Below are 288358 nucleotides of genomic sequence, written 5' to 3' on the forward strand. Positions count from 1 at the left end.
GTATATTGCAGAATAAAACTAGGCTTTATTGGGACATAGTAACATCCATGTATATAGGAAGCAGAAATCATTTACGCATTTCGGATGCAAATTGCACCCAGGGTACAGTTTGCATCCGAAACGTATGAGCGTTTTTTCTGCTTCCTCTACCCTTGGGATTTCATGATGTCCCAATAAAGTGAAGTTTTACTCTGCAGTATACCCCAATCGTGCTGGATTATCATTGACTACGGTTTCCTAATTCTGCTGTAAACTGGAAGCTTTAGTCCAATACTTCATGCTCTGCTATTCCCCGCTGTTGCAGTGAAATAGTCCGCAGTTTGTAAATCCTTCTAGAAAGGCAAGCCAATGCATGAACCAAGATTAACATGGCTGGCTATATTTAACCTCCCTATAGTTTATTACAACAGAACTCGTTCTATAGGAAAAGGACATTACAGATTTGGAGGAACTGAGCTCATTCTACTTCAAACGGCAGCAGCTCTGGTGCTAAGGCAAAGAGCAGTCAACTAAGCAGCACACAGGAATCCCCAGACTTCTTAGCATCCGAAGTTGAAGCTTTATTAACTCCAAAGGTAAAGCAACGTTTCAATCAATGCTATGGTCTTTGTCAAGCGAAAGTCACCAAAAGGATGTTGGGAGTACTGAAGAGAACCAGAGCTGCAGCCGTATCAACTGAGGTCAGGGATACTGAATTTACATCTGTCAAGTGCTTGTACAGAGCAGGCAATGGGAGGCAGGCAGAGGGGGAAAGCAGATAGCAGAGAATGATATGATTCTCCTACTTGTCTCACTGTCGCAGGGAAGGGTAACATGGACTTATGTTCATGTTATCACTCCTCCTTATCAATTAGACAGCATATTTTCTCTCTGATGGTCACTTCTTTTTTCCCAGAAGCACTAGCTCATCTAATCACTTCTCTATGCCATTTAGGCCTGTTTCACACAGGCTACAAAATCACATGATTTTGTAGTGATGCAACATCGCTACAAAATGCATGTATAGGAAACCCATGGTTTTGAATGGGTTCTTTCAGGCTACAAGATGTCACTCATGTGAAAGAGCCCATTGAAAACCATGGGCTTCACATACATGCGTTTTGTAGCGATGCTGCATCACTACAAAATCACGCTATTTTGTAGTTCCTGTGAAACAGGCCTTAAGCTTACTGATACTACAATCATTGCTGATTGTGACATCTAAGCATTTTTTCAGGAAAAAAAGATTTTTTTCCCCCTTTATACATGCATTAAATATGGAAGAAAGAGCAAAAAAAACCCTGCACACAATTGATATTGCCACATCCATAACAACTCATATTATAAAATGTTACATTATTTATCCACCATGGAAATTTCCACTAAAAGAATTGAATAGAAAATTTTATCTCACTCTAAAAAGTAAGTTTCAGAGTATGGGCCTTGTGTTAAGTCAACAGTATGCAATCCTAAGCTCTCACCTGAAGGCTTCAAGTTCAATTCAGCTCAAGGTTTACCATCCTTCCGAGGTTAGTGAAATGAGCTTGCTGGGGTAATAAACAAATTACCTGACACCGCTGTTGAGTAAGTTGTTTATACCTCCAAAATTGTACTGTAAAAGAGGTCAGTTCCTGCCACACTCAGGGGAAGCTGGCTGCCAGCCAGAGAGACCAAAATTGCTGGCTGTCAGCTTCAGAGCAACCAAATTAAGGCCCATCACAAGATGCCCCAGGTGAGAGATAGTGACTGTGGGTTCTGAAACCATTGTATGCATGGAGACTCAGATCTCTTTAAACTCTGGCTTCTACCAGCTATATTGGATGGAAAAACAAAAAATGTTCTGTGGTGGAATGTAGAACCACAACATTTTTTGGTAAATAAAATAAACCTGTTTATATACGCAGGAAAGCGGGAGATTTAAAAATTTTAAAAAATTGCACTGTCCATGTGTCCGGCATGTCAGTCGGTGCATCAGGACGCATCCGCCGCGCTGAAGAAAGAAGATCCGGGCACTGGATCTGGACAGGTAAGAAAATGTATTTTTCTGTCCATGTCTGCGGGCACGGCTGGATTCTGCTGTGGGATTCACCTGATGGAATCCGTGCATGCCTGTGGACATGAGGCCTAAGTCCCAACTATAAGCAAACACAATCTACTAGAGATGAGCGAACGTACTCGTTACGAGTACTTACGCACCCGAGTACCGCCATTTTCGAGTACTTCAGTACTCGGGTGAAAAGATTCGGGGGGCACCGCGGCGGCACGGGGGGTAGCAGTGGGGAGTGGGGGGGAGAGGGAGAGAGAGAGGGCTCCCCCCTGTTCCCCGCTGCTACCCCCCGCACCGCCACGCCTCTCCCCGCCCCCCGGCGCCCCCCGAATCTTTTCACCCGAGTACTGAAGTACTCGAAAATGGCGGTACTCGGGTGCGTAAGTACTCGTAACGAGTACGTTCGCTCATCTCTACAATCTACCTAATAACACGCAAACAGTTTAGACTCCACAGGACCTGCAAATAAATGTGATCGGCATATAGCACACCATACATTGGAACATAAACATTACAGTCCTCTTGCAAACGTAAAGGTCCGTTCATACATTTGGTAATGGATTGCAATATGTGACGGTATCAACAATTAGCCCCTTCCAAAGCTGTCATTATTGAATCTGTGAATGTTGTGAAATCTGCACAAACACCCATTAATTCACAGCAGATTATTTCATTATGACAATTAGGCTGGAGAAAAATAATGCTGGAAGGTATTTGGAATAGCTGCAGGTTCTGTGCTGCTCCCCATCTGTCAGCTCGCTGGATAATATTTGACAGGGTGACAGGTTTGGGTGTTCCTTGTGTGTCATGAATTCCTCATTATAACGGACTGTTATAGTGTATCTATGGAACAACACTTCTATATATAACTTATTATATGCATGGGTCCCTAGTATTAAATCCAATAATTTGCAAGTCAACCATTGAATCTGTTTACTGACATACACTCTTTGTCAAAAAAATCAGGCACCTAGAAGTTATCAGAATCGACTAAAACGTTACGTGTGTGATTGTAACATTGATTTAAGTAAGTGATTACAATATCAGAGCAAAATCATTTATTGCGAAAAACCGAACACTTGAGGGGAGGTTCTAGTACCCTGTTGTACCACCTCTAGCTTGGATACAAGATGTGATACAGGTGTGCATGGACGCTCTAGTACCCTGTTGTACCACCTCTAGCTTGGATACAAGATGTGATACAGGCAGGCATGGAGGTTCTAGTACCCTGTTGTACCGCCTTTAGCTTGGATACAAGATGTGATAGAGGTGGACATGGAGGCTCTAGTACCCTGTTGTACGACCTCTAGTTTGGATACAAGATGTGATACAGGCAGGCATGGAGGCTCTAGTACCCTGTTGTACTGCTTCTAGCTCGGATACAAGATGTGATACGGGGGGCATGGAGGCTCTAGAACCCTTTTGTACCACCTCTAGCTTGGATACAAGATGTGATACAGGCGGGCATGGAGGCTCTAGTACCCTGTTGTACCGTCTCTAGCTTTTATACAAGATGTGATACAGGCGGGCATGGAGGCTCTAGTACCCTGTTGGGCCGCTTCTTGCTTAGAGACAAGATGTGATACGGGCAGGCATGAAGGCTCTAGTACTCTGTTGTATCGCTTCTAGCTTGGATACAAGATGTCATATGGGGGGCATGGAGGTTCTAGTACCCTGTTGTACCACCTGTAGCTTGGATACAAGATGTGATACAGGCGAGCATGGAGGCTCTAGTACCCTGTTGTACCGCCTCTAGCTTGGATACAAGATGTGATACGGGCAGGCATGGAGGCTCTAGTACCCTGTTGTACCACCTCTAGCTTGGATACAAGTTGTAATACGAGCGGGCATGGAGGCTCTAGTACCCTGTTGAACCATCTCTAGCTTGGATACAAGATGTGATACTGACACGCATTGAGGCTTTAGTACCCTGTTGTACCGTCTCTAGCTTGGATACAAGATGTGATACGGGCATGGAGGCTCCAATTTCCTGTTGTACCGCCCATGGAGGCATACAGGTTGCGTATGGTATCCTGCAGTATATCGCTCCACATCTGCTGTAACTGAACCTCCAGATCATGCAAACGTGTACGCTGTTGAAGTTGGTGTCCCAGATGGTGCCATACATATTCTATTAATAATAAATCTGGCGACCGAACAGGCCATGGAAGTGAGACAATGTTGTGGAAATGAAATGCAGATCAGCACTCACGAAACATGCTGCAACATTTCGACCTGCCATAAGTCTTTATCAAGCATGTAGTACACTGACATATATATATATATATATATATATAGAGAGAGAGAGAGAGAGAGAGAGAGAGAGACAGACAGACAGACAGACAGACAGACACGGGAGGGGTTAATTATGAACGGTCGCTATATTTATGCCCATTAGGTGTGAAGGGAGTTCGGGTCAGGGGAAAAACCAGGAAATGTGATCTCCAGCAAAGGTAGTTGCTGGAGAGGTGTTTGTAAAACATGTTTGGGCCAGTTTTTTTTTTGAATGGATGGCAGGCTCGGTAGTGGGGCTGTCCATTCCACTCTCTCCACTCCAGGTGTTATTTTGGGGAGACAAGCTGCTCAGGTGCGGAGGCTGGCCGATTAGCGGGGCCAAAAAGTCTGTAAAGCTGCAGACAGAGAGAGGCCGGGTGCAGCTAAGCTTGCTGGAAGCTGCTGGTCTCAAGAGACGCTGTGTTTCTGATCACGATCACAAGAAACTGGTCTTTGTACAAAAGTGCTTTGTGTTCGTGCGGCTGCAGCTAACCATGTCGTATAGCCAGGAAAAGGACTCTGTTTAGTTAGTGCTGGAGAAGGAGGATTTTGTTTTTGCCTAAAGCTAAGACTGTGTTTTATTTGATTTATGAACTTTTTAATAAACACAGACCACGCCTGTATTGGACTATACCTGTGTCCTGGTCTCTGACTGGCGTTAACACTACAATCCCATGCTCTACCTGAGCTGACTCTCCCACAATATACAAAATGCACCAACCACAAACACAGAACATCTACACACCCATAATACTTTAGCATCTCCATAGGTCAAACAGCATCGCCGCCAGGTGCAGGACACACCGCGCATCAAAAGATTGTTTACAATGACTGTATGACAGCTGTGTGACCCGACATTCAGCATTCAGGCGTTAGTGCAGCGCATGCGCTGCCTCATCGTCAATCAAAGCACCTACCGACAATGACCTGCCAACAGTAGTTCAAAATCAGACACGGCACAGACACGGCCTCCTAGCCAATTTAAAGGCCATCCCATAGTAACCTGCCCTTAATGGCCCGATATTACTACTGCACAACCGCAAGACCCCAAATCATCATGAGAACAGTGCAAGATAACATTGCAAACTACTACCGTGTCTATGCAGCACCTAGTCAGCGCCCGGTTGGTAACACCAACTTCCTCCTCCATAGCAACCACTCAAGGATTCACCAGAACGCATAATATTGTGCAGACATTCCTGTGACCCCCTTGTGTGTGCGTCCGAGCATTATCCTGCTGCCTTTTGGAACCCACCATGAGAGGAACACATGTGGTTGCCGGATGTCCTGAACATATCACTGAGTGGTCATTGTCCCTCGAACCACTACTAGGGGTGACCGACTGTCGTATGTGATGTCTCTCCAGACCATCACACTCCCTCTAAAACTGTTAAATGTGTGAAATATCTCTAAATGTGTCATAGAGGCATGTCTTGTAGTCAGCAAGCTCTACACAAGTGGAATAAGAGCTACTACACACAAGTAACCTCTGAGAGGCTTTTTATAGGCCAAGGGGGAACCACTTTTAGAGTCTCAGATGGTAAGACCGTTCATCTAATCACACCACAAATCCAATAATTTGCATATCTGCCTGAGATGTAACTGCATGCCGAGGTTGGCAGCAAAACGACAATTCATTCCAGGGGCTTCATTCTCTTTGACAAAGAGTGTATTTGATCGTTCACTGCCTTAATTAAAGACGTTTCTTGAGAACTCAAAGAATGTTTTACAATTTAAAGCTCTGGTGAGAATTTTTGGAACAGCTCCCCAAGATGTCAGTGTAATTAAACATTTGGCTAACATGTTCCAAAAGTTGAAGATGCACCTAAGTCATGAAAACACACATTACCATATTACTAGGAGTAGACACAGTGCAGAGAGTCCCTGTGCAAAGAATGTGCCTAGCCCCCACTCCCTTCAACACTCCATATATACACACACACTGGAGATGGCATATCTATAAGGGAATGTTCACACTTAGCTGATTTGGTTCTGATTTTATCACAGATTTTGGTGCAAATCTGCAATATTTTTCACCTTTTCAATTGAATTCAAATTAAAGGGGTGAAATCTGCCGTAGATCTGAACGTAAACTGCAGCAAATCAGTTCCTTTATAAAAGTTTTAGAATATGTATGTTAAGTACCAGTATCAAGCTCATAAAATAAATACAGGTACAGAGTTGAGCTTGTAACATCTAAAGCCCTAGAAAGAAGAAATATGGAGATCAATCGCAAAATCAGGTTAGCTCCTGCCATATAAGTTTGTATAGAATAAAACGATGCAAGAATGCCAGAACACATCATCGCTGTAGACCATAAAGTGACTACAGTACTGGTCAGGCAAAATAAACATTTACATTTAGTAACATTTAGTGAGGTCATCTCTGGTTAGCTGTTATCCTTCCTGTTCTGCATCTGCTCCAGATCACCATTATGACTTCTCCTGGCCAGGGCTCCACATTCCTGACAGTTGATCAGATAGATATGTCAGATATAATAGACTGCTACGCAAAACCCAAACCCCTCTGACAGACTGTTCAGGAGGGCCCGCCTAATAAGCTGGCCCTAGGAGCCTCTTCTCAGGGCTTCTTTCTTGGGGTGCATTTGCAGCAAGCCAGACCTAGGAGGGGATAAGCAGCGAGGAAAAACAAGATGGTAGTCACGTTGGCTCTACTGCTCCTCCTTGAAAGGTGGTGAATATGTTCTGGATGTGGTGCTACACAGTGGCAAATTTTGGCAGTTCTCACTGCGTGCTACCAGCAGAGTCGGGTAGGGGAAGATGTTATTTTGTCGTGTTGCCAGTCGGTACATGGGTAGGGACCTGTTCTGAATAAAAAATAATAAATATAAAAGTGGAGAACTAAAATGGAGGTAGTCGTCCTTGTCCCTGGAGTGTATATTGTGGTTTCTCAGTACAGATGTTATAGAAGGCGGGAAGTTACTCCAGGAAGCAGGATTTAGCTGGTAAAACACTTTAATACTTTATTGGCAGAGATAGAGAAAGTTCTTTACTTGACAGCAGTTACACAACTTCAGTTACTTGAAGTACATAAAGGCAACTTAACATTAGCAAAACACTTCGGCTAGATTATGAGGTGAGGGTTTAAGGGGTTTTCCAGGGGAAAAACCCTCCTTCATGTAGCCCCTCACAGTAATAAGACGTTCCCCATGTGGCCCCACACTAAAGCAGTGTCCCTCATGTAGCTTACACATTAATTAGATGTCCCCAGGTGTTCCCTCATTAATTAAATACCCCAATTCAAGCACCAAAATAAAAAAAAGTACTATACTCACCGCTCTGCTCCCCGTCTTGGCCACTCCCATCACCGTCCTGCCAATCTGTGCCAATCTCTCAGCAGCCAGTCATATGATCTGACCATGGTCACATGATCAAATCATATGACCATAATTCCAACGGCGATAGTGCCTGGAGTGGCCAGGAAGCCAGAAGGAGAGGGGAATATAGTAATGTATTATTTTTGGGACAAATGCCTGGGGAATAGGCTATGAAACGGGCTAACCAGGGGAGGGAACCGGGTGACTGGGAAAGGGAGCTCTAAGCCCAGGTGCCTTGACCGCTGTGCATAATAGTATGGTGCCGGGCTACTTTTCCGTGTCCCACCCTGTACATAGTAATGTGGATTAGTATGGTGTACAAATATAATAATGTGGCACCAATATCACTCTATGGGCCCATGCTATATCGCCTGAGATTATCTTCACACTGAATCTTTGAGAAAAGCTAAATTATTGTATCCTGACCCCCCTTCCCAGTTTCATAACTTCCATCTGTATTGAATTTTGCTGTACAGTACAGTCTCTTTAAGTCTGTGGTTGACAAATCATATGAGACCATGGATGGTAAGGGGCCAGGCACCAGATCCCCAAAAGGTGAATAAATATAAATCAAATACAGCTTCAAGCTGTTTCATATTATAGCAGGCAGCTTGCCACTTCCTGGTCACTCAGAAGTACCATAAATCCCAGATTTATAGCATTTCTTGACTTAAATAGGGAATAAAGTTCTTGATGTAATATGCAAAAAATTAATACAGAGAAGAACTAAGAGAAAGAGCGAGAGGAAAACTATTGCAGCATGACATTAAAATGAAAAACACAGGAGCTATGACTAGAAGGGAGCCGGTCATCAGCTATAAGCGCCATAAACTAAGTTAAGGTGCTTTAAGGGTTAGTTGACGGGCAGTCCTGGAAGTGTGTTTCATACTCACCCGGTCGCCCATTCCTGTGGTGTCTCCGGGCAACACTGACACAGTAGCTTGACTATGCAGAAGCTGACTTCACGGGGGAAACTGCCAGAACGGTGGACCGTCTAAGTATGAGAAACACTCCCCGGACTCCACGGCACCTCAACTATAAGCCCCATAACTTAGTACAGTGACTATCAACATGGGCGATATTGCCCCCGGGGGGGGGGCGTTTTTACTTCTAAGCAGAGTGGTATAACAAAAAGGGGCGGCAGGGGGTCGTTGGAACATAAAGGGGGCGATAGGGGGGCATTTTGTGTTTGCTTTGTTGATTTTTTTTCGTCTAGTAACTACAATTTTCTGAAAATTAGTAGTGATACCCCGGTTTTCGTCGATAATCTGTCCGAAAACAATTGGTGAAATCCGAAATCTACGAACACCGAGGCAATTATTTCCATATGAATCACTTACATGTAATGGGAGTTATGTGCAGCCTCTATCATATAATGTATGGCTTTTATAACTCCATGACTCCGCTACAGATCAATCACACTTCATAACACTGGATAACCTACAGCACAACCTAACCCGCTATATTCCATAATGCCGTTAATTGTCTGGAACCGCTCCAAACTTTCACTTGTGTAGTTCTCTGGTAGTTGCAGTCCTAGTGGACGCCAAGTGTCTGAACACTGATATAAACTACAACTCCCAGAGACCCACACAATTGAAAGTTCCAGCCAATCAGCAGCATTATAGAATACAGCGGGTTAGGTTGTTCTTTAGGTTATCCAGTGTGATTGATCTGTAGCGGAGTCATGGAGTTATAAAAGTCATACATCATTATATGATAAAGCGATATAAGCAGTGCATTCGTGAAGTATACTTTATAAAAATGGCTGAGAAGAAGAAACGCCGTCACTATTCAAATGAATACTTGAAATACGGATTCATCCCTTCTCCTACAGACGGACAGCTTCCCTTGTGCCTCGGTTGTGAAAAGGCATTTTCGAATGAAGCTCTGAAGCCTTTGAGACTGAGTGATCACCTTGCAAAAATACATTCAGACAAAGTGGGTAAGCCAATTTCATTTTTCGAAGGTTTAAAGTCAAAGTCTGAGAACCGCAGCACTGTAGGCAAGCTATTTGGAAAATCTACTCTTAATGCTGATAAAGGCCTCATTGCTTCCTATAAAGTCTTTTTATTAAAAGATCAATGTGGCAAATCACATACTATTTCAGAAACACTTTTGTTACCTACAGTTAAAGAGATTGTCAGTACTATGCTGGGGCCAAGGTGAAATCGATTCCTTTGAGTAATGACACCTTTTAAAGAAGAATTGACGAGATGGCTGCTGATGTGGAAGAAATGCTTTTGGACATGTTTGTAATGACTGTGGATGTTGAACCACTGTGTCAACCTTACTGGTAGGTGATGAGGTAGGTAGCGTGGGAGGTAAGATACAGGATGTATGAACCCCATATGCAGATGGAAACTAGAGAACGTATCTTGCCCTGAACTAATAACAGGAGAGGGAAACCCCTGCCTATAAGCAGAGCACTCGTCCTAATAAGGACGACCCCACGGTCTTCTTCTAGGTGCTGCTCAAAGTGCAAGGTATACTGGTTAACAAAACCGCAACATTGTCTGGGATTTCCATCATAACGAGGCGGTGCCACCAGGCGAGGGCTGGAGCTAGGAACAGAGGCTGCCAGTGGGGACGGTGCAGTGGTTGCCTCAACAGCAGAGGTCTGCGGTGCTGCTATGGCGGGGAAATATTACCAAGACAGGTACTCATATTGTGAAGATATGCCAGAACTTGCCTCTCATGTTGTTGAGAGGCAAGGTTGTGTGAGTGGCTGTCTCATCAGGTGTCCCTCACAGGTGAAATTAGCTCCCTCATTTGGCAGTTTGCTACCTGCATGCTGAGGTGGTGCCCCCCTGAGTCAGTAAGTATATGGCCGGTTTCAGTGATTGTTTATTCTTATATTTCCCCTTCTGTGATGTATTTATATTAGTGTAGGGACTCACAACACGCAAGGAGGCTTGACGCAGCGTGTGAGCTCATGTATTTTGGCCAAGATCCCACTAATACCTTGCATTTATTATATATTATTCACATGCAGTGTGGCTTTTACATGCCTGGGAGAGCTCAGGGTGGCAGTACCAATGTGGTTCACTTATTGAGGTGCAGAGCAACCCAACAAACTATTATGGTGTCATTAATAGATTGCTGGTCTGCATGGCGAACTACATGTATCAGAAGGTCTGCCACTTTGTATTTACTCTGTGTGGGAGTATACACCAAGCAGCTACCCCCTCTATATTAAGAGGCTGTGTGAGTGGCTGTTTCATCTGTGTTCCTCACAGGTGTAATTAGCTCCCTCATTGGGTAGTTTGCTACCTGCAAGGGGATGTACAGTAGCTATCTGCCCTCCTTAGTCAGTAAGTATATGGCCATTTTCTGTGATTGTTTTTATGTCTTTATATTTCCCCTTCTGTGACAGATTACAAGAGCAGTTGATCGACTTGAAATACGATAGCGAAGCCCAAGCACTTTTCCAACAGTGTGGCTATTAATGTTTTTGGGTGAAAGTGAAAAATTCCTATCCTATCCTGTGGCAGGAAGTTAAGTTGCTCATGTTAGCTTTTCCATCTGTGTACTTAGTGGAGAGGGGCTTCAGCGCAGTTCAGCAGTTCCTGACAAAAGCGAGAAACAAGCTTCAGATATGTGTAAGGGGCGACTTGAGGCTGCGGTTGACAAAGATAGAACCACCATCCCAATACCTAAAAGTGGTGCTGGGCTGAAAAAGGTCGAGAGCCACTGATTTAGTCGATGGTGCTTATAGTTGATGTCAGGTTCCCTTTAAGAAGCAGGTCGTTATGGCTTAAACAAATGGTCATCTTTCGGTAACTCCTTTTTGTTAGATGGGTGTCCCAAAAATTTACTGATGACAAAATACCTTTCTGCCAGGGCCTCCAGCGATCAGCTGTAATCTGTGAGTAGTCCAGTGGAAAGTGTTCAATCATGCTGCAACGCAACTACCGGAAAAAAATGAAGCATTACACAAATCCCAAGTCCCTCTTTGCGCTGATTAGTAGATAGCTGTAGGACCACTCTTCATCAGAATTCCCTAAGGCCACTCTCATGCAGGTGTTTTTTTACAGCGTTTAGCGCGCCATTTGAAACAATCAATAAAAACGCTGTAAAACGCCTGCATTGATCTTCAAATGCCTTCTATTTTAGTGTGTTTCAGCGATTTTTAATACACCACATCACCCATTGCAATGATGGGGTGTGTCGAACATGTTTGAAAACGCCTCTATGAGAGCAGCCTCTCATGGAGCTTGAAAGTTGCTTTGTAAATAGAGATGAGCGAGCACACTCGGATACAGCAGTTACTGCTTACTGGTCTGAGTGTGCTCGGCGGGGGGGGGGGGGTGGCAAGGGTGAGCTGCGGGGGTTAGCGGGGGAAGAGTAAGATCTCTCTCCCCCCCCCACTACCCCACGTTGCCCGCCGCAGATTTTCGAGTTGCAATATAAACCCTTCTCTGAAAATAAGCCCTAGCTAGGCTACATGTTAAAAAAAACCAAACAATACTCACCTACCGCCGGTGTTCCGGTCCTCGCGCTGGTCTCGGTCGCTGCTGCAGGCTGACGCATCCTTCTTCACGCCGACAGAGCAGTTCTTCCTGAAAGTAGGGCTTGAATACCCCGCCTCCAGGAGGTTAATGCTCTGATTGGTTAATCCAGCGCCTCATCAGCCAATGAATTAACCAATCACAGCCATTCAATGATGTCATTAGAATAGGTTTTTAAATCAAGGCAGGGTGTTTTGCGATGCATGTGAACATGCCAAACTTTAATGAGGGGCAAACACCCTGAAACAGTTGTCTGTGTATGGTAATCTGACTTGGCTTTCAATTCCCAGTCATTGTTACAAGGCTTGTATAAAGAGTCTAAGATTGACTTGCAGAAATGCTGACTTCCAATAGGTGGCGGTGCAGAGGTATTGTTCCATCTTCCTTATTGCATATAAACCATATTGTGTGATGATGTGAATGGAATTGTCTGGAATCTTCCAGAATTCTCTTCCTCCTATAAAGGTGTCATGAAGTTTTTGTGATGTTCGGGCGCTTCAGACGACCGTATTTGCACGTGGGTTTGCATGCGCAAAATTTGTGTGCGCATCACTCAGAGAATAGAACCTATTGTTTTCAATTAGCTCCTTCGCACTTTCACTTATGTGCTCACATTTTACACGTACATAACTGCGATATGCTCTTTTTTTTACGCATTTGCGCCCCGCTATCCCACCAATAACACCGAAATCGATAACACTGAGGACAAATTACGCTGACCAGCCTCTTCAATTACGTGGGTGTGTCCCGCGCCAATGTGTCATCTACCCGGCAATGCAGAAAGTATAGTAAAATGCGCTAAAATGTGTGTTATGGCACCGCTCCTGCAATGTAAAAAGTTGCTCTGTTGCGAGTGTTTTTGCGCTTAGGCGGCCACACACAGGCGTAACTTTTTACTGTACTTTTTGACGCTGTCGGGACCGCTCACATCGGCGCGTTCCTGGCAACACCATGTTTGGGTAGTCAGGCCAGCCTATTTAGTACCAGGTGTTAACGATTTTCCGTACAAATTTGCACACATCAGTGCGCAATTTCGTGCAGTCGGGGCCTTTGGTAATTGTGCACCAAAACACAAAATGTCACTTTTTTTTCACTAACGTGAAATGCGTGTGACAATGGGTTGTATTTGCTGTGTATTCCACGCACAGATTTTGCTCGCGCAGATTCGCCCATGCGTCTAATAGTTTCAGTGGTAAAAATCGCATCGCACTCGCATGGAAATAATGGGTGACTCCTCGCGAGGAATCACCCCAAAATAGCACATGCAGCGAGTTTTTAATCTCGCAACATCGCAGCAAGCGAAAGATGGCTCATGTGACTAAACACCTTGAAACGAATGTTATTTTCACACGCACGTTCCGTCCATACCGCTATCGCGTACGTTCACACACGAGTTTTGTGCGTTGTGAGACCCCAACGAAACAAACCCACTTTTTTCACTGGGTCTATTTATACGGGATTTTTCGCTCACAGCGATGACGAATGGAGTTGATATTCGTGCGCCTCCCAACGCACAAACCTCACGCGATTATGGCGGCCGTGTTAAACCGCCTTATACAAGCGCAATGTTTAAATACAATTTATTTTCTATTGGAAATACACATGATTTTCGCTTGCTTGAAAAATCGTAGATTTAGCGATGCAAACCGCAACGCACTGGCAGTGAGTATGGCAGCTTCACAAGCGAGCTCGCTGGTGGGAATGCCCCCTCAGGTGGAGCCTTATTATGGCTTTGGCTCACAATTCCCAGTCATTGACTTGCAGGAATGCTGCCTGCCGAGAAGTGGCGCTGTAGAGGCATTATGGCTCCACCTTCCCATCTGCACCCTCACATCCCTCTCTCCATGGCAACAGCAGCGTGCAGGTCGCCTTAGAAACCGAGTACGTCACGCCTCCTGCCGCCCTGCTATTGGCTGCCGGCAGAGAGTTCTCCAGAAGCGTCCAGAACGCGGAAGCGGAAGCGGCATGTGTAGCCGGCGAGCGGTGTGAGGCTGCGGCTTCTGGAAGGTTCTCCGCAGGATGTATATATGTAGCGGCGCCGCCTCCTCCTCCCCCAGCTAACAGCAGCAGCTCCCAGCGCGCAGCACAATGTCGGTGGTCGGCTTCGATCTTGGATTCCAGAACTGTCACGTCGCCATCGCCCGAGCTGGCGGCATCGAGACTGTAGCCAATGAGTTCAGCGACCGGTGTACACCGTGAGTACTGAGCGGCGGGTGGTGCTGTGCTAACGGGACAGACGTGACTTCTAGAAATCCATTATCTTCTATGACTCTTCATCGCTGCTGATACATTGTTGCGATCTGTTTCCTTGGACCTTTAACTCTTTCCTATACAGTGAGGAGAGGCTGTGGGGGATGCTTGGGGTGTGACTGGAGCTTTTGGCTGAGTTAGATGTGTCTTTGTATTGTGGGTGCGGTGATGTTACTGTATATTAGTAGATTGCTGGGTGTTTTAGTTCTTCCCTGGCAGCAGCCTGTAGTCTGACATCTCCCCATCCTTGTGTGATGAAGTGTCTGGAATCTTCCAGAATTCTCTCTCCATCTTCTGCCGCCTCCTATAAAGACGGCTTATTACGCCTCCTGGCTTAGTGATGCTGGCATGTAGTTGCTGCATGTGCCTCTGGGTATTTGCGCAGAAGTTGTACATCCTGAGGCTGCCTTCACACTGGCAATAAAATCGTACAATTTTCACACAATGCGAGAGCGAGTTAAACCGCGGAATTGTGAAACTCGCGCTTTTCAATGGTTTCATTCACATCTGCGATATTCTCACTCGTGCGAGATGTTCATATTCTCGTAGAGATCGCCGGTGTGAAGGAGCCCCAGGGGCAGTTTCACAGCAGGTTATGTTTCAGCGCGATGTATTTGCGCTATGAACGGGGTGGATTTGCGCCCATTCCGGTGCATCGTGCTGTGCCTTTTTGCACACACACAGGGTTTGTTTATATCCGTTATCAACACCCCCGCTGTGATTTAAAAGGCTTTTTAGTCTAATGAGATCCCGAAGTGTTCGTTTCCCAACAGTTTTGTGCAGTATTACATGCGCATTTGTGCACACACCCCGCCATACACTCCTACTCAGATCTGTGGTGTGTAAATTTACACAAAATATAGTATGTTTGTGTTTTTGTTGTGTTTTTTTTTTTTTTTTTTTCCCACGAGTGTGAAATGTGTGCACGAAAAAAAATAAACCGGGAAATGAAGGCGAACCTAGTGAAATCAATGGGTTCTATTCTCTGCGTATTACATGTGCAACTGCACCTGTGAGAAGGACCTCTAAGGGTGACATTATATATTTTAGGGCTTAAACAGATGGGTGCATGCGCTAACGGGCTCGCCGCTACGGAGTCTATTCGTGCATGAACCAGGGTTTTTCTTCTTCTGACTACTCAAACGTTGTGTCAGTTTGAAAAAGCATAAAAATCAGTAATTGGGAGGATAGGTCCGGCCCCATGTGCGAGAAAGATGGGAATCCCGCTGGTGAAAACAGAACCATTGAAATTGATGATTTCGTGCCGTGGCTATTTATACGCTTGTTTTGTTTTGTTTTTTTCTTCCATGGCTGCAAAGCGGTACAAAATCACATCTATGTGTTTAAACCCTTGGGCCTCATGTCCACTCAAAAAATACAATCCGCACAGAATCTGCCGCGGATTTGCTTTAAATGGCATTTTTTTTGCATGCAGATATCCGCACACATTGCTATCAATGTGATAGCAATGTTGCGGAATCCGCGGCAAATGGAGCATGCCGCGTTTTTTCTCCCGTGCATGAAAAACGCAAATCATTTAAACTGCCATCCGTGGGTGCAAAAATCAATTTAATGGACCCGCGGATGGCAATGATTCCCTATGGGCAAAATCCGCTGCGGATTCTGCAGTTCCATTTACCCAGTGGACATGAGGCCTTAGGGCTGTGTCACGCTGCTGTGTAAGTGCATGTGCAAAATCTGCGTGCCATAAACAGACTAGAGCCTATTGATTTCAGTCGGTTCGCTCTCGTAAGTACGTTTTGTGCACGCAAAAAAGTAGGACCTGCTCTATTTTCCTGTGTTTTGCACAGCGAAACTGCCATAGAAGTGTATGGCTGATGCCAAGGAGAAGTGTGAAACACTGCGCGAAATGCGTCAAAAGACAGTTGGATCTTAGGCTTTAATAGCCATTAAGTTCCATGGAAAGCGATTGTCACGCGTGTGTACTTGCCTTGCACGCACAAAAATTACAGTAATATGTGCAGTGGCGCGCGAAATGTGTAAATACACTGTGGTGAGCATATTTGCGCAAACGCTTAGGGCTTGAATTGTGTGATGGTTTCTAGAGGGCTCAGCAAGCAGTGTAATGTTGGGTCTGATGGCTGTACCTGCAAAAGCGCTCTATTAGGGTGCACTGACGGGCGAGCGCGATATCTGCTCCAGAAACTTGGACCGTTATTGCACTTGTCAAACTGATTCAGAAGGTTTTAAAAACTCCTCACATCTTTGTACTTGTGATTGTCATGTGCCAAAAAAAAATCACAAGTACTTCCCTCAGCTTTCAATGGAAAAAATCACATTGCACGGCAGGTGAGTGCGCTGTAGTATTTATTTTTATGTTTAAGACACCACAGGAAATATTGGCAATTTCTTATGAGAAAAGCTATGTGTAAGAAAGATGGGGCCAACCCCATGCGCGAGAGTTCTGCTGGTCAAAACGAAACCGCTGAAAGCAATGGTTTTGTTCCGTTACGTTTTGCAGCCGTGATTTTCACAGCAGCAAAACTGGCCAAAAACTCTGCTATCTGCTTAAGCTCTTTGGTCCTTGAGGGCTAAATGTAACCGATGTCCATGGACAGATTTTATTTGCGGAATCCACACGGAGGTTCCGCAGTTCAAGCCGCCCGTAGAAAATCATGGGCATTCACACCTCAATCAACACATGTAGATTCTGCATGCGGAAAACAAATCGCAGCATGCTCCATTTTACTGCGGATTCTGCAAGGATGGGCTCTGTTGATCTCTATGGAAGGTAACTATGCGCAATTCAATTGCGAATGCATTGCGTATTTGTAGGCAGATACCTCTCTGGTTGCTTGGAGACCAAGCAGGGAGATGGGGCGGAGGGGGATGGCAGTCACGTTTGGCTTGCGGCTTTTGTTTTTCTCCCACGTGGACGAGCTGCAGTGCATCCGCCTACATCCGTGCGGAATAAAAATCGCATCTGTGATCACTGGCAAGCATTTAAAAATCATTTCCACGCTGACTCGCAGGTCTTCTGCTGTGAACATCCACGTGCGCCGTGAACCTGAGGCCTTACTGCCGCCTGACTGCCCAAAATCAGACAGGCTGGGCCCTTCATTCCTCCCCTCCCCAACATCTGCCATGCAATTAGAAGGTTTTGCTGAGATTTGACTATTATGTATGGCTACTCTAAAGGCAACCTGTCACCTATCTAAAAAAAATAAAATAAAGTCCCCTAGTGCAAGCACAGAGCCGTGACCGAATCCTAGAGTGACATCACATCGGGACGTCGTCTTGGCAGACTGTTTTTGCGGGGTGGTTTGCCATTGCCTTCCCCAGTCATCTTTACCCCCCGGCAATCTGGGTACTCGTTTTACCGACCTCGGAAGGATGGAAGGCTGAGTCAACCTTGAGCCTTGAGCTTCAGGTCTCGAGCGAGAGCTTAGAACTGCATTCTGCTGCCTTAACACTCTGTGTCACCTATCTTCTAGTGCTGCTAGGGCAGGTGACGGGGTGCAGTATTCTTTTGTACTCACCTGCAGCTGAAGTGCATGAAAGTGTGAGTCCCGTGCGCACCCTGTCCCATAGACTTGTGTAGGAGACGCCGTGTTAGAGTGGCCTAAGTGTGAACACTCTCATATTTGGGGATGTGGTTGTGTTCAGAACCAGCCACTCACATGTAAACTCATGATAAATAGTAGTCAGCACTCCGCCACCATTACTTACAGGGATTCTGATTCACCCCATATAAAGTTCAGCTCTTCTAGGAGGATTTTCCTGACATTTCCTTAGTTCCATTTTCGGCCAAAGCCGTAAAGCCCTTACAACACAGCAAAGGGGTCCGATTGTTGTTGGGTATCAGTCCGGAGAAGGAGACCAAGATATGGAACACAGTGAAGACCATCTCAAGAAGTGGAATAAATTTGACACAACAGGGACATTAACAAGAACTGGACAAACCTCAAAAATTGATGCAAGGACCAGAAGACAATTGATCTGGGAGGTTGCCAAGAGGCCAACAGCAACATTAAAGGAGCTGCAGGAGTTTCTGGCTAGTACTGGTTGTGTAGTACATGTGACGACCATCTCCCGTGTTCTTCATATGTCTGGGCTGTGGGGAAGGGGGTAAGACGGAAGCATTAACTAACAAAGAAAAACCTCCAAGCCTGGCTAAGTTTTGCCAAAACCTACATAAGGTATGTGAGAGAACCTGGTCTGATGAGACCAAGGTGGAACGTTTGGAATTCCCAAAGGTATGTTTTGTGTAAAGCCAACACTGCGCATCACCAAGAGAACCCCAGACCCACAGTGAAGATGATGGAGGCAGTATTAGGACTTGGGGCTGTTTTTCTTATGCTGGAACTGGGGCTTTAGTCAGGGTGGAGGGAATTACGAACAACTCCAGATATCAGTCCATTTTGGTACCAAACCTTCATTCCTCTGCTAAAAAGCTGAAGATGAAGAGGAATTTCACCTTCAACACCACAACCCAAAGCATACCTCCAAAACAACAAAATAATGGCCTCGCAGAGGAAGATCAAAGTTTTGGAATGGCCCAGCCAGAGCCCAGACCTGAATCCTATAGAAAATGTCTGGGTTGACCTGAAGAGGGCGCTACACACAATATGCTCTCACAATCTGACAGGTTTGGAGCTGTTTTGCAAGGAAGAGTGGGCAAAGATTGCCAAGCCAAAATGTGCCATGCTGATAGATAATTACCCAAAAGACCAAATGCTGTCATAAAGTCAGAGGGTACATTAACAAAGGATTAGTTTAGGGTGTGCATACTTATACAAATGCATTATTTTAGTGTTTTGTCACTAAATGATTTCCTTTTGTTCTTCCTGGTAACGAGCTGCCCTCTGGCCGCAGGACGTATAACTCCATTACACGGTGTCCGCAGTGGATGTTCTGCAACAGATCTGCACCAAACATAACTGCTGGGCTGAACCTGCAGGCGCAGCCATGTAACTGGCGCTATTACACAAGCGTTAACGGTTCTCATGTAATGGCGCCCTTTCTGTGGCTGCCGATGCAGGGATTTCTTAAAATCTTTGTCATCCTAGATGAATATAATGAGACATCAGTTATTGTAGCTCCGAGCTTTACTGCTTAACAGCCGTATCATTCCTGGGTAAACGGATATCCACCTGTACATACGGCGGCACAGGGCCCACACGTGTGCTCGCCGTTAGCGAATTACATGTAGGCATCTGCAGAAAGTCCAATCCCCTCCAGTCTGTTTGTTTTGTGTTCACATCTTGACATGTTCCAGCATTTTACATGACGGTTATGTTATATATACTATGATGCTGTTTTATTGTATGTGGGAAAAATAAGGACTTTGTTCGGACTACTACCTACCATGGTGTAAAGTGGAAATTCTGAAGGGGTTTTCATATACGCTTTTAGGGAATTCTGAGTTAATAAGTGTTCTCTGTTCAGGCGTCTTGTTTCTTTGCCATAGCGGGGAAGGAATACAAAAGTCACCTCTCTGGAGCACCTCAACTGCATCACACAGGCAACCCTGTGACTTCAATGGTGCTGCGTAATTCTCTAACTTTCTCTGTGGTGGCGCTCCAGGGATATTAAACACTTAGGCCTCATGTCCACGGGGAAAATAAGGCCCACCGCAGATTCTTCATGCAGAATCCCGCAGCGGGTCCCTCCTGCCCCGCGGACATGAGGCTTAAAAATAAGCATTACTTACCTGTCCGGACACTGCGGATCTTCCCTCCGTCGTGGCCGGCTCTTCTTTCTTCAACCTGGCGGATGTGCTCGGCACGTGCGCTGTGCAGTCTTCTTTTTTTTCTTTTTTTTTTTTTTTGACCTCCTGCTCTCCCGCGACGGAGAGCAGGAATTCAGCTGCGGGTGTGCCGCGGAGCCGGACGGCTTCAATAGAAGCCTGCTGGAGCTGTCCTCGCGGGAGACCCGCACTAAAATGCAGCATGCTGTGGATGTTTTCCCGCACACGCAATCCGCGCCTCAAGGAAAAATGACATCCGCAGGTATTTAATTACCTGCGGGTGTCCAATGCATCCCTATGGGGTGCAGATCACGCATGCGCGTGACCCGCTGCGGATCTGTCCCCGTGGACATGAGGTCTTAAGCCTCATGTCCACGGGGAAAATAAGAATTAAAATCCGCAGCGGATTTTAACTCTTCTCCCGCGCGCGGATCCGCACCCCATAGGGATGCATTGACCACCTGCGGGTAGATAAATACCCGCGGATCGTCAATAAAAGGGATTTTAAAAAAAATGGAGCATGAAAAAATCTGGACCATGCTCCATTTTCATGCGGGTCTCCCGCGGGGACGGCTCCCGCGGGCTTCTATTGAAGCCTATGGAAGCCGTCCGGATCCGCGGGAGACAAAAATCTGATTTTACTCACACGCTCCGGTTCTTCTCTTCGGCGCCGCGCCATCTTCTCTCAGTCGCGGCCGGATCATTTTACTTCGGCGCGGCGCATGCGCGGAGCACGTCACCGACGTCATCATGCACATCCGCCGAGCCGAAGAAAGAAGATCCGGCCGCGACGAGAGAAGATCACGCCGCAGCGAAGAGAAGAAACGGAGCGGATTGGAGGTAAGTTTATTCTCATTTATTCGTATTTTCAGCCCTCATGTCCGCGGGGCAGGAGGGACCCGCTACGGATTCTACATGGAGAATCCGTAGCGGATCTGATTTTCCCCGTGGGCATGAGGCCTTAGGCTACATCCGCACTGGCTACGAAACATTGCTACAATGTGAAGCCTATGATTTTTAATGGGCTCTTTCACATGAGCAAGACTTTGTAGCCCATGTGGATGCAGCCTCACTGTCAGGATTTCTCACAAACTACAGCTGATGACTCAAAAAGCCCTGCAGGGGGCGCTTCTAAGGGCTCGACTACCTAAAGAGAAGATAATTGCTCAAACAGAGGAAAGATGAAAAGACTTAGGCCTCATGTCCACGGGGAAAATCAGGCCCGCCGCGGATTTCTGCTACAGATTTCTGCTGCGGATGCACTGTAATTGTCTTTTATTTTTCATGCGGGAGATCAACTGAGATATGTGCTCTTTGAACTCCCGCGCGTGATCCGCACTAAAATGGAGCATGTCGCATTTTTTTTTTTTTTCACGCACATGAAATTTTAAAATCACTTTAAAATACCATCCGCGGCTATTTATGTATCCGCAGGTGGTTAATGCATTCCTATGAGAAATTTTACATGCGGATCACGCTCGCGGGTGATCCGCTGCAGATTTTAAAATCAGATTTTTCCCTGTGGACATGAGGCCTTAACGATGGTTTTGCATAAAATTACAAGCACAGATAATCGCCCCATTTCTCTGATTAGCTAAAGTAAACTCAGTAGCAGCATGGGTGTGTGTTTGTGTGAGGGATTGTGTTTGTGCGAGGGATTATCTGCCCAGCGGGATTTCACTGTTCTCTCCAGCATCTGTTTGCCTTGTATAATCAATAAACTCATTGTGTATGCAATGTAAACAGATCCATCCTGGAGTCTTTTGAAAGAGTGAAATGCATTTAGATGAAGGAATTCACTTAGGCTATCAGTGGTTTCAACAATGGATTTTGTGCGGGCTGAAATCCATCGTAAAACAAAGTGTACGACTGCTCGCTTTTACACATTATTAGCGCTCACTTTCGGCTGTTTGGGTGAATTTTGAGCGATAATCTTTGCATGTAACAAGTAGAGCTTGCCCAGAGAACCCCTTGAAGTTACACGTGTCTAAAATACGTTTCTTTACTGACTAGTATCGGCTTATTTTTCAGGGCCGTGGTGTCTTTTGGAACAAAGAGCAGAACAATCGGCGTTGCTGCTAAGAATCAGGTACGTTGTTTAAACTGTCGTTGAATATTCACCAACATTGTAGAAAAGCACACGGACCGCACAGACTATATGTAGATCTATTGTTTCTCGGCAGTAGTTATAAACATGAACATGCGGTTTTGTTACATTGTATCACTAGCCACTCCATGGCAACCTCTTTTTAGCAGGTACCCTACTGGGTGAGAGCATGGTGACTGCTGCCACTACAATACAACACCCATGAGGGAGGGAGACAGTAACCCAACAATGCTACTGATGCCCGGCTGAGCCCTTCAAGCTGCCCGTAGGGAAGCATGAGGCGTCCACACCAAAATTTAACACATGTGGATTTGATTTGCGGATGCCACGTGCAGAAAAGAATCCCCATGTGCCGTGGATATGAGGCCTTCGGGTGTATCCACACACCGCTGATTTGCTCCAGATTAAAATCCTTAACCAATCTGAATCAAAATCCACAGCAAATAGACTGTGAAGAGACATCATTATTTTTTATTACTCGTGTCAAATTGTTGAAAATGATCTGTTTATACAATAATTGTCTTCCTGCAGCTAGTCACAAATGCCACCAACACGGTGTCCAGCTTCAAGAAGCTCCACGGCCGAGCCTTCAGGGACCCGTTTGTGCAGCAGGAGAAAAATAATCTGGCCTATGAACTGGTCCAAACGAACAATGGCGGCGTTGGACTGCGGGTATGCTTCTGGTTTCAGTTGCTACTGATTTACTATAGTTTAATGTTTGTGTTGATTGAGTTTGATTGCCTTTTTTCATTATTATTTTCAGGTGATGTACATGGATGAACCGCACGTATTCAGTGTAGAACAGGTCACAGCAATGCTCTTGACAAAACTCAAGGAAACTGCAGAGAGTAACCTGAAGAAGCCGGTGACGGACTGTGTCATATCTGTAAGTGTCCAAGTCCTTACTGTGTATTGGGGCTCTGCGACACCATCTAGTACAGGAAATACTCATGGCATTTTAGCTGGCACTTTGCAAGCTATGGATTGTGTTAGTTTTAGATTCCCTCAGCTAGTTCATATACAGGGGGTGGACAAAAATATGGAAAACACCACACAAAATGCATGGGATTTTAATCATTAGTACTGTGCATCCCTTTTGACCCCTGTTTTGGCTAAGGGCTTTCACGCCAAATTTGTTTTTACTTCACCTCTTGCCCTGCTCCTGGATGGTTTTGGCAGCCAGCTGGTAACAGCAGCTAAGTGGCTCAAACCCCTGATCAATGGAACCATGTTGCTTGGGCAGATGTGAACATGTGCCTGGCAGCATCTGTGTCATTTTACCTCCACTTTAAATCAGTCTCCACATGTCTTATTGATATATGACTTATAATCCCTTGTAATTTAGGGCATGCATTTCGTACTGTTTCCATATTTTTGTCCACCCCCTGTACATGTCACATGAGTATTGTACAGTGACTGTTGGTTTCTGGACTGAATGTCATGCAGAGTATGTTCTTTACTTTGGTAGGTTCCCTCGTTCTTCACAGATGCGGAGAGGAGGTCACTTTTGGATTCAGCACAGATAGTTGGCTTGAACTGTCTAAAACTAATGAATGACATGACAGCAGGTAAGTTCCTCCTCTGCGAATAATTATCTCATTCTATAACCATATTTAAAGATGAAGAATATAAGTATATGCTAGAATAGATGTACCTGCTGGATCTTCAATGGTTGGTGGTCAGTTTGAGTGGTCCCTGCTCCCCCTAGAATGTACAGTAGAGCTGCTAAGTAAAAGCAGCATCACTATGGCAGAGCTGGTGCGTCCGGGCATTACATTTAAATGGATACCATGCAGTACCGTACTTCAGCTCATTGCTGGGGGTTCATGACGCTGTACTTCCATTTACATTTATTTTTAAAAGTTGGTGGTTTTTATGCAAACCCCATCTTCATAGCATTTTTCCAATATCAGTATGGTTTTAGCCAGCGATATTGAGCACTACAGTGCAGGATGATTACAAGTTATACTTTGAGTATTTTGGTGTAAGAATGGTTTGGTTCTGACATAATTTATAAGGTAGTACCATGTTTGAAAGTTATTGCTTATCCAGTTGTATTGAATGGAGAAGTAGGGCACGTGTGGCTGCCGTTGGCCTCAATCAGCATGTGATGTGGGTCCCAGTGGTCGGACCATGATCGATCTGAAAGTTATTCCCTATCCTGTGGATGTGGGCAAACTTTCCCGTTATGGCACAACCCCTTTAATTGCTTCCCTATAGAATAATACAACATCATTGAGGCAGCTGCAGTACAAATTCTAATGTAATGAATATTGCTCATGCACATTAGCTTGAGGTTGGTGTGACTGGTCAACCAACTAATGGGTATGGGGATGCCCCAATTGACATCAAATTTTGGGGAAAAGAATTGTGCATGTTGGATCTCAACAGACTCAATCCTTATTTTATGCATTTATATAGTGCATACGTATTCTGCAATGCTGTTCAGAGATTGTCATCTTCTATCAGTCCATGTCCCCATTGGGGTTCATAATCTAAATGGCACTGTTGGTATCTTTTTGCGTTGTGGGAGGAGACTCCTGCAGACATGTGGAGAACATATGGAGGGCCTCACAGGCCACTCTAGAACCGGGCAATGGAGGAAACCTGCACATAACCTGTTGGGAGGCACATTCCTCTTCCCAAATCGGGCGCATCTGTGACTCCTCATGTGGCTGAATGGAAATCTGCAGTTGTGATTTGTTGTTGATTTCCACTATAATGTACATCACCAAATTAGAACATCTGACGGGTCACGGGGGTCTCTGTCCCCTTTATGTACTACTTTTGAAAAGTGGAGAGAAGAGTCAAGTTGCATATTTTGACGCAAAACTTTGTAAGCCAAAATCCGCCATATAATTGTGTGTGTGTGTGTGTGTGTGTATGTAATATATATATATATATATATATAATGTAATTTTTTTTCTTCTTTTATGTCACAGCTTTTGGCATAAAATGTTTAAGCCTACCTCACGCTCCATGCAGATGTTGCCCTTGGTCAGATTTGAACCCATTGCCGCAAGGCAACAGTGCTAATCTCTGATCCATCAGGTTAACAACCATAGCCTTTCATGCTTTTTACACATATGTGTTGCTCTTCTTTAGTTGCATTGAACTATGGCATTTATAAGCAAGATCTCCCAGATCCAGAAGAGAAACCGAAGATTGTGGTTTTTGCCGATATGGGACATTCGGCCTTTCAGGTTTCTGCATGTGCCTTCAATAAGGGCAAGTTAAAGGTACAGTAGTCTATATATTGTAGATTTTGAACACAACTAAAAGACTTTATGCATATTCAAGAACTATGGCCCTAAGACCCAATGTCCACTGGTGGATTTTTGCTGCAGAATCCAGAGTGGGCGTTCTGCTTCGGACTCCGCAGTAATAATCCTTCATAGCATGCTATATAAAAGATTTTTCATGTTCACAAGCAGAATCCAATTACGATTTCCACTCGTGGATTAAAAATCGCAGCATGCTCCATTTTACTGCATTTCCGCACGGACGGCTTCCATTCAAGTCAATGGAAGCTGTCCGATCTGCAGTCCATCTGCAGTTGTCACTACGGACGGGCTGCAGATTCCACAGGAAAGCAGGAGTTTACAAAAAATATTGTACTGCTCCAATGTGCCGGCTGACACATCCGCGGGACAGAAAAAAGACCTGGACAGGTACATATGGTCGCCGGCTGCGAGCAGGGTCTGATTTCGCTACGGGCTCCTGCATGCAGAATCTGACTTGGACTTGAGGCCTAAAAGTATTTCTGGGATGTATATGGACTGTAGTTTGGTAAGACCCATTGATGATGCATGGTAGTTATTGAAGTTGATTATAGTAATACCATAGCAGGCCACCAGGGGTTTTCTAAGGTTTCCCTGCATTATCCTCTTGTTTCCCTTATGTAGGTTTTGGGCACTGCCTTTGACACCTATCTGGGAGGAAGGAACTTTGATGAAAAACTGGTTGAACACTTCTGCGTTGAGTTCAAAGCCAAATATAAGCTGGATGTAAAGTCTAAAATCCGAGCCCTGCTGCGACTCTACCAGGAGTGTGAGAAGCTGAAGAAGCTAATGAGTAGCAACAGCACAGACCTTCCACTTAATATTGAATGCTTTATGAATGATATCGATGTCTCGGGACGGATGAGCAGGTCAGTATTGTGCTAGATACTTAACCTCTAGTTTGGTTGCTATACTAGAAAACCACATTACAGCTGATGAACTCCCACTTGCTTTATTGGCATCCTCTTCAGCAAGTGGAGGAAAGACTAATATTTTTTCCTTCTAGCTTGTGTAGAAAAAAAAAAAAAATTAAATAGAAAATTCTCTCCTATTTTCTGATCTCGCACAACCATTTTTTTTTCTTTAACCCCTTAATGACACGGCCTATTTTGGCGTTGAGGACCAAGCGATTTTTTTTTTTTTTTTTTTTTGGTATTTTTCCATCTCCATTTTTCAAAAGCCATAACTCTTTTATTTTTCCGTGGACGCGGCCGTATAAGGGCTTGTTTTTTGCGTGGCGATCTGTAGTTTTTATCGGTGCCACTTTTGGGTATATAGACAATATCGTAAAAATTTTTTTTTTTTTTTTTTTTTAATGATAACAGGGAGAGAAAACGCATCAATTCTGCCATAGATTTTTTTTTTTTTTTTTTTTTTACAGCGTTAATCATGCAGCATAAATGACACACTAAATTTTTTCTGCGGGTCGGTATGGTAACAACGATACCAAAATTGTTATATTTTTTTTAGGTTTTTACACTTTTTTGCAATAAAACCCCCTTTTTTTGGAAATCTTTTTTTTTTTCTCTATAGCTGCATTCAAAGTCATGTAACTTTTTTATTTTTCTATGTACGGAGCTCTTTAAGGGCTTATTTTTTGCGAGACGAGCTGTAGTTTTTATTGGTACCATTTTGGGAAATGTACGGCTTTTTTGATCACTTTTATTGCATTTTTTGTGAGGCAAAATGCTAAAAATTAGCATTTGGCCTCTGTTTTTTAGCGTTTTTTTTTACGCTTTTTGTGGTACAAAATAAAAAGCGTGCTGAACTTTTTGTACACGTCGTTACGGACGCGTCAATATCCAATATGTGGGGTTTTAGTTTTTTTTTCCCTTTTTTTATGCTAATATTAGAAAAAGCATAAAAAAGTGGTTTTTTTACATTTTTCTTTTTTTTACACTTTTCTTTTCTTTTTTTTTAATACTATTTGAGTCCCTCTGAGGGACTTACATCACTGTGCCTATGATCGCTGTCATAAGGCATGGCAAAGCTACTGCTCTGCCATGCCTTATCGCTTGTACAGCGATTATAGGCACAGGCAATACAGGACGCCAGTGTCTGGCGTCCTGTTGCCATGGTGACAGGCCGGGCTCTCGCGATAACATCGCGAGTTCCGGCCGGAGACACACAGGGATCGCGATCCCTCTGTGAACTCTTTCCCTGCCGCGATCTACTTAGATCGCGGCAGGGAAGGGGTTAACAGCGGCGGGCGCATCTCCGATGTCCCCCCGCTGTTGGAGCGGGACGCCGGCTGTGACTGACAGCCGGCTCCCGCTGCGGGATAGCGCTGGATCTTATGTGATCCTGTGCTATCTCCAGAACGTACCAGGTACGTCATGTTGCGGGAAGTATCCCGCTACCATGACGTACCAGGTACGTCCAGGAGCGGGAAGGGGTTAAAGAAAAATCGCAAAAAAAAAACCCTGTTTGGGCTCATTCTGCTTTGCTGCTGTATTATGGGAACAGGAAAACTGAACCCACTGGCGAAATAAACTGTTCTTTAAACTGGAACCAAATGAACCCCATTGACTCTAATGGGGTCTATTCTGATTCTGTCCTGTTCTCCATGGCATGCTATTTTGGCCAGCATTTTTGCAGAAATGAAACCTCTTCCGCTGATGTGAACAAAGCCTTAGTACAAAAAAAAAGCACAAAGTGATAAACACCCAAAATAGTGCTGCCTGTAGGGTTTCATAAGCCCCTATTAACAGGGGTGCCCCAAGCCTTTATGCTGCTTGATGCAAAGTGTGAATTGAACACCCCCCACCTTCCATGCAAAGTGGAGAAAAAAACCCTCATTTTACAGGCTTTGAAGGCGCCAATACACAAAATTCCCAACACCTATTTCAAGCAATGAGACTTGTCTGAAGTGACAGAGTAATAGTGCTTCCAATAGTGGCCCCAGTAGTGTCCAAGTAGTAACAGCGCACCAGTTAGTGGCCTCCGTAGTAAATGTGTCCCCCTATAGTGGCCCAAGTAGCAATAGTGAACCTCATCTCCTAGTAGTTCCTGTGGTAATAGTTTCCCCCAACAGGCATTTCACTCACCCAATCTGCAGCTCCAGTCTGGCGGTGGCGGTCATCATTGAGTCTGTGGCTGATTACCTTTTTACCCCCTTAACCTTTAACAGAGGCAACCCACCAAACCTCTGAGGTCCTGTAGACTGTTGCGTTAGGTGCCAGGTTGCCTCGTGGTAGGGGCGCCCCTGTCTATTGACCTACACATAACATCTGTATGTGAGGTTTAAGCTGCATAAAAGCGCCAGCGTCAAAACCGCAAAAAATGCTGCAAATTTTGAGGGAAGGAAGGGGGGGTCCTGTGTGACACCACCATTACAGAGCTGTTGTGGGGAATTTAATCTTTCTGCAACATTTTTGCACAGGATGAATGTGGTTTCTAGTTGCAGCAAGACCTTTAAAAAAACAAAAGAACCCCCCCCCCCCTTTTTTTTTTTTTGATGCAGGCAATTCTACCGTTCATGTTATTTTATGAATGTTCTGTTCTCATTCAGGTCAGAGTTTGAAGCCTTATGTGGAGATCTCTTGCAAAGAATTGATGCCCCTCTACGCTCTTTAATGGAACAGATCCAACTTCGAGTCGATGATATCAGTGCAGTAGAAGTCATTGGCGGTGCCACACGTATTCCAGCTGTAAAGGAACGCATTGCTAAGTTTTTTGGGAAGGATGTCAGCACCACTTTAAATGCAGATGAAGCGGTTGCTAGAGGCTGTGCGCTGCAGGTGATGTTGCTAAAAGTCCCATAAAAATATCAAGCTGGGTACTTGGCCAAGTGTTAAAGAGAACCTGTCACCACCTATAGGCACCGTGAACTAACTTCTAGTGCTAATAGGGCAGGTCCCAAGCACTCCAGGAGCTTGTATACTCGTACAGCTTCCCATTCCTGTTGCCCATGGAGTCTACTGGTGCAGCTTTCTGTGGGTAACCTCGTGGGAATGGGGAACCAGGTGAGTTAACGACTTCATCTCTTTAGCTTCTGGTGCTCATTGGTGACAGGTTCCCTTTTAAATAAGTTCTTTAGTTATTTGTATTGCATTTTCTGACACCCTAATATAGAGTATCAACCATCGAGTGGGTTAAATGGACTCCAGAAGACCTCCATTCATTGCTACTGCTGTAGATACTGGGCAAATGTTCCTTTGTTTTATTGCTCCTGAGCACAGTATGACTTCACTAGAAAAAGGCCTGTAAAGATGTGTCGTGGGCATGAAACGATGGAATATATGTGCTCTCTTACACTTCTCGAATGAATAACAGTCATGAAAGGATCACTTAACAGTTCCTTATCTTGTTGAACTGCTGAGTGTTGCTATAGAAATAAGCGTTGGTGAAAAGAATCCTTCAATGTTGTCTTCGCGAATGTGTCAGCTGGGGCACAGAAATGAAGGATGAATGGAAAAAGTTGAAATGCACACATTTTTATTATATGGGAGTAAATGTAAAAACCAGATCATGCAGATGATGAAAAGCTCTTAGAAGTCTATCACTTTATAAGTAACCATAGTTTCAGCAAACTTTCCATAAATCAATACTACAGGTGAAGATAAAAAAACAACTTTGCAATAGACTTTATTTAAAAGGGAAAAAAAAGTCCTCTTCTCCACTTACCAAACACTTCACATCTCCTTCCCTCTTTGAGACCTTTGTCCTTCTTGCTCTCAGTTAACTAAGTAAAAAAAAAAAATCCATCTTCAAAGACAGATAAGACGGATTGTCTGCTTCCTGAGGGATCAGGTTACATGTGCTGCCCATAGAAGTGTAGAGAAGAGGGGAGGCAGTTGCAGGGAAAAAGATGAAGCAGCATTTCTGTTTCTAGTATCCTCTTAGGTAAAACAAAAAATGTAATACCGTGTTAGCCAGTAGAGGAAAATGTGATTGTTCTCAGCAAGAGAAACCAAGTAATCTTGTAGATGTTATAACTTTTAATGGCTAACAAAAATACATGATGTTATAGCGAGCTTTCGAACCTACTTTAGGGCTCTCCCTCAGGCTTAAATGGAAGAACCCTGAGTAGGTTCGAAAGCTCGCTATAACCTTTATGTATTTTTGTTAGCCATTAAAAGTTATGATATCTACAAGATTACTTGGTTTCTCTTACTGAGAACCATCCCATTTTGTTCCTAGTATGTGACAGTAATGACTAGAGTTTCTGGAGACACCTAAAGAAATAGATCAGAGGATGGATAAATCGTTAGATATACTTCGGACAAGGCATATAGGAACAATGAATGCTTTTTCTATATGCATGTGACAGAGTGTGCCGTGTATAGAGACATTGTGGCTCCAGTCTTCAATAGAGATGGTAAGGCCTGGAAAAATTGGGGAAACCTTCTTTCTCTTCCCCCACCCCCACCCCAGGAAAAACTGGGAAGAAAAGTGTGTAGAATATGTACCTTTTAAACTATACAACATAAAAAATAACTTTAAAAAGACTGGATCAATTTTTTTTTTTTTGGGGGGGTGGGGGGGCTCTTTCTTCCCTCCCCCTTCCCATCTATAGTCTGAACCCACCAATTCAGAACACTTACCCTTGGATAATGGCTCTGCATTGGGGTGGGGAGGGAGGGTTGTGATGCAGAATATAACTTATATAATGGCCAATTATAGTGGTGGTCAAAATATACACACAAGCTTATTCTGAAATGACTATTACACAAGGCAAGTAATTGTGTTCAACTGTAACAATTCTGCCTTTTCTTCTGCAGTGTGCAATTCTCTCACCAGCCTTTAAAGTTAGAGAGTTTTCAGTGACAGATGTCGTACCCTATCCTATCTCTCTGAAGTGGAGCATTGAAGCGGATGAGCCTGAGGGGTAAGTAGAAATCCTGAAACCTCACAGCATGTTTTCCTAAATTATCCAATGAGCCATTCTTACAAGGAGTAATCCTATATTTACCTGTTAGACTGCAATACGCTTTTTAACTGACCACCTAATGGGTTTTAAACCTGCAGATACATCTTTTTAAGGCGGTGGCTTGGCTGATTACTGACAGCCAGGCCCCTGCTCTAACAGCCAGTAGCAGGGGAGTTTCGGTTCCTCGCAGTTTAGCCTATTACATGCTACAAGCAATAGTAACTGCAGCATGTAAGAAGATCACAGGGGGAGTGGGCTTCTTCTGTCACCCATTGGCACCCCCACAATGCGATTGCAAAGATGGGTTCTCATGGCTGCCAATAGCATTACAAAGGCCACCATGTCTGCCATGTAACTCATACTGCTGCTGTGGGATGCACTGACAGTACTGTGTGCACTGGGAGACCAACTCTTCTGACCTCTCCTGCTTGGTTCCTCTGATACTTAGAGGTGCGTAGGCTTAGAGAAGAAGGGAGGAAGAGTCCAGGTACCATCCATGCATCCCGCAGCAGCGCCATGCTGATCACAAGAGCGGCAAGGTACCGTGAGTGGTATTCTGTCACTGTGGCCCAGGACCACAGGTGGGTGAGGGGGAATTCTTGTCTGCCGTCCGTACCATCTGCTGGCTCTAGGTCCTGTTTTTAGTCGTCCAAGATGGCTGGCGCAATCTTCAGACTTCTAATCCCCCATAGTGCATTAGTAGCATTAGACAACTAATGCACTAAATACCTGCTCTCTGATTGACCAGAGCTGCTCATACGATCAGCACTGGCCAATCAGAGCAATGTACATTAGCAAGATAGAGTTTTGTGGTGGTGGTGGTCTTGGATGACTGAAACCAGCAGATTGGCAGAGTAATGTGCAGGTAATATTCCCCCTCTGGTCCTGAAGCCAAGTTGTTGCCTTAATGGTCCATAAGTTAGTATTCTAGTAAATAATGAAAAAACTGCCTAATAAAGTGATCGTACCGGGCCTGTGGTAGTAAATTAGATAGAATTGCAATAGTCATTCTATCACCAAAGTTACAGAAAACACGTATATTGAAAATCTGCTTGTTACATTTAGAATATGTTCACACGACAGAATTTGCTGTGGAATTTTCAGTGGCAAATTCTGCCGCAAAAAAACGCGTCAATCTATGGCTTTTTAACGCAGATCCATATCAGTATTTGCCCTGTCGGTTTGGTGACCGGTTGATGGGGTTTCCATTCTATTTGAAGTATAGAATTGTGTAGTCAACTACTTTTATTCTATACTCCAAATATAATGGAAACCCTGTCAGACACCAAAGTGGTTTCCGTCTCTCTAATGGCAGTGAATGGTTCTGTTCTTTTTCTTTCGGGGGGTCCCATCACAATGCTGTTTTCATCCGCTGTGATAGAACCCCCAGAGTGAATCCTGCAGCATAGTGGGGACACTCCCTAAGACAAAGTTGGACTTCAAGAAACTCATCAGTGTTTTTAATGTGACCGTTTTCCAGATTCCATGAAGTCTTCAACAAGAACCATGCAGCTCCCTTCTCCAAAGTCCTCACTTTCTACAGAAAGAACCCTTTCCAGCTTGAAGCCTTTTACTCTGATCCCGCCAGCGTCCCTTATCCTGAAGCTACGATAGGTAAGGCATCTATGACAGAATTGTTGCTGAAGGATTCCACTGTTGAGCCTGAGCGGCTACAGATTATAAGTTAATTTGTCTGGAGAAGGTACAAGGAAATGAAGGTGTCTGTAAGGCCGGCTCTTGTGGCATCGGGCTGTAGGCCCCATCCATGCTTTCTTTTTCATTCATTAATTTCAGGGGTTTCTTTTTTGGTTGAAAAAAATGTTGTCTAGCATGCTATTCAGTAGATGAAGAAAAAACTTGCATGAATACTTTTCACACTTTTGCCATGTGAGCCAGGAATGTTCCCAGGACATATATTAAATATATCTATCGGCCTCCTTTCATCCTACAGGACAGGCATCAAGTCATAAAATTTAAGGGAACACTTAAATTGTAAATCAAACCTCAACGAATGAAAGATTCTGCTCCGTGTGAATTGGCTCTTAGGTGTGAAGAGAATTGGGTGGTAATGGCAGACCTGGGGAATGCTGTGAGCACAGATCCCACTATAGGAAGTCTGGCACTAACGCCACCCACAGTTTGGTCAGAAACATGCGAACTAGCAGACCGCTAGAGGTAATTTTGTAGGGTTCTGTCAGTGTTCCTCCTCACAAAGGAGCAGATCCTGATGCTGGGCTGATGTGGCCATATCCTGGTATCTACTCAAGGCTGTTGGGAGACAAAGCAAACCTAGTGATGGCACATATGGATGCTCCACCCTGGGCCAACCTGATTGGGCTGCAAGTACCCCTCATGCTACCAGTAGTGACAAGGATCCTATCGAAGAATCAGAAAGGATAAGGAGGAAGTAATTATCTGTGGGCACCATCTTCAAAGCCATTTCTTTTTTTGGGGGTTGTCTTGAAGTTGCTTCTCTTCTTTTGTCACTTCATATACTTTGATGCAAATGAAGATGGATTCACAATCACTTATGCTTCCTAACTAGACAGATTGATACCCATGAAGTTCAAGGGTGCTATTTCACAAGCATGGTTAATGCTCATGCAATAGTGTTAATTGTCGGGCTGCATCTGAGCATGAAAATGCAACCCAGCAACTAGCGTGAAAACGTGCACTAGTGGCAATTGTTACTGCACTGGTGGATAATGGCTCCCGAAGTGCCTTTGGGTTATACTATGATACTTTGTTTTCTGATGACATACTTCTGATGTCACTAGTCATATGAGGACATGTAATTTTTTTTTCCATTCATATATAGATATATTTTTTCTTCATTTTATAGGTCAGTTTGTCATTCAGAATATTTCTTCACCTAAAGACGGAGAGAAGGCTAAAGTGAAGGTGAAGGTTCGTGTGAACACTCATGGCATCTTCAGCATTTCTACAGCTTCTGTGGTAGAGAAAGTGGAGGCGGCTGAAGCCGATGAAAAAGATATGGAAAGCGGAGTGGAAGCAAAGAACCAAGGACTTGTGGAAGCTATGGAAGAGGATGTAAGTAGCTCTTAGGAATGAGTGCAGGGTTTCTAAGGTTGGCTGCATCTAGGAGGAGGTGAGTGAGGGTCTCGTCTTAAGTGCATAAGTCAGATACGTAAGAGGGAGAAGGACAGGTCCTATTGGCTAAAGTCACAATAACATAAATTTATCTTTAAAAATGCTGTCAAACAGCAGCCACCTTTTTACACCCAAGCTTACATCAAAGTTTAATTAGAACTTCTCTCTCTAGAAGAAAGCTCTTACTTGGTAGAAAGTCTGCAGAACACCTTGTCCATGTCAGTGCAGTACAGGAACATCTAGACTAAATATCCCTTCTGATGTGTACATGAATGTCTTGAACTGTATAGAACAAATGTATTACTCTTCCCATCCCTCCGCTGTATACCATTGACCTGAGCACTTCCATCTTTTTGTGCCTGGGTTTTTCTTTCAGAAGTCTGTCCAGCAAGATCACCCAGAAGCTGGAACACAGTCCCAGGTACAAACTGATGAGCACCCCTCTCCTCCTCCACCCGAGTCGACCAGTGAGGAACACAAAATGGGTGATACAGAAAAAGTGAGTTTCCGCCCTTCTTTTCAGCTTTGTTCTAAAGTCTCCCACATATGTCCAAAAGCTTGCAGTAGATAATTCTTGTTGCTACGACTTCATCTGCCTTTCTTACTGTCCCTTTTGAGTAGTCTGGACTCCCAACAACTCGAGTAGCTGAAGGGGCTGGCTGCTTTGTTTTTGACCTTCACCCATTAAAAATTATATTTCGATTAGTCATATGTATTGTACTTCTTTCGTAAGTCTTTGGGTGCCTTGGGGGAGGATTTGGAGATCACAACCTTATTTACTAACACTGGTTTCCGGATCATCAATACAGTTCGTTTCTTTTCAATGTTCTAGGTTCTATTGAACCTAATAGCTCAATGTTCATGCTGCGGAATTCCGCAGCATGAAATAAACTGTGGCATGTTCTAAATGCCACAGGAATACGCAGCCGGCTTCCATTGTAGTCAGCGGCTGACTCCACTACAATATTCCGCTGGCGGAGTCCATCACGGCCGTGGGCATGGGCCCTTATGGTGAGTTTTAGTTGTTTCAGACACTTTTTCGTTATCTTACGAAAGTGGCTTTGTTTTATAATGGGGTTTTGTCATAAAAACCAAAACTCCCATCCCCCAGCTAGCTTAACAAATTACGGTATACTCTCCTGTCCTAGAGCCCCGGAACGCACCTGACTGCCAGTGCTAGCATTGATGGTGACGGACTGGATGGAAGCACTGCGGGTCAGAGATTGCAGCATTGTGTCCCTAAACTCCTGGCATCATGGCAGCAAGGATATGAGCGCTGATGCCAGGAGTGCCAATTGTGACACTGCGGCCTCTGGCCGTAACTATTTATGTGCTTTTGCCCAGTAAGTCTACCTGGAAGTCACCACTGATGTGGTCTGCATCCCCTGGCCCTAGGAGAGGGGAGTATGCCCTCGTCTGTAATTTTAGGCTGGGCCCAGCTGAGGGATGGGGTTTTGTTTTAATGACAAAACCCCTTGAAAGGGAGTGTGGTCTAAATGCATTATGTGCTTCATGTTTGTTCCGTTTTGGTGTAAAATCTGATGCCAGCTAATGGGTGGTAGCTTAAGTTGGCCTAGGCATTCCAAAGATGTGCCAAATGTAGTATCCAGCGGGAGTCACTGTGATATAAATCTGGCATATTTTAGGGCTGTCTAGTCTATTGAACTGTCTATTAGACAACAGTAGGAAATTTGCCCCAGTATTTGCGGTGTCCATTTTCTGTTTGAAGGTCTTCAGAAGACCTTGTGTTGCCATGACAACCAAACAGCACTTGGCGACCCTCAAGCTCCAGAATTGATAGCTGCATTTAAAGGGTTCACAGCTGCAATCAGTTGTGGGTGGGTGTCAACTGTCAGAGACGGCCAGCACACAACTTGTATAAAGTGGGATCCCACTCCATACACACCCCGCCGCTGGAGGGCGTACATGTACACGCTGTAGCGTCAAGGGGTTAATCGTTATTGTAGCTGGCAGTAGGAACAATCCCCATCTTAAGTGTATGGCCAGCTTTACAGGTCTTGCTGCAGCCATGCAAGGATTTATAAGATTATGTATTTATGAGCTGTAATTTCACTTTTAAATACTTTTGATCTCTTTATGTAGGTGGAGAAGAAGAGTGATAAGCCTCCCGAGGCCAAGAAGCCAAAGATCAAAGTAACAAATGTAGAAGTGCCCATTGAGGCCAACTTTGTGTGGCAGCTGAGAAAAGACCTGCTTAATATGTACATTGAGAACGAAGTGAGTAGGGGTTTAAAAGCTGCGCACACATGAATTATTCATCGTCTGTGTCGAAGTAAAATATCTCTTGCTGGGGGCCATCAGAAGTAGAGGCCTAACTTATTTTCTTTCGCTACTTGAGACGAAGCAGTGCGCCTTGTGGGGGCAGGGAGTTATCCTTTCTTCTGCCCCTTAAAATGGAGAAGGGGGTTTCGTCCATTTGTGATGTCTTGAGTTCTTCATTTCATTTCTTTCTGTTTACGGTATGATTTCAGACTGTCTTGAAGGTTGAGCCGTTCTAATTACTAGTCTTATCCTCCTGTGACAGGAATAATTACCAGCTTGCTATCTGCAGTAAGCATGTTTTTAAGTGCCTTGTATCGTAGTGTTTGCAGCTGTTTCTGCGCCTTGTTATGTCACTAAATGCTGAGAAATCTCTTTTTCAAATTACAGGGAAAGATGATTCTTCAGGACAAGCTAGAGAAAGAAAGGAATGATGCGAAGAACGCTGTGGAGGAATATGTCTATGAATACCGAGACAAGCTCTATGGGTCCCATGGCAAATTCATCAGTGAAGAGGTATATTCATGGGATTATTCTTCACCTAGGTGTAGCATGTTATACAAGCCTGAAAGCCAGAATTGGTTCTTAAACTAGAGCCTCGTGTGGTGCAGAGTGTAAGCTCTCACCTACGACCTGGAGGTTGCAAGTTCGATCCCCACATGCGTCAGGTAGCCGGCTCAAGGTTGACTCAGCCTTCCATCCTTCCGAGGTCAGTAAAATGAGAACCCAGCTCGGTGGGGGGTAATTAAGTAATAATTACCTGAAAGCGCTGCGTAATAAGTTGGCGCTATACAAATACCAAGATTTATTTATTTATTTTTATTTAAACTGGAAAGTTTAAAGCTAGTGTAGAATAAATGTTTGATTTGCTCCTTTCCCCAGGACCTGAGCCGTTTTTCTGAGCTTTTAACGGAAACTGAAAATTGGTTGTATGAAGATGGGGAAGATCAGTCCAGACAAGTGTATATTGAGAAACTGGAAGAACTAAAGGTAAATGTACTACTTTCCAACAAAGCGATGCTTTTAAGTTTGTCTCTCCTGGCTTTAAAGGGAACCTGGCCCTAAAGGCCCTTTTTAGACACAATGAGAATCGCTCAAAACCATCTTTTGCGTAATTCTTGTTCTATCTAAATGCAGAGACATCGTGCAGTTTTCGTGCATGAGTCGCTAATCGCTGAATTCTAGCTTGCCAGAATTGAGTGATCAGCTGTTATCAGTGGAGCAGGCTGTTATCAGCCGGCTGTGCTGATATGATTCTCTGTGCCTGTGTCCTGCTGTGAATTCTCAGCGGGGGCACGGGCTGTAAGCATAGAGAACACTACAGCTGTTTGAATATGCAAAGCAGCTGTATTGCTCTATTAGTAGCTGTGTCCCACTCCACTTGCATATTCTATAGTAGCTAATTAGCTACTATAATGTATGCAATTATGATTGCTCAAAACTGTCACTGAAACTATCGTTTAGGTGACTTTTGAGCATCTGTCAGTGTAAATGGGGCTTACGTTTTTTACTACCTAAACGAACAATATGCGACGTGTGTAAAGGACATGTTGGTAAACTGTTTATAGTGCTGTAACTTTCCATTATCCTGTAATCCCCGTCTGAACATTTTCCACCAGATATGCTAATTGGCAGATGACCTCACTGTCAAGGTTTTTCAACTTTTAAATGCATGACCCTAGGATGCTTTTAACATTTTGCCACTCTATACTTTCTACAGCTGTCATGGTAAATTGTGCGCCTGTGCTGTGTGTGAGTGGTGGTGCAGGAGTAGCTGTGGAATCCCACAGACTTCTGTTTGACGTCACACTATGCAGTGTGGCATCCTTGCTGATGAATGAACATTAGAGAGGTCACGCTCAATCGCCAGGCTAACGTGTTCTCCTCCATAAGTGTTCTAACACCTTTTTTTTTTTTTTCCTCTATGGCGCATGCATTCTAGACTTTGGAAGTTCATTGGGATCCACCGTTATGGCTGTGCCGCAAGTCGCACACAAAGTGTAGGCATTGCAGCAGAAATGGCACCTACGGGCACATTTACTAACACTTAAAAAAGTTGGAAACGGATTTGTGCAAAAATTTGCAACTTTTCTTTAGTCTGCACCCACCCTGCTATTCTTCTTTAAAAAAAAAAAATGTCAGGTGTGGCCACCCTTGACTAACAGATTTATGGGTAATTTACACCAGAAATGTATGCCTGTGTACATTTTTCTCAGAAGGAAAGCAACTGTTGGGAATGCACTGAATACATGAAGAGACGCATGCCTCTTCGTGTACTCGGCGCGCTGGGGGAAATCCTACTAAACCTGGTGTTGGAGATGCCGAGCTTAGTGCGCATTATGGGGAATATTTAATATCGAGCGAGGAAAGGAGGAGCGCCTATGTGAAGCGAATGAATACACTGGAATGAACTTGGGCTGGACAGGTACATTTGACTCAAATCTGCCTAATTGATAACCTGTCGGGAAATGTTTGCTGATTTCAGGAAGTAAATTGTACAAAGGTATAAAAAAATGGTTTGCCAACATGTACTTCATGCACTTAGTACAGAAGCGGTATTGTTACTTGAGATGGGTTCCCTTTAATTGCATATGGTACACTCACACTAGTAAAGGTTGCTGTACATCTTCAGTACCTTCCAGAGAAAATGCTCTTTTTGGCTGGCGGCCATTCTTTCAAACCTCTCCTGTATATTTGCACGTTCGGCTGAGCATGCATTTCTCAATGGGGGAGAGGAGAATTAGCAGCTGCCGGACACCTCTGACAGTAGCTCATCTTCAGTTGAAACCCAACATGGCCGAGTCGTCTTTTCCCAGGAATTTGCCGTCCGGAGAGATCTTAAACACTTTCCTACATATAACATGGCAGCTAGTACTGCCAAAATTGCATGTATAACTTGTAGTTGGCGGCAGCCTTTCTGCAGAGATGTGTTCTGGACATTTGGATCCATAGGACGATGGATCTGTCAAGTCGGCATGGCTTTTATTACAAACTGAAGCCAAAAAGAAGTTGGTGCGAACAGCCTTCCTAATGGCCTACTGTGTTTTCTGATTTAATCCCTGGCCAGTTCTGTGCTGCCAAGACTAAAAACCTAGAATATGTATGTGTTTTCACACTTGTATTGTTCTTCTTCAGAAATATGGTAATCCGGTCAATGAACGCTATATTGAAGCAGAGGAGCGGCCAAAATTGTTTAAACATCTTGGACAAAGATTACTGCACTATAGAAAGATTGTAGATGAGTACAAGCACCAGGTACCTGTCTAAACTACTTACATGGCCGTGAAGGGGTATTTGGGCCACTTTTGTTTTGCTATTGATGACTCACAGGACTTCAATAGATCGTCGGGATCCACTGCTTGGCTCCCCACCAATCAGCTGATTCCCAGTGCCATTGTTGCTGTGGTCATGGGAGGAAGCAGAAAGAAGTGACTGTTGTACAGCAGCTCGGGTTGGTACTACAGCGCAGCCTTTAATGGGAGCTGTGTCTGCAATACCAACCCAGGACACTGCGCTATGATCAGTATTTTCTGCTTCCTCCGTTGACCATAGCAACAGCAACACTGGGAAATCAGATGGTTGTCAGGGGATCAAAGCAGTGGGTACCCGCCGATCTTCTATTGATGACCCATCTGTCATCAATGGCAAAAGCTTTAAATGTCCCGGAATATTTCTTTTAAAAATAACCTACAACCTGCCTGACCATATAGGTCTTATTTCTCCATCGAAGACAAATGTTTCTCAATTAAGAAAAAGGGATCCTGTTTATGTCAGCTGTATTTTACACAAAAGCAACACTTCTCCGGAAGTTTTTAGAACTTCTGCCCAGTCACTCCTATCAAGCTTAGTGTGGCTCCCATACACCCCCTTTCCTTTTCCCACCTGTAGCATCTCACGGCTCTAGTGCATATGTAGTTTGTGTATATATGTATATGCCAATTAGTGATTCAACAGTTTTTATAATGCTGATATTGGTATGTATATCTATTAAAAACTGAATCTTTAAAAACCACTATTGTTTCCACTCGCCATTTACCAACCTAAACCTGAGACTTCCATTTCACCATAACTCCTAGGCAGCGTGCCCAATGTCTGGGTCATAGTATACTGTCACGTGCATGCTCATGTCACCTACACCTGAAAATCTCCAGAATCCAAACTTTTCAACTGTGAATACATCAAAAACTCTTATTGTTGTTCTGATCCTTTTATTGTCTTACCAGCTACTGATTGGCTTTCCACTTGCTAAAGTCTTCCCTCCCTAACCTTTCCAAAATGCAGCAGCCTGGTTCATCTTTTTGTCCAACTGCTAAACTGATGCCTCTATCCTGTGCCAGTCACTGCACTGCTTGCCCGTCCTTAAAGCTTTCTCCAGTGCCGTGTTGTCCTATAGCTCCTCCATCATCATCTCTATCTACTGCCCTCTCCATTCAGCAAATGACCTTAGACTAAGTTCCTCTTTAATCTTAACCTCCAAACCCAGTCTCCAATCTTTCTGAGCTGCACCAGTTCTCTGGAGTGCGCTACCTCACACAATCGGGTTAATTCCCAACATCTACGGTTAAGTTTGCCCTAAAAACACATCTTTTTAGGGAAGTTTACTATATTCCCTAAGCTAGCTCTATTCAGTTTAACCCACTTTTGCACTCCCCCCTTTAGAAACTTGATCCCTTTTTCCCACACTTTATGCACTCAAAGGCACTTCATATCCGTATATACACAGACACCGGCTGGTAAAGCGGCTCATACTATCTTATTTTTGGCTGGATCACTGCACAGAACAAGGCCTTGTACCTCCTGTACCCTCTATTTGTCTGTAACCTCTTGTGAGCAGGACCCTCACTATTATTCTAATTGTCTGTTGGTTTGATACTGCGTATAATGTCTTAAGTTGTCTGTCTTCCCTCTGATCTGTAAAGTGCTGCAGATTATCTTGGTTCTATATAAGTTATTGTATACACTTTGACAAGTATTAGGACACGCACCAATCTTGTGCTGTCAGGCGAAGAGGATATGCAATTCGGATGTGTCAGCATTGGGTATAAAGGAGAGTATCTTACAGTCATATTCCAGTAAAGAAACGATCAACATGTCACGAGATGTAGAGTTCAGACTTCCAACTGGGTATGGTGGTGGGATGTCACCTGAGCAGCCAGTCGGTATGGGGCATCGCAGCACTTTTGGAAAACCTTGCTAACAGCGAACTTTTAGAAGGTCCATTTCCGAATAACATCTGGTGTTTGCAGTGCAATCATGTTCGGGGAAACCTCATAAGCGAACAGAACATGCACAATGAAGCCTTGTATGAGCTGTGAAGACATCACGCACATCGTCTGCCCTCCCTTAAGACGTCTCACAGGTCATTGGAACATCCCATTAGCACCAGAACCATCCATAGGGAACTGCATGTGAAGGGTTACCAACTTAATCAAGCAGCTGCACACATGTCCATCATCACCGCAGTGAATGCACAGAGGCACCTGTAGTGGTGCTTAGAACATTGTTTTTGAGGATGTAAATGAGTAGAAGCGATTTTTCTGGACAACTGAATCCCAATATACAATCTTCCGATTGGATGGCTGCACTTGGGCGATGGCGGTTACCTACGTAACTGCATTGTCCCAACCGTGACGTTTGGAGGAGGTTCTGTTATGATGTGGGGGTGTTTCTGCTTGGAAGAACTAGGGCCACTACTTATAGTGTGAAGTCCACCCTCAACACCAATGGGTGTAGAGACATTCTAGACAATGTGGCATTATCTGCCCTGTGCCAATACTTTAGAGGTATCTGTCATGTTGGTAGAGACATGGAGCTGTACTAAAGAAAAACAATTGTACCACAGACTCGTAGGATGCACAGAAGTCTTTATTTTATTTCAATCCATATTAAAAGGTTCCAAATCTAAGATAATAAAACTGTCTCCTTAAAAAAAAAAAATTAAAGTGTTACAATGTTTTGGAGAACCACATTCTTTATCATGTATTTGAGAGGTTTAGTGGACTATCGACGAACCCTGATAGTACCAAACAGATAGTGAAACCAAAAGGTGGGGCACAAACACAAGCCCCTAGTAGTCTAATGTAGCGTGCAACCTGGGCAAACGCAGAAACCTTGAAGGTTCCACTATAAGTTTGGTTCCTCTCAGTATGCTGCTAAACCTCTCAAATGCTTTATACAGGATGCTGCTGTTCGAAATGTCGCTACACTTGACTGACCTTTTAAGAAAAATGACACCTGCATTATCTTGTATTTGGAACTTTTTAATGTGGATTGCAATAAAATAAACTTATATGCATCCTATTTCTAAAAGTCTGTGGTGAGATCGTTTGTTTTTTCTTTTAAAGAATTGGTTAAACATGTCAGACCTCCAGACAGTGGAGGCCTACAATCGCAAACAGCTTGTACACTTTTTTTTTTTTTTTTTTTTTTCATGGGGGACTGGTGCAACCCACCACAAACAAGATCTACTACTAACCTGACTGAGCACCATGTTATACAGCACACAGTGTTGCAGCTTGGCTTGAGGAGCAAAACGTCTGCCAACTTCATTGGCCATCCCAAAGTCCAGATCTACATCCCATCGAGCATCTTTGGGACGAACTAGAATGCTGTATCTGTAGGTGCTCATCATCCCCCTAATTACTATCTAAAGCTCTCCTCGAGAAATCGAGGCAAATCCTTGCACACAACTACTGGAATTTGGTGGAAAGCGTGCTCACGAGGGGTACTGCAGTCGTTGAGGCCAAAGGGAGCCCAACACCGCATTGAGAAAATGTGCAGGATATTGAATCTAATCACCTATGTGTGTACTTTTGTCAACATTGTGTACATAAAATACTGCTCAGGGCTCTCTATGCTGAGGGTGGGTGTATGGTGGCCTCACAGAGCATGCTGGGAAGACCATCGGACATGATGGGAGCTGCTGACTAGAAGTTCAAACCCAATTCCTCTGCTGGAGAAGTTGTGTATTTGCATAAAACACAATAGAGGTAAAGGGATCCTCCTCCCCCCCCCCCCCCACCCCTTTTTTAAAATAAGTTGCATGAGAGCTAATAGAAAAAAAAACATAGGCAGATGAAAAGTTCCCTCTAAAGCTCCATTTATGGTTCAGATGGTCACTGAAAGGTTGTTGAAGGATATGAACGACTGTCATCTGTCTGCTTGTACACAGAGGGATGGTGGTTAGGTGCTTGCCAAGATATCCTTCACAGAGGGGATCTCCATGCAAGTTGTTCCAATACAAGGGACTGACATTCTTTTTTTAATCCGTAACTTTAGTAAGCTGAAGCTACACGACTGACTACTTGCTGCTCGTCACCCTGCCGGTGGCCAGATTTACACTGAATGACATTTGAATTAGCTCTTTTGAGGCATTATTCGGCTGGTGTAGAGGTTCCTTTAGTCTTGGTGTATATTTATCTAGGGGAAGTAATGTCGGACATCTGTTATGTGTTCTTATTTGTTCTTTCTGCCATGACAGAGTGAGGCATATCAGCACATCAGTGCTACCGACATGGAGAAGGTAGAAAAGTGCGTCCAGGAAACCATGGAATGGATGAATAATGCAATGATCGTTCAATCTAAGCAACGATTGGATTACAACCCAGCTATATATGCCCATGAAATTAAAGCACAGCTTTCTGTAAGTATCACTGTCCTAATATAATTAAGTAATGAGCAAACTAAACAACATTGGGGATATTTCAAGCGGTTTTCCAACTTGACTAGGTCATCAGTAGTACATTGGTGGGGGCCGACAGTCAGCTGTTTACCAGCCCACTGAACATGTACAGATGAGCAGTTTTCTATAGGGAGCAATAGCTCCATTCACTCTGCAGTGGCCTGGCTTGGTATTACGGGCAAAGTTCCCATTGGGACTGTTGTACTGCATTAGCTTTACTGGGCAGAGATGCTTTCACACCATAATGGTCCTGGTGACGGTGGAAGGAAGCATTGCACATGTCTCGCTGAATGATTAGTGTTTCATGAAGACCAATCGTAATCTGTGTTCTCTCTGTTTTAGGCATTGGACAGCAGCTGTCACCGCATAGTAACACAGCCGAAACCTAAGGTGGAATCACCGAAATCTGATGCATCAGTAAATGGTCTGAACCACAATGAAGACCCCAAAGCTGAGACAAACAAAACTGTACCTACTTCTCAACAGAATGGAGAGTGCCATACAAATGAGAAGGAAACTATTGCTATGGACTTGGATTAAAGGGCTCTGTCCCCCCAAATCTCCTGTTACAGGGACTCGCTGGGATCTCTTCCTGGTTCCTCGCTCTTTACATGTCCATCCTCCTGTAAATGCTGATATGTTCCTCGTTAATGTTTTTTCTCTTTTCATTATTTCTGTACTATGTGACCAAACACTGTTTAGGGGCTAATTAATTAAGACCTGTTGTATTTTTAGAATTTTTTTAAGTATTTGTTTTCTTTCACTATTCTACCGCGCAGGACTAGATTAAGAGAGGTCTTGTTAACTAGGAGGGAAAAAAAGAAAAATTCCTGTGGAATTATGAAAGTCATATTGGGCTTTAAGAAAATGGCCGAGTTGGTGTTACAGTTGGACAGATTGCTGGGAGCACATTATCCTTTCACTTTTCCTGCATGCCATGAAGAGATCAAACTGGCTTTCGGGTTCAGTAATGCAAAGTAGCTTTTTGTTTTTTTTAGGTTGAAAGCAAAATGCAGGATTTTTATTTTGGCAGTAATATCAGCTTTTAAACTTTTTTTTTTTTTTTTTCTCTTTCGTTTTGGCTATTTTAGAAAAAAGCTGCAAAGTGAAAGATGTGCTTGATAGTATTGTAAATGTTGTGAAGCCTTCTGAGAACTTTGGTTAATAAAGTTCTATGATCTAATGATGAATGGTGGTTGATTTTTGTTCCTTATTTGAGTAGTACTTAGGAGTCAGAGTAATTAATGGGGGTTTGTCATGAAAAATATTTATCCCCTATCCACAGAATAGGAAATAAATTGTCTGATCGTTGGAGGCCCAACTGATGGGGATACACATGCTGAATGCCACATGTCAAGGGAACAGCAATGCACATGCATGACCACGGTTTTAGTCACCTCTATGGGAAGGAGAGTAGTCTATACGCTTGGCCATCTTTCTCCGTCCCACAGAAGGAAATGGACACCTCCCCCCAGTAACAAATACAATCGCTGCTCTGAAAAATATTTGGTATTGCCACGTCTGCAAAGGTCTAATTTAACAAGGCAACACATTATTTATCCCAAACTGTGAACTTCCTTTAGAAAAATACAAAACGCCTGAATTATGCGTGGGTTTTTCTTTTTTATGTATATAGTTTTTTTATTTTATTCTGTGATTTTTGTTTCTTAGGTATGTAATTTTTTTTAATATCTATGTCCCCCATGACGTCATATTATCCACATTTTTGTATTTGCTTTGACACTTTCCTACTGTAGCTAGGACATCCATAAGAGCCCTAGTTACAGGGGAAAACATCCCTGTAGTGACATTAGTTACTGGCAGAGCTGGTTAGGGTCCTAAATAGGTTAAGGATGTTATTTCTTTAAAAGTAAACAAAATAAATACATTTGGGGTATTGTCATAATCCTAATGACCCACTGAATAAAGGTGTCATTTTGCTGCAGTGTGTATGCTGTAAAAATGTTTACGTCGGCCCAACATTCGTCTCTTGTAAATGGGCGTTAAGTCACATGAGATTATGTCCGTCTAGCAGCAGTCGTTTCACACCGCCAATGTGCTAATTCTAGCCAAGTTCCAGGAGGAACAGAGGTGACTGGTTGGTAATTACCTTACATAATCTACAGGAAACTGCCTGCAGGAGATTCAATGATGCCCCAAGAATACACGGCTAAGAAGTTTGTCACGCAATGCATTATTGAATCATTGCTATACAAGGCGCAGGTGTATTCTGACGGAGGTTTCTGAGCAATAGAACAGCAAACCATCTGCAGTGATGTCCCACATCGAGATGAGGTTTCCCATCAGTTTCCCTTTTAATGTCTCTTGTCTGCAGTTCTGACAAAACTTGTGAAGAATATGAGCCATCAGGCCATCCGTGTTGCATTTCCAGTGTTTGCAGTTTGTTATGACACAATGCTCTGGGTTGTACATGGACACGAGTTACTAGAAAAGAAATACACTTTCAGTGGTTTATAGAAACCAAAGTATTGTTGATGTAGCCAAAAATACTTAATTGGTTTATGACTAAGTTACAAATGTTCTACTGTGTTTTTCTGAAAATAAGACCGTCTCATATTAATTTTTGCCCTAAGAAAGACGCTAGGTCTTAGTTTCAGGGGGATGACTTATACTTGCTAACAAACTCAGTCCAGGTCCCTCCCGCCGCTCTCTGGAGCTCTCTGACGCACTGAGCTGCAGCATTGATTAGCCAATTCATAAATCCAGCCTCCACAATGCAATGGCTGTGATTGGTTCTTCGAACGCTGTTCAGCCAATCACAGCCACCGCATTTGTTCATCGAGCACTGCATTGATTGTGCTGGGCAGCGCTAGAGAACCAATGCGATGGCTGTGATTGTGCTGGGCAGCGCTCTAGAACCAAGCACAGCCATTGCATTGGTTCATGGAGCACTGCATTGATTGGTTCTCTAGCGCTGCCCAGCACAATCAGAGCCATCGCTTCCTGGAGGTGGGATTTAGGAATCCCATAACCAGGAAGTGGTCTTCTGTGGGTGGCCGAGCACTGCAAGAAGAGCGTCAGAGCTCCGGGGAGCAGTGAGAGGTACCTGGACTGACCATGCTGGGTAATGTATTCCTTTTAATGCAGCAATGGCTTATTTTTGGGGTGGGGCTTATATTTTAAGTTCCCCTAAAATACTGAAAAATTAGGGTAGGGTTTATTTTCAGGGTAACTGGGTATGTATGTGCTTTTTTTTTTTTTTTTTTCTGTAATCATTCACTTGTGATTCTGCTACGGATATCTTACAGAACTTTTCCCTTTCCACATAAACAACCAGTGTTCTGAAAGTTCTTGCTTCACAGTCAGTAGCGTGATACTGACATTGTGAAAAGCTGCAGTCGCAAAACTTTCATCCAAAGTCTATACTACTATGCATAGTGCGTGTCTACTTGGCTAACGGTTTTGGCTCTATATAATATTGAAATTTGTCTTTTATATTAACCCCGTGTTTCCACTTATTTACAATTCAGTTTCGGCTTAAAAAACACGGCAACAACAAAAAAAAGCAGCATTTTAGCAAAAAGCACTATGTGAAACCTCTAACTGAGTTGTACAGGTATTTTAATAGAACATATGCCGTTCTTAATATGTAAATGAGTTTCCCATTCTCGACTGCACTTAACTTTAGAACACCTGTAACAAAAAGCCCTTCACAACAGGTAATCTGGTTCTAATGTAAGTCTATTCTTCTTAAAGGTTGCAGTATCCTTGCTGTTCAATATTTGTGCATGCAGTTGTATAAAAGTGTAAATTGTGGCATGCTAGATTGAAGAGACTCCGTCGCCTACTTTTAGCTCTATAAGCTAAACTTATGGGCTGAAATTAAGTGACCCCCCCCCCCCCCCCTTACCTCCCCTAGTGTGAGCGCTGAAAGCCTATGCTCAATGCATTGAGCAGCGTGCTCAGTAGTCTGCCCGTTCTAATTTTATAATGGGCAAGTTACTTAGCAGCTCTGCTCAATGCATTGAGCGGCAGCTTTCAGCGCTCACAGCAGAGGAACGGTGGGGAGGCAAGTATAACACATCCCTGGACTTAACGGGTCACCTACTTTCAGCCCATTCACTTAACTTTATTGGGCTAAAAGAAGGTGACCGTCTCTTTAAAGATAGAGTAGAATTTAATAACTTGTTGAGGTAGGGCATGTGGTCCATTTGGAATAAGAAAATGTATCAAAATGCAAGATTTGATTTACATTCCTGTCATTTGGAACACAATTGATCTGGTCCTTATCCCCTTTCCACAGAATAGGGGATAAGTTAAAGCAGTGGTCCCCAACCTTTTTGGCACCAGGGACCGGCTTCAAGCAAGACCATTTTTTACAAGGCCCGGCAGGGTTGGGTGGGGCATGGGTGGGGCTTTGGTTATATGGGGCGGGGTTATGAAGGGGGTTGGAGTTTAGTGCATTCTTATTTAATTATGATATTTAGAATGTCCTGGCAGTACACACATAGGGCAGTATATAATCTATCCCCCCCCCCCCCCAGCACACTCATAGGGCAGCATATAATCTATCCCCCCCCCAGTAATAGACAGCCCCCACCTCTCAGTAATTAGCAGCCCCTCCCCCTGTAATAAGTAGCCCCCCCCCCACCATTAATAAGCAGGTCCCCCCCCAGTAATAGGCTGTAAGCAGCCCCCCCCCCAGTAATAAGCAGGTCCCCCCAGTAATAGGCAGCCCCTTCCCCTGTAATAAGTGCCCCCCCCCCCCAGTAATAAGCAGCCCCCACCCCCCCAGTAATAGGCTGCCCCTTCCCCTGTAATAAGTAGCCCCCCCCCCACAGTAAGCAATCCCCCCACCCCCCAGTAATAGGCAGCCCCTTCCCCTGTAATAAGTAGCCCCCCCAGTAACAGGCAGCCCCTTCCCCTGTAATAAGTAGCCCCCCCCCAGTAATAGGCAGCCCCTTCCCCTGTAATAAGTAGCCCCCACCACAGTAATAAGCAGGTCCCCCCAGTAACAGGCAGCCCCTTCCGCTGTAATAAGTAGTCCCCCCAGTAATAAGTAGCCCCCCCCCCAGTAATAGGCAGCCCCTTCCCCTGTAATAGGCAGCCCCCCCACCCCAGTAGTAGGCAGCCCCTTCCCCTGTAATAAGTAGCCCCCCCCCCCCCAGTAGTAAGCAGCCCCCCAACCCTTATACTTACTACAGCGTCGCTCTCTGTCTGCTTGCCCTGACGTCAGTGTGCAGCCCGGAACGCTTCCTCCCCGAGTCCTCTCCTGCGGAACTAATGAGCAGGGGACTCGGGTAGGAGGATCCTGGCTGCACACTGATGTCAGTGTGCACCCGGATCAGCGCGATTACCAGCGGGGAGCTGCGGCGCCCCCGCTGGTAATCGCTTCAGTGGTGAGCGGCTTCGGCGGGCCACATAACGGATTCGGCCCGCGGGCCTTGTGTTTAGAGCAAAAGTTCCCGGCGGTGCCGCGGACCGGCGTTAAACACCCAATGGCGCGGCCCGGTGGTTGGGGACCCCTGAGTTAAAGGGCCACAGTGGTGAATTTTTTTTTCATTCATTATGCAGCTAGCTCCTCCCCATATATAAGTTGACTTGTACTGTATTAAATGTTGGTTAATTATTTCTTTTTGAAATTCCTGGAGTCCTACTCAGTTTATTTAAGGGATCTGATTCGTAGCAGCTTAGATTTACTTAGGTTTAGATGTTCTCAAACAAGTCAGTTTCTCAGTCAGCATAATATTTGTGTGATTGACTGCCACACAAGCTCTTTGCTCCCCTCTAATTTATGACAGTTACTGCTCATAAATTAGAGGCTCATGTCACACAGTTGGAATAGAGAAGATCACAGCTCATCCTTCTGACTGTATAATGATGATCTGCAGTTTATTTAGCAGGATACATAAGGTAATGGCAGTGTTTCCCTGCACCAGAAATGGCAGTCTCCAGTTGCCCCCGTAAGGCTGTGCTGATGTAACATTGCTAGAGCAAAATGGCCAAAGTAGAAATCTCAACATCAAGATGGTGCCTGATAGCTGTTAGACAGGAGCCTGCATTGCATGGAAGTGACTGCACTATACAGAGGAGACATCCAGAGTGTGACGGGCAATCAGATGCAGAGATAAAAATTAGTGGTGTTACTGGAGTGGCCCTTTAATTTTGTGGGACAACCTCTTTTAACCCAGTTTTAATGTAGTATGGATGTGGTTTTTAACCTGTATTACTGCTGCAAGACCAAGCCTGACCGCTGGGTTTAAGGCTGCCTTCACACTGGTGTGAAAATCGCATGAGATTTGTGCGGTGCGAGGCGCACAAATATGAAACTCATTCTTCTGAATGGGATCATACACATGAGTGATGTTTCCGTGCATGGCACCACGATGCAGGAAACAAATCCTGGCATGTTCTATCTTTCTGCGTGCTCTCGCATTGCAGCAACTATTGTTTTTAATGGGGCTGGCAGCATTGCACCACGTGCTAGGCACACGCGATGCGAGATTTCTCATAGAAAACAATGGAGAAACTCTTTGATCCTCCGCCGAGGCTGACAGCCACACCGGAGGATCCCTGCATCCCCGAAGTGATGTGAGGCTGTTTTGACATGAAACTGCTTTGCATCCTCACATGGTGTGAAGCGCAATATTGTGGTGGGATTCACGGCACCATATCGCGCTTGCCTGTGTGAAGTTACCCTAATGGTCTGAACTGACAGCATTATGGAGATCTACGGTATGGTGCTGTCTGTTCACATCATTAAAGGGGTTGTCTCGCGGCAGCAAGTGGGGTTATACACTCCTGTATGGCCATATTAATGCACTTTGTAATGTACATCGTGCATTAAATTTGAGCCATACAGAAGTTATTCACTTACCTGCTCCGTTGCTAGCGTCCTCGTCTCCATGGTTCCGTCTAATTTCGCTGGCGGCTTGCTTTTTTAGACGCGCTTGCGCAGTCCGTTCTTCTGCTCTGAACACGAGCTGCTTCAGCGTGCTCGCCGCTACAGCTCTTCTGCGCATGCGCAGACGAGCTGTAACTTCTCGGGAGTGTGCTGGAGCGGCCATTCTGCTACCATCCTCTCTTAGAGGAAGGTGCAGAAACTTGAGCTGCCCAGCAGTGCCTAGAAGCCGCCCAGCCGTGCCGAGAAGCCGCCCAGCCGCCCAGGTAAGTGATGGGTCGGGGGTGATGTGTGACTAACTGGCCTGGGCCCCGGAGCCTACATCTGTAGCGAGGGGACTGCCGCTGGGCCCCGGAGCCTACATCTGTAGCGAGGGGACTGCCGCTGGGCCCCAGGGCCTACATCTGTAGCGAGGGGACTGCCGCTGGACCCTGGGGCCTATCGCTGTGGCCCGGGGCCTACATCTGTAGCGAGGGGACTGCCGCTGGGCCCCGGGGCCTACCGCTGTGGCCCCGGAGCCTTCGTCTGTTGTCAGGGGACTGCCGCGGGGGAGCCGGGGCCTAGCGCCGGTTACCTGCTGCCTGGCGGTGGGTGACTGTGGCCCAAGAGCGTGTGCCGTGGTCGGCCGCAATCAATCCCGAGGCCCGGTCGGTGGCTGTGGGGTCCGGTCGGCGGCCGCGGTGGGTCTGGTCGGCGGCTGCGGGGCGTCTGGTTGTCAGGGAGACACAGCTGGTAGAGTCTCGGGAGCGCGCACGTCGGGCTACAGCAAGCGTGGTGCACCATGGGAGAAACCCGCGGTGCACCTTGGGAAAAGAACCGGCGGCCATCTTTGGGAAACGTTTTATAAGTTGCTGAAACACGAGAACTGTGAGTAGAAACCTGCTTTAAAACCCATTTACACTGGTGCATAGTAATGTATGCTTAAGATGGGGGACTGGGCAATAAAAAAATTCCACCCTTGCCTCGAGACAACCCCTTTAAACCTGCATTAGCCAGGGGTTTCATCCATAATACTGATGTAGAAATTTTGTTGTATTACACTTGTGTGAAATTGGCCTAAATCTCCATTGATACAATAAATACACATACTGTATCTTTAGCTTCCAATTTTTAAAAAAATTTACTGCAACTCCAAACATGCCACATAAATAATTATTCTCATCAAACTCTCTAGAAAAGATGTGGAACAACTGGAACTAATATTGCTTTATAGCGAAGTGACATGTGCTGCAATGGTGGAATGCAATGTGTATACATGCAGCTATATTGTGATGCAATAATGGCGTGGCTCTGTCACGTTGTTGCCACCGCAAGGGTTTACATATGATTTTGTCACAGACTGAAAGCCCCCATGTGCATACACCCTTAGGATGATAGTGTAACTCCACCTACATACAGAAAACAGATACCTGTTTGTTTAATATATATTGAACTAGCTTACCTATCGCTGCGATCTCAGGGGAAAGGAAATTCAAGGAAACTCGTTCTGATAACATTAAATTTACATTGTGTCATTTTTATTAAAACTTATTGCTTTTCATATGGAAAACATTTCAAAGTGTTGTTTTAATTCTGTGTATTTATTGCTTGTGGATACACAATATTTTTTGTTTTTCCGCCTAGTGCGTACAGGAATAAATTAGGTTTTTCGACGTGTGAGCTGGCCACATACAGTTGTCCATGTGAGAAGCACGGATTCTCCAAATCTAGCCCACACACTTGCAGCGATTGTCCTTGTGCTTTGTTGATGGTTATTCCAAAAGCGAGTCGCACCGGAAACTGTAAACGTTTGAATTCACATGGCATATCTGTTGGGATCATTGGAATACGTGGCAACAGAACATCTTCCCCCTTCAATTTCCCATTCAGAATTGTAGCTTCGATGACATTTTGTACCGTTGCAAAGTCGTGGTGGATGGATGTTTCGGAGAGGAATGATAGGCACGCCTATTTTCAATGTTAAAATGTGCGGTGGCATACCTGGAAAATCGAGTGAATTAAAGAAGTCCGTTGGATAATTGACAACTTCATCTTGATTCATGACAGTATCGATAGACTTATACGTTGTCGCTTCGGCTGGTATTCCGTATTGAATGCTGAAATTGATGGCATTGACATCGTTGTTGGTAGCTGCTAATATAGCCCGTGCGCTGAGCCACTGGTGATTTTTGTAATTTCGCGCGATATTTGGGAAAACCTTTTGAATCAATTCGTCTTTGGTTGATGTCATCTTACCAAAGTTTGTTGGCAATGTGATAGATTGTGTAGATCTGTCGATTGCCATCTTCCCATTCCCAATATCCAGCAATTGTTTGGCGAAACGCTCGCAGGACGCATAATTTTGAAGTTCAACACACACATTGGTTTTCAAAGTCAATTTCTTTACATGTCGCCATAGAACTGATGATTTGAGACATGCATTAAGTTCATCAGCGGGTGTTGAACGGGGTATAACTGGCAGAGTTTGTCGAAAATCACCAGACAATAAAATGAGTGCTCCACGGAAGGGCTGTGCATTTCCCCGCAAATCTTGCAGTGTACGATCAAGCGCTTCCAATACTTTTTTGTAAGCCATTGTGCATTCGTCCCATATGATAAGTTCACATGTTTGGAGAACTTTGCACGTACGAGCGCCACCTATCGTAGGATAGATGTACTATGCCAGAAACCTTCCCAGGAGTGTACTCAACAACTTCCCAAAGTTTCATGGAGATCGGATGAATGGTGTAGTAATGCATAAAGGACAGACAGATTCACATATATATATATATATATATATATATATATACACACATATATATATAGATTATCGTTACATTGACTTCTCACTTTAGGACACATTTACAGTAACCTTCTGATTTTGGGAAAAAAAAACTTTCTGGACAGGAAGGGGAGGAGGTATATTGCCTATAGTTGTTCTCTGCTGCCCCTCCAATCCACCGGTTTTGGGCCCAGTTTTTAAATGTCCAAAACAGCTGCAACAATTTTCGAACTACCTCATGCACAGCTCTCTGATTGGCCAGAGCTGATCATATGAGCCAATCAAAAGCCTGTATCTATCATTACCAATGCACAGTGGAGGATTAGGTAGTCTGACTATTGCGTTGGCCATATTGCATTGCCCAAAACAGGATCTGAAAGCAGAGGGTTGGAGGGCTGGCAGAGAAGAACAACTGAAGGCAATGTAACCCCCTCCCTCTTCAGGGCTGGAACCAACTTTTGTCCTGAAACGGGAGGGTTGCTTCAAGACTCATTTTGCTAAGTGGTGCACAAGTCAGGACTGTGCAGGTTTTCCCCTGCACAGGGTTTATTATCTGAGCAAGTTAAATAAAGGGTAGTTGAGATATCCTGTCTGTAATCTTTGGCTCACCTAGCTCAGCCAGACGGTTCTCGCAGCAGCATATACAGGGGCAATTTTTAAATGAACCTAGTGGTGAAGCATGTATGGTTTTCTTGCTGCTGGTCACATCTCATGAAGTTACATAGCTCTGAAATGGATCAGTACCGGCTTCAGACATGTCCGGCTTTTCAAGAGTCACAGAATTATTTTCAAGGTCAAAGTATTGAAGATTGTGAAAGGCGTTGGGTCCACCGTGATCCAGAGGCTTGTGTGAGATCTTGTATTTCTCATGGCGTAACCTGCAGAAGCCAAATGGTAACAAGACTATGAGTGATGGGAGGCATTTGTAACACAAAAATATTTTGCATCCACGGGGACATCGTGCGTGCATGAGGCCAATATTGCGCTTGCCCTATGAAATTAGTCTTCATGAGATTTCCATGCGCGTGAGATTTTTTCTTTTTCTACTTTAAAGGGGTTATCTCGCGGCAAACATCAAAATTTTACATTACCCCATTCCCCCTGTCACCCCCCTGGCATAAAATAGCAATTTAAAGCGGTTTTTAAACCGTCTGCTACTCACTGATCCGACGAAATATGGAGTTATAAAAATCTTCTCCCTAAGATGGCCGCCGGTCCTTTCCCAGGGATGCACTGCGGTTTTCTCCCATGGTGCACCATGGGCTCTGTGCGTTCCATTGCCGATTCCAGCCTCCTGATTGGCTGGAATGGGCACACGTGACGGGGCGGAGCTACGATGACGACGCGGTGACCAGCTCTCCGGCACGAGCGGCCCCATTCACCAGCCAGAAGCACGGACTGCGCAAGCGCGTCTAAAAACGCCAGAAGACATCAGAATTAGACGGATCCATGGCGACGGGGACACCAGCAACGGAGCAGGTAAGTGAATAACTTCTGTATGGCTCATAATTAATGCACGATGTATATTACAAAGTGCATTAATATGGCCATACAGAAGTGTATAACCCCACTTGCTGCCGCGGGCCAACTCCTTTAAGGCTGCTTTTACACGTGATTTTCGTGCGATGCGAGAACGCGTGAAAATGCAGATTTATGAAAGCCATGCTTTTCAATGGTTTCCTTTACATTTGTGATGTATTTCGATCATGTGAAGTTGCAAGATTTAAAAATCGCAGCATGTCCTATCTATCTGCGTTTTGCTCTTTTTAATCACCATGTTTCCCTATGGAGCCTTTGTTTTATCGCATCGCAACGCACAAAAATTAAAATTTTCGTTCAATGCTTTTTTAACATTAGAAAGTCCTATTGTCGTTCTCACGAGAAAAATCGCATGCGGCAGCGATGTTTTTGCAAGAAAAAGCATCACTGACGCCTAGACATCTCATGAACAAAATTGTGATTTCACATGTAAAAAAAAAATAAATAAATAAATCGCATTTACAGCCATGCATTTTCTCACAAAACACATCGCAGTCACAGAAGAAAAAAAATCGCAGGTTTACAAGTGTGATATTGGTCCAATTTTCCAAGGTCCAATATCGCACTCACCTGTGTAAACCCAGCCTAATAAAGCATGCCAGTCGCCAATCAGGCAGAGAGCAGATCTTTTTTTGGAGTGATTTGGCATCAATAAGGGCTCACATCCATGAATGTGGTTTCACTGCGTCTTGTGCATGCGTTGCACGGACGCATGATACACTGTGAATGGAGTCATGAACACCAGCGTGTAGACACTGTATCTATAGGCAAAATAAATAAATCACGGCATGCGCTATTTCTCTGCATTTGTGCGCAGCGTGAGTCCGGTGCATGGAGATACAATATTAGTTGCAAAGGATCAGTGAACACAAAAGATCAAGTCGTTACCACAAATCCAGTGAGCCAAAGGAGACAGAGTAAGGCCCAATGTCAATGGACGGATCTGATTTGCGGAAGATCTGCAAATTAAGCCGTCTATAGGGAAACATGGGTGTTCGCAAATGAAATAAAGCTTGCGAATTTCATTTGCAGACCTTTTGGTCCGGAAAACAAATCGCAGCATGCTCTATTTCAGTGCAGATCCCGCATGGACAACTTCCATTGAAGGCAATGGAAGTAGTCCGACTTGCAGCCCGTCCGCAATTCAATTGCGGATGGGCCGTGGATTCCGCGGGAGAGCAGGAATAAAAAAAAACCACTACACTGCACAAGTGCGGCGCATGCAGGCCAGCGCTTCCGCACACATCTGCAGAGAAGAAAATGAAGACCCAGACGGGTAAATAGAAGACTCGCAGTGTCCTATGCCGCGGGCAGGGTCGGATTCCGCTGCAGGCTCCCGCATGCGGAACTCAATCCAACTAAGGGGGAAACTTGGGGGGGGGGGGGGTTCCTTTGAAGGGTAAATGTAGGAATATTTTCAGAAAAGTATCCCACTGTATGTCTGGAGATATCTATTTTGTTTGGATAAGTGGTGTTTCTGCCACATTGTACATCTCACCGTTTTCCATTGCCGTGGGAGAGATTCTGCTTGTTGATTTCCTCCTGGATATCTTCTTCTGTTATAGTGAGCAGTAAGGACTTAGTATTGTAGTTTATGTCATTCTGCAAAATACATGGCAGTAATATTAAGCACAGAAGAGTCAGGTTTCTAGATGCAGTATACAATAATATATTGCTAATTGAAGCATAAATATAAAATATTACAGTTAATTAAAGGAACATTAGGTTGTGGACATTTATGGAAGGAGCCTGTAGAGAACTTTCTGCACCATGAATGTGGTTTCAGTGATTCCTAATGCAGCATTCCATAGAGCTTGTGTACGGAGGAGAAGTGGCTCCATAACAAAAGGCACAAATGGGACCTCCTACTGGTGTTGGTTTATGTTATTACCATCCAAGGATAAGACAGTCCATGTAAGCTACGCTCACACTGGTGTCATGGATTCCAAAAGTCACGATGATATAACCTATCTGTCATGGTTTTGTCAGTTTCCATTGTTTTGGTGGAAAGAATTGCGTTACATGGGAGATATACACTGACATGTCGAAAGTCATGGGGCCAGAAATAATATCGCATAGGGACCCCCTCTTCTATGTGTATCGGGAATACATCATGTGACACTGTGAATTTAGGAATGTTAAATACTAGCAGAACTTCGGAAATGGAAGGTCCCATCCTTCCGGCATGGGTATCCTAAAGAGACTCTGTTGGCTACTTTGAGCCCTATAAACTAAGCTAAGCTCAAAGTAGCTGACCCACTTAGTCAGAGGATGTAAGCTTTATACCAACCTTCCCACAATTCCCCAGTTGTTTGAGTTGCCGCTGAGAAAACCAACAACTGGGAAAGGGTGGGGAAAGTAAGGCCGCTCTCACACCAGCCGCTTTTGACCACGATGAGTGCGTCGTGCCGGTACGAGGTCCATTGCTTTTAATGGGGCCTCATAGACCCGCACTTGAATGCGGTGTATCTAATGCCGCTATTTTCGAGCGCTTTCTGTTCTTTTTTTACTGCGTTTTTAACGCACCTGATTACCCATCACAATGATGGGGTGTGGTAAAAAGCGCTATCAAACGCTGTACCATGTGTTCAAAAACGGCACTCAAAATCGTGGTAAAATGCTGTGGTTTTGAGCGGTGTTTATCTGAACGCATGTGTGAGAGTGGCCTTAAGTATGAAACTTACATCCCTGGACTTAGCGGGTCAGCTTAGCTCATAGGGCTCAAAGTAACAGACAGATTCCCTTTTAAGTTTCCATGCATTTGCTGGATGTCATGTTGTGCTCCTGGGACTTGTAGTTCTGTGGGTTTCCAGGAACACACTTCCATAGGTGTGTGATGATTGAGCTGGCTGGGTGTGTATTGCTCCAGTCAGCCCATCACCTGCCTCTTGCTAGAGGGAGCTGGTTATTTATCTTTCTCCTCATTCCCTCCCAGAGCCCTGGTGTATGAAGTCATGCATGTTGTGCTTCGTGTTGCTGCATGCATCAGGTTCTGGGTTGGATTCCCTCGTCTGTTGGTGTGAACTGTCTCCTGTTCTGCTTGTATGCCCTTTACTATCTATGGCGAGCCAGGCCCCTAGGTTCCAGTGTGGGACCGTCCCTATTGAGAAGATTGCCCCGCTTACAGACAGGACTCGTGGGGTGAAATGGTCTTGTTAGAACTCACGAGACAACAAGGACCCTTGTCGTGGGCTTCTGAGCTTAAGTATCTTGGCCAAAATATGAACCAATACCTCGTACCACAGCTATTCCATTTGCTTATGTGTGTTGGTATTCTAGGTAAGTGTTTTAGTGTTTGTCAGTCATTGTTGGACTTCTGCTCGCAAGTCCAATTTGCAGTTCATTTTGTTCTAGTGTTTAGCATGCATGCACGTTCCCCAATCTCATCCCTTTCTCTCCAGTCCTTATTTGCGTTCGTCATGGGCATGATGTGCATTGTGTTCAGGGTGAATGTGACACTATGTCTCTTCAATGAAAATCAGTTACCCCCTCTAACCTAAAGTATCTCATCTAGCACAATAATACCTTCTGCTGTAATGATGAGGAGCAAGCACCCTGAAACTATCTAGCTGCAGAGGAGGCACTTTTCATTTTTGAGGAGTCTCTGTTTGGTTGATATAAACTAACACCCCATTTACATGCAAAGATGATCGCTCAAAATCCATCACAAACTGACAGCTTTGAGCGATCACTTTGCATTAACTACTAATGGGCTAATCAGCCCATTAGTAGCAAACTAGCTTTATTTGCATGCATTTAAAAAAACAGCGGGTGGTCTGTTCTCTAAATACATTACTTTTGTTCTCCTGTGGGCTGCGGGCTGCATACAATGTTATCAGCGCTGCCCGAGGAGAACACAGCATGCAGTCTCTCTTATCAGGGACAACAGATTTCATGCCGAGTCTCATCAATTAGAACCAGTACACTCCCGAAGATACAATTCATTTAATTGGCATGTAACAAGATAAATGTCAAGGTAAAAATCTGCTTCATCTGTACCTCTAGATAGTGGTCCTGCATGGTGGTGCATGCTGCCAAACAAACATGTAATTCTTGGTGCTGGTGGCACCATTCACTCTCTGGGCACATGCCCTACCTTTTCACTTCAACCTACAGATACTGCTGTCTCTGTGCCTATTCTTGACTCCTCATTTTTGATGATCCCTTTAACGGAACGATTTATTATCCTCCAAACCTTTACATCTGAGGTTTCTTTTGGCTCCTCATCGACTGGAGGAACAATTTCTTCAGTTTCATTTGTGGGCTCCTCTAACATAGGATGCACGGGCATGCTCTCTGGGTCAATGAGGATCTCGTATGGCACCATGGGATGTTTCCAAGATGCTGGGGTAAACACCTCCCATGGATCCGCCTGGCCAAATGTTCCTGGAATAGTATAGGAGTTGTAAGTGTAGGTTCTATCATTTCCATTTATTACTACAAAGTCACTATTGATGATAAAGACTACAATCTTCTGACACCGTTCTGTTAAACAAAGCACTTTTCATCCTTTTAGCTGCTTTTAATGGAATTAATTGACAGGAAACGTCATGCTGGGAAGTTGGCGCTGTCAGGTAGTAAACAGTTTTGTTTATTATTGGGTCTCTCTGGAGCAGGAATAATGAGGTACAATACACCATCTGGGAATGGGACTTTACAAGCGCCTGCTTTGTTCTCATTCGCATTAACTAAACATACAGAGAAACAGATTTCTAAGCAATGATTCAATATTTTCTGCGTTCTTAGAATAATTGTCCTGAAATATTAAAGGGGTTGTCTCGCGAAAGCAAGTGGGGTTATACACTTCTGTATGGCCATATTAATGCACTTTGTAATATACATCGTGCATTAAATATGAGCCATACAGAAGTTATTCACTTACCTCCCCTGCGCTGGCGTCCCCGTCTCCATGGCTCCGTCTAACTTCAGCGTCTAATCGCCCGATTAGACGCGCTTGCGCAGAAGGGTCTTCTGCCTTCGGGTCTGTCCGGCAGCAGAGGCGTTCTGGCTCCGCCCCCTTCTACGCGTCATTGCGTAGCTCCGCCCCATCACGTGTGCCGATTCCAGCCTCCTGATTGGCTGGAATCGGCACATGTGACGGAGCGGAGCTACGCAATGACGCGTAGAAGGGGGCGGGGCCAGAACGCCGCTCGTGCCAGACCGAGCCGAGGGCAGAAGACCCTTCTGCGCAAGCGCGTCTAATCGGGCGATTAGACGCTGAAGTTAGACGCAGCCATGGAGACTGGGATGCCAGCGCAGAGAAGGTAAGTGAATAACTTCTGTATGGCTCATATTTAATGCACGATGTATATTACAAAGTGCATTAATATGGCCATACAGAAGTGTATAACCCCACTTGCTTTTGCGAGACAACCCCTTTAATTAATACAGAGATCTACAACGCAGATTTCCTTACGGCAGTTGCATAATAAAATGCCTATTTATCCATTTTTTTTACTATCCAGTTTTTTTTAGGCCTCATGTCCACGGGTGGATTTGATTTGTGGAATCCGTGTGGGGCCCCCACAATTCAAGCCGTACTTCAATATACACATGCGGATCTGTTTTCCGGAAAACAAATTGCAGCATGCTCCACTTTAGTATGAATTCCATGCGGACGGCTTCCATTGAAGTCAATGGAAGCCGTCGAGTCCACAGCTCGTCTGCAATTGACACTGCGGATCCTGCAGGAATGCAGGAGTTTACAAAGAAAACTGTACTGCGCATGGCTGGCACTTCCGCACACATCCGCAGTACAGAAAAAAGAAGACAGGCACAGGTACGCAGAGTCCCCAGGGCCGCGGGCAGCATCAGATTCCACTGCAGGATCCCAAATTATTTTCTACTGGACAAAAATGGATCTCTTTGTTACTTAATAAAAAGTAATATCAATGAATGTAAATGCAGATGCAATATGGATGGAATATGTATATAATAGGCATGTATCTGGCAAGGGTCAACTTCAGGTGTTCATGAGCCCTTGGGTGACAGTTGCATTTGGCCACCTTAGTAATTATAGATGCTGCTCTGCCCCTTGGTAATTTATAGGCCCTCCTGTGTCCTGGCAATAAAATAAACCATCATGCTCCCACAACTTCCTCTATCATCTGCGTTGGCCTCTTATAGCCAGTATGGGGGCGTCAATACACACACGGAGCGCTGATATCATGTATGATAAAGAAGGTGTAACAGGGTTGACTATGTTTCCAGTTGCTTTTATTATGTTGCATGTTATTTTACTTTTAAGTAGTGGCCGTATTTCTGGAGACATTATCACAATCTCACAAGAGCAGAAGGTGGGGTAAAATACGGGCGACCGGAGAGGCAATATCACAAATGGCCGCTTAGTGCGCTGCTGGATGATGCAGTAAAAATAGAGAGCACCGAGTGAGCAGTCTAGTGGCTTAAAGGGGTTGTCCCGCGCCGGAACGTTTTTTTTTTTTTTCAACCCCCCCCCCCCCCCCCCCCCCCCCGTTCGGCGCGAGACAACCCCGATGCAGGGACGTAAAAAAAAACGGCTCAGCGCTTACCTTAATCCCCGCGCTCCGGTGACTTCTATACTTACCGGCTGAAGATGGCCGCCGGGATCCTCTTCCTCCGTGGACCGCAGCTCTTCTGTGCGGTCCATTGCCGATTCCAGCCTCCTGATTGGCTGGAATCGGCACGTGACGGGGCAGAGCTACACGGAGCCCCATTGAAGAAAGCAGAAGACCCGGACTGCGCAAGCGCGTCTAATTTGGCCATTCGACCATTTTAGACGGCGAAAATTAGGCGGGCTCCATGGAGACGAGGACGCCAGCAGCGGAGCAGGTAAGTGAAAAACTTTTTATAACTTCTGTATGGCTCATAATTAATGCACGATGTACATTACAAAGTGCATTAATATGGCCATACAGAAGTGTATAGACCCACTTGCTGCCGCGGGACAACCCCTTTAAGGAGGTAATATAGGCCAACACAGAAGGTGTGTGTCGTGAAAGACTACAGATACTTAGCCATGAAGCTAAAGACAGCGAGAGTTTAGTATGGACTGCTTCTGTGTAGACGTCTACCATCACCCAGAGAAGCTACCATTGCCTATCAAAAGTTGCTGCCGATTTCTACTGTTTACGACCCCGGCATCCATTGTTCCTGGGAATTCCAGTGGAGTTTTCCACAAGCAGTTAACTTACCCAAGGTAGACCCTGCTGTTTCAGAACCCATTCCAAAAGACCTCCAGGCTGACCCATTCAACAACCAGCTTCAAAGCCGCTAGGCAGCAAAACGGGAAGCATCAAGATACAGACATAATTGACTGTGCTGTTGTCATAGTCAATAATATCTGTAGCTTAAAAGACCTGGATACAATTTATTTCAAAGAATGAGGACTGGATCACTACCACCCCAACTTGTAACAGGGCCCCCAACTATAATGCTTTACTCATAGTACTGGGCTCCCTATATGTAGGAGAGAGGCCTTATGGGCCCCCCTAAGGCTCCTGGACCCGGGGTGCAACCGCATCCCCTGCATCCTCTATAGTTACGCCCCTGAGGAGCCCCCAGGCACAGTGGACCCCACTACCTGCCTGGCTTTGCTGAATGCTGACACCAGCCTCGCATCCATATTTTAATCACTACCAATAGACTTAAATAAATGAGTTATAAAGAGTGAAACCAGTGGATGTTGCATTTTTCAAATACATAAGTACACACAAGTAGGTAGGTTCATAGATTTTCATCAGCTCAGAATCATGGTCCTCAAAACAGATTTTGCTGTGACCTTTCCGCAATGATTGCGGAAGGGCCACTGGTCGGACAGCTTCCATGAACTTCAATGGAAGCCGTCCGCACAAAATCCCCCTAAAAATAGAGCATGCTGCAATATTTCCTCCGTGAACGGAAAATAGCAATTGATTTTTACTCGTGTGCAGGAAAAATTGCTTTTCCTTTGCATGCTATGAACGGTATTTGCTGCGGAATCCAGAGGCGGACATCCAGAGCCTGTGTGAAGGTGACCTAAATCTGTGAAATTGTTCCATGTTTCTTTTGATGTCATGTTATAGGATCCACATTGACAATCTGCAACAAATCCACCATGTCTAAAAAAGGTCTAATACAGGGACTAGAGTTGAGCAAACGTAATCTGTCGAGCTTGATGCTCGTTAGAGTATCAGCGTACTCGATGGTGCTCGTTACTCGAACGAGCATCAAGCCATGTTCGACCCCGCCCCCGCTTTTGGCTCCTTCCCATTATGACGTGCCTGTTTTGGCCCCTCCCCGCCGCAACGCAAAAAAAAACTCGGGACCCGGCGTCCCACATATAAAAATGCTCAAGTCTCCCATTGTAGCCAATGGGGTTCTTTACTCAAGTAGAGCTCTCAAATTTTATGAAAAGCTCGACTCAAATAGCGCGGACCCGAGCATTTGGGTGCTCGCTCATCTCTAACAGGGACTCAATGGGCCATCATACAGAGTCTGTGCATGCAGCTTTGTCTTGTGCATAAACCCTACGGCTGGGTAAATGCGCTCCGTGTGTGTGACTTACGCCCAAGAGGCTCGGGTGCAACTCACCTCAGACAGCACACAGATATCTGTCCGTGTACTGGCCGATTTGCATGGACACAGACATGCATTAGCATATCAATTTGTTGTCTGTGTAACGGAGAGAAATTAGACCTGCAATAAGCATAGTCAATCTGCATAGTCTAAAGGGCTGTGTGCTAGCCGAGAATTAATAGGATGTTCCCATCTCAACTTTTCATGGTCAAGAGGTGAAGAAACGCAGACTGCTGTTTCCAACCACTTGTGCTTGAGCACAGTGCTGTATACGTAGGTCTTATTGAATAAATGAGAGCTATGGAAACAATGTAGCAGAGCGCACTATTCTGTTTCTGCATGCTGTGTGGTCCCACTCACTTTAATGGGAGCTATAGAAACAGCTCCACTATGAAAACAGCTGAGTGCTTCAGCGTAAGGCCGGGTGGCCGGGAACTATAGCAGCTCTTTCCTGTCTTGGCTGTGACTAGCCAAGATGGAAATATCCCTTTAACATGGACAGTGCACGGCCCCAAATACGCTAGTGTGAAAGAGGCGTTAGGGTGCTTTCACACAGGATGGAATTAGTCCACGTGAATATTTCTGCGTCACAATGTTGGGGGTCTTTAAATGCAGCGATAAATTAAAAATTGTGAAAAAAATTGAAAGCAAAAAAACCCATATAAATTTGTTATTGGTGTAATCGTACTAGCCTGCAGAATTAATAGAACATATTATTTATACTGCACATTGAATGGTGTTAAAAATAAAAACAAGCATGCCAGAATTGCAGATTTTGTTTATCTTGCCTCTACAAAAAAATTGGAATAAAAAGCAATCAAAATATATGTTCACAAAAATTGGATAAATGAAGACTAGCGTTCATCCTACAAAAATCAGGACCCATAGAGCTCAGTTGAAGATAAAATAAGAATGTCATAGTCCTTGGAATGTGGCGATACAAAGGCAAATCTTAAAAAAAGTGTTTTTGTACAAAAATAGCAAAACATAAAACCTGTATAAACTTGGTATCGCGAGAATCGTGCTGACCCCAGAGAACAATGTTATCACATCATTTATTTGGCACATTGAATGTCGTTAAAATGAAATCTAAAACACAAATGGCAGATCCTAGACTGAACATGAGTCAACAATGTGATGCAGCAGCCAAAAAGGCAAACACAATTCTGGGATGTATTAAGAGAAGCATAGAGTCTAGCTAACGTGACATCATTATCCCCCCTCTACTCTTTCTTAGTCAGACCTCATCTGAAATACTGTGTCCAGTTCGAGGCACCCCACTTTAAAAAAGACATAGACAAACTAGAGCAAGTTCAGAGAAGAGTTACCAAGATGGTGAGCGGTCTGCAAATCATGTCCTATGAGGAACGGTTAAAGGATCTGGGAATGTTTAGCTTGCAAAAAAGAAGGCTGAGAGGAGACTTAATAGCGGTCTACAAATATCTGAAGAGCTGTCACACTGCAGAGGGATCAGCCCTATTCTCATTTGTACAAGGACAGACTAGAAGCAATGGGATAAAACTGAAAGGGAGGAGACACAGATTAGAAACCTTTCTGACGGTGAGGGTGATCAATGAGTGGAACAGGTTACCACGGGAGGTGGTGAGTTCTCCTTCAAAGGAAGTCTTCAACAAAGGCTGGACAAATATCTGCCTGGGATGATTTAGTGAATCCTGCACTGAGCAGGGGATTGGACCCGATGACCATGGAGGTCCCTTCCAACTCTACCATTCTATGATGCTATGAAAAAAAAAAATCCCCAATCCGCTTAAAAATGTATAAAAGTCATACAATACATATGTACTCAAAAATGAAGCCATTAAAAAACACAAGTTGTTCCACAATAATCAAGTACTCATATGGCTATGTAGGTGGAAACATTAAAAAGGTTATGACTCTAGGAATACGATGATGAAAAAAACTGAAAAAGTAATCCTTAAGACGCGAACAAGCTTTGTCACTAAGGGGTTAAATATTTTGCTAGATGAGTGTGTTTGTTTTTCTGCTGCTAACCTCTGTCTGCTGATGGCAGCGAGGAGCAATCATCACACACTTTTTTGTGATCTATGCACGGTGGTATTTGAAATGCATGACAGCCTGCGCTTTTTACAGAATACAGATAAACAACTTAGTTCCTAAAAAACTGCCAAAATAACAAAATACTTAGGGAGCCTTCACACTTGCCATCGCAATATAACTGGGCTTTTTTAATGCGAATGTCAACAGGACTTTCTCATGTTAAAAACGCATCGCACAAAAATCGCAAGTTTGTGCTTAGTAATTTTTATGCAATGCGTTTTTAATAGAGATGAGCGAGCACCAAAATGCTCGGGTGCTCGTTACTCGGGACGAAAATTTCGCGATGCTCGAGGGTTCGTTTCGAATGACGAACCCCATTGAAGTCAATGGGCGACCTGAGCATTTTTGTATATCGCCGATGCTCGCTAAGGATTCCATTTGTGAAAATCTGGGCAATTCAAGAAAGTGATGGGAACGACACAGCAACGGATAGGGCAGGCGAGGGGCTACATGTTGGGCTGCATCTCAAGTTCCCAGGTCCCACTATTAAGCCACAATAGCGGCAAGAGTGGGCCCCCTCCCCCAACAATTTTTACTTCTGAAAAGCCCTCATTAGCAATGCATACCTTAGCTAAGCACCACACTACCTCCAACAAAGCACAATCACTGCCTGCATGACACTCCGCTGCCACTTCTCCTGGGTTACATGCTGCCCAACCCCCCCCCCCCACCCGCACGACCCAGTGTCCACAGCACACACCAAAGTGTCCCTGCGCAGCCTTCAGCTGCCCTCATGCCACGCCACCCTCATGTCTATTTATAAGTGCGTCTGCCATGAGGAGGAACCGCAGGCACACACTGCAGAGGGTTGGCACGGCTAGGCAGCGACCCTCTTTAAAAGGGGCAGGACGATAGCCCACAATGCTGTACAGAAGCAATGAGAAATATAATCCTGTGCCACCGCCATCAGGAGCTGCATACATGGGCATAGCAATGAGGAATCTTGTGCCACACACTATTCATTCTGTCAAGGTGTCTGCATGCCCCAGTCAGACCGGGCTTTTTTATAAATAGTCACAGGCAGGTACAACTCCGCAATGGGAATTCCGTGTGCACGCACAGCATGGGTGGCTCCCTGCAACCCACCAGCTGTACATTAAAGTATCCCATTGCAGTGCCCTGGACAGCAGAGCTAACGTCAGATTAAATGCAGGTGGGCTTCGGCCCACACTGCATGCCCCAGTCAGACTGGGGTTTTTTATAAGTAGACACAGGCAGGTACAACTCCCTATTGTGAAGTCCGTGTGGACGAACAGCATGGGTGGCTCCCTGGAACCCACCGGCGGTACATAAATATATCTCATTGCATTGCCCATCACAGCTGAGGTAATGTCATGTTTAATGCAGGTGGGCTTGGGCCCACACTGCATGCCCCAGTCAGACTGGGGTTCTTTAGAAGTGGACACATGCAGTTACAACTCCGTGTGGACCGACAGCATAGGTGGGTGCCAGGAAGCCACCGGCGGTACATAAATATATCCCATTGCAGTGCCCAGCACAGCTGAGGTAATGTCATGTTTAATGCAGGTGGTCTTCGGCCCACACTGCATGCCCCAGTCAGACTGGGGTTCTTTAGAAGTGGACACATGCAGTTACAACTCCATGTGGACCGACAGCATAGGTGGGTCCCAGGAAGCCACCGGCGGTACATAAATATATCCCATTGCATTGCCCATCACAGCTGAGGTAATGTCATGTTTAATGCAGGTGGGCTTGGGCCCACACTGCATGCCCCAGTCAGACTGGGGTTCTTTAGAAGTGGACACATGCAGTTACAACTCCGTGTGGACCGACAGCATGGGTGGCTCCCTGGAACCCACCAGCGGTACATAAATATATCCCATTGCAGCGCCCAGCACAGCTGATGTAACGTCAGCTTTAATGCAGGTGGGCAAAAAATTAATTGGATTACACTGTAGGCGAGGGCCCAAAAAAATTGGTGTACCAACAGTACTAATGTACCTCAGAAAAATTGCCCATGCCCAACCAAGAGGGCAGGTGAAACCCATTAATCGCTTTGGTTAATGTGGCTTAATTTAAAACTAGGCCTGGAGGCAGCCCAGTTAAAATAAAAATTGGTTCAGGTGCAAGTTTCAACGCTTTAATGAGCATTGAAACGTATAAAAATTGTTTACAAAAATTATATGACTGAGCCTTGTGGGCCTAAGAAAAATTGCCCGTTCGGCGTGATTACGTCAGGTTTCAGGAGGAGGAGCAGGAGGAGGGGGAGGAATATTATACACAGATTGATGAAGCTAAAAGGTCCCCGTTTTTGATGGTGATAGAGAACGATGCTTCCATCCGTGGGTGCAGCCTACGTATTGCTTAGGTATCGCTGCTGTCCGCTGGTGGAGAAGAGAAGTCTGGGGAAATCCAGGCTTTGTTCATCTTGATGAGTGTAAGCCTGTCGGCACTGTCGGTTGACAGGCGGGTACGCTTATCCGTGATGATTCCCCCAGGCGCACTAAACACCCTCTCTGACAAGACGCTAGCCGCAGGACAAGCAAGCACCTCCAGGGCATACAGCGCGAGTTCAGGCCACGTGTCCAGCTTCGACACCCAGTAGTTGTAGGGGGCAGAGGCGTCACGGAGGACGGTCGTGCGATCGGTTACGTACTCCCTCACCATCCTTTTACAGTGCTCCCGTCGACTCAGCCTTGACTGGAGAGTGTTCCCCTGCCTGTGCTGTACATGCTGCCTGATCTCCGCGCCTCCCCTGCTACCTGGCCCTCGGAACTGCGCCTTCTGCCACTAGCGCTGTCGGATGGGAATTTTACCATCAGCTTGTCCGCCAGGGTCCTGTAGTATAGCATCACTCTCGAACCCCTTTCCTCTTCGGGTATGAGAGTGCAAAGGTTCTCCTAATACCGTGGGTCGAGCAGTGTGTACACCCAGTAATCCGTAGTGGCCAGAATGCGTGTAACGCGAGGGTCACGAGAAAGGCATCCTAACATGAAGTCAGCCATGTGTGCCAGGGTACCTGTACGCAACACATGGCTGTCCTCACTAGGAAGATCACTTTCAGGATCCTCCTCCTCCTCCGGCCATACACGCTGAAAGGATGACAGGCAAGCAGCATGGGTACCCTCAGCAGTGGGCCAAGCTGTCTCTTCCCCCTCCTCCTCATGCTCCTCCACCTCCTCCTCCTCCTCCTCAACGCGCTGAGATATAGACAGGAGGGTGCTCTGACTATCTAGCGACATACTGTCCTTCCCCCGCCTCCGTTTCCGAGCGCAAAGCGTCTGCCTTTATGCTTTGCAGGGAACTTCTCAAGAGGCATAGCAGAGGAATGGTGACGCTAATGATTGCAGCATCCCCGCTCACCATATGGGTAGACTCCTCAAAGTTTCCAAGGACCTGGCAGATGTCTGCCAACCAGGCCCACTCTTCTGTAAAGAATTGAGGAGGCTGATTCCCACTGCGCCGCCCATGTTGGAGTTGGTATTCCACTATAGCTCTACGCTGCTCATAGAGCCTGGCCAACATGTGGAGCGTAGAGTTCCACCGTGTGGGCACGTCGCACAGCAGTCGGTGCACTGGCAGACTAAACCGATGTTGCAGGGTGTGCAGGGTGGCAGCGTCCGTGTGGGACTTGCGGAAATGTGCGCAGAGCCGGCGCACCTTTCCGAGCAGGTCTGACAAGCGTGGGTAGCTTTTCAGAAAGCGCTGAACCACCAAATTAAAGACGTGGGCCAGGCATGGCACGTGCGTGAGGCTGCCGAGCTGCAGAGCCGCGACCAGGTTACGGCCGTTGTCACACACGACCATGCCCGGTTGGAGGCTCAGCGGCGCAAGCCAGCGGTCGGTCTGCTCTGTCAGACCCTGCAGCAGTTCGTGGGCCATGTGTCTCTTCTCTCCTAAGCTGAGTAGTTTCAGCACGGCCTGCTGACGCTTGCCCACCGCTGTGCTGCCACGCCGCGCGACACCGACTGCTGGCGACGTGCTGCTGCTGACACATCTTGATTGCGAGACAGAGGTTGCGTAGGAGGAGGAGGAGGGTGGTTTAGTGGAGGAAGCATACACCGCCGCAGATACCACCACCGAGCTGGGGCCCGCAATTCTGGGGGTGGGTAGGACGTGAGCGGTCCCAGGCTCTGACTCTGTCCCAGCCTCCACTAAATTCACCCAATGTGCCATCAGGGAGATATAGTGGCCCTGCCCGCCTGTGCTTGTCCACGTCTCCTTGGCAGTAACCGCGTTGGTGAGGGCGCGTACAATGTTGCGGGAGACGTGGTCGTGCAGGGCTGGGGCGGCACATCGGGAAAAGTAGTGGCGACTGGGAACTGAGTAGCGCGGGGCCGCTGCCGCCATCATACCTTTGAAAGCCTCCGTTTCCACAACCCTATACGGCAGCATCTCCAGGCTGATCAATTTGGCTATGTGCACGGTTAACGCTTGAGCGTGCGGGTGCGTGGCGGCATACTTGCGCTTGCGCTCCAAAACTTGCGCTAGCGACGGCTGGACGGTGTGTTGAGAGACATTGGTGGATGGGGCCAAGGACAGCGGAGGTGAGGGTGTGGGTGCAGGCCAGGAGACGGTAGTGCTTGTGTCCTGAGAGGGGGGTTGGATCTCAGTGGCAGGTTGGGGCACAGGGGGAGAGGCAGCGGTGCAAACTGGAGGCGGTGAACGGCCTTCGTCCCACCTTGTGGGGTGCTTGGCCATCATATGTCTGCGCATGCTGGTGGTGGTGAGGCTGGTGGTGGTGGCTCCCCGGCTGATCTTGGCACGACAAAGGTTGCACACCACTGTTCGTCGGTCGTCTGCACTCTCAGTGAAAAACTGCCAGACCTTTGAGCACCTCGGCCTCTGCAGGGTGGCATGGCGCGAGGGGGCGCTTTGGGAAACAGTTGGTGGATTATTCAGTCTGGCCCTGCCTCTACCCCTGGCCACCGCACTGCCTTTTCCAACCTGCCCTGCTGCTGCACTTGCCTCCCCCTCTGAAGACCTGTCCTCAGTAGGCATAGCAAACCAGGTGGGGTCAGTCACCTCATTGTCCTGCTGCTCTTCCTCCGAATCCTCTGTGCGCTCCTCCCTCAGACTTACTCCAATTACTACTACCTGAGTGATAGACAACTGTGTCTCATCGTCCTCCTCACCCACTGAAAGCTCTTGAGACAGTTGCCGGAAGTCCCCAGCCTCATCCCCCGGACCCTGGGAACTTTCCAAAGGTTGGGCATCGGTCACGACAAACTCCTCCAGTGGGAGAGGATTCGGAACCATTGCTGCCCATTCTGGGCAGGGGCCCGAGAACAGTTCCTGGGAGTCTGCCTGCTCCTCAGAATGTGTCATTGTAATGGAGTGAGGAGGCTGGGAGGAAGGAGGAGCAGCAGCCAGAGGATTCAGAGTTGCAACAGTGGACGGCGCAGAATTCTGGGTGGTCGATAGATTGCTGGATGCACTTTCTGCCATCCACGACAGGACCTGCTCACACTGCTCATTTTCTAATAAAGGTCTACCGCGTGGACCCATTAATTGTGAGATGAATGTGGGGACGCCAGAAACGTGCCTCTCTCCTAATCCCGCAGCAGTCGGCTGCGATACACCTGGATCAGGAGCTCGGCCTGTGCCCACACCCTGACTTGGGCCTCCGCGTCCTCGCCCGCGTCCACGTCCACGTCCTCTAGGCCTACCCCTACCCCTCAGCATAGTATATTACCAGTAGTGCAGAAACAGAACGCTGTAATTAAATGTGCCGCTTATTGGCCTGTGGTTGGAGGCTGACTTCGCTTACGGAACGCACAGCAGAGCCAGGAAAGAATTTTGCGCAAGCCTGCTGTAACACTTAGCTGGCTGCGTATTAATTAGAACTACTACCCCCAGCAGAGACGCAGTACACTCAGGACGGTCACAGGCAGCCCAAATAGAATGTTTTTTCCAAAATTTATTTGGAAAAGCCCACTGCCTATATACACAGTATATCTCTTTCACTGTCCCTGGCTCACCACTACTGGCCCTGGACTATGTAAAATTACTGCAGACTGTTTCACTCTGGACAGGATGACAGCGGTGATGTGTAACGCGCAGCAGAGCCAGGAAAGAATTTTGCGCAAGCCTGCTGTAACACTTAGCTGGCTGCCTATTAATTAGGACTACTACCCCCAGCAGAGACGCAGTACACTCAGGATGGTCACAGGCAGCCCAAATAGAATGTTTTTTCCAAATTTTTTTGGAAAAGCCCACTGCCTACATACACAGTATATCTCTTTCACTGTCCCTGGCTCACCACTACTGGCCCTGGACTATGTAAAATTACTGCAGACTGTTTCACTCTGGACAGGATGACAGCGGTGATGTGTAACGCACAGCAGAGCCAGGAAAGAATTTTGCGCAAGCCTGCTGTAACACTTAGCTGGCTGCGTATTAATTAGGACTACTACCCCCAGCAGAGATGCAGTACACTCAGGACGGTCACAGGCAGCCCAAATAGAATGTTTTTTCACAAATTTTTTTGTAAAAGCCCACTGCCTATATACCCAGTATATCTCTTTCACTGTCCCTGCCTCACCACTACTGGCCCTGGACAATGTAAAATTACTGCAGACTGAGGACGCAATGCTCTGCACGGCCGATATCCAAAAAAAAAAAAAAAAAGTGCAACACTGCAAAAAGCAGCCTCAGCAGTACTGCACACAGTCAGATGTGGCCCTAAGATGGACCGTTGGGGTTCTTGAAGCCTAAAATCACTCCTAAGGCCTCATGTCCACAGGGAAAATCAGATCCGCTGCGGATTTGGGCTGCGGATGCACTGTAATTGTCTTTTTTTTTTGATGCGGGAGATCAATTGAGCTATGTGCTCTGAGCTTGCGCATGCGTGATCCGCACTAAAATGGAGCATGGCCATTTTTTTTCATGCTCCAGAAAATTTTTAATTACCATCCGCGGGTATTTATCTACCTGCGGGTGGTCAATGCATTCCTATGGGGCGCGGATCCACGTGCGGGAAAAACGCTGCAGATTTTAATTCTTACTTTCCCCGTGGACATGAGGCCTAACACTCTCCCTATAGCAGCTCCACCATCAGCACCTTTCCCTGAGCTATGTCAGAATGCATCTGTGGCGAGCCGCGGGAGGGGCCGATTTATATACTCGGGTGACACCTGATCTTGCCAGCCACTCACTGCAGGGGGGTGGTATAGGGCTTGAACGTCGCAGGGGGAAGTTGTAATGCCTTCCCTGTCTTTCTATTGGCCAGAAAAGCGCGCTAACGTCTCAGAGATGAAAGTGAAAGTAACTCGAACATCGCGTGGTGCTCGCCTCTAGTAACGAGCATCTCGAACACGCTAATACTCGAACGAGTATCAAGCTCGGACGAGTACGTTCGCTCATCTCTAGTTTTTAACATTATAAAGTCCTATTGGCATTCACGTAAAAAAAATGCAACAATATTGCGATCACAAGTGTAAAGGCCCCCTTACCAAACCAATTCCGCACTCTTCTTACTTGGGTACTCATTCAATAGGGCTGCATGGGTTAAAATAAAGAACTCAAACATACTTGGCTACTGGTATCTGGCGGTGCAGCCCCGCTGTGGACTCGGTGGTGGTTGTGATAGGTGACGTAACAGAAACTCTAGAGACCACTGCAGCTAATGAGAGGCTGTAGCGATATGATCCTGAACACCTCGCATCATGGCACTCAGGATTGGAGCACTGATGCCTGGAGAACATGTGGCAGTACTGCAGACCTTCATTGGCTGCAGCGGTCACTAGAGTTCCTGTGACATCATCTATTATAACCACCGAGACCACAGCGGGGCTGCAGCACTGGATCTCGGCAGACATGGAAGGGTAAGAATGTTTCAATTTATTATTTTAACCCATACAGCCCTAATGAAGTGGGGTTATCGGGTAAATGATCTGATGGTGGCACAGCAATGGTTCAAATATGGCATGGTAAGTATATTACAGATTCTCTTGTTTTATTATTTTATAGCCATAAAATCCAAATTGTTTACCCATGAAATGAGTTTTCATGAATGATCTCCAGCTAAATTTATTTTTACAAGTATCTGTTTAATACTACAGTCTTAGATAAGAAGTGGCATGAATTGACTGCAGCCAAGCAGTTTTCCTTCCCCTGCTTCTGTACAGAATTGAGGGCAGGAAAGCTTTAGGGCAGGGATGCACAACCTTTTTTGGTCCAAGAGCCACACTGCCATATCAAGCCACTCCCAATGGGTGGGATAATAGGGGTGATTACCTTCTTAAACATTTAGAACATATGAAAGCTATATCCAATAAATGTGTGATAGATACAGGTTTTGTAAGGGGGAAGCCTAAAGGGTTAAACCCCCTTTGATGTGCCAGCCTGTTCCCTGAGCAGACTTCTATATGTTCAAGGACCTTTAGACACAGGTCACATGAATATTTACTGTGATTTTGTGACTATGGCGTGAAAGGGTCTTTGCTCCTGTCCCTAGAAAAGTCCTCAGTTTCACTAGGTCTGCCTTTATGCTGGGGCTGTGAATGGGGACTAAGCCCCGGTCCCAGGTTATGTCATTATGTAATCTTGCCTATGCAAGTTATCACAGCTGCAATACAGGACATAGTGAGCAGCAGCATGTGAGAGCCTGCAGAGTGTGTGTGACGCTGGATCTGAAGAAGCCCAGCAGCTTGAAAGTGCTGCAAAGTGGTCATTAAGTGGGGAAAGTTGGAGAGTGACCAGGGGGTTGAGTGACAAGACACGCAAAAGCCCTGATGACCAGGGAGGTGAAATCGAAGGAGCAATGCAAGACAAAGATGGATCAGCCAAGCTACTGGGGGTAAGGACCCTGCAGTGCATGGGAGGAGAGAAAGTCTCCATTTCCGCAGTGCCTGACATCATGGTGGCGATGTTGAAGATGGGGAGGCCAATACTCTGTAAAATAGATGTCAGCAGCTGCGTATGTTTCCCTGGCATGCTTTCATGTGAAATCCTTGACTAGGGTGTGGGATGAGGTCTATGGAAACGTTAGCATAGTGAGATTATGGCGCCATAGTTTAGGATTCTAGCAAGGCCTTTAAAGCTATTGTTAATGTGTATGATGCATTATCCGTGATGTATATGAGGACTGTAATGACGCTGTAAAGCACTTGCTAGAGAGCAGGACTGTATAGTTGGGGGACATATGTGACACATGAGTAAAGCCACAAGTTTATAATGAGAGATACCTCAGTGGATAAGACGTCTATAATGTAATGTGTCCTGTATGCTATGGATGCAGTTTCTATGGAGTGGGAGAGGTGTATCAACAAATAATAAAGTTCCGTATAATGGGTGTGCTGCATTTAAGTAGAAGGTGTTGGGAATGAGTAGAGTGCCCGGGGAAACCTGACAAAGAGGAGGCAGAGAGGGGGTGCACATGTTACTCCGGTAAATATAAATTACGCTTTATCACCCGGATGGGAGTGATAGAAATGTACCCTGTGTGGAGTCTGCTTACCGTGGAGCTCCAAAACTATAGTATGGAGATGGTTATTGAACTTTTTGTAAGTGTGAATTTCCATTAAACCCGTAATGTTTAAGTATTCAGAACCTTCTATGGCGTGGGTTAGTGTTCAAGTTAAAGTTATTTTTAAAAAAAGTGCCACCGCCTCTGATACCGCCACACCATAACACACCACCCACACTGCTTCAGTTCCACTGCCAGGATTGCCATTGGTAGAATGAGAGCTAACTTTTTCCACAGTCAGCACTCCAGAGAGGAGAAGACTAGACAATGTGGCTCTATCCATTGTAGAATATGGATGTTGTAGAGGCAGACTGGCATTTCCCAACATCCTTAAACTACAATTGAAAGAGCGGAATGCATACTTCTTTCTCCAGTGCCAAAAAGTGGTCTGGAGACCCCCATCCTCCTAATACATGAGGGATCCAGAGGTGGCTACATACTGCATGATTAGTACTTCCCCCACCCCTGCTCCAACACTGCGTGCTGCTTTTCTTCTCTTTTTCTCAGGGTTCTTCCTCAGGCACAATGGAACAGATCTAAAGACGCATTTATATAAAAACATATACATGATCACATGGGAGGGCACAAACATGGTGTGCTTGTTGTTTGTTATCTGTTGCCGGCCTATGACGCTGTGATATTAGGTGCATAGTAATTTTGACAGATTTTGTTTATGGGGGAATCTATTGATGATTGTACCCATTGGTGCAACGGCTTTGAAATATTTTGTTATATGTGGTTTTAAATGTTTATAACAGATTTGTCTGTGTTTTTGCTACATCACAAAAAAAAACTTTTGTAAGGTGCACATATTGTGGTTCCATTTTTGGTCATGTAGCATACTACTTTCTTTTTGGTTTTTTAATCTGGCTATAGGTAGAGTGGTTTCCCCTTCTCCTGAGGATGTGTCAGGGAACCCATGGAGGCTTCTAGTCAAACCAAACTTCAGAACCGACTTGTAACGGATGGATCTGAAGATATTCGCCCTGATGACAAGGAAGTTTTAGTACCTTATTAAGGTATCTATGCTTATATGATTTTTAAACTCTGTTGGCTGCCTGAGGTACGCCAACAAAGCTTATGCCTGCATAGTGTTCATCTTTAAGAAGTGGTGTGACCAAAGAAGACTTTTGATAGAGCAATCATAAGTCGCATGATATCCTACAGTTCCTGCAAGATGGATGGAATAAGTGGCTCTACTCCAGTGCCATCAGGGTTCAAATCTCCATTCTTTCAGCCTACCTTGGTAGGTCCTTTGTTAAAAAGCCCTTAATAAAGCGGTTCTGGATTGCCGTGCAAAAATTGCAACCAATCAGGATGAATTCATTTCGGAATTGGGTTTTGAAGACGCTTTGTGAACATCCCTTCAAACCTCTTCAGGAAGCAGATTTGTTCTACTTCACATTTTTCTGGCGGTAATTATGTCTGCCAAATGGGTCAACAAGCTATAAATAGAGATGAGCGAGCATACTCGATAAGGCAAACTACTCGAGCGAGTAGTGCCTTATTCGAGTACTCGCCCCTTCGTCTCTAAAGATTCGGGTGCTGGCAGGGGGCGGGGAGTGGCGGTGGAGAGCGGGGAGGAACGGAAGGGAGATCTCTCTTTCCCTCTCTCCCCCCCCCCCCCCCCCGCTCCCCCCTGCTCACCGCTGCAACTCACCTGTCACCCGCGCCGGCAGCCGAATGTTTAGAGATGAGCGGGCAGGTACTCCAATAAGGCACTACTCGCTCGAGTAGTTTGCCTTATCGAGTATGCTCGCTTATCTCTAGCTATAAACTTATCTATCCTTTCATATGGATAAGGTGGTATTGAGAACACTGCCCTCATTTCAGGCCAAAATGCCCATCTTATGCCGACATCGATGTAGAGATCGTTCTGCTCCAAACCCACCTCAGAGAAGGAAAGGCGCCTATGAGAAAGTGTTTGAGGATCTATCTTTCATGGTCTGAGAGTTTCCCGAAAATTGATCACCTATTTGTGCTTGCATGTGGCCTAAAAAAAGGAAGAGAGCCCACTATAGTGAGATGGCTGAAAAAGGCTATTAACTGTTATAGGAAAGAAGGAAGGTTTCCTCCAGAAGACATCCGAGCTTACTCAGAGTCACAGCCACATCATGGGCAGAATGTGTTCTGATTCCAACTGAGAACCTCTGCTAAATGGCATTGTGGAGCACCCTTTACAAGCCAGGCTAGACTTCTCAGAAAGAGAATATTCTTCTTTGGATACATTTCGATTTTTGGGCATTTGCTACTGTTAAGGAATCTTTCTACATCCTACATCCTGATATATGCAGGTATTTTCCCGCCATGGGTGCATTGTTTGACAGGGGGCAGCACCTTCTGGCGTGCAGTTTGCTTTTCTGGAGAAGTTGGGACTATAAGACTGTTCTTGTTGCGGGCTGAGAAGTGCATGGAGGTCAGCGGTGGCCACTTTTAACATCATTTGTGATGACTCTGAGCTCACCAAGAACCAAGTTAGTGACATTACTGGGTTGCGCCTTAAGTGAAACACCCTTTATATGTGCTGTTGTGCAGGATGTCCAGGAAAGACTAAATTTGCTACGCTATTCTTCTTTCCTATATTCCTGACAGCAGCACATAATTACCCTCTTGTTAAAGTTTTGGTTAGCTCCTCCCCCATGTGTAATTTTAAAGACTACAAAGAGTTAAGGCCCTTCTTAAAGGATTTGTTCAAAGTTTTTGAATTAACTATTCGTGTTACCCTTCCAGGGCACAAAGTTGGGGAATAAATCTCCATATGTATATGTCCTTGCTGTTTGGACTACAGGAAAGAAGAATGTTATAGTACTTTAAGTCTTTCCCTGTATCAATCAGAACACTACTAAATAAATGATTGTCTGTCCAACAATTATCATGGGTGGGCACATAACGAAACCCTTGCCTTGGGCATCAACTGAGCTTGTCCTGCCACTGTACAAGAGCTCTTCCATTTAGTGGTTCGGGAAAAGGCTTCCATGAGCTTTTAAAGGTACAATCTTGTGAAACTTCACATTAGCTGGTTACAGTTAGGTAGAAAGGAAGATGACAAATAAGCAGTTTTACCATTTACATCACTGCCTAGAAATCAGTCATTTATCTACAATGACTTCTTATAAACAGACATTTGACATCGATTTCAGAGTTGAAGCCTAGAAATGATAAAGTCTTCCATGTCATGAATTAAATGTTTTTTCCCTTAGTAGACACCAAAGCTTCCTCGTTATCCACTAATTATGCCCCTTATTTGTCAGCTTCTGTACCTCACATGTTACTACAATTAATTAAATTTAATTGACAGGATGCATGATCTCTGCAGATGCCGTCTAGTCCCACTGATTAATGTAGATATCTGCGTTACTTATGTGGAACGATCACAAGATAATTGGCTCTATTAGCTCAAGTTCACATTGACAGAGTACTTGAAAGTCACTTTCCTCAGGCCTACAGTGGATACCAAAATTCAATCAATGCCAACCACTGCAACTAATATATTGTACATAATAAGCAGAATAAGACACAGTTCACACCAATGTATGTCTCTTCTCCTGTGACTGATAGTGTCAAGAAGGCCTACTTTCATCTGTCTGTATTAAATCCTGTCAGCTTTTTTTTTGGTGCATTAAAAAAAAATAAAAGATGCTCCAAAAACTGAAATACAAGTTACAGAAGCAGTTACAGAGGTCTATGTCACCAAGTAGTGCATTTCTGGACCAAGGATAGTCTGTCTTATACACATCCTCTTTCATGTCATAGTCCATAAATCCCCATGTTCGTCTGCACTATCATTAAGTCACTGTTTGCCATCCTCGTATTTACAGGATGGCCATTCACATCACCTTGTCTCCTGAAGCTGCAGCTAAGAGGTCTCGCTGGCAGCAGTTTGTCCTGGAGAAATCAGCTGTTTGCCAGGGGTGGAACCCGGAAAAATCAACAGACCCCGCATTCTGAAAATGGTTGTGCAAGTTGGCACAACACCTTTAACACAAACCCAATTTTGCCTACTAAGCTCCCTCTTTCTGGCTGTTAAACTGATCATCGCTCATTTGTGTGCTATCTAGATGTTGTGGCATGACCTGAAGACGCCTGTGAATGCAAGGCATCCCAGAAATATTGATGAACAAAAACACATTTGCAAGGGGAAATGGTCTAAAAGTCCTCCTCAGTGTTGTGCAAAGGTTATTGGCAGCTACAGGAAACATATGGTGGAGGTGATTGATACTAAAGGGGAATCTACAGATTATTAAAATCAAAGGTTGACTTACTTACTGCCTCCATGTACAGTAAACAGGAGTTGTTTATAGATAGAGCAACTCCTGTTTACACTGAGTGATCGACTATTCAGTAGTCCTTCCTGGATGACTAGCAGCAACTGCAACTTCTCGCTCAGTGCCCTGTCGGGGTCACCCATAATCACTTGTTTGAGCAATTGTTCAGGCAGTTATCGACTCGTGTAAAAGGTACCTTTAGGGATTATTCAGGCAAGCGTATATCAGACACCGTTTTCACGGTCAGCCGATATACACTACCATCTGATGCACTGGATTTCAATGCATTAGATCACACAGGCGTATTCCTGCAGCGTAAAAGCGCCCGGCCAGCAAATATAGCGCCGGGCGCTTTTACACAGAGATAGTCCTGGAACTATCTTTGTGCCCGGAATACAGCGACCACTGCATAGATTCCCATGGGAGCCAATGACAGCGGCCAGAGCAGGGACAGAGTTTAGCAGCGTGACTGCTAAACTCCCTCCCCCTTATCTCCTCCCCTCTGGCTGTTTGCAATGGGAGGGGGTGGGATGGGGCGGAGCTAAGTCCACCTCTCCCATTGCTGGCTAAAAACAAGGGGAGGGGTGGGTGCTCAGCTCTGCCCCATCCCGCCCACTCCAACTGCAAACAGCCAGAGGGAAGGAGGGAGGAGGTGATCTGGTGAGGGGGAGGGAAGGGGAGGCAATGGCATTGCGGCCCTGGCGTATATGCACTAGCCCGTGCCGTCTGAATAGGCTCACAAACGTTAGAAGGTGAAGCTCTGATTAAGAAGCCAGCGATCCCGCGGTGAAGCCTGTCAGTGTAAATGCTCTGCGTAAGCGCTAGCAACCTTAGTGGTAACATCAGTGCTTGTGCAGTCGTTTACCCATCGGTTGTCCCGTGTAAAAGGGCCATAAGATTACAAACCCTGGTAAACACTGGAATCTGATTCATGATCTGTTTAGGTATACAGCCATTCAGGCCAGGGCTTTGCAATTACCTCAATCTGTTTAATGTCCACTCTACAGGGAGATGAACACGGGGAGTCTCTATCGCTGGAAATACATGCAGAGTAAAACAATAATAAAATCCTCATAGGGGTTAACTACAGGCCACCAAATATAGCAGAAGCTACTGAAAATCTATTACTGAAACAAATAGATGAAGCAGCAAATCACAATGAGGTAATTATTATGGGGAACTTTAACTATTCGGATGTAAACTGTGAAGCCGAAACCTGCAGATCTCATAAAAAGTAAGAGGTTTCTGTCAATAACTAAAGATAATTACCTTACCCAGCTTGTACAGGACCTAACTATAGGGAAGGCCATTCTGGACATAATATTAAACTGAGATCTGTTAGAATAACAGGGGTGCAGGTTGGAGGGCAGCTGGAAAATTGTGACCATAACATAATAAATTTCCACTTGTTTTTCAAAAGGGAGATTTATTGGGGAGATGTGAAAATACTATACTTTAGGAAGGCTAGGTTTAATTGGCTTAGAGATGCCCTTAACCTTATTGACTGGGACAATGTCCTCAAAAATAAGAGTACAGACAGTTAAATGGGTAAATAAATAAGTAGTAAGAGAAAACCAATGTGGATCAATAAAGATGTAATGGGGGCAATAAACATAAAAAACAAAGCGTTTTTAATTGCTAAAACAAGAAGGCACAGAAGAAGAACTAAAAATCTGTAAGGAAAAAAATTATGTTAAAAGCAGCAAAGATGGAGACAGAGAGACTTATTGCCAAAGAGAGTAAAACTAACCGTAAACTGTTCCTCAACTATATACATAGTAAAAAGATTAATACTGAAAGTGTTGTCCCTTTAATAAATAATGTAGGAAAAAATGGAGAGGGTGATGTGGAAAAAGCAAATCTATTAAATAGTTTTTCTACAGTGTATTTACAGAGGAAAATGAAATGTCAGATGAGATGCAGAGGGATAAAGTAAACTCTCCATCAAATCTCACCAGTTTAACACAGGAAGAAATCCAGAGCCACTTTAAAAAGATCAAAATAGCTAATCTCGGGGTCCTGATGGCATACACCCCCAGGTTCTAAGGGAATTAAGTAATGTGTAGACAAACCATTGTTTCTTATATTTAAAGACTCTATAGTGATGGGGTCTGTTCCACTGGATTGGTACATCACCAGTGCGGTGCAGATATTCAAAAAGGAGTCAAAAACAGTGCCTAGAAACTGTAGGCCAGTAAGTCGTACTTCCATTATAGGTAAAATGTTTGAGGGATTTCTAACAGATACTATCCTGGAGTACCTCAAGGAAAATAGCTGTATAACTCCATATCAGAATGGGTTTATGAGGGGTCGCTCCTGTCAAACCAATCTGATCAGTTTCTATGAGAAAGTAAGCTGTAGACTGGACCGGGGAGAGTCACTGGATCTTGTGTATCTGGACTTTTCCAAAGCATTTGATACTGTGCCACATAAAAGGTTGGTATATAAAATGAGAATGCTTGGTCTTGGTCTCTCTCTCTCTCTCTCTCTCTCTTCCCCCCGCTCCCCCATGCTCACTCCCGCAACTCACCGCTCACCCCCGCCAGCCCCTGAATATTTTGAGACAAGCGGGCATGTACTCGAAAATGGAAATACTCGCTCAAGTAATTTGCCTTAGCGAGTACGCTCGCTCATCTCTAATCAATATTTGCAGAATTACAAAATTATGCAAACAAATGCAGGCAACTAAATTTATAAATGGAATAGGTGGACTACAATACCCAGAGAGGTTATCAAAGTTGTGGTTATTCACTTTAGAAAAAAGACAGCAGAGCAGTGACCTAATAACTATGTATAAATATATCAGGGGACAATACAGAGATCTCTCCCATTGTCTATTTATACCAACGACTGGGACTGTAACAAGGGGGCGCCCTCTGCATCTGGAGGAAAGAAGGTTTCTACAGCAACATAGAAGGGGGTTCTTTACTGTAAGAGCAGTGAGACTATGAAACTCTTTGCCTGAGGATGCTGTGATGGCAATTTCAATTAAAGAGTATAATAAGGGCCTGGACGACTTTCTTGAGCATTACAATATTACATGTTACAGTCACTGATTACTTCAGAGGTGTTGTTTTTGCAGGCATTATTCTGATTGCCAAACTTAGAAAGATTTTCTTCCCCTTAAATTAGGAAAATTGGCTTTGCTTCATTGTTTTGGGTTTTTTTTGCCTACCCCAGGATCAACATTAGGGGATGGGGTGTTATAGGCTGAACTAAATGGACATATATTTTTTTTCAGCCTAACATACTATGTTACTATATAAAATTTTCTCCAGCTAGTTATGTTGTTGAACTAGAGATTAGTGCAGCTATAGAGAGCCCCATGCGGTGTATAATAACTTCTGCTAAAACCGCATCCACACCTGCTCCTTCCCAGTTACTGGTTTGAAAAGCACAGATATACACTCAGTTAAATCAGTTTAGTTAAAATAAAGACAAAAAAACCCATGATCAGATTCTAGTCATATATAAAAATCACTAACCTATAAACTCTCCATCAATACTCCAGAGCCGTGCTGCACAGTCCAATGAGGACGATAGCACAACTTTATCTTCATCTATCACTTCAAGACTAAATAGAATGGAAACATTGTTATTACAGTATTCAAGACAGATTTTTATATAGTATAAGGACACAAGGTAGAAAATGCATAATGAGAGAAATTCTTGCTGCACAAGTTGCCTGGTATCGCCTCCCTACAGTACAGTGCAGTACTACATGTCCTTATTTAGCCCAGGATGAGCTACTCCTTTGGACACCAGGTGAAGGCGTTCTAATTTATTCTTCTGGTGCACTGTGTGTTCTGTACAGGACCCTGTAACTCAACACAGGAAGTGATTTACAGCTTCCAACAACTATTTCTGATGTACATGTATGTCATTGATCTGCAGAGTGAGTATGGAGCGGGCTAGGGAGACGAGCCCGCTTCATACCTAGTGGCTATCAGCTGTATGAATATCAGCTGTTTCATATAGCTGATGGCTGCTGGCAATGGCTATAATCTGGGATAGCTCAGAACTCAGCCCTTTACATTCCCATTCATTTCAATGGGAACTTGGCTTTCCATACCAAAAAGGGCCACTGCAGTGCGAAAGGAGCTGCCTGTTTCCGGCAGAAATCTGCTCCTTGTCAGAGTGCAGTAGCTTGGCAAATAGTTGATCGAAGGGTATCTCTCCACCAATCTGCTATTGATGGTCCATACTGAGGATAGACCATCCTCTATACTTTACAAATGGACAACCCAATTAGCCTTTCAGTCTGTTTTTGGACTGTGATGATGGACATATTTGATACTATGGTTGGAACAAACCCCAAGATCTTGATACTGCAACACAGCAACTCCAAACAGTGTGTGTCACCCTGTCCACAGGATTGACATTATACAGGGTGGGCCACAGAAGAGAAGCGCACCTCTGATCCCGGTACCATGCTCTTATAAAAGCTTATGCCTAACCTGAATTACCTCTTAATGCTCATTAGTCTTAAACTAGTGCCACGGGAGTTTTGTTGCTAATTTGTAGTCACATTCTTTTGCATTGCTAGCCTTCAGAGTTTTCTCCTTCTTTGCTCTTGTTCGTACGCTCAGGAATGTTTTTCTTTTCAAGAAGGCCATTTTTTTTGAAGCAAATGGAAAAGCTTTTATTTGCCAACAGTCACTTCATGAAATGTTGTGGAGTGGGTGATGTTGACAACAGATTTCAAAGTAGATTAGTTTGACAAGAAATACAAATGTCTCCCACTTGTAAAATTAAATGTCTGCACAGTCCGGGATATATTCCAAGAAATCGAAGATTATTAATATCATTCTGAGACACCAAATCAGTCATAATTTGGCTCTAATCATATACATCAAGAATGTGAACTGTAAACAAAGGATGCATTTCTAATGAGAAGAGTAAGAAATCTGCTGCGGTGAATGAGTGTTGAAAACAGCTAAATTAAAGGAAATTTATGTAGTAAATGTAAATATGTTTTCATTAGAAATGCTGAACGAGACATATAGGCATAATACATTTCCCACAAATCAGTGTTATTAGAATGTGTCATCCATAATTTCTCTCTTACTCTAGCTAAAAATTCTACATACAGATGTAAAATATGCATGCTCAAATAGTTCTACAGAATAAAGTCAACTTAGTATTTCCAATCTTCTATACTTAAAGAGCTATATGTACTATATATACTGTCAAAAAATCTAGCAACTAGAAGAAGTTGTCGTTTTGCTGTAAAACTCGGCATGCAGTTACATCTCAGGCAGATATACAAATGATTAGACTTGTTGTATGATTAGATGAACGGTCTTGCCAACTGAGACCCTAAAAATGGTTCCACCCTTGGCCTATAAAAATACTCTCAGAGGCTACTTGTATATAGTGGACATCCTCTTCTGTAGAGCTTGATGACCACTCGACGCCTCTATGACACAATTGAAGACATTTAGTCCAGTTAACAGGATTTGAGAGGGGGGGCATTACTGGTTTGCCTGAAGCTGGATGGTCATATCAACAAATTGCCCACCATCTATTGGGACCAGTAGATGTGTGAGGGCACACACACAACGTGACCGGGCTCAGGACATCCCCGACAGACCAGGTGTAGACAGGATCGTCTGACAAGCACGAGCAGCGCCAACTGTTTAGAACTGCACGGAGCCGGAGTCCAGGGGACATAGGCAGAGGCAGGCATGACCGGGTAACGGGGAGGGAAGGGTTTAATAGTGTAGATTATGCTAGAAAGAAAGGGGGAGTCAGAGAAGGAAGCCAGGAGAAGGGGGGGTAGGATCACTTCCAGCAAGACGGTGAAGAGTCCCGCCCACCCGAAACAGTATTTGGGGGGGGGGGGACATTTGTCATAGCAGCTTGGGGGGAGGGGTCCCTTGGAGCCAGTAAAAGGTGTAATAGGGGGGTAGCAGGGGCTGGATAGCTTCCTTCCCCTCTTTGAAGTGGTCGATTTTAGGACTGCCGCCTCTGGGTCTCGCAGGGCGGGCCCTGCTGAGTTGGTGGGTGTGGTTAGCCAAGTTATGGCTAGCCAGCCTTGGGGTCCAGATGAGGCGACCTGGGGCGAGGTGATGAGTGGTGGGCCCCTGAGTCTGTCGACTGGCGGCGGGGGCAATGGTGGGAAGATAGTGTCACCCGAGTCCGAAGTGCGACCGGCGACAAGTACAACTATTTTCCGGCGGTTGTTTGTGAGGCGACAGGTAATTGTTAGGGCTCCAGGGATCTCTCTCAGGGTTAGTTCAGAGGGGGTTGAAAATGGTTATTATATGTTAATTTATGTTTGTAAATAAACATGGCTGCTGTGGCCATATTTAATCCAAGTTTGGAGTTGGTGTTTATTTGGAGGAAAGAGGTAAAAGGGGGTGGGGGGAGTCAAGTCACAGTAGCAACGACTCCAGTATGCCCTGGTCATGTTGCCTGACATCCAGAAACAGGTGCAGCATCGTTACAGGCCCCTGTGTCTATCAGAACCAATTCCAGATGCTTGGCTGAAGGACAATTGGTCTCAAAGTGCCCATTAAGTATACTGCCTTTGAACCGACCCACCATCACCTCCATTTGCAGTGGTGTCAGGAACGCTAAAATTGGACTACTACAGAGCAGAACCAGATTGTATTTAGGTTTAGTTTGGGCACTGATAATGGTAGTTGTCATGTCTGGAGACCTAAGGATGAGTACACCAATCCTGCCTTTGTTGTGGAGTGGCACACTGCCCCCACTGCTGGTGTGATGGCTGAAGGGCTATCGCATACAACTGTTGCTGGCCCCTAGTAGTGGTACAAGAGACAATGACAGCTCCGCGATACGTTCAGGACATCCTGCAGCCACATGTGTTCCTCTCATGGCAGTTTCCAAGAGGCATTTTCCAGCAGGATAATGCTTGGTCGCACACACAAGGGGGTCACAGGAATGCCAGTACAACATTGCCATACTTCCATGGCTTGCCCGGTCATCAGATTTATCACCAATAGAACATGTATTGGACCATCTGGGACGCCAACTTCGACAGCCTATGGGTCTGCGTGATCAGTTACAGCAAATGAGGACTGATTTGTCACAGAATACCATACAGAACCTGTATGCCTCCGTACCCACCTGTATCACATCTTGCATCCAAGTTAGATGCGGACCAACAAGGTACTAGAACCTCTATGCCCACCCGTATCACATTTTACATCCAAGATAGAGGCAAACCAATAGGATGCCAGAGCCTCCATGCCCCCCGTATCACATGTTGTATCCAAGCTAGAGGTGGTATAGCAGGGTACTAGAGCCTCCCTTCAAGTGTTCAGTTTTCTGCAATAAATTATTGTTTTGCTCTGTTATTGTAATCACTTACTTATATCAATCACACAGAAAGTTTCATTTGATTCTGACAACTTCTTATAGGTGCTTGATTTTTTTTTTACAATATTTGTACTATTGGTACTTTATTGGCTGGGGTCCGCCACTCAGGACTCTGACCCATCAGATGATTGGGAACCTGCTGATAGTGCTGCAAATACACTGGGCATTAGCAGATGCTCTGACCAGCGTGTAGTGGCCAATGCTTGTAACTGCAGGCTTGGATCTCATTGAAATCAATGGGAGCAGCGCTTTGTTTGGTTTGGCCTTATGCAGTCATCTACACCATGTGTTTTCACCTTTAGGGTGAGTCTGTACTCATTGGCCAGTGCTGTGTACTTGCCCCCAGGCTAAAATTTGTCAGCCAGCCTTGGCCCAGTTACAGGACAAAATGTTGCCTTAGGGTGAACACCCACTGGCGTTTTTTCCCCACTGTGCTGCGAGAGTAAAGGTAAAGTCTCGCAGCGCAGTGCGAGAAAAAAACCGGCATCACGCCGGGATATCGCCAGTCTTTTCAATGGGGCCAGCGGCAGCAGCGCTAGCCCCATTAAAAAGAAATGGAGAATGTCGCGGACTTCTGCCACAGCTGTGACGGCTGTGGCAGAAGTCCGCGGCATTCTATCCCATTGCTTTCAATGGGATCGGCATTGAAAGCACTGCTTTCTGACAAGCCCCGCAGTATGATTATCGGGGAAGAGCTTGAAATATAAGCCCTTCCCTGATAATCAGCAATAAGTGTTAAAAAAGTTTTTTTTAAAGTTACTCACCTCTCCGGCGCTCAGACGCTTCCTCCGGCTGGCTCCCCTGCACTGCAGTTAAGCTCTTTCAGCAGGCTGAGATTTAAAAATCCATGCCTCCTGAAAGGGCTGTGCTGATTGGCTGAGGGCTCAGCCAATAGCAGCTAGTGCTTAGCTATTGGCTGAGCGCTCAGCCAATGACACATAGCCCTTAGCTATTCATTCATGAATAGCTAAGATATTGCTATTCATGAATGAATAGCTAAGGTCCCTGCGGGGATGAAGGAAACTCCTGCCACAGCTGTCACAGCTGTCACAGCTGTGGCAGAAGTCTGCGGCATTCTCCCTATGTTTTCAATGGTGCTAGCGCTGCTGCCGCTGGCCCCATTGAAAGCACTAGCAATATGCCGGTTCTATTGCGGCGTCTTTCTCGTGCTCTCGCAGCGCAAGAAAGAAAATATCGCCAGTGAGTGTCCACCCTTATTGTGATATTAGTCACTGGCGGAGCTGAGCTGCATTTCTTAAAACCTAGCAACTCTGCCATACCAGAGGCACTAGTGATCATGCGATCACCGGGTTCAAAAAAGGAAACTGCACTGCACTGGTGAGCAGTTTGGTTGACTACTCAAATTGCCTATATTATAATCTACTACTGGGTACAAGTATTGTAGTCTAAATATTTGGTGGGCTCCTCTGGCTAAACATCTATTTTAGCTGCCACTCTTCCTGCCCATGATATGGAAGCAACAAACATATTTTTCCCAGATTTGTAGGATCCAATAGAACACAATGGTGCAATGTTCTAATGGAGGCCATATTTCAGACATGTTGTAATCTCATCAAGGTGCAATAATGTATAGTAAGGTGATGTATAAAATCCCCATGTGACAACTCACAGAACAGAATACGGAGCTGCAGCACACAACTCTGACATTTTCTACCAAAAAATTCCAAGCGGGAAGAAACAAGATAGAATAAGGATATCAACTTTAACTGCAGTTAAAGGGGTTGTCCCGTGGCAGCAAGTGGGTCTATACACTTCTGTATGGCCATATTAATGCACTGTGTAATGTACATTGTGCATTAAAGGGGTTGTCCCGCGCCGAAACGGGTTTTTTTTTTTTTCAACCCCCCCCCAGTTCGGCGCGAGACAACCCCGATGCAGGGACGTACAGAAAGCTTACCGGAGCGCTTACCTTAATCCCCGCGCTCCGGTGACTTCTATACTTACCTGTGAAGATGGCCGCCGGAATCCTCTTCCTCCGTGGACCGCAGCTCTTCTGTGCGGTCCATTGCCGATTCCAGCCTCCTGATTGGCTGGAATCGGCACGTGACGGGGCGGAGCTACATGGAGCCTGCATTCTGCACGAGCGGCTCCATTGAAGAGAGCAGAAGACCCGGACTGCGCAAGCGCGGCTAATTTGGCCATCGGAGGGCGAAAATTAGTCGGCACCATGGGAACGAGGACGCTAGCAACGGAGCAGGTAAGTAAAAAACTTTTTATAACTTCTGTATGGCTCATAATTAATGCACAATGTATATTACAAAGTGCATTAATATGGCCATACAGAAGTGTATAGACCCACTTGCTGCCGCGGGACAACCCCTTTAATTATGAGCCATACAGAAGTTATAAGAAGTTTTTCACTTACCTGCTCCGTTGCTAGCGTCCTCGTTCCCATGGAGCCGACTAATTTTCGCCGTCTAATGGCCAAATTAGCCGCGCTTGCGCAGTCCGGGTCTTCTTCTCTTCTCAATGGGGCTCGGTGTAGCTCCGTGTAGCTCCGCCCCGTCACGTGCCGATTCCAGCCAATCAGGAGGCTGGAATCGACAATGGACCGCACAGAAGAGCTGCGGTCCACGGAGGTAGAAGATCCCGGCGGCCATCTTCACCGGGTAAGTAAGAAGTCACCGGAGCGCGGGGATTAAGGTAAGCGCTGTCCGGTGTTCTTTTTTAACCCCTGCATCGGGGTTGTCTCGCGCCGAACGGGGGGGGGGGTTGAAAAAAAAAACAAAACAGTTTCGGCGCGGGACAACCCCTTTAAGGTGCATTTACACTACAAAGATGATCACTCAAAAGATGGCTGTTGAGCGATCATTTTGCATAAACTACTACTTGATACTAATGCCTATTAGTACCAATTAGTAGCATATAAGCCTCTGGGAACTGTATTCAGTGAACAGACCACCTGCTGTTCCCTGATTACATTATCTTTGTTCTGCTGCGGGGCTGACAGCTAGAAGAATGCAATCAGTTGTAATCAGCGCTCCCCGGGCAGAACACAGCGTGCAGTCCTGCTGATCAGCTGTTTTGCTGAATGATGGTTTTCATGCAGAGGTGAAATTCATCGTTTGGCAGAAAAGTGAAGGATGGACACATTTACACTCAATGATTATTGCTCAAAAGATGTCTTTAATTTACATATTTTTAGATATTCTTAACAATTTCATGTAGCACAAGTGTGAAAAAGTGCAGCAAGCTTACTCACTCTGTAATCATGTCCACGTGTGCTCTCCAGTGCTTGATAACTACAAGGATACAAATGTTTAAGCATATTAATGCTGTGCAGTACTTATTTATGCCCAAGTGACTGTTTCGTTAAAGAGTTTTTCACATCTCAAAAAATATTAGCCTATTAATTTCTGGTCGGTAGGGACTAGACTACTGGGACCCCAACAATCCTGAGAATGAAGGGACCACAGCATTGCATTCCCCTTTAAAATGTATTTTTGTTGCAGAGCAGTGCTCTCATTAATCAAGTGTGCAAGCAACTGCGACGCAACCCCACTCCTTTATGACCCTAGCAATATGCTATTACTTTCTGTGATTGTATAAAATCAAGTGAGCAAGTAATACGTTTTACTGTGAATCCACATTAGAATAGGAGCAACTTGGAATAAGCCTTGGTCATCAGTGCTAGAATAGCAAGGGCCAGTATTTCACTACCAACTTTGTGGGGTTTTCTTGTCCAACAGTGTCAATCAAGAGCATACCAAGAATGGTGTGATTAAGGAAAACATCTAGTGAAAGGGAATCCTGTGGACATAAACAACTCTTCAAAAAAGGGTCAGAGGAGGATGCAAAGATGCCAAGAATCATTCTAATGAACAAGTGGTGCACAGGCAATCATATTTCAGCCAAATACAACACTGGTGCTGCAACAAACGTGTCCGAATGCACAACTTCTTAGCACAGACGCACTATAACCACAGATGAACAGTTCACGTGGCAAAGACAAGACTCTAGTGGGCAAAAAAGAGCAAAAACCGGATTACTGGGAAGTGGAAAAACATCGTCTGGTCGAATGAATCCAGGTTACTGTTGCACCATGCTGATAGGAGGGCCAGAATTTGGCAGCATGAATCAAGGAACCCTTTTTATCAGATGTTCAGAACATGTTAGTACCTCCATCTAATTTGCAAGAATTGCAAGAATCAATCCTGTCCATATGGGCCAATATTATGCAGAGCAATTTCAACACTTAATGAAATCTATGTCACAAGGAATTGCAGCGTTTCTGAAAGCCAAGGGAGGTTCAATACACTACTAGATGGGGTTTTTTAGTAAAGTGGCCATTCAGTGTATACTTTGAATATAAAAAATAAAGGTGTACCTAAAAGTAGGGCAATTGCATATTTCAGGTGGGAAGTTACTGTTTATATCAATTTATAGTCAACATTATTTATCTCTATCCTTATGGCCCCCTGAACACGGGCGGAAATTCTACGGCGGGATATCCTGCAGAATTTCCGCCCATGCCCAGCCTCACAGAGGCCCACACAGAAATGTCACGGCTGACACATCGGCTCTACGCACATGCCCGACGGGTGGCAGCCAGCACATAACAGAGCGGAGGAGATGGCGGAGCAGGTGAGCCGTGGTGGTCACTGCAGGGGCACGGCCCGCATCCCGCTGCGGGAATTTTCGTAGCAGGATCCGACCTGGCCATCTGCAGTAGGCCTATCTTATAAATATATCTATATTACACAACAAATGCTTCATAATATCTAAGATAAAAAGTTAAGAGGTGTTTTTTATTATCAAGCAAAAATATCAGATCATTCGACATATTTGTGATACTATGTATCATAATATAACTCCTCAGTTTCACTCTTCAGGAATATGCCAAGCAGAACTGTAACTTGAATCACCTGGGCTTCAATTCAAAATGCGCAACAGCACCTAACCGCATCCTGTGCAATTTATAATACCGGTGTCACTGCTATCTCTGCACCCCTATAGCTCCTCTACTGATATTATGGCTTCCTTGAATATCTAATTTTACTTAAGATACACTATCTTATCAAAAATATTTGGACAACCCATAAGTAGAATGAATTGTCTCTTATTAGCATTTCACGTGCCCTAAACCGTACTATATAGGATACAGATCGGCCGGGGTCTGTCAGGCTGTACTGGTTTCAGGCACTAGGGTGGAGTCTCAGATGTAGTAGCCGCAGGTCTGGAGAGTAGTCAAGGAAGAGCCAGAAGTCAGGCAATGGAGGTCTCAGTCCACAGTACAGATGGAGGAGGCAGGTAGCATAGTCAGAATGGAAGCGAGGGGTCAGCAATGGGAGGTCTCAGTTAAATAGCAGAGGAGCAGGCAGAAATACAGCTTGTTCAAGGCTTGGAGAACAATAATCACACAAGAGAGGAGTGTCAGGGCCAGGCATTTATAGAAAGTCCTAATCAGGAACAGGTGAAGCTAAAACAGGGGCTGGATCTGGAAACAAGGTCAAGGTATGCAGGGAAACTTGTCCAGAGGCCTGGATTGCTCAGCGGACAGAGCTGCCGGCTAGAGCACAAGAGCTCACGGATTCGAGGCCTGACACAGTCATAGTTTGTGACCAAACTGCATAATATTGGATATATGGGATATGCCGCTTCACACAAGCTCTCCATCACAAAGCGCAATGCATTGGCCAGTTTACAGGGGTCATTGGGCAGCAGAAAAATGGAAGAACATTTTATGGAGTGACAAATCACACTACTCCATCCTCAAATCAGATGGATGTACCTTGGTGTGGAAGATGTCTTGAGAATGCTAGTGTGTTCTGTCAACAGTTATGTATGGCGGAGGTTCTGTTATGGCCTGGGGGTGTTTTACGTGGCATGGTCTTCGTCTGTTGGTTGTAATGATAAGAACCATGAACACAGAGGTGTACCTTGACATTCTAGATAATAATGTACAGCCGACAATGTGGTATAACTCTGGAAATGGTCAGCAATACTTCCAACAAGACAATGTGCCTTGTCAGAAATTATCAGACTGGCCTATACAGAGTCTTGACCTGAACTCAATGGAACATTTTTGAGATGAACTGCTACTGCGGGTCAGGGAAGTCGCCTGACATTTGCAGGATGAATAGAGGGAAATACCAGCTGAAGTGTATCAGACGTAATAGAAAGTATGCCACGGTGAGTATCTGATGTCATTAGGACAAAAGTAAGCCTCACTAACTATTAACATATGTAAATAAATACTAATTTAGATTCTTGCTCAGGTGTTCAATTATGTTTGGTAGGATAGAGTATAATAAGAATTGTAAATCCAAAAGTTCCTTGTATTTTATGGACTCTATTAGCGGATGCCTAATGAGAATATCTGAAGTTAAGGAGTTCTATGACTATATAAAATTACATTGCCCCAGACTGGAGATCTGAGGTGATAAAAATATAAGAAAAGAGACGTGCTAATTACCTTGCAAACTTGAAGAGTCTGTTGATCTGTGTAACCCTCATTATCAGTTATTTTTATTCAATGTACTTCAAAGTAGGAAAAATGTGCCCTAAGGGATACATGTGTAGCAACTGCACTATTGTTTCAATGCATTGAAAAAATGAAGGTACTTTTGTATAAAGCTCCTTGAATAAAAAATTTCAGTTTTTTTGGACACAACTTCTATGAAAGTACAAATAGAAATGAGTAAAACATTTGCATATTTTCAACCCAGGCTTCCATTTCTCTTCAATGCAATTTATCCTGGAGGTATAAGTTGCAGAGTCAGAAAACAGTAAATGGAGTCTCCTGTCGTTCAACTGTTAGTTTATATGTATTATTTGAAGTCTCTATAGTAAGAAAAATGGCACGTGATTAGGATGTTTATAGCAGGGAGAGAACTACAGAAGTTACCAAGATGGTGAGCGGTCTGCAAATCATGTCCTATGAGGAGTGATTAAAGGATCTGGGAATGTTTAGCTTGCAGAAAAGAAGGCTGAGAGGAGACTTAATAGTTGTCTACAAATATCTGAAGGGCTGTCACAGTGCAAAGGGATCAGCCCTATTCTCATTTGTATGAGGAAAGACTAGAAGCAATGGGATGAAACTGAAAGGGAGGAGACACAAATTAGATATTAAGAAAAACTTTCTGACAGTGAGGGTGATCAATGAGTGGAACAGGTTGCCATGGGAGATGGTGAGTTTTCCTTCAATGGAAGTGTTCAAACAAAGGCTGGACAAATATCTGTCTGGGATGATTTAGTGAATCCTGCACTGAGCAGGGGGTTGGACCAGATGACCCTGGAGGCCCCTTCCAAATCTACCAGTCTGTGATTCTATATATTTTGGAACTTTCCTGATTCATGCTGCCCAAGTGAAGGGGAAAAATATGGAAGATTTGTTGTATAAATTTCTGTGACTGTTCCATAGATCTGAACGGAACTGTAAATATCCATACACATGCTTCAAAAACAAACACCCTGGTGGACCAGCCCTGAATTTTTGCATCTTTTTAATCTCATGCAGTTCCTTTAAGAGGAATGTATCTTTTTTTTTTTTACTAGTTAAAACTATACAGTGAATCATTTTCCATTTTTCTAATCTGTTTTAATTTTATGATTACAAATTTGTTTATTCTATCTTCTGTACATGACTGAGGGGATGGCCATCTTGCAGTTAATAGCATTTCAAAAAATGCTTTGCAGTAGCCTCAATGGCCATTCACACAATTCGAGGATCTGCTGACTTCTAACAGGCATATGTCCATCCTATTACCCTCCCAGCAATGTTGATCCAGAGGAAGGCAAAAAACTAGAGGTAGAAGCCAATTTTCCTTATTTTAGGGAATCCTAAATCCTTTGTGATTCTAATCTGGCAATCTAAATATTTCCTGAATAAACAATACCTCTGAAGTAATTAGTGACTATAACATGTAATATTGTAATGCTCAAGAAAGGTGTCCAGGCCCCTCATGAACTCTTTTAGTGAGTTCGCCAGCACCACATCCTCAGGCAGAGAGTTCCATAATTTCACTGCTCTTACAGTAAAGAACCCACTTATATGTTGCTGTAGAAACCTTCTTACCTCTAGACGTAGAGGATGCCCCATTAATACAATCACAGTCCTGGGTATAATCAGATCACAGGAGAGATATCTGTATTGTCACAATTTATATTCACCTATTGGTATGTTTATGAAGGGTAGGAGGAAACCTATACAGGCACATGGATAGATACAAACTCCATGGCCTGATTTGAATTTAGGACTCCAGCACTGCAAGGCAACTGTGCTAACCACTGAGCCACCATGTTTCCAGTCATCAATAGCTGATCATTGGGATGAGCAGCTTGTAATCCACACAAATCAGTTATCTTCCAGACCATGGTTAGTGCATCGGGGCCAAACATCTTCTGGGTCGAAGCTGGAAGTGTAATAGAAAGGCTTCAATTTTAAAAAGGTTGAAATCAGTGGGAGTGAAGCATTTCTATTACCCTTCAGGTTTCAACGTCAATGATAGTGTCTGACCCCCCTCTACTGACATTGGGCAGGAGCAACAGCTGACTGGCGAGCATCCCGAGAGGCGGGTCCCTACCAATCAACCTAATGACAGGTCATCAATAGTAAATGCCTGGAAAACCCCTTTAAGGTTCTACCTAACAAAGAAGTCCACATGTTGCACCAGTTGTAAGCATGAGGGCTTAGTCACACGGGCGTTTATTGCCGCGATTTGCGCATGCGCATGCGTCCGGCGACTTTTTAAAACCATTGCTTTGCAATGGTATCGGACACATGAGCGCTTTTTATGCGCTCGTCCGATAAATTAGAGAACAGAAATCGCAGATCGCACCTATCTGCGATCTGCGATTCCTGTTCTCTTCTCTATATGCGCTCAACGGGGCCGGCGGCAGCAGCGCCGACCCCATTGAGAACATATAGAAGACAAATCATTCTTCTCTGCCACAGCTGGAACAGCTGTGGAAGAGAAGAACGATGTTTGCCCATTGAATTCAATGGAGCGGCAATACAGCCGCTCCATTGAAAGCAATGGGCTGCCGGCGTGCGCGGGGTTAATTGTCGGGAAGGGGTTAAATATATAACCCCTTACCTGCAATGCATCCTTAAATGTGAAAAAATAAAAAAAAAGGATGTTCTCACCTGCTCCCGGCAGCTGGAGATCCCGGCGGTCGGCCTGCAGTGGGTGTGAAGGAGGTGTGACTCAGGCTTGCCCCTGATTGGCTCAGCCTGAGCCAATCAGAGGCTGAGCTCAGTCACACCCATTCATGAATTCATGAATGGGTGTGACTGAGACTTGCTTCTGATTGGCTCAGCGCTGAGGCAATCAGGGGCAAGCCTGAGTCACACCTCCTTCACACCCACTGCAGGCCGACCGCCGGGATCTCCAGCTGCCGGGAGCAGGTGAGTACATCCTTTTTTTTTATTTTTTCACATTTAAGGATGCATTGCAGGTAAGGGGTTATATATTTAACCCCTTCCCGACAATTAACCCCGCGCACGCCCGCAGCGCTTGCATTCAATGGAGCCGCTGTATTGCCGGCTCCATTGAATGCAATGCGCTGGACAGCTCCGGCCCGTTTCTAATGAAACGCGGCTAGGAGCAGATTTTCGGGCGATTTTTGGGCCGATTTTTCGGCGCCGGTCACGCGATTTGCGCATGCGCATCCGTCATGCGATGCGCAAATCGCGTGAAAAAACGCCCGTGTGACTAAGGCCTGACTCACAATCCTATTACATAACTTTTGGGATGACATTCTTAAAAATTCAAAACATTTTCTCAAAATGTTAATTAAATCCTTTCTTTGCCAAATGTTTTCTTTAGCAGTCATGTCTGTTCAGCTTCTCTACTAAAAATAATCCAAGTGATGTAATATAAAAAAACAAAAAAATGTAACTTACATGACGGATGCTCCTTCTCAGATCCCTGGATAGCATAGTCTTTGATGTTATAAATATATATATAACCGATGTAATCTGCTACGAACATTAGTGAGTTGTCCTTAGTAACGGCAAGACTGCTGACCTGGTACCCAGTCCTAGACTTAAGAAAGAGAAGAGGAATTTATATAATGCACTTTTAATAGCTGGATTAACAGAGGAAAGGGTTTGTTTATATATTAGGGAAATGCATATTAAAGGGAACTGGTCATTAGCTTTAAGGGGTTGCTCAGTTAAAAACTAATTTTTAAAATTTAGTCCAAATGACTAAAAACAATAAAACAAAGGGTACTTACTTGTCCACAGCTCTGGTGATTATGCTTGCCTTCCTGTGATTCTGTCAGTTTCTGTTGACAGCAGATGGCAGGTGACCGCTTCCTGCCAATCAGAGGTCACAGCATCATTGTCCATTCTCCTGGCATCAGTGTTCACATTCAGGGCGCCATGATGCTAGAAGTTCAGAACAGTGGCACTATAGCCTCTGATTGGCAGGCAGTGGTCACCTGACTTCCACTTTCAGCAGAAAGAGTCAGAATTGCAGGGCTGTAGCACTGGATCACTGGGACTGAGAAGGGTAAGTACTAGAGATGAGCATACTCGCTAAGGGGAATTACTTGATCGAGCATTGTATTTAGCGAGTACCTCCCCGCTCGGAAGAAAAAATTCGGCTGCCAGCGGCGGGCGGGGAGCTGCGGGGGAGAGCGGGGGGGGGACGGAGGGGAGATCTCTCTCCCTCTCCCCCCCCCCCCCCCCCGCTCCCCCCTGCTCACCGCCGCAACTCACCTGTCACCCGAGCCGGCAGCCGAATCTTTTCTTCCGAGCGGGGAGATACTCGCTAAGGACAATGCTCGCTCGAGCAATTGTCCTTAGCGAGTATGCTCGCTCATCTCTAGTAAGTACCCTTTGTTTTATTGTTTTCATTCATTTGGATCTAATTCTAGCTTTTTAAAAACTAGATATCACCTTTAACCCTTTGAAGACCAAGGGACATATTTGTCCCATTGATTTAAACTGCCCACAAATTCAATTAAATCATTTATGGTCCTGAAAGAGTTAACCCCGCTAAAGCACCACCACTGCCTTATAGTATAGCTGTACAGCATTCCAAACATGACCCTATTAATAGTAGCTGCGCAGAGCATCATTCTAACATGCGAGTGGAAGTATTTGCCTATTTCTCTAATGCATGAATGTCCGTAAGAGGGCTGTCCACCTCTCAACAATTTATGACCTGTCCTCAGAATAGGTTCTCAATAGTTGATTGGCCGGGGTCTGCTGCTCAGGACCTCATTAATCAGCTGTTACTTGGATGGCTAGCAGTGTTTGGAGAAGGAAGGAACAGCTCCATGCACGTTGGAGCGATCCAAGTTGCTAATACAGGTGTTATGTCTGCAAAGGACATGCTGGACCAGCACCTGCAGACATGCACAATAATTGCTCACAGTGCGGCAGCCAAAACAAACTGACAAATAATAAATGGGAAGTCTTTCCCTAAATACGTAATGAATGAGGAAGAGGGCCCTGACTGACACAGCAGACTGATTGCATCGATAGATGTGGGCATGTACTTGTTCCTGGGACCTAAGTAACCCTACTTGTCCAAACTGATAAAGACCAAAGCAAAATAAAACACAGCCCTTGGCTTTAGTAGAATAAGCCGCAGTCACAGAGCCATCCGAAGTAAGGAACAGTGGACACCACGCTGTTCACGGGAGCCACTAACTGCCAGCTCAGTGAGCGAGCAACTGACAATTTACAGCCCCTTAGCTTCCTATCCATCCCAGCTAAATATCCAGCTAATCATCCACAGATGTGAGCACACTGCATCACACCTACTAAGCAAGAAGGTGCAGAACCATGTCTAAAACCCGCACCGGACTCCTTCAACCCAGCAGCGGTCCCAGCACTGCTGCAACAACAGGTACAGCTCCCAGTGAATTCATTCATGCACACTGACAGCTGCCTGGAGAACAGCTGATTGGCAGGGGTTCTCAATCAGTGCACACCTAATGATCAACTATTGCTAAACTACTATCCTGAGGCTAGAGTTAAGAGATGGACAACCCCTTTAAATGCAGAAATTAGCAGAAGCTCTTAGGCTGGGTTCCTATATATCAACCAGGTCCAGCCATTGGTTTTATGCCAGAGCCAAACATAGCGGATGAGATTTTGGTGTACTTTCCACAGCCAGACAGAAAAAAGCTGCATGCAACTTTTTTCTGTCTGGTGCAAGGAGGCATCTGGCATCAAAACTGATGTTCTGGATGCCATGAATGATCCCTTAGAAAGCTATGGGATTAGTTCTTCGGGCATCAGTTTTCCTTCGGGTTTCACTACTACACCGGAGGGCTAGACATACGTAAAACACGCCTTAGATGTTAGTCTGATATCAGTCACTATACCCAATTCATTATAGCAATGTAATTCTCACATCTATGTGTTATTCATATGGACACTTACTGGTTTAAAACTTGCCGACAGTTTTCCACCTTGGAATATATTCCAGAAATTGACAGAACCTATAAATATACATACATTGCCCTTACTTTCCAGCCAAATTGCAGATCTTTATTAACACATTATAGCTTATCATGCATTACCTAATGGTCCATTGGAGACAAGTGATGCTGCTCCTCGTAACTTCACAGTCCGCATTTTCAAAAACAGAATTTTGCTAACACTTTTGTCTGTTACTGTAGAGAAATGTAAGGCTTCAAATTAGAACATGTATACAAAAAGATGTAAAAAATTTTTTTGCCTATCACCGAGGGAATCACTAAAATATAACTTTTATTAGGTAAAGATAAAAATAAAAATGTATAAAAGGCGTGGACTCTTATTCCAGTTACACTCCTACTGGACAAGTAGATATTCTAACAGTAGTAAGTCCATATAAGTATATACCAGATGATGCGCTAAGTTCTAACTCCACAACCACAATGACCCAATCTATATTGTTGGTGCATGGGTCGAGATATATATTATGGTTGTGTACAGCTCCACGTGATACAGTAGTTGTACCGTGTAAACATGGGACCTGACAGTCACTGAGTGAAAAATCGCTAAGTAGTCGCTAGTCACTTATTTTCAGTCCACTGAACTGAAGTGACCAATGAGTGAGTTCTCACTTGGTGTAACTAGACAGTTGTTCATCTATGGATGACTGCCTGTTCACAGTGAATGAAGGTGGGCAACCAGAAGAGATCTCTGATACACTCCACTTTCATTCCGCCATTGATTATTACTGCTGTGTAAAAGTACAGGAATGATATGTTTTGGGATGACTGTCAGGTGCTTAAGTGTGCTGACAGTTGTCCTATGTAAAGCCACCTTAAGGGTGACGACAAGTAGGGGCATTGATGAACAAAGGAAGAATGCAGAAGAAAAAGCTGTATCAAGTAAAATAGGAAAATGCAACCTGTTCTGGTGTGAAGGCCACTTTGTCACACTGTACTAGTTCAAAGGGTCAACCGTAACAACCATAGGGCTCCTGTAACAGTAAGCCTGAGGTCACATGGGACGGAAATCCTGCGGAAATCTCATGGAATGACCACACCGAAAAAACGTATAAGTGCAGCTTCAAAACCTGCAGCCTTTCACGGCGGATTTTGGAGCGCTTCGCCATCGGCATTCCGCTGTGGCTATCTATCCCCATAGAGAGGAGAGAGGCCACTGCGGAAATGAGGAAAGAATTGACACGCCGTGGCTTTGAATTCTATTTTTGCAAATCTCGTCCACTTTGCTGGCTCATCCCAGGTTAAAACGCCGCAGGCGGAATGGCCGTGCACAAAAAGTCCACACGGAAAATCCACGGTAATTACGACCCATGTGAACCCAGCCTAATAGCCACTGTGACTCCACAATTAAGGTCACAATGTTATCATAGCAGTGACAGCCACAGAGCCACCATTAATGCAAGTCATAGAGCTCACATGCCACAAAAACACTCCTGAGTACCAGCCAGAATGCCTCAGCTTGCCAGCCACAGAACTCCTCCCTGAAAGCCAACGAAGGAGCTCTCCATGCCACAGGTATCCCATGAGTCTCACTTACAATCTTCCATGCCACAATGCTCTCCAGTCACAGAAAGCCCCCTATAAAAGTGTTAGTCACATAGCCCTCCAAGTGCCGGACACAACCCCCTCGTGGCTACCTCTATAAGGATTAGCATACTAGAGGCCATTTGACTATATTTTCATTCTCCTGCAGCGTTCCCTATGGTCAGTTTAAGAAAGTAATAACATTGTTGTCTCGAGTGACAGCATTCTCTCCATATTGTGAGAATGTAAGGTTATCAAAATAGTTACTAAGACTTCTCACTAAATCTGTATAGCGCCAACTTATTCCACAGCACTCTGATGCATGGAGGAGTTCAATCAGGGCGGGGAGGGGTGGTACAGGAGATGTGGGGCAGGGAGTGTGCAGGAGGGTGTTACTGGGCAAAACTAACTGTTACAGCTTAGGACTTTTGGTTCACAGTTAGCTTATTCTCAGGATGCGGCTGGGGCCTTGGTGTAGGTTCAGGTTGGTGTAATGACGTCAGCACCAGACCATGTGATGCGTCTGCAGGCACATGCTCACTGTCATTGAGCGCTGGACACCATGGAATGAATATCTCCTTTCTCTCTATTGACTGGTTGGTTGTCTGGCTGGGCTGGCTGTTATCGCAAGTTCATGCATTGCGAAGTGATAAAAAGGAGGCTCCATAGGGAAATATGGGAGATTACCAAAAAAAAAAAAAAAAAAAAGGACACACACACACACATATATATATATATATATATATGGAAATGAAACCATTGAAAATCATTGGTTCCCTAATTTTGCGCTTTCACTCACTCTCGCATCGCAAGATTTTATCGCAATTGTGAAGGCACCATTAGAATCCCCTTTTAATCTTCAGGTGGCCGTGGTTACAGTATCCTTTGGCACACACTTTTTACGATTTGGAGACCAGCAAGCGATCATCTGTGTCCTTAATCCATTTTCTTTGGATAAACTTTTGTATGTACACATTAAATCATTGATGGATTACTGAGCTCTGTGATGTTATATTTGGTTATTCCCTAGGGCTGAATACAGAAAATAACCAGTTCAAGCGAGATACAAACTACACTTAAACATCTGACCTGTACATTGTCAAACCGCAAAAATAGAAGTAAATTGCTCAAGCTTCCTTAAAATGTCAGACCTCAGGTATCTAGCATTAAATAAATAGGATGGACCCAAAAAGTGACCTACATTTAAAGTGCTGCATTACTTTTACATGCCGTTTCCATAGAAACAGCCCGAGTTCTCAGCAAGAAGTATGTCCATGTGAGCCTACATATTACATCTTATAAGTTATGTGAGGACCTGTCACTTACATGGAGTGCGGTATTACTGTCATTGGCTAGACAAGCACGCATCAGAATGGCATTGACCATATGCGCCTATGGTCACTCCGTAAGGGTCTCTCTAAATGGTTAATGGTATTTATAAATGCTATACACAATAACTGGAAATTACACAGTATACATGTTAGAGTGATAAGATGAATGTATCAATAAGGGCTCATTCACATCATTGTTTTTGTTTTTGATTTCCGTTTTACATTTACATCAAAGGCGCTGCAAAACATAAAAAATGGTTCTGTTTTAGATTCCATTGAACTTCAGTTACACTGCAATTTTGCTAATTTTGACTGCACTATTAATTTCCTTTAAAAAAATGGTAAAGTTCTACTGTATTGTTTTTGGGGGGGGGGGGGAAACTAAGTAAAAAAAAAACTAAAAGCATACAAAAAGGACACTTATATTTTATTTACATTATAGTTAATAAGTGATGGAACTGAACGAGAAGGTTTGTTTCAATTTTTATGTCTCTTTAAAGAATCTGGTGCTAAACGAGCATGCGCCAAAGGTTAGAAAAACAATAGCATACAAAACAGATCCATTAAAATGGCTATAAACGGAAGAAAACAGAAACAAGCTGATAGAAATTGTGCTTTTTTAACAAATTTGTCTACTGGATCTGTTAAAGAAAACGGAAACTATGATTTCCATTTTTTCGTTTAATTTCCAATTTGCTATCAGTTCCATTTGAAGAAAAATGGATCTGTTCAAAACTGAAATCAAATGCTGATGTGAACTAGTCCGAAATGTCCCAAAAACTCACTCTGAGGCTGTTTTCACGCAGCCAAGAAAATCATGCGACATTTGTGCGTTAAATGGGGTCATATACATAAGCGGCATGTACTATCCTTGGGTGTTCCCTCGGAATGCGTTGCCCATTGTTTTCAATGGGGCCAGAAAACACATCACACGGTGTGTGATGCGAAGTTTCCCATTGAAAACAATGGAAAAAGCACTTGCCGGTCCTCCTCACAACTATACTGAAGTGGTGGGATGCATTTTTGACACTAAAATTACTAAAAGTTGTTTAATACATTATATGTACCCGAAATTGGTTCCTATAAAAACCATAACTCATCTTGCAAAATTCAAGGTGTCATACAGTCACATAGATGAATAAATAATAACAACTTTATGACCGCTGGAATACAAGAGGGGACACAATTTACTGGTTCTTAATTAGCTATTTCACTAAGGGGTTAGAAATGGACTTGAGGCAACTGAGTTCTGTGCCAAATATATTTACTTGAGATGTAAATTCAAAATCTGCAATAAACAAGTGTCATTTTTGAGATGTCCAATTTTGGACATGACTGTTTTAGGGGTTAATATGGTTATATACATCAGCAAAGGCAGGGAGTAGCGTGAGGTGCACAAATTAAATGGAAGGTGACTTACCTGGCGTGAACAGGCTGCACAGTTTAGGGCAGCCCGTCACGCCTGTAGTCCCAGTAGGTGATTGAGTGAGCTGTGCAACCCTGGTCACATAAACATCCAAAAGGGGAAGGGGAAAGTGTCAATGGGGACTCCAGATCCAAAATTCGGATAAGCAAATGAACAATAAGTGAAAGTAAAACCTCTTCACTAGAAGTCAATGGTACTTCCACTGGCTTCTAGTGAAGATGATCCAGAAAGGTGTAAATTCCCAAGCCATAGAACCTACAAGCATAGTTATAAAAAACAGTAAACAAAGCATTAATGATAATGGGCAACACTTTTCTATGAGCTCTGACACCTTCATCAAGCCTGATGGTTAAATATATGGCAGCCCCTGGTGCCTTCTCTAGGCAACCATCGGCACCACACGATTGCAGGGAGACGAAGGTGGCATGCTCCTCTCCGGCTGACATTTACATGCCACAGTCAGGATTGACTGCGCATGGAAGCTGTCTAACAGTCGTGATCCAATCTAGCTCCAATCACAACTGCTTGTGGCAGGTATCAGCTGTTAGAAACAGCTGACACCTGTCCGGGGTATACAGCGGCTCGGCTCCCCACCTGGCTTCAGATACGTCACAGAGTGGAAGGGGTTAAGAAATGAATTTGCTTTGCATTTTCAATTTATTCTGATTTAGAACAACCAAATGGAGTTGAGCCAGACTTTAACTTTAAGCAGATATGACATCCACTTTACTGTCATTCGTTCTGTAATTTGGATTCTGTATGACAGACTAGTTCTTGTCTCATTAATACAAGCGTGTTGTACAGAACTGACTTTCCTATTGCTGGATGATACGTACATTTGTGACAACAATAAAAGATATTGTAAATGAATGTAGAGGTTGACAAATTAGTCATCAGAAGGTGGGCAAGGAGTCTACAGTACCGTGTGTCATCCTAGTAACTCATTATATTCCCAGCGCCAGGGCACTTGTAGAGCAGAAAGCAATGTCTTTGGTTTATGAGATGTTACTATAGAGAAGCCGTGGGCTGCTTGTAGCTGCCAGCTAATGGGAACAGTACAAGCACCCTGCGAAAGTCATATATTATGTACGAACGTCACACTGACCAAATCTACTTCAAGGATAAGCCAAGAGAAATAACAAGTGGTGGAACATTAGTACAATGAAACGGCTTAAACTTTGGTTTCAGAAGAAAACTGAACCCTATCTGTTCTACTTTCTGCGAGCGGATTACGCAATTCCGACCCGCTAATGTGAGCAGATTGTGTAATCGATTGCATTTGATTGAATAGCGCATTATCGCGGATCAAACGATTGCGGAATTTGCAGTTGAAATCCGCTCGCTGTTCGGCAGTGCATTTCCCCATGTGAACAGGAAGATGTACAGCTAGTCTGTAGAGCAGCTAATAATCGTAATTGCAATCATTCATCCCCATAATTTGATTCTCAGCCTGTATAAAAGCAAATGAAAGTGGCACCAATCGCCATGTTGAATGGAATCCTTACATTGGGCCAAGAATTGGACTTATCTAAAACGGATCTTTATAGTCCAAATTCCAGAGAGATGAAAAGTTTCCTTATTGTCCTTTTGTCGCTGCAACGATACAGTGTCACAAGAAATGTATAGCGGGTAACCCAAGATGCGGTTTACCTCAAGTCCGTTTTGTGACTCGTGACGCCACCGTTCCTTCCTCTGCTGTGAATCCGGATGGTTATATAAATTAGTCCACACACAAGGAGACGTTTCAGAGAAAAACCGTGAACGGTTGCTGAGCCCATTTACTTGTGAGGAAAACTATTTACAGTCCATGAAACTTTACACACGCCAGCATCACTCGTGCACACAGAATAGTCGTGTGACAGGGAGAAATCACAGGATGTCAGACAAATCCACAGTCCTAATTATCTGTGGGGTTCTGATCCCTACCACTCTCTTTCTCTCTCCAGCTCTCTACCGGTCAACACTCACATTTAGGGATAACACTCAGCACTGCATGGCGGCTCCTCTCACTCTTGCTCTCAGTCGTCCATAATAGAAGCTGGGAGGCCTGGGTAAATAGGGCCCATGGCATGCATCAGGCCATCGCTCAGCCTCTTCCATCCTGGTGCTCCTCATGGGACCAAACTCAGTTTCTCCTACTCAATAGAGTCCACTCCTTTGTTTTTCTGCACTACTCGCAAGAAAACCCAAAATACCACAACCAGTACTACGCATACACATATATATAACATGTTCACGTGACATACAACAAGATACATTTTCCAGGTATAAACCAGATGTTAACCCATTCAGTACTGCAGAGGTGCAATACACATCAAATTCATGCACACAGAAGACACTGACAATACATAGGCACAAGACAAACACATTCATACTTCTGGAGGGGCCCCATTAACTCTGGGCCACTACATTTTCATATCTTGTGACACAGAAAAGATGCAGGTGACAAGGGAACATTGAGAAAGTGGACAACAGCTTTACCCTGTACCATCTTAAGGGCCTTTTAAATGCCCTATGATCAAGCAAGAACAATCATTTGCCTGATCATCGATCAGCTGCCGAATGGGCAAACACTTGTTCATCAGCTGATCACATTTTCTGTTACTGTAAGGTTTGAAGTTGTTGGATGGGCAGAAAGGAGTGCAAGCACAAAAGGAAGACTGAATCTCCGAGGGCTGCCAAGTGACACTGAACTGATGTAAGTGGATCCCTGCAAGTGATTGGTGCAGTACAGGACTGCTACAAGAGAGCATCTGGAAGTTTTGGCCAAGTCTTACAGCATCAGAGAGTACCAGATACAGCGAAAAGGAGACAGTTTAAGAGCCTGCCCTCTAAGTTCCGAAGCCTGGTACTGGATTGCTAGACTACCAGTGATGACCACAATGAAGACTGTCCTGAGTTGATTATGGAATCTTTATTAACAAGTTCCTACATTCACAAACTGCCAAAAGATGTGACCTTAAACTTTTTTGCACTTTAAGAGACTTTTCTTTCTGTGTGGTACTGAGCGAATGAGGGATGTGCTGCTGACAATGACGATACTGTTTGGCGGAGAAACAAACGTATGTACAATTGTTCCTCCTCCATACATTTTGAATTGGCCTATGTGAAGGCAAGGTAAATGAGCTCCGATCTTGTTGATCAGCACTCATCATCAGTAGCAAGTAATCAATGACAACCTTCTCAGCGACAAGAGGGGCAGCAGCAGCTGTGGACTACACAATACAAGTACAGAAACTGACAGCATGAAAAGTGCAGCAGCTTAGAAAGCATGTGACCCGCTCCTCTGATCGGGGTCTTTGTTGTTTATGTCTTTATATAGGGCAGCAGAAATCTGTTGACAGACTCCCTTTGAAGGAAAACTGGAATGTTGCTCAAATATTAATAAGGGAATATCAAGGCAGGGGAAATTATCAATATCTTTTCTATCTTCTCACTCAGTTATCTTTACCTAAAACCATATCTCTGGTTCAAAGCAGAGTAGCCTTTGATATAAAAATCAATACTCACCAGACAGGCTTTTCAATGGTAATCTCAGCGGGCTTTTGTTATTCCGCCCCATAACAGGATCTAGTTACTATTTTTTTCCATTTAAATGCTATAAAAATTTAAAGTAGACTTGCATCGCGTTCACAGGTCCTGATCCAATGTACTGATTTTAACTTATAGGGAACTTTGGACCACTGGTGTAACTATAGGGGATGCATTTGCACCTGGGTCCAGGAGCCTTAGGGGGCCCATAAGGCCTCTCTTCTCCATATAGGGAGTCCAGTATTATGAATAAAGCATTATAGTTGGGGGCCCTGTTACAGGTTTTGCATTGGGGCCCAGGAGCTTCAGGTTACACCTCTGCATTAAGAGGTTAAGAGAAGTTAATGGGGTCCCAAGATAAACTTTTGCACCCGGGTCCATGAGCCTTTAGCTACGTCCCTGCTTTGGACCATCCTTACTTATTAGAAGGGTCCCTTAACAATAGGCTGAGGACAAAGTTACCACCTATTTTTATTCCCAGTGATCAGCTGTAATCTGTGGGGAAACCTAGCAGTTGGGCTTTAGCATTAAAGACTGCATATTCAAATCAATGTTCTGTCTGTGTAATACAGGACAGGACCTGCAGGGGCACCATCATTTGTATACACCACACATCTTCCGTTGGCACCCCAAATAGTTTAGGACCAGCACATACTGATGTGATTAACCCCTTTACACACTGAAGTATTGCAATATATGGTCTAAGTGATCAAATGTTCAAGTCCCCTTGGGGGAGGGGGGGGGGGCTGTAAAAAAAAAAGTCATTTTATTTTTAATACTGCAAAAAATAAAGCATAGTAAAAGTTTTAAAAAGTTTGCCATATTTGTAATAAAAATAACATGTTTGGTATCGCAGTGTCTGTAAAAGTCTGATCTATAAAACTAATGCATTATTTATCCTTCATGCTGAATGTTTCAAGAAACAAAATAGAAAATGCTAGAACTGGACTATTTTTGTTCATCCCGACTCCAAGAAAAATATTTATTAAAAAGCAATCAAAAAATTTTATGTACTCCAAAATGGTTTCAATGGAAACCACAAGACGTCCTCCAAAAACATGATCCCTCATACAGTTATATTGATGGAAAAATAAAAAAGTTATGATGGCAGAAATTTTTTTAAAGATTTTTTATTATTTAGAAGTAGTACCGCAGAAATAGCTAATGAAATTCATCATCCTTGTAATTGTACTGCGGACCAACAGAATAAAGTTACCATGTCTTTTTTGCAGCACTATGTACGCTTTTCAAACAAGACCTCCGTAAAGATTGTGAAATTGTGAGTTTTTTCCAGTAAAGAGTTTTGCAGTACATTATATAGTAGATTAAATAGAATGATTGGAAAATACAACTCGGCCCGCAAAAAACAAGACCTCAGACGGCTATACTGATGGAAAAAGAAAAGTTACCTAATTTTTCCAGGACAGTTGTATATGTCAAGATAAGTGTCACAAAGGCTTCATAAATATGGTGCCATGTTACTTATTGTATTTACTGTATATACTCGAGTATAAGCCTAGTTGTTCAGCACATTTTTTTGTGCTGAAAAAGCCCCCCTCAGCTTATACTCGAGTCAGGGAAGGCTTAAAAAAAAATACAAAAAAAACCCCCTCCATACTCACCTTCCAGCCAGCGTCTGTCTCCGGCGGCAGTGTGGCAGGCTGCTTGAATTCTCTCCGCTGTCATACCCCACCGTCCTCTTTACTTGGCTCTGTCATCCCCCGCCGTCAGCGCTGTGTAAGTAAGAGCTGTGATTGGATCGAGCGTCAGCCAATCATAGCCAGCACTCGATCATTCACAGCCAATCAAGCTGCTTTAGAATTCTCCCCACTGTCATCTCCCTGCTCGGCTTTCAAATCCCCTGCCGTCAGTGCTGTATAAGTAAGCGCTGTGATTGGATCGAGCACCAGCTGTGATTGGCTGGCGCTCAATCCAATCACAGCGCTTACTTACACAGCACTGACAGAGCCAAGCAGAGAGGACAGCGGGGGATGACAGCGGGGAGAATTCAAGCAGCTTGTCACACAGACACAGACGCCGGCTGGGAGGTGAGTATTGTTTTTTTTTTTACCTAGTATATACTTGAGTATAGCTCGGCTTCTATTCAAGACAGTAAGTTTTCCCAGTTTTTTGTGGTGAAATTTGTTGTCTCGGTTTATACTCGGGTCGACTAATACTCGAGTATATACGGTACTATGGTTTCCCCCATGTCAAGGCCATTCAACTCAGTACTAAATATCCCAAAACTCTAGTAATCTAGAACTAGTTTCTTAAAAATCAGAAGTCCTACAAGACTAATATCAGGAGACAGAAAAGAGCTACCCCCCCTCCCCCATTAAAGGATAACAGCACATGTTATGTAAATGAGTAAGAGGATTTATATGTTTTTCTGTGACCATTTGATAATCCAGATTAATTACTAGTCCACTCCCTCTTAGAAGCAATAAAGGGTTTTTCTATTTTGTGCACATAGCCGTCCCAGCCATTAGTTAAACCCTACTATATAGCTAACACTGTTACTACTGGGCTACTATGGGGAGTCACTGTTACTACTGGGGCCATAATGGGGAGGGGTCACTGTTACTACTGGGATCACTAAGGGGGTCACAAATCGAGCTTGCTCACACTAGTATAAGCACATGCCGGTCATAAATATATGCTACATATAAATGTGACAAAAAATTGTTTCATCTAACCTTACGGACCGTGTGTGTGCATTTCCATTACTGAGCTGCTTTTCTTCTTGCAGCACAGATACCCCAATGGGGCATATGGACAAAGGTTGTCTTTAGAAGAAAGTCCTTATATTGTTCGTACAGGTTTCTTGTGATACATTATCTCCATTTTTTACACTATAAAACGGCATAACGCATCATGAAAGTTGTACTATTAGATGCTGAGCACTTACATTTCATTCCTGCAGAATCAATATGAATGGATGTATTTATTCGACACTGTATGTGGCCCGAGATCATGTTCCAGATAATAATTTCTCCATCATAACTCGAGCTGGCAAGGAGATTAGGAGGATTTTGAGCTACACACAGAATGTCTTCCCGGTGACCTCGGCTCTGCGGAAGTAAAAGGTACATTGAGCTCTGTTGCTATATCCTATCATCTTCAAGACCAGAGTTGTGCTCTGCTGAAAAAACCCACAATCAATTGTACGTGAACTCATATGACCCTTCTATAATTGGTTATATTGAAACTGACACGTAAAGCTCCGCTATATCACATTGAAAAATACAGCCCTAGAATGTACTACAATCCTTTTATCTCTTGTATAGATCATGTACCATAGGTCTTCAAATAATGATGTGGTACATAAAGCGCATTCTGCCCCTGCAATTCCTTACCTAACCACATGGTGTGCTGTTATGACAAAACATGCTGAGCACAATTTAGAACACAGAGTTGTTTGATACAAGCCCTAAAGGCTATCTACTGGTAGTATTATTTTATTTCAGTTGTTTAATCTTTCTGTTTTGCAGGATATAGTTAACCCTTTCCAATCCACTGTCTGACGTCTGAAGACATTCTGATTGAAGGCTGTACAGCTCCGATGTCGGAAGACGTTCGGCAGGGTATTCTTACTGTACCATTAGTGGTCGCTCTGTTGTCGGGGGCCTCTCCAGCATGTCCCATACCGCAGTACTGGCTCTAGCCAGCAGATGGCGCCATAATATAATGGCAGACAGAGAAAGCCCCCCAGGAAACCCTGAATCCAAAATTGGATTGCAAAGGGTTAATAAATTGCAATCTAACTTTGGAGAACATAATTTAAAGGGGTTGTCCCGCGGCAGCAAGTGGGTCTATACACTTCTGTATGGCCATATTAATGCACTTTGTAATGTACATTGTGCATTAATTATGAGCCATACAGAAGTTATCAAAAGTTATTCACTTACCTGTTCCATTGCTGGTGTCCTCGTCTCCATGGTTGCCGTCTAATTTTCGCCGTCTAATGGCCAAATTAGACGCGCTTGCGCAGTCCGGGTCTTCTTCTCTTCTCAATGGGGCTCCGTGTAGCTCCGTGTAGCTCCGCCCCATCACGTGCCGATTCCAGCCAATCAGGAGGCTGGAATCGGCAATGGACCGCACAGAAGAGCTGCGGTCCACGGAGGTAGAAGATCCCGGCGGCCATCTTCAACCAGTAAGTAAGAAGTCACCGGAGCGCGGGGATTCAGGTAAGCACTGTGCCGTGTTCTTTTTTAACCCCTGCATCGGGGTTGTCTCGCGCCGAACGGGGGGGTTGAAAAAAAACCAAAACTGTTTCGGCGCGGGACAACCCCTTTAACACAATGTACATCTGCACACAAGCAACTGGAATGTTGGCTTAATTCATCCAGGATATGGTATATATCCAGGCCAGAGTTGTCACAATGTGGCTTGTGGGCCTCAGAAATGTGGTTCCTGACTACTCAACTTTGTGATAATGTTTATTGAGATTATTGGATTTCTGTCAGTGTCTCAAATTGCAACATTGTCTGGTGGAATGCAATCACATGTTACTATGACAATGGATTCTTGCCTGTTCCAAAGGCACCAACTGAGATGGTAGATAATCAGATATCAGTATTATAAATATTACATTAGGTGGTGACCCTGATAAGATTTTGCATTGGAGCTCCAAATTAGCAGTTTACTCCTTTGCCTTAGGCTACCTACACACGGGCAAGCGCAATCTCGAGCTGAGAAACTCAGTGCGATATCATGCTCGCCAACTTGCATTTTCGAGATGTTTTTTGGGGAAAAAATGCCTCTGATCACTTCTGTGAAGTAGTGATCCTCAGGCGTGGCTTTCAGAGGCGTTAGAGGATCGGCAAGTGTTTCCCATTGTTTTCAATCAGAAAAGTTGCATGCACATCACATGCCGTGCAATGTGTTTTACCGTCCCATTGAAAACAATGGGCGAGGGACGCGAAAAGTTAGTACATGCAGCGATTTTTTCTTACCACACCGCAGTGCTGGTAAACATCGATCATGTGTGTGACTCCGTTCAAAATAATGGGGTTTATATTCACATGAAATTTGTGCATCTCGCAACGAACAAATCTCGCACGAGATTCTCGGCCGTGTGAAACCGGCCTTAGGCTTACTTTACATGTCCTAAAAATTGCAGAAAAAGGCCATACTCATTAATACAATGCCAGGTACAAGTCCCATTTCCCTGTAGTGTGTAGAAAATAAAAAATGCTATATAGGGGAGGTAACATCCATGCAAAATACTGATGAATGGCTACCAAATTCATGCAATGTATGGGTGGCGATTCACATTTGATTTTATGCTTTCAGTTAGGGTTTCAGGACTTCTGATGGCAAGAAAAGCTCAGCCTGCAGTGATACTCAAAAATACTGTCAAAAATACTGAAATCTGATGTTTCTCATCACATGGAGATTGGGATACATGGAGATCAGTTTTCAATTGGACCTACAGTAGCATAGCTGTTATCCCTCTGTTATGGATAGAAGTCCAAGCCGCTAGTGTAAATAGACTCAGTTTTAGTGTAGAATCAGCTCAGATTTATCTTCTGTCTTACCAAATCATCCTGCCAGCCTGGCTGCGGCTCTTGGAAGTGGTGAAGATCATCATCAGAATCCTAAGAAGAAGCCAATTAGTCATTTTAGAACACCATATATACATTAAAGTGCTGCCTGTTGACAGCAACTCCTTCCTATGAGAGCCACATGGGACAACAGGCGACCAGACTGAAACAGGTCTCTCATCAATAAAGCAGCCGATAAGTATATAAATTGTCATAGACATTATATGTCAGCAGCACCAAAGGGAAACAATAAAAAGTTTCCTGGGAGTGATACTTTAAGGGTACTTGCACACAGACTAATTTAAAGCTGCACCCTTTTTTTCTCAGGCACAACTCGAATTGGACATCCCATCTGTGTACTTTCGGATGTATGGGACAGGAATAGAACATGCTGCATTTTTTTTACTCAAAGACTGTCATATGAGTGTAAATACACCCGTTCAATTTAAAGGGTGCTATTTCTACTTGGTTTTTTAACCGATTTTTCGGAAATATTGTCTGTGTGCATGTACCCTAAGGCCTGCTTCACATCAGAGTATGTGCATTTGTGCGTGCCCGAACCCTGCATTTTTGCAGGGCAGCATCGGCGTATTTTACTGTATAAGACATGGATATTTGCACGTGACAAACAAAGACGCACCAATTAAAATGGCTAATTAGTTCTAGATAGGCTTTTTGCAGCAGAAGTACGCAGTGTTTCATGCATATTCCTTTGTATTGTGTACGCTTTTGCGCATCCCCCATTGACTTAGGGAACATGTTTTTTTGAGGGGAGTTTGCATGACCAAAATGCATACACAAAATATGGAAAGATGCGTGCAAATATACCAGCTTGAGGCTTTATTCAGACGTCCGTATATCGGCCAGGTTTTCACGCCTAGCCAATATACTCTGACCCCTCTGCAGGAGGATGTGGCGGGTTGTTTTGGGTGTTGTTTTGCCTATATCTTAATATTACTGTTTGAATAAAGCCTGAGGCCAGCTTCAGGGCTTATTCAGACGTCCGTATATTGGCCGCATTTTTCTTTATGCCTGGCCGATATACGCTGTCCCTCTCTGCAGGGGGAGGAGACGGGCTGGGCTGGGAGCAGTGCAATAAGCTCCCACCTCCTCTCTGCCCTTTGCCACTATTTGCAATGGAAGGGGGCGGGATGGGGGCAGAGCTTAGCTCTGCCCCTCCCATTGCAAACAGTGGCGAGGGGCGGAGAGAGGGTGGGAGCTCAGTGCACTGCTCCCAGCCCAGCCCGTTTCCTCCCCCTGCAGAGAGGGACAGCGTATATCGGCCAGGCGTAAAGAAAAATGCAGCCAATATACGGACGTCTGAATAAGCCCTGAAGCTGGCCTCAGGCTTTATTCAAACAGTAATATTAAGATATAGGCAAAACAACACCCAAAAACTGCACTGAGAAAACTAAGTGAGTTTCTGCCACAGTTTTCACTGGGTTTGCAGTTTTTACTGTAACCGAATCGGAAACTATGGCAGAAAAGGTGCATGGCTTTCCAAGTACAGTTTTTGGTGCTTGAATTTTAGGCCAGATTGGAGCAGCTGCTACCTTGAACACATGAGCATCTAAATAACTGGATAGATAGACAAATCCTCTGTCATTCTGAACAAACACCAATTGATTTAAAGGGGTGTTTCTGTCTTGGCTTTTCATAGCTGAAACAGGAAAACCCCGTTTCAAAAATGCCCCTCTATTTCAAAAACAGTTTCGGAAACAGTTGAGCACTTCAGCACAGTGCTGTATGTGTTGCTCTTATTAAAGTGAACGAGCTACAAAAACAGCGTAGCACAGTGCGCTACACTGTTTCCGTAATTCCATGATTTTGTAGTTACCAGCCATTTTTATAAATGATCTGGAGGAGGGAATTGATGGGAAACTGATCAAATTTGCTGACAACACAAAGCTAGGAGGGATAGCTAACATTAGGGAAGAGAGAGAGTATTCAAAAAGATCTAGAAAAGCTTGAACAGTGGCTAACAGAATGGTATTTAACAAGGAGAAATGGAAAGTCCTACATCTGGGTAAGAAAAATGAAAAAAGCACATACAGAATGGAAAGAATTGGGCTAAGCAGCACATGTGAAAAAGACTTGGGTATACTAATAGATCATAGACTGAACATGAGTCAACAATGTGATGCAGCAGCTAAAAAGGCAAACACAATTCTGGGATGTGTTAAGAGAAGCATAGAGTCTAGATCACGTGAGGTCATTATCCCCCTGTACTCTTCCTTAGTCAGACCTTATCTGGAATACTGTGTCCAGTTCTGGGAACCCCAATTTAAAAAAGACAGATAAACTGGAGCAAGTTCAGAGAAGAGTTACCAGGATGGTAAGCGGTCTGCAAATCATGTCCTATGGAATGGTTAAAGGATCTGGGAATGTGTTTCGCTTGCAAAAAAGAAGGCTGAGAGGAGACTTAATAGCTGTCTTCAAATCTCTCTAGGGCTGTCACAGTGCAGAGGGATCAGCCCCACTCTCATTTGTACAAGGAAAGACTAGAAGCAATGGGATGAAACTGAAAGGGAGGAGAGACAAATTAGATATTAGAAAAAACTCTGACATTAGGCTGGACAAATATCTGTCTGGGATGATTTCGTGAATCCTGCACTGAGCAGGGGGTTGGACCCGATGACCCTGAAGGCTCCTTCCAACTCTACCATTCTATGATTCTAACTATAGTGATGGTTTCCCATCTCAGCTATCAAAAGCACAGATGGGAATACCCCATGTAAATGAATGCATTGGAATCTAGAATTCTTCTGAATAAGGCCTCATTCATAAATTGGTTACAATATCAGACTACTTGGAAACTAATATATCTCATGAATCTATAAAACAACCCCTCAGCCCTGAAAATACATACAGTACTGTGCAAAAGTTTTAGGCAGGTGTGGAAAAAATGCAATAAATGAAGACTTATAAAAGAAGGTGTCTGATTGGCTCCAAATGCTGAGAAATACAGGCAGACACTTCGGGAGGAATCTGATTGGCTCCAAATTTATTCTGCAGTAGAACAACAACCCCAAACATAAAGCTAATGTAAGTAAGAACCAAGAGTCCTGGAAGCGATGATATAGCCTCCACAGAGCCCTGATCTAAACATCATCCAGTCTGGGATTACATGAAGAGACAGAAGGATTTGAGCAAGCAGACATCTACAGAAAGAAGATCTGTGGTTACTTCTCCAAGATGTTTGGTACAACCTCCTTCAAAAACTGTGTGCAAGTGTACCCAGAAGAACTGATGCTGTTTTTAAGTTAAAGGGTGGTCATACCAAATATTGATTTGGTTTAGATTTCTCTTTTATTCAGTCACTTTACATTTTATTTGACAAAAAACCTATTAAACACTTCCAGTTTTGAAAGCTGTCTTACTTTACAGCATTTTCCCCACCCCTGCCTAAAATGTTTTCACAGTACTGTAAATAATTATATGTTGTTTCATTCTTTACAGCGCTGTCACAATTTTGTTGTAATGAACATCTCATCAGTTAAATGCAGAGCGGTGTACTCACGATGTACATATTTATTCTTCTGTCCCAACCAACAGCAACAATATATCTAAAGTAAGACAAAAATGCGGTAGGTTATGATACAATGTATTACTTTGTAACTGATAGGCTGTTCACAAGTACCTGCAGTACTTACGGTTTATTTTTGTATTTCAAATGGAGTGACAATATAAATTGACTCATTTTCTCATAGTGCATCTACTGTATATCCTACAGAAGTTTAATAATAAACAGAGAGATACGTACCCCCTCCACAGACACCGGGACCTAGCGCTGCAGCTCTCTGTGGTCCCTGCTTTTTTTGTGACAGATGATACCATGACAAATCACATGAACACTGCAGCCAATGAGAGGTTGTAGCGTCACGTTATTGAACTCTTGGCATCATGGCACTCAGCATGTGAACGCCGATGCCAGGAAAATGGGCGATGATACTACAGCCTCTCGTTGGCTGCCATGGTCACCTGATTCTCTGTGGCATCATCTGTCACAGAAGTTTCCGGGACCACAGTGGAGCTGCAGCACTGGATCCCGGCCACCGCAGAGGGGTAAGTACCTCTCTGTTTATTATTTCCACACTATTGAAAAGTAGTGTTCCATTAACCAGACAACCCATTTAACCTCTGGGCCCAGATGCTTATAACAGAAAAATCAAGAAGTGTAACTTGTGGGCCGCAATGCAAAATCTGCAACAGGGTTCCCACCTACTTTATAATACTGGTGTCTTCTTATATGGCAGTGGCAGTCATGGGCCCCTCAGGCACCAAGGCCTGAGTGTTATTGCTAGTTCTGCATACTCTATAGCTACATCCCTGGAGGAACCATTGGGAAACTGAAAGAGGTTTTCAAAGTTGTAGAATTACTGTAAATCCAGCGCAAATAAGCATATAATTACCTCTCCATGCTCCCGCTGTGTCCCACGGAGCTGATCCAGGTCTCATATGTGACATCACTTTTACAGTCTGCCCCAGCTATTTACAGGAGGTCACAGGTACTGCAGCCAACAATAGAGCTCAGTGATCAACTGCAGCCTGTAAACTAACACATGCGCAGAGAACCAGACACCAGCGGGTAAAGGTAAGTCTATGCTGATTCGTTATGTTAGAGCGCGGGGAGCTGGATTTACAGTAATTCTAAAATTTGGAAAATGCCTTTAAAGTACCAGTTCTCAGGTGTGATTCCAACTTCTGCCCCTCATATACATCATCATAAAGCTAAGTCTCCAGCATAGAGAACATTAAAAACTATGTAATTTATTAAATGTCACAATAAAAGGCATAGCAACAGTCCCCCTCATGCTGGAATTTGCCAATTCATAGCCTGTCATCAGGGGGCTGTTGCTATGCTTTTTATCTGTAATATTCAATCAATTACATGGCTTTTAATCTTTTCTGCGCTGTACACTTATCCTTATGATGCTGTGACTATCGCTAAACTCGATGCTCTCTCCATGCACTACAAAATCATTAAAGTGAGTCTGGGACTATTCATCTATATTTGTAGCATTGAGTGCTTTTCTTTTTGCAAATATAGCTTCATACACAGTACTTATGTCCTTAAAGATACAGTTATATCACAGCATATGAAAACATGGATAATAAAACACAGTAAAGTCACAGTGTGGCGGTAAAAAATAATTCAGTGAAGTCACAATACAGAAATATTATATATAGTAATATGGTAACAGCATTGGCCACAACTGCTTGGTAATTAGGAGGCACCTAGGAGGCTTTTGTGAAAAGTGAAGATGGAGATGGAAGTGACCCTTGAAGTAAAGGCTGAATTAGAAGGGCTCATCAAGTTATTTGAAGATGGAAGACTTGATGAAAGCCAAAGAGGATGCTGAAAGGAAGGTTCAGAGACAAGAAAATCTAAAAGCGCGTTCAGACAACAACCGGACAAAATGAAGACTCAGTTGGAGAAACTTGAAGATGAGTTACAAGTCACAAAGGGTGCCAAGCTGCACTTGGAAGGTAATCTGCAATGCGGGAACTGTTTGAGGTGGATAAAAAGGTCTTAAAATAGAAAATTGTGTCTGCAGTCGAGGGCAGAGAAGAAACTATTCAACAAGTGTATTAATTGCAGGTGCAGATGAAATGTCAAAAAGAGGTGGAAGACACTAGCAGGCCTGCACAACCTCGAAGTACGTAGGGGCTAAAATTAAAAATAGGCAAACCTCTTGGGGCCACAGACAGGTTTTTAGCAGCTCACTTTTTAAGTGAAGGTAATGATCACTTTTATTACCTGGGTAATGCCATCTCAAGGAGAGAGAGAATGCTGGAAGAATACAGAGTATTCTTATGAAAGTAAGAAGTTGTTGTTGTTAGCCAGTTAGTTACTTACAACCCCCGGCGACCCTAAAGGGGAGCTCCCTACATGTTTTTCGGTTTTGCACTGCTTCTTTCAGTTGTGTGATATCCATGCCAGTATCAGCTTTGACAGTATCAGCCATTGTGTTCTTTGGCAGCCAGGTCTTGTTTTGCCACTGATCTGTCCAAGCGTTATAGATTTTTCTAGCGACTCTGCTCGCATTACATGGCCAAAATACATGAGTCTGAACCGGCCATCTTGCCCTCCAGTGATATATCAGGTCTTATACGATTCAGGACTTCTCTGTTTGTTACTCTTGCCGTCCAGGACATACACAGCAGCTTTCGCCTGCATCACAGCTCAAACGCATCAATCCTCCTTCTATCAGCTTTTTTCGCAGTCCAGCTTTCACATCCATACATGGCTATGCTGCAGTGTACTGTGCGTGTATATTGTGGCAAGGCAGTGCACAAAATGGTCTGCAGGGGACTGTAAACAGGCCTTTTGTGTACTAGAAATGAGAGAGAACACCTGTGGGTGTGGCAAGGAGAGAGAAAAAAACATCGGTTCCTGCCACGCTCAAGAAGCTGCTGAGGCAGCTACAGGAGCTGTAAGCCTGAGTTCCGACGTGGACCAGACTATGTCCTTCACACGTCTGACAGGGAAGGACACCCCCCTAGACACCCTGGGTCGGGTAAGTGACAATGACACTGTCAGTTGTAAACCCACATCATGAGTCTGACAGGGGAGGACACCCCTAAACGCCCTTGTAGAGAAGAGCAACAAGGATATTGCATGTTGTAAACCCAGAAGTTGTATGGTATCCCAGGTGTATTAGCAGTGTGTGATGCTGTAAACCTGTGATGTGTGCAATAAAAGTGGCAGACACTGGCTCTATTCTCTGCATATTGTGCTCGTAAATTTTGCACGCGCAAATACGTCCATATGAATCTGACCTAATGGACAAAGTAATGTCATAAAACAGAAGTAATGTGCCAGAACATGCATAACACAGCAATGTCACACTGGGGTGCTTAGGGCCCACAAGTAAAATTAATTCTGGAGGCCCACTGAAACGTTGCATGCCAATACTACCTGTATAAGATCTTGTACTGTAACTATCAGTATCTACTGCAGTGGGTGTACAGGGCTGTTTGTATGGGGGGTTAGGGGCCCACTTCTGGCTCAGGGCCCACCAAGAAATTCATCTATTCCCCTGTGAGCCATTCTGAGCCTGTATCACAGTATAATACTAATAAACACAGTTTCATAATCCAAGAATAATGCATACCATCATAGTACAGAGGTAATAAACACATATTCTGTAGTGTCCCAGAATAACATCCTGGTCCCCTCCATAATTGTCATACATGTGTTATCTCATGTGGATGCACTGTGCAAAGCTGTCATGTCTATTTTCTGTGTGTGTTGCACAGCTGCAGTGTCGGAAGGGTTAACTCCCCTAAAATTATTGTCTGTCAGCTCTGTCCGCATGCTGAATGTATCTCTTCTACTGTGTCATGTGGTACAAGTGAGGTTATAAAAGTGAGTGTCTAAGAACGGGAGTGGTTGTTAATGATCTTCCATCTCACCATGCTGGTGGAGGACCCACAGTGATGCAGGGAAGCACCTTCAGCTTCCCTGTATCGAAAATGGAGAAGACGGAGAGGTTCCCTATGTAGGAGCTGAGAATCTTTCCCAATCAGCTAGAGAAACCGCAGGGTCACAGGGTCACATCTCTTGTGTCCTTGTGTCTAATATGGAGGAGACGGAGAGACAGCCTTAGCACAAGTGAAACGCATGAGAGAATGAGTGAGTCACTAAAAGTCTCCCAGAGTGAGAGCAATCCTCCCCAAGTAATTCTTTATAAAGCAACCCATTGTACCAGGTACCCGTTCACACAACAGGCATTTATTTTTCCTGTGTGGCCGTCCACCATTAGGATCACCACACAGAGGTACATGATTGTGACACCCACGCGGAGAGTGTGCGGGGTGCATCTAGGCTAAGCCTTTTTCTAAGTGCTTTCTTGGCACAGAGTATGTGGAGAGATTCTTGTCGTTTTCCCTCCTCCGAAGTATATTTCATGTCCAGGACCGGTGACATATAGATAACGTAGAGTATAGGACTGTATTGTTCCTATGTATTTTTGCTTCCCAATCTCTGAGTTTCTGCCTGTAACTGCTGCCGTGAATGTACCTGTAAATACCTGTATGCAAAGTTTATTCAAGTAAAGTTTTACCGGGCCTCAACCTGAGGACCACAGGTACGATATGCTTGTCCAGTGTTTATTACTCCGACGCATAGAATAACGGTGTGGGAACGGTGGCGTCCCGACATGATATACACATATACTTTCATAAGCATTCCCCCTGTGTTACCACTCGGCTACACCGTGACAAGGACTAGGCCTCTGGCCTTAACCACAGTAAGTGGAATTGTGGCACATACAAGTCTGAGTGTTCAAGTGCATAACCCCCAGTGTGTGTTACAACCTTTGGTGTCACTAGCAGTGCGCAAGAATTTCTTTATGTGGCAACCTCTGCACCACCTATAGTTTCCCCCTGGCAGGAATGTTATATAAAATGCAAATAAATAATATCTTACTTGTTCCTGTTAATTTCCACATATGTGCAGTCACAAATTTCATCAGCCTTGTTTGCTGTGAATAGGAAGAATAATTCATATTACTGTTTACATGACAGTTAAGAAAGCAAGACGCTTCCATCATCCATGGCAAGAGACTACATGTACCACGTGGGCATAAGTATAGAAGGCTATGTGGCACATGAAGGAGGTGTTAGGGGTCTGTCAACGGAGACCAGTGCGGATGTTGCCTGAATCCAAATTCAAAGGAGAATTATAATGAGTACTCATAGAGGAGAACCATAAGAAGCCACTACACACACAGTCTAGTGAAATCAGAATGAATTCTACTTTATTATTGAACATTGCTAGTTTTTATGCAAGATGAAAAGAAGGCGTTTCCAAATGTTACCTGATACTAAGTTTCAAACTACTTTGCTGACCAAGTCCTCATTCCAACAGATTACAATATGGCAGTAAATCAAAAGCCTTCTAAACAAAAGGTATCAGCAAAACTGTGTGAAGTGGACATCAAACAGTTGCATATGATCATAAAGATTGACTCCATACTGTCTGAGTACATACTTAATTACACCTCTTCCCAGACCAGGATGTAATCTTAAAAGTCCATTGTGTTAAGTTTTTACCTTGTCTCCAAGTCAATCGGATTTGCACATCAAAGAGGGGGCATTGTTTCTAGTTTGCACATAGAACTGGTTTAGCCACCTACTTAGTATTCAGTACATTCTGGTCAAAAGTTCAGAATTGTGATCAAAATGGCTGAATGAAATCTAATTAATCATACATTTAGTATTTTAAAATCATCATCCAAATAAACGCTTGAATATACCTTTTTACATATGATTCTATATCCAAATTCTATTAGCAACTCCCGGAATGTTTTACATATTTTTCATTTCCATAATACATAACATTATACAACCAAATAACTAATGTCACATTTATTACACTGTTTCCTTATCTTTCTTATGTTGGGTTATTTAAAAAATAGGATTAACCCCTAACAGAGACATTTGTGATTTTTGATATGTGCTAAAATCCATATGGCAAATTTGCACAAGATGCTTTGTGAGCTCAATACATCAGCAGCAGCTGAACTGCTCTGTATGGCAATTTGATACAATGTATCAGGGCTTAAACACATTGCTGTAGATGCTACAGTATGCTCACCGCTACAAAACATAGATGCGCCTGAACGAAAGAAATTTCTTCTCCATCGCTGGCTTTTCAAACTCCAAGATAGAGCGCAGGAGTTTGAAAAAAACGCAGGAAGATAGGTGCCACTCGATCTTCCCCGTATGATGTATTCACTACATGCGGGGAAAATAGGGCAAGTCCTATCTTTTCTTGGCCATAGTATTCACAGCCGAGAAATCTCAGCAGTAAAAACAAAACCAATAAACTCCTACTGAGATGAGTGGTTTGTTTTTTTTCCGTTATACGACCGTTATTATAAAAAAAAATTTGCACGTGAAATATGCAGTGAATAGAACCCATTGATTTCAAGGGGTTCATTTACATTAGAGTGTGCAACAAAATACGCAGCCTGCTCTATTTTCCTGAGGGCTCATTCAGACGACCGTGATTAGGCAGGTATTTCCGCACGTTTAAAAGTTGCATAAAATATGACCATGCGATGCATTCGATTTCAATTGTTTCCTTCAAATAAACGTGCTTTTTCCATGCAAAATATTTGCATGAAACAGGTTTGACCTATCTTTGGCCGTGTTACTCAGTAAGCTCCCATAGACTTCTATGGTAGTTGGAAAAAAGGGAGGGGGAGGGAGTTACCCTGCGTACAACACTGGGAAAAGAAGATATCTGGCCCTAATTAGGCAATTTACTGCCATTCCAAGGGTTTATTCCGATCTGCCATTGCTTCAACATGGTTTTTTACATTCACACAGCAGCACCCTGATTGGAGTCAATCGTGGCAAAAAATCATTTGTGTGAATATGCAGTGAATACGAGTGAACATATAAAAACATACGGCCGTGTAAAGGAGCCCTGATTATTTACACAGGGAAAGAACACATATTGAACTATTAACACTAATTGTCCATTTAAATGAATGGGAGAATGGTTTTGTGATTTTTTGTGCGTGCAAAAAGTACAATAAGGCTGCTTGCACACGGCCGGATTGGCATTGCGGAATCGGGAGCGGGTGTTCAACTCCGGATTCTGCAGCAAATACCTGCTATAGCATGCTATAAAAAAGCATTTTTTTCCGGCAATGAGCGGAAACCAATTGCAATCTTCTGCTAGCGGGGGGAAAAAGTGCAGCATGCTCTATTTCTAGGTGATTCTGTGCGGACTGCTTCCATTGAAGTCAATAGAAGCTGTCCAAATCGCGTCCCTTCAGCAATCATCATTGCTAAAAGGTCGCAGGATCCACGTCATTGCCTAGCGACGGCGCAGCATTATCTATACTGCGCATGTGAGCCGGCCGGCACATCCGCAGTACAGATAAGAAGAATCCAGACAGGTACGCGGGGTTCACCGGCTGGGTACAAGGTCAAATTCCACTGCAGGATCCTGCACCCAGTCGTGTGCAGGCGGCCTATTACATGCACATGCGTGCACAAATACGCACAAATGTGCACATAACCAGCCTCGTGTGGCAGTTCTCTGAACATTCCATCTGTCCCCACTCCTGTCATAATCTAAACATGCCTTCCACTGTATAACATGTTTGTTGCAGCGTTTTATGTCTTTTACATTAATATCTCCACTTTTCACTTCTCTCCCCTCTGTATTCATTACTTGGCAGTAGAAGTCACCAGGGAAGGTTAGACTATTCTTATTACTTGGTTTCTCTGCCCCTTGAGTATCTCTGGATTATGTAGAAGTGGCCTGCTAACTGAAGCATGGGGGAGCAGGCTCTTGTGGGCTCATCTCAATACGGATTAGATAACACAGAACACACTCTGATTTACCTAAGGGAAGACAATATCATTAAAGAAACTGAGAATGTGTTCCATTTACCTCTTTTCAGAGTGTGCAGACACAGGCCATTATTGTAATTCCAGACTTTCAGACAGCCATCTCGTCCTCCAGTGATTAGTCTGGGAATGGAAATATCACACATAAACAGGCAATTTAGACTCGGACATGGGTGGTGAACAAATTTATTTTTGTGTAGACAATTTTCTTTAAGCCTCTTACATATTTTTTTTTTATAAATTCTTTTTTTATATACGATTTTTCCTTTTATCCAAAACATCAAGTTTAACATTGTTAGCTTATGCAAGAGTAATAACCAATCAAAACAAACTTTGTAATGCCCGTTTCACATTGCTGATGGGTTACATAAAACTGCTAACCGAATGGGCCCATCTGGTTCTCTTCCACCGAACCAAGTGAGAAGAATATATATTAACGTGTGGGTGGCGTAAGCTCCCAGCTGGAACTCATCACCCCATTGCTTAAAGTGATGAATTGAACCTAATAGCTCAATGTTCACACTGCGTAATTCTATTGCGGAATTCCGCAGCGTGAAAGAAACCGTGGCCTCACCGCTGTGAGCCAGCGATACTAGCTCCCGTGCAGAAGCACAAGAGCTAGTATGTGAGGGGACGAGGGACGGGCATCTTTTACCCGACACTCATCCCTTCTAAACCAGCTTTTAGTCTAACTACAAACAAGAACTTTCCCTCTCTGTGGGACAACTGTCTTTATCCTGAGAACTGCTTATTGGAGGGGAAGGGTGAGAAGGAAACCTCAGAGGATCTGGGAGGGAGGGGAGGTGGGGAGAGACAGAGAAGTGGAGTAAGGAAAGAAAGAGGAAGAGAGTGGGAGAAGAAAGAAAATAAAAGGGAGGGAGCGAGAAGAAAATGAACCTATATGTGGTCTTTCTTCCTATCCTTAAGACCACTGACCCAGAACCCGTCTTTGTGGGAATGGTACTAATCTACATGCAACTCAGCCCCCCTTCTGGGATCCTGTGTAATTAGGTCCCTTACATATTTATGAAGTATTATAAACCTCTTCATATATCCCTAGCATTACACAGTAATATATATAAGTATATGGTTTACTGTCAGAGGAATTAGGGGATATTCACATGCAACAGATTTTTTGCAACTGAAAAATGCGTCCGCCTCCGGATTCCGCAGCAAATACTACCCATAGCATGGTACATGAGCGGAAATAAATTGCGATTTTCCGCTCGCTGAGGAGAAATCGCAGCGTGCTGCGATTCTGTACGGCTTCCATGCGGATAACTTCCATTAAAGTCAATGGAAGCCGTCTGACCCGCGGCCCTTCTGCAATCATCGTTACAGAAAGGTCGCGGGATCCGCATCATTGCCTAGCAACAGTGCAGTATAATCTGTATGGCGCATGTGCGTCAGCGCGCTGGACGGCAAATCCGCAGCACATATTATGAAGATTGCGGACAGGTGCACGGGGGCCACCGGCTAGGTGCAGACAGCTTAATCACAGAGGATAGAGATATATTGTTAGCAGAGGGTGTGTACTGGAGGGAGAAATATACTGTAAAGGCCCATTTAGAAGCAACGATTGAGCAATAATCATTGTGTGTAAATGCTCCCATCTTTCACTCTTCGGCTGGATGATGATTTTTCGGTGAGCTATAAAATCCATTGTTCAGTCGGCGAGAATATAACACAGACCATATGCTGTGTTTGCTGTCCATGGTGCTGTATTCTCCACGGGAGCTCTGATTACATTGTATTCAGCTTGCAGACCCATGGCAGAACAAAGTAGCTGAATGCATTCAACAGACCACCTGCTGTTCTCTGCATACAGATCCCAGAGGCTCACTTACATGCCAATGAAGGTGATAATCTGCTAATGTACTTTAGTGTCCTTTAGCAGTTTATGCAAAACAATTGCTCAAAAACCTATCTTTTGAACGATTATCTTTGCATGTAAATGCGCCTTAAGGCAGTGTTTCCAAATCTTTTTAGCCTTTGGGCACCCCTGTGAATTTTTTTTTTTGTATGTGGACAAGTTCTAACTTTAATATAGCCTTTGGCAGGAACAGAATGCCAGTATCATGCACATGCATATTGTGGTAAACTCTTACAAAGATTACAACATTACCTTAATTGTTATTTCATGGGGAATATAAGCATTTACTGAAACAGACATGTCAGGAGAGTCAACGGCTCCTTAAATAAAATTCTTCCAAAAAAAGACATACCGTCTACCCATCGGATCAAATGTCATACATGTGATCCCAGAACTGCCATGTGCATCATTGAATTCAAATATTTGTCTCCCAGTCTCAAAATCCCACACTTTCACAGCCTATAAGAAAAAAATAGTTATTAACTGCAACATATGGCAGGAAAACAAATTGAAAAAGAATACTTTAAATCCATGATCAGATCATTCATAACATCAATCTATCCATTTAGTCGTCTCCGACTCTCGGTGACTTTACAGGCTTCCCTGTCCAGCACAGCTTCTTTTAACTGCTTGTTGCACATATTGGTATCCATATTGGTAGTGTCGAGCCCGTGTGTTCTTTGTCGGCCTTTCTTCTGGTTCCACTGGTCATTCCCAACATTACTAACTTCTCTAGGGAGTTTGCACGTACGACGTGGCCAAAGTAAGTCAGTTGCAGTCTAGGGACTGGTTTTATGCGATCCAACACTTCACTGTTTGTTATCCTCACTGTCCATGTATTCTTAATCATTTCCACCAGCACCACATTTCGAATGCATCGATTTTCCTTCTGTTGGCCTTTCTTAGTGTCCAACTCTTGGACACATATATCATCATAGGAAATACAATGGCTCCAACTAGTCTGCTTTTGGTAATTAGAGTGATATATTAGCTCTTCCAGATCTTATTCATGCCAACCATTGCAGAGCGGTCCAATGCGATCCTATGTTTGATTTCTGGGGTGGATTCGCCAAAGCAAGGAAGATGAATTCCTGAACTGATTCCATTTCTTTGTTGTTAATTTTAACCTTCAATTTTCCATTAGCTGCTGTTGTCATGATCTTTGTTTTCCTGATGTTAAGATGCAGTCCCATTTTTTTCATTTTCTTCTTTAAATTTCAAAATCATGTTTATCAGGTCCGCCTCTCTTTCAGCCAGCATATCTCAAGTTGTTGATAATGCTTCCTCCGATCTTCACTCCAGTGTTGGGCAAGTCCAGGTGTAATTTCCTCATGATCACCTCAGCAATATTGAAGAGAAATGAATATGTAGCTCTGTCGCACACCCATGCCAATCCTGAACCAGTCTGTATCACCATAGCGTGTTCACACCATGGCTTCTTAATTGATCCCTACATCCATTATGATCCCCACACATCACACACACAGCTCTACTACATGGTACATCCATGCTGATTTCCAGACATTACCAGCTCAGCAGACTCCTGGATACAGTGATCAGCCCCTAGTCATGTGATCCGTGACTCCACCCACACAGGTGATCACATGACAGTGATCTCATCACAGGTTCTGGTGGCTGCTCTTTGCTTATCCAGTATATAGTACTTTCTACTAAACTGCACAATGGCTCCTCCCACAGCAGTGACATCACCGCAGGTCCTTCAGCCCACTGGATCTCTGTGGTGGTGGTAGGTCAGTGTCTTCTGTTCAGGACTGCTGAGTTGTGTCTGAGATAAGAACAGCTTTGTTGTATTCTCATTTTGTTATTTTTGTCCTCCCTTTCCAAGAGCCCTAACTTTGTTGTTTTTCTGTCAATCAGGCTCTGTGTTTTAAATATGTTGTAGGACCTGTGATGATGTCACAGGGGGGGAAGGCGGAGTGATGAGGTCACCAGGGGCGGAGAATGAGAAGCACCCACATACATATTCACAGTCAAGTGGTCGTTAGTAGATTGATCTGATAAACTTGATCAAGTGAACTAAGACACCAAGGTCATGCAGAGCCATCTAAAGCATGTCATATTCTAGGAAGTCAAACACTTGCTGTAGTCAATGAAACATATGTATAGATCTTTCTGATATTTGCCGGTCTTTTTCATGAGCCATATGATGTTGGCGATGTGATCTCTAGTACCTCTTCCCTTCCTAAAACCGGCTTGGACAATAGGCAGTTCCCGATCAATGATTGATCATAACATACAGTCCTGTAAATAAGGCTTCTTTCATAGTAATGTTGGCTTTACAGAGATGGTTCTATTTCAGCTTTGCTTCTTCTGTGTGACATAAGGACAGAACCTGGGTAGTACCGTCCGGGTGGATATGTGAGGCAGAGACCTTTTGCTGTCTATCTCATATAGCTTCCATTCCATCTTTTAAACTAGATAGAAAAGCATTGAGGACGCTGTAAGACATGCAGCTAAGAATTGAACCCATCAGCGCTGTATTTCACAGAGTACTAATAAATGACAAGATAAAAATCAGAATATACAGGTGATATGAAGCAACACTGAGGAATGCTTACCGAACCTTCTGAGCAGGTGACAACTTGCCTAAAGGCTTTATTGTACTTGCAGCAGAGAACAGCTTCTTTATGGGAGCTGTCCAGGTGAGGCTGAGCCACGGACCTTGTACAAAATATAATATTTTAGTCATTCACTAAGTTAAAAAATGTAATTGGTTCTAAGAAAGAAACATGGTAAAAAATCTACAGTTTATTTTATTTAAAGGTGTTTTCCATTGAAATACCATTGATGATCTATCCTCAGGATCCACCACTCGGGATCCTGGCTGATCAGGCACCGGCTGTCAACGCTGCAATACACAGGGGTTGGAGTGGAAGCTGCTACTCCACACCCTGCGTAGTCTCTGGCGCTTGTAACCGCAGGCACGTCTCTCTTGAAATCAATGCGAGCTGTGCTTGCAGTTACAAGCGCCGGCCAGTACACAGAGGTCGGTGTGGAGCCTTCCACTGCTTCTGCTCCGATCTCTGTGTATTTGCAGTGCTGACAGCATGCACCCACTCAGCTGATCGGTGGAGGTCCCAAGCGACGGACCCCAAACGATCAACTATTCATAACCTATCCTGAGGATAGGTGATCAGTAGTATTCTCCCTGGAAATCCCCTTTAAAAATAAGGGTAATAATAGTCTGACCCTTCCTATTCTGTAGAGAAAACATTTCAGCGTTTATTTCATTAGGATCACAGGCAGAATTACAATGAAAAGTAAGACCTATATATAGATAGGATCCACTATTCACAATAGATGATGATCATGGTCACAGGCTACCTCCTCCCCCTCTCTGCACAGGTAACAGAACACTCTCCCATAGAATTCAATGGTTCTCCTCCTTTCTATTTTGTCTATGTCTCACAAGGCTGCTGTAGATTATATCTTTAAATGTTGTTAACAACGGCTCGGCAAGATGGTCACCAACATGGACAGAAAACGGAATAAAAAAGCTACAAACAGAAAATAAGACAGCTTCAGAAGATGGAATATGTTTCACTATCTGTTTATAATTAGTTTAAAAAAACTGTAGCCAATATGTTCCCTTTAAAAATGTGGACCTTAAAGGGATTTTCCCATGACTTGAAATTGCTTAACAAGCACTCTGTTCTTTCTGGATGTTGCAAAACAGGACATGTGACTGCTGCAGCCAATCACTGGCCCCAGCAGTGACCTTCTATAGCCGGTGATTGGCTGCAGCAGTCACATGTCCGGGGCAGCAGCAACCAAAAAGGACAGAGTAGCTGTGAAGCATTTTTAAATTGTGTGAAAAACCCCTTTAAGCAGCAGAGATCTAAAGGTACTGGGGGAGATTTACTCAACAAAATGTGCGAGAAATATGGCACAAATTGTGCAAAGAGCGGTGTTTATTATGTGTTTTAGACATTTTTATGTCTCACTAGACAGTTTTGAAAGGATGTCATGAAACAAGTAATTGGCTAGGAGGGAGCCCTTCTTCCCTGCTGTGCTGGTGCATCTCTATGGTTTAGAAAAAGATACATTTCGCCGTAGGGTATTTACTAGAAAATTGTTCAGAATTATCTTATACATCAGTGTATGGGGTCACCCAAGGTACAGACATTTTAAGAACAATGCACATATGATATTTGGGTCTCTGTTAAATGCAAATGAAAAATAAACAAAGTACTTTCTTCTAAATCCCATTTTATTAGGCGAACGAACAGCATGAGCCATGCAGAAATGTGAGTCATAATAGCTCCACTTAGTGTGGGCATTCAGAGCTGAAGAGCCTACTCCGGGCTCCATATTCTATGCACCCTGAATGGTCGTTCTGTGTAGGAGATAGAATAAGCCCTGATGTAATTGAGTGCTGTAGACGTACATTGTGAACTTTAGAAAACAGAAAGCATTGCTGGATAAGATCTTTTGGTAGCCTCCGAAGGACAGTACATTAAATAATGAGTTTAGTGTTTGACTGTTGGGGGAAAGATACAGCCACAATGTAAATGTTCTCGAAATTTATGTTACTGTTCTATGATACTAGTAAAAATGGCATGAGACCCTCTAAAGTTCCCCCACAGTATGGTCATAGAGTAGCACATATTGTATATAAAACAAAACATTCTGCTATTCTAAATGGTTGTTTAGAGTATAAACAACCATTTAGAATAGCAGAATGTATTGTTTTATATACAATATGTGTTACTCTATGACCATACTGAGCAGTTGAGCTGCAAGCACTCTGGCTTCATACACCATTGTATTACATACATTCTTGAATGTCCTATTAGAATGATTGTTAGGCTGCTTTCACATCTGTGCTGGGGATTCTGCTTTGAGGAGGAGGAAAGGGGAAGTCCCACGGCCGAAGGGTTCCATCTGTGGACTATTGACTATAATGAGGTCCGCCTGTTTTCCACCCAGCTGCCTGGTTTTTGGATGGAAGAAAAAGTGCTGCATGCAGAACATTTTCTTCCGGTATTTTCAACCGGATCTGTGATGGAACTTCCAGACAGAGGTTCCAATGCAGATGTAAAACCAGCCTTAATCTATTAATATAATTTGCATTGTTCCTCATCTTTGTTTCCAAGTTAAGAAAACTAGAAATAGTTTCTTACTTTAGTTTGATCTGCAGAAGGGCGATAGAATCGGTGGTGACACATAGTGTTCTGATTTCTGGGATGTAAAGACAAGCGGTGAGTTCTCCTCTGATCCCGCTGGATTTGGAGCAGGCTGTAAATAGACACGTCTGACTCTGACTATCCCATATCTGAAACACATAAGAGGAATTTTGTCACATACACTAAATGAACAAGCACATTAGGGTACCATTACTATTACCATGTAATTGGCAATAATTGGCTTCCCACTAGGATTGCCATTATACTGTAAAGAATCATTATCACTACATGAAAAGAATTCTAGTAAGCTGTCCTATGCGTATGACAATGTAGACTGAATGGTCACATTATTAGGGACACCTGTCTAGAAGCATGTTGAGCCCCCTCTGGCTTTCAGAACCGTAGCAATTTGTCATTGCGTCCATCCACAGGTCTCAAGGTGTGCCAAGAAAACATTCCCCAAACCATTACTTCACCTCCACCAGTCTGAGATGTTGTCACCTGATAGGAAGGGTTCATCAGTTCATGCTGCTTGTATGAACTTCTGACTCTTTAGTCAGCACGGTGCAACAGAAATCTGGATTTATCTGACCAGGAGATGTTTTTCCCTGCTCAGTGATCCATTTTTTTGCTCTCTTTTGCCCATTGTAGTCTTTTCTTACGGTTTCTCTAAGGGCTTATCCACACCAGCGTATATCGGCCGCCGTTTTCACGGCCAGCCGATATACTCTACCATCTGATGCATTAGATTTCAATGCATCAGATCACACAGGCATATTCCCGCGGCGTGAAAGCCGGGCAGGAAAGGTAACTATCTTTCTTGGACGGAATACGGCCGCCGCCATAGGCTCCTATGAGAGCCAATTACAGATGCCAGAGAGGGGAGGTGGGAGGGATTTTAGCAGTGTGACTGCTAAACTTCCTCCCCCTTCTCTCCTCCTCTCCGTTCCTTGCCGGCAGTTTCATTGCTGGATGCTGACAAGGGGCGGAGAGAAGGCGGGAGTATAGCACACTAGCTCCACCCCATCCCACCCCCTCACAAACGTTATCTTGGTGTGCCTGTTCACATGTTTTTATGGCGCCAGCGGGCGAATGTAAAATCTCTGATGCCTGTGTGAAAGAGCCCTTAGACAGCCATGGCGCTAGAACTGGTCGTCTGCTGTTATATCCCGTCTGTGCTAAGGAACAATGAGTAGTGCATTCAGACATTTTAATTGAAGTCCATGCATTGTATTTGGCTGCAATTTGTAGTGTCTGTACATCAGAATGATTCTTGACATCCTCCTATAACCCCTTTCTTGATAGGTTTTACGTCCACAGGATCCCCTGTCTCTGGATGTTTCTCCTTGATCACACCATTCTCAGTATAATCTGCACACCGTTGCATGAGAAAACCCCACAAGGTTGGCAGTTTCTGAAATACTGGTTCTGGTTAGTCTAGCACCGATGACCAGGCTTCATTGGAAGTCATGCAGCTCACTTGAATTTTCCAATCTAATGTACATTCACACTGAAACTGATCCCCAGAAATCTTGCTCACTTTTAGGGCTTATTCACAGTAGCGTATATCAGCCGCCGTTTTCACGGCCGGACGATATACGCTACCATCTGAGCTGTCCCCCTTTCCCTTCCCCTCACTGTCTCTCTCCTCCCCTCCACTTGTTTGCAATGGGACGCGGCGGGAAGAAGGGGAGCCAAGATCCTCCCTGTCCCGCCCCCTCCCATTGTTGGCTGCGGACAAGAGACGGGGAGGGGGCGGAAGCTTAGCTCTGCCCCCATCCCGCTCCCTCCCACTGCAAATAGCCAGAGGGGAGGAGAGAGACAGTGAGGGGGAAAGGGGATACAGCTCAGATGGTAGCGTATATTGGCCCAACTGATATACGCTCCTGTAAATAAGCCCTTATGTTGCACACCGAGGTGATGTGTTTAATTTCCATACAGCTCCAATCATGAAAGGGCCAGTGTCGCTAATATTGTTAAAAATATTTTTTTGAAGTCATCTATATTCTATAAATATGCTTCTATAGCATACATTGCTTTGATATAAACAGCTTATTCACATGGCCATATGAGTCTCGCAGCGTTGTACTCATCGCAGCCCCTGCGCCCTGCCGGCAGAGATGGCATACAGGCTGCGATAGGCACTGCACATGCCCGGGATTATGACGTCACGGACATGCATAGTGTGGCTTTCTTTTTCTTCAAATCACCCACTCTGTGCAGAGCGGGGCTCCGTATTAATCATTGTCCATTCGCAGGCATTGCGAAGCGGCAGCATTTCGATAAGCAGCCTTTCAAGGGCGCCGTATGAAACACAGAGAAATAGAGCATGCTGTGATTTATTGCCCTGCGTTTTATACGGATGTCCCCTCGCAGTTTCAACGCAGGTGAGAATTGAAGAATGAAAGTCGATAGACTTTCACTCCCTCTATTCACTGCATGTTACGCATAGGAAATACACGTGCGTAATACGCGGTGACAATACGCCCATGTGAGTAAGCCCTAAGAAGTATAACAATAGGTGGACAATTTGAGAAAGGATGCACTCTAGTGGCCATATATGGTACCACAATAGCAATGCCATATGGCTTTCACATTCTACAGACTTCATCAGACGAGAGTATGTGCAAATATGCTCACCGCAATGTAGCGTATTTCCACATGAACAAGCGTTGTCCACAGGGTCACACCCTTCCCCTTGCTTTATTTTAACCTACTATAGGCTATTATGGCAGCTTTCTGCGCAAAACACAGAAAGACAGAATCAGGCTCATGAGAACGAACCCATTGAAATCAATCGGTTCGCTTCATCACGTTTTGCGGGTGTGAGTTTCATGTGCGCAAACACAAGTATGTCTGTTTAAGCCCTAAGGGCTCATTCACACAGGCATATTGTCGCTTTGTATTACACCCATGTAACATGCATGTTTTCTGCGTATTTTAGGTTCCCATAGCCTGTAATAGGCGTATTATGCACTAAAACAGGACACGCTGCGTTTTTTTCACGCACGTATAACGTGTGTAAAAAAAAAAGTACAGGTGCGCACGGCCCAATGTAATCCAATAGGCTTTTAGCACCGCAGATTGCGCTTAAGTGTACATGTGGGGGGTCTGGAACGCAGACCGTAATGCGAATGTTGCCTGTATCCAAATTAAGAGGAAATATTATATAGAGTACTCATAGAGAACCATAATAACCACTACACATAAGACCGTCTAGTGATCAGAATGAATTCTGTTTATTGTTGTACATTGCTAGTTTATATGCAAGTTGGAAAGAAGGCGTTTCCAATACCTAGTTTCACTCTACTTTTGCTGACCAAACCCTCATTCCAACAGATTACAATAGGGCTGTAAATCAAAAGCCTTTTAAACAAAAGGTATCAACAAAGCTGTTTGAACTATACATAAAACAATTACATGTGATAATAAAGGTTGTCTCCTGGCTGGCTGAGTACCTACTTAAACAGAATGTAATCTTAAAGATCCATCAACAATTTGCACATCAAAAGAGGGGACATTATTTCTACTTTTCACATAGACAAAACTGGTTCGGCCACCTACTCGGGAGTCAGCATAAAGTTGATAAGTTGGTATTCAGTAAGATAGCTGAATAAAATCTAATTAATCATACATTTAGTATTCTAAAATCAATATTCAAATAAACGCTTGAATATACCTTTTTACATATGATTCTATATCCAAATTCTACTAGCAACTTCCGGAATGTTTTACATATAATACATAACATTATATAACCAAATAACTAATGTCACATTTATTACACTGTTTCCTTATCTTTCTTATGTTAGGTTATTGAATAATAATGATTGACCCCTATCATTCCCCCATTTGGACATCAGAGCCACCATTATCTCCTGGTACTGTCACTCATAGGTGCTGGGTTCCCAGGTAGGAATGGTGCACTCTATGTCCATCAAGATATGAAGACCTAATATCAAATATTGCAAGTCAATCAAGTTTACAATACAGTAATCTTTAGATTTATCAACATCAATATCGTCATCGTCATATTAGACACTTAAAGGGGTGTATTTTTGGGTATGTCTCGAAGAGTCTCTACAGGAGTGGGGACAGATAATAGACAAGTCCGCAAAATGTCCTCTCCACTCCTGAGGTTGGGCATACACGTGTGGGAAATATTTGCCCATCCAGTCCATCGCTTCTCCATGTGGATCGTTCGTAGTGGTGTTTCCCAATAAGAAGATAGTCCAATAAGACAAATGCAAAAGTCAAAATCAAAATGTCCATTACCTCCCCCACCCAAACAACGCCGGGATCCCACCCATCACTTTTCCTCTGGCTCGGGAACTTTCTTGCAGTGGGAGGCATGTATCCACTTTTACAGAAGTAGGCGTTGACAACAGAACTTGGTATGGTCGTCAAACCTTGGGTCCAAGGCCTTTATTACGTGTCTTTTTTTGCGACCACCCAGTCTCCAGGCTGCAAGAAATGAGTCCCCTCTAGATTGTCAGGGTCTGGAATTGGGGAAAACACTAGATCGGGTGTTATTTTCAGTTTACGACATAATTCTTGTACATATTCAATAACCTTATCACACCCCTGCTGTAGGGCCTGTGGATGGTACAGGCCTAATCTTGGCATAGAGCCAAACACTTCTTTTAACTTAAGCATATCATTTCAGTTCTTTCAACTTTGTTAAACTCTGCGGGTGGTATGGAGTGTAAAACGCTTGTTCCACCCCAAGGCTGACATCACCTCTCGCATCACTTAACCTGTAAATTGTGTACCTCTGTCACTCTCAATTGTCTCTAGTACCCCAAATCTACATACAAGTTCTGACACAAGTTTAGTCACTGTACATTGTGCGGTGGCTTTGAACAGGTCCACGCACACAAGGACGTACTCATACCTGCCTGATTTGGGAAGCTGGATGTAATCGATTTGTAATCTCTGAATAGGATACAGTGGTCTGGGTGTGCACTTCACATACCTTCACATATGCCTTTGCCAACCTGTCGAACCCTGGAGCATACCATACCTTGTCCATAACAGAAACCATGGCATTCCGAGAGGCATGCACTTTCCCGTGAGCTAGGACGGCGAGGTGGGTGTAGGCAGCCGCTGGTACATCATCTACGTCCCGTAGGACGCCAAATCCCAAATCAACAAGAGTGGTGGGACCAAGATCCAACTTACAGCACAAGGGGTCTTGCGTACTGTCCAGGAGGGCTGCAGCCTTGGCTGCCCTATCCCCTTGTTCTCTGGTGACTGCCCCTGCGTGTGTGCTTTAACCTTTATTATGGCCACCTGTCCTGGCAACATGATAGCTTAATGGGCTTGCCTTGTGCCGTGAGAAAGCTCCTGGACCGCCAGATGGGTCCATAATCGTGTGCAGTACCAAAGACGAGCCTGGAATCAGTGTAGATATTAGTAGTGGTATATTTTTCAATCGTACAGGCCTCAGTTCCTGCGCTGACATGTGTGGCGGCAGTGGCTTTTGTACAAGCATCTCATTCAGTGTGACTACTTCAAAACCTGTTACAAACCTTCCTTTGTCATTCAGGTATCTAGATCCATCCACAAACATTTCAAGGTGGGGGTTTAGGAGGGGTTTGTCAGTGACATGTGCGAACCCAGCTGTCACAATCATGCTGGTGTTCTGCGTCAAAAAGGCCTCCTCTTCATCAGTCAGAGAATTTGCAAAAAGCTGGTCCTCTGTACTTACTCCCCCATTTGAATCAGTGTCACCTAATGGCAATAAGGTGGCCGGATTCAAAGTGGTGCAACGTTGAAATGAGACATTGGATGAAGAGTGTAAATGCAAGTTCCATTTTGATCCGTCTAGCAAGAGACAGATGTCTACGGCTTACCTGTGTCAGGATACCATGTATGTCATGTGGGGTGTAGATCACCATGGTGTGATCTAAGAAGTTTCTCTTTGCTGGCTTTGCAGCCATTCTACTCTGATGGAGGAAACACAAAAGGCTTAGTGATGCATTGAGGTAACTATTTGTGTCAGCAGTACATAAAAGTAAATTAAAAACAAATCATCAACATATTACAAGAGGGCGGTGCCCTCGCGAATTGGCCAGGCGTCTAATACCAGTTTCATGAATCTGGTGAACTGGTATTGGGCTATACTGTGCCCCTTGTGGCAGCACTATCCAACAGTACTGCTTTCCTCTGAAATTAAATACAAACAAATACAGACAGTCTGTCGAGGTCCGTCTGACTGGTGGCCCAAAGGCTCAAAGGAACGACACTAAGAACTTGTTTCTCTGCGTGCGTAAGAGTGAAGACAGGGAGAGGTGTCGCTAGGTCTGCTGCCATCCGACCGAAGGTCGGGTGACTTTCAGACCTGGGGTGTATACGAGCCTCACCGGACGAGTGAAGTTCGATACAAGATCCCAAGGATCCCATCATTTCGGTTCCCAATATGCTTTCAGGACTTTCCAGCACAAGGAAGCGCATGAGGCATCGTGACCCTTTAAACATTACCTCTAGTGGTTCAGTTTCTGCCAGCTGAATTGGCATTCCTGAAACCCCTTGCACCAATTACTGCTAGATAATCAAGCTGGTATTCTATTAAAATAGATCAGAACCTTGTTGCAAAATTAAATTTAAAAATTTTGAAATTGCTGACCTGCAATACCTGGATCACCTATGTCAGATATCCAGTTCCTTGTGCTAAGCAATGACTCAGGAATTGGAGTTTGTCTTGGAGGTGGCTTACTATTTGTCAGGACCTGCGGAAAGCTGAGTTTCTGCAGTAGCTATCAAGACAAATGCATGAGCCGGATCTACCAAGAGAGCAGTTGGTTTACAAAACCTCCTCTGAACTGTCATTTGAGGTCTCAACCCGTATCGATCCATCCGATGAAAATTTGATGGATGCAGATAAGGCTTGTAAGATATTAGTACAAATAACAGACATGAATTACAACAAGGCAGAATAATCCACAAACATGTATTCATATTGGAATATGATATTCTTTAAGCAAATTCATTATTAATCTGATCCTGCCTGCAATGTCTCATCAAATTTGAGAAGGGAAAAAAAAACTTCCTAACTGCCCAAGCTCCTCACCCCCTCCTTTGTAGACAAAAGAAGGATGAAACATTACCTACTTTTACATTATCTAGCTCCACCCCTTCGATGCTGGTCGTCTGCATGTCTCTCCTACAGAACATTCTCTCAGAGACGATGCAGTACTAACAGCATTTAGCAGTGATATAGACGTCCAACCAATCACAGAACTGACATTTACACAAAAAGCAAAAATATATATATATATCTTAAAATCCTTATGTTCTCTATTTTTAAGACCATATAATTCACATAATTCATTACAAGTTTCTTTTTTCATCAGCGTCTGTCTTCCTTTCTATGACACTGAATTTTATCTCTATGAAACAGAACAATAGCTAAGATATTAATAAGCAACTAAAACATTCAGACTTTAAACAGCATTAATTATTAGTAATTACAAGACGTATACTTCTCTCCTAGGCTGGTCTGTGTTGAGGGTGGAAGACCTCTTCCTATTGTTCTTCCCTCCCATCTCCTTACATCACCTAGCTCCACCCCCTGTGGTCTGGCTCAGTGTTTGGTCATTTTTGCTTCATTTCGTTTCTGGTTACCGGACAGTATACACCATATAACACAATCTAACTTCTCATACGGGCCCTTCATTAATACACACACATAAAGACAAAAACATTTGCATGTCAGTTACTACTTTTTAAGTGTCAGTACTTCCTCACTTGTCTAAAAGTGTCGGTACTTCCCAACCCTGCTTATTTCCCTCGTCTCTACTAATTCTCTTATGTTTATTTTTATCCCAATCTGTGCCACAATAGTCTTTCACATAATTTTAGATTATAGTTCCCACTGCCTTCCCTGTTTTACATCTGCTTCTATATCACCCTCCGCTCCCTGCATCTCTTTCTTGTCCTCATGCTTCCACTCACTAGCCTAGGATCTAGTGAGCATAGGCATAACCGGTTTGCACCGAGGAGCTCCGCAAGCAGGGCAGCTCTCTCTCCAATCCGGGTTCTGTTGTCCACAATGCCAGCAGGTCCATCCCTCCAGTCCAATGTTTGACCTTGGAGTGGATGACTTGGCATAGGGTGGGGGGGAGGAGACGGTTGGAATTGAGATGAAGGAGGGGGTGAAGGTTGAAGAGGGAACTGACCCCACAATGAGAGAACATTATATACCTGTGCTTTGAATTCTTTTCTCATTTCATTTTTAGCTATTGAACAGTATATATATAATACAACATACTTCCTGTGTAGCCAAATATAACCAATTCTTAATTCACATTTCTTTGCAAAGACAAGTAGGTCTTCTAAAGCCCAGTACTCCCCACCCTTTGAAATGTATCTTATCTTCTATAGAACACAGAAACTTCTCCAGACAAATAGCTGTATAACTGGTTCCACTGCCTGTAAACATCTTCTAAACTGCAAATTCACACTCACTAAGGGGTTGTTTTTTTTTGTTTTTTTTTCATTCCTATACGGACTGATAATATGTGAAGTAGAAATTGGGATTGTATTTACTGTACACCAGACTTCCAATAATGAGCGAATTATGTATAGATAAGAAAAACTCTTAGTACCGCGGTTTTTACACGATTCGCTCAGAATAGGCTACCCAATGACAAACACAATACAACTTATGCCCATTTCTACCTACATACTTATATTCACCACTCCAGATAGCAACTATTATTACCGTGCATTGTTAAACCTTCTACCTTTCCTTAACTCATTGACTTGCTTTTTTCTTTACTATAACCTTCAGCTAAAATTGCTTACATCAACTTTACACTCAGGAAAAAACCACACAGTATATATACTTCATTGTTCTTTTGAACCCCCACAGATGTGAGTGGGGTATAATTTTCTTACACTTAAATGAAGAAGACTAAAACGTACAACAAAGATTAGTTTACATAACAACAAGACCTACAAGACAAACAATAGTGGTTATTTGTCACATAATTGTCCACAGATTTTGCATGAACTTACTTTATGTCCCAGAGGGACACAAACTATAAGAGGATTCCCTTTCTCTGATAACCCCTTACTGCCGTATCTATACTTGCCTTAATCCATCTGTCTAACATATTTTTATACAACCTTTTGACTATCTCTGAATCTTTTCCCCAAACTTGCTGGTCTAAGACTCCCAAAATTCTAAACACCTTACTACATTCTTCTTCCCACAGTTAACGTGCCTTCTTTGTCTTTTTCTATTTCTCTGGCTGATTTCCATATAGGCATACTGCTTGCCCTGTACGTTTCCCATATTGTCTGTTCCTTTATCTAAACCGGCGTCTCTGATATCTTTCATATGCTTTTTCCCGTACTGTTACCAGAACTCATAGTTAAAGGTTCCCGTTTTTCTAAGTCCTATCTTTCTATATTTTATACACTTGTCTGCAATCGTCTCCCCCTTCCCTTTCTCACACAGCTTATGGCACACAGAACCTTATTTGTCACACAGGCTTCTATTTGTCACACAGGCTTCTATTTGTCACACAGGTTTCTATTTGTCACACAGGTTTCTATTTGTCACACAGGCTTCTATAGGTCACACAGGCTTCTATAGGTCACACAGGCTTCTATAGGTCACACAGGCTTCTATAGGTCACACATTACACTAAGGACCCCTGGTCCTGGAATAATTTTACGGACTCCTTAAGGGGGGGGGGGTTTAGGGGAGACCAGACCTCTCTTCTAAGGGAACTTCTGGTGATATTATAACAGACTCAGTAAAAGCAAATTATGGCTAACACGACACAGACTATCAACGTACAGATTTCAACAATTACTACAGGCAACATGGCAATATACACACAAGGGTTCTTCCGTCTAGCACGGTCACTAAGAACACCGTAAATAACAGGCAGAAGCGTCCTATATAACATACAGCAACTCACCCCCTGTCGACACGAGGACTGAATGAAGTCAGGAGAGCCCAGAGCTTGAGTGGCAAGTCAAGAGCTTACCGTATACCGGTGTTTTGTAGATCTGGGGTCCCGTGGCCTCTCGTCCGGCTGGTCGGCAGGTAGTGTAGTCAGGTATCGGCTGCAGGTAAGGAATTAGCTTCTGCGCCACTTGTCGGGCGCCAAATAAACTGTGGGGGGTCTGGAACGCAGACCGTAATGCGAATGTTGCCTGTATCCAAATTAAGAGGAAATATTATATAGAGTGCTCATAGAGAACCATAATAACCACTACACATAAGACCGTCTAGTGATCAGAATGAATTCTGTTTATTGTTGTACATTGCTAGTTTATATGTGTGAGGGTTATGAACATATTAATTTATATATGTATGTATCTTTGATATACGTTTCCGGAGGCTGTAGGCCTAAATTGTACACTCTATTCTGTGTCCTATGAAAAGCTCTGCTAAATTAAGTACAGGTGTAATCTTAAGCGTCCATCATGTCTCCAAGAGCTTATTTATCTCGTTACACTGATCAAAAGGTTGTATGGAATGCTTTGTTAATGTAGAGTGTGATGATAATCAGGATACCAGACACGATGTCTACATACAAACAAATAAAGCATTGTTTATAGAGAAGACAAAATTATGTACCAGTAAAACAGGTCGACCTCTGTAAAGCAGTTCAACCTTTGATACGCCTACTATTTTTTGTATAAGAAAGACAATGCACACAATAAACTCAGATTGCTCCAAGACACGACCGTGATGCCTGTGTCTATTGCTTTCTCATGGTGGCTGCCATAACCACCTCTGATTTGGAGCCCCACAGCATATTAACGTAACATGGATTTATCCCTATCAGAAATTGGCGCCCGAACGCGGGACTTGATGGAACAAGAGGACCACCTACACCTCGAACCCCCCCGGACCCAGATGGGATAAGGAGCCACTCGGAACCACGGATTGACAAAAACTGCGCAGTAAGGTAAGGTTTTATCTTGCCACAATCTATCCGTGCTTCCTGGCTGCTCCTTTCCTGTCCGAGGGGTAAGAAGTGCATGCCTCTTATAAATCTTCAAGCTTTTTAAGAATTCATATGGTGGGCTGAATATGCTGTGCGGGTGTTTAACTGTTATTGTCTTTATTTGTTACTTTGCATGGTCAGTGTACAGAATATGATACCCTATTGCCAATCTCTGGAAGGCATGGTATAAATTGTACCAGGGAAGCCTAAAATTTTCAGGGGATAAAACCCCTGATGGGATCCTCTTATAAACATAAGAGAAGTAGTAGAGACGAGGTAAAATATACAGGGTGAGGAAGTAATACCCTATTGCCAATCTCTGGAAGGCATGGTATAAGTTATATCAGGGAAGCCTAAAATTTTCAGGGGATAAAACCCCTGATGGGATCCTCTTATAAACATAAGAGAAGTAGTAGAGACGAGGTAAAATATACAGGGTGAGGAAGTACAGAATATGAAACCCGCTTGCCGATCTCGGGAAGGCATGGTATAAATTGTACCAGGGAAGCCTAAAATTTTCAGGGGATAAAATCCCTGATGGGAGCCTCTTATAGGTATAAGAGAAGTAATTGAGACGGGGGGAAATAAGCAGGGTTGGGAAGTACCGACACTTTTAGACAAGTGAGGAAGTACTGACACTTAAAGTACTGACAAAAAAAAAAAAAATAGTAACTGACATGCAAATGTTTTTGTCTTTATGTGTGTGTATAAATGGAAGGACCTGTATGAGAGTTAGACTGTGTTATATGGTGTATACTGTCCGGTAACCAGAAACGAAATGAAGCAAAAATGACCAAATGCTGAGCCAGACCACAGGGGGTGGAGCTAGGTGATGTAAGGAGATGGGAGGGAAGAACAATAGGAATAGGTCTTGCTCCACCCTCCACACAGTCCAGCCTAGGTGAGAAGTGTGTCTCCATTTTAAGTGGATGTTGGTGTATATATATATGTATATTGTGGTAATGTATAGAGTGAAGGTCACTCTTAGACTCCATGTTAAGTCTCTCACTTGAACAAATGGAGTGACCAAAGGAGGGGCATCTAATTATCTAATTTTATTCCTGAGACTAGTTGTGTGAGATAATAGCCCAGGATTACCACAGTGTATATATGTATATACAGATTCGTGGAATATGTGGAATTCAAAAATATTGGGTTGTGTTAATTTGAATATTATTGAATTAAGATATTAATATGAGATAATTGTGTACTTGAAACACCTGATAAGTACTTTAGTCAAATTAATAACAAAAGTTCTATTTAAAGTGTAATTCATTTCCAATTAACAACAGTATTCTATTTGAAGAGTGTATAAAGAAAATAATAATAAAAATAATAAGCCTCTTGGTGTATATAAACCGCCAGCCATTGGCCATAGTGCTGGTAAAGAGGATAAGGTGCGGAAGGCTGCACAGAAAAATAGTGAAACAAACAATTGTTTTATGTGTGTGAAAGAATAAAAATAATAAGCCTCTTGGTGTACATAAACCGCCAGCCATTGTCCATACTGCTGGTAAAGAGGATAAGGTGTGAAGGATGGCTGGGGAGGTTGGCGGATGAGTGTTGGTCCCCCTCCCACTTATTAGGGTCCCAATCAACTACAGTATGATCCTTTTATAGTGTCTTATTCTCTTTGAGGCGTAATTTGAACTAAGCCTTGCTCCTTGCAGCAATATATATTAATGGCACTGTGAACAGGATTACGCAGAGAGTAATACACTAGTTTGTTTTAAAGGAAAATTTTGATAAACTGATAGTTGAAGAATTTCTTGTGATAATCGGGCATAGTGTGAAAATGTCGCTGTTTAAGAAAATCCGCAATAGTACGAAAATGTCGGTAGCTAAGAACAAAGAAGTGTCCAATGAATTGTTAATTATGCCAGGGTGGAATAAAGCCCCCTTTAATATATTGGCCGCTGAGTGGTCGCAGTGTGGTGAATATCAGTATGTGAGTAGAAATGGGCATAAGTTGTATTGTGTTTGTCATTGGGTAGCCTATTCTGAGCGAATTGTGTAAAAACCGCGGTACTAAGAGTTTTTCTTATCTATACATAATTCGCTCATTATTGGAAGTCTGGTGTACAGTAAATACAATCCCAATTTCTACTTCACATATTATCAGTCCGTATAGGAATGAATAAAAACCCCCTTAGTGAGTGTGAATTTGCAGTTTTTGTAAGGTGGGGGCAAGTGTATTACACTCTAAGTTCATTTTGAATAGTCAGCCCAGGTTATTTGCACAATAGAAGATGCTTACAGGCAGTGGAACCAGTTATACAGCTATTTGTCTGGAGAAGTTTCTGTGTTCTATAGAAGATAAGATACATTTCAAAGGGTGGGGAGTACTGGGCTTTAGAAGACCTACTTGTCTTTGCAAAGAAATCTGAATTAAGAATTGGTTATATTTGGCTACACAGGAAGTATGTTGTATTATATATATATATATATATATATATATATATACTGTTCAGTAGCTGAAAATGAAATGAGAAAAGAATTCAAAGATGTTCTCTCATTGTCGGGTCAGTTCCCTCTTCCATCTTCACCCCCTCCTTCATCTCAATTCCAACCGTCTCCTCCCCACCCTATGCCAAGTCATCCACTCCAAGGTCAAACATTGGACTGGAGGGATGGACCTGCTGGCATTGTGGACAACAGAACCCGGATTGGAGAGAGAGCTGCCCTGCTTGCGGAGCTCCTCGGCACAAACCGGTTATGCCTATGCTCACTAGATCCTAGGCTAGTGAGTGGAAGCATGAGGACAAGGAGGAGATGCAGGAGTATATGTAGAACAGGGAAGGCAGCGGGAACGATAATCTAAAATTATGTGAAAAACTATTGTGGCACAGATTAGGATTAAATTAAACATAGAGAATTGAGAAGTGGTAAAATATTTTTAATTTGTCTGGAACATTGGGAAAAAGAAAAACAAAAATTTGAGAGAATCCTCCTTGTCTCTTTCTAATATCACACAAAGAGAAGGAAGAAAGTGTAAAACAATTCTATGCCCGCCTTCAACAACATTAGTCAGATCTGGGGTATAGGGGCATAGAAAAGATGGGCAAACATGTACTTATTATGGCCTTTGTAGAAGGTCTATTGGAATCCCTAAGGTCATAGATAATAAGCCAGAATGGAGACAGTCTGAATCTCCGGCCCTTTTTCAGACAAAAGGGCATTTATGTAACTGTCCTGCAGGCTTGGACTCCGCCTGAGGGGACTGTGCTGTTGCAATATGTTAATGACTTTCCAGCTTTGTGCTGAGGATCTGAAACATGTCAATCTGCATCTATTTCTCTTCTAAAAATTTTTTTTTAGCAGAAAATGGCTGCAAGGCTTAAAGAGGAAAAATTACAGCTTTGTAAACAAAAGGTTGTTGTCTAGCTCAAGAAGGCAGACATCTCACAGAACGACGCAGGGCTGCAGTTCAAGCCATTTCTGTATCTTCTTCTGCTGCCAAAGCTTCGCACCTTTTTGGGACTTGTCTCATACTGCCGTCCCTGGCCTTTCATGCGACAGCAGTATTGACGCAAAAACATGGAGGACGTCCACGGTCACTTGGGTATTACTCCGGTAGCCCGAGGAGCCCCCTCCTGTGTCTGTGCGGTGGCAGCAGTACAAGTAAGGGTTGACAAGTCTTCTGAGTTGGTCCTGGACTACCCCCTAGTGGTTCTCACCCCTCATGACATCCAGAGTATACTCACTCAAGTACAACCTAAACACCTGTCTCTAGCTCGTCAAATAAGGTTGCAATGTGCTTTGCTCATGCCCCCCCTTTAATATTTCTTTTCAATGGTGAACCCGGCTACTCTTCTTCCAATCGAGTATCCTGTTTCAAATGGGGGAGGGGGAGGCATAGGTGATCAAATGGGGGAGGGGGATGCATAGGTGATCTATGTATTACAGATCAGCTATTTTTAAAAATTTTTGCAAATAAGAACGTGATCTATTTGGAATAGAATATCAGCATGATTGTCTAGCATTGATGCAACAAGAAAAGTTTAAGAGTTATTGAAACCCCTTGTTAATACATATTTTGAGTTGTTTTTATAGATGGTACCAGGGTGATTGATGACTCCACACCAGATATGCAGTGTTCACACAACAAGATCTCTAAAAGCAGAATGCCTCCGCATGTCTCAGTACAAGAAGCGGAACTGAAGGCCCTCACTGAGGCGTGTAGAGTGACAGAAGGTAACCATTTACACTGACTCCTGGTATGTATTCGGCATAGATCATGGTTACGGCCCAATATGGAAGGCCAGACACTTTTAAACTTCTGTAGGACAACCCATTGAGAATGGTGTAGCAGTACAGAACCTTATGAAAGCCCTACTCCTACCAGACAAAGTAGCAATCCTGAAGGTGAAAACTCATACTAAAGCCAACAGTGCAGAAGCAAAAGGCAATGCCCTAGCAGACTTCAGCGCAGACAGCGGCCCTCAAGCCGTGGAAGAAAGAAGAAAAGAAGATACTGACCGCACAAGTCAGAGACTATGATTTGGACTTTGATAAAAATTTGAACATTAATGTACTAAAGACATTACAGTCACAAGCCAGCAAAGAAGAAAAAGATAAATGGACTAATATGGGAGCAGTAGAACAGGGTGGCGTATGGCAAACGGTCAGTAACTTGCCTACCACGATCCCTGTACCCCATGATGGCCCAGCTGATCCATGGAAAGACTCACCTATCGAAGGCAGCTATGTTACCTACGCTTGAGAGAGAAAGGGTTGCCCCCTGGGTTCTTTGTAGCTGCTACATCATTTGTCCAGTTTTGCATGAGCTATGCCGTAAGCAACAGGGTAGAAGTAAATTGACCACAAAGGCACTTGCCAGGACCACTCTACCCATTTCAGGGATTGCAAATTGACGACATTCAGCTCCCACGTGTTGGGAAGTATGAATATGTGCTTGTTGTTGATGTTTTTCAGGTTGGAGGCGTACCCTGTTACAAAAGTAAATGAGCAGGTAACCGAAAAGAAGCTCATGAATAAGGTAATCTGCAGATACGGGGTACCAGAGGTAATCGAGTCAGATAGAGGTACACATTTCACAGGTGAAATAATGCAACACTTCATGTCTGCCCTGGGTAACTCCAAGGCATTTGACACCCCTTATCATCCACAAAGAGCCAGAAAACCATATTGCATTATAATATTTCTCTTCAGGCAATGAAACCCTGAACCAGAGGAAAACGAAAATGGTATGATACCCTATTAGGGGGAATTGGTACAGGTGTAGGGGTTCTAAACTCTATAGATTTAGAGGTGATGAAGAATAAAATGGCTGGGGTGGGACAGGATGTTTCTAGATTGATAAATGTTCAGGCACAATGCATGCCTTCCTTGTTCCTCCCCCGATGTCTTGCATTAGGATATGATAAGGATGTATTAACGCTTTTTAATCTGGTTTTGCGGTTTAAAAGGATTTGTTTGTAAATATGAGTAAATTCATGAACTATACACAATGTAGCCTGCAATATGTATATATGATTCACGAGAGGGACAAAGCGGTCAGATGTGATGACAAATAATGAAAAATTGTGGAGAAATATTCTCAAGAATGTAATTCCAGTAGCATCCTGGATACGGCCCCGGGCTGATAGTGTAGAATGCTCTGATGAGTATAGCACTGGGGAAATGACTTTTTTTTATGATGTAAAGGACACAAGCCTGATGTGTAAGTCTGTAGTACTACCTGTGGTGTTCGGACCGCCTCTATATGCTTTACAATATTGGTTGCCCAAGTTCGCAGGTATGATGATTTATAGTGAAAATAAAACCCATGGTATAGAGAACTGTGAAGAAACACTGGATGGCCTAGCATGCGGACGGAGTACAGCCGCATATGAGCCATGTTTCCAGCAGCCTTCAATCAGCATATGTGATTGGACGGTGTTACCTGCTTCTTCTATATGCTGATAGAAGTTGGCCCCCAATATGTATATATTCTTTGTTGCCAACCGAACTGGAACCACCAGTATGTATAATCTCATCACTCCATTGTCTGGATGTATACAGAACATATCGGTGATACATAGATTTACAGAAACTTACACCTTTTTGCCAGATGCTGAAGCTGCAATAAAGTATTACTAGCACCCAGATGCTATCCCTATGTCAACTCTGACTGTATCCTTGGGTAGAATTGTAAGACTAATGATAGATACTGAACACCTTTAAAAACATTTGGATGTTACTAACCTCTCCCTTATGGAATTAGAAAAATGTATGGGTAGGAGATAACCTAGTCAGCCTAGGTACTAAGATCCAGGTAGACACAGAGTATAACTGGTATGATATTTTTACTGAATGGTCACCTATTGCAGGAAAGATGATGGATTTTATGTTTCACCCTTTACTAATACTGTTTCTTTTGTTCATTCTTTTGAGTGTTTGCAATTTATGGAAATTCTGTGGGATACGGAGACAAGCAAATTATCTGGAATCGCTCCCTCTACGATATCGTTAAAACAGTCATACGTAAAAGAGCAACAACAGTGGGGATCCGGCGAAGAGGATAGAAAGACCGGCGGGGGTGGCTTAGCACCCTTGATAGTACCACTACAAAGGCTCTTTTCAAGATGGACTGTTTCAAAATGGGGGATTGTGAGGGTTATGAACATATTAATTTATATATGTATGTATCTTTGATATACGTTTCCGGAGGCTGTAGGCCTAAATTGTACACTCTATTCTGTGTCCTATGAAAAGCTCTGCTAAATTAAGTACAGGTGTAATCTTAAGCGTCCATCATGTCTCCAAGAGCTTGTTTATCTCGTTACACTGATCAAAAGGTTGTATGGAATGCTTTGTTAATGTAGAGTGTGATGATAATCAGGATACCAGACACGATGTCTACATACAAACAAATAAAGCATTGTTTATAGAGAAGACAAAATTATGTACCAGTAAAACAGGTCGACCTCTGTAAAGCAGTTCAACCTTTGATACGCCTACTATTTTTTGTATAAGAAAGACAATGCACACAATAAACTCAGATTGCTCTAAGACACGACCGTGATGCCTGTGTCTATTGCTTTCTCATGGTGGCTGCCATAACCACCTCTGATTTGGAGCCCCACAGCATATTAACGTAACATGGATTTATCCCTATCAATATGCAAGTTGGAAAGAAGGCGTTTCCAATACCTAGTTTCATTCTACTTTTGCTGACCAAACCCTCATTCCAACAGATTACAATAGGGCTGTAAATCAAAAGCCTTTTAAACAAAAGGTATCAACAAAGCTGTTTGAACTATACATAAAACAATTACATGTGATAATAAAGGTTGTCTCCTGGCTGGCTGAGTACCTACTTAAACAGAATGTAATCTTAAAGATCCATCAACAATTTGCACATCAAAAGAGGGGACATTGTTTCTACTTTTCACATAGACAAAACTGGTTCGGCCACCTACTCGGGAGTCAGCATAAAGTTGATAAGTTGGTATTCAGTAAGATAGCTGAATAAAATCTAATTAATCATACATTTAGTATTCTAAAATCAATATTCAAATAAACGCTTGAATATACCTTTTTACATATGATTCTATATCCAAATTCTACTAGCAACTTCCGGAATGTTTTACATATAATACATAACATTATATAACCAAATAACTAATGTCACATTTATTACACTGTTTCCTTATCTTTCTTATGTTAGGTTATTGAATAATAATGATTGACCCCTATCATACATATGTATTTGCTGTCCGATTTTTGGTCCGAAAAATCGGATGGAAATAGGACTTGTTCATTTGATTGCTCTTTCAATAGGCTGTATTTAGACGGGCTCACTGACACGAGCGTACTGTCACTGCATATTATGCGCAAATTTTTTCTCTACAGTGCTAGAAGCCCATTGATTTATATGGGCTTTTTTTTTTTATTTGGACGAATCTCGGATGCGAATAGCACATGTCAATATACTGTGTTTAGAACATTGGAGAGCAAACAGATGGGATGTCCGAGTGCTGTGTGATGTGAGTTGCGCCCAATAATCTCGGATGCAACTTGGAAAATGCCCTAAATTCTCACTCACACAAGCGTTTTTAGCCTGGATATTACATGCGTATATTTTGTGCAAGTAAGGGCTGCCGCAGACGGGCGATTTTGCACGCGTTTTCGCACACATAAAATCGCTCACGCAACCAGTTAGCAATAATGTCACTCACTCGTTCAAACGAGAATCGGCTCGTCTAAAAGGCCCTTAAGTGGGGTTAGTAATACCCTGTTTCCCTGAAAATAAGACATAGCATGATTTTCTAGAATTTTTGAGGATGCAAAATGATTTTTCAGGCTTTTTGAGGAGGCTTGAAATATAAGCCCTACTCCAAAATTAAGCCCTGCTAACAGTTAATTAAAAAAGTCAATTTAAATAGTGTCCAGGCAGCTATACATGTAAAAAAGTTAAACCTTTTTGAACAAAAATTAATATAAGACACTGTCTTATTTTCGGGGAAACACGGTGTGTCATCTGTAAATTGCTTTATCTTACCTTTACTGTATTGTCTATTGAAACGGAGAAGATCTTGTTCTCTTCTGACGAGACTTCAAGAAAAAATATGGGGGCCGTGTGACCTCGGAGGATGCCTGTGGCTCGCCTATAAACAGCAATAAGGTTTATATGATATTGTATGACATTATGATACATGAAAACATGCATCTCCCAGAAAGCAACCCAGCTGTTAGGGGTGGGTTAGTTTGTACTGATTTAAAATAGTAATCAGCAGAATTGTGAATGCAGCTCTGGGCTATAATACAGGCTGCAATTCACAAGCAAGGCTAAAGTTATTCAACGGCTACACTGAATGGCCATTTTATTGGAAAGACCCACGCTTTCACGATTGGAGCTTTCCTATATAGTAATTAGACACATGACCCCGGAGTGCGGAGTAAAAGCAAGTGAGGACGTTTTTCTGTTCCCGCTGTGGCAGACGCCATATCCGTAGCGTCCAGGTACAACATCCCCTGATTGTTCCCTCATGGAGAAAGCAGGAGCCGCACACTTTCCTACAGGTTATAGCACAAAACATATTCACCTTGGGGGAGTAGCGCGTACGCTCCACGTAGACAGGTGCGTTTTCCCTCCCCCACAGTCTGACATTACGTTTAACGGCGTCCTAAAGCTGTTTCCACGCTTACTAGTGGACAGACAGAAGATTTTCTCTTACAGATGCAACCCTTTTCCTTAAAATTGGAGGACCACTTATGAATTGTCTCCCTGCTGGGTGGATCTTCACCAAACTTTGCTCGAAAATGATGCTGGACACTAATAACAGACTGGCAGATGTGAAAATGAAGACACAAAGTGCTCTCCTATCTTCATTGGCAGCCATTTTGTATCATATCCCCCTAATGATGAGTAAACAGGGACGATGTCACAATAAACTTTTTTGGGTCTCATTTAGAAAAATTGTCTAGCAGTAAGATGTCCTTGTTGCCCGTAGCAACCAATCACAGCGCAGCTTTCATTTTACCTCAGCAGCTTGAGGAATGAAAGCCACGCTGTGATTGGTTGCTACGGGCAACAAGGACATCTTACTGGCAGACCGTTTTACTGAATCAAAATTTTTTAATTTGTTTCCACTGATATCAAATTTATGTATCTGAGTGTCGTTAACCCCTTTAGGACCAGGCTGTTGTGTACCTTAAGGCCTCTTCCACACTGGCTACAAAATCATCACTACAAAATGCATGTATGTGAAGTTCATGGTTTGCAATGGGTTCTTTGAGGCTACAGAACATCTCTCATGTGGCTGAACCCATTGGACACCATGGGCTTCATGTACATGCGTGTTGTAGCAATGATTTTGTCGCCCGTGTGAAGGAAGCCTAAGGACCAGACACTTTTTAGGGATTTTACCCATGTGGTGGTTTTACTGCCATATTTTTTTCCTTCAGCTACCAAAATTATTTTTGCTGCGTTTTTTTCTGTGACATATAGGGCTATCTTTTAATCTTTTTCACTTATTTTTGTAACTATTTTTTTTTTCCATTTATGTCCCCAGTGATGTCATATAAGACCTCAAGGGGACATCCACATGTTTTGTTTTTTATTTGACACTTTTCCACTGTAACTGCGGTAGCCATAGAAGCAGCATCCATAGGAGCCTCAGTTACAGGGGAAAACATCCCCTGTATTGACAGTAGTCACTCACTAAGCTGATCAGGGTCTACTAGGACCCTGCAGCTCTGCTGTAACAGGGGGATCCTGGTGGTCGCGTGACGGCTGGCTTGCGTAGTGGAAGAAATATTTCCACTTTCATTTCTTGGTACATAGCGCTCATTCACCGCTGTGTACTAGGGAAAAGAGAATACAGAAGGGGTTAAAAAACCCATCTCCCTTCTCCTCCAAGTTCTCAGCAATGACTAACAGCCAAGAACCCGACCTGCTCCTACTTGATTGCAGGAGCAGAGGCTTTAATCCTGCGCCGTATTTCTGCGATCGGGCGGGATTAAAGCCCAGGACCGAGCGCCATAAATTTACAGGGGTTACAGGTGAGTTAAGAGGGTTTCAAATCTGGATGATCATTTATAGTAGCCATATACAACGCTGTTGTTGCAACTGACATGTCCAAATGCCCTGCTCATCCTTTCTTTGTATAGATGAGCTCCAAAAGTTGATGACCAGTTCCAGCGCCATTGCTGTCTGAGAGAAAAAGACAAGAAGAAGACAAGATTCCAGTGGGGAAAAAAGTACAAAAATTTACCACTGAGTAGTGTAAAAACATCACCTGGTCAGATAAATTCAGAGTTCTGTTGCACTATGCTGATGTGAGGTCAGAATTTGGTACAAGCAGCATGAATTGATGAATCCTTCCTGTCAGGTGTCAATTGTTTAAGTTTGTGAAGGTGGAGTAATGTTGCAGGGGCTATTTTCTTGGCACACCATGGGTCCTCTGATAACTGTGCAGTATACTCGTCCGAGCTTGATACTCGTTCGAGTATTAGGGTGTTCAAGATGCTCGTTACTCGTAACAAGTACCACGTGATGTTCGAGTTACTTTCACTTTCTTCCCTGAGAAATTTGCGTGCTTTTCTGGCCAATAGAAAGACAGGGAAGGCATTACAACTTCCCCCTGCAACGTTCAAGCCCTATACCACCCCCCTGCAGTGAGTGGCTGGCGAGATTAGGTGTCACCCGAGTATTGAAATCTGCCCCTCCCGCGGCTCGCCTCAGATGCATTCTGAGATTAGTTCAGGGAAAGTGCTATCGTGTTGGAGCTGCTATAGGGAGAGTGTTAGGAGTATTTTAGGTTTCAAGAACCCCAACGGTCCTTCTTAAGGCCATAAATCTTCTCTATATGCGCTCAATGGGGCCGGCGGCAGAGGAGAACGATCTTTACGCTGACAGTGCGGGGGGGGGGGGGGCACTCTTGCCGCTATTGTGGCTTAAAGGAGATGTCTCGAGGAAGCAGTGAATTTTTTTTTTTGCCCAGTCCCCCTTATTAAACATACATTACTAAGCCCCCCTGTAAATGACTTTTCTAGCTGGTTTGTACTTACCGTTCCAGCGTTTCAGCAACTTATAAAAGTTTCCCAAGATGGCCGCCGGCTTTTTTCCCGTCGCTTGCTGTAGCCCGACGTGCGCGCTCCCGAGACGCTGCCAGCTGTGTCTCCATGACAACACGACGCCCCGCAGCCGCCGACCGGACCCCTGGAGTGAACACGGCCGACCAGTCACCCACCGCCAGGCAGCAGGTAACCGGCGCAGCCCCCGGCCCCCCCACGCTAGACCCGGCTCCCCAGCGCTACCGCCCCGGCTCCCCAGCGCTAGACCCTGACAGATGAAGGCCCCCTCGGCCCAGCGCTAGGCCCCAGAGCCCAGCGCTAGGCCCCGGAGCCCAGCGCTAGGTTCCGGAGCCCAGGTGAAGGCCCCGGAGCCCAGCGCTAGGCCCCGGAGCCAGCGCTAGGCCCCGGAGCCCAGCGCTAGGCCCCGGAGCCCAGGTGAAGGCCCCGGAGCCCAGCGCTAGGCTCCGGAGCCCAGCGCTAGGCCCCGGAGCCCAGCGCTAGGCCCCGGAGCCCAGCGCTAGGCCCCGGAGCCCAGCGCTAGGCTCCGGAGCCTACCGCTGTGGCCCGGGACCTTCACCTGTTAGTGAAGATCACCCCCCAACCCATCACTTACCTGGGCGGCTTCTCGGGACAGCTGGGCTGCTGGGCTGGGCTTCTCCGCTGGGCAGCTCCAGTTTCTGCACCTTCCTCTAACAGAGGATGGTACAGAATGGCCGCTCCAGCGCGCTCCCGAGCAGTGACAGCTCGTCTGCGCATGCGCAGAAGAGCTGTAGCGGGGAGCACACTGAAGCGGCTCGTGCTGAAAGGAGAAGACCGGACTGCGCAAGCGCGTCTAAAAAAGCAAGCTGCCAGCGAATTTAGACGGAACCATGGAGACGAGGACGCTAGCAACGGAGCAGGTAAGTGGAATAACTTCTGTATGGCTCATATTTAATGCACGATGTATATTACAAAGTGCATTAATATGGCCATACAGAAGTGTATACCCCCACTTGCTTTCGCGAGACCTCCCCTTTAATAGTGGGACCTGGGAACTTGAGATGCAGCCCACCATGTAGCCCCTCGCCTGCCCTATCCGTTGCTGTGTCGTTCCCATCACTTTCTTGAATTGCCCAGATTTTCACAAATGAAAACCTTAGCGAGCATCGGCGATATACAAAAATGCTCGGGTCACCCATTGACTTCAATGGGGTTCGTTGTTCGAAACGAACCCTCGAGCATTGCGAAAATTTCGTCCCGAGTAACGAGCACCCGAGCATTTTGGTGCTCGCTCATCTCTACTGTGCAGGGATGCCACAATCAATTGCTGAGGGCAAAGAAAATCCAATGCGATAGTAGATGGGTCTAATAAAGTGACCATTCAGTGTATGTACAGGGTTAGCAAACTTAAACTTCCCCAATTCAGAGGCCTCTGGAGGGTGTTTTGCTGCTCCAAATGAAACAAAATCAGACAACAGCCACTTTCAGACGATGCATTGCCATTTATGAAGTTTAATAAAAAAGTCACTGATAGGTGGCACTGTAGCAGAATAGGTCTAGTATGTCAGACCTGCATCAGTGTTAGATCTGAAGGACAGCATTCGTTGACATGGGGGCGTTACTGAACATTTGCAGTGTGATTTGTGTAGCTACAGAACCACCTGTTGGCAACCTTTTTACTACTTTTTTTAAATAAATGGCAAGCTCATTGTCTGACGTGGCGGTTGTCCAAATTTCATCTCATTTGGGGCAGCAGAACGCCCTCCAGAGGCCACTGAGTTAGGGAAGTTTAATTGCACTACCCCTGTATAATAAAGGCATAATATATAATATTACATAATGTATAATCTTACGCAGGTACGTAGAGGTTCCACAGTCTAATAATGCGATCCATTCCCCCTGTAATGACAAGACTGTTCTTCTTGCAGAATGCAAACGTTTTCACCCCCTTATATACACGGAATACTGTTTGGTCTCCACTTGCTCTCTTTTGTGGTGGTCCAGGTGTGAACGCACCACGACGTCCCTTCAGGTCTTTCATGTGATCTTTTATGTCCTTCATCTGCTGCTCTACATTTGTTGTCCCAAGTGTACAACCTTTAAAAGTACAAATGTGAGACGACACTTAGAACTGCTGTTGGGGAATTAGAAATATAACCACTAAATACAATTTGGTTAGACAAGACACTGATACCAGTGATAAAAAGACTGTTAGATGAGTATCTAAGGGGGTAGAGTTGTAAAGCTAATGCTTATACAGGACAGTGGCATGTGACTTCTCTGATTGGTGGAGAGTAGTTGCACTAAGCCCTGCGCCCCTCCTAGTCCGAGATGCGGTCAGAAGAGGATGAAGCGGGGCACTTGCCAGAGCCAGGAGAGAAGCCGCTCTGCTTGCCAGTGAATTACGGCCTGGAAGGGCAGACGGAGGCACACGGATGTGCCAGTTCTAGCACCACTTCCCCACCTGAGAGCAGCGGCAGGGAATGGGGAAGTCAGAGCGCTGTAAAGGGGGTCCCGCACCTATGGTGATGTGGACGGTGATGTAATTAGCACAACACTGTTCAGAGGATCTGGCCAATGATAAGGGATAGATCAGCACACGTCACGTGGCAGCTGCCACCGTGACAGAAGGTGGTATTAGCACTGTCCCTATGCTTGGGGGAGCAGCACTGGAAGAATAAACTCCCACAGGGCATGATGACCAGGGGCCGAAAAATCACATTGCATAGCATGGAACTAGAGGGTGTCTCCCTTCCTGCATTGGACTGGGTCACTGAAGAAGCAGACAGTGCCATGAACCCGAGATGACGACAGCTGCAGGATACGCAAGACTGATCCAACGGCGTTAATGTGCACACACTAGGGACTATGATAGACAGATACGGACTGTGGAGTACCTTCCCCAGGGGACTGTGACTAGTGAGGGAAACTGTGGCACTTTATTTTGAGATAGTTTGACAGTTATGGTTAATATGTAATTTGATGTGTAAACTTTGTATAACGGGGGACAAGGCAGTTTGGATAGCAGCACTATGCACCAGTAAAATATTATGTGTGACGAGAGTTTATGGGAGATGTATTGTCACACTTATTGAAGTATCCCAGAGTTGGGTACTCCATTACTTCTGCACTGATCACAGTATTGAATCAGGTTTAATGTAATATATGATAAGTGTGAAGAGTTATGATGTCATGCTGTTCATATTTCTCACTGTACTAGGTGTTCTGGTAATTTTCTCCAGCCCCTGGGGAGTACAGGTGACCTGGCAACAGTCAGGGGAGTGTTTAACCAGATATAGAGATCCTGTGGTTGATAAAGCCCCTAAATAGGCTGGGTTAGTGACAGTACAAAAAGGAGAGAGTGGGTGGGGTTAAGTCAGTCTTCCAAATCCAGAGTTAAGCTTGAGCTTGAGAGAGGCCAGGGAGGAACAAGGAGAAAGCCAGTGTGGTGGAAAAGAAAACATCTAAAGTGTGAGTACTTAAGAGCAAGAACTGTTTAGTGAAGCCAAAAGAGGAGAGAAGAAGTAGATCTAAGCAAATGAAGAGGAAAGGCAGAAAAGCAAGAGAACTAAGTTGGCCAGTCATAGGCACAGCCAGGGAGAGAAGCTGGAAGGAAAAGCAAAGTGTACAAATACAATTCATTGTACCAATCCCCTGAGCAGAATGCAGAAGTTATCAATGCCTGCAAATGTCATTGTTAATTGTTGAAGCAAGTCAATGTAAAATCTCTCTTTGCCTGTTGGGAAATAAAGTTGTTATAGTTTACTTCACAGCTCGACCTCTGTGAAGTGCCTTCCCACCACCTACTCCATCTACAACATCTGCTTTGAGGTACCACACTATTCACTCCAGCAGAGGCGTAACTTGAAGCTTCTGGGCCACAATGCAAAACCTGTAGCAGGGCCCCCAACTATATTGCTTTATTCATAGTACTAGGCTTACTGTACAAAGAAGAGAAGCCTTATGGGCCCCCTAAGGTTCCTGGGCCCGGGTGCAACTGCATCTTCTGCATCCCCTATAGTTAGACCCATGTACTCCAAAGAAGACAGAGGTTCTACCCCCATTTTGGTTTAGTTCTCTTTTTTTATTTTATTGTTGTATTCGGAACTTGCATCACGACAAACAATATCTTCCCCTGCTTCACAGGTAGCGCCCCATTGGGGTATCACCATCATACCCTGCCCGAACCCCTGGGCAGCACGCAATAAGACATGCCAATTTTATCACTATACAATGCCAGAGGTGCAGCAGTATCACCTTGTCTCCCCGCTGCATGCCACCTCCAAGGTCTGCACTTGGTCGCCACATTATGATGTGTTGAGGCCGCAATTCCGCGGAACTCCTAAATTTATGTTGTACTTTGGCACCTATGATGAATAAGGCCGAGATGTTGCTATGCTATGGACCTTCAAGGAAAGATGTTCCCCAGATAAGTATATATGAATATATGTTATTAGTGCGTGACTTCCGGTTAAAATTATGCAATGGGTTCAAGAACAAAATATCCTCCTATGGAGCAAAGGCATTTAATTATTACTTTCGTTAGTAAAGTTATTTTTATAAAAAATATGGCCCCCATTTATTTCTGTCAGCTATTGTGCCATCCTTAGGGCGCCCACGCCAGTGGGTGGGCGCCCTTAACCTGAGTAGTACCACCACGGCAAATGCAGCCCTATGAATATGTTTAACTTATACACCAAGAGCTTTCTCAGCCTATGTGCTGATCTTGGACTGCAAAGCAATGTTAATAAAGCTTTACTAGTTCTTATGGGGCTGATCTCTCCCATTAGAGACCTGCATAGAGGAATGATGACTCTACAGCCGGAGTACACTATGCTGGTCACTCTTACTGGAGAAGATGGTATATCTGTTTGTAGTCATGAATATGGCTCTCTGGGTGTCCCTGTATACTGATGTTACACTGGGTGCACACATATACAATAACATTGCAATATAGGAGAACTGCATTAATATTTATAAGCTTACCAATTACTAAAGATGTGGATTCATCATTTGAAGAGGAAATTACAGCTTTAATGGAATCGTAATATTTCATCTGAAAATAAAGTGCAGAGATATTGTTAAAGCACAACTCAACTTTTACAAAGCATCTCTCAAAATACAATTAAATAAAACATAGCAAAACTTTGAAATTATGATTTTTTTTTTTCTCTTGTACTTATTTTGAGCCTTTTTTGTTCATTCATGCACATCAGTTTTCATAACTTCAGCTACTTGCCTTTAAAGGGCCACTTCGGCGAAAACACATTTTTCCATACCTGCACCCTTCACCTGATTGCCTGTCATACTCTGAACATTTCTCATGTATATTGTAGTCACTTCCCTGCATTGCAGCCTCCAGTGTGATGTTTATCAGCCACAATCTTTATGTTGCTTTCACTCTCACATCAATCCCATAATGCATCAGCACATCATTACATCATCAGCTGCAGCCCATACAATCTCTGCAACACTGCCATTACCATCTATATTCTATATTTACCTAAATAAACTACAAATCATAGGTATCTAGTCAGAAGAATGAGCTGTGATCTGCTCTATTATAACTGTGTGACAGGATCCTCTAATCACAATCAGTAACAGTGATAAGAGTCTGCGTGTCCCCCTCTAGGCAGTTTCTGTGATATGGTCCATCACACTTACTGAGAAACTGACTGCAAACTGATGTGAACACACATAACCCCAAGAAGATCTGAGCTGGTCAGAACTAAGATCACATGACCATCTGAGGAGAAAGAGGCTGGAAGATTCAGACAGAAATGAGTAACCACTAGAGGTGAGCGAGCACCAAAATGCTCGGGTGCTCGTTACTTGGGACGAAATTATCGCGATGCTCGAGGGTTAGTTTCGAGTAACGAACCCCATTGAAGTCAATGGGCGACCCGAGCATTTTTGTATATCGCCGATGCTCGCTAAGGTTTTCATTTGTGAAAATCGGGGCAATTCAAGAAAGTGATGGGAACGACACAGCAACGGATAGGGCAGGCGAGGGGCTACATGTTGGGCTGCATCTCAAGTTCCCAGGTCCCACTATTAAGCCACAATACCGGCAAGAGTGGGCCCCCCCCCTCCCAACAACTTTTACTTCTGAAAAGCCCTCATTAGCAATGCATACCTTAGCTAAGCACCACACTACCTCCAACAAAGCACAATCACTGCCTGCATGACACTCCACTGCCACTTCTCCTGGGTTACTTGCTGACCAACCCCCCCCCCCCCGCACGACCCAGTGTCCACAGCGCACACCAAACTGTCCCTGCCCAGCCTTCAGCTGCCCTCATGCCACGCCACACTCATGTCTATTTATAAGTGCGTCTGCCATGAGGAGGAACCGCAGGCACACACTGCAGAGGGTTGGCACGGCTAGGCAGCGACCCTCTTTAAAAGGGGCGGGGCGATAGCCCACAATGCAGTACAGAAGAAATGAGAAATCCAATCCTGTGCCACCTCCATCTGGAGCTGCACACGTGGGCATAGCAATGGGGAACCTATGTGCCACACACTATTCATTCTGTCAAGGTGTCTGCATGCCCCAGTCAGACCGCGTTTTTTTATAAATAGTCACAGGCAGGTACAGCTCCGCAATGGGAATTCCGTGTGCACCCACAGCATGGGTGGCTCCCTGGAACCCACCGGCGGTACATAAATATATCCCATTGCAGTGCCCATCACAGCTGAGGTAATGTCGTGCTTAATGCAGGTGGGCTTCGGCCCACACTGCATACCCCAGTCAGACTGGGGTTCTTTAGAAGTGGACACATGCAGTTACAAATCCGTGTGGACCGACAGCATGGGTGGGTGCCAGGAAGCCACCGGCGGTACATAAATATATCCCATTGCAGTGCCCAGCACAGCTGATGTAATATCAGCTTTAATGCAGGTGGGCTAAAAATTAATTTGATTACACTGTAGGCGAGGGCCCCCAAAAATTGGTGTACCAACAGTACTAATGTACCTCAGAAAAATTGCCCATGCCCAACCAAGAGGGCAGGTGAAACCCAATAATCGCTTTGTTAATGTGGCTTAATTGGTAACTAGGCCTGGAGGCAGCCCAGTAAAATAAAAATTGGTTCAGGTGAAAGTTTCAACGCTTTAATGAGCATTGAAACGTATAAAAACTGTTTACAAAAATTATATGACTGAGCCTTGTGGGCCTAAGAAAAATTGCCCGTTCGGCGTGATTACCTCAGGTTTCAGGAGGAGGAGCAGGAGGAGGAGGAATATTATACACAGATTGATGTAGCAAAAAGGTCCCCGTTTTTGATGGTGATAGAGAACGATGCTTCCATCCGCGGGTGCAGCCTACGTATTGCTTAGGTATCACTGCTGTCCGCTGGTGAAGAAGAGAAGTCTGGGGAAATCCAGGCTTTGTTCATCTTGATGAGTGTAAGCCTGTCGGCACTGTCGGTTGACAGGTGGGTATGCTTATCCGTGATGATTCCCCCAGCCGCACTAAACACACTCTCTGACAAGACGCTAGCCGCAGGACAAGCAAGCACCTCCAGGGCATATAGCGCGAGTTCAGGCCACGTGTCCAGCTTCGACACCCAGTAGTTGTAGGGGGCAGAGGCGTCACCGAGGACGGTCGTGCGATCGGCTACGTACTCCCTCACCATCCTTTTACAGTGCTCCCGCCAACTCAGCCTTGACTGGGGACCAGTGACACAGTCTTACTGGGGAGCCAGAAAGCTGGCAAAGGCCTTGGATAATGGTCCCCTGCCTGTGCTGTACATGCTGCCTGATCTCTGCGCCTCCCCTGCTACCTGGCCCTCGGAACTGCGCCTTTGGCCACTAGCGCTGTCGGATGGGAAGTTTACCATCAGTTTGTCCACCAGCGCCCTGTGGTATAGCATCATTCTCGAACCCCTTTCCTCTTCGGGAATGAGAGTGGAAAGGTTCTCCTTGTACCGTGGGTCGAGCAGTGTGTACACCCAGTAATCCGTAGTGGCCAGAATGCGTGTAACGCGAGGGTCATGAGAAAGGCATCCTAACATGAAGTCAGCCAGGTGTGCCAGGGTACCTGTACGCAACACATGGCTGTCCTCACTAGGAAGATCACTTTCAGGATCCTCCTCCTCCTGCTCCTCCTCCTCCTCAGGCCAAACACGCTGAAAGGATGACAGGCAAGCAGCATGTGTACCCTCAACAGTGGGCCAAGCTGTCTCTTCCCCCTCCTCCTCATGCTCCTCCCCCTCCTCCTCCTCCTCCTCAACGCACTGAGATATAGACATGAGGGTGCTCTGACTATCCAGCGACATACTGTCTTCCCCCGCCTCCGTTTCCGAGTGCAAAGCATCTGCCTTTATGCTTTGCAGGGAACTTCTCAAGAGGCATAGCAGAGGAATGGTGACGCTAATGATTGCAGCATCGCCGCTCACCATCTGGGTAGACACCTCAAAGTTTCCAAGGACCTGGCAGATGTCTGCCAACCAGGCCCACTCTTCTGTAAAGAATTGAGGAGGCTGACTCCCACTACGCCGCCCATGTTGGAGTTGGTATTCCACAATAGCTCTACGCTGCTTATAGAGCCTGGCCAACATGTGGAGCGTAGAGTTCCACCGTGTGGGCACGTCGCACAGCAATCGGTGCACTGGCAGATTAAACCGATGTTGCAGGGTCTGCAGGGTGGCAGCGTCCGTCTTGGAGTTGCGGAAATGTGCACTGACCTGGCGCACCTTTCCGAGCAGGTATGACAAGTGTGGGTAGCTTTTCAGAAAGCGCTGAACCACCAAATTAAAGACATGGGCCAGGCATGGCACGTGCGTGAGGCTGCCGAGCTGCAGAGCCTCCACCAGATTACGACCGTTGTCACACATGACCATGCCCAGTTGGAGGCTCAGCGGCGCAAGCCAGCGGTCGGTCTGCTCTGTCAGACCCTGCAGCAGTTCGTGGGCCGTGTGCCTCTTATCTCCTAAGCTGAGTAGTTTCAGCACGGCCTGCTGACGCTTGCCCACCGCTGTGCTGCCGTGCCGCGCGACACCGACTGCTGGCGACGTGCTGCTGCTGACACATCTTGATTGCGAGACAGAGGTTCCGTAGGAGGAGGAGGAGGGTGGTTTAGTGGAGGAAGCATACACCGCCGCAGATACCACCACCGAGCTGGGGCACGCAATTCGGGGGGTGGGTAGCACGTGAGCGGTCCCAGGCTCTGACTCTGTCCCAGCCTCCACTAAATTCACCCAATGTGCCGTCAGGGAGATATAGTGGCCCTGCCCGCCTGTGCTTGTCCACGTGTCTGTTGTTAAGTGGACCTTGGCAGTAACCGCGTTGGTGAGGGCGCGTACAATGTTGCAGGAGACGTGGTCGTGCAGGGCTGGGACGGCACATCGGGAAAAGTAGTGGCAACTGGGAACCGAGTAGCGCGGGGCCGCCGCCATCATGCTTTTGAAAGCCTCCGTTTCCACAAGCCTATACGGCAGCATCTCCAGGCTGATCAATTTGGCAATGTGCACGTTTAACGCTTGAGCGTGCGGGTGCGTGGAGGCGTACTTGCGCTCGCGCTCAAACAGTGGCGCTAGCGACGTTTGGACGCTGCGCTGAGAGACATTGCTGGATGGGGCCGAGGACAGCGGAGGTGAGGGTGTGAGTGCAGGCCAGAAGACGGTAGTGCCTGTGTCCTCAGAGGGGGGTTGGATCTCAGTGGCAGGTTGGGGCACAGGGGGAGAGGCAGTGGTGCAAACCGGAGGCGGTGAACGGGCATTGTCCCACCGTGTGGGGTGCTTGGCCATCATATGCCTGCGCATGCTGGTGGTGGTGGCTCCCCAGCTGATCTTGGCGCGACAAAGGTTGCACACCACTGTTCGTCGGTCGTCAGGCGTCTCTGTGAAAAACTGCCACACCGTAGAGCACCTTGACCTCTGCAGGGTGGCATGGCGCGAGGGGGCGCTTTGGGAAACAGTTGGTGGATTATTCGGTCTGGCCCTGCCTCTACCCCTGGCCACCACACTGGCTCGGCCTGTGCCCACACCCTGACTTGGGCCTCCGCGTCCTCGCCCGCATCCACGTCCTATAGGCCTACCCCTACCCCTCAGCATGGTGTATTACCAGTAGTGCAGAAACAGAACGCTGTAATTAAATGTGCCGCTTATTGGCCTGTGGTTGGAGGCTGACTTCGCTTACGGAGCGCCAGGAAATAATTTTGTGCAAGCCTGCTGTAACACTTAGCTGGCTACGTATGAATTAGGAGGACAACTTCCCCCAGCAGAGACCGAGTACACTGAGGACAGTCACAGGCAGCCCAAATAGATTTTTTTTGCACAAATGTTTTTGCTAAGGCCCACTGCCTATATACAGTGTATATGTCTTCTGTCCCTGCGTCACCACTACTGGCCCTGGAGTATGTAAAATAACTGCACACTGTTGCACTGTGGACTGGAATACAGCGGTGATGTAACAGCCAACACAGAGCCAGGAAATAATTTTGCGCAAGCCTGCTGTAACACTTAGCTGGCTGCGTATGAATTAGGAGGACAACTACCCCCAGCAGAGACCCAGTACACTGAGGACAGTCACAGGCAGCCCAAATAGATTTTTTTCCACAAATGTTTTTGCTAAGGCCCACTGCCTATATTGAATAAATATGTCTTCTGTCCCTGCCTCACAATATATGTCTTCTGTCCCTGCCTAACCACCACTTCTGGCCCTGGAGTATGAATAATTACTGCAGGGCGCAATGCTCTGCACGGCCGATATACAAAAAAAATAAAAAATGTGCAACACTGCAAAAAGCAGCCTCCACAGTACTGCACACGGTTAGATGTGGCCCTAAGAAGGACCGTTGGGGTTCTTGAAGCCTAAAATACTCCTAACACTCTCCTATAGCAGCTCCGGCACCAACAGCACTTTCCCTCCTCTATGTCAGAACAAATCTGTGGCGAGCCGCGGGAGGGGCCGATTTTTATATTCGGGTGACACCTGATCTTGCCAGCCACTCACTGCAGGGGGGTGGTATAGGGCTTGAACGTCGCAGGGGGAAGCTGTAATGCCTTCCCTGTCTTTCTATTGGCCAGAAAAGCGCGCTAACGTCTCAGAGATGAAAGTGAAAGTAACTCGAACATCGCGTGGTACTCATCACGAGTAACGAGCATCTCGAACACGCTAATACTCGAACGAGTACGTTCGCTCATCTCTAGTAACCACACAACCACACACCACATAACTTTCATATAAACTCCCACAATGCAGTGCTCTCTGGTAAGAAGAAACCTGAATATATATATATATATATATATATATATATATATATATATATATATGTGGATTTCTGTTGTCTGTTCTTTATGCAAGACCAAAGGACTGTATCAGTTTACATCAAATTTGCCACATAAGTAAATCAGGTGCTTTACAATGTTTTAGACTGGGTTTCAGTTCTCTGGAACTTATCATTCTTCACATACTAAAACGTGCAATGCAAATGCAGATAGTAAAGGGGTTGTCTGGTTACTGGACAACCCTGCTTCAATATGATCCCCTATATTAAAATAATAAAGTGAACTATACTTACCCCTCTATGGCTCATGACACTCAGGATGTGAGGGCCGATGCCAGGAGAACGAGGGGTGATGCTGCAGCCTCTCATTGGCTGCAGCAGTCTCCTGAACTCCTGTGACATCATATGTGACAGCAATCACTGTGACCACAGCGGGTCTGCAGCATTGGATTAGAAATCCATTTTTATTTATATAAAGAAGAGATGTTGGCTTCACATTAGTAGCAAACAAAGTTTTTAACCACACACAAATAGTTACACAAAATAGACCTGTAAGAAGCCGGGTAATTCTGCTATATGATATATTTTTCAATGGTACCATTTTTCAATTTAAAATACCATATGATGTATGGAAAGACTTTAAAAAAATTGTAATTGGGGTGAAATAAAAAAAAATGCAATTGCTCCATTTCTTGAGGGGTTTGTTTTTACGGCGTTCATGAAATAACATGTTAATTTTATTCTTTAGATTATTACAATTGCAGCGGCACCATGTTTTTTATATCTTTTTTTTGTACTACTTTGAAGAAATGAAAAAAAAAAATTAAAGAAAAAAATTGCTTTCTGTTACCATATTCTGACACCTATAAATTTTTTTTCTGTCAAAGTGGCTGTCTGAAGGCTTGTTTTCCGCAGGGCGAACTGTAGTTATGTTTTGGGTACATAAATCTTTTTGATCGCTCTTTCTTCAATTTTGTTGAGAGAGTGTTCAAAAAATGAATAAATAAACAAAAATCGCAATTCTGACATTGTATTTTTTTTTTATTTGTTTCCGATGGCATTCATCATGCGGAATAAATGATATGTTTTAATAGATTGGACTCTTGCAAATGTAGTGATATGAATGGTTATGTTTTTGTTTAGATTTTAACCCCTTCCTGCTCCAGGGCATATGTTTACGTCCTGGGAGCGGAGTACTTCCCGCAACAGGGCGTAAACTTATGTCCTGGGGATAGCGCAAGATCACATATGATCCCGCGCTATCCCACAGCGGGAGTCGGCTGTCAGTCACAGCCGTCCTCCTGCTGCAACCGTGGGGGGTGCATCGGAGATGCGCCCCCCCCCCCCCCGCTATTAACCCCTTCCCTGCCGCGATCTAAGTAGATCACGGCAATGAAAGAGTTCACAGAGGGAGCGCGCTCCTTCTGTGTCTTCAGCCAGCTCTCGCGATGTTATCGCGAGAGCCCGGCCTATCACCATGGCAACAGGATGCCAGACACTGGCGTCCTGTGTTGCCAGTGCCTGAGATCGCTGTATAAGCGATAAGGCATGGCAGGGCAGTAGCCCTGCCATGCCTTATCACAGCGATCATCAGGGCTGTGGTGAAAGTCCCCCAGAGGGACACAAATGTTGTAAAAAAAAAATAAAAGATTAAAAAAATGAATTAAAAAAATTTTAAAAAAAAGTTAACAAAATAACTTTTTTTATGCTTTTTTTCAGATTAGCATAAAAAAAGGTAAACAAAAATTAAAACCCCACATATTTGGTATTTTCACGTCCGTAACGACACGTACAATAAGTTGTACATGCTTTTGACTGTACACGGAAAAAAGCGTTAAAAAAAAAGGCTAAAAAAACTGAGGCAAAATGCTAATTTTTAGCATTTTGCCTCACTAAAAACGCAATAAAAGTGATCAAAAAAGCTGTATGTACCCCAAGAAGGTACCAATAAAAACTACAGCTCGTCTCACAAAAAATAAGCCCTCATAGAGCTCTGTATATCAAAAAATAAAAAAGTTACAGGACTTTGAATGCAGCGATTCAGAAAAAAAAATATTTCCAAAAAAAGGGGTTTTATTGCAGAAAAATGGAAAAACCTAAAAAAATGTAAGAAGTTTGGTATTGTTGTAACCGTACCGACCCGCAGAAAAAATGGAATGTCTCATTTATGCTGCATGGTTAACGCTGTAAAAAAAAAAATCTTTGGCAGAATTGATGCGTTTTCTCTCCCTGCTATCATTAAAAAAAAAAAAAAAGTTTTACAATATAGTCAATGTACCCAAAAATGATGCCGATAAAAATTACAGTTCGCCAAAAAACAAGCAAAAAACAAGCCCTTATACAGCCGTGTCGACGGGAAAAAAAAGTTATGACTTTTGATAAATGGAGAAGAAAATCCGCCAAAAATCGTTGCGTCCTTAAGCCCAAAATAGGCTATGTCATTAAGGGGTTAATAATAAGATTGTAATTTTTTTTTTTTTTCTTAAATTATTAGGTGTTATTCACACAAGCGTATATCGGCCGCACTTTCACACCAAGCAGATATACGCTGCCCATCTGATGCATTAGTTTACAATGCATCAGTGTAGATGGACGTATTACTGCGTAAAAGCACCCGGCCGACTAAGAAAGCGCATACGGAGCGAATTTCGGCCAGGCTCTTTTATACCGGCCAGGAAAGATAGTTCAGGAACTATCTTCTGGCTGGAATACAGCAGTGGCTTCCTTAGACTCCTATGAGAGCCTATGGTAGCTGCTGGAGAAGGGAGATGGGAGTTTAGCAGCGTGTCTCTAAACTCCCAACCCCTTCCCTCCGCTTCTCTGCCCCTTGCCGGCTGTTTGCAATGGGAGGCGACGGGTTGAAAGCTAGTTGCTATGGTCCCGCATCCTCCCATTGCTGGCAGCTGACAAGGGGTGGAGATGGGGCTGGAGCTTAGCACATTAGCTCCCGCCCCCTTCCCTTGCCAGGAGCCAAGTGTGAATGAGCCCTTAAACTTATTTTTTTCTAGCTCACATAGAGGATGTGAACTTGTAATTATCCGATCATTTTTACGATATACTGCAGTGCCCCAGGGAAGTCTTAATAGGGAGTAATCCATGATAAACCTGGGAGTCTTCATTAGACCCCATGCTGTATTAGCAACCAAAAGGCATCCTGCAATCTTAGAATGGGGGGACAATCATGGGATGAGGAGGAAGCCCTTTCCTCTGTCCAACCATTTAAATCCTGCAGTCAGCACTGACCACAGTATCTAAATAGTTAAATGGCTGTGGTTAGAGTTATCTCCAATCCTGGCCGCTGTGACCTGGTGTCAGCTGTGTATTGCATGTATGCATAAAAACACTTTGAACTTACTTGTGTCACCCAATCTCCATGCACTTTCCAGCGGATTAAAGTCACGTGAGGAGAGAGGATGGCATTCTCTAAGACAATGGTTGGCATTATGTTATCTGGACGAGGCATCTTCTTCCACATTCTAAAAAATCAAGTTTGCATTGTTACAAGAATTCAAGGTTTGCATTATGCAGAATTAGGATAAAATCTACAAAATCAACCAGGCTAGACATAATTGGTCTATACAGGCAATCATTGATTGAACCAATTTTCATAGAGAACCAGCCACTCAATGTGACAAGAAGGAGAGTTAAAGGGAATGTATCACCTCCATTTAGTTTACTAATTATAACCAGGTAGTGAAACACATTGCATTATTCTAATCAGTTATAATTTTCTGATTGCAATCTTGCCTGTGATGATAATGTGATTACTGCTGAAAAGTTTTCTCTACAGAACAGGAATTGTTGACCTGTCATTGGGCTTAGTAATCAGTGTGAAAATTGCAGGATTTTAGGATGCTTCTAAAATATTGATTATGACACTGAAAATTTGAAATAAAGATCAACAAAAATTATTTAAATCCTTAGTGACCTCCTTTTGCAGCTGGCGCTAATGAGCTTTATTCTGCTGCATGTGCCTTTTTACAGCACTACGTCAGAATACTGTCTCCCGTGCTGGTAGGAATGGGGGCTTAGTTGTTTAATGACAGACAGGCTCTAGCTTTAATGGCAGGGATGCCAGCTGTTTAACTTTTTGCATACCAAGTCAATGTGACTGTGCAATGTAAAAGATTGACAGAGGGAGGGGCTTTCTCTGTCACCTTTCAGATTCCCACAATGTGATCACGGGGTCCTGATAGGTTGCCAGTGTTTCTGGTGGCGCAATGCACCACACAGCTGTGCTACATGGTACATGCATTATGATCCCCACACACAGCTCTACTAAATCCATCCTGACCCCACACATATCACACACAACAAATTACACACACAGCTCTACTACATTCATCTTGATTCCCACACATTACACACACAGCTTTACTACATGAATGCTGACCCAACACATAACACACAGCACATTACACACACAACTCTGCTACATTGTACATCCATTTACATCCTCACACATCACACATACAGCGCATGACATACAGCATTGCTACATCCTGATTCACACACATCACACATACACAGCTCTGCTATTCCACACATCACCAGACTCCTGGATACAGTGATCACCCCTGGTTATGTGATTCCTGTCTCCACCCACACAGGTGATTACATGATGGTGTTGTCATCACAGGTCCTGGAGTAGCTGCTGTTGGTTTATCCAGTATACAGTACTTTCTACAAAACTACACAATAGCTCCCCCCACCACAGTGACATCACTGCAGGTCCTTCAGCCTACCGGATCTCTTTTACCAAAGTGCACAATGGCTCCTCCCACAGCAGTGATGTCACCACAGGTCCTTTAGCCCACCAGATCTTTGTGGTCGGGGGAGGTCAGTGTCTTCTGTCAGGACCGCTGAGTTGTGTCTAAGATAATAACAGCTTAGTTGTATTTTAAACATATTGTATATGTTGTTATTTTTGTCCTCCCCTTTTCAAGAGCCCTATCTGTGTTGTTCTTCTGTTGGTCAGGCTCTGTGTTTTAAATGTGTTGTAGGACCTTCTATGATGTCACCAGGGGCGAAGCCTCAGAAGCTCTCACATACTGACAAGTGGTTGTTAGTAGTTTGATAATACTCTCTTTTACTGAAGTATCACAGTGTATTATACCAACGCTCAAAAGTTGTGATATTCAACTCCCATGGTGGGACAAATATAAAAGGTTAAAAAAAAGTCTAACAAAAAAAAAACAAAAGTAGTATAAAAAAATAAAGTCAAAACACCACCTTTCCCCCTATACTACAGTACTATATAAAAATTTTAAGCAGGGAGGTTATTCCAAACATCTTGGAGAACAAACCACAGATCTTCTGAGGATGTAGGCTATTCACTTGAATGGTGCTGCGATATGTGGTGCCCCAGTGGCCACGCAGACACAAGGTCCGTGCTAAGGAGCTGGGAGGGTAGAGTTGGCACTTGTGGCTCCTACCAGACTCCTCCCAGGAGGGACACACGCAACTTCGGCCCAAGTACCGATAGGCCTCTTCCAGGCAACGCTGGGATAGCGATTACCTGTATACGTGTGGTAGACTGTAGACTTGTCACGCGTGACGCCATCATTCCTTCTCATCGTACCCGGTGGTTAAATGAAGAAAGTCCACACACACAGTTAACTTAAATACCTAAGTCCCTGGGAACTGACAGAGACTAGAAAAACTTTACTTGAAGCTTGACAGTATACAGCTTAATACACACCAGTGCAGGCAGGACAGTAAACTTGAGGTCAGGGAGGATGCACCGGTCCTACAGGCCACGTTATCTGTAAGGTACCGCTCCTGGAAGGGGAACACTCCAGAGGAGGATGGAGGGAGGATCCCTCCACAGACACTCACTTGATTCAGCACTTGGATCATTGCACGGTGGACTCTTCTCTCCACTCAGCTCTCACTTTCAGATGAAGGTTCCTGGGATCGGGACATCAGGATACCTTTCCTCAGCCTCCATTCTCTTCACCACATGAAGGGTTAAAGGCACCCCCATGTGTCTGGCACTTTCTTCTCACTACCGTTGAAGATCCTGGACTCGGCTCTCTCACAACACCCCAATCACTCATATTTATAGGGTACAGACATCACGTGACTAGACAGATATTGATACATTCCCAGACGTATTCCAGCCACTATGTTCAATACACATAACAAGAGACTAGACAGTTTGCACAGTGCATCTACACAAAAGACATGACATATATGACAATTATGGAGGGGCCAGAAATATAGACTTCGGGCCACTACAGAAACACTGCAGAACAGGTGACACAGGTGCTGCTGTGCAGGGAAAGCAGTGAAGGGTACACGGCACTAAGGCAGTACTCCATCTTCTTCATTCTCAGAATTGGTGGGGTCTCAAAAGTTGGAACCTCACCAATCGTACAGGGAGCCATTGTATAGTACAAGGTGGGCCATGAAAAAATAGCGCGCCTCTGATCCCAGCACCACACTTTTATGAAAGCTATCTAAAGGAAAATCAGCCTTGGTTGCTATGGGTGAGTGTGGGTGGGATAAGAGGTGTGCTACTCTTCTGTGGCCCACACTGTAGATTATTTACAACAGTTTCCATTATGTCAAGATTTTTGTTTTGTTAGACATTATTGTACCTTAGTGTTTCTCCTATTGAAGTAAAGAGCAGTATGTTCACACATCCCTGAAATAAAGGAGACACCGAGAATGAGACTATAACATCCACTTTTATTTTATGTCATCTGTAATATTAATTTATGTATTTATTTTCATCATGACAAGTAAGAATGAATGGGCATAGTTTTAGGACATGGAGGGAGATTTACTGTGAAGTAGCGGAAATGCTGCACATCCGAACCAAAATCCACAGCATAAGGGCTTATTTACATGAGTGTATATCGGTCGCCTTTTTTACGGCTGGACGATATACGCTACCATCTAAGCTGTCTTCCCCTTCCCTTCCCCCCTCTGTCTGTTTGCAATGGGAGGGGTTGGGATGGGGGGCGGAGCTAAGCTCCTCCTCTATCCTGTCCCCTCCCATTGCAAACAGCCAGGGGAGGGGGGAAGGGAAGGAGAAGACAGCTCAGATGGTAGCGTATATCGGCTGGCTGTAAAAACGGTGGCCGATATATGCTTGTGTAAATAAGCCCTAATAATGCAGTAATTAAAAAGGATCTGCGCTCGTAAGAAAAAGCTGTGCAAAGTGAAGTACCAGTACATACTGGAAAGAGAGGAGTCTACTGAACATAGAACTCCCTTCCATTAGTGCATCAAATTGCCATAACAAATCTGCAGCATTTCCGCATCAAAAACCGAGTCAAAATCTGCACCACTGGTGTGAATTTTTAATTCAGATTCAGTTGCGGGAAGGCAGCTGATTTCAGTCTTTCGGCTATAACTAGTATTTAAGAGGTGCAATTAAAGATACTTATTGCTGTTCCTGCCTTGACAAAGAGTGCTACTGAGCGCTCGTCCGTATCTCCTGACCAAAACCACGCTGTTCAGGTGATGCGTAAATGCGCTCAGTAGTGCTTGGAGAAAAAAGGCAGTGAGCAGCGCTCTTCATCAAGGCAGGAATGCTAATAAGTATCTTTAACCCTTTCCAATCCAATTTGTATCCTGGTTTTCCTAGGGGTTTTACTCTTTTTCTGCCGTTATACAACAGCACTATATGCTGGCTACAGCCAGTACTGCATGAGGTGACATGTTGGATAGGCTCCAACAGCAGAGAGGCTGGAAATATACAGTAAGAGAACCCCGACGGACGTCTTCCAACATCGGAACTGTACAGCCTTAAATCGTAATGTATACAGAGGTCAGACAGTGGATTGGAAAAGGTTAACTGCTCCTCTTAAATAATAGCAGGAATTGAAATCAGCTTTAGGTCTGCAGTTGAATTTGAGTCAAAATCCACCCCACTTGGTTTTTAATGCAGAAATGCTGCAAATTTTTGTAAAGATCCACAGCATTTCCGATACTAGTGAACGCACCCTAAAAGAGCTGTGTGTTGCTTATAGCAACCAATCCCAGCATGGCTTTCATTCCAGTAGAGCTGTGGTAAAATAAAAGCTGCTTTGTGATTGGTTGCTATGGGCAACCAAATGTCCTTCAGCCAAGCACCTGCAAACGGTTCCGACAGACACAGGGGCCTGTAACGATGGTGCCAGCTGTCTCTGGATGACGGTTGGAGCTGCTTGTGCTTGTTGGAAGATCAGATAATGCTCTCTATTGGTGGTCTGTCGATGGTGTCCTGAGCCCAGTCACCTTGTGTGCCCTCATACATCCACTGGTCCCAACACTGCTCAAAACGGCCCAGGTGGCAGGAAATTCGTCAATATGACCATCCAGCATCTCACTTTCCAAAAATGCAACCCCTCTCAAACTCTATTACCTGGGTGAAATCTCTTTGATTGTGTCATACAGGTATCTAGCGGTGAAGAAGCTCTACACAAGAGGACATCTACTACACACAAGTAATCTCTGAGAGCCTTTTTATAGGCCAAGGTTGAAACCACTTTTAGGGCCTCAGGTGACAAGCCTGTGTTACGCCTGTCAGCTCATAGTTTATTTTGCCAGCACACCTTGTTCTGTGCAGACGAGCCAGGGTTAACAGCTCCTGTGCCTGCCAGTCAGGTTAATTACCCTGCTATGTGTCTGAGTTGTGTGCTGGCGATTTACAGGTCTATCTACTGATCGGCTCCTCCCGCCTCCCTATAAGATCCAGCTCATGCTGCCTGGGAGGGGCCGATTATTGTTCAGTGTTCTGTTTTTCATGTCCGTTAGACCTTGCTATTGTCTGCTTTACTTTCTGTGATCTGCCAGGCCTGTCTGCTAGCCCTTGCTATTATTTTCAGTTTTCACTGTCCAGTTTTTCAGTGCCCTCTGTTTGTATCCTGCTTCTGTCAGCATGTCCGTTGGACCTTGCTATTGTCTGCTTTACTTTCTGTTATCTGCCAGGCCTGTCCGCTAGACTTTGCTTCTACGTTCAGTTTTTTAGTGTCTGCTGAGTAGTCCAGCTACTCTGACCTGCTGGTAATCTGGCCCTGGTACTTTGTGCCATTCCCTCAGTCTGCTAGCTAGTCTGTCTCGTTTGGTATCCTGCTTCTCTTCAGTTTGTCTGCTAGACCTCGCTGTTATCAGCCAGGGTTTTCCAGTCCGCCTCTGTTTGTATCTTGCTTCTGTCAGTTTGTCTGCTAGACCTCGCTGTTATCAGCCCGGCCTTACCATCTGCCTCTGTTCTGTTTGTATTGTTTTGCGTTGATTCTTGTCATCTGCCTTTCCTGTCAGTGCTAGTGGGTGTTAGTCTCTTGCATAGGTACTGCGGTCCCTGTCTGTTCACCCTAGTAAGCGTAGGGTCTGAGTTGGCGGCCTGGACGTGTCCACCATCAGGACTATCTCCAAGAAGGGACAGTGGCGTGGGTGTAGATCAGGGAGGCCCATGCCATGCATACCTAAGCACCCCACTAGTACCGTAACAGACCGTTCATCTAATCACGCCACAACTCTAATCAATTGCATATTTGCCTGAGATGTAACTGCATGCCAAGTTTTGCAGCAAAAAAACAATTTCTTCTAGGTGCTGGATATTTTTTGACAAAGAGTGTATTTGAATGAATGAACCCATTGAAATCAATGGCTTCTATTCACTTTGTATTACACATGTAAAAAATATGCGCGTAATACGCCCATGTGAATGAGCCCTACGTTTGTAAGGCAGTGTACATGGTTCTGTACTAAAGGGGTTGTGCAGGCCATGGGCGTTGCTATAAAGTCTCCATGTCCACCACACTGCTGTATGCAGAAGCTCTTATACGGCCTGATCTGAGTCCATACTATTCTGGGCTTCACACAAGCCAATTCAGACAATATGAATTTGTTCGCCCTACTCTTTTATCACTGTCAGCAGAGCATCCATGGCTCACATAGGAAGATGGGCCACCGATAACAATGATCTTTGGTGCCGCATAAAAGATGTTTGCTTGTTCTTCAGGAAATCGTCAGCAACTTCTCAGAGGCGGATAATCGAGTGAACCAACATTTGTTCACAATCATCCACCCGTGAAAAAAGTCCTTTAGCCTATCTGTACGGTATATTACCAGGTAACTGCTTCTTGGCAAAATGAAATTCAGGTATAAACACTGCGTGACCAGCGGCGGGTGAGTTTTTTTCATCTGCTTACCTTGTCGTCCCCATATAGAATCATACATTCATCACTGTCCGTTCCACTAGAAGGAAAACAGGAGAAATACGTTTACCGGCTGAGTCTTGTATACAGCATATCCCCGTAGGCTCAAGATAGTTAAAATTAGTATATATAGATCATAGAACACAGATGTTTATGTTTTTGAGGGTTTTTTTGAAAAGGGTTTTTTAAGAACTAAGGAGAAAAGAAAATTAAAGGGGTATTTTCATCTCCATTTCATAGCCGAAATGGGAAAACGTCGCCCTCTGTTCACCTGTTGGAAAGAGCCGAGTGCTTCAGCCAAGCGTCGTTTCAGTAGTTCTCATGGAAGTGAATGGGGACTACGGAAACAGTGTAGCGTGCTGCTATGCTGTTTCAGTAGCTCACATTCACTTCATTGAGAGCTATGGACACGGTGCAGAGCTCTTTCTGTAGGCTGCGATCGGGTAGCCGGTAATCATCGTAGCAGTTTCCCATCTCAGATATGAAAGGCCGAGAAGGGAATACCCCTTTCAGGAATTCAATACAACTTGAAGATGGCCCAGGGATCATGGTTATCAAAGTAAGTCTTTGGGATCAGTGACACAATGGGGACCACCAAAGCATCAATGATCTCATTAACCCCTACCTGCCGCGTCTCTTTTACATTTTCTCATTTTCTTTTTACCTCCCCACTTTCAAAAATAACATAGCTCTTATTAGCTGGTTACATATCTACACGAGGGCTTGTTTTTTGCAGGGCGAGTTGTATTTTCCTGTGGTAATTTAACATACCATATGATGTGCTGAAAAATGTAAAAAAAATGGGGAGAAATGGGAAAATGCAAGTGGACAATTATTTTGGGTGGTTGGCTTTTATGACATTCATGATGCAGTAAAAATGATATGTTATCTTTATGCTGTGGATCAGTACAATTAGGGTGCCTGCACACAAACGGATTTGCATTGCGGAATCTGGGGTTGGCGTCTGCACTACGGATCCGCAGCAAATGCGTTCGTAAAATGCTATGGAAAAGCGCTTCTTCCTGCGCATGAGCGGAAATCAATTGTGATTTGGCGCTTGTGTAGGAAAAATCGCAGCATGCTCTATTTTTGCATGGATTCCATGCTGACTGCTTCCATTGAAGGATTCCGCGTCATCAACTAGTGACGAGACGGGAAAAGCAGGGATTTAAAAAAACTTTACTGCACATGTCCAACGGCGAGCCGTGCAGACCATGTTAAGTACAGAGAAAGAAGACAGGTATGTGTGGACGCTGGCTGGGCACAAGGTCTGATTTCACTGTGGGCTCCCGCTTGCGGAATCCGACCTGTTCGCATGCAGGAGGCCTTACAGCAATACCGAACTACCATAGTATTGCATTAAGATCCCTTTACACAGAACGACTATTGGACACAATCGACTAACAGCCGTCCAATGAACTGCCGCCCAACTATGGTTCCGACCTGCTCACCCCTATTCTTAGTAAACAGGAGTTGCGCAAACATTGAGAGGCTCCTGTTTATACGACCCAACAATTGCTTGGTTTTTATCTCTGCTAAAAAATAAGCGGCCCCGACAGGTGAGTGATTTCTTACTCAGTGCCCTGTCGGCGACCATATGTACACGGGACAATCATTGCCTGAATTTACAGTTTCTAGCAAGAATTCTGGCCATAATCGCCCCATGTAAAGTAGTCTTTACACTGTGTTCTAACAGGCAGTCCATCAAGTTATGCCACAGGCCTTCAAGGCTTTCAGAAGGCCCTAGGCCGCTATGACAAACAAATGTCATACCCCAATTGCATTGGGGGGTTCAGGAGTCTTGAATGCAGGGAAATTATAATGCTATTGTCAGAAATGATGGTGACATTTAAAGGATTAACAGCTGAGATCGGCGTGAACGCTGATGGTAGCTGTTGCTGGCTGCTGTCAGCTGTCAAAGATGGCTGACACCTGCTGTGCATGTAGCAGGCTTGGTTCCTGACACATCGGGAAGGGGTTAAAGGGAATGTATTACTTATACTTCCTTTTCCTAATTAAAACCCTGATAGTGAAACATATTCACTTTTTCAAATTCCCTTCAGTCCTGCATCTTAATATCAGAAGACTCCTTGTGCTTAAGGGGGCAACTGCAATATTAACATTTTAGTATGGAATTGCTAAATTAACAATATCCTTATTATTATTCAAGGTTCAGAATATTTTGTGCTCGCAGATTTGATTAGTAAGCATATTGCATGCTCTCAGTTATACTTTACCAGTAGTCTAATTTCAGTGGCATAGTTTCTAGTCCAGTAATCTGGCAGTATGGCTCCAGGTTAGACAATTCATACAGTTGGATCTCCCGATCCCTACATGAAATACAAATGATCCAAACAATAGTATTAGTGTTTTATGTCAGATAAAAGTCATATATGCGGATGTAACATAGTAAGGGCTTAGTCAGACGGGCGTTTTTTGCCGCGATTTGCGCATGCGCATGCGTCCGGCGATTTTTTAAAACCATTGCTTCGCAATGGTATCGGACACATAAGCGCTTTTTATGCGCTCGTCCGAAAAATTATAGAACAAAAAATCGCAGATCGCACCTATCTGCGATGTGCGATTCCTGTTCGCTTCTGTATATGCGCTCAATGGGGCCGGCGGCAGCAGCGCCGACCCCATTGAGAACATATAGAAGACAAATCATTCTTCTCTGCCACAGCTGTAACAGCTGTGGCAGAGAAGAACGATGTTTGCCCATTGAATTCAATGGAGCGGCAATACAGCCGCTCCATTGAAAGCAATGGGCTGCCGGCGTGCGCGGGGTTAATTGTCGGGAAGGGGTTAAATATATAAACCCTTCCCTGCAATTCATGCTAAAATGTGTTAAAATAAAAAAAAATTGTATACTCACCTTTCCGCTGCAGCCGGAGTCCAGCCGCGGCCGCTGTCAGTTCTCCTGAACTGCTTCTCGGCACTATTCAGCCGGCGGGGCTTTAAAATCCCCGCCTGCTGAATGATCTGCTCTGATTGGTCACAGCCTGACCAATCAGAGGCCGGTTTCACTCACACAACCATTCATGAATTCATGAATGGGTGAGTGACTGCTGCCTCTCAGCGCTGAGCCAATCAGGGGCAGGTCTGACTCACATCCATTCATGAATTCATGAATGGGTGTGAGTGAGGCATGTCTCTGATTGGCTCAGCGCTGAGCCAATCAGGGGGCAGGTCTGACTCACACCCCCTTCACACCCACTGCAGGACGGCTGCCCGGAGCTGCAGGCAGAAGGTGAGAATGCAATTTTTTTTTATTTTAACACATTTTAGGATGGATTGCAGGTAAGGGCTTATATATTTAAGCCCTTACCGACAATTCATCCCGGGCTCGCCCGCAGCGCATTGCTTTCAATGGAGACGGCTGTATTGCCGTCTCCATTGAATGCAATGCGCTGGACAGCTCCGGCCCGTTTCTAATGAAACGCGGCTAGGAGCAGATTTTCGGGCGATTTGCGGGCGACTTGCGCGCACCGGTCACGCGATTTGCAGATGCGCATCCGTCATGCGATCCGCAAATTGCGGCAAAAAACGCCCGTCTGACTAAGGCCTAACATAGTAACATAGTTCGTAAGGCTGAATGAAGACAATGTCCATCTAGTCCAGCCTGTCTAGCCTCCTGTTTTGTTGATCCAGAGGAAGGCAAAAAACCCCAAGAGCAGAAGCCAATAGCCCTTTTGGGGAAAAAATTCCTTCCCGACTCCCTAATGGCAATCAGACTGTTCCCTGGATCAACCCCTAATAGTTCCTACCTGCCTATATACCCAGATTAACAAATAATCTTAGATTTATAGCTTATAATATCCTTCCTCTCCAGAAAGACATCAAGCCCCCTTTTAAATTCCTCTATGGATTTTGCCATCACCACTTCCTCCGGCAGAGAGTTCCATAGTCTAACTGCTCTAACAGTAAAGAAACCTTTTCTATGTTGGTGATGAAACCTGCATTCTTCTAAGCATAGCGGATGCCCTCTTGTTACCGTTGCAGTCCTGGGTATAAACAGATCCTGGGAGAGATCCTTGTATTGTCCCCTCATGTACTTATACATGGTTATTTGGTCGCCTCTTAACCTTCTTTTTTCTAGAGTAAATAGTCCCAATTTGGATAGCCTCTCTGGGTATGCCAGTCCCGTCATTCCATGTATTAGTTTAGTTGCCCTTCTTTGAACCCCCTCCAATACCGTAGCATCTTTCCTGAGCACCGGGGACCAGAACTGTACGCAGTATTCCATGTGAGGCCTGACAAGTGCCTTATATAATGGAAGGATAATGTTCTCGTCCTTCGCCCCTATACCTCTTTTAATGCATCCCAAAACTTCATTTGCCTTTGCAGCAGCTGATTGGCATTGGTTACTCCACTTTAGTCTATAGTCCACTAGTACCCCCAGGTCTTTTTCCATATCACTTTTCCCTAGCGGTACCCCATTAAGTGAATATTGGTAACAACCATTCTTGCTGCCCATGTGCATAACCTTACATTTATCAACATTGAACTTCATTTGCCATTTTTCTGCCCAAGCCCCCAGCTTATTTAGGTCCGTTTGTAGCCGTACATTGTCCTCCGTTGCATTAATTATATTGTATAATTTTGTGTCATCCGCAAATATTGAAATTTTGCTGTGCAGCCCCTCTATCAGGTCGTTGATAAATATATTGAACAGAATGGGGCCTAATACTGAGCCCTGTGGTACCCCACTAGTGACTGTGGCCCAATCAGAGTATGAGCCATTTATTACCACCCTCTGCTTTCTATCATTGAGCCAATTTTTAACCCAATTACACACGTTTTCACCCAATCCAAGCTGTCTCATTTTGTATATTAGCCTATTATGTGGCACTGTGTCAAACGCTTTAGAGAAGTCCAGATATACGAGAGCCATAGACTCTCCCAGGTCCAGCTTAAAGCTTACTTCATCGTAGAAACTGATCAGATTTGTCTGACATGAGCGACCCTTCATGAATCCATGCTGGTGAGGAGTTATTCCCTTGTTCACCTTGAGGTGCTCATCAATGGCGTCTCTCAGAATCCCCTTGAAAATTTTTCCCGTTACTGAAGTGAGACTTACTGGCCTGTAGTTGCCAGGCTCACTTTTGGTCCCCTTTTTATAAATTGGTACCACGTTGGCAATGCGCCAATCCAATGGTACAACACCGGTCTTGAACGTGTCTAGAAATATTAGATATAGCGGCCTAGCTATCTCATCACTTAGTTCCCTTAGTATCCTTGGGTGTATTCCATCTGGGCCTGGCGATTTATCGATTTTAATCTTCTTTAACCTGTTCCGCACTTCCTACTGCGTTAGGTATGACATATTTGGCGAGGGGTTTATTTTATTCCCCTGTTTCTCGTGTGGCATTTCCTTTTCGTTTGTGAATACGCTTGAAAAGAAACTATTTAGTAGATTTGCCTTCCCTCCTTCATCTTCAATGATTTCCCCTGCATTATTTGTTAAAGGGCCAATGCTCTCCCTGCAAATCCTTTTGCTGTTAATATAGTTGAAAAATAGTTTTGGGTTGTTTTTGCTCTCTTTGGCGATCAGTCTTTCCGCCTCCTCCTTGGCAATTTTGATCGTATCTTTGCATATTTTGTTTTTTTCCCTGTACGATTTTAGTGCTTCTTCGCTGCCTTCTTGCTTTAGTAGTTTGAACACTTTCTTTTTTTCGTTTATTGACCCTCTTACCGTCTTGTCGAGCCACATTGGTTTCCTTTTGGTTGAGATTCTTTTATTTTTAAAGGGAATGAACTGTTCACATGAAGTGATTAGGATCCTTTTGAACTTTTCCCATTTGTACTGGCATTTTTGAGGATGTTGTCCCATTTAATGTTACCGATAGTAGTTCTAAGCACATCAAATTTTGCTTTACTAAAGTTTAGTTTGTTTGTCGCTCCCTGATAAGGCTTCTTATTGAATGACAGCTGGAAGTTGATTATATTGTGGTCACTGTTCCCCAAGTGCCCCTCAACCTGTACCCCCTTTATTCGGTCCGGTTTGTTAGTTAGTACTAGGTCCAGAATGGCCCTCCCTCTTGTTGGTTCCTGCACCAGTTGGTTCAGATAATTATCATTAATTACTCTCAAGAACTTATCACCCCTGTGAGATTTGCAGGTCTCATTTTCCCATATAATATCTGGATAATTAAAGTCCCCCATTATAATTACTTCATTGCGGTTTGACACTTCTTCTATCTGCCTTAATAGTAAGTTTTCAGTTTCTTCTGTTGCTTTTGGTGGTCTATAGAAAACCCCTATCAGGAGTTTGTTATTTTTTCTTCCCTGTATTTCTACCCACAGAGATTCCACCTGTTCTTCTCCTACCCCTATGTCCTCCCGTAGTCTCGGATTTAAGTTCAATTTGACGTACAGACATACCCCTCCCCCTTTCTGGTTCCTTCGGTCTCTTCTGAAGAGATTGTACCCCTGTAAATTCGCCGCCCAATCACACTTATCATCAAGCCATGTTTCCGTTATTCCAACTATATCATAACTCTCATCAGTCATTCTTGCTTCAAGCTCACCCACTTTACCAATCAGACTTCTTGCCTTTGTGGTCATACAATTGATATCGTTATTTTTGTTTTTTAAATTAGTTTTGTTGCTATTCGTACTAATAGCTGACCTCACATTTCTAACTGTACTAACCCCCCCCCCCCCCCCTGCTCGACCCCCATTCCCATTTCTTTGACCCAGGTTGCTATCTACACTGGCTACCCCACTATTTCTCATTTTGCCCTCCCCCCAGTCCCTAGTTTAAACACTCCTCCAGCCTTCTAGCCATCTTTTCCCCCAGCACAGCTGCACCCTCCCCGTTAAGATGCAGCCCATCCCTATGGTAGAGCCTGTAGCCGACAGCAAAGTCAGCCCAGTTCTCCAGGAACCCAAATCCCTCCTTCTTACACCAACTCCGGAGCCACTTGTTTACCTCCCTAAGATCCTGCTGCCTTTCTAGTGTGACTTTAGGTGCAGGTAGTATTTCTGAGAAAACTACCCTGGAGGTCCGTGCCCTAAGCTTGGACCCTAGGTCCCTGAAATCGTTTTTGAGGGCCCTCCATTGACCTCTAATTTGTTCATTGGTGCCAACGTGCACCATGACCGCTGGATCCTCGCCAGCCCCTCCCAGTAATCTGTCAATCCGATCCGCGATGTGTCGAACTCGAGCGCTAGGAAGACAACACACCGTTTGACGATCCCAGTCTTTATGACAGATTGCCCTCTCTGTCCCCCTAATAATTGAGTCCCCCACCACTAGGACCTGTCTAGCCTGCCCTACGCTCCCCGTCCCCTTCTCACTGGAGCAGTCATCCCCCTGGCGTTCAGAGGGTGTGTCGTGCTGCAGCGGTGCTGGCTCTGTAATGGCATCCCCCTCATCTGCCAATCTTGCAAACTTGTTGGGTTGTGCCAGTTCAGGACTAGCCTCCCTGGTTCTCTTCCCTCTATCCCTCCTTCTTTCTGTCACCCAGCTTCTTGCCTGCTCTCCCTGCTCTTCCGTACTACCATCCGCCCCCGCCTCTACCCCAGCGAGTGCCTACTCAGTGAGCACTAAACTCCTTTCCATGATGTCAATGGCTCTCAGTGTTACCAATTGCCCATTTAGATCCAGGATTTGGGCTTCTAAATGTACGACGTGCATGCATCTTGCACAACAGTATGCACCCTCGATCGGCTGATCAAGGACCGCATACATTGCACAAGTAGCACACTGGATGACATTGCCAGGCATGGAGCTCATCCTAATGGGGATCTACAATTTACTTGTGGTAGTAGTGAAGATAGACTTGTTCACACTCCGCTCACACGCTGTCGCCTATGTGCAACCACTCACTCGCTGCCTCCTGCAAAGACCACTCACGCGCAACCGCTCACACACTGCCCCCTCTGCGCAACCGCTCGCACGCTGCCCCCTCTGCGCAACCGCTCACACGCTGCCCCCTCTGCGCAACCGCTCGCACGCTGCCCCCTCTGCGCAACCGCTCGCACGCTGCCCCCTCTGCGCAACCGCTCGCACGCTGCCCCCTCTGCGCAACCGCTCGCACGCTGCCCCCTCTGAGCAACCGCTCGCACGCTGCCCCCTCTGCGCAACCGCTCGCACGCTGCCCCCTCTGCGCAACCGCTCGCACGCTGGCCCCTCTACGCAACCGCTCGCACGCTGCCCCCTCTACGCAACCGCTCGCACGCTGCCCCCTCTACGCAACCGCTCGCACGCTGCCCCCCCTGCTCGCACGCTGCCCCCCTGCTCGCAACCGCTCGCACGCTGCCCCCCCTGCTCGCGACCGCTCGCACGCTGAGGCCTGCACGCGACCGCTCAGACGCTGAGGCCTGCACGCGACCGCTCAGACGCTGAGGCCTGCACGCGACCGCTCAGACGCTGAGGCCTGCACGCGACCGCTCAGACGCTGAGGCCTGCATGCGACCGCTCAGACGCTGAGGCCTGCACGCGACCGCTCAGACGCTGAGGCCTGCACGCGACCGCTCAGACGCTGAGGCCTGCACGCGACCGCTCAGACGCTGAGGCCTGCACGCGACCGCTCAGACGCTGAGGCCTGCACGCGACCGCTCAGACGCTGAGGCCTGCACGCGACCGCTCAGACGCTGAGGCCTGCACGCGACCGCTCAGACGCTGAGGCCTGCACGCGACCGCTCAGACGCTGAGGCCTGCTCGCGACCGCTCCTACGCTGACGCCTGCACGCAACTGCTCACATGCTGACGCTTACCCTCAGCTCAACCGCTCACACAACAACAAAAAAATTTTTTTTAACTTGAGATTTAACTACTTATGATTTTTGCACCACAATTTGTTTCCCCATTTAGGGATTCTTCACACGAGTGTATGAGCAACTACACTCACCGCTAGGGGGGTATATGTTGTAATATGTATATGACAAGGTAAAAATCTTTGTTTTTTTTTACCATTCAAACTACAAATGAGTTTGGGAAAAAAAGCGGGAAGATAGGTCCTGCCCTATCTTTCTTGCATATAGTATTAATTACGTGCAGGAAAGATAGGGCAAGTCCTATCTTTTCGCGGGCGTAGTATTAATGTAGTGGCCCAGAGTTAGTGGGGCCCCTCCATAATGTTCTATGTCTGTCAATGTCTTATCAGTGTCTTGTTTGTAGAGTGCATCAAGATATGTGTATTGGATGTCTGCAGGCATGAAAGAGTTAAAGGAGATGTCTCGAGGAAGCAGTTAATTTTTTTTTTTGCCCAGTCCCCCCCATTAAACATACATTACAAAGCCCCCCTGTAAATGACATTTCTAGCTGGTTCGTACTTACCGTTCCAGCGTTTCAGCAAGTTATAAAAGTTTCCTCAAGATGGCCGCCGGCTCTTTCCCAGTCGCTCGCTGCAGCCCGACGTGCGCGCTCCCGAGACGCCGCCAGCTGTGTCTCCATGGCAACCGGACGCATCGCAGCCGCCGACCAGACGCCCCGCAGCCGCCGACCAGACAGCAGGTAACCGGCGCTAGCCCCCGGCTCCCCAGCGCTAGCTCCCCCGGCGCAGCGACAGCCCCCCCGGCCTAGCGCTAGCTCCCCCGGCCTAGCGACAGCCCCCCCGGCCTAGCGACAGCCCCCCCCATCGCAGCGACAGCCCCCCCGGCCTAGCGCTAGCTCCCCCGGCGCAGCGACAGCCCCCCCGGCCTAGCGACAGCTCCCCCGGCGCAGCGACAGCCCCCCCGGCCTAGCGACAGCCCCCCCGGCCTAGCGCTAGCTCCCCCGGCCTAGCGACAGCCCCCCCGGCCTAGCGACAGCCCCCCCCATCGCAGCGACAGCCCCCCCGGCCTAGCGCTAGCTCCCCCGGCGCAGCGACAGCCCCCCCGGCCTAGCGACAGCTCCCCCGGCGCAGCGACAGCCCCCCCGGCCTAGCGACAGCCCCCCCCATCGCAGCGACAGCCCCCCCGGCCTAGCGCTAGCCCCCCCGGCGCAGCGGCAGTCCCCCCCCCGGCGCAGCCCGGCGCAGCGGCAGCCCCCCCCCCCGACCCATCACTTACCTGGGAGGCTTCTCGGGGCTGCTGGGCTGGGCTGGGCTGGGCTGGGCTGGGCTGGTCTTCTCCGCTGGGCAGCTCCAGTTTCTGCACCTTCCTCTAACAGAGGATGGTGCAGAATGGCCGCTTCAGCGCGCTCCCGAGCAGTGACAGCTCGTCTGCGCATGCGCAGAAGAGCTGTAGCGGGGAGCACACTGAAGCGGCTCGTGCTGAATGGAGAAGACCGGACTGCGCAAGCGCGTCTAAAAAAGCAAGCTGCCAGCGAATTTAGACGGAACCATGGAGACGAGGACGCTAGCAACGGAGCAGGTAAGTGAATAACTTCTGTATGGCTCATATTTAATGCACAATGTACATTACAAAGTGCATTAATATGGCCATACGGAAGTGTATAACCCCACTTGGTTTCGCGAGACCACCCCTTTAATGTCTGGGTCATGTCTGGAAAATGTAATGATACCTGCCTATTGTTTGTGGTCACGTGATAGTGTTATTTATATGTGTTTGCAAGTATGCAAAGTAGAGAGAAGTCTGGCAGACAGTTAGTGAGCCACACAGAAGGACAGATCAGTCTGTTTGGGGAAGCATGGAGGAGGCCGAGCGACTTGTTATAGTAATAATATATGTGTTTCTTACATCAGGCTAGGCTGATATATATACCTTCGTAGAAAATAGATAGCAGTTAAATGGTTAACTGATTCAATATTGTACACTGATGTGTGTGAATTGGATTCTTGTGCAATATTCCCAACACCCTCCTACACACCATTCCCAGGACCAGCACTGTCTCTAGATGTGTTTCTCATCTAAGAAAGGCTCTGGGATGCTCATTCTCATGCAGGAGGGGGAGGGGGAGATGCTTCTTATCTCTTCTCTTGCATTCCTTGGTCCAGGCAGGGATATTAATAAAGTCTATGCTAGTTGAGTTCCTTAGAAATTCTGTGTTTGGTAGTGGCATACATCTGGGGCATTAACATATGTTAATCATTACATACTAAGCCAATCATGAGTTGTTATGATGTAGGGGACGTGTACATGTGTATTGATGCATCATCTTCCACTATATAGGTATCGTGATGTTATCAATAAACCAGAAGTGTACTGGAGAATGACCAACATGGAGTCAGACTCAGATACAGTGCATGCATGCTACTTCTCAATATAACCAATTTGAATCAGACAGTGAACTCATGTGGAATATGATATTATTCCCATAACAGACTTCCTTGTGCTCAGCTTGGGCCGATTCAACCCAGGAGACCTCAGTGCTTCTGCCAACGACCAACTACTAGACAGCGAGAAGAAGAGAGAGTGAGTGTTTGCCGGTAGAGAGAGAAAGTGTTTTGCCGGGAAAAAGCAGATAGCTTGGACTGTGAATGATCTGAATACCCCAAAAATCCTCCTTGCTACACCACTACAATTTATTGCTGTAAAAAAGGCTGTTTAATTGGTTCCGAGCTCAGAAGTGTTCAGAAAACGAACAGAATCGACCGTTCAGAAAGTTGCCCTGTGTGTGGACTACTTTATTAAATCTGGAGATCTGCCGTAAAGGACAGAACAATGGCGTCACGAGTGACAATTGGACTTAATATAACCCCCCCTTGATCTCCCCCAGCAGTAACATGGTTGGGTCCTGATCTACCCCCAGGGGAGGAGATGGTAAAGCCCCATGACAAGGCCTTTCTCTACCCTGCTGTCTCCTTGGCTGTGGGCCCACTCCTTGGACGCTGCATTAACACCCGAGAATCCCGGTAGTGAAAACGAAACCATAGAAATCTATGGTTTCGTTTCGGCCCATTATGTGGCCGTGATTTTCATGGCCACATAATGGGACAAATAGAAGCCCACGTGTTTAAGCCTGTAATCACTTTGCAAAGACTTTTGTTATGTTAAGAAAACAAAAGTTTTTAATGGGTTAAGTTAAGATAACTTGTCAAAGTTATGACACACAGGTTAAACTTTGCTAACATTGATATAACAGATACTTGTACTGTACGTACCCAGTTGCCAGGACCAACTTGTTATACTGTGTCATGATTGTAAAATCTGTCACCCATTTTGCCATTTTCTTTGCACTCTTTTCCTGGAAAGAAACAATGTAGATAGATAGGAGATAGATAGGAGATAGATAGGAGATAGATAGTGGAAAAGAACAATGCTTGAAAGCAAGTGCCTTTGCTTAGAACTCTGAATTTACAATATACTAATTTCAAAATGCTTTTCTGCGTTAAAAATTAAAAAAAGGATCAAGCTTTGTGGGAAATGATGCATGGTCTAATTACAACCTCATGTGCCAAAATTAGAAGTTACAAATTATTAGCACTTACGAATATTGCCTTGTCACGCTTTAGCTTCAGTTCTGTGGACCAAAAATAGATGTGTCCATCTTCTCTAACCATTATTAGAGTATTGTCTTGCATGAGAAAAACTCGCAGAATTGGATCTCCATGAACAATTTCCTGAATGGTTGCCGGTAACATGAAGGTGATTTTCTTGTGCCTGAGACAAGCGTCTTCTAGTTCTGTGTAGTCCAATTGCATGTAAGTGCAAAATTGTTCCTAAAACAATAACACTAATTTTATAAATTAGAAAAATTGGAATTTTTTGAATTTTCCTCTACTTGATCCATTTCCTCTACTGTAGCTCATTCTTTACAAGACGACCCACTTTTTATCATCATTTTGTTTTTTAGGTCCAAGATTCTGTGTTCAATTTTAAATATTTCTTTATATATTATTATACAGATCCCCAAATCCCCTGTATAGAGGAAGATATACAACATAACATTCTCACTGCCTGTTGATACTACTAGATGGATCATGGGAGCTTACAGCATACCGTGTTCAATATTTAACAGTATACAATTAGCCGCCTATAGTAGTGACTGCCACCACCAAGTACGACTTTGCCAAGAATATGGGTTGTCATGGTAACTGTGACCACAATATGTAAAATGAAAGCAAAATAACACACTGCTATACAGAAGTATTGCAGTGTATTATTCCAGCAATGTTCCAGTTCACTACTGGGATACTAAATAGGTTTTAAAAAATTTGCAACAAGAAAGCTTGGGACAAAAAACAAATGACTTTTTTTCACCCTCCTTCCCCTTTTTCTGTTAAAAAAGAAAATACAACATAATTGACATCATCACATCCATCACAACCAGTAAAATCAAATTATTTATCCCACATGGTATTATTGTAAAAAGAAAACAAATCACAAAAACTAAGCCAAAATGCTTTTTTTTGTATACTAAACCCCCCAAAAATGTGATAAAAGTTATCACAAAAATTAAAAATTGCATGTAACCCAGAATGGTACCACAGTAAAAATTATAGCTCATCCCACAACAAAAACAGCTAATTAATGGAAAAATAAAAATGTTATGGCTCTTTGATTGCAGTGATGCCAAAAATAAATTAGTAAAAAAAAAAAATATATATATATAAATATAGTTTTAGTGTCTCCACAATCGTAACAACATGCAGAGTAAAACTGTCAGGCCATTTGTACTGCATGGTGACCGCCATATTAAAAAAAAAGAAAACAATGGCAGAATTGCTGTTTTTTTTTAACCCTGGCACCCTCACAAATATTCCATATGTTATCTCTTTTTGGCTGTTTTTTGAGTCCCTCTGCACGATTCTCTCTATATGATTGATATTAGTCCCTCCCTTTACAAGACATGGCCCTGTGTTCAGTACTGCCAGAAAAGGGTTGATAATGCCAATTACAACAGAGTGAGCTGAAAGCCATTTGGCGTATGTCAGGAAATACATATTATTGTTCTCCAGTAGAATGCACAAAAATAAAGCTGATTAGATTGTATATTTCCCATTGTAAATAATGAACCTCTCGTCTGTGATCGGCGGCTTTATTAGGCTACGTGGGCTGAAAATACACAAAGGAGAGTGTGCAGTTTGACGTATTTGCATGAAATAGTTATAGAACTTAGGAAGCCAATGTCTCAGTATTCAGCAGTAAAGAGTCATTTGATGAAGGTGTACTTCCCGCAAACTTCTTCTCAAGCCAATTAAAATCAGTAGGTGTTCCGTTATCTGCTCACGTTTCCCAGGAATGAGTTCATTATAAGGAAAACTTTTCCTATAACTCTATATCAAATGCACAGTCTATTAACTGTGAAGTGCCAATAAGCAGAAAAGCACACAAATGTCACCGAAAATGTGAGGCAGGAAATAATCATCCTGCGAAATTAGACTTTTATGGCTATTATGGGAATAAACAAGCTTTGCATAAAATTGCTACAAATTCAGAGGCAACGCTACACTATTATTACTATTGTTGTTAGAACTGGATTTCCATCTAGATCACCTTTATATTGTTCATAATGGAGCCAATAATGGACATGCTAGGGCACTAAAATAGTCCAGCAGGAAAGCAATGTCTTATATGTGACTTTAAACTCAAATGAGTTCAGTAATGGGATGTAATGTTGGCATATAGTGATCTATGTATGGCAGCTCTATGGATATAAAGTGATCTATGTAGGGCAGCTCCAGTCACTTTCTCTATGCTGGGTTGAAGTGCGCCTTGAACAGACTATGCTGCACAGAAGCTCCTGCCTCACAGTTGGCCATACAGAGTCCCTTTTTTGGGGCCACAGGAAAGTTCCAGGAAATGATGAGATATTTGCTGTCCAGGACCCAGCTTCTTGCTCACTCCAAGAGATAGATCACCACCCAGCCATCTCTGGTTCTCCCTCTAGCAGGTAGGGAAACTCTCCACCCAAGCTTACTACTTTGCTGCCAGTCATCGCAAGGCCTAGTCTACATCTTCATCATCGTTGCAGCATCAGTGCCACTCATTGCCATGGTGCACATGCAGGAGGGAGACCTACTCTCCTCCTGCTCACCCTGCATCTCTAGCACTGCAGCAACAGTGTCCAAGCCAACTACTAGCAACCTCATATTGTCTCAAACTTCCTCTTCTTCTATGAACTTAGCTCTCATCTCTCCCACTCTTCCCATGCACAGACTCTCAGGGCTACTTGTGACTGAAGCAGTCATCTTCTGATTACCAGTGTAGAGGCCGCAGGTTAAGCCCCATTTACACGCAATGATTATCGCTCAAAAGATGACTTTTGAGCGATAATCGTTGTGTGTAAATGCTACCATAGTTTGCTTTTCGTCTGAACGATGATTTTTAATTGAGGTTAAAATCCAAAGTTTGGCCTGAGAGCTGATAGCAGGGACCGCATGCTGTGATTCTCCACAGGAGCGCTAATAACATTGCATTCAGCTGCAGCCCCACAGCAGAACAAAGGGGATGTATACAGATAACAGACCACCTGCTGTTCTCTGCATACAGCTCAGGGAGGCTCATTTACAGGCATCAGTGCCCATTAGCAGCTTATGTAAAAGGATCGCTCAAACTATCATTCTTCCTATATTTTGAACAAAATTTGAGCGATCATCTTTGCGTGTAAATGGGGCTTCATTCTCAGCAAGTATCAGGATACAACAGAGGACAGGGAGACGGACACAAACAGTTGACAGTATACATTGTTTTGAAATGAACCGTATCAAAGCAATAGGGGTAGCAAAACAAGCCTTATCAGAATTACACAGATATATCCTAGGATACATTATCTTTTGTCAGAATTTAGTTTCCCCATACCCAAAAGCAATTGCAACAATTTACCCTCAGCCCGAATACCTAAACAGTCCCACAACCCCTGAACGATGACAAACGTTACTTATAATGCAATGTCTCAATTCGGCTACCCCTCAGTTCTCAGTCTTTGTTGTTGTAAGTGCTATTGCTCCTTTATTTCTCAGTCTCTCATGCTGTGTCTTGGGCTGTGAATTTACGTCCCAGTTCTCGTAGCTGAATGATAACGATGAGTATGTTAATGTTACTGTTTAAGTCCTGTTAGTCTCTAGTGTGCATACTTTAATGCTGTTGTAGAGAATGGTCTCTACTTACAGTTGGAGGCCACATTTCACCAACCTCCAGTGTTTGAAGTCAGTGGCTGATTCGCTGATAAGGCGCGGGCACCGCTTACAATGGGACCACTTTCATGTTTACTGGTGGTTCCCGGCCATGCATGCTTCACTGTTGTCTCTTATGTCAGCAGTTCCTCTCACTGGATGCCACAGCCCCAAGGTACTCTTACTTTCTCTAGAATCCTGCGATCCACAAACAGTGGAAAGACTTGAGAGCTCATTGTCAATCCACTTACACCTCTGCTGCATCACACCATCTTCCTGTTCAACCACAAGTCTCCACACTACTGTTTTTGTTCTATAAGGACCTTACAACATGTGACCTCCAAGAAGCACATGTCATAGTAGGCAATATCTCAGTGCATTTGTACAAGCTGATCACTAGAGGTAATTAGAACACCAAGTTTCTCAACTCACTCATAAGATTACAAGTTAAGAGGTGCCATCAGTATTCTCTTCACATGTCCCTGCAGTGCGCCTCCTGCACTACAGTTGTGCTGACCCCGCTCCATCTACCTAGCTGCGGACTATTCTCCCTCTGGTGCTGCAGCCTTCTACAGTAGTGCTGTACATGGTGTGCATGCGCTCTCCTGCTTGCTACCTGCAGAGGGCCTGACCTGCCCCCAAGCAGAGGGGTGCAGCCACTCCACGTGGCATTGACTGTTGCTTATATTCCAGCTGGTCCTACTCTTCTAAGTGGGTGTTGAGCTAACCACATCATCGCTCTTCCCCTATCCCCAGCAGATGATTCACTAATTGTGACACTACCCACACCATCAGGTGAGGAAGGACTTCCTTCTCCTACTCTCAGCATTGGTGTGGCAGCACCGCTCATTATGCACAGGGGGATCTTTCACTACTTACCATGCTTTACTGAGTGCCATATGTACAAACCTAATCCTTATTAGTAATACTTCTAGGAGTACATACATGCACATACATTATATATATACTGCTGGGCTTGTACACTTGGAATTTGTAGAGAGTTGTATGCATGAGGCCTAAAATCTTTCATGACTAGGAAATAGTTTTGAGACATCTCAGTCTCTCCCTTATTTCAATAGGGAGTGGAGGAAAAAAAAACCCCTTGACACCTCTAGAGGGAGGCGGAAAAAGATCTGTCATTTTGAAATCCAACCCAAGTTGGGTAGCCCCCACAAAAACTAGATTGTCAGTTGATCTTGCCAAAAACAGCAGCATCATAAATGCCATGTAATTCCAAATTATGCACATTTATTTATCAAGGTGGCCCTGTATTGAAGATACTACCATGTTTCCCCCAAAATAAGACCCTGTCTTATATTACTTTTTGCCCCAAAAGAGGCACTAGGTCTTATTTATACTTATCTCCCAGGCTCGGTCCACATCCCTCTTGCTGCTCCCCGAAGCTCCGGCAGGCTTCCTGCAGTCCTTGGCCACCGACAAAAAATTGCTTCCTGGTAACAGGATTCATAAATCCCACCTCCAGGAAGCGATGGCTCTCATTAGTTCTCAAGTGCTGCTCAGCCAATCAAAGCAGCACTCAATGAACGAATGCGATGGCTGTGATTGGTACATCCAGCGCTGCATTCATTAGCTGAGTAGCATTTAAGAACCAATCACAGCCATCACGTTGTGGAGGTGGGATTTATTAATTAACTGAGCAGCGGCATTTATTGGCCAATTCATAAATCCCGCCTCCACAAAGCGATGCATGTATTAATCACAGCCATCGCATTGGTTCATCGAGAGCTACAATGATTGGCTAAGCAGTGCTCGAGAACCAATCAGAGCCATTGCTTCCTGGATGCGAGATTTATGAATCCCATAACCAGGAAGCGATCTTCTGTGGGCGGCCGAGGACTGCAGAAAGCCTGACAGAGCTCCCAAGAGCACAGGAGAGATGTGGACACAGCGTGCTAGGTAATGTATTGCTTTTTTATATAAGGCAGCTGGGGCTTATTTAAGGGGGAGGGCTTATATTTAAAGCCTCCCCAAAAATAAAAAATAAAACTGAATAGGGCTTATTTTTGGAGAAACAGGGTACATGATGCGAAGATACCACACATTTGAACTTTCTTTAATCATTCTCTGGTTTTGTGCCACAGTTCTCTACATCTAATGAGATAATGACACGTTAATGTTTAGAAACTATAATTTATCATGTTGCATTGGTTTACTAAAATAAATTGAGCACGAATATATCACATAGTATATATGTTGCACTTGCCATAGCTTGTAAGATATATTGATTTCTTATTTTAAGGTATGTTGTAATACTAACCCACTGAATCTTCCCAGTCGCTGTGAAGTCTATTTTCATAAATAATTTTTCTATCTGATCATCACTCTGCAAAAAAAAGGAAAGAGACATTAACCCTTTGCAATCCAATTTTGGATTCAGGGTTTCCTGTTTTTTTTTCTCTTTCTGCAATTATACAATGGTGCCATCTGTTGGCTGCAGTCAGTACTGTGGTATGTGACATGCTGGAGAGGCCCCCGACAACAGAGCGACCAGTAATCTTCAGTAAGAATACCCTGTCGGACATCTTCTGTCGTCGGAGCTGTACAGCCTCCAATCACAATGTCTGAAGGCGTCAGACAGTGGATTGGAAAGGGTTAATAGCTGTAGTCATCTAGTAAGTAGATAAACTATATTTCTTGTTCATTTACCCAAGACATGACTAGCTCCAAGAGCTCCAAGTTCTTTTGTACTATGGGAAACCATACTATTTTAAAGTGAATTAAAATGTAAATCATCTAATGGCCATACAAATCAGAGTAAAGTTGAAAAATATGTATAGGGGCGTACGACTAACCACACATGGGTGACATCGGGGGTAAAAAAGGATTCAATATCTGGAACAAGTGGATCTCTTATGGGAACAAACAATCCTCCAATTAGAAACACACCAATCTGCGTACCATGTGCATAATCACAATAACCCTACTCTATTTCTTAAAACGACCTACAATTTGGATCATAAAGCAAGCTACTAAAAATCGACCCTGTTTTTCCCCCGCCCGTTCACACCTACCCGTATTCCCTTACCCTCTAACCTCCCCTATCATACGTAACTCAATTACAAGACTTAAATGTATGTGAACAAACCTTCTTGCATTTTATTGCTGTATATTACCCTCCCCCTTTTTTCCTTCCTGTACCCAGGTTAAAACCAAAATAAATAAAGAATTTATAAGAAAAAAAAAAGGATTGGGCATGTTGGATTTCAAATGCCCGACCCTTTGTTCCCCTGGGAGATGATATATTGCCCTAAGTGTCTGACTTATTTCCCCTGCACCTATTGAAATAATCATGACCAATTCCATGTTTGTATGGTGAACCCAGGAGGGATAGCTGCAAACAGAACAGGAGGTTGGTCACAGAAATCTCCTAAGCATATGCTCACATCTAATGGAAATGCTGTGGATTTTCCGCAATGGAAAATTCTTTGGCAAAATCCGCAGCATTTCCGCATCAAAAACCCCATCAAAATCTGCACAAGTGGTGCAAATTGTGACTCCAAATCAGATCCGCAGCGCTCCTCTCAACCCCAAATACTGCATATTGCTGCAACTGTGTCATACAAGTAAAGACAAAGGTTTGGTCACAGGAAACTAATAAATTGGATGTGATTCAGCTGCTAACTACGGTAGTACTTGGGATTGTGAAGATATTGCCTGCTGAGAGAGAGCTGTCTATATTCAGTCTGGTTTCAGAACCATTCGTATAGCTAAGGTCAATATCAAAGCAGTACAGATGGTACTATAGTCAGACGCTCAGGCTAATGAGTCTGCAAAAGGGACAACACTAGTCTGACATCTGCTACCCATCTCTTGACAATCACTGCACAAGGATCTCACAGTTAGGGTGCCTACCCACCAGCAATATTTTATTTCTTCGAAAGCAAGAGCGATGATTATGAAATCAATGATTTACAATGTTTTCATACTCATTTGCGATTTTTACTCCCAAGCCTTGCAGCACAGAGAAAAAATCTGTGATATCGCTCAGTGTTTTCAATGAGGCCAGCGGCAGCAGCGCCAGCCCCATTGTAAGCATAGGGAGTACATCACAGACTTGTGCCACAGCTGTGACAGCAATGACAGCTATGGCAGAAGTCCATGATGCTATCCTATTGCTTTCAATGCGGTCGGCACTGCTGCGGCCCCATTGAAAGCAGTAAGTTGAGGGCAACCCTCGGAGCGATGATTTGAAATATAAGCCCTTCCTGGAAAATCATCCCTAGCTGTAAACAAAAGAAAAAAAAAATTATACTCACCTAGAAGAGTCGTCTGGCTCTTCTCTCCGGCACGGCAGTCTTTTTCTGTGTTCTGGAGGCCGGGGATTGAAAAACCCCTGCCCCCAGAAAGCGCTGGTCTCATTGGCTGAGCGCTCAGCCATTGGATGACAGCTGAGCGCTGCCTGTGATTGGTCACAGCGCTCAGCCAATCACAGGCAGCACTCAGCCATTCATTGAATTCATGACGGCTCTTCTAGGTGAGTATAATTTTTTGCTGACCCCATTAAAAGCAATGGGATAGCATCACAGACTTCTGCCACAGCTACAGACTTCTGCCACGGGGAAGAAGGAATCCTCTACCATAGCTGTCGCTGCCATAGGGAGGCGCAAGGGGACTAGGTCAGGAGATTTGGTATGCCTCCCTAAGGAGGTGCATTTTTAAGGCGCGTCTGAAATTTTGTGCATCAGAAACTGTTCGTATGTCTTGGGGTAGAGCGTTCTAGAGGATGGCTGCTGCTCTGCTGAAGTCCTGTAGGTGAGCATGTGGGGTTTGTATTAGAGGGGTGTTTAGACTGAGTGTGTTAGCCGATCGGAGTGAGTTGGGTGGTGTATGGATGAGAGGGAAGCGATGTATGGTGGCCCAGCGCCATAGAGAGCTTTGTGGTTGAGCAGTTTAAATTTCGTTCTGCAGTGAATGTGTAGCCAATGCAGTGACTGGCATAGTGCAGAGGAGTCTGAGAAACGGCTGGATAGAAAAGTGAGCCTAGCTGCCGCGTTTAGTATGGATTGGAGAGGGGAGAGTATGGTGCGGGAAGTCCAATGAATAGTGAGTTGCAGTAGTCTTGTCGGGAGTGGATGGGGGCGACAACGAGTGTCTTTAGCGTGTCCGTGATGAGGAATGGCTGGATTTTAGCAATATTCCTGAGGTGCAGGTGGCATGTTCGGGCCAGAAATTGGATGTTAGGGGTAAAGGAGAGGTCAGTGTCCAGGTATAAAAGGCAAGTCGTGTTCCACGGCTCTGGTGTGATTCAGCAATTTTTACAGGGAGCCTTGTGATGAATGAGCTGCCCCAGTGCCACTGAGGAGCTCATTTAAAAGGGACTGAGCTGCAGAAAAGCTATCTAACCAATGAACATAATGTCATAGTCCAAAGTGGAGGCTGCAGCACTCACTTGAATGCGACGGTCCCTTCAAACAACTGATTGGCTGGAATCAGCCCCCCACTGATCTGATATTTATGACCTATTTTAAGGACAGGTTTTCAATATTTAACTCCTTGAAAACTTTTTTAAGCTGCATTGTGATCATGTTACTCCTCCCAACACCCTCACTGCATATGATTTTACCAATTTTTTTTGCTACACAATTCACAGTAACCTGCCAATTTGACTATAGACATTTTGAAAGATGGCCTTGCATATGGTTGCTTTAGAGATCATATACTGGGAATGAAAAGAAGAAATACCAGTAGCTTACATATATAATGGGCAGTATACTTGTTATTTTTAATAGACAAAAAAGAATCTATGAGAATGTCCCTAAAAACTATGAAGCAAAACTTAGTCTCTGCTCACTCACAGTTGCTCGTAATCCAGTACTTTTCTTGATTGCCCGTTTAAATGCATCCAGATCCAGAGATTTATGTCCGCTTTTTTCAAGCTCCTAGAACAAACCAGTTTCATTGATTACAGTAAAGTGAATCACTTAATAACCTGACAATCTTTGCTGTACTAACATCCCTTTCTGACTCTCATACAAACGTATTTGTTTTGTAACATGTTCAGGAGTGACTCGGGGATTATCGACGACCATGAATATTTACTTCTTCATTTTAGAAATGTAAATCCATTAGGCGGCTTATCACAAGCAAAGTAAAAGGTGTGTAAATAATGGTCACAACTACAAATACATTCCAAACTATGCAAGACAAAGGTGTGGCTCAGCTAGCTTTGGGTATCACCTTACATGACTTCTTCTTGGCAAAGGCTTTTCTGATCTCCCAGGACAGGATCGGATCTCGACCTCGAGAGTAAATATGCAAATCATGCCAAAAGTGGACTGTAGCTAGGCTTTCCTTCACTTGAGGCAAAGTTTCCACTTGCTGCCTAGCCCTTTGCCTAAATACCTTGGCAAAAGGCAGAATGGTTTGTTGATGCCAACGCCCTACATTGCTTCCAGCACCCAAAGCTAGACACACCCTGCCTACTTCCCCTTTCTACACCCCTGATTCATGTATGGAGCCACAATATGTGCATGAGCCATAAGTGCAACTTTTTTTTATAGGCACTACTATTTGGCATTAAAGAGGTTTTCTGAACTGAAATTATTGGTAACGTATCTTTAGAACAGGTGATCAATAGCAGACTGGCAGGGAGCTACCATCTGAGATCTCACAAATTAGCTGATGAGAACGACCTATGGATGGCCGGAATTTTCAAAACACCATATGTGGCGCAGTGGCTTGGCTTGGTACTGCCGCTATCGCCCATTGACGTGAATAGGGGAGAGGTGTACTATAACACCAGGCCACTACACTATTGATGGCCTTTTGAGAGTTCTGGCCAACTGCAGTTTCTTCTCATCAGCTCATTGCATTGGGGGGGGGGGGGGGGGGGGGCAGGAACTAGGTGGTAGACTCCTGCTAATCTGCCATTGGTGAGCTATTCTGAGGATAGGTCATCAACACTTTCAGCCTCGAAAACCCATTTTAATAAATAAGGCTCTGTTCACACTTGCACTATAACGTTATAATAGAAGACATTGACTTATAGTTGGGTCTGTTAGGGTTCCTTCCTTATTTCCATTACTTAGATGGCAGGCATAGTGCTGCATGTTGCTCTATTCTCACCATCGAAAGTGATGGAAACCTGAACAGAAGTCATCAAAGGTTGATCAGCAGGAGTTTGCTGCTCAGGATCTCTACGCATCAGCTGTTCATCTTGCCCACCGTCACTGCAGCATGCCAGAGGTCATCATTGATTTTTAGGGCCGGAAAAGTAATAGATGGCTTGAAAGCAATGGGAACAATGCCTCCTATTGTACTTCTGGCTCGTTATTGCTGTCAGAGTGGGAGAGAAGTTGGCTATTGCACTTCTGGCTCTGACCAACTTTGACAATGTCTGACCAACCACATTGACAGTGGGCAGAACAATCAGCTGATTGGTAGGGATGCAGAGCAGTGGACCCCTACTAATCAAATATTGATGACCTATTCTGAGGTCATCAATAATAAAAATCCTGCATGATGCCTTTAAACATCACAGTATAACCCCCAAGTCACTTACGGTCCTTTTACACATCACTACTAACGCGTTCACAATAGTGCAGCATGTTTAGACAGGCAACTGCATTGTTGGCTTGTTCAAATGAGAATTGTTAGAATTGTTCAGTCCCTGTATAAGTGAATACAGCGACTGAACAATTGCTGTTTAAACCAAACTATAAACGAACAATAGTTTTTATGCCTGCATAATATAAACAACGAATGAGAAGCGAACGATTCTCATTTATCGTCAAATCGTCGGCTTGCGTTTAGACTGAATGATATTGTTCACTTTCACTTGTTTGAACGATTTTTTAATCGTTACGTCTAAAAGGACCTGTAAACTTCAGAGATATCAATCTGTCTAACGAGGTTTCCGCCACTTTTGACAGTAATATTATATTGTTATATTTGACAGTAATATTGCTAAAATACGTCCGTTCCTAACCACGGACACGCTAAAGACGCTCGTGGTTGCGCTCATCCACTCCCGGCTTGACTACTGCAACTCGCTACTCATTGGCCTCCCCCGCACTAGACTCGCTCCGCTCCAATCCATACTAAATGCAGCAGCTAGACTCATTTTTCTATCCAGTCGTTATTCAGACGCCTCTGCATTATGCCAGTCGCTGCATTGGCTGCCCATCCACTGCAGAACTAAATTTAAACTCCTCTACCTCACTCACAAAGCTCTGCATGGTGCCGCACCACCATACATCACCTCCCTACTGTCAGTACACCACCCAGCCCGCTCACTCCGATCGGCTAACACCCTCAGACTAAACACCCCTGTAATACGAACCTCTCATGCTCGCCTACAGGACTTCACCAGAGCAGCACCCATCCTCTGGAATGCTCTACCCCAAGGCATCCGGACAATTCCCGATGCACGAAATTTCAGACGTGCCTTAAAAACGCACCTCTTCAGGGAAGCATACCAAATCTCCTGACCTAGTCCCCTGCCCCTCACTATGGTGCTCCACCCTGTTTGCCTTCTGATAAATGATCTGTACATAATATTTCCTATTGCCTGTGTTCCCCACCCCCTGCACCTCCTGTACCACCCTCAACCCATTTGTGTCTAACCCAATGTACCTTATATTGTAATTGTTGTATTGTTTTGCATTTATCCATGCCTGAAAGCGCTGCGGAATAAGTTGGCGCTATACAAATAAAGATTATTATTATTATTATTAATATTAGTGCAAAATGCAGCTTTATTCTTGCCTTTAAAACTACCGACCTGACCGTAAGTCATTGAGGTCCAACAAGCACTATTTGACTTCCATTATAAACTGAAGCCATAGCACAGATGTGACCCCAGCAGAACGTGATAAATATGAATATTTTGGGTTTGTCAACACACATTTATAAACTGACTGTGGATCTGACATCCATACGGCATTTCATCTAGACTTAAGTTACAGTTGTCTAAACTTTTTACCAATAAGATTGTCAGTATTCATCAGGGATGGATGATGCATAAATCCTGACATTAGGCATGTGAATCATAATCAACTTAAAATATGCAGGATATTGAAGGCTGCTCCTTCATTCCATTTTCTATCAGTACACATCCTTCTTCCCAGAATGACATCTCTGTTGACAGTTTTCAAATGAGTTATCCAGGGACGTTTTTCTTCCAAAACCTGCTCAGTTTGCAATACCAACATAAAAGAAGATATACTCACCTAGCCCGCTGCTTGTGTCTCATCGATGTCCGATCCCCTGATGGTCTTCACTTCCGACTGCATAGCGATGATGTCCTGCCACCAGAATATGTGACCGCTGCAGCAAACCACCTGCTAAACGAGCCTGTGATTTGCTACAGTGGTCACATGGCTATGATGTTAATGATCTCATCCATTTGAGCTGGCACTGGTGGAATGGGCCCTAATTGTCTGGCTTATTTCCCTCCATATATTTGAATAAATGGTGGCTAATTCCAAGTTAGCATGTATATGGGGAAGTCAGAATAGATAGCTGTTGGTAAAAGGTGGAGGAGTGGGGAAGATGAGAACATCTTTTATGTTGGTACACCAGGTTCAGTAGGTTTTGGGGAAAAAATTACCCTGGAGCAGAGGCGTAACTAGAAGCTTCTGGGCCCCAGTGCAAAATCTGTAACAGGGCCCCCAACTATAATGCTTTATTCATAGTACTAGGCTTACTGTATGGAGAAGAGAGGCCTTATGGGCACCCAAGGCTCCTGGGCCAGGTGCACCGCATCCCCGGCATACCCTATAGTTACACCCCTGCCCTGGAGAACCCTTTTAATCTTGTACAGTGCAGAGGTAATTGTAGAGCTATGGATGTGAAATAATGTAGTTTACAATAGTACTATTGTTTTTTTATATAAGGAAGTTGATCCATGTAGAAAAGGACAAATTTTGTGCTTTTTATTTGAAATCTGAGTTGTGTACTACACCGAGATGGGATTCACATATTCTATCTGTATAGTTTACATTTGTCTATATATGTGCACAAGGCCAGCCTTGGTGTTCAACGTGTGCACAATGTACATCAACCATCCCCACTGAAACAAAGGGCACTAATGATTTGGTTGTGACCACCAGGAATTTTAACATTAACTAATCAGTACTACAGTATCTATATATTGTATGTCACTTTTAATAGACAACTCTATATCTGTTAATTTGGTCACATTATGTCAGTATCATTTGAGCACTGTATTGTGATAATTACTTGTGTTGCTCTGCTGCTTAAAGGGATTGTCCAGGAATGCCAAAAAATGGCTGCAGTCTGTGCAACCTATGGCAACCAGTCTTTGACAGGAGAATGCAGGTGGAGACCAGAGAGGAAGGGTGCGGAGCCTAAAGCTACACTATCGCTGAAAGCGATCTCTGGCTCACTACGTATCTCTAAGTATCTCCCAACAACTGTCCTGTGTAAAAGGACTCTGAGGTTTTACCCTTCCTCTACTCTCTACATGCATTCTCCCCTCAAGGACGGCTTGCCATTTTGTGTCATTTTTGTACACACCCTTTACGAACTGTACTGCATTTTAGCAATATATAGAGGCACTGGTACTCTCTAGCATTGTTATTAGAGCTGTGTGTCACAGAGGACTCATCCCTTATAGGTGGAGCGGTAAGCCTCTAACAAAGAGTGACTTGCTCTGGCAGACCTGGTCCCTCCATGTAGTACATGGTTGGCCATTAATGTGAACAGATGACCTATGACTACATTGCAGTATTCAGCTTCTGCAGCCACAGCCATGAAAAGGAGTCAAATTGCTGTGACAACTTTTTTAATGCAACCTAACCAAATTGTGCAATGTCGGAGAGGTTTTGTCACATCAACGTGCATCTAGAAGAATTAACAATGTGTGGGGGTTCAAGGAACTATTCCAGCCTATATTGTATATTGAAGTATGCTAGCATTTGTGACTGTATACAACTGAATACATGTTAATTGTCAAGGGGTGAATACAGTAAACCATAATTACAATAAATTTCAGACCTGAACCAACTTGAGATGTGCCTGTTTATGGGGAAGTTGAGGTCCAGCTTGGCCACACATGTACAGGGACAACCCTGCTTTCTAAATGCAGCCACTCTGGAGAGCAGACGTTATTTCTATGGGAAGCTGTGGGTGGCTATAGGTTTCCAAATTTATAGTATGAGGCCGATTTAGACACAATGATTATTGCTCAAAATTCGCTCAAAAACCATCTTTTGAGCGATAACCGTTGCATCTTAAGGCTCTGCCATCATCCACCTTTCGTGCACCATTTGTTCATCACTAATTTTTAGCAAGCTAAAAGTCAGTGATGACTCTTATCAGCGACGCACGGTGAGTTCTCAGCAGATAGCATTCTTTCAGCTGGTATCCCGCTCAGACTTCTCAGCAGGATACCAGCTGAAACCTCCGAGAACAAAGCAGCTGTTTGCATATACAAAGCAGCTGTTGTTCTCGGAGTTATCAGCGGTGTCCTGTTCCGCCTTCATTTAACTCTTAAGTAGCTAATTAGCTACTTAAGAGTTTATGCAATGATAATCGCTCAAAACTGTCACTCAAAGTGTCGTTTGAGCAATCATCTTTCAGTGTAAATGGGGTTTAACAACTTCATGCAAGGTCACACTCCAAAGTTGAAGCCACTCTTTGCAGCAGCCCTCCATTCCAGCTAATAGAGCGGAGATTGTACAGAGAAACTCCCTTTTTAAAGTCCATATTCCTGTATCATTAGTAAGAATTTGAGCACAGAAGACACATACCTCAAAAGCTTTTTTCAGTCTACGCAGCTGCTCCAGGGTCACTTGTTGTTCAAACTATGGAAACAAAATTATATCATCAAAGCTGACCATATTCATCACTGTGAAGTATATATACTGTTCTAGGGCTCATTCATTGGAATGTGGGGCGATCTTCCCCAGGTGGAAGGTTTACATTAGTAGTAATGAACAATAAGGAATCTTTAGAACTGATAACTTACATACATAATGGAGCAAGCTTAGTAAACTGGCATACATGCCATTGCGGCAGATGCATTATTTGTCCTAGACACTTTTTGCCACTTGCTAAACAGTTTCAGCAAGTGTCAAGGAAAGGGGCGTAGCTTACAGGTGTCTTAAAATGCACTAAAATGTTGGCAAAAAGTATTTGTCTTAATTAAGCCAACCAAATAAGGTAGAGTCTAACATGTCCAGCAAGATATGCCAAATGTATTACACAGTGTGAGCCACTGTGATGAATTTGGCACATCTTCTGCCTGGTCAAGTTTTAAGCTATCTAAATTTACGACCATAATATTAAATCTTCCTCACTGACTTTTGTATAATGAACAGAATCTTAGATATTTAAAAATAAAGGTGGATTTGCTTTCCTGAAAGTGAGGATATGTTGTTCTTCAGTCTCAATTCTTTTTCCTTGCTGTGGATCCACAAACATTATTTGCAAAAATGAACACATGCATTTATTTTACGTACTTTCTCTTTTCTGAGGCTCCGAGATGGGTCAGAGAAATTCTGAAGACTTTCCATTACATTGTCCACAAGTCCCAGGGAATACCGTCTCTGTTGCCTGCGTATCATCTCCTTCTCCAGCCATTCTGGAGGAGTTTGAATTTGCTCTCTAACTTCCCCAATATAGTCAGATGGTGACAAAGTTTGGCTTCTGGTGGCCCCCACAGCAGTTTTCGCCCTCTGTATTGCAGGTGGGTTTAAAGCAGATGCATTTTGTCTTATCTCTCTGAAAATACTATAAAATGTGGTCAGTTTTGGTTATTTAATAATTAAAAAACAAAAACAACAAGTACATTATACCTCCTGAGATTGCATGAATTGTATTTTATCTGTGAATGTTATAACATTTATCGTAATACCGGCATGTATATATCAAAGCATAGGTAAGCAAAGAGGATGCTCCAGCTGAAACTACAGAATATTGATTCTTGCCCCCTGCTGTAAAGTGCATCTTCCCGACTCCAGATCTCGCAAAGGAACAATCACGCTCGATTTTTCTTTCCCCCAGGAGACATCTCATATACATTAGGTAGTTGGCCACAAAGGGTAGTTTTATATAATGTGTATGGACACCTCAAGTTCTATATTCTGACACACAAATGTTCCCATATACCATACATTAAGATTTTGATTTCCTCAGCTGCTTCTTCACTACCAGATGACCTTCATATCCCAATGACTTTAATTCACTATTTTGTCTAAACAATATTGATAAAGTTCAGTCGGGAATCTTAGGAGAAGCCCATAAAGATCACAGCAATAGGAAAGGATAAAAATGAGATTTCTGCTCAGATTATCATGTAGCAAGATTAAAGGCACCCGTACAACTTCAACAGTTGTCGGCCCAACAACTGTGTCTATTTCTCTGGACTCCCCCATACACAAAAACACTCGATTCAGCCGAGCATTCATGTTTTTTCCACGAAAAGAGGGAGGAAAACTGCAGCCTGACAATGGCTTATATTGAGGAGGATCAAAAGGATCAGACATTGATATTCAATGTGCCAACTTTTTTCCTCCAACATTATCTATCAAAGAAAAGTCAGGAGGCACCAATACACATTACATAACCAAGTAATATGTCTCCATATGATAATAGTATCTCTGATGCAAAACAGTGAAACTACAATTGAAATGTTCTCAATGGTCTATTTAGTGCCTTTTCAGTGATATTGTGAGGACCATAAAACCTTTACTTCTGACTGTTATCAGAGTCGCTTTACACCAGGTGCCCTTTTCAGTCTGTGTGGCTCCTCTAAGCTGCTTAGTTGTGTACCTACTGTACCTCTTGGGTTCAAGTTCCTTTATTCATTCCAGGTAACTCCAGATGTTTGCTGGGTTAGCGGAGACATTTGTGGAGTGCTCCACTTGAAACACTAAACCGAGACCATCTCTGCTCCTCTAATGATTCCAGTATCCCTCTCAGGCTGCTTGTTGGGTAATCTCTGACACCTCCTTCTATGTTATGTTTACTTTCTCTCTGCAAATACGTATGCTGCAACACTGTGCCAACAACACTGCTTTGCCTTTCTGGTCTTGATGTAATTGCCCATGGAACACCGTACGCAATCACTGTGTCCTCTCTTGTAGGTTACACAGGCAGAGTGGGAATAATGGGGTGTGTGCCCCAGGTACTGGGAAGCAACCAACAAACTACTCTGCCTTGGTCAAGGTGTTTAGATAAAGAGTTAGAGGAGCAAAAATAGTTGTTCTGGGTGAAGGTCAGCAATTCAGCCATGGACACTTTTAGGTTTCTATCATATCTAGTGTTCTAAAATAAGAAAAGGAGAGGTTCTCTTCTATGATAAGATAGAGAACAGATATTGTCACTGGGGATTTGTTGGTTTCTTTTCTTCACTACTAATAAATGTCAGGAGATCACTTCACACCTCAGGCTTCATTAGTGTCACAATTCATTTCCCCCAGGAATTCTCATCCATTAAGTAGAAATGCGAAAGCTAGAGAATCTATAACATATCTGTAATGGGCTTTAAAACTGCAGAATTTTACACAACCTCCTTAGTTAAGGTTATGTTATTCTTTTCAAATTAACCCTTTAAACATAAGGTTCTCTTGTCATGAGACAATTGCACTTTTAATAGAAACAGGTGCCCAGCTACCCATGAAAGGATAAGATGGGTGCAGAGCCTAAAGCTACACTATGGCAGGGGCTGTATCCTGGGTGCCTTCAGTTCAATGTGACCTTTGGGCTTCATTCACATAAAACTTCTCTATTATGGGCCAACTGTATAGGAACATAATACAGAGAAGTGCTAATTACATCTACATTTTTGTATGGCCCTAGTTCACATTTCTCAATACACTACATGCTCCATTGGCTGCCATATGACAACCAGATTCTCTCCATATAGCTCAATGCAGCCTGTGTTTTAGGTCCTTATAACTACACATTTGTGCTAGAAGCATATTGTATGTTGATTTATAGACACATTTTACAAAAGCTCTCACTTTTCAGCTTACTAAAGGAAATGTAGAAAAATATATTACCTGCGTTGAGGTTGAACATAATCCATAATGGTTTTTGTACAGATCGGCCTACTGTGGAGGTGAAGATTGTAATTCCATACAATTCTTCTTGGATATGACCTTGTCTGTGCTTTATGCATGGTAAAGGACCTATGTCTCTATAGCCTAATCTTAGCGGCAATGCTTCCTGCAATGGTGTATATAGGTGTGGAAGACATTGTGAAACTTTCTGTTATACAGTGTGAGAAAACACACGGCTTTATAAGGTAGAGGCTTACAAAGAAGACTAATCTATCTGGAGTTCTCTGTGTAACAATAATTACAGTGAACTTTAGAAGAGGAGAATGTGAGGTTCACCATGTCTGTAGCAGCTGTTGGAATAGGATGAACAATTATGGTGTCTGAGCTATTAAAGGGCAAGAGGCAGAAAGGATTACAGTTACACATGTAGTATTATTTAGTGATTTGTTGCATCACCAAATGGTCTGCGTTGGCACAGATTTAAGTGTGATTTTTATCTTTTCAACCAATTTCATACATGCAGTAGAGTCAAATATGCTACTTTCAGAATAGGATATTTAGAGTTGCGCATCCTGATCCTTCATCATGATCTTTGAGTTTGAGTTTGGGTCCGGAGACCCACGATTAGGCTTGGACACACTTCGGAACTCTGTCCGTAGGTAAAGACAGTCTGGTTAGCTCCTTACAGTGATTACTGACAAAGGGGTTTTGCCAACTCGCACAAGCCTTCCTAGAATAGAGGACCTGGAGCAAATAGCTGATCTCCCCAACTTCTGTTCTTGGGAGCCGCACATTTCACTATTTGCTGCAGGGGAGATCTAGTACTACAGAACAAGCCTGGCTGTCCTGTAACACTAAGACTGCAGAAGGTCCACCAGAGTCGGAGTCACTGTTACTGAGCCGCTCTCCATTCTGGGTCATAGAGGGGCATCTTGCTTTATAAGGTTCACATTTCTGAATCCATCAGACTCATGTACACTTGGTTCAGCAGAGTGTGCATGTTTTTTTTTAAATGAGGGAATAAGTCAGACCCCTCAAGCAGTGGTATATCTCCTGTGGGAACAATTGAATGGCCATGGTGAAATGCTATCCTTCTTTAGGGCGGCTTCACACGACCGTATGTACAAATACGCTCACCTCAATGCAACATATTTGTGCTTGAACAAGGTTGTTGAGGTTGATTTGCTGTGAAAAGAGCAGAAAGCGCAGTTCTTCCTTTTTTTCAGCATGTATTTTTGCAAAATACGCTCTTGAGATCGAACCCATTGAAAACAATCGGTTCTATTCTCTATGTTTTGCATGCAGAAATGCAGTTACAAGTTTACTTTACATAGGTAAAACAATAAAGCCACCCAAATGCATTACATAATTGTTTAACCAACAGTTACCTCTCCTGAATCCCCCATAAATATACAGGCACAGATTAGTTGTACCCAAAAATATACTTTAATAGTTGGACGGGCCTTTTACACTGAACAATAATTGTTCACACTCTTGCTGAATCGTGGGAATTTGAATGATAACCATTCAATGTAAATGTCACAGCGACTGAATAATGAACGATAATTCATTCATCAGTTTCTGCAGCCATAAAAATCAAATGATGATTGGCCTGTCCAAACCTATGAACGATTGCCTGTTTATTGCGAGTGGAGGCAAGCGGCCAGTGCCATCGCTGGGACGACTATCGGGCACTGAAGCACTCAACAATCATCCCATGTAAAAGGACCCTAAAGGGCCATTCACACAGGACGATTATCGCTCAAACAAACAAAATTGAGCGATAATCATCCCTTGTAAATGCAAAAAAAATCATTTCTTATTTGTTCACTTCTTGTTATTGCTGACTTTCACTCAGTATAAGAGGTGAACAAGATTCATTGAGAATCGAAACGCGTTCTCCGTGTACCCTGATTTTTAAGCACATTCTTCAATAAAGCAGGAAAATACTCTGTATGCGTCCACATTCCCGTAATTTCATTTAGAAACTCAGTATAAGAAACATCGCTGGCTTGTCGCTACATGTAAACGTTCTCCGCTTCACATAGAAGGTGAAGCGTTGAGCAAGAAGCCTGCCATCCAAGAGTGAACTCTGCCTGTCTAAACGCTCTGCATGAGTGTCAACGACCTTAGCGGTGAAGTAAGCGCTCGTGCTGTCTTTTAGACTACTGTCGTCTCGTCTAAACGGGACATAAGCCTCTGCCAGACACATCTAGCTCTGCTTATCTCCTAGGCGAACATGGGATCTAGCATAAAAACAGCAGGTGTTGGATGATTGTTACAGAGCCCATACACCTTCAACAAAAGTTGGATGAAAAATCATTCATCCAACAACTTTTTGTCCTGGCTTTCCCATACACACTCATGTTCATCTTGGCTGAAAATTTGTAGGAGGTATGCGGCAGCCAGACAGCTCCGGAACCAGTTTATCTCCTAGGGAACAGAATGATTAGACATTGAAATTCAACGTTCCCGATCCATCTTTCCCCGACATCTGGTAGAGGGTTGCGGGAAAGTTGAACAGCCCCCATACATAGTAGAAAGTCTTGCAAACCCATTGTTATCTGACGACTAAAGTCTAATGTGGATGGGGACCCTTACTTCATTCCACATGTATTAGAACATTGGCTGATGCCACTAAAATCAGAGGCTGCAGCTGACATTAAAACAACCTTCACGTTTCAGCACAAAATTCTGTCCTGGAAAAAGAGGGAAGTTGGGTTCATTACCCGCAGTTGTTCTCTGTTGCACTTTTGATCCGCCAGTTAGAGGCCTCATTTTTGGCTGTCCAAGATGACTGCAGGAATTTTTTATCTAGCTAACACACACTGCTCTCTGCTTGGCTATGGCTCATCATATGAGCAGCTCCAGCCAATCAGAGAGGAGATACAGTGCATTGGTAATCTTAGGGTACCTTTACACGGGACAACTGTCAGACACTTATGTGCCCAACAGCTATCCTAATGATTACCGCTCCTGTGCTTTACACTGAAGTAATAATTGCTCACTGAATGGTACTGTAGATCTCTTCTAGCAGCCCATCTCCATTCAGAATAAACAGGCAGTCGTTTCCATGTTTGCATGGGCAATCACTCAGACTACTGTCAGCCCATTATAAACCTTGTATGGCCATTTTATGAAAGAACGGATAGAGCCTTGATATTAAGTTGACTGCCACACTTGTCACCCAAAATCACAAAGTGATGACATTTATCACAATACAGAATCTCTGATATTACACAAAATTGTTAAAAATGTTTGTTCCCCAGAACCTACACTTCTTATTACTTTGGTACCTTAAGGGACCTTTCACATGGGTCAGACCATCAGTGGATTTTAAGGCAGAATTGAAAATTGATTAAAACTTGCCTGCAATTCCACTTTAAAATCCACTGTTAGACCTGCAGATTTTGGTGTGGAATTCAGCAGCTGCGGATTTGACTGTGTCCCGCGGCGTAATTCCGTCCCGTGTGAAATGTCCCATTAACTTCTCTGTGAATTAAAATCCCTTCACATACTTTAAATCACACAGAAACATTTTATCACGTTTACAGTATATAGAAAATATCCTGGTAGATCATTAGCCTGTGTAACTACATTGTAACCAGGCACAGCATCATTACATTTAGCATGCTGCAACATTCCATTGCCATAGCAACAGTAAACAACTGTTACACATTGCTAATCTCTCAGTACAACTTCCCTACCCAAAAAAACTTTTAGTTTTACTCCTCTTACCTGGGGGTATTGTATGTCTCTATTCTGCCCAGGGCAGAACTGGGTCTCAGCTTCATTTCCTGAAACAAGGTTTTAAAGTCCAGTTGGAAAAACTTGTTTGTCATCCTAGTGCAATTGCATTGATGGCAACAGAGGTCACTTAGCCGCAGGGGGATGTGCTGAGTCAGTTGTGAATATCAGAGCCCCTCTAAGAGTTATTACTAGGAGCCTCCCCTCTCCTCCCTTGTGCTACTGTTCTCAGCACTGTGTATGTTTGCAGGTCAGGTTGCTCCAGGCACGGTCCTGCCTCTAGAGAAGAAGGTAGTTGGCTCAGGTTTCAGTACTTAGACATGCAAATGAATACAAGTAGTAATATTCTTATCTGGCCTCTGCATAATCAATGTACGGGGACCAATTACATAATTTCTGAAGCAGCTGCTATTCTATATGCAGTTGATGTCTGGAGGGTTATATAACGTTAAGGCTGCCTGTCCACGGGCGTTTTTGCATTGCGTTCCCCGCGGCGATAATCCGGCCGCAGGGAACGTAGTGCACACTTTCCATAGCGTTGCTATGGAAAGGGCAGCCCCCCTGTCCATGAGTGGAGAATCATACTGATTCTCCGCTCACTGGTAGCATATCGCAGCATGCTGCGAATTGCCGCGATTCTCCGCGGAGATCCATCTGCTGGCTCCTGCTCCCGGGCGACGGCTCCCGCGGCGGAGATCCACCATGAGATATCGCAATGCCCGTGGACAGGCAGCCTTACTCCCATTACATTACTCTCAGATTTTTCTGGTATCAAAGGACACATCATTTATTGAAATATCCATTTTTAGTATCAATATCATTTTTAGTATCAAGTAGAGTTGAGCGAACATACTCTGCCGAGCTTGATGCTTGTTCGAGTATTAGCGTACTCGATGGTGCTCGTTACTCGAACGAGCATCAAATCGTGTTCAACCCTGCCCCAGCTTTTGGCTCCTCCCCACTGTGACGTACCTGTTTTGGCCCCTCCCCACCGCAGCGCGCACCATTGGCAAGAGAGAGAAGAAGAAAAAAAAGCTTGGGACCCGGTGTCCCACATACAAAAATGCTTGAGTCTCCCATTGTAGTCAATGGGGTTCGTTACTCGAGTAGAGCTCTCGAATTTTACGAAAAGCTCGACTGGAATAACGCGGACCCGAGCATTTGGGTGCTCACTCATCTCTAGTATCAATATCTCTACATTTGAGTAGTGTAGTACAAAAATCATCTGAATATAAAAATTTTTAGGCCATCCTCACACATGGCAAAAATGGTGTGGAATGTCCGCTCTCGGAATTGCTATGGAAATTTATAGTATAGTATAGCATTTATAGTATAAGCCATGTGGATACAGTTTCTAAAATCTACTTCACATGCTGTGGAAATTTTCCATGTTCAGTGGTTTGGAAAAATGCTGCCGATTCTAAGCTAACGCAGTTTTCCAGCATAAAAGTTTCCTATTGCAGAATACCCACAGTGATTATATTTAGTGTGAAAGTACCCTAAGACTACTTACATACGGCCAAGCGTAATATTGGGCCGTGAAACTAAGCCCAATATCGCACTTGTGCACGTGTGATGCAACAGCGCATCACCAAAGCCCCTCTCATCCCTTCTGTGAGGTTGTGATCCTTCGCTGCGGCTTTAAGCCACGTCGGAGTATCAGCAAGTGTTTCCCATTGCTTTCAATGGGAAACCTCGCATCACACTTGCATGCACATCACACACCGTGCAATGTGTTTTCACGTCTCATTGAAAACAATCGCTTGTGAATATGACGCAATTCAAAATCTGGTTCATATTCATGCGTCTCACAACAAACATGTTTTGCGCGATGTTCTCGGTTGAGTGAAAAGCAGCCTAAGGGTAACTACCCACTACCGTTTGAAAATTTGCTGCTCTTTTTTTCCCCAAGTGTCTATGGGACTTTCTAATGTTAAAAACGCATCGCAGCAAAAATCACAAAATCGTGATTTTGCGCAATGCGATTTTAACATTAACAAGTCCCATAGACACCTGGAGGGAAAAAAAACGAAATTCGCAGTGAAAAAGAACTGTAGTGGGTAGGCACCCGAAGGGCGCCTTCACTCAGGGATATGTGTTTTTTAGTCTTTTTTGAGTGCGTATCAGTGTATTTTACTGTACTTTTTGCGCTCACAGGGCAGGTTCATTTGCATGAATATGCCCCAATTTAAATAGCTATTTAGTCTAAAAAGTTGCAGATGCGTTCTTCTTCTCACTGAATTGCATAGCGTATTGAACATCCCGTTACGTATTGGGCGCACGAATATGCTCGTCTGAAGCCGGCCTTAGAATAACACGCCTGTAATAATATAAGTGAGCATGTGTAACCCCAAGGTACTCCCTCTACATGGGACCACTGTTATGCAGGATGGTACTGCTTGAGCTCCACATAGTGTTAAACTGCTGTCTATTCTATTGAGCCCTATATACTGCAGCTAAAAATCACTAGCTAGTAACTGTTCATATTAGCAAATACTCTACACTTTTCAACACTGAACTAATCTGCTACTACATCAGGAATGCTACATTTACTACTTATTCTAATGATAGAAAATACTGAAAATATTGGGCCTTAGGGGTATAAGGGGTATCAGATACTGTTCATGTAGTTTTAGACAACTATATTGTGTTATTTATCAGCATTTCTGGTTTTGGTTTTAAAAACTGCATTAAAAAGCATGAAGAAAACCTAATGCCCCGGTGACAGCACTCTTAGGGATATCTAAGCTAATAGAATGGAAGTTCTGCAATCAGGGTCTATCAGTGTGAGTGAAGATCAGTAGATGAGATAAAGTGCACTTCCACCTCTGGGGGGCTAGGATGCACATCATATTGATTGCAATGGCCACTGTGTACTGTTCAATTTCCTCTGCCGGGGTACTGCTGTTAAATACTTACTGTAGGGTGCTCAGCAGCAGGAAAACCATAAGTAGCAAAAATGATTGTCCATAGAGGATAGGGAGAATCTGATGGTAGTATTCATCAATGGGATTGTTGATTGAAAGTCCAGAAAAAAATGTTTGCCCTTATGATACTTTATCCCACAGATCTCCAGCAAGGGGAATCTTGAGAAAAAATACATATTAGCCTTATCAAAAAACCATTGATAAGTGAAGTGAATAACATTATCTAATGGCAAAGGCACATGTCAATGGAAGCCATGCCTGCAGTTACAAGCGCCTACCACTATAAGGGGGTCGGCACAGAGGCTTCCACACCAATCCTGTGTATTTGGAGCGGAAGTCTTCGCGCCGACCTGTCATATAGTGGCTGGCTCTTGTAACTGCAGGCATGGCTCCTATTGAGGCCTTCGCTCTGACCTCTGTGTTATTGCGGCGCTGACAGCATGCAGCCACTCAGCTGATCGGTCGGAGTCCCGAGCGACGGACTCCGGCCAATCAACTCTTGATGACCTATCCTGATGATCAATAGTATCCTCACTGGAAAAATCCCTTTAACATTTGTTGGGAGGGGTAACCTCTCTCCTTAGGAGAGCACTAAGAAGGCCATCCATGCTCTTCTGGGTAATATGCAAATAAGGAAGATGGAACAATACCTCTGCAGCACCACCTATTGGATGGCAGCATTCCCTCAAATTAATGCTTAACCCTGGTCTGTAGAGCAATGATTGGGAATTGAAAACCGAGCCAGAATTCATACACAGACAGCTGTTTCTGGGTTTTTCTCCCCAATTATTGCTCTACAGACCCTTTGAAGAGTTTGATTTGAAGGAATGCTGACATCCAATGGGTGGTGCTGCAGAGGTATTGTTCCATCTTCCTTATTTGCATATTACCGAGAGGAGCATGGATGGCCTTATAAATCTTCTCACTCACGTTCTTGGTGCTCTCCCTAAGTAGAGATGTTACCCCTCCCGACCAACATCACAGGCATCTCACTAGTCAAGCCAGGATCCTACTGCACACTGAGGATGGACAAAAACCCTGAAACAGCCATCTGTGTATGCATTCTGGCCCGATCCTCAATTCCCAATTATTGCTCTACAGACCTGTATAAAGGGTCAAGCATTGATTTGATGGAATACTGCCATCCAATAAATAAGGCTGCAGAAGTCTTTTTCCATCTTTCTTATTTGCATATTAACATTTGTGGTGCACTGTACTCCAACTCTTAATTGCTGCTTTCAAAACAATACAGGAGCTATGTTCTCTGACAAGATTGTATCCTCTGTTGCTTTTCCACCTAGTGCGTGAACACGTCATGAAACAAGCAATTTGACCAAATAGAGTTGGCATTGTGAGACATAACCCACTACAACAGTTTAGTGACTTGGACTTTGCGAATGATATAGCTCTCCTCGCACCATTGTTCCCAACTCCACCAAACAGTATCAGCTCTGGAACAAGAACCAGCGATGATTGTTTTACCGATTAACTGTGAGAAGACACAGATTGAGGCATTATCCAACTCACATAATCACGGTGAACCAACAACAGTGGTTGCAAGAGGCCAACCATTTGTCTACTTAGGCAGTAGAATCACCAATTACAGGGTTGCCGAACATGATGTCCAGTGTCGTATCGAGAAGGTATGGGGGACTTTCCAACATCTACATCCTGTATGGGCTACTGCCTTCCTCTCATTACAAATGAAGATGCGACTTTTGAACATTATTGTGATGCCAACTGCACTATATGCATCTGAAACATGGAAAGTGACCATACGTATCAACCGGCAACTTGATGTTTTTCAACAGCAATGCCTTCGACGCTTAGTATGATTGAGTTACCAATGAAGACATTTTCCTCGGTCTGCTATGCGTCCACACCATTCCTAAATCACCAACGGGCAATTCTGTTTTGCTGGACACATTCTACACCTCCCAGAGACCAGGCTGGCAAGAATCATGGAATCCAAAAAATGGCAAGAGTCAGTGGGGAAGGCAAAAGAACACCTGGCAACATATATTCGTTGGCAAGTTCTGTACTGGGATGAGGTAGAAAATGCTGCCTTTGAAAACCAAAGATGGCATTATTTTGTTACCAGATGTGCCAAAACATGTGGGAGGACTTAAGTCTAAGTACGTTTATGTGAACAGTCAGTTCAGCAAAAATTGGTAAGCATATACAGATCTGACCAACTTTGACCAGGGTTAAATTATGATGGTTTAGACAACTGATTAAGAGCATCTCAAAGGCAAGTGTTGTGGGGTGTTTTTTTTTTTTACTATGGAAAGGACGGTTTGTACCAAAAGTGGTCCAAGGAAGGACAACTGGTAAACTAGTGGCATAGACATTGGTGCACAAGGCTTATTGATGCATATCCAATCCATGGTGGTCCCTCTTTGCAACTGAGAACCTAAAATATCTGCTGATAACTTCTTGATGCCACAAGACGACTTCAGAGGTCTTGTGGATACTATCTTGTGACAAGTTAGAGTTGTTTTGTGAGCACAATATTATGGCATGTGGTTTTAATATTCTAGCTGATCAATTTATGTGCTAATTATATTAGTAACTCTTATCATAACATTTTAGTTTGGTGCTCCTTTAAGAAAAGAACTCTTGGTGTTGTCGTACTTGGGCATAAAGTTTTACCCATAATCCATGCTGCATCTGTGTGGTCCTAAGTGATACGTTTTAGGAAACAAATGTCAGATTACGAGTGAAAGTCCCTAGTAAATATGATTATTTGTTTTAGTGTGCCTAGTGGAGTTTGCATAGCAGTTCTATTTTATAGAGATAGACTGGTTGCTGTATCCAGGCACACTTCTAGAGCAATGTGTACACAAAACACAGACTGACAGAGGCTTGATAAATTGAACACATTAGGCATTGACTTTGTTGGTACAAATCCAGAGATTACAAAGTCTTAACTGTCTCCGTCAACAAATCTAGATGATAATTGTATCTGCTGTATACTACACAACACTCTGAAATCAAATTATAACCAACGATCTCCTATAATGATAAAGTTAGAGCAGCACCCCACAGAACAAACTTCACATGGCTCCTTTCTGCGTGTTCTCAAAGTTCCTGCTGAACAGAACAAGCCACATATCACTGATGGTCCCACACTAATATGCTTATCAAAAATGCCAACATCAGATGGCCAATAATACAGCGCCAGCTACACATGCCCCATAACTATGTGCCAGCTGCAATGCATTGAAATATCAGCAACATTGCTCCAACAAATGCCAGCTACACTGCACAGTGGGTGGCCATGAGCGCCACTCTGAAGTAGATATGCCAATGAGGCCTCTGGTCCTTTGTTCTCAGGATTGGTGAAGGTCCAGGAGTTGGTCCCTCACCTAACAGAATATTAATCTAGTAACAAGAACAGGAGACAGGCACTGACTGGAGGCTGATAACTGTTTAGCCCTTACAGTTGCAAGTAAAAGTAAGCAAATCCTTTGGAATCATCTGGATTTCTACATTGATTCTTATCTGAATCACAGTTAGGCTGCTATTAAATGGCAGCATTTTGGTCTGCTTTAAAAATTGAACCAAAAAATGCATTTTAATTGAAAGACACAAATGAGTTTTGCATTTTTAATCAATGTTAATTATTCTCAGTGATGAAAATTGCAAAACCGAAATGCGTTTTTGAAAAATTTATGTGTTTTTACATATGTTTTACAAAGTGCGTTTTAGTGTGTTTTTTTAATACAGAAAAGCAAAAGCGCTGTTGTGTAATAGCCGCTTTATGGCACAATACACGGGGCCCTGCCACAACTAAACTAATAACACAGAGTTATACCATTAATGTCTTTTATTGGGCTCATTGAATAAATATCCAAGTGCAGGGAGAAAAAGTATGTGAAAACTGGCGTAACTATAGGGGTTAAAATTGCAACCCCAAAGCCTGGGGGGTCCAGAGGCCCCCTTGCCATGCTAAGGCTGCTTGACTGCACTTCGATGTTGTTTCCTCCACTCAGGATGTTGGAGAGGAGACTAGCAGGGTCAGGGTAGGGAGTTCTGACTATCAATTACAATCACAGAAAAATGGCCGTTACTTACTGACTGAGGAGTGCATATAGCTGCATCCTCCTCTCACCATGCAGGTAGCTGACTACCAAATGGAGGAGCATATAACACCTGTGCAAGACACCGATGAAACAACCACTCACACTGCCTCTTGATAATGAGGGGGGTGGATGCTTGGTGATATAAATGTTGTAGGGACCCACTACAACGCAATGAACCGTGAAGTGGTTAGTGGGCTCATGTATCTTGGCCAACATCCAACCAATGCCTTGCATTTATTATCTATCATTCACATGCAGTGTGGCATTAAGACTCCAGGGGGAGCCCAGGGTGGCAGTACCAATGTGGTTCACTGATGGATATGCAGGGCAACCCGCCGAATTATCATGGCGTCATTAATAGGTTGCTGGTCTGCATGGTGAACTGCATATATCAGAATGGTCTGGCACCCTGTATCCACTATGTGTGGGAGTTTACACCAAGCAGCCACCCCCCTCATTATCAGGAGGCAGTGTGAGTGGTTGTCTTATCGGTGTCCCGCACAGGTGTTATTGGCTCCTCCATTTGGTAGTCAGCTACCTGCATGGTGAGAGGAGGATGCATCTATATGCACTCCTCAGTCAGTAAGTAACGGCCATTTTTCTGTGATTGTTTTTAATTCTTGATTTCCCCTCCTGACTATCAATCACTGTGCAAGAGAAGCTGCTTAGTGCCAGTGCCGCGTGGAGGACCTGTTGTTGTTGTTAGCCATTTAGTCGTTCACAACCCTTGGTGACCCTAAAGGCGAGCTCCTGCCATGTTTTTCGGTTTTGCACTGCTTCAGTTGTGTGATATCCATGCCAGTATCAGCTCTGACAGTATCAGCCATCGTGTCTTTGGCAGTCAGGTCTTCTTTTACCGCTGATCTGTCCAAGCATTATAGATTTTTCTAGCAACTCTGCTCGCATTACATGGCCAAAATCCGTGAGTCTGAGCCCGATCATCTTACCCTCCAGTGATATATCAGGTCTTATACAATTCAAGACTTCTCTATTTGTTACTCTCGCCGTCCAGGGCATACGCAGCAGCTTTCACCAGCACCACAGCTGAAACGCATCAATCCTCCTTCTATCAGCTTTTTTTGCAGTCCAACTTTCACATTCATACATGGCTATGGGGAAAACGGTGGTTTGCACAATCCTGCTTTTAGTTGCTATACCGATTTCCCTACTTTTACAGACTTGGTCCATGTTTAGCATCGCGCTTCGCCCCAATGTTATCCTACGTTTTATCTCTGGCATAGATTCTACATCCTGCAAACCAAGGAAGATGAAGTCTCGCATGCATTCTATGGCCTTGTTGTCGATTTGAATTTGTCCATTTTTTTGCAGTTATCATAGTTTTTGTCTTCTTTAGGGTGGACACCCACTAGCAATATTTTTCCCTACGAAGCGACAGCGATGATTATGAAACCAATGATTTTCAATGGTTTCATAATCATTTGCGATTTTTCAGTAGAGCTTCGCATCACAGAGAAGAAATCTGCGATATCGCTCAGTGATTCCAATGGGGCCAGCGGCAGCAGCGCTAGACCCATTGAAAACATAGGGAGTATATCACAGACTTCTGCCACAGCTGTCACAACTGTTGCAGGAGTTTCCTTTATCCCTGCCGGGACCACATGGATGAAGGAATCCTCTGCCACAGCTGTAATAGCTGTGCCATAAGTCCAGGATGCTATTCCATTGCTGCTGCTGCTGGCCCCATTGAAAGCAGTTGGTTTTAGGCAACCCCTGCAGCATGATTTTTGGGTAAGGGCTTGAAATATAAACCCTACCCTGAAAATCATCCCTAGCTGGTGAAAAAAGAAGAAATTATATACTCACCTCTCCGCCGCGTCCTCCGGTTAGCTCCCCTGCACTGCTGTGAAGCTCTTTCAGCAGGTGGGAATTTTAAAATCTCCACCTCCTGATAGGGCTGTGATGATTGGCTGAGCGCTCAACCAATTACAGGCAGGGCTTAGCTATTCATCAATGAATATTCTAGTCCACCATCAGGGCTATGAGTAATTTTTTATTTTACTTCCTTATCCTTTGAATGGAACTTTCTAGGGGGTTATTTTTCTCAGATAGGCAAATCGGGCCGACTTAGCTAGCATGAGCAGATGGAATGAGACAAATTGGGAGTCCTCCATTAGCAAATCACTCAAAGTATAGCAAGTAGTGACTAATAGGCCTGCTCATGGTGATTGTATTCACCTTACCATATAAGACTAGCGTGACGGATATATGTGCCTTGTAACTGAGTACCAGTCATGGAGCATACAGAGACATTTCACGCTTAACACTTCCTGATGATCCGTGTTATTCACGGGGGAACGCGTTGAAATTGGAATAGGCACACAAATCACGAAACTGAGAGGGGCTGCAATCCAACAATAACCTGTGATCAATTGTGCCTCCATATCTTAGATCGTGCTTTACGGAGATACGTACTTTAATTGCTCTCTGCCAAAGCGATCATCTAATTTTTGGTTCGAATAAAGAATGCACACTAGATAGGTAGCTGGGCCAAATCCTTGGCTCACTATACAGTTATACTGCTGGTGTCTTTTCTGCTATCCGTAAGACACCTCAATTCTAGTGTGATGACCGACATGCTCAGTTTGCTACTATAGATGAGCGAGTATACTCGCTAAAGGCAATTGCTCGAGTGAGCATTGCCTTTAGCGAGTATCTCCCCTGCTCGAGACGGAAGGTTCGGGTGCCGGCAGTGGGCACGGAGCTGCGGGGGAGTGCGGAGCGGAAGGGAGGGGAGATCTCTCTCTCCCTCTCCCCCCCACCCCTGCTCCCTCCTGCTGACAGCCGCTACTCACCGCTCCCCCGTGCCAGGCACCCGAACCTTCCGTCTCGAGCGGGCGAGATACTCGCTAAAGGCAATGCTCGCTCGAGCAATTGCCTTTAGCGAGTATACTCGCTCATCTCTATTCGCTACACATAGTTTTTTGTTTTGTGTTGTTCTCCGTCAGGTGTGCCCTCATTGTGCTATATGTTTTTAAAGAATACCAAATAAAATTGGATTTTAATAGATTAGTCTAGTCTGTGAAGGGCTGTCCATAGCAAAAATAATCATGTCATCCAGTTCTTTTGGATGTAACATTGCCACATATCTGGCATTGTGCAGCTGTCATTCTCCACAGTGGCCACTAGATAGAGACTCTGCCTCAATGTACAGTCTCGGTAACGGGAATAGGTGCTTTTCATTCTAGCTGTATATGACTCCTCCTCCAGCGGATGGACTGTCCAGCAGTCGCATACACTATTAAAGGCCAGCCGCTGCATTCTTCACCATCTCATGGAAACAGCTGTGTCAGACGCTGTTTCCATCACTTTCCTTGAAAGTGGCATAACTCATTATTCTGTTTGTGTAACTCCTGTGTTATGGAAACAGGGTAGCGCTCTGTGCTAAGCGGTTTCCATAACTGCTATTCACTTCAGTAGAAGTTACGGAAACAGCAGAAGGCCGATGTATTCGGCTGTGTCCACGGGGTGGTTGAGGGTTTCTCATTTCAGTGCTGAAATGGGGGTACCCCTTTAACCCGTTAGGGGTGTGGCCTAGATTGTTGCTTAAATGGGTTTTCTAAGATAAAATCTTATACATAAAATGCAAAATCAGTTAGTTTGTCTCGTATACAAATCCACAGTTCTGGTCCGATTTGAGTGAAATTTTTTATAAGCGTTCTTCAGCACCGGGCGATGAATACTGGCGTAATTAAAAATCGAAAACTCATCGACTTTCCCTGTAATTTTTATCGCCAGTAGCAACCAATCACAACTCAGCTTTCATGTCTTATACCACTTTTCTGAAGAGGGGGGTTTCAGGTTTCTTTTGAAGGCTTCAAAGGTGGAGAAGAGTCTAATCATTTGGGGCAGTGAGTTTCAGAATATAGGCGATGCACAGGAGACATTGCAAAGACAAGTATGAAAGGAGAAGACGAGGAGAACAAAGCAGGTTTTATGAGGACTGACAATTACGTGTGGAGATTACATTATATGACATTTTGGGCCAAGACCACCCAGTATTAGATGCATATGCTGATCCGTCCAGCCAACTAATACATCACAGAAGGGGAAATATAGAAAATTAAAAACAATCACAGAAAATGGTCATTACTTACTGAGTAAGGAGTGCATATAGATGCATCCTCTCACCATGCAGGTAGCTGACTACCAAATGAGGGAGTGAATTACACCTGTGCAGGACACCGATGAGACAGCCACTCACACTGCCTCTTGATATAGAGGGGGTGGCTGCTTGGCGTATACTCCCACACATAGTGGATACAAAGTGCCAGATCATTCTGATACATGTAGCTCACCATGCAGACCAGCAACCTATTAATGATGCCATGATAATTCGGCGGGTTGCCCTGCACTTCCATCAGTGAACCACATTAGTACTGCCACCCTGGGCTCCCCCTGGAGTCCAGCCAACTAGCACCCATCTTCAACATTTTTAAGGGAGCCCCATTTAGTTTTGATTCCTTTTAAATATGTAATTTGATAGATCAACTGTACTTTAATTGCTATTTCTCAAGACTGACTCATTGTAAAACACAGATACTGTTTCAAGCCTTTAAGAGAAAACAAAGAATATTACATAATGTATATCTTTGCGCAAGGTATCAAGTATCGAACAAGTCATTAGTCTAAGCGCCCTTTTGCATGCGACGACCTGTCAGACGCAGATGCCTGACAGGTTGTCAAAGCGATAATCCTTCCTATAGTTTTACGTAAGAATGATCATTGCTAGGGAATGGAGGTGGGGCGGGCTGGGGATCGTTACCATTCACAGTAAGCAGGCAGTCATGCAGAAGTGAACAGCTGCCTGTTTAGGTGGGCCGATCTGTCGTCCAGTTTTCTGCATGCATGAACTGAACTATGAATGAGGAGCGAACAAATTCTAGTTCGTCGTTCAGTGGGGCATGTATTTACGCTGTACCATAATCGTTTAAATTCCCATTGGATGCAGGAATCTAAATGATTTATTGGTTCATGTAAAAGGGTCCTCAGAGTCGAGTGGCAGGGGCTGTGACAAGTCATGCATTGGATTGCCAAACAACAATCTATTGTTCAAGCTCCTTCAGGGGATAACAATATAGTAAGAAATAAACTTAAGGCTGCATCTGCACGGGCTACAAAATCATGGTTTCCACTGGGTTCTTTCACATGACCGATGTTTTGTAGCCCATACGAATGCAGTCTGAACCCTTTTCAATCCATTTTGTATCCTAGTTTTCCTAGGAAAACTAGGCTAAAGCCAGTACTGCATGAGGGGACACGTTGGATAGGCTCCGACAGCAGAGAGGCTGGCAATATACAGTAAGAGAACACCGATGGACGTCTTCCAACATCGGAGCTGTACAGACTTAAATCATAATCTCTTAAACTGTCAGACATTGCTCTGCAGCTGCGACCCCACCGACTCTCCTATCACCTTTTTATCGTCATAGTTAGAAAGGTCACTCATCGTTCAGTGTAAATAGCGTCTGTTCAATACTGAACAGCTGCTATGTTAAGTCAATAGATAGGGGCGGGGGAGTGCGAGGAGAGAAATCTCCTGCAGCCTCCCCGCCACCCTGCCGTCCGCTCTGTTAGCGAGCCAGTGATACTAGCTCCCGTGCAACAGCCTGACCTTCATCCCGTCTAAGTGGGCCCTAAGTTTAGTTGCTAGTTATTACATCTTAGTTTACCAAAAAAAACAGTCGATCAAAAGTAGTCTGGTGTAAATTCAGATTCATTCATACTTGGATGACTTTAGAAGAAATTTGCATGGAGATCCGCTCTATGAACAATCTCAGCAAACAACTAATGAACACTTATTGCTGTGTGTAAAAGCAAACAAATGACTGTACGCTTCAACAACTTTTCTGAGAGAATATCTGAACCATAGTGGCTCCGTGTAAGGGTGCTCTTACTACTATAGTAGTCTAAATAATAAACTCACAGAGAAATCACCAGCATATTCTGTAAGCAAGATTCTGGTAGTGTGATGTGTCAGTACAGTATATGTTTATAAGCCCATAACAGGACTGTAGGTAACGGCTGCTTCACACGATTGTATTTGCGTAAGTTTTTGTGCGCGTAAAATATATGCATGCAATGCACAGAGAATAGAACCCACTAATGTCAATGGGTTCGTTCTCATGGGCGCGTTTTGCTCTTGAATTTCGTATGTGCACCAAAAAATAGGACTTGCTATATTTTCCTGCGTATTTCACCACTAAAGGCTACATAGAAGTCTATGGGAGGTGTGCAAATACGCAAGGGGATGCGTGAAACACTGCAAAACAGCGGGGAAAAGAACGCATCTGGAACTCATTAGGCTAACTAGCCTTTTAAACCACGGAAAGGACGTGTCAACACGCATGTGAACTGGCCATGCGTGCGCAAAAAGTACAGTAATATGCACAGATACGCACACTAATCTACCTCATCAACCTCGTTTACGGCGCGTTGCACTGAGGCGAGCATATCTGCACATACGCTCGTGGGAAGCAGCCCTAAGAGCAAGGAGTTGTAGCTAGTGTAGAACTACAAGCTCCAGCATGTGCACATGACAGTTTTGAAGGTTATACAAAAACTAGGCAACTACACCTAAATTACATGTCTTTTCAGTGTAAATGTTTAGCATATAAACTGGGCCTATTCAAAATCAAGTGAATAACCTGTATTCACGTTACAATTGAATTGTGGTTCTGCAACACTGTAGCAAAAACCTCAATGTGACTATTTTGTGAAACCAGCACTTGAAGAGGTCGCACCATTGGTCTTTGTCAAGTCTAAAAGTGGCCATACAAATTAGACTAAAGTTACTGAAGAAGGACAGTTCCTGTTTGGTAAGACATGGGTCACATTTAAAATTTTTGTCCAATATTTAGACTAAAGATCTTACGTCCATGAACGATCTGTCTTTGAAAGAATATTCCCAAAAATATTTGTCATCTTTCACCTGATGTCACTGAACACATATGAGCAGTTTGAATGACTGTATTGCCCGATATGGAATTACATGTGTATGGCTGCGTCTTGAAACGATCTTCTATTAGATGACCATTTATTCAGTGGCTGTTGAACTATCTAATGTTTATGGCCATCTTTATGGCTCGTGTTTGTGTCAGTATTACGATTCAGTATTAGATAGCGCTGCAATGGAATGATAACAGAAGTAGCTTTGTATACTCCCGATTTCATAAGAAGGCATACAAAGTTTTTTCTTCCATACTCTTTCGAAAGAGAAAAAAAGAATCATGCAAATTGCTGCACATGCTCTATCGGACTCCATATTTACAAAGGTATTCTCTCCTAGTAGCATTACTTCTGAGAGAGAATATCTCCATACATAATAAGTCCAACAGAGCCTATATAGCAGTGCATGGGGGCTATGAGGCTTTAGCTAGGTTCTTAGTAAAAGTTTCCAACCTTCTATGCACTTGTTAGTAATTCAGTTACCTTAAACAGTTCACTGCAAGATATTTTTATTGTTTTGCACAAATGAGGTGTTCCAGATCAGTGAGGAGCTGATGCAGACCATATCAGGATTTAGAAATATACAGGCAGTCACATATACAATGAGGTAGTCAGAGCTAATTCTAGTTCAAGACCCACCAATGGATAAAACAGCACACAGTACACTAAATGGTCACTTTATTAAAATCACCTGCCTTCCCTTATGGAGTGACCCCAGAGTGCAACATAAAATCAGGTTCTTGATCAGTTTTAAAGTGAATGCACATATAAGAAAATCGAGCAATCTGAGCAACTTCCAGAGCTGCCTGGTCATCAGAGCTAGACTAGCCAGGGCCAGGATTTCAAAAACTACCAGCCTTGTGGGTTTCCTTGTGCAACTTTGTCAAAAGTATGCCGAAAATGGTGTGATCGAGGAAACATATCTGACGAAAGGAGATCGGAACACAGGTGAAAGGACATAACTCGTTGATGACTGAGGTCTGAGGAGGATGTTAAGAATTGTTCCAGCAGTGCACAGTCAAGCAAATTACAGCTAAATACAATGCTGGTGCTCCAATTAATGTGTGCAAATACACAACTCGTTATTCCTTAACACAGATAGACTATAACAGCTGACAATTAGTTTGATCGCCATGGCTGTATAAAAGAAACAGATAAGCAAGACGCCAGTGGGCAAAAGTGTGATGATGTGGGGAATGTCTTCTTGGCACACCCTTAGTCTTCCGATACCTTTGGATGGATGCCATGATAAATTTCTGCAGTTCTGAAGGCCAAAGGAGGCCCAACGCGCTACTAGAGAGCTGTCCCTAAAGGGCCATTCAGTGTACATAATCAATGGTCCATACAAACTATTGAAGTATGAAACTAAATGATTCATAATAACAAGGAGCCTTTTTCCCCATGATGACAAAAATAATCAGTAAATATTCATCTTCCGCTCAGACATTTCATTATTTTAACTGTTTCTGGGAAGCTGGGAAACTAACAATTTCACCCAACAGTCCTAGAGCCCTGATGGGCTAATCTGCCCAGGAATACAGGAGTAGGGAATATAATTAGGTAGAATGGAGAGTCAGAAATGTAGAAGATTGTGTGAGAAAATGTAAAAAAAAAATAAATAGAAATTCTAACGAGAGAACAGGTGAATGCATAGGTAGTCTCTGATTTTAGAGGAAACTTTCTTTAAAGAAGTTGCATCAAGACAGCCATTAATGGTATATTGCTGACATGTGCCCTGAATGTCTAAGTCCAACTGCTGTTACCCCTGATGATCATCAGGTTAAAGGACTTTAGAAAGGTGCTATGCTACTTCCCTTTATCTATTTTTGCTTTTGCTCAGCTTTCTCTGGACGTCGCATGGTTGCACATTATAGTCTGAAGCCAACCATCAAAACTCCAGCAAATGCCAAACAGAGCCAATGGCGCTTTCGCATTTATGCTGCTACTTTAGACTAGTGGCCAGCAATGGTACAGAGGTCAGATCCCATCAAGAAAACAGTATATAGTATATCCTAGCAACATATGATTAATGTCTGTCCTGAGGCAACCCCTTTAAAGTGACCATAAGGTCACGGGGATAAAATATGAAGTTATACTAGATGGGCAGTAATACTACTTAGTGCCCTCTATCTGCGCAATTCTGTCACAGATCCACCACTTCCTGGTCTTCTCTTCTGTCTAAGACTATCAAATGCCCACACTGCATCAACAGTCTAAGACATTACACACTGGCCAACCAGAGAGCAGCTTAGTGTGAGAAGTGGTTCAGAAACCAGCAGGCCTGTGGCAGAACGATGCAAGAGGAGGGCACAAGGTAATATTACTCTCCTTGCCCCCCACAGTATAACTTCAAATTGTTCCCTAGGACCAGAGGGTCACTTTAACTCAATATTGAGTTCAGAGTATGTGCATCAGTTGTCAGAAGCAAAATACAAGATATTGGCTCCCATCTTCTTACTAGCGACCACCTTTCAGCATTGCTTGATTTAACATTGATTCGATAGTGGATTGACAGCCCGATGGAAGGTTTTCAGTAGCTTCTCCAATGCTTGTCTTTCTGGCGGTTAGAAGAAAATTGAGTTCCATTAAATGATGAGAGATCAGAAATTGTCAGAGCACAGACAGATGATGAAGTCATGGGTTACCTTCATTAGGAACATGCAGTAGATAGCTCGCCACTTCCTCAGGACTCAAAGAATGTGCAAGTGCTGAAAGGTCAATGAAGCTTCTTCCGAAATGTCTCTGATATGTGGTCAGTTGCTTCTTATTTTCTTGGTTTCGGATATGAGAATATGTCACGGAAGGAACTGAAATGTCAAGGGAAATTAAAAAACACCACCTTTAGGATAAGTGCTGTCTCTGTGAGGAATCTTCAGTTCAATTATATGCAGAGATGTCATTAAATAGAGGTTATATTCAATGTGCCCTCTACTGAAGTGGACTGGATTTATTGTGCAGGAGAGGGAAATACTTCACCTAATCTCTGTACCTGTCCACATAGAAAATAAATGACATGAGAATTTCTAGATTTTTAGTGTTCTTGGAGTTTTAGACGCTCGAAATTCTTTAAAACTGAGTTTCTGGTTTACTTAAAGGGAACCCGTTGGGAGATTTATCCTGCCTGAACCACATGGCTTCTAAAATGCTGCAGAATTTCAGAGAAAACATTCTTAAAACAGGCAGAAGAGTCACGGCGGCCTCACACTGGATTCTGTCTGGCCGGCCCTGATAGATTGACAGGTCTCTCCCTATACACAGATACAGAAAGGCCCATCAATCTTGTAAGGAGCGAAGACGCACTAATGACTCTTCTCCCTATTCCTGGCTTTTTTTTTTTAAACTTTGAGGCCTCCGACACATTAGCATTTTTTTGTCCATGTGTAGTCCATTAAAAAAATGGATGACACATGGACAGTATACGGACCCATATTATTGTATGATGCAACACATACTACTCAGTTTATTCACACAGACTGCGTGAAAGAATTCATTGCATACAATACTGTTTTATCAACGAGACTTGCCATTTAAGTCATTTGTGTGCTATCCATTTTTTTTTTTTTTTTTTTTAAGAAGCAGAAAAAAAGAACTGGGCTTGTGTCAGTTTCTAGATTGGCTAAAGGCCCATTTAGACTCAACGATTATTGCTCAAAATTTGCTCAAAAGCCATCTTTTGAGCGATAATTGTTGTGTCTAACTGCACTGACATCGTGCAGTTTTCGTTAAGCAGTCGCGGTCCAGCTGTGTTCTTCATACTCCGCACGGAGCGCTCGGCTGTATAACAGCCGGGTGCTCCGAGCAGAGAACAGCTGGATGCAGAAGACAAGCGGCCCTGCTTGTCTTCTGCATCCCCCGCTCGAAGCGCAAGGTGATCACTCCACATTTGAGCGATCACCTTGCCCTGTAAATGCAAACAACGATCATCGCTGAAAAGACATCTTTTGAGCGATAATCGTTGTGTCTAAATGGGCCTTAAGAGCTGGATTAGATTTCAGCTATAATTCTCAAATTTATGAAAGCTTCTGTCAGGCTTTGGTTAGTCCCACCTATTTCCAAAAGTGCAGTGGCCTGCACAGAAAGGCTAGAAAGTCTCAATTTTTGCACAAGTATAACTTGTGCAGAAAAGCATACCTTTTTTATGCCACAATTGTGATACACAAGCCATCATAGGTTTCCCCCTATGCCGTCTTTGAAATGCCACAGCATTGCAAGGTTAAACATAGGTGTCTGTCGGGGTTTCCTTTTAAGACGACTATTCAGTCAGACAGTTAGTTCCGGAAATAAGTCAAAATCCTATTACAAATTGTTCCACAAAAGTTACTTCATGTGCAAAAAATATTAGCTCACCAGGACATCAGTACATGGAGGTTTGATTTTCACTACAAGCAAGTCACTGTTCTGCATGTGCTCATACAGATCAGCGTCAATTTTTGGAAAGCCTGGTGCCCTGTAAGTTGGAAAAAGATGCTTACCAACTCCTTTAGTTGACAGATGTCGATTTGCATAACACCCATACTTGTGAGTGAAATCATCCAGTTTGGGACAACGTGGTTGAACTTGATAATTGAACCTTGATTCGGTGGCCAGAGGCTGTGGAACGTCTTTAATCCAGTTTGGAGACGTATCAATAGCATATTTGACCTGATAACCTATATGTGATATCACATAGGAGTAGAGAGTACAAAATGAACAAATAATTAGGATATTGTCTTTAAAAACTATATTAAAATAAAACCAGCAGTGTAATCTCTGTGTTTATTAATATATCTCGCCTGCACCATGCATCCTGGGAGCGGCACATGCGCAGTGCAAGCGGATGTGTCTGCCGACAGCAGGGCAAGACCAACTGCACATGTGTCACTGCCAGGATGGGCGATGCAACTTGTGGAAGATATTATCCACATCTATCAAAGGGAGAAGGACATGTTTGCAGAGGACACCCCGATACACCAATTGGACCAAGCAGAACTAATTAACATATGGTGTGGGAGTTTTTAGGGGCATGTTCACACGTCACTGAAGCGCTGAGGATTTTCTGCAGCGGAACTTTTAAAGAAAACCGCAGCAGAAATGTTTACTATTAAAGTGAATGGAGTTAAAGGAAGTCCTGTTCACACAGAGAGGAAAAAAACCCACTGCAGATTCTCTGCTGTTACTGTATGGTAACTCTAACCTGCAGTTTTGCTGCAGATCCACTGTGGAAATTCTGCAACCAATCCGCAGCATTTGCACAACATGTGAACACACCAAAAACTGCTTTTTTTTTTGGAGGTTTATGGGCATTAAAAACAATATGTTTAGAAAGATTCATTACTTACTAATAGTGTTGCCAGCGATTCAGAAGGGAAAAACCTGGTGACCTTTTCAAAAAATGTTCAAAAGCAGCCCAGGAATTCAGTGGCTGCTGCTTTGCTGCAGTTTACACCCAGTTTGAGTTCTTTTAATTTAGTTTTTCATGTAGATTTTCCTATTTCTATGTTGCCTCACTGTTTGCAATCCATTTACAGGTGGAGAGCAAGTCCTAAACCAGCCATTGTCAGTACTGTACTGGCTGGGACTTCCTCTCACACACTTTCCACGCTGCCTTGCATAATGCTGTCCCAATCAACTGTGAAGCAGCATCTAAATGCCCACTCCTCAGTTGTATGTAGTAATTAACATCTCCATGTCTCTGTTACTAGAGAAGCCCAATGCCTAATGACAGGCAGTGGTTTGCAAAGGTGTTAGAAGGGTGATTCCTAGTGGTACCCAATTCAAACTTGATTTGCAGTGGTATAGCAAAAAAAATAATGAATGCAAGTGTATTACAAGATTGATGATACACAGATAGGCAGTTTGATATGGCACATGAACATCATAGAGCGGTGTCTCCCACCTGGGACTCCCCCCTATGTTCTAGAGTGGAGAGCGGCTCAATGAGAGCAGCTCCCATTTTGGTGGACCTCTGCTGTCCTTTTATTACAGGGTGGCCATTCATGTGATTGGCCCTTCTGTAATATTACAATTCCACTGCAGTGAAAGGTCAAGCCGTTTGCCAGGGAAAGAAAACTAGAACAGCTGATCGCCTTGAGCCCCATTACTCACTTGTTCCTGCTCTTACCCATAGGTTAGTGTGTGTTCCTTAATCCTGTCCCCCACCAATCACCAGCTGTCATCCACTATATTAAGCATCCTTCCCCTTTGGAGGATGCCTAAGCAAATAGTCTTATTAGCCATCTGTTAGTGTGTTTTTCTGGTTCTGCCCCTTTGCCTGTTTTTTGACAATTCTGACTTCTGTGCTCCCTGATCTAGGCTTTGTATTTTGGATTTTGCTATTGTTTATTGCCTTATTAACGTGGGCCTCGTTTACACACCTGTGCTGCCAGCCCTGACTTCAGCTTGGTTTTAGATTATACCCCTGTTCAGACCTACAGGTACCACGTCTCAGCCCAGTGCAGCGTCAACAGCCACATAACCGACACTATCTGTATGTGTAACAGCTTGGGGACCTTGCAGCAAAGCTAGTAACCAATTTGGAGGGGTTAAACATAAAAACCAGGGGTTCTACATCTTATGACACCTCAGATAGCCCAAAGTCATACTGGTGTGTGACAACGTAGATCTACATCCATCTGCCTTACAGGTTGTACAACTTGGCACAACCCCTTTGATTCAGCAATGAATCCCACATAGCTATATGTATAGATGTAGCTAAGTTTAGTTTGAATGTGATGACAAGGTATCTTATCATAAGACATACCGTGTTTCTCCGAAAATAAGACTTAATAAAATAAGTCTTATATGAATTTTTGCTCCAAAAGTGTCTTATAATGCTCACCTAGTAGGCAGCGTTCGGGTCCCTCGTGTTGGTCTCCAGCGCTACTGTAGGCTTCGTGTACTCCTGAATACCGACAGAGCATTTCTTCCTGGTAGCAGGGCTTGAATTCCCCTGCCTCGAGCAAGTGGTTGCTCCGATTGGTTCATCAAGTGCCGCATCAGCCAATCAGAGCCAGCACTCAATTAACCAATCACAGCCAGGAGTACACGGAAACCTGCAGCAGCACCCCCCCCCCCCCCTCCCAGTGCAAGGGAGCCGAATGCCGTCTCCAAGGTGAGTATTTTTTTTTCATGTAATGTAGCTTATTTTCGGGGGAGGGCTTATATTTCAAGCTCCCCCCCAACCGAAAATCATGGTAGGGATTATTATCAAGGCAGGTCTTATTTCGGGAAAACACGGTAGGCTATTGTTATCTTAACACATGAAAAATTATTGTAAAGCAACTGAAAGGGCAAATAAACCCTGGCAGAGAAAGTTACGTGTTAAACTTTACTACATCTATAGCTCAAATGACCCTGACTTCAAAAGGAAGGAACTTGGCGGGGCTGTGAGTTGGTAGCTCAAATGTTGATCATTTCTTCTCTCTTGATTAGCTATAACTGGTTTAACAAATGTAAACCTCCCATCACCTACCTTGTGGTGTTCCTAAATAGTCCCCTTTATATGTGGAGAGATATTGGCCTCTCACTGCTCTCTGTACCTCCTCAATTGATGGAGGCTTCATCCATGGAGATCGGCTATCCTGGGAGATTTTCTTCTCTTCATGAGGTAACTTCCAGGCTGAAAAAGTCTGTTCATACAACATAATTTAAGTTCTTCTAATGCATCTAATAGGCATTAGGAACATCCTTAGTAAGGATGGTAACCTGCATGACATACTAGATATACAGTATATGCATTGTTACATGGGTCCCATTGAAATGAAAGATGTCTGTGTAATGCATGGACCGGTAGGTCCTTAGAGGGGTTGTGTCAGCATAGAATTTATATTTATCCTTAATTTGTTTATTGAGTTTTAAGTTTACAAAAGATTAACAATAAAACAGAATCACATTCAAAAAATGGAAACAAAACAGTAACAACAACAAGACCCTAGGGAACAATGAGTATTAGTGTATCTTCACGTCACTGGAAGCTAGGGGTTTGACAGGAGGAATGCCCCTGTCACACCCCCAGCTCCTGATTGGGTCAAGGCTGAAAGGTCCTACCAGCGTGTGCATTGCTTTTACCTGGCCCTGCTGCCTGAGGCTCAGGGTTCCTTTTGCACTTAGGGTTACATTATGAGCTGTAAATGCGGCCAGTTTACAGGTAATAATGAAACCCTAAGAATAAAAGGAACCCTCACCCTAAGGCAGCAGGGCCGGGTAAAAGCCTGCCGATGTGACTCATCGCTCGTTCTACCACTTGTCTCGGATGCCTCCAGGCCGACCAGGATATGAGGGCTTAGTTCTGGCCACCGGCTGGCTGCTCCCTGCAGCCCGGTGGCTCTCAACTCCCTGATGGCCATTCCACCGCGCACAGTTCAGTGTTTCTCCCCCCACTGGGGAACAGGAGGTGAACATTACATGGGGGGAAACCTCCTCTTGCCTCTGCTGCCGTCCGCAATCTGACTATGTAATCGGTGAGGTGAGGGGCGCATGGTGCTGTCACGCTGGCGGGGAACGGGCTTCACGCTGGGGCTGCTGTGTGGCTGCATTGGGGGCCGCTCTGTGCTGCTCCAAACAAACCTTCGTTAGTGGCTTGGCAGGACCTGAATCCCAGACAACTGTGCAGCTAATCAGGTACAGGGGGCGTCACCCCCTGTTCCTCTTAACTCCACCAGGACTTCCTGGTGGCGTCAAGATACACTAATACCAGTACAATGTATATAAAAAAAACTTTGAGTCCAGTGGTCCGATGACTATGAAGCCATCTGTGCCAGATAGGCAGCCTGCTGTAAGGTGAAGGGCTGCCACAAACATCTATATGAACTAGAGGAGGGACCGGAACCATATAATGAGTCAAGAGGGGTGGGATGCATTCCATCCCCTTTCTGATGAAACAGTGAAACCTTCTGCCACACGCAATGCCAACACACATCAATAACACAAATCTGCAACCAGAGAAACTACAGAACAGAAATCAGAAGAGGAAAAATGGAATAAGAAAGGTAAAAAGGGAAAGACAGGGGGAAAAAAAGAAAAAAAACAAAAAAACGGCAAAAAGGGTACGGAACTAATGGGAAGACCCCAGCAATTTCCGCTGAAAGTCGAGAGTGTCCTAGAAAGAGAACCAAGTAAGCCACAGACACAAGTTCTTGAAAGAATCGGGATAGTCTTCAGCCACCAATCCAAGAGTATTAAAGGTGTTGTCCCGGCTCAAAACGGGTTTTTTTTTTTTTTCAATAGCCCCCCCGTTCGTCGCGAGACAAACCCGATGCAGGGATAAAAAAAAAAAAAAACGGGTAGTACTTACCCGAATCCCCGCGCTCCGGTGACTTCTTACTTACCTTGTGAAGATGGCCGCCGGGATCTTCACCCTCGGTGGACCGCAGGTCTTCTGTGCGTTCCATTGCTGATTCCAGCCTCCTGATTGGCTGGAATCGGCACACGTGACGGGGCGGAGCTACGCGGAGCAGCTCTCCAGCACGAGCGCCCCATTCAACACAGAAAAGACCGGACTGCGCAAGCGCGTCTAATCGGGAGATTAGACGCTGAAAATTAGACGGCACCATGGAGACGAGGACGCTAGCAACGGAACAGGTAAGTGAATAACTTCTGTATGGCTCATAATTAATGCACAATGTACATTACAAAGTGCATTAATATGGCCATACAGAAGTGTATACCCCCACTTTGTTTCGCGGGACAACCCCTTTAAGTGATTTATTTTGTGAGCGAACTCTACTACCGAAGACGGTCAGTTGCTCGGCCAGTGTTGAGCGATCACGGCCCACACAGTCGCTAAAAATCCCATAGGAGATCTTTTTCAAAAAGGGTAATGAACCCGGTATAACAGGAGAGCCAGCTGAGGAGTCGTCACTACGGAGTAGGATGCTACTTTCTCATATATTAGGAAGACCACTTTTCAAAAAGCCCGAAGATCCGGGCACTCTCACCAAACGTGAAGCAGAGTCCTTTTTGCGGAGTTACAACGCCAACAGGAATCTGATATAGTAAAGTACTGCGTACCAAGCAGTAAAATAACTTTATAAAATTTGGTATTGCAGTAATTGTACCTACCCGCAGAATAAAGGTAACATGTCATTTTTACTGTAAAGTGAATGACGTAAACATGAAACTCTTCTGAAAGAATAAAAAGATTATAGCTCTCAGGTGGCAAGGATAAAAAAACAAAAAAGTTATGTGTCATCAAGGGGTTAAAGGAACCCTATTGTGAATATACTGCATACAGTACCTTATCAGGGTGAGGCCTGTGGTTCCTGGCTCCTGAGGCTGTTGCAGCTCTAATAGGCTCTGCCTTGGAATATGGTTTCCAGTAAAACTCATCATTGTACATGCTTATGCCAACAGGGTCACACAGATAGTAAGGGTTTCTGTAGCTCTTAGATGTCTTAGGTCTGCAAGATAAACACAGATAAAATATGCATGCTGCTAACATTTCATATGACATTTCAATAGTCAAGAGAGTGCGGATGGATGTGACATCTACACCTGTAAAGTGACCTTACTGATGACATTTCCTTTAAATGACTCAATGACATATTCAACAAGAGCAGCAGTAGAATATAAACTGCTCTCAACATAAACACAATATTAGCTCATTAAAGACTAAAGCATTACGCACAAAAATAATAAAGATTTCTGCATGTGACACGGGGTTTATTAGATTTTTTCTGTCTTGGTTTGATCTGAAACAGTAGACCCCCGTGATTTTTTTTGCTTCAATGCATCAAAAATGAAAATTAAAACTACTCTGCAAATATTTTTGATTTACTATTTGGAGTCTACAGCTGCTATGGAGACCAATGGGTCTCCATGGTAACAGACTACAAGCAAACCCTGTGTAGTCTGATCCTGCAGTCATTTCTATCCATCTGAGTTACCTAACAAATATTTGTTAGTAAGAAGTACTGAACAGATGGAAGAAAGTATGGATCACACTACATACGGTAGGTTTGTTTGTACTCTGTTACCATAGAGACACATAAATCTGCAAAGGAAATGCAGACACAAAATAATAGAATAAATTGGACTACTTGTTATGTTGGTTGCTATGGAAGATATATCCTTTAATCAAATTAGGCAGTCTGCATGATTCATTGACTTTATATTTGTACCATAGAGAATAATTTTTCAATCACCGTAAAGATGAACTGTTCGTGAAGAGAGGTCCAACACTATACTAATCTAATCTCCCTGACCATAATGTTGGTTAAGACAGCTAAGAGGAACTTTAGGACAGTACACATGATGGCTAAGTAAGCAACTGATGCAATGTAGGACATATATAGAAATATTAAAAGGGCCACTCCTGCAAAAACACATTTTTCCATAATTGCACCCCTCACCACATTGCTTGTCACACTCTGGATGTCTCCAATGTATATTGCAGTTACTTCCATGCAGTACAGCCTCCTGTATGATACTTATATCAGACACCATCTTGATTTTTAGATTTCTCCTTGCTTTATCTTTTACTATTCTGTGCTATCAATCCCATTATGTATCAGAATAGCATCACGTGACCATCTAGAGACTGTACCATCTCTGTTGTAGGGAGGACAGGGTAATTATCACTACTCTGCATATTCACCTAAATAAAGGCTATAAGTATACAGTCAGGAGGATGAACTATTATCTCCTTCATTACAACTGTATGACAGGACTCTTTAATTCAACAGTAACTATCATAGGAGTTTCTGTGTCCCCCTCTAAACAGCTTATGTGATAGAGTCCATCACACACCTCTGATTGACTGAAAAACTGACTAATTTGAGAACACGTAAATCCAAGTAAATCTGAGCTATTTAGAGTTGAGACCAAATGACCCACCTGCATAGAAGCACTCCAGGACTTTCACATAGAAAGGGATAACTAAAAGGTAATACTAACCGAATTATATATACACTGGAGGACTAGTAACAAAATGAATGAAAAAAAAATAATCACCAGAGTGTCTCTTTAAGAGCTGAAGAAAACAACAAGTACCATGACTTACCGTACAGCTACTGATGGAGAACACACATTATGAGGGTATTCTCTATTCATCGTTGTTTCATATGGATCCCATATGTTTCCTCCTTCAAAAAAGTAAGATAAATCACCAAACGTAACCAAAAATGTACAGTCATAGGCTAAAGTTTTGCGACTGGAACAAATTTTGGTTTTCGCAAACTTTGCTGCTTCAGCGTTTTAAGGTTTTCAGACAGGTGTTTCTATGGCATACTGAACTGCAATTATAAGCATTCCATAATTTTTAATCTTTTATTGAGAAATACATCAAGTTTAGGCAAAGACTCAATATTTCCAGTTTGACCCTTTTTTTCAAGGCTGCTGCAATTTGCCATGGCATGCTGGACCTAGAATGTGACAAAATGATAATGTGGTTTAACTTGGGCAATGTTAGAAATTTGGCGCTATTCTTATCATAATTTCATATCCACTACCTAATAATTTGGAAACTGTGGTACACCTTATATTGGGAGAATGGTTGAGGAAGGGGGCTTGTTTGTTTTAAGGCTCTTTTACATACAACGATTATTGCTCAAAATTCGCCTGAATGGGGGGGCGTGGCCTGACTGAGGACGGTGGCAGTCGCAAGCTTCTGAGCTCCGCTCCGTCCGTTACCTCCGTAGCAACTCTCAAAGCATCAGCGGGTCCCTTCACCTTCCCGGAGACGCGCTGCTTACCTCACCATCTAGCCATGACTCGGCGCAGGACGGCGAGAGCCTCCCCGGTCCCGGTGGCTGATTTCTTCTCCGTTCGGAGCGGCAGAAAGACCCCGGCGGCGGCGCGCTCCTCATCTAAAAGCTCCACGCAAGGCTCCGCAAACGTTCCGGCTACATCCCAGGAAACACCGACAGGGAGCTCCAGCTTCCGCCGAGACGACTCCCGCAGTTCTCCAAGCCTGGGAGAGGTGAGTGACAGCTTCACGGGCATTACACACACCACCACCTCCCCACCTAAAATGGCGTCGGGCCGCATGTCAGCCCCAAGAGACAGTTTCTCCCCATCTGCTAGCCCGGAAAAAAGAAGGCAGAGAATGGAGGAGGCAATTGCTACCTCCCTGCCTCCATCCAACAGCACAGAGTTACTTGATATGGTCCCTACCTCAGACCAGCCTGCAACACAGGCGTTTATAAAAGAGATGATACTTGCCCTTAGAAGCACCATGAGGGAGGACCTGCATACATTCTCTGCATCATTTAACTCCGCAGTAGTGGAAATTGAGGAGAGAACTTCCCATATAGAGAACAAAATGGGAGAACTGACTAAGTCCCACAATACATTAATTGACGCCCATTACACCTTGGAGGAAGAAGTAGAGCAGATTAAAGTTAAAATGGCGGATCTGGAAGACCGCAACCGTCGGAATAATGTCAAATTTAGGGGCATCCCCGAAAAAATCAGCCCAGCAGAGTTGAAGGATTTTCTGATTCACCTAATGAAAAAACTTCTTCCCTCAACGCCTGTCCAGGAATTGATTATTGATAGGGCGCACCGCCTGCAGAAGCCAAAGTTTCTACATGAAAACATACCGCGCGATGTGATTGCGCGGATTCATTTTTTCCACGTTAAAGAGGCATTGATGTTTGCGTCTCGCAAAATGCCTGATCTGCCCCCGCAATACTCAGGCATTAAGCTTTTCGTGGACTTATCGGCAGCCACCATTCAATCCAGGAAAGCCTTTTCCCGCGTCACTACCACGCTTAGGAGGGAGAGAATCCCATATAGATGGGGCTTTCCCACAAAGCTCATCCTCCACAGAGAAGGAGTTACACACATCTTCAACAAACCAGAAGAGGGGGAGAGGTCCCTAGCCTCTTGGGGTCTCCAAATTAGCGAAGATTCTCACGACAAACCCCCTAACCAACGAGCCTCTGTGCCTTCTGAGGAAAGTCTACAGCCCCATCCCCCCCGCTGAACTCTGATGTTCTTTTGCTTTAAACCTGGAGGTTAACCGTGCTTTCTAAGTCGGGTGAACTTTTATTCCCCCCCATTCACTTACAGGACTACATCCCTGTAATAAACAGCTGACTTTGTTTCGCTGTTCCCAGGATCTACTATCGTAGACCTAAGTGTATTGCTATACAGAAAATGTTTATCGGTTACTTGTTCCGGTACTATGTGCCAATCATTTGTGTTAAGTGTGTTTATGTTTCCCCCCCCTTCTGTGACAGGTCGGTAGCCAGCATCAATCAGGGTCCTCACAAATTCTTCGCGAAATCCCCCCCAATAATATGACAGTTAAAATATGCTCTTTAAATACAAAAGGGCTGAACTCCCCCTTTAAGAGATCAGCGGCCTGGAGAGATGCGCTTCGGGAGAAAGTTGATATTCTGTGCTTACAGGAGTCGCACCTCACTCCCGCATCGCGTCACCTTTTCTCACATAAAAGATTCCCCCAGGTCTTTTTCTCATGCGCCCAGGAGAAGAGAGCGGGGACTATCATTGCCATTAAGGACTCAGTCGATGCCACAATCACTGAGCAGGTGGTCGATCCGAGAGGAAGGTTCATAATCTTGGTGGGCCTCTTTAATGGTGTCCCACTAACTTTGGTAAACCTCTACGCTCCGAACTCCTCACAGATCTCTTTCCTAAATAAGATCGTTAAAAAAATACGCAAAGTTCAGAAAGGCAAAACCATAATATGCGGGGACTTCAACATTATTCCTGATAAGCAGCTAGACTCCACCAGCACAACTAATAGATCCTCCCCCACGATTTCAAAGTGGCTCCAAAAACAGGCGCTCTTTGACTCCTATAGGTGTCTCAATTCAACGTCTAGAGAATACACTTACTACTCCCCTCGCCACAGATCCTTCTCAAGGATTGATCTATTTCTGTTAGATAAATGGACCCTCCCGTGCGCTAGGAGTGCGGAGATAGGTAGGGCCACATGGTCAGACCACGCCCCCGTATTTCTCTCGCTAGCAATAGCGAGATCCCCCCCGACTCTGGGAAGCTGGAGAATTAATACAGCCCTTATGAGACTCCCGGAATATAAAAAGTCTATCAAAGAGGCACTGAATGAATACTTTTCAACTAATGTAAATCCAGAGGTGGACGTGTTCTCCACGTGGTGCGCCCATAAGGCGTTCATGAGGGGGATTTTGATCAAGATCAGCTCCCATCATAAAAAAAAGAAGCAATTATTAGTTAATAGTATCCTGGAACAAATCGCAAAGACAGAGCAAAATATCCAGTCCTCCCCTTCTATCGAGCTACACAGGGAACTTATGGCCCTTCGTCACAATCTTCGCCAGGAACTGATTGGAGATTATATTAAAACCTTAAACTTCTCTAAGATGAACTACTACACGGCCTTTAATAAACCCTCCAAGCTGATGGCTAGGATAATTAAACAAAGACAGGCCCCAACCAAAATTCCATTCCTGATCAAACAAGATGGATCTAACACCAAAATATCCCATCCCCAAGCCATAGCGGATGAGTTTAGCCTCTTTTATTCTAAACTTTACAATTTAAACAAAGATGATCTCACCCACCAACCGGACACCCACCAAATCAACAAATTCCTGGAGGGGATTCGTCTCCCCACTATTGGAGAGGACCACCTGAAACTATTGAATTCCCCAGTCTCCCTCTTGGAGATTCTGGGTACAATAAAGTCCCTAAAGACACACAAGGCCCCGGGTCCGGACGGCTTTTCTAACGAATATTATAAAGACTTTGCCCCGGATCTGGCGCCTTGTATGGTAGATACATTCAATAAAGCGGTATCTACGGGCTCCCTCCCGAAGGAAATGCTAAATGCCACTATTGTGACAATCCCTAAACAGGGGAAGCCCCCGACCTCTCCTGCAAATTTTCGGCCCATTTCACTACTCAATAGTGACACAAAAATTTACTCTAAATTACTCGCCCAGCGCCTCCTAAAAATCCTTCCACAAATAATCCATGGCGACCAGGTGGGCTTTACTAGGGGGAGACAGGCATCGGATGGCACCAGAAGGGTCTTAAATTTGGTAGCAGTGGCGGAGGCGGACCGCACCCCAGCTATACTATTGGCTTTAGATGCTGAGAAAGCCTTTGATAGGCTCCACTGGGGGTTCGCCTTCGCCACCCTAGAGAAGTTTGGATTCTGTGGAGACATTCTTGGGGCCATCCGTGCCCTCTATGGAGAGCCCTCTGCTGGAGTTCTAGTAGATGGGACCTTCTCAAAACCTTTTAAAATAACAAATGGCACCCGGCAAGGGTGTCCATTATCCCCCTTACTCTTTACTCTTATTATGGAACCCCTGGCGGAGGCGATTAGAATGAACGCAAACATTAGAGGGATACCCGCTGGCGAAAGACAACACAAAATTAGCTTGTTCGCGGACGATGTCCTGCTCCTTCTCACAGACCCCATTGCTTCCCTGAGAGAGGTCTCCCACATAATTCAAGAATTTAGCAAGGTGTCCTACTATAAATTAAATATCGACAAATCGCAGCTACTTGCTATTAATATAGACAACTCCCTGAAAGTAGATATCCAAAAAGAATTCCCTTTTCGATGGGGAGAGGACGCCCTCCCGTTTCTGGGGATAAAAATTTGTACTCCCCTGTCCAACACGGTCCAAGCCAATCTCTCTCCTTTGTTGGCTAACCTTCACGGAGAACTTGCGTCCCTGGGAAAAAGTGAGCCGTCGTGGATGGGTAGGGTCACTCTTTATAAAATGCTGATCCTTCCTAAAATCCTATATATATTTCGCACGGTCAACCTCCCGATCCCTAGGCTTGAAGTACAGAAGTTTCAGAAACAATTATCTGGATTTGTATGGAGAGGTAGAAGACCGAGAGTCGCTGCCTCTATTCTACACTTAAACAGGAAGCAAGGGGGTCTGGGGCTGCCAAACTTGTGGTCCTATCTGCAGGCATCCATCATTAATCAATCCAGAATATGGTTAAGTCCGGATCCGGGGCCAAGCTGGCTACAAATTGAGACCCATCTGAATGGTGGTAGGCCTCTCCGCTCTCTTCTCCTGGCATCCCTACTGGCCTCGTCCACACCGACTGAGCTCCCGGTCTTCAGTGCTGGGAATCTGTCCCCTACCATGCAGGCCGTACTGGAGTCGTGGAGGTGGTGGGCTCGTCGACCCGGCAATCACAGGGGTAAAGTGTTGGATCATATTCCCATTATTGCCTTGGAATACCTCGTCCCCGACCTACACTTGGGGAGTTGGGTGGTGAAGGGAATATCAAACGTAAATGATATAATAATAGATCAAGGTGCCGCCTCGTTCCAAGATCTGAGAGAAAGATTTGACTTGCCAATGAGAGAATTCCTCAGATACCTCCAGGTAAGATCCCTTCTCCGGACCACTGGGGTGGCCAGGGTGAAACTGGCGACTGACCTCTTGAGAATCCTTAAGAGCCCGGGCCCGTCGTCTCGCTCCATGGTCAGGGTCTGCTATGACTCTTTCTCTGGCGACATGGGGGATACAAAAAGGGCACACATCCTCAACTGGGAGAGGGACCTGGGGAGGAAGTTTCCACCAGATAGATGGATTGCGGCCTTCACGTGGGCCAATAAGGCAACTATTAATGCAAACATTTTGGAAGTACACACAAAGGTGCTGACGAGGTGGTACTTCACCCCAGTGGCGTTGGCAAGGGCATTTCCCGACTCGGGAGATGGTTGCTGGAGACATTGCGGCCACAGGGGTAACATTTATCACATTTTTTGGAGCTGCCCGAAGCTGTCACAATTCTGGGCCGATGTCTTCTCCTGGATGAGGGTGATTACGAGGGTGCACATCCCCAGATCCCCCGAACTGGCTATTCTGCTACTTGACAACGACCATATGCCACATTCCATTAAAAGGTGGGTGGGCCACGTTCTTCTCACCGCCAAACTGCTGATATCTAGGAGATGGAGGGCGGCTGAGACCCCCACTATCTCGGAACTAAAGCAAACAATTTCTGATCACAACACATACGAAAAATTGTTCGCCCTAAAGAACGGGAACTATGCTAATTATTGTATAAAGTGGGACCCATGGTTACATAATTGCTTGACCTAACTCTTGACTCTCGGTTATTGACTGACTGTTTCTCTTCCCTCTCCCCTCCCCCCCCCCCCCCCCCCCCCCCTCCCCTCTACCCCACCTCTACTCTGTTATTGGTTATCAGTTTAAATGTTCAAAAGTAATATATAATATACATTGTCTTATTTCTCAGCAGTAGTTTCGCTTATACTGTTATACTCTTGACATCCTCCTCCCATAAACTACAGCCATGGACTCTATTGGGATTCTGGATAAAGGGAAGTTGTCAATGAATGTTTTTCTTGTTAACAACGCTAAAAAAAACTACGTAACACACTTGTCTGCAAAGTTATCTGTTCTATGTTATATATGTAACAATGTGTTAGAAACCCAATAAAGAACAAATTGTTTAAAAAAAAAAAAAAAAAATTCGCCTGAATGACTGAAAATGAACAATAATCGTTACATGTAGACGCGGACATCATGCAGTTTTCGTTTGAAAGATGGATTTCAGTTCACTTAAAATCCATCGTTCACAACTCTGCAAGACTGAGCAGATACATTCCATTTGAATATATTTTGCTCATCTTTCAATAGATTGCAGGATGTTCTCCTCCTGGCATGTGCACACTAGATGCCAGGAGAACAATGTAGCTGTTTGCACAGCTGGGTATGGGTTTAAACACATGCTGGGCCCTGCAAACAACTGCTAGAGGTCTTTTTACATGCAAATGAAGTTGATAAAGTGTTAAAGGGGTTGTCCCGAGGCAGCAAGTGGGTCTATACACTTCTGCATGGCCATAATAATGCACTTTGTAATGTACATTGTGCATTAATTATGAGCCATACAGAAGTTATAAAAAGTTTTATACTTACCTGCTCCGTTGCTGGCGTCCTCGTCTCCATGGTGCCGACTAATTTTCGCCCTCCGATGGCCAAATTAGCCGCGCTTGCGCAGTCCGGGTCTTCTTCTTTTCTGAATGGGGCTCCGTGTAGCTCCGTGTAGCTCCGCCCCGTCACGTGCCGATTCCAGCCAATCAGGAGGCTGGAATCAGCAATGGACCGCACAGAAGCCCTGCGGTCCATGGAGACAGAGGATCCCGGCGGCCATCTTCAGCAGGTGAGTATGAAGACGCCGGACCGCCGGGATTCAGGTAAGCGCTGTGCGGGTGGTTTTTTTAACCCCTGCATCGGGGTTGTCTCGCGCCGAACGGGGGGGGGGGGGGGTTTAAAAAAAAACAAAAACCCGTTTCGGCGCGGGACAACCCCTTTAATGGCCATTAACACTTTATGCAAATGGATCGCTAAAACTTTCAGTCATTTGAAAGAATTATCTTTGGTGTAAAAGGGCTTTTACTTTTTGTTGTATATGAAAAAGAAAAAGCATTAGTAAAAATTATGTGATAAAGCAAAAAAAAACTATTTCTGTGATAACTTTTGTTTATCCACTCTTTTCAGTATTACCACAGGTTCCCAATGAAATGGATATCTGGAGAGTTTCCTGGCCATGGACCCAAAATTTCAATGTTTTGTTCACCAAGCCACTTAGTTATCACTTTTGCCTTGTTTCATTCATTTTATGCAGGATAAAAATTATCGTTGGCTCATTCACTAATCGTTTTGTTTAAATATCGATCATTAAGTATCTGCCTGTATAAACAGGATGCCAGAGTGAACGAGTGAACTCTGAAATCTTTCACTCATTCAATGCAGGAAAAAGCATTGTTCATCCCCAAATTGCTCCTGGATGGCTGGGAGAAGTTGGTCTTGGAGAATTTTTAGATACCACTCTTTATTCATGGCGGTGTTCTTAGGCAAAACTGAGTGATAAAGGGAAAATTAAAAAATATGGAATGTATATGCATGGGCCGGGCAGGGTTCTGTGCACAGAAAACACTACGATGGAAAGTTTACGTAGACCTCTACAGGCGTAGACGCTAGTGGAATAAAATATGTGTTATGTGATCAAGATCTTGTGTAATCATGATGACCTGCTTATGTATGCTTTCCTTAAAATGCCAATAAAAAAAAAATAATAATAATTACAGACGGGGTGGCAACCCGCTGTTCCTCTGAGGTACTGCAGACTGCCACCTGAGGTGGAAGCGGCACCCTTGAGTCTGCTCTTATAATTGAATCAGCATGACAGAGCGATATCAGCCGCCTTGTCCTCGTTAACACTTTCTCTTGAGCTAACGATATCATTGAAATTATGTCAGCAGGTCATTTTTTGACAGGGTTGAAATTCAGTGGAAATTGGGTTTTTGTGATAAAGTTAATTTTCATGGCAAGGAATGAATTTGCAGTTTATTTCAATTCATGTGATCACTCTTCATACCAATCCAAAGTTAATGCAAACTGCCGCTATAAAGACTGAAGAAGCAAAACTTGTGTCGGTCACAAAAAGTTTGCCCATGACAGTATTAATTGTTCTGGATCTTATAAACCATTTCCGCACCATGGACTGACTGGTAGTAACACAATACAGACCCACTGATAAGCACAACTAAATTAGCTGTCAGGGTGTTGTCAAATGATGAAAGATTATTTAATGCCAAGTCTGCAGCCTGCCCCGTGAATTGCAGTACATCAGACCTACTTTTCTCTATGTAGCATTGTTTTTAATGTAGTATATCTGCAGCAGCATACCTCAGGACAATGCACAATACTTTTAGTTAAATGGGATCTACGAGACCCCCAAAAAGTAGGAAAAGCTGGGATCATCATAAAATAAAAATAGGCAGCATTACTCACCTGTTCTTTCACCAACCACTCCAGACCCGCCAGTCTTAGTTTTTCAGCGCTGCAGCAATGGCGTGTCGGATTCCAAATGTGACAGCTGAGGCCAGTGATTACGCAGCCGTCACATGAGGACACCGCCCGCCACCTGTACTCCTACCAGGCAGGGCACCGCCCGCCACCTGTACTCATACCAGGCAGGGCACCGCCCGCCACCTGTACTCATACCAGGCAGGGCACCGCCCGCCACCTGTACTCATACCAGGCAGGGCACCGCCCGCCACCCGTACTCATACCAGGCAGGGCACCGCCCGCCACCCGTACTCATACCAGGCAGGGCACCGCCCGCCACCCGTACTCATACCAGGCAGGGCACCGCCCGCCACCTGTACTCATACCAGGCAGGGCACCGCGAGCCACCTGTACTCATACCAGGCAGGGCACCGCCCGCCACCTGTACTCATACCAGGCAGGGCACCGCCCGCCACCTGTACTCATACCAGGCAGGGCACCGCCCGCCACTTGTAACATCCCATAATCTATTTTCCTCACCCACAATCCATGCTGTCACATTTCCTTCTAGCACATCTTACCAAGAAAAGCCATTGCCGTCTTGGGTCTTTGTGCGGTTCTGGTCTTCACTCCTGAAGGCTTGCTGTCGTTGCTGCTGAACTTGGAGGATATTAGTAGACAGGATGCCAGCTGCTCACATTTTCTTTTCTCCAACAATGATTTACTTTTCTCCCTCAGATAGTTCAGCTGCTCCATGAACTGCGGCTTCAGAATGTCTCCGTCCAGCTATGAAATCATTGCGAATACGTAGAAAAGTCAGTATGCACAACTGCAGTCATTGCATAACCTATTATAGCTTGTGAGGATCTTCACATGAGGGCGTTTTTGCAGGGATCAATGGTCCATGTGAAAAAAAAAAATCACTACATCTCCTATTCCAGTCCGCAGCATGGAAGAGAATAGGACATGCAACGTCCCCATAGATCAGACGGCCATCTGTGGGGCAGTGGACATGGGTATCCCGATGCAAGCTGCACCTGAGAGGCACAACTCTCATACGGCCATCTGCATTCAGCGTTAGGGCTTCTTCACAAGAGCGTATGTGTTTATACGTTCGCCTGTACGTGAATTTAGCCACATTCGTCTCCCGATCTTAATTGGCTTATTTAAAGCCATTCACACGGGGTGCTGCTGCGTATATGTAAAAAACACGCTGAAGCGATGGCAAGCGACGATCGGGATAAAATGTGCGGAATAACAATTAATGCCCAATTAGGGCGAGCTGCCTTCTTTTCTGAGTGTTGTATGCCGGGTAACTCCCTCCCCCTCCCTTTTTTTCCAGCTGCCATAGAAGTCTATGGGAACTTGCTTCGTATCACATCGAAAAAAATAGGACAAGACCTGTATGATAAAATATGGCGAAAAAGATCGAGGGGCAATTTTTTCTTGCACAAGTATTTTACACGCAAAAAAACCCAACAAAACAAAAACCCTTCTCCGAATGAAGCAAATGAAATCTAATGCATCACATGGTTGTGTTTTTGGTGCGACTTTTTTAGGCGCTGAAATACCTGCGTAAATACGGTTGTCTGGCCATCAGGCCGGGGTCACACAGGTGAGCATTTGCGCATTTTGAGTATTTTTGCAGTGGGCGTCACGTATTTGCGCACACATAGGCCTGTTTTACTTTACTTTTTGCATGTGGAAATTCTGCGCAAAAAAACATGTTCCCATTGATTAAAATGGGCAATTAGGGCAAAGTCACTGAGGACGCCCCCAAAATATAACTTTAATAGTATAAAACCAAAAACTAGGGCCAATATAACACAAAAATAGTCGATCAATATGGTGAAATATAACGCGCAGCCCCAAAATACTGTCAGGAAAACCGCTGAAGGCGAATCCCCACATCCGGATTATATTCCTATATCCAGCAAATAGATCATAGTGGAATAAAGTAGCTATAGACTAGTGTTATCTGCAGGAGACCCCCCTCTATACTACACAGTGCGGCTTTAGTGCGGTTTCTGTATTAGATGAATGCAGAATTACATGCATCCCTATTGTGGAACCGCTACACCCCGCGGCAGGACATACATTGGGACACACTGCGCTGGAGGGGCAGCCTGCGCCCACCTGAGTGCTCAGCATGGTGAACGGGCTTGGAGTCTCTCCCATGTCGGCGGATCGGGCGGCTGCTCCCAGATGACCCCGGCTATGCAGAGCACTGGAGCGGTATCAGCCCTCACTGCCCGACGCTTAGGTTACTAGGCAACCGGGGAGATCACGTGTGTAGGGGCGGGGCGAGCGGCGGCGTGTGAGGGGTGTGAGCGCCCCGTGTGTAGTCCTAGTGCAGGCTGCGGGCGGGGGGATGAGGGAGACTAGGTGGGCGCTGCTCATACTGTCCCGATAACTGGGCTACTCCCCATGAGAAATGTGCACTTACCGTTACACATTAGACCTAGTGCCCACAGAGATGTACTCCCCTTGTTACCCAGCTGCTCACGTGACCCGTGCCCCTCACAAATCCCCCCCCCCCCCCATCCTGCAGAATATTCTCTGCTAAAAAATAAACAACCAAAATGGAAACCATGAGGTGCAGATTTTTCCGCTGCGGCGCACACACTGCACTGCTGCCGTACATAAAATTGCCCCTCCACCCAAAAATTCCTATAACCACCTGCACACGGGCGGAAATCCCGCGGCGGCATTTCCCGCGGGATTTCCGCCACTGAAAGTTTGCATAGGAGTACATTACAATACGCACTCCTATGCAGACAGCCGCGGTTTGGCCCCGCGAAATCTCACGCGGCAAACAAACCGCGGCATGTCCTATTTTTGTGCGGGGCACGCACTCACCCGGCCGCCGGCTCCGGTCTGCGCATGCGCCGGCTGTGCCGCAGCCGGCACATGAAAGAGCCGGGGCCGCCAGGCGCGGGTGAGTACGCGCTCGTCCCTGCAGGCTCTCGGGTCGGGTCCCGCGGCGAGAATTCTCGCCATGGGGGAAGATGCGGCGCGTCCTATCTTGTCACGTCCGTACTGTTAACACGCAAGAATCCCCAGAGGGAAAACGAAACCATTTAAATCAGTGGTTTAATGTTGTCCCGTTGTGCTTCCGTGATTATCAGTGTCGCCTAACGGGACCAAAACGCGCCCATGTGCCCGAAGACAACCTTAAGGGCTGGAATACACGGGCGTGCTTCTGACCCGTTAGGCGGCCATGAAAATCACGGGGACATAATGGGATGAACAAAACCATCGATTCCATGGTCAGGATTCTGGCGCACAATATTAATACTAACCGCCAGAAAAGATAGGACTTGCGCTATAGTCCTCGCACGTAAAAAAAGCTATTTTCCTGCTTCTACTTTAAACTTGCGCAATAGCACAAAGTTTGAATAGTCAAGAAAAAACCCCATGGTTCCTGCGTTAATACGCTCCGTAACAGCAAGCGTATCAGAGCATGTGCCCATGTGTTTAAGCCCAGTGCTGCGGATTTTGACTCTGTTTTGGATGCGGAAATGCTGCAGAATTTGCCACTTCAGATGTTCCACAGTATTTCCGCCCCGTGTGCCAACATGCCATTCAGCAGCCACAGCGCCCCCCCTCCAAATTCTCTGCACTGGCAGCGTTTTCAGCACCCGGTGGCCTTCCGTGAGAGCAGTGCTGCTGGTTAGGTGATGCCACTTGGGCATGACCAGATGGTGCAGATTTTGATTCTAAGGCTGGGTTCCTACACAGCGTATTCCAGACAGAAATCTCGCGGTTCGGCCGGAGCGAAAAAAACGTGAGATTTCCACAGGAAAAGCGCTGCTTCAAAATCCGCGGTACTTAGCTGCGGGTTTTGGAGCAGCTTAGCCGCACACTTTTCCGTTGTGGCCGGCGCTCTCATAGAGGAGAACGTGGCCGCAACGGAAAAGAAAAAAGAATGGACACGCTGCGGCTGGCGAATCCACACCGCAACGCCGGCTTTGTCATGACGAATTCGCCGTTTCTCAGAAATCTCGTCCACATGGCTGGCTAATCCCGGGCTTTAGCAGCCACAGGCAGATTTGCCGCGGCAAAATCCCGGACGGAATTTCTGCGACAAATCCGCCCTGTGTGAACCCAGCCTTAAGGATTTTGCCACAGAATTTCCCGCTGCAGAAAACCGCATCATTTCAACCACACGTAAATAAATCCTTAGGGCTCCTTCACACTGGCAACCGCGATATCGCCGCAAGAAAATCGCGACAAAATTGCAACTGTCGACCCACGATTTTTGTGCGTCAGCACTGCTTTTTTTCGCAAAACCATCACTGCCACTTGCGATTTTCTCGTGTTTTTTTTTCATGTGATTTTGCTGCAATTTTTTAATGCGAAAGTTAATAGAACTTTGTAATATCAAAAACGCATTGCATCGCACGAAAATCACAGGTCCGTGCGATGCGATAAAAAATGCGGTGGGCTTATAATGTGGTGGGCTTGGATGCAGTTGGCTTATAATGTGGTGGGCTTGGATGCAGTTGGCTTATAATGTGGTGGGCTTGGATGCAGTTGGCTTATAATGTGGTGGGCTTGGATGCAGTTGGCTCAGTTTTAGTATACTTCTAAATAGATACCATATAATGTACTCAAATCCACAGTGATAGTGTTTACAGTGCGGTTGTGTCCGGTGATCACAGTTGGTCTTCTCTATTTGGAGACATCCTTATTTCATTTTCTTCTCTCTAGGCCCAGACCACCATTAAGATTTTTTCAAACCATGACTTGCCTGTGTCCACTGTACCCATCTGGCTGCTGCAACCCTAATCATCTTTTCAGTGCCCCCCGAAGTGATTATATGCCCACTCTGGCTCCACTGAGTATCAATGACTCTTTCTGTGTCCCCCACTTACTAATATGACCCTCTGTGGCTCTAGTTAGTAATAAGACTCCCTGTGTGTCTTACATTTAAATAGTGCCCCCCTCTATGAATCCAATTAGTAAAAAGACCCGTTCTGTGACCCCATCTAGTAACATCCTCTGTTGCCCCACTTACTAATATGACCCTCTGTGGCACTCAGTGGTAATAAGACCCCCTCTGCAGACCCACATTATAATAGTGACTTTCTCTGTGACACCTAGTAGTTTTACCCTCTGTGGCCCCAACTAGTAATACGACCCCCTATGTGCCCCAATTAGTAGTATGATCAACTATGGCCCAAACTAGTAATAGGGCCCCCTCTGTGCTCTGCTTAGTAATAGTGACCCTCTCTGTGGTTAGTAATATGACCCAATTCAAAATAGGACCTGCTGGGTGCCCACACTTAGTAATAGGACCACCTCTGTGGCCCCAATATGTAATAGTGATGCCATTTGTGGCCCCAATTAGCAATAGGTCCTCTTGTGTGCCCCAAATAGTATAGGGGCCCTCTCTGCCCAGTGGTAGAAAGCCTCTGGCTGTAGGGAGAGGAAGGGGTTAAATAATTACTAAATTGACAACTTTTTGCATGCAGAGATAAATTTAAACCCTTCCTCTCCCAATGACCAGAGATTTAGCAACATGGATTATAATAGAGGCAACTGCAACGGCCATGGGCTCCCGTGGTCCCTAGGGACCATAAATCCGTGTGAAAAACAGTCCATGTGTATAGACTCATAGGCTATAATGGGGCTGTGTGCTGTCAGTGGAATTACATGGACATCACACAACTCAAAAATATGCTAGTATTCCCATTTGGGACTTATATGGCATATCTACAGGATAAGTTTGACAGGTGTGGGTCCCTTCTCTGAGACCTGCATTTATCTCACTTTCAGGCCCCACCACCCCTGAACTGGTTGTTAGCAGAAGGATGGAAATGGCTGAGCAGGCTTCGCTATGCTTCTTCCATAACTCCCACAGAAGTCAATGTGAGTTATACAAACAGCATAGCACAATAAGTTACACTGTTTCATTAACTAAGGAGGTGCAGAAACAGCGTAGCTGTGCTAAGCTGTTTGTGTAATTCCCATTGGCGTAGCCTAGCAGCACTGGGCTATTTCCTTTCTCCCGCCCACCTCATTTTTAGCAGTGTTGTGATAATGGTTATATATGACCCAGAGGGGAACACATCTTTAATGCAACATCATACATATCATCAGAGAATGTAGTTCATCATCAGTGTACTGCTTAAAGGGGTTTCCCAAAATCAACATTTATCAGCTAATTGCAAGCTAAATCAATGCTGGCACCACCCATTGCAAATGTAAAAGGGGTGAACAGTGCCCCACACCCCTTTTGCATATGATAGCAGCTTGGCCACTGTTGGGCAATTTGCGGCATTCCAGACTGAGGTACAGTGAATCAGGCTGCAATATTAAAGTTGGTCACAGGAGGGAGCTCCAGTATTGCTCATAGAAGTCAGTGAAGCTATTCATTCATTAATAGAGTGTATGGATATTAGGAAGCTTTCAGAAAAGGGTTCTGGTTGGCTGTGTAGCCCCCTGTAACACAGTGGAGTAATGGCCAACAGACATCTTGGGACTGTTACACAGCCCTGTACAGTGCACAGCAAACAGTGGGTCAGAGAGGCAGCACACAGCCTGTTGATGTGGTGGGTGCCGCATATTAAGGCCTCCTGCCCACGGCTGTGTCAGACTCTGCCGGCGGAATATCGCAGCGGAGTCCGACACGGCGCCCCACAAAGACCCCATACTCACCTCTCCGGATCCACCGCGAGAGTCCTGTCCGGCGAGTCGTTGCGCATGTATCGCCTGATGGACAGCTTCCATTGACTACAATGGAAGCCGGCCACACGTTTTTCTGTGGCAAATAGAACATGCCGCGATTTCTATCACGCTGCGGAATTCCGCGGTAGAGTTCTGCAGCGTGAACATTGCTAGGCAATAGAACCTAATAGCTGCGGAATAACACAGCAGATTTCCACCGCATTTAACACGGAGGAAATCTGTCTGTGGAAATTAATCCTAAGAAAGGAGGTAAAGGCTGTGTTTCCGTGTCAGGGTAGTGCCCAGAAGAAACATCCATGACCGCAGTAGACAAGTGGCTGGCTGCATCGGGTGCAACCGCTCTCCAGTCTGGGGAGATGGACAGGGGCCAAGTTACCAGAGTGCTTCAGTCATAAAGGATCGGACAATTTTTAGTGGCTTTATGCATGTGGTGGTTTTATTGGCCTATTTTTTTCTCCTATTTAACTAAAATTTTTGTTTCTTTTACTAGAGGTCATATGTACAAAATAAAAAGTTTTTAAAAAATTTTTTCTTCTCAATTTTTAAAATTAGTACATTAAGGGTGGCTACTAGAGATGAGCGAACCTACTCGTTTCGAGTAATTACTCGATCGAGCACCGCGATTTTCGAGTACTTCAGTACTCGGGTGCAAAGATTTGGGGGGCGCCGGGGGGCGGGGGGAGGCGTGACGGAGCGGGGGGTAGCAGCGGGGAACAGGGGGGAGCCCTCTCTCTCTCCTTCTCCTCCCCACTCCCCGCTGCAACCCCCCACTCACCCACGGGGCCCCCCGAATCTTTTCGCCCGAGTACGGAAGTACTCGAAAATCGCGGTACTCGGGCGAAAAAGGGGCGTGGCCGAGTAGGCTCGCTCATCTCTAGTGGCTACCCATTAGCGATATTTTTTCCTATAATGCAAGAGCAATGATTGTGAAACCAATGATTTTCAATGGTTTGATACTCATTTCCGATTTTTACTCTTAAAGGGGTTGTCCCGCGAAAGCAAGTGGGGGTATACACTTCTGTATGGCCATATTAATGCACTTTGTAATATACATCGTGCATTAAATATGAGCCAAACAGAAGTTATTCACTTACCTGCTCCGTTGCTAGCGTCCTCGTTTCCATGGTGCCGTCTAATTTCAGCGTCTAATCTCCCGATTAGACGCGCTTACGCAGTCCGGTCTTCTCCCTTCCGAATGGGGCCGCTAGTGCCGGAGAGCTGCTCCTCGTAGCTCCGCCCCGTCACGTGTGCCGATTCCAGCCAATCAGGAGGCTGGAATCGGCAATGGAACGCACAGAGCCCACGGTGCACCATGGGAGAAGACCTGCGGTCCACCGTGGGTGAAGATCCCGGCGGCCATCTTCGCAAGGTAAGTAAGAAGTCACCGGAGCACGGGGATTCGGGTAAGTACTATCCGTTTGTTTTTTTTAAACCCCTGCATCGGGTTTGTCTCGCGCCGAACGGGGGGGCTATTGAAAAAAAAAAAAAAACGTTTCGGTGCGGGACAACCCCTTTAAGTCTCGCAGCGCTAAGCGAGAATCTACAATATCACTCAATGTTTTCTATGGAGCCGCCGGCAGCAGCGCCAGTCCCATTGAAATCATAGGGAGTATATTGCAGACTTCTGTCACAGCTGTGACAGCTGGGACTGTGGGGGTGAAGGAATCCTCTTCCACAGCTGTCACAGCTGTGGCAGAAGTCCGTGATGCTATCCCATTGCTTTCAATGGTGTCGGCACTGCTGCGGCCCCATTGAAAGCAGTGGGTTGCAGGCAACCCCCACTGCGATCATTTTTAGGGAAGGGCTTGAAATATAAGCCCTTCCCCGAAAATCAGTTCTAGCTGTAAAAAGAAGTAAAAAAAAAACATACGCACCTAGAAGAGCTATCCGGCTATTCTGTCCGGCCCCGGCAGTCTTCTTCTGTCTTCTGGAGGCCGGGGACTGAAAAATCCCAGCCCCCAGAAAGCGCTGGTGTCATTAGTTGAGCGCTCAGCCAATCACAGGCAGTGCTCAGCCATTGAATGACAGCTGAGCGCTGCCTGTGATTGGTCACTGCGCTCAGCCAATCACAGGCAGCTCTCAGCTGTCATTTAATTTTAATGGCTGAGCCTTGCCTGAGATTGGCTGAGCACTCAGCCAATGAGACCAGCACTTTCTGGGGGTGGGGATTTTTCAATCCCCGGCCTCCAGAAGACGACTGCCATGCCTGACAGAGGAGCTGGACGGCCCTTTCAGGTGAGTATAATTTTTTTTTCTTCTACTTTTTTTTTTTTTTACAGCTAGGGCTTGTATTTCAAGCCCTTCCCCAAAAATCATCACTGCGGGGGTTGCCTACAACCCACTGCTTTCAATGGGGCCACAGCAGTGCCGACCCCATTGAAAGCAATGGGATAGCATCACAGACTTTTGCCACAGCCCTGGCAGAAGATTTCTTCACCCTGCGGTCCCCTGTGACAGCTGTGGCAGAAGTCCGCGATGTATTTCCTATCTTTTTAATGGGGCTAGCGCTGCTGCCGCCGACCCCATTGAAAAAAGTGTGCGATATCGCAGAGTTTTCAAAAATATTGCTAGTGGGAAGCCACCCTAACACTAAAATAAAGTATAGGAATGGGTTTCTCATTTTGTTTTGGATGTTTTATTGGTAAAGACTAGAGATGAGCGAACGTACTCGTCCGAGCTTGATATTCGTGCGAATATTAGGGTGTTCGGGATGCTCGTTACTCGTAACGAGCACCACGCGGTGTTCTGGTTACTTTCAGTTTCCTCTCTGAGACGTTAGCGCGCTTTTCGGGCCAATTGAAAGACAGGGAAGGCATTACAACTTCCCCCTGTGACGTTCAAGCCCTATACCACCCCCCTGCTGTGAGTGGCTGGGGTGATCAGATGTCACCCGAGTATAAAAGTCGGCCCCTCCCGCGGCTCGCCACACATGCCTTGTGAGTTAGCTGAGGGACAGTGGTATCGTGCTGGTGCTGCTGTAGGGAGAGCGTTAGGAGTCAGTGTAGGCTTCAAGAACCCCAACGGTCCTTCTCAGGGCCACATCTACCTGTGTGCAGGCTGCTGCTAGCAGTGTTTTTTTTTTTTTTTTTTCTCAAAATCGGCAGTGCAGAGCATTGCACCCGGCATTAGGGACAGAAGTGGTGTATAGGCAGGGAGAGTGTTAGGAGTGAGTGTAGCCTTCAAGAACCTCAACGGTCCTTTCTAGGGCCAAATTGAAGCGTGTGCAGTACTGTGCTGGCTGCTGTTAGCAGTGTTGCATATTTTTTTTTTTCTAAAAATCGTCTGTGCAGAGCATTGCACCCTCCATTGATACTACAGGGACAGAATTGTGTAGGCAGGGCCACAACACAGTTATTGTTCATTGAATATACGCAGTGGGTCCTTCCCTTTGCTAAAAAGGACAAAAAATTATATTTGGCCTGCCTGTGTCAGTCCTAAGGTCTCCGTGTACGTGTGTGCTGCGTGGACAACGTACAAAAATCAGACGCAACCAGCTACGCTTTACTGCAGCCTAGCGCCATTGTCTTTCCTGACTGGCAAATACCTGCTCTGCTAGAGTTAATAACTCTTCTACACTATACTTGTGTGACACTTTTTGAGGGCCACACCACAGATATTAAACTTCTTGTTCATTGAATATACGCAGTGGGTGCTTCCCTTTGCAAAAAAGGAAAATAAATTATATTTGGCCTGCCTGTGTCAGTCCTAAGGTCTCCGTGTACGTGTGTGCTGCGTGGACAACGTATAAAAATCAGACGCAACCAGCTACGGTTTACTGCAGGCTTGCGCCATTGTCTTTCCTGACTGGCAAATACCTGCTCTGCTAGAGTTAATAACTCTGCTACACTATAGTTGTGTGACACTTTTTGAGGGCCACACCACAGATATTAAACTTCTTGTTCATTGAATATACGCAGTGGGTGCTTCCCTTTGCAAAAAAGGAAAAGAAATTATATTTGGCCTGCCTGTGTCAGTCCTAAGGTCTCCATGTACGTGTGTGCTGCGTGGACAACGTACAAAAATCAGACGCAACCAGCTACGGTTGAGTGCAGGCTTGCGCCATTGTCTTTCCTGACTGGCAAATACCTGCTCTGTTAGAGTTAATAACTCTGCTACACTATAGTTGTGTGACACTTTTTGAGGGCCACACCACAGATATTAAACTTCTTGTTCATTGAATATACGCAGTGGGTGCTTCCCTTTGCAAAAAAGGAAAAGAAATTACATTTGGCCTGCCTGTGTCAGTCCTAAGGTCTCCATGTACGTGTGTGCTGCGTGGACAACGTACAAAAATCAGACGCAACCAGCTACGGTTGAGTGCAGCCTTGCGCCAATTTCTTTCCTGCTTGGGAAATCAAATCACTGGTAATACAGCATGCTGAGGGGTAGGGGTAGGCCTAGAGGATGTGGACGCGGCCGAGGACGCGGAGGGCCAAGTGAGGGTGTGGGCACAGGCCGAGCCAGTGCGGTGGCCAGGGGTAGAGGCAGGGCCAGATCGAATAATCCACCAACTGTTTCCCAAAGCGCCCCCTCGCGCCATGCCACCCTGCAGAGGTCAAGGTGCTCTACAGTGTGGCAGTTTTTCACAGAGACGCCTGACGACCGACGAACAGTGGTGTGCAACCTTTGTCGCGCCAAGATCAGCTGGGGAGGCACCACCAACAGCATGCGCAGGCATATGATGGCCAAGCACCCCACAAGGTGGGACGATGCCCGTTCACCGCCTCCGGTTTGCACCACTGCCTCTCCCCCTGTGCCCCAACCTGCCACTGAGATCCAACCCCCCTCTGAGGACACAGGCACTACCGTCTCCTGGCCTGCACCCACACCCTCACCTCCGCTGACGTCGACTCCGCTGACTGCGTCCAGACGTCGCTAGTGCCACAGTTTGAGCGCAAGCGCAACTACGACGCCACGCACCCGCACGCTCAAGCGTTAAACGTGCACATTGCAAAATTGATCAGCCTTGAGATGCTGCCGTATAGGCTTGTGGAAACGGAGGCTTTCAAAAGCATGATGGCGGCGGCTGCCCCGCGCTACTCGGTTCCCAGTCGCCACTACTTTTCCCGATGTGCCGTCCCAGCCCTGCACGACCACGTCTCCCGCAACATTGTACGCGCCCTCACCAACGCGGTTACTGCCAAGGTCCACTTAACAACGGACACGTGGACAAGCACAGGCGGGCAGGGCCACTATATCTCCCTGACGGCACATTGGGTGAATTTAGTGGAGGCTGGGACAGAGTCAGAGCCTGGGACCGCTCACGTCCTAACCACCCCCAGAATTGCGGGCCACAGCTCGGTGGTGGTATCTGCGGCGGTGTATGCTTCCTCCACTAAAGCACCTTCCTCCTCCTCCTCCTCCAACGCAATCTCTGTCTCGCAATCAAGATGTGTCAGCAGCACGTCGCCAGCAGTCGGTGTCACGCGGCGTGGCAGCACAGCGGTGGGCAAGCGTCAGCAGGCCGTGCTGAAACTACTCAGCTTAGGAGAGAAGAGGCACACGGCCCACGAACTGCTGCAGGGTCTGACAGAGCAGACCGACCACTGGCTTGCGCCGCTGAGCCTCCAACCGGGCATGGTCGTGTGTGACAACGGCCGTAAGCTGGTGGCGGCTCTGCAGCTCGGCAGCCTCACGCACGTGCCATGCCTGGCCCATGTCTTTAATTTGGTGGTTCAGCGCTTTCTGAAAAGCTACCCCCACTTGTCATACCTGCTCGGAAAGGTGCGCCAGCTCTGCGCACATTTCCGCAAATCCCACACGCACGCTGCCACCCTGCGGACACTGCAACATAGGTTTAATCTGCCAGTGCACCGACTGCTGTGCGACGTGCCCACACAGTGGAACTCTACGCTCCACATGTTGGCCAGACTCTATGAGCAGCGTAGAGCTATAGTGGAATACCAACTCCAACTTGCGCGGCGCAGTGGGAGTCAGCCTCCTCAATTATTTACAGAAGAGTGGCCCTGGTTGGCAGCCATCTGCCAGGTCCTTGGAAAATTTGAGGAGTCTACCCAGGTGGTGAGCGGCGATGCTGCAATCATTAGCGTCACCATTCCTCTGCTATGCATCTTGAGAAGTTCCCTGCAAAGCATAAAGGCAGACGCTTTGAGCTCGGAAACAGAGCCGGGGGAAGACAGTATGTCGCTGGATAGTCAGAGCACCCGCCTGTCTATATCTCAGCGCGTTGAGGAGGAGGAGGAGGAGCATGAGGAGGATGAGGAGGAGGGGGAAGAGACAGCTTGGCCCACTGGTGAGGGTACACATGCTGCTGGGCTGTCATCCTTTCAGCGTGTATGGCCTGAGGAGGAGGAAGAGGAGGAGGAGGAGGATCCTGAAAGTGATCTTCCTAGTGAAGACAGCCATGTGTTGCGTACAGGTACCCTGGCACACATGGCTGACTTCATGTTAGGATGCCTTTCTCGTGACCCTCGCGTTACACGCATTCTGGCCACTACGGATTACTGGGTGTACACACTGCTCGACCCACGCTATAAGGAGAACCTTCCCACTCTCATTCCCGAAGAGGAAAGGGGTTCGAGAGTGTTGCCATACCGCAGGGCGCTGGTGGACAAACTGATGGTAAACTTCCCATCCGACAGCGCTAGTGGCAGAAGGCGCAGTTCCAAGGGCCAGGTAGCAGGGGAGGCGCAGAGATCAGGCAGCATGTACAGCGCAGGCAGGGGAACATTCTCCAAGGCCTTTGCCAGCTTTATGGCTCCCCAGTCAAGGCTGAGTCGGCGGGAGCACTGTAAAAGGATGGTGAGGGAGTACGTAGCCGATCGCACGACCGTCCTCCGTGACGCCTCTGCCCCCTACAACTACTGGGTGTCGAAGCTGGACACGTGGCCTGAACTCGCGCTGTATGCCCTGGAGGTGCTTGCTTGTCCTGCGGCTAGCGTCTTGTCAGAGAGTGTGTTTAGTGTGGCTGGGGGAATCATCACGGATAAGCGTATCCACCTGTCAAACGACAGTGCCGACAGGCTTACACTCATCAAGATGAACAAAGCCTGGATTTCCCCAGACTTCTCTTCTCCACCAGCGGACAGCAGCGATACGTAAGCAATACGTAGGCTGCACCCGCGGATGGAAGCTACGTTCTCTCTCACCATCCAAAACGGGGACATTTCTGCTTCCTCAATCTGTGTCTAATATTCCTCCTCCTCCTCCTCCTGCTCCTCCTCCTGAAACCTCACGTAATCACGCTGAACGGGCAATTTTTCTTAGGGCCACAAGGCTCACTCATATAATTTTTCTAAACAATTTTTATATGTTTCAATGCTCTTAAAAGCGTTGAAACTTTAACTTGAACCAATTTTTCCTTAAACTGGGCTGCCTCCAGGCCTAGTTACCACTTAAGCCACATTAACCAAAGCGATTAATGGGTTTCACCTGCCATCTTGGTTGGGCAGGGGCAATTTTTTGGATGTACATTAGTACTGTTGATACAGCAATTTTTGTGGGCCCTCGCCTACAGTGTAATCAAATGAATTTTTAGCCCACCTGCATTACAGCTGACGTTACATCCGCTGTGTTGGGCAATGCAATGGGATATTTTTGTGTATCGCCGGTGGGTTCCAGGGAGCCACCCATGCTGTAGGTGCACACGGAGTTTAACCTACATCTGTCCACTTGTAAAGAACCCCAGTCTGACTGGGGCATGCAGTGTGGGCCGAAGCCCACCTGTATTAAGCACGACATTACTACCTCAGCTGTGTTGGGCAATGCAATGGGATATTTCTATGTACCGCCGGTGGCTTCCTGGCACCCACCCATGCTGTGGGTCCACAGGGAATTATAAATGCATCTGTTTCCACTTGTAAAGAACCCCAGTCTGACTGGGGCATGCAGTGTGGGCCGAAGCCCACCTGCATTAAGCACGACATTACTACCTCAGCTGTGTTGGGCAATGCAATGGGATATTTTTATGTACCGCCGGTGGGTTCCAGGGAGCCACCCATGCTGTGGGTCCACAGGGACTTCACAATAGGGAGTTGTACCTGCCTGTGTCTATGAATTAAAAACCGCGGTCTGACTGGGGCATGCAGACACCTTGACAGAATGAATAGTGTGTGGCACATAGGTTCCCCATTGCTATGCCCACGTGTGCAGCTCCTGATGGCGGTGGCACAGGATTCTATTTCTCATTGCTTCTGTACAGCATTGTGGGCTATCGCCCCGCCCCTTTTAAAGAGGGTCGCTGCCTAGCCGTGCCAACCCTCTGCAGTGTGTGCCTGCGGTTCCTCGTCATGGCAGACGCACTTCTAAATAGACATGAGGGTGGTGTGGCATGAGGGCAGCTGAAGGCTGCGCAGGGACACTTTGGTGTGCGCTGTGGGGGGGAGGGGGGGGTTGGGCAGCATGTAACCCAGGAGAAGTGGCAGCGGAGTGTCATGCAGGCAGTGATTGTGCTTTGTTGGAGGTAGTGTGGTGCTTAGCTAAGGTATGCCATGCTAATGAGGGCTTTTCAGAAGTAAAAGTTTTTGGGAGGGGGGGGGGGCCCACTCTTGCCGCTATTGTGGCTTAATAGTGGGACCTGTGAACTTGAGATGCAGCCCAACATGTAGCCCCTCGCCTGCCCTATCCGTTGCTGTGTCGTTCCCATCACTTTCTTGAATTGCCCAGATTTTCACACAAGGAAACCTTAGCGAGCATCGGCGAAATACAAAAATGCTCGGGTCGCCCATTGACTTCAATGGGGTTCGTTACTCGAAACGAACCCTCGAGCATCGCGAAAAGTTCGTCCCGAATAACGAGCACCCGAGCATTTTGGTGCTCGCTCATCTCTAGTAAAGACCGAAAAAATTAAATGAATCTAGTCAGAGAGGACGTCACCTGTGTGCCACTGGATTTTACTGCACTGCTGAGCACCTGTGTAAAACTGGTATCTACTACTATATGGTCGCTGTATGATATCTACCACTATATGGTCACTGTATGGTGGCAGTATTGGTCTTTGAATAACCACTATGATTAGGGCACACCTCTGCAGCTGTAAACATGCATTCCCTGGTGACCCACTCAGGGTGTTTACCTCCCATGCTGAACCCTTAGCTACGCCTCTATACATAAACACAATCAGCCATATGAAGAAATCTGCTCTTTCCACAAATGGATTTCTGATTTAAAATCAAAGTTTGTTTGCAAACTTTCTTTGATATTAATAGAATTTGGCGTGAACAGCCTTTAGCGCCCTTCTTATAGTAATGACCGGTCAGATGGAGTTTCATTTCTGTTCAGTATGGATACCACACCTACTGCATGACTAATTTCACAGAGCCTTGCGTATAACAACATGCATTCTATTTCATAAAACAGCTCATTTTTCTTGCTGTGTTGGAAATACTCACTAGTTCACAATTTCCCACTTAATTGAAGGAGTTGGCTACGTTGCACAGTTCTTTTTTTTTTTTGTTAGGAGGCTCCATGGGCAATAAGCTGATCATAGGATGTCCTACTGCCCTCACCTTTATGCCCCTACAGTCACTTCATGTAATACTACTAATCACCAACATATTCCTCAGCACTTTACAAAATGAATTACACCAATGCCAGATCTCGAGGTCTGCTCTCGGGATCTAAGGCACTGTTGTCGTTTTCAGAGGTTAGAGAATTGGGTTAATGTTTCTTGGTTCCTGTACAGAAGTACATTCCAGACAGTGGGTGCAGTTGTAAGAATTCTTGCAGCATGATGATATGAGTCAGTTCAGCGGGTGAGGAGTAAAAATGCAGGAACTGAGTAGAAGATTGGAAGTGTAAAATGTTAATAGGTGGCAAGATTTTCTGAACCAACTAAAATGGTTCGTGGAGACATAATGGGGTTGTACCAAAGTATTTAATAGATGCCAATATAATCCTTTAGTTTATGTGAAGTCAGTCTAATATGGAAGATTAACCTCCTGTCTACACTGGAAATTGAGTTCTGGACTGGTGGTCAAAACTTGAGGATGATACAACATAGTTGCAGATGATGAAAGGTTTGGATGCAGTTGAGCTTGGATGAAACAAATTACACTGCTAGAATATTACTGGTGATTTAGTATTATATGCCCCAAAAGTTGCTGAAGTGCTTCTGTAAGGGGTTTCTCTCCATTAATATCATATTTGCTGTATATGAATAAAAATTAATAATGTCCGCTATTTACATTTTGTTAAAAAATGATCCAATGAAGAGGGAGGAGCAGGGGCTCAACTGTCTGATGACAGCCTTGGCTTCAGCTCTTAACAGCCAGGAGCAGAGAAACCTCAGATCCCAGCCATTTAAGCCTTTACATGCCTCAGTCAATGAGACCGTAGCATGTAAGAGGCTGACAAAGAGAAGGGGCTCCCTCTGTCATCCATCGGAACACTGTGATGTGCTGCTGATGGGTTGCAATGGCATCCAGAGGATTGACTGTAGCCTTTGAGTTTGCCACCTAAAGTGGCCTATGAGGTCACATTAGTGAAGTATTACAGTATATTGTAGGAACCATTGTTCTTAAGGACATTAAAGTCCCCGAGTGCGATAAAAATAAAAAGTTAAGAAAAGTTTATAAAAATGGTAAAGAATCTAAAAAAAAAGTCGAAAACCCCACGTTTTCATTTTTGGTATCTAAAAAATAAATTTTGAAAAAATTAATATTACCACCTGTGTAATGACCCAAATAAAAAAGTTATAACATTATTTAACCCACACAGTGAACGCCATGAAAAGAACCTAACCAAAATAACAATGTTTGCTTGTCTCATCTCACTAAAAAAAGGAATCACCAACTGGTACCATTACAAAGTACGACACATCTTGCGGAAAAAAAGCCCTGATATAAAAAAAAGAAGCACTTTTTTGTAAGTGTGCAAAAATAGCAAAACATTAAAAAACCTACAAAAATTTGATGTCTCCATAATCATATTGACTCGCAGAATTAATTTAACATGCTGTTTATATAGCACAGTGAATGCCATAAAAATGAATAAAAAACAATACCAGAATTGCAGATTTTGTTAATCTTGCTCCCAGATAAAATGGAATAAAAAGTTATCAAAATGTTATATATTCCCAAAAATGGGATCAAGGAAGACTAGAGCGTATCATGCAAAAACAAGTCTTCAAAGAGCTCTGTAGATTGGGAAAATAAAAACGTTATGGCTCTTGGAATGCAGCGATACAAAAGCATTTTTTAAATTTATATTGTACAAAAAATACAAAACATACAAACTGTATAAACTTGGCATTGCCATAATAATGCTGACCCCAAAATAATAATAATAATAATATAAACATTATTTATTCTGCATGCTGAATGCTGTATATATAAAATCCTTTCTTCACAATCCCACCCCCCTCTTATTGATTTCGATGGCAGTGAAGCCCACTGTGGCACTTCCAATCCCCTACAGCCTTTGCCATAAGCTGAAACCCACAGTTGGGTCCCCTTAAAAAGTAACCTTTATTGATATGTAATAAAATATATTGTAGTAGCAATTAATTAAAAAGATCAGAGTCTCAGTATACTGTGAATGAGTGTAATATATTAGACAAAACTAGTGAGAGAAACAATATCCTGTAACATTTGCTGCAAATGGTGCGCGCTACTATGCAGCAGTACACTGCTATGTACTGAAGATTTGGCAAGTGATTAGATCCCTGCATAACCTGCCAGCATGTGTGATAAATGCTCCCAGATAAACTGAGTCTGACATAAGCATAGCAGGACAGACTATGAGGCTCTGTGCTAACAGACCAGCTCCTCCAACATGTTTCACCAGAACTCTGGCAGCATCAGGGGTATAGGAGCTATGTTGACTTCCTTTGCTATCCTCTGTGACCATGTTTGGCCTCACTTCATCGCTGAAGATCTTGAGCAGCAGGGCCTACCCTAAGGCCCAATATCCACAGGCGGATTTTAATTATAAAATCCGCACGAGTCAGATCCGCACTTCTAGCTGCCCATAGGGATGCATGTATGACCTCTTTTCATACAGCGTGAGCGCCGGCTGTTAATTGCAGCCAACACCCGGCGGCACTAGCTGCAATCAACCATGCGGCTGACCGGTGCTATTAACTTTTTAAATGCTGCTGCCAATTCTGGCAGCGGCATTTAAATCCCCCGAACAATGAGATCGCAGGGAGCTGTGCGGGTGTCATGGCAGCCAGGGGCCTTCTTAAAGGCCCCAGAGCTGTCTTAGCAGGCTACCTACGAAGCCATCCTCATGGGTTGGCTTGATAGACTAGTCAGTGGCTTATTAGACTGCCTGCCCAATCGCAGTATAATGTAATGCTTTGGCATTACATCATACTGCAGGAGCGATCAAAGCATCGCTAGTTGTTGTTCCTTTTGGGAACTGAAAAAAAAGAGTAAAAATCAGAACAATAAAGTTTTACTAAAAAGTTTCAGTTTCTTTCTGGTGACAGGACTCTGAATACCCTACCTCCAGCAAAGTGAGCGCTGTGATTGGATCGAGCGCCAGCCAATCACAGCCAGAGCTTGATCATTCACAGCAATTCAGTGAATGACATCACTGAATGGCTGTGATTGGCTCATCGAGCACCCCTGTGATTGGCTGGCACTCGATCCGAGACACTGATATGTTAGCGCGGAGGACGATGCAGTTTGCCGCAGTGCCGCTGGAGATGATCGCGAGGCATTGGGATGCCGCGGACCAGGTGAGTATAAGCCCCCCCCCCCCCCCCCTGAAAATAAAAAAAACTCTGTGCCTCTTGCCTCTGGGGCAAAAATTAATATAAGACAGTGTCTTATTTTTAGAGTAACATGGTATTAACTTTTCAGTACTTTTGGTATGAGAATGATTCAGGAAATAGTCCCTTTAAAGAAATAGAGTTCTGCGACAGTAATTAAAAATATTAAATAACAATTACAGTACACAAAGGATTTTGCATAACTTTAACTCACTTTTAATAGTATATCATAAAAATATACAAAAGTGCATATAAAGTAAAACAAGTTGCCATACTCTCATTTAGTAAGTCTAATATTACATTTGTTTAGTTCCCTATTAGGGATGAGCGAGTATACTCGCTAAAGCACTACTCGCTCGAGTAATGTGCTTTAGACGAGTATCTCTCTGCTCGTCCCTGAAGATTCGGGAGCCGCCGCAGCTGACAGGTGAGTTGCGGTGGGGAGCAGGGGAGAGCGGGCGGGAGAGAGAGATCTCCCCTCCGTTCCTCCCCGCTCTCCCCCGCCGCTCCCCGCTCGGCGGCGGCACCCGAATCTTCAGGGACGAGCAGGGAGATACTCGTCTAAAGCACATTACTCGAACGAGTAGTGCTTTAGCGAGTATACTCGCTCATCCCTATTCCCTATGCATCTTACTTTCAGGAGCACTAAACCAAGACATATCTGAAAATATAAAAGAGCCATTGATTTAGAATATATAAAAATGTTATTAGTGACCAGGGGCAAAACTATAGTAGGCGCAGTCGCATCTGGGTCCTGGAACCTAAGGTTGCCTGTCCATAGGCGTTGCAATATCCTGCGGCAGATCTCCGGGGATCGCCGTGGAGCAGGAGCCAGCTGAAGCATCTCCATGGTGAGCCTATCTGACAGATAGGCTCACCGCAGAGAATTGCGATGATTCGCAGCATGCTGCGATTTGCTGGCCGCGAGCGGAGAATCACTATGGTTCTCCGCTCGTGGACAGGGGGGTTGCGCTTTCCATAGCAGCGCTATGAAAAGCCTTCACTGCGTTCCCTGCGGCCAGATTATCGCCGCGGGGAAAGCAGTGAAAATTCGCCCGTGGACAGAAGCCCTAGGGGTGCAGTTTTTGCAGCCAAAACCAGGTGAGCATCATGAAAAGAGAGAAAAAAAATAAAGGATAGATATAATTTCTCTTTTTTAAAAATACACTCCTAGTTTGGACTTAAAAACCTGCATCATTAGACCTAAACAAAAACTGAGTGTGTTAATGCACTCTTAGGGAGCCCACTTATTCTCATATTATAAGGGGACCCAGTTACAGATTTTCTATTGGGAGCCTGCACCTACAAGTTACACCTCTGCTAATGACGTTCATAAATATGTGAGTAGCACCTGTTCCATCCTTAAAAAACACATTTCAACTTTCTTCGTATTCTGTTGGAGAATTACACATTGCTGCCAGTGACAGATCAAATCACAACTGTTCCCTCTACATACAGTGGTGCTTGAGAATTTATGAACCCTTCAGAATTTTCCATTTTTTTGTTAACATTGACCTAAAACTACTTCAGATTTTTACAAGCTAGATAAAGTGAACCAAATCAAACAAATGAGTCAAGAATATTAGACTTGTTCATGTATTTATTGAGGAAAATGATCCAATATCACGTCTGTGAGTGGCAAAAGTATGTGAAGATTTAGGATTAGCAGATAGTTTAAAGGTGAAATTAGAATCAGGCTTTTTAAAATAATGGGAGTGGGCGATCTGTTTTACTTAAAGAACAGGGATCTATCAAAGTCTAATTTTCAAAACCCATGTTTGTATAAGTGTATCATGGTACAGTTTGCTAAGATCACCTGGACAAGCCAGACGGCTATTAGAACAATGTTTTGTGGAATGAATGAGACCAAAATAGAGTTTTATGGCTTAAATGGGAAACATTAAGTTTGGAGAAAGAAAAATACTGCATTACAGCATAAGGACTATTTCAGACGACCGTATATCGGCTCGGTTTTCACGCCGAGCCGATATACGGTGTCCTTGTTTGCAGGGGGAGGAGGATGAAGGAGCCAGGAGCAGGAACTGAGCTCCTGCCCCCTCTCCACCCCTTTCCACTCCTCTCCACTATTTGCAATAGGAGGGGGCGAGATGGGGGCAGAGCTAAGTACTGGTGCTTAGCTCCGCCCTCGTCCCACCCCTCCCATTGCAAATAGTGGAGAGGAGTGGAAAGGGGTGGAGAGGGGGCGGGAGCTCAGTTCCTGCTCTTGGCTTTTTCATCCTCCTCCCCCTGCAGACAAGGACACCGTAAATCGGCTCGGCGTGAAAACCGAGCCGATATACAGTCGTCTAAATAAGCTCTAAAACTAAATATCATATGTGAAACACGGTGGTGATAGCATCATGGTTTGTGCTTGTTTTGCAGCATCTGGGCCAAGACAGCTTGCCATCAATTGATGTAGCAATGAATTCTAAATTATACCAGCAAATTCTAAAGGAAAATACCAGGAACATCTGTCCGTAAGATGAATCTCAAGGGAACATGGATCATGCAGCAAGATAACGACCCGAAGCACATAAGTCGTTCTACAAAAGAATGGTTGAAGAAGAATAAAGTTAAAGTTTTGAAATGGCCAAGTCAAAGTCCTGACCTTAATCCTATAGAAATGTTGGGGAAGTACATGATGGGAGTGGTTCATGGCAGGAAACCCACCAAAATAATAGAGTTGAACCTGTTTTGTACAGAGGAATGTGCTAAAGTTCCTCCAAGCCGATGTGCCAAACATAAGAATTACTGGGAATGTTTAACCCCTGTGAGGGATTAGCGTTTAGGGGCAGTAGCAGCGTGGGCATTCGCGGCCAGAGACAGTGACACCGGGCAACAACGTTCTTTTGTCCAGGCTTTGTCTGGGTTTATTGCAGAAGAAACAGAACCAAAACGTAAATAAACACCTGCTCGTCTGAGCTCTCACTATACATCTGCTTGTTCCTGACTACTCACTGTCAGAATGCTTCTTGCTTGCTGTACACAGCCAGTCCAGTCCTCAGACCTGTGGAGGTCTCACCACACCCTCCTGGGTGTTGAGGTTAGGGGCGTCACCCTGTCAACCTCGCCTTTTGGCTCTCTCAGCCCACACGCTGGGCTAGCCGGGCTCCCTGCTCCACAGAGCCCTCTCTCTGGCTCTCAGCCAGATGCGCCCTAGCTCTCAGCCAGACGCTCTCTGTGGCTCTCAGCCAGACGCTGCTCTGCCAGATCCTCTCTGTCCTGCAGGCCCAGGCTTTATATGGCCTGATACCAGCCCCACCTGGTACGTGGGAGTGGCCATCCCACCCTTCACTTCGACCACTCCCGGAAAGCCGGCCCGGACTATGCGGCTTGGAGCCACTTACAAACACTACAACGTGTCAGTAACATAGCGTTACTGACACAGAAATGCTGGCTTCCTCCACCGAGCCCAGGCCGCTCGGTGGCACGTATCCACCCTCCAGCATTTTATCAGTCACTGTCTTACACCCCTTAGTGATGGCCCCATTGCCTTTTTACGTCCTGGCCTGCTGGGCTTAATTCCCAGAGGACATAAAAACATGCCTCCTCTGGGAATTAAAGCACTGCAGGATCAGGACGTGATAGCTCCATGCTGTCAGGTACCGGAGGTAGCCGACAGCATGGAGCTGTCATCCAGGGCCGCGGGACCCCACCCCACCGGATACCGGCGATCGCATTAAAGTTAGCGAAAAGTTAAAAAAAAGAGATTTCAGCTCTTCTTACGGATCAGATTTGTTAGGGGAGCTGAGAGTACTCACCCCCCGTCCTCCGCGCTGTCCGGCATCTGCTTCGTTCTCCCCGGCCCTACCGCCGACGTCTGCGCATGCGCGTGACATTATGCGTCTGGGAGGCCCGGGAAATTTAAAAACTCCCTGCTCCCGGCAAGTATGAGTAGCTGAGAACAGGGAGCTGTCCCCGGGAGCCACTGTACGCGGTTACCTGTCACATGATCGCTGCTATCCAATGGATAGCAGTGATCATGTAAAAGTTTTTAAAAAGTTGAAAAAGTGTAAAAAACAACCAAAAAAAAGTTTGTTTCATCTCCCTCCATGGATCATATCCATGAGGAGAGATGAAATTAGGTACCTAAAGCCCCCAGATTTTTTCGCGGACGTTGCCCGGCTTCTGTGCACGCGTCCGTCGCCAAAATGGCAGACGCAGGTGCAAAAGCCGCGGATTGGCGGGGTAATTTAAAATCTCCCCGCACTTGGCTACTAAATGTAGCCAAGAGCCTGGAGATTTCATGGGGGGCCATGGTACGTGCTTTCCAGTCACTTGATCGCCGTTATCATATGGATAACGACAATCACGTAAAAGTTAAAAAAAGCTCAATTTTCATCTCCTGTCACGGATCGGATCTGTGACGGGAGGTGAAATTACTTAAATAAGGCCACCGGCGATGTCCCCTGATGGGATCCTCATCCGCCGACCTTTTCCCAGTTTTGGCGCATGCGCCCGTCACCAAAATGGCGGACGCAAGCGCAGAAGCTGGGAAGGGCAAGAGGAAATTTAAAATCTCCTTGCTCCTGGCTACTAAAGGTAGCCAAGAGCTTGGAGATGTCACGGGGGGCCGCGTTGAGCGTCTTCGGTCGTGTGATCGCCATTATTCAATGGATAATGGTGATCACGTAAAAGTTAAAAGAGAGTTAAAGTTTGACGCTCCGTTCAGTTTGAGCCCCGTTGTGCATCCAGACAGAAGATTAGGACCACAATGGGTATGTTTCTGAACACGGGACAAATGGGGGTATACATTTTGGTGTGAAAGTCTTTATTCCCATGTATGCTGTACAAAAAAAACTAGTTTTAAAATGACATAATTGCCAAAAAAACAAAAATCTTAATTTTTTCCTTCTGCTTTGCTTCGATTCATTTAAAAACGGTGGAGTCAAAATACGCAGTACACCCCTAGATGAATGCGTTAAGGGGTCTAGTTTTTTAAATGGGTTCATTTGTGGGGGTTTTATATCATTTTGGCCGCTCAAGGGGTCTACAAGTGGGCAATAGGGCCTAAATCACCTTCAAGCAAAATGTCTGTTCTGAAAACCACCGGCTGCTCCTTTCGGTTAGGGCCCCGTTGTGCATACGGACAGAAGATTAGGGCAACAATGGGTATGTTTCTGAACACGGGACAAATGGGGGTATCCACTTTTGGGTAAAAAGCCTCCATTCATATGTCTGCTGTCCAAAAAAAAATGTTTTTAAAATCACATAATAGATTAAAAAAAAAAGCAAAAATCGTAATTTTTTACTTCTGCTTTGCTTTAATTTATTCAAAAACTGTTTGGTCAAAATACGCAGTACGCCCCTAGATTAATGAGCTAAGAGGTCTAGTTTCCAAAATGAGGTCATTTGTGGGGGTCCTCCGCATTTTGGCCGCTCAAGGGGTCTACAAGTGAGCAATGGGGCCTAAAACGCCTTTAAGCAAAATGTCTGATCTGAAAGCCACCGGCTGCTCCTTTCGGTTTTGGCCCCGTTGTACTTACGGACAGAAGATTAGGGCCACAATGGGTATGTTTCTGAACACAGGACAAATGAGGGTATGCATTTTGAGGTGTAAATCCTCATTTTCATGTGCACTACAGAAAAAAATCCTGTGTTTTAAATTACGTATTTGCAAAAATATGAAATTTTATTTTTTTTCTACTGTAAATTGCATTAATTCCTGAAAAGAAACTGTGGGGTCAAAATACTCCTGACCCCCCTCAGTGAATACATTAAGGGCTGTAGTTTTTAAAATGGGGTCATTTGTGGGGTTATCTATAATTCTGACACCCATGAGCCTTTGCAATCTTGGCTTGGTGCCGAAAAATAAAGTGTTCCTCAAAATGTTGATAATTAATGTTAAATTTGTACTTCTCCTAAACGGTTAAAAAAAACAACGAAGGTTTTTCAAACATGCATTTAGAATAAAGTGAACAGATTGAAATATATATCTTAGCAAAAATTTTTACAGTATGTTTGCACATATTTGAGATATTACAGTTGAAAATGTGAAAAAATGACAATTTTTTTCAAAATTTTCCCAATATTGGCGCTTTTAATAAATATACACAAATTATATGGGTCTATTTTTACCACCTAAATGAAGTACAATATGTGGCGAAAAAACAATGTCAGAATCACTTGGATATGCAAAACCTTTACAGAGTTATGATATGTTAAGTGACACATGTCAGATTTCCAAAATTTGGCTCCGTCACTAAGACGCAAATAGGCTTCGTCTCTAAGGGGTTAAATGCAGTTATTGCTGCACAATGGGATCATACCACTTACTGAAGCACAGGTATACATACTTTTGCCACTCACAGACGTGATATTGGATCATTTTCCTCAATAAATGAATGACCGAGTCCAATATTTTTGACTCATTTCATTTGGCTCTCTATCTAATTTTAGGACTTATATGAAAATCAAATGTAGTATTAGGTCAAATATAAGCAGAAATATGGAAAATTCAAAGCACCACTGTACATACACACACACACACATGTCTTACTGACTGGGAAGTGCTGAAACAAAGTTTGGGAGGTAAAAGGTAATTTAGAACATACAGCAAGCTTTAGTGCCAGTAATACCTTCAAATGACACTTTTTTCAGCAACCCATCAGCGTACAATGGCTGAAAATAAAGATTACTTGTGCAAAAAGATTATTTTTCAAGACTTGATCTTATGACAATCAGGCCAGGTATAGAGAAAATATAGAGCACTGCTAATATATAGCATGTAATATAAGAACAAAGAGATTTTCTAACTTAGTAAAAATGAACAAAAATGTATTAAACAATCAAAGCTATGCAACGTATGAAGCTGCCAAAAATGGGAAGTCCTTAAAGAAGTACATCTGTAATATATTATCACCATACAGTTACTGAAATAGTTTCTTAATAAACATTTCATATTTAAAAACTGTTAATATATATTTCATATTTAAAATTTGTGATGTTTGTTAAACTAAATTAGAATTCAAATTCCCCGTTAGGGCATACAAAGGTAATTGAGGAGGGTCCTTCCTTACACAAAGCGCCTCTTATTCTGGAGGATCCAGTATGTCCTTACATTAGACTAACAGTCTATATTATTCAATATGTATTCTGTAATGCTTCATTTCCACTGTAATGATATTGTAGGAAAATTAAACGGGCTTTCTGTGATTTAAAAAAAATCTAGAAAAATAAGCAATACTCATGTCCATAAATAGCCCCCATCCAGTGCAGGACTAACCCCAACCCATCAACCCACAGCTCTGATCCTAGAAGAAGCTGCAGAGGCCACATGCCATTCATTGTGTACATAACCGCTAAGCCAATCACAGGCTACAACAGTGGTACTGCTATGAATGTCATGTGATCACTGAAGTCTATGATTGGTTGAATGGTTATGTGCACAATGAACAACATGTGACTGCTGCAGTTTTGGAGTTTCTTCTGGGATAGGGCAAGGGTTCTTACTCTGGATAGCGGCACCATTTAGGAAGGGGAGTAGTACTTATTTTTCTAAAATATCATATTCTCTGTCTGTTACACTATTTTTAGTCTCAGAAAAACCCTTTAAACACTTACTGTCACCCACAGATTATTGCTTGGGGTTGCCGCAGTAGGATCAAGATGATTTAATAAAGAGGGGTTATCCAAAACAGGCAACCCCATTAAAAGCTTTTAAGCCTAATATGGTTTATCAGTTCATGCAAAACAGGCACCAAAAACAGGTCGGCTTAGAAGGTTGTTGAGTAAGGAAATAAAAAAGTTTACCCCAAACCAGGGTTCCTGCACCAGAGCGTATCTGTTCCGAGGCAGCTGAAAATGCATTGCATAGGTATATCAGGGCAGTTAAGTGCTCAGTTAAATAATGGATGTGTTATGATAACTATAATGTACTACAATGCTGTAAACCGAATCATTCCAATGGGTTCATATAATCTGCTGATGGTATTCAGTAAATATTCTGCATAATAACAAACTTGCCAGTCTTGAATACATTTAACTTTCGCTGCTTTTCTGATCTGCTTTTAACATTCTGTAATTTGCCGATCGAGTGACATCTTCACTACAGAAAATCCAAACAAAACTTGGCCAATTTTTTGGTTTCCAGCCCTTAAATGATATGTCAAATCCCAGTATTATTAACCATAATGTTCTCCGTCCGTGTATTCATGGCAATATTTATACAACTTATTCTCTTTCTGATGTAACTTTTTTCCTGCGTTTAATCCTCACGAGTTCCGTGGCAGAATGGGGGCAACATCATTGACAGGTTCTTCTTGTGGAAAAGGATCCTCCATGATCATATCTTAAAAGAGGAGAACAAAAGGAATTTTAGCACATAGACGATCACTAAAAGTAAATATAATCTTATAAGTGTATATCTCACTAGTTATTAACTTCGTATTTTGGTGACCACAAAGTTTATACATGTAATATGAAGGATATCAGTAGTTACCAGTAATTGCACTTGTAGTACTTCCTATATAAACTCCTGGATGGCTCACCACAGGTGTGCCTAGTTATATTGTAATACGGGCCCGACTGCAATCCCCCATACACATACATGATCGACTCAGCTGTCAGTCTGCTCCAACCTTCTGAGAACAAAAGGATTGGCATGTTGACATTCAACTGCCTGATACTTCTCACTCCAACTTCTGCTGTTGGGGGAGAATCAGGAAGCCCCCATACACATGGGATGCTTTGTCGATCCCTCAGGTTTGGCTGACATTAATCTAATATGTGTGGGCAGCTTTACTTAAGCCCTCTTTCACACGACCATATGCATTTTTACATTCGGACGTATGCGCTGCAAAATTGCATGAATGAAGAATAGCCGCGACCAAGTCCCAATCTTAATAAGTGTATTATTAGTCATTCACACAGGTGGCTGCTGTGTATCGACAAAAAAGTACGCTGCAGCGCAGAAATCCCTCGATCCTCAGAAATCCTTGGAATGACTGCTAATGCTTTAAATAGAGCCAGCTGTTTTCTTTTCCCAGCGTTGGACGTAGCTAAACTCCCTCTCCATTATTTTTCAGCTCCCATAGGAGTCTATGGGAACTCCCATTGTAACTCGGCAAAAGATAGAGCAAGACCTATCTTCTGACGCAGCGTATAAAAAAATTGGCGACCAAAAACAGTCACCGATGTGCTTTTTTTTTTCGTAGCCGAAAATCACTTATTTGAATTAATATATTAAAATCCAATGCTTCAGATGGTCGTGATTTTTGCCCATTGTGATTTTTGAATTGTGATCTAGTAAAGAACAAGAGAAGAGTCAAACGAATGAAATATTAAGATTTGTACATTTTTTGCCTGAAGCTACAATATCTCTGTTCAAAAATGTAAACTTGCTTTTGCCAAAAACACTCCCCTACATATCATGTAGTCATCAACAAAACAATAAGCTACATATTGTTTCACAACTTAAAGGGATATTCCCAAGATTGACTTTTATCACCTATCCACGGGATTGGTAATAAAAGTCTGACCAGTGGGGACCCCCACTAGTCTGAGAAAGGGGCTCCCATTTCCCCCTAACTGCAGGCTCACTACAGCCCCTATAGTGAGGAGGAGATTCAATGGAGCGGCAGTCGAGCATGTGCGATGCTGCTCCATTCATCTACAATGGGACGGCTGGAAAAAGCCAGGTGCTTGTATTCGACTATTTCATTTCACCAAGACTGACACGGACAGCTAAAACAGCTCTTCATTTTGAGGACCTCAACAAATAGCTCTCTAAATCTCAGCTTCCTGCTACTGAATATCGGGGTGAACTACAGTTATACCTGAATTTTGAGGTTTAGGTTTGAGATGTTTTAATATATATTAATTTACTAAACTAACCCAGAGAGAAAGCACTCGGTCTCCGATCATGGTCCCAGCTGCTACCCAGTCGTATTAATGCAGTGGTCATTTTTGACAGGAACAATTTAACTCTTTCTCTCCTGCTACTGTTCGTACAGTACAAGTTCAGAATCTTCCCATGCAAATCACAATTTTTCTTGCTCAGACCAAAGATGAAGAAGAAATCCACAAAGACATCGAGCTTGAAAGTGTATGAAAAACTCAGGTTGTCTTCTGTCAGTTGAAAGTTTTGTCTCTCAAGGTATTCTCTTACAGTATTGTGAAAAGTAAACTAGTGAGAAAAAGAAGAAACGTCATTCATGGCAGTCTTCTAAAATTAGTCATCAAAAAGTAGTAAACAAGGTGTCACAACCAGAGTCCAGGAGTGGGAGACTCAGGGCCATATGGCTCTACCTCCTGTCCCACCACCCCTTCCTGAACCTCCAGCAGCAATGAGCTATTTTCTCTCCTGGCATAGTTCTGGCTGTCACTGCCCAGCTGACTTCTCTGTGCACAGCATAACTCTTCCCCCTTTACTGAACACACATGTACTAAGTGCCGGAGATGAGGGAGAAGTTAAGCTATGCACAGAGCGATTCCCTGGACAGCCCCAGCCAGGTCTATGTGAGAGGAGAAGATAGTTCTTCATTGCTGGGAGATGAGGAGCAGGGGCTCTAGATGTAGGGGCAAGAGTAGAGGACTATTACTAGTGGGGGTCACAATGGAGGGCACTACTACTAGTGGGGGTCACAGAGGAGGGCACTATTACTAGTGGGGGTCACAGAGGAGGGCACTATTATTAGTGAGGGGCTACAGAAGGGGTCATTATTAATAGTGGGCATCACAGAAGGGGCACTATTACTTTTTCGAGTCGAAGAGGGGACACTATGACTGTGTGGGGACACTGAGAGGAGGGGGTAGTTATAGCTAGTGGAGTGTGCAAAGACAAGTTCTCACAGGACCCATCTGATTGGCGCTGGTCCTCATGGCAGTCTGGGCCTAGAACACCTCCAATCAGAAAAGACGTCACCTGTGATTACTAGAGGTAGCTGCTCTGTAATCGTTATCACTGTGTAAAACCGATATCTGACTAATGGTGAGTGCAATATAACATTAGACATGAGTCCTGTGTATAAGCCTGCAGTGTCTTCTTATTATAACGTATGTATATCAGTAATATATGGAACATTCATGTATTATTTGCACAACATGGATCTGAAACCTCAGACACTTACTTCGCTTTGTAAATGTAACAAAATATTAAAAAAATGTGAAAATGTATAAAGAAATGATTCAATGTAAACATGTAAGAAGTATATAATATATTCAGCAGAATCTATTGCATATATAGAATGCATTCAGTTCATCCTATTTCTATCAGCGGCATTACTGTATCTCTCTTATCAGGCTCAGTGTGAACTACTGAAATTGCAAATCCACCTCTTTCCTAATGACATTAGAATTTCAACCTGTGACTTATCCTGCCTTTGTCGATCCCACAGGCTTTACAATGCAGCTTCGCTCATTTACTATATAAACCCAAGCCTGCTACACAACAGCTGTCACATTTATACTGGGAGTGTTGATACAGACCTATATGAAGTCTCTCACCTGTAACTGATAGTTTTCTCCCATGACGGAGGATATAATATTGTTCATAGCCGCCTCCACCTTGGTTCTGATCTGTGGATGGCGTGTATTTACAATGAGGGCAAATGTTTTAGCTGGAAAAAGATAGATATTTTAGGCATATCTTCTAATACTTGCTGCAAACCGAAAACAACATTTACTTTACGCTTTATTTTATAGTAACAGCAAAACAGACAATGCTAAATAAACGAAGACAATGTGGTATACAGTATGAAAGTCCTTTAGGCCAAATGCCCACGGACGGAATATTGCTGCAGAATTTGTGGTCAGACTATTCTGTGCGGAAAATTGAGCGTACGGCTTCCATTGCAGTCAATGGAAGCCGTCCGTCCCACGATACTTCCGCAGTGAGTCACAGCCCAGCATGAGACACTCGTGTTGGATCCGGAGAGGTGAGTATAGGGTCTCTGGGGGGCGCCGGGCCTGATTCCGCTGCGATATTTCGCATGTGGAATCCGACTGGGCTGTGGGCATGAGGCCTTAGTCTGGCACATGTGGTTTGGGAAACCCATGCAATCACCTACTGGTCAAAATGCTCAGTTCCCCCCAAGATGAATTCATTAGGGGATCTAGTATTCCAAATGGGGTCAGTTGGTTGTTTTCTATCATTTTGGAAGCTGAAAGGCTCTAAACATGTACAATGGGGCCCGAAACACTTACAAGCAAAATGATTGTTTTGAAAGCTACTAGGTGCTCCTTTCCTTTTAGGCCCTGTTATGTGTCCAGACATAAGATCAGGGCCACAATGGGTATATTTCCAAACACAGAAGAAACAGGAGCATCCATTTGGGGTGCAAGTCATTAGTGATATGTGTGGTGTACAAAAAAACTATTTAAAGTGACACATTTTCCAAAAAAATGAAAATCGTATTTTTTTCCTTCTGTTTTGCTTACATTCATTCAAAAATTGTTAGGTCAAAATATGCAGTACACCCCTAGATAGATTTGTTAAGGGGTCTATCTTTCAAAATGGGGGAATTGTTGGGGGATTTCAAGCAAAATTTCTGTTCTGAAAGCCACCAGTTGCTCCTTTCCTATTGTGCATACAGACATAAGATTAGGGCTACAATGGGTATATTTCGAAAAACGTGTAAAACAGTGGTTTCAGTTTTGGGGTGCACATTCACATTTTCACGCACACTATACAAAAAAACTGAATATGAAATTTTCTTTTTTCTCCTCTGATTTGCATTAACTCCTGAAAAAAATTGGCCTGCTCATTAAGGCGTAAACAGGCTTCGTCACTAAGGGGTTAAGAAGACCGCTAGACTTTTTGTAAACATGTTGTAGTTAATGTTTGTTCTTTTTAAATCTGGTGCATGCCCAGAAAGCGTAAGATTAAGCATGACCTGTATATTTTCCATGATGTTCCTAAGGAAAGGAATACATTGTATTTGTTACTAGTGCTAGAGTCTGGTCACAGTGTATGGTATGTCCTCCTCCACTAGCCATATAATAACAAGATTCACGGATCATCCTCAAAGGTCATGCTCTAGTGCATTTTCAAGCCCGGAGTCACCTGAGAATTGGTTAAAATACCCAACTTTACCCACGACATGAGACGCTGAGATTAGATTTGCAGTGCAGGTAACTTCTCACCGTACCTGAGGAAGAGTGGCAGTTGCGTTTTCTTGCATTTGTTATAAATAACATAGGTTTTGCTAACAATGTTTCTCTGTAATCCTTATAATCCGCATGACTGCGCAGGGTGACTTTCCTGAAAAGATATACGGGAAAAAAAATCAGCTAATGTTAAAATATCTCCACTGAACATATAGAAGATATTCATCTAGAAGGGGAGGTAGAGACTATATTCAAAGGGATGAAAACTTGACTTCTCAAGGGATGAAAATGTCTTTATCAGATATGCTGCATAGAACACTGCAGCCTCCATCCTCCTCAAGTCTGCTATCAACTTCACTATCTTCACACCGCTGCTGTGGATAGCTGTGTACCCAGGTGGAGACAGCAGACCCAGGTGTGCAGACAGGAAAGAGCTGTGTACCAAGGTGCAAAAGACCGCAGGCAGTGGGTTCGGGGGCTTTCCCAATCTTCCAGATGGATGTCATCCTAATGGATATAGGGTGCAGGAGTTGCCATTGTAAACAAACAATGATTTATTAACTGTGAGATGTCACAAGTTAAGGCCCATGTAGACACAACGATTGTCGCTCAAAAGACATCTTTTGATCGATAATCGTGTGCATTTACACGGCAAGATGATCGCTCAAAATTCGCTCATATGGCAGTTTGAGTGACAATTTTGAGCGTTCACTTTGCATAAGTGTTTAAATGAAGCTCACGCTGTATGCAGAAGACAAGCGGGGCCGCTATCTTCTTCATACAGCTGTTTTCTTCTCGGAGCGCTTAGCTGCTATACAGCTGAGCGCTCCGAATGGAGTATACAGAAGACAACTGGAGAGCTGTCTTCTGCATACTCCTGCCATGTTCATGGAGCGCGCAGCTGGTATACAGCTGAGCGCTCTGAGCGGGGTATGCAGAACACAGCTGGAGCGCTGTCTTCTTCATACTCTGGCTGTGTTCTCCGAGCAGGATACCAGCTGAAAGAATAGTATCAGCCAGAGGCGTAACTTCAAGCTCCTGGGCCCCAATGCAAAAGCTGGAATGGGGCCCCCAACTATAATGCTTTATTCATAGTACTGGGCTCCCTATATGGAGAAGAGAGGCCTTATGGTCCACCCAAGGCTCCTGGGCCCGGGTGCAACCGCATCCTCTGCATCCTCTATAGTTACGCCCCTGGTATCAGCGGTATCCCACTGAGAACTCAGCGCGTGGCACTGATAAGGCTCATCATTCTCTTTCAGCTCGCTGAAAGACAACGATGAACGACTTGTTAACGAAAACTGTGCGTGCAGTAAGATCCAATGATTCTCACTCCAAAGATGGCTTTGAGTAATTTTTGAGCGAGAATCGTTAGGTCTAAATGGGCCTTTACTGTTTTCCTGTTTTGCACAGTAAAATATCAATATTTGGAGATTATACAAAACTATGTAAAGTAATTAACACAAGAAAGGACAGAATGCAGTTGCAAATGCATGTAGATAAGTTTGGCGCTTTTGCAGAAAAGTGGCAAATGAGGTTTGACACTGATAAATATAAGGTTATTTACATGGGTAGAGAAATACATGTCACCATCAAACACTAAATGGGAAACCACTGGGTAACACCGACATGGAAAAGGACTTGGGTATTTTAGTTAACTGTAAGCTTAACTGGAGCAACCAGTGTCAGGTAGCTGCTGCCAAGGCAAATAGAATCATAGGTTACATCAAAAGAGGTCTAGGGCCACATGACAAGAACATTGTTCTTCCTCTTTACAAGTCACTGGTCAGACCACACAGGGAATATTGTGGAAGGTTTTGGGCACCAGTAGTCAAGAAAGATATAGCAGAGCTCGAGTGGGTACAAAGGCGGGTAACTAAAGTAATAAATGGAATGGGTGGACTACAATACCCAACGAGGTTATCAAAATTGGTGGTTTTTCATTTTAGAAAAAAAACAATGGCTGAGGGTCGACCTAATTATGTATAAATATATCAGGGGACAATACAGTGATCTCTCCCATCATCTATTTATACCCAGGACTGTGACTGTAACAAGGGGGCGCCCTCTATATCTACAAGAAAGAAGGTTTTTACACTAATATAGAAGAGGGTTCTTTACTGTTAGAGCAGTGAGATTATGGAACTCTCTGCCTGAGGACATGGTGATGGCAAATTCGATAGAAGACTTTAAGGGGGGCCTGGATGCCTTTTTTGAGCATTACAATATTACATATTATAGTCACTAATTACTTAAGAAGGGTCGGTGATCCGGGGATTATTCCAGTTCCCAGCCTTAAAGCCAGGAAGGAATTCTTTCCCCTAAATGAAGAAAATTGGCTTCTACCCGATTGTTTTTTGCCTTCGTCTGGATCAACATTGGGGAGGTAACAGCTAGATGGATATATGTCTTTTTTCATCCTAACACTATGTTACTATTAAGAGTTCATATAACCGTCTGTTAATCGGAGTCCTAGCCCTATTGACCAGGATCAAGAAGGAACAATAATAATCTCACTAAACAGTCTTTAAACTTGTCAGCACAGGATACCTGCAGCAGCTGTGCCCAGCCAACTAGGGATCAGTTTATCTCCAGCTTGCCAGTATGGGTGTTCAGCATTGTCGGAGGGCAGGGAAAGCAGGAATTACTTGGCAATAACTTCACTATGAGTTCAAATGAATGTTGCACTGTGATTGGTTGATGGGCAGCAAGGATTTTCTTTTAGACAACTTTCATAACAATGTGGTACCGGACTACTTTTTCGTGGCCCACTCTGTAGATGCTATGGTGATGATGAGTGACTGTGAGGCATAGTGTATAGTTTTACATAATGCATACATGACTGTGGTATTACTGATAATATGCCAGCACAGCGGTTATTTATAAAATGTCTCTATATCCTGTGAAGCAATCACCAACAAAGGTTTGAACACCTACTGAGCCCTTTCATTGATAGGAAGTCACTTCCAGAGAAACACTCATCAATTATATAATAATCCAGTGTTCGCATGCGGGACTCCAGCACTTACCACCTTTACAGAACGGCGGCACCTTGTCACTCTTTAGGGTGCCGTCACCGAGAACTGAGCTTTATAATCTTATCACCAAACATTGGCATTTCCCATACTCCAGCTTCTCAGAGTCCCAGCACTGTTAGGAGCCTACACCCTGATTGTCCAGCGAGCTTAATAAGTAGTGCATGCAGGGTATTTCGTTAGCCGGACAGCTGAGACCAAACCATACGCATATACGTTCATATGGTTTGGTTGAAGATGTATATATATTAGATTACCCTCAGCTGTTTAATGCAACATTTCCCCAGCTGCAATTTCTTGCAACAACCTGTACAATGCAGTGTCTGTAACGTACCCTATCCATTATGAGCAGTCTTTCTAACACACTATTAGAGTCAATAGCTGTTAATAACAAAGTTATCCTATAAGGATGTTTTTAGGGCTTATGAGGGCATTTGGATGTTTTAGAGGAGGTCTCCCAGTTGGGATCCCATCTATGAGCCTGAACAGAGAGCTGCTCTGTAACACCAGCTCCAGCTCTACTATACCCAACCCATCATGCATTACAGGGCCATTCATCTAAATGTCTGCCATGAAAGTCTACATTTCCCAAGCAAAACCTAGAGATGGCTTCTTGTAGTGACTGATCGACATACCAGATTCCTTTCCAAACATACTGTATAAACGATGGGGACCTACCCAAATATACTATATCATTGTCGAGGCCCGTGGCTCAGTTGCGGGTGGCACTCAGGAAGAGGAGGCCCGTTACCCAAGCAGTTGGCAGTCAATTACATGCTGCAAGCTCCCGTGGTGCATGCTCCTCCCTTCCATTGAGAGACTGCAGACTCCTTAGTCCATCAGTGCATTATAGCAGAGGAGGGGAGCAGGCCATTCAGTGCAACCAAGTATGTACTGTATATAATTATATATGTATAACTGGTATAAGTTATACCAGCTGTACATACATAATTATATACAGAAAGTATCCCTGTACATACAGGGGGATGTACATAGTCCTGTATATAGTGATACGGAACATACGAGTATAACCTGGATATCTCTTGTATATAATTATATATGTGCAGCTGGTTTAAGCTATACATTCTATATAGAGTGATATAGACCATGCTGGTATAACCTGGGTATATAATTATACATGTACATCTGGCGTAAGTTATACATCTCACTGTATAGAGTGATATTGATCATGTGGTGTAACAAGGTATGTACCTCATATAATTATAAATGTATAGCTGGTATAAGTTATACCAGCTGTACATATATAATTATATACAGGAGATACGTAGCTTATACCAGCATGTCACTATATACAGCATGTAACACACTCACTAACAAAACGGCCACGTGCTCGTTAGTATTTTGATATGGAGCATGCTGGTTTAGCCTGGGTATCTCTGATACATAATTATATATGTACAGCTGGTATAGGTTATACATCTTCCTGTATAGAGGGATATGGAGTATGCCAGTATAATCTGGGTATCTCCTGTACATAATTATATACAGGGGGTGGACAAAAATATGAAAACACCGTACCAAATGCATGGGATTTTAATCATTAGCATTGAGCTGCCCTTTTGATCCCTGCTTGGCTGAGAGCTTTCCTACCAAATTTTTGTTTACTTCACCTCTTGCCCTGCTCTGGGTGGTTTGGGGAGCCAGCTGGTAGCAGCAGCTGAGTGGCTCAAACCCCTAACCAGTGGAACCATGCTGCTCGGTCGGATGTTTATTTCTGCCCAGCAGCATCTGTCTTATATTACATTACATGGGATTATAAATCCTATTTCAATTAGACAATTAGTCATGTTTGAAAAGCTTATAACAAGGGGCTAAATCCTGTATGTAAATATGTTTTGCAGCACTGTTTAGGTATTGGTACAGGTATTGGTATAGATATTGGTACAGGTACAGTTATCGAGGGGTGGGGGGCCTGAGCTGAACTTTGAACCCAGGCCCCTGAGTCTTTAGATACACCCCTGAATCTGTGATTAGGTAGGGGAGAAGATTAGTAGCAATGTCAGAAAATGTGACTTTACGGAAAGAGTAGTAGATGCTGTAACAAACCTCCAGCAGACGTGGTTGGGAAATCAACAATGAAGTGTATGTAAACTGCCTAGGATAAGCATTGATCTGTCCAATGAGAAATAACGTAAGGGCAGACTACATGGACAATGTAGTCTTTTTCTGCCATCTGTACTAACTACTAACTTATAATTACTGCTACCTAATAGGCAGCGCTGGCACTTTGTGAAGGGTGCAGTCCGGGAACCAGGATAATGTGCTGCATATTAATAAATATACGGTAAATATTAGTGACATGGTTTGATTGATGTAAAAATAATTTCTGGAGGAGGTACAGACTTGGGGGAATTTACCATATGACTGTCGGAACTTTTCTGTGTGCTATTAGTCATTTCTACTGAGGTCACATCCTTTTCTTTCTTTCCCAGATGTGACTGATTTTAGAGTATTTTATCCTCTCCTGTTTTAAAATGATTTCATTTGTCAAATTTTAGCCAAAAACGATGTCTGTAGTGCCGACTGCCAATAAATAATAGACGTGACATTAGAAGAGAACGTTCCCAAACAGGCACATTGCAACACTATCGTCAATGGAGAAGCCGCCTTATTATTACAAACAAGGGTTAAAATCTGATTTAAAAATGTAGAAATCTTACTTTAATACACAATATGTTTATTTTTTATTTTCAAAACTACCACAAAAACCTGGAGATCCTATTTAGTCATTACATCATTACTGGGCAGCTCACAAATGGCACACTGTTATATGGGGCCGAGCCCTGACAGAAGAAGAAGGAATGACATCAGTCCTGGTTGCGCCAATGATTTCTGATTTACTCCGTTTCTCACATCATCATTGAACATCACTAAAAGGGACAAGGAAGGCTATTTAGGATTTGGTTGGGTGAATATGTCATTGTAAATAGATACACTACTTAGCTAAAAGGGAGTGCACACCAACATGGACATCAATATTCAGCTGATCCTCATCTATAACAGCCTTAACTCTTCAGGGGATATGAAAACGGACGCCAAAAGGACAAGGACTCATGTTAGGCAATGCGAACAGGTTTGCTGGCTTTCAAAGGCGTTTTCTGAGGTTATAGTCAAGCCAGATATAGTGTTGGAAGTCCTATACATGCAAATAAGGAAGATGGAACAATACCTCTGCAGCGCCACCTATTGGATGGCGGCATTCCTTCAAATCAATGTCAGACCCTGTAAACAAGTCTTTAAAACAATGATTGGGAATTGAAAACTAAGTCAGAAATCCATACACAGGCAGCTGTTTTGGGTTTTTTGCCCCTCATCAGTGTGCAGTAGGTTTTTGGTTTGGCTAGCGAGAGGCTTATGATGTGGGTCAGGAGAGGTGTCGTCTCTTCTTAAGGTGAAGGTGTATGGAGGCACCTAGGAGGTGAGTGAGGAGACTAATAAGGCCATGCATGCTCCTCTGGGTAATATATGCAAATAAATAGAATGGAACAATACCTCTGCAGGGCCATCTATTGGATGGCAGCATTCCTTCAAATCAATGCCAGGGCCTTTAAACAAGTCATTCCTATACAGCACTTGGTCAGCAGTGGTGCTGAAGCCAGGAAGAAGCCAAATGGACTGTTGTGCGTTGTAGAGATCCAATTTAATTTTTGAGATCTTGCAATTGGACTCCACCAATCAGATATTGTTGGCATGTCTAAGCTTTATGTTAACAGTATTATTTAAGCTAAAAACCCCTTACATTCTGATTTTTAAAGAGCTTTTTCCTAAAAAAAACAAGAGTGCATATAATGAAGGGGTAATGTAGGACTAGCACTATAGGTTCACCATTTATACCATTTTATAAATAAAATGTGAATCACCACACGCTCTAGGTATTATTATTCATATAATAGACCGACCCCATGTATGTGTTGTTTTAAAATGCTGCCGTATTTCAGGATAAATGTACTTTAAAGTTTGACTCAAAATGAACCTCCAAGTCAAAGAGATGAGCTACGCCGACTTCTTTCCACCCACAGCATCTTCAATGACAGCTCTTTCCCTATACACAAGCCGTGAGAGAGTAGTCAGTCAACATGCAGGCAGAGACATGGCCTGCCTCTTTGTCTCGAAACTCTGTTCTGAGTCAAAGTGTGTTTATTCTGAAATGGCGCAGTATTTCAGAATAATACATACAATGGGGCGATGGGTATACCTGTCCCAGGTTCATACTACTATGGCTCGGGCAGTATGAACTTGGTGACAGTTTCCTTTAAAATATATTACGTAAGATAAAAACAAGTACAATATACATGAAGAAAATGAGTTACAGACTGATACAGTTGGGTAGAGGACCCTGACAGTTAGACTTCAATCTACAAGGGAAGGAAGGTGAAGGTAGAAACTGCTTATACAGTGATGACAGTAGGGCTACTGTAGGTCATAGGCTTTTCTTAAGAGTTTTTTCAAGTTCCTTATGAAGCTTTCTGAAGTGGTGGAGAGTCTGATGGTCTGGAGTTGTGAGATTCAAGATACAGGTGAGGCAACGGGAGAAATCTTGAAGACAGTTGTTTGAGGAGCAGACAAGAGGACAGGAAAGAAGGTCCTTTGAGGACCAAAGATTATGTGTGGGAAGATATTGGGATATTAGGTCAGAGATGTAAGGAGGGGAAAGGTTGTGAACAGCCTTGTATGTCATTAATAATATTTTGAACTGGACTCTATCGAGAATTGTGGTAGGTACTGAAATAGTAGTCATACATATTGGGTTAAAATTATTGCTAGGCTAAGGGCGCCTACCCACTTGCACGATTTTCGTGCGTGAAAAACGCAGCGTTTTCCGCACGTTTTTCGCGGCTTTTTCGCGCCTTTTCCGTTAATTTCCATTGACATTCATGGGTGCATTGAAAGAAAAATAAGGACACATATGCAACTGACAGTTCCTATGTTAAAAATTGCAACGGACCGAAAAAAAAAACGCAAATGGACAAGAACACATTCTATCCTAATTGCTCTTCAGAAAAAACGCAAAATGCAAAGGAAAAAAAATCGCAAGTGGGTAGGCGCCCTTAGGGTTACATTTACTTTCGCTGCTTAACCCCTTAATGCCACAGGACGTAAGTCTACATCTTAGGCACGTGGTACTTAATGCAACAGGACGTACATTTACGTCCTGTGGATGGCACGGGCTCAGAAGTGAGAACATCGATCCCTGCTGTTAAACCCTTACATGCCGCAATCAATGTGCCATCCTAGAAGAGCAGGACTACCTGTGCAACCTGATTGGCCTGCAAGTACTGCCTCAGGGGTGTAACTATAGAGGATGCAGGGGATGCGGTTGCACCCTGGGCCCAGGAGCGTTAGGGGGTCAATAAGGCCTCTCTTCTCTATATAGGGAGCCCAGTACTATGAATAAAGCATTATAGTTGAGGGCCCCATTACAGATTTTGCAATGGGGCCTAGAAGCATCAAGTTATGCCTCTGTACAGCCTCATGCTACCAGTAATGACAATGACACTAGCAAAATGCAAAACTGCGGAATAATCAGTCATGAAGCCTACAGAGAAAGTAATTGTCTGTGTTCACTACCTGCAAAACCATTCCCCTTTTCACACGGGCGGAATTTTCCACATTCCATACCACCTATCATGGTAAGTTCTATGCCAAAATCCTTGTGGCTTCATTCCAGAATGAAAATGGCTTCAATTAGCCTGCAATTCCGCACCAAAATCCATAGGGCTAATTTTGATGTGGAATTTCTCAGCAGCAAATTTCACTGCGTCCCAATGGAATTTTTTTTTTCTTTATAAAATCCGCGCATGGCCCCATGCGTCTTGCTGCCCATAGGGATGCATTAGCATCTGTAGAGCAGCTAAAAACATGCGGGTGGGATTTCCTCCCGGCATGCGGGTCGCACGCACAGGAATAAATCGCAGCATGCTCCATTTTCCTGTGGAGACAGCTCAGACAGCTCCCACGGCTTCCTTTGAAGCCTATGTAAGTCGTCCGTATCTGCGGCACAGCCGCAGCTGTTTTTGTGCTGTGCCGCGGATACGTGGGAGAATTCACGTGCTTGCCAACTTTGTGAATGCGAAGCGTTTTTATGTCAAAGAAGCGATCCTCCGCCGCGTTTTCAATGGGAGACCTCGCATCACGTGCATATAGGATTGAAAAACAATGTCACGAACATGCAGGGCCATGCAGGAAAACATCACTCATGTGCATAACCCCATTCAAAAGAATAGGTTTCATATTTGTGCAAGATTTGTGCACCTCGCAATAGACAAATCTCGTGTGAGTTTGTCACCTGTGTGAAGGCAACCTAAGGGTGCTATTTACACATCAGCGTATTCTTCCCTGCAAAAGGCTGGCCTCAATCAAAATTTCTCTATCTACATTTTGCAGGGAAGAAATGCTATTTGCAGCAGCGCCCTAATGAAACAGATTTGTATCCCTGAAGGTTCAGTGACTTGGAATTATACTGTGATGCTTAAGTGTCCCTTTAAATTTTCAAGCAGTGTATCTACAGTATTGCAATAATTTCAGCATGGTCTATAGTAGGGCCAGCTTCCAAAACATAACTTGAAACCATCCGTGTGTCATTTATAATACAGGTGTCTTCTTATGTAGTACAGCCTTGGTCCCCTTCAGACGTCAAAGTCCTGATGCAACTGCTACTTCTGCACCCCTTATAACTACACCCCTGCCCAGGTTGGTTCACGTAGGGCAGTTTTGTGCAGTTTCTTTTTTTTTGTTCAACCAAAACCAGGATCATAAAAAGGCAGAAAAGTATAAAGGAAAGAAATGGGTTACATATATACATTTTCTTTAGGCAAATACAGAACTGGGTGTAAAAGGGTCTGCATCAAAAACTGTTAATGCAACTTACATTATGTTCTCACACAGCAGATTTGTTGCTAAAAATTCTTTCCATACCCCTAAACATCTTTACATGTATGTTCTTATAAGCTGACCATTCCAATAATGAATAAATATCAGAATGTTCATCTGATCAGGACCCCCTGTAGTCCCCACCGGTCCTTATATTTATAAATGTGCACTCATAGTTAATAAATCAGGAAGTATGCATAGACACAGTGTTTGCAATAACTACATGCATAAATCAACAATGTCTGGAGATAAGAGAGTTTCAACAACAGTCAACTCACCTCTGGATATAATTGACAATCTTGCACTGACGACCATCTATGAGGGCAATGCCATCACTAAGCAGGTTGAAGCCCCCTTTATGGTTAGTAGAGGTCAACACGTCGTCCTCCAGGGTCAGGTAGTCGCCTTGCAGATCTATGAGCAGATTTAGGGGTAGCAGAGCCATCTCACAGTTAGCAGTGGTGATTGTGGACAGGATGTCTGAGCCCACCGAGGAGAAGCTCATTCTGGAGCAAGTGCTACTTATTCGCTCCAAATGGGACATGTTTATTGGATTGCTTGTAGCCATTGTGATCTCTCCACAAAATCAATATGTAAAGTTCCACAACGAACACTTAGATCTTCTCTAGTGTGGATAATGTACGACAGATCGTTCTGACTGCTTCATGCAGTTCTGACTGCTCCCAAAGAGCTCAGGGTCAGGGTGGGACAGTAAGCCCTTCCTTATAGGAGGTACACGCAGTGCTCACTTCATGCCTGCCTTATGTGACGTGCTCACTCCTCTAAATAGGTTTCCTTCAAGGAGGAAAAACAGTCAGGGAGGAATCAAACATGTCTTAAAATTGTAGCAATCAGGCGTCTAGTAACATGAACTCTATCACTGCTGGATTTCTGAGCTCTAATGTTTATGTATAAGAGCTACTGTGTAGCAACTTTCTTAAATGATGTTTTTTTTTCGGGAAAAATTGACCAATTGATCGCTGAGCTCTGTTATTTGCTGCAGCCCCTGTGACATCCCCTAAACCATGCGGAACTGCAGCAAATAACGGAGACAAGAATGGAGAACTGAGCACTGTCGCCGAACACAGTAGGAGTGGGGAGAGGCGAGATTGTTATATCAATGTATGGGGAAGGGGTTGTCCAGAGATGGTTCATCTTCGACAACCCCTAAAATAATCACAGCATGACCTCTTTCAGCACGATAATTCACACCAAAAATGTTCAGAATTGTTAGTAGAGCATGACAAAAAGTTCAGGGTGATAACTTGGCCTCCTAACTCCCCAGATCTCACTCTGATTGAGCATATGTGGGATGTGCTTGAAAAGTAAGTCTAATCCAT

General features: G+C 44.3%; 4 protein-coding genes across 6 annotated transcripts; 1 reads left to right on the forward strand and 3 right to left on the reverse strand.

Annotated features, from left to right (window-relative positions):
- Window positions 1-14097: 14097 nt before the first annotated feature.
- Window positions 14098-45630, forward strand: HSPH1 (heat shock protein family H (Hsp110) member 1). Its single transcript, XM_066583051.1, has 18 exons — window positions 14098-14343; window positions 22140-22197; window positions 22747-22887; window positions 22979-23101; window positions 23684-23783; window positions 25321-25454; window positions 26121-26365; window positions 29008-29236; window positions 31220-31326; window positions 32849-32982; window positions 34211-34419; window positions 34856-34978; window positions 36583-36717; window positions 37150-37275; window positions 37642-37749; window positions 39895-40014; window positions 44240-44401; window positions 44783-45630. Exons 1-18 carry the CDS (start codon window positions 14237-14239, stop codon window positions 44978-44980), a joined length of 2559 nt encoding a protein of 852 aa, XP_066439148.1. The 5' UTR covers window positions 14098-14236; the 3' UTR covers window positions 44981-45630.
- Window positions 45631-54119: 8489 nt separating this feature from the next.
- LOC136612785 (cilia- and flagella-associated protein 337-like) lies at window positions 54120-210197 on the reverse strand. Its single transcript, XM_066593457.1, has 30 exons — window positions 209967-210197; window positions 203685-203955; window positions 202974-203027; window positions 197055-197138; window positions 193517-193582; window positions 187612-187842; window positions 187285-187367; window positions 177529-177621; window positions 175286-175331; window positions 171743-171789; window positions 168496-168616; window positions 158897-158966; window positions 155764-156007; window positions 150915-151020; window positions 131433-131584; window positions 128868-128970; window positions 126641-126747; window positions 124459-124538; window positions 121474-121528; window positions 116560-116605; window positions 113034-113093; window positions 110402-110564; window positions 99766-99858; window positions 99626-99684; window positions 97127-97268; window positions 90482-90521; window positions 83397-83485; window positions 59798-59988; window positions 57101-57204; window positions 54120-54941 (listed from the first exon to the last, which is right to left on the reverse strand). The coding sequence occupies exons 1-30, from the start codon at window positions 210068-210070 to the stop codon at window positions 54773-54775; spliced, it is 3273 nt and encodes a 1090-aa protein (XP_066449554.1). The 5' UTR covers window positions 210071-210197; the 3' UTR covers window positions 54120-54772.
- A 14256-nt stretch (window positions 210198-224453) lies between these two features.
- On the reverse strand, window positions 224454-246893 carry TEX26 (testis expressed 26). 3 transcript variants are annotated; one of them, XM_066583072.1, is made up of 8 exons: window positions 246813-246893; window positions 245258-245462; window positions 235931-236009; window positions 234167-234329; window positions 231404-231560; window positions 228426-228602; window positions 226599-226760; window positions 224454-226510 (listed from the first exon to the last, which is right to left on the reverse strand). In XM_066583072.1, the coding sequence occupies exons 1-8, from the start codon at window positions 246852-246854 to the stop codon at window positions 226440-226442; spliced, it is 1056 nt and encodes a 351-aa protein (XP_066439169.1). In that variant the 5' UTR covers window positions 246855-246893; the 3' UTR covers window positions 224454-226439. The 3 variants fall into 3 exon arrangements, with proteins under 3 accessions (XP_066439169.1, XP_066439161.1, XP_066439176.1); XM_066583064.1 differs by having other exon boundaries at window positions 235931-236012; XM_066583079.1 differs by having other exon boundaries at window positions 235931-236012; window positions 246774-246821.
- A 19395-nt stretch (window positions 246894-266288) lies between these two features.
- On the reverse strand, window positions 266289-287704 carry MEDAG (mesenteric estrogen dependent adipogenesis). The gene is made up of 5 exons (XM_066583094.1): window positions 287297-287704; window positions 277134-277246; window positions 275491-275603; window positions 273880-274171; window positions 266289-272335 (listed from the first exon to the last, which is right to left on the reverse strand). The coding sequence occupies exons 1-5, from the start codon at window positions 287584-287586 to the stop codon at window positions 272259-272261; spliced, it is 885 nt and encodes a 294-aa protein (XP_066439191.1). The 5' UTR covers window positions 287587-287704; the 3' UTR covers window positions 266289-272258.
- Between the last annotated feature and the right edge of the window lie 654 nt (window positions 287705-288358).

Source organism: Eleutherodactylus coqui, chromosome 1, assembly GCF_035609145.1.
Source record: "Eleutherodactylus coqui strain aEleCoq1 chromosome 1, aEleCoq1.hap1, whole genome shotgun sequence".
Taxonomy (NCBI): Eukaryota; Metazoa; Chordata; class Amphibia; order Anura; family Eleutherodactylidae; genus Eleutherodactylus; species Eleutherodactylus coqui.

Bases quoted from the DNA above. Each gene is read 5' to 3' on its own strand.
- HSPH1 (XM_066583051.1), top strand. From the start codon at position 14,237: ATGTCGGTGGTCGGCTTCGATCTTGGATTCCAGAACTGTCACGTCGCC. The intron at 23,102-23,683 runs GTAAGTGTCCAA...TTACTTTGGTAG, and splicing joins TGACGGACTGTGTCATATCT to GTTCCCTCGTTCTTCACAGA. The intron at 34,420-34,855 runs GTAAGTAGCTCT...TTTTTCTTTCAG, and splicing joins TGGAAGCTATGGAAGAGGAT to AAGTCTGTCCAGCAAGATCA.
- MEDAG (XM_066583094.1), bottom strand. From the start codon at position 287,586: ATGGCTACAAGCAATCCAATAAACATGTCCCATTTGGAGCGAATAAGT. The intron at 274,172-275,490 runs GTGAGAGACTTC...TTTTCTCACTAG, and splicing joins GAGAAAACTATCAGTTACAG to TTTACTTTTCACAATACTGT. The intron at 272,336-273,879 runs GTTAGTTTAGTA...TCCTCTTTTAAG, and splicing joins ACCGAGTGCTTTCTCTCTGG to ATATGATCATGGAGGATCCT.
- TEX26 (XM_066583064.1), bottom strand. From the start codon at position 246,854: ATGGGAGAGACTCCAAGCCCGTTCACCATGCTGAGCACTCAG. The intron at 231,561-234,166 runs GTACTGTATGCA...TTGTATGAACAG, and splicing joins ACAGGCCTCACCCTGATAAG to ACTTTTTCAGCCTGGAAGTT. The intron at 228,603-231,403 runs GTAGGTGATGGG...TATCACATATAG, and splicing joins CTATTTAGGAACACCACAAG to GTTATCAGGTCAAATATGCT.
- LOC136612785 (XM_066593457.1), bottom strand. From the start codon at position 210,070: ATGACAAACAAGTTTTTCCAACTGGACTTTAAAACCTTGTTTCAGGAA. The intron at 203,956-209,966 runs GTAAGAGGAGTA...CACATTTTATAG, and splicing joins GAGACATACAATACCCCCAG to TATTTTCAGAGAGATAAGAC. The intron at 90,522-97,126 runs GTAAGTTACATT...GTATCCTTGTAG, and splicing joins TGAGAAGGAGCATCCGTCAT to TTATCAAGCACTGGAGAGCA.